The sequence below is a fragment of the Cuculus canorus genome, chromosome 5 (assembly GCF_017976375.1).
Source record: "Cuculus canorus isolate bCucCan1 chromosome 5, bCucCan1.pri, whole genome shotgun sequence".
NCBI lineage: Eukaryota > Metazoa > Chordata > Aves > Cuculiformes > Cuculidae > Cuculus > Cuculus canorus.
The window spans coordinates 45,704,580-45,992,937 of NC_071405.1; the positions used below are offsets into that span (position 1 = coordinate 45,704,580).

A 288,358-nucleotide genomic window follows, 5' to 3' on the forward strand; every position below is an offset into this window, starting at 1 on the left:
AGCAGAAGCAGATTTGTGTGCACTTCTGTTTGGCTTCTTTATACATCTGATTACAATGCTTTCTTCAATACATGATCACATGCTTCCTCCTTTCTTTACACTTCCAGGCCCTCAGTCTTACTGCATGACACAGACAGTGCTCACTTAGTGAACATCTTTTCACTGTTTTGTTTATGTATCATTATTCTATATTTGGTGTTTAGAGACTGTGTCTGGTGACCAAGAAGACATGTGCTTTGAGACAAATTGTGCTTTTTCTATAGTTTTCTATCTATCTGTGAATCAATGAGATTTCTTTTACCGGAGGTGAAATTTCAATTTAGACACTCAGAAGTTAACTTGCGGCCTTTACTCGTTAAATATATATAAAAATTTTTTGAGTAACTTCTCTAGTTTCAGGTAGAAAATATGTGGCAGAGAGAGGAATTCAGTTTAGCCGTTAACCCTCACCGCACCTTTTTCTCCTGCAGTCCCCTGTTCTAACTACTATAGACCTCCCAGTCTCTGGGGATTATGGGTGCTACCAGCAATAATTACTTATACCTCAGAGCCTTCCTGCCTTCCCAGGGTGTTTTGTACCATAAATGCTGAATAAGATACTGCAAAGGAAGAAAATACATGATTTTGAAATTGCAAAGATGGCTTCCTTATGCATACAACAGGACTAAATTGTAGTTATACACCCATGAAGGCTGGTACTTCCTCATTTTGGAACCTTATCCTTGCAGTCACAAAAAAGAGATGTTCTATGCAATATGCTTGGTTTTCAAAAGGCGAAATTAAAAAGCCTCCAGAAGTTCTGCCTTGTAAAGAACTATCTTGACTTTTTATCACAGTCAGTTAACAGTTAAGCATCAGTTAACAGTTAACAGTTAAGCATCAGTTAACAGTGATGCTTATCCATGTTAGACTGATGCTTACAGCTAGACCATCACTCCAAAAATTATGGAGTGATTGATGATAGCAAGGCATTAGCACAGACCGACCATATTTCTGGCATGCATTTAATCTACATCTAATGGGAAAATGCTTCTGGCAGGAGAAAGGGATATATCTTGATAGAAATAGTATGAGTGTGAACACATCTGCCATTTTATTTTTTTCAGCACAAAGCTGAGCTTTACTATTGTTTTTATTCTGCAATCTCCCTCTTTCTGGCCTGTTTTCTTACTGAGGCAGCCCAGGTCTGCTTCTACCCCCGCCAGGTCTTTCAACATCCTTCTTTTTGCAGTCCATTGCATATGGGTCGACTCTTGTCCTCTCCTTGACTCTGACAGCTTCTTTATTTCTCTGGGATTTGTGTGGCTACATGGGACTTGGCTGTTTCAGGGATGGCTGTGCTCCGTGCTTAGGCATGCCCTGTGGAGGCGGAATATTCAATAATCATAGCTGGAAAGAGTGACTGGGTGTATATGAGATGCAGTTACTCTTAGATTTTTAGCAGCACTGATATGATTGAAACACAGCATGCTCCTGATGCAACAACCACTCTCATGTAAAACTGTAAAGCATGTGGGTGTTATAAGAATTGAAAGAAAAAATGTGTCAGAAGCATGAATATTTAAATTAAAAGATATATTCTTAATTTTATGTTTTGAAAAGAACAAATTATTCTTCTTGTAATTTTCCAAAACCTGTATTTACCTTAACACAGCAGACACCCAGAAAATCTTTTTTTTCAAAGTTTAGCTGACCTTTAAAATGTTATTTTTTTAAACAGATATTGCTACATAGTTTTAATAGATGAAGCAATCAATAGTAGCTACTAAGCTACTAAGCAACTGGAAATGTGTTTCCATCTACATAAGACTGACATGGAACCCAAGCATCAATCTAGAATTTTAGGACTCTGTGTTTTAATTCCAGTCACAGAACCTCAAAATTTATTAATTTAACGATTTTCTTTCTTCACTAGAAGGAATTTATATAGCTAGTCTCTTCCTCCTCTCTTCCCCTTTTCTTGCTTATAATAAAATATTTTTCTTGGTCTACAACATTGAGATGAAATTAGTCTGTATCTGGCATCCTTTGAAAAAGACAGAATTTTTTTTTTAAAAAAACTTGTATATACTATTTTCCTTTCCCTTTTAATAAATCTTTGGCATTTTCTTAGTGCTTTTTATGCTTCATAAAAACTTTCCCTAAAAATACTTCATGAAAACCTGAGCTAGATCCTAGAATAGAGGAAGAAAAATAAAAGTTTCTTGCAGGCCTCTGGAACACATGGACAGAAAAAAATGTTACTTTTCCAGATTTCTTAGGTTTTCTATGAGCAGCCAATGTGTCCTTTGACTTGCCTAAAGAAATTTCAAGGGGGAGTTGTATATACTTACAACAAAAAAAAAATGAAAAATGCAGTAGTGCTCATAGTGCTGGTGCTCTGGTATCTTGTACATACATGTACTCCAGTATTGGAATTCCCTGGAAAGACTTTTTACTCTACTCTTTCTCCTTTTAATTTTCTTTTCCCTTTTCTTCTTTTCATACATTACTTCTTTTTGATTTTCTTTCTCTCTTCCACAACTCTTCACTTCCTCTCTACAACTCATTTTATTTCTAACATTGGACTACAGATTAGGTTGCTGAATTTCTATGCAAACCAAAAGGCTGCCTTTTTTTGTTTAAACAAAAAAAAAGGAAAAAAACCCAAAGTCTCCACCCAGTAAAGACTCCATGTAGAGCTCTTGAAGGATTTATATTGTCCTCCATCACATCACAGAGAGGCACATGCCAACTCTATTTTTGTGTCCTTGAAGGAAAAGTTGGACTTTTGGGGGGGAAAAAAAACCAATGCCACATTTATATTTTCACAGATGATGAAAACACAATTCACAGTGAGTATGTTAGAATCTTTCCAGATCTGAGTGCACAGTAATAAAACTGCAAGGAAATTCATAACATTAAATGCTGTATGAAAAAAAGGACAGAGACCCTTTCTAATACTCTTCCTATTCCAATGTCTCTGCAAAGGAAAATTAATTGCAATCTGTAGTCTGCTTTCTGAGACTAAGGAACTTGGAATATTTCCTCTGTAAACCAACACTGCAATTGAAGGTTAATGCAAGCCTGCAGGTCCTCTTTTTCTAAGTCAAATGGTCTTTGTCAAATGCTGCTGAAGGCAATTTCCTCGCAATAGTGCGGACACTTATCATTCAGATACCCAGTACTTGTGGTTGAACCTTCATGATGATAATTATCCAGAACTTCATTATAAGGACAGGTTTATGGTAAAAATCCTTGCTTTCTTTTGTAGAAAGGGATTTCTCATCCCCCAATAGGTGTACTACACGATAAGAGAAAAAGGCATGACTAAAGCCAGGAGAAAAAATTAAGTAGTAATAAGTTAGTTATCAGCATGAAGAGTATTCTAATTCTATGACTTCATTCAGTAATGAGGTTGTTAATCACAGATATGACAGTGGAAAAAAATCAGTGTTATTTTTAGATAACGCGTGTTTGGTAAGGCAGGATGAATATTCTGTGTAAATCAAGTGCTCACATAAAGAGGTGTTGATAAACTGCAAATATTCTAGAGTAAGGCATGGCAGCAAAATGGTTACTGCATGGAAAGGCTGACTTCATAGGAAAATGTGAAATGATAACTCAGAAGGAATTATGATAAAAGCCTGCAAAAGCTGAAGCAATGTGAATGTCAAAGAGGAATTTTCTGTGATGGAAAGGAAGTGCTACAAAACTTAATGAGCTGAAAAAATTGAAGGAACTATAACTATGACACTGAAAAATGCTTTAAAGCAGACTTCAAAAATAAGACTGCACAAATGCCTAAAAAATATAGTTCAAGAACCAGCCTGAATGTTGGAACTGGATAATCTACCGTTGTATCTAAGCCTTAGAGATTTCCCTCTGCCACAATGTTTTTCCTCCTGTAAAGTCAACATTTGTCTGGAGCCAGGATGTGGCATTTCTGACTGCAATATTACCGATTATGAACTGCTCTATGATAGGCCATGTAAAAAGAAGGTGAAGACCTCATAGGTGACCTACTTCAAAGCATCTTCTATCCAATTACCTAGAGAAACCTCTCCAAGAATAATATGACATAGGAATTTTTAACTAAGGAACAAGGGAGGAAGGTGGGAAGAGTCTTGTATGTTTTTTAGGCTTAGTATTTGCTCACCAAGAGCATAAATCAGATAAATAAGTATACAAAAAATGCAAAGGAATATGCAATATTCTGTCCAATATGCAATGGACAGAAAGATAGCAAAGAGAATAATGTAGATAAAAAGAGGGAACGCAATACATACTGAAGAAACTACACCTCATCTCAGAGACTGTGTGTGGTCAGTGAAAAAACAAATAATTATATACTAATTCTGCAGCCTGGTAACAAAATCGAGGAAGATGAGATGGTAGGGGAAATGAACTAGACATGGTGGGATCAGAGGAACATGGTGGGATAAGAATCATGACTGGACTGTAGGTACGCAGAGGTACGCTGTTTACAAAACCACTATTTATATGTTTAGCTGGTGTTAAGACACATGGATAATGCAACACACTTGGGATATGCTTCAGCATAAACAAACAAACAAAAAATATAAGCAAAGAAGAGACAGCATGTCTCAAAGAGAATGAGTTTGGATTAAAAGGATATCTAGCTAAGAGTAGTAAGAAAAATTATCCTAGGGCAATATTGAAACCTGTAAAGATGTTCTTATATTTTTCATGGCATTGGAAAATATTTTGAGAATTGCATGACTGAGAATTTTGTTTATCTCAATAAGACTTAGGAAAGAAATACCACTTACAGTGATGAGCCTTAAACATTCCCAGATTTGATAGTTAGCATATTTATTCACAGATTATTCCCTGAATTAGAAAGGCATTATTTAGCTTGATTTGGATGCCTAATAAAACATGCTAAATAGATGACATAAAAGAGTTTGCCATAGAAAATACGTGTGGCTTGAATAGTGGTGGCTCAATCCACTATCAATATACAGAAGAATAACCAAAAGCAGATCTGTGAATAACAACTTCAAGAGAAAAAACCAAATAATACTCTTATCTAAAGGATAGGGATTAATTAGTCAGGCTGTTTGAGCAAGAAAGCTGAGAAGATAATAAAAAATGTTTCTACTAACGTATCTACAACAAAAGAAGGCCCAAGGAGAACTTGCTTCAAGTCCTGCTCTTGGGACACAACAACCCATAGTTGTTCCCCTGCAGGCTTGGGAAAGAGTGGCTGGAAAGCTGCCTGGCAGAGAAGGACCTAGAGGTGCTGTTTGACAGCCAGCTGAATATGAGCCAATGATGTGTCCAAGTGTCCAAGAAGCCCAATAGCATCTTGGCATGTATTAGAAACATTGTGACCAGCAGGACCAGAGAAATGATTGTGCCCCTGTACTCAGAATTGGTGAGGCCACACCTCAAATACTGTTCTCAGTTTTGGGTGCCTCATTACACAAAAGACATTGAGGTTCTGAAGCACGTCCAGAGAAGGGCAATGAAGCTGGTGAAGGGGCTGGAGAACAAATTTTATGAGGAGCGGCTGAGGGAACTTGAGTAGTTAAGCCTAGAGAAAAAGGAGGCTGAGGGGAGACCTCATCACTGTCTACAACTACCTGAAAGGAGGTTCTAGTGAGGTGAGAGTTCGTCTCTTTTCCCGAGTGATAGGTGATAGGACTAAAGAGAATGGCCTCAAGTTGTGCCAGGGGAGGTTCACAATGGACATTAGAAAAAAATTTCTTCACCAAAATGGTTATCAGGCACTGGAAGAGGCTGCCTGGGGAATTAGTTGAGTCACCATCCCTGGAGGTATATAAAAGATGGGTAGATGAAGTGCTTAGAGATATGATTTAGTAGCAGATAAGTACGGTTGGGACTGATGATCTCAAAGGTCTTTTCCAACCAAGCAATCCTATGATTCTATGTGAGTTATATAATATAATAACTGAGGTAGTGTAAATTAATATAAAGAAGAAATATGGAAACCCTGAAATCAAGCACGTAAGCAGAGATTATTTTGATCCATGTTATTTTTAAATTCAAGTAGGTAGATCTTAATATTTCTTTGAGATCAGCTGATGGAATGACTAAAGAAAACATTATGTTTTATTTCTTTTTTCATCATTGAAAATAATTTCATCATTCTTTGAAATTACTTCAGTTCATCTTACTTTAAAGCAAAGGTCATGCAATTAATGCAATTGATTATTCTTGTAACTTTAATAATTTTCTGGGAAAATTAATTTTGTCAGTATCATGCATAAGTATTATGCAGTGAAATACAATAATGCTAAGCTAAGCAAACATAATAGAAAAGCAATAATATAGCCACATAGACTGTGAAACATACTTTGAGGCAGTAATTCTGCTCTTCTTGCCCTTCTGGGTAACTTCAATAGCTTGTTATTCAAAGTTTACAAAACTTTGATTCTAAGACTCAAGAGTCCAGATGGATGGATGTATTAAAAAGTTGTTCTGAATGGTAACCACTTTACTTCAGAGATCACAAAAGTGTGATAGAATTGGGGCAAGCATCAGATTTCCCTGTGAAATCTGCTTATTCTGGACTTGAAGTAAGTTTTTGTGAACTTGTTTGTTGTTCTTCCTGCAGTGAATGTAAGAAAGGTTATCAAGGGTATAAGTGGATAATGCACTGAATTTTTCAATCATTACTGACTCTTGTTGTTTAGATAAAATATCAACTAACTCCAAGGACTTCTTAGAAGTGAAAGTAACATCTTTGTTTCCTTTTTGCTAAGAAATGGCTGCATTCTAGGCCACTGAAATAATTTAGGGCTTTATCTAACATAGGCTGACAGGAATAGTGCATGAAGATTGTCAAAGTGGTCCTGCATTAGTATTTATGTAGACCACAAAATCACTTATTTTCTCCTCTTCAGAAGTGTTGTATTAAGAGAGAACTGTGAAAAGATTTTTGCAACCTTGACCTATCTAGTTATTTCTAATTGCATTAGAATATAAATTACTTTCTCTGGCCAACACAGTAAGAGAGATCTGATGAATAAATATTTTAAATTCATGTCTTCAGATGAGAAAATCCATTTTGGAGGAATTGTTTTCTTTATGCAACACAGATGAATATGCAGCCTGACACTCTGAAGAAGAAACTATTAAGCTCAACACAAAGATGAGCACTGCTTCACTTTCTTGCTTAGTTTAATGATTTCTTCCATTTAGATCTGAATATGCATAAATGAGAACATAAATGTAAACACGTACTCTTATAAACATGCTATCAATTCAATTTCTAAGTCAGAATTGCAAAATTCTTTAAAATATATAGGTCTAACCTGAGAGCTGGGAGGGATGATAACCACTTTGCTTAAAGTACTGAGGGAAATAGATAGCTTATGCTCTAGTGTTTTGTTTCAGGACAGATGGTTTGGCAAAGAAATAAAATAAAAAAATAAATGAAAGAATGTCATACGCAATGGAAGAGCAAATTCTTTAATTCTAGTTGTGATCTCACTGGTAGTGGAAAATTGACAGTTGTTACTGCTTTGGAGGCACATCTCACAGCCTGCTAAGCATCAGTAACTCCCTCACTGCCCATGTATTCTACACAAATACAGTAAATACATATGGTCTGAAGTGTAGTGACAAAGTACAGTGCACCAAAAAAATGTCTTTCTGACAAATAATTTTGAACATAGTAATAAAGTAGATATTCAATATGATATCATACTATGCAATGGTATTTACAGGAGTCAGGAGTAAGAAAGATATATATGTCTTCAAAGAAAAGTGAAGGCATGTGAGAACATTCTTTGTTTTAATTTTTATTTAATCAAGAAGACAAAAGGGCAACAGACTGGGCAGAAAGATTCTCTGAACTAACATGTTAAATCAACTTCTTTTTTTTTCTGTTTTGACAAATTCTCATTATTCCAGTTAGTAAAACAGAATGAAAAGAAATTGTTCCTTTGTTGAATGAGTGGAAGTACAGGTGAAAATTTCTTGTACTAGGTGATATTGTGAAAGATAGTAAAGAGTTGTGTTTCAGAAATTCTTTAGAGGGTAATCAATTTTCTTTCTCTTTGGGAATTTCTGTTTGTCTTGATCACATTTGTTTGAACAAAATTTACAGTCATCAATAGTTTCTAAGCAGCAGCTAGGAATAATAGAAAGTGCCTGCATTGTGAAAGAGATATTTGATGAGTTAGTATCATGAGACACTGATGACTGTACACTGACAAAGGCACTTGCATTCAAGAGAGAATATGATAGAACATGTCTCAGTATGCAGTACCTTCAATCATGTGCTATTTGCTATCTATGACCTTCAATCATGTGCTATCTGTCATTGTACAGATATCCTGAGAGTTACTACATGCTGAAGCTAGGCTGCTGGTGTGAAAACACCAGAGAATATGGGTAGCTTACTGTCAAACACACCTTCTATTTAAAAATTTAAAGACTCAAAGAGAAGGTATATGGACTCAACTTTTTACCCAACATCTTGTTAGAAAAAAAACCCTCACAGAAAAATTGATTTAATAAGAGTTCTATAAACCTAATTAAAGAATGAAAAAATGTGAAACCCCTACTTCTTCAAAATAAGTAAGAATCGTGAGTACGTTTTGTGACAGAAGATGGGAGATTACTTGCAGCAGGGTGGAAATAGGGTCCCTTGGGGACTGTAGAAAGGGGACATTGAAATATTAATCTAATGAAATGTCAAAAGTTGTTTCAATGTGTTGTTAAGCAGAGACACTGCACAAGGATGCAGGTTTTAGATCTTGCACAAAAGGGAAAAAACCCCCAAACACTGCTATTGTAGTTAGTTTTGCTACTGTGGCACTTTAGATCCTAGTGAAACAGAAAGAAAACCTTGCAATACCTGCATCCCTTTCACAAATTCAATTCTCTTACTTCCTCGTAGGCTGGCAGGTAAATCTCTCCTTTGAAATATTAATCTGAAATCACACTTTCAGTTGACATTCCTTATTTACAATTTCTTTTCCTTTTCCATTTAATTATGTGTTTACTTTGCTCTCTCCTGGCTCAGCTCCCCACCTTTTCATTGCTACAAGACATCTGTTATTTCCTAAGCAAATCATGGTGTTCTCCATGCTTCCCACAGTCCTAAACAGTTTCTGACTGCAGGAAAATGCAATAATGTGGTGTTATTTTTCTGTATCCTGAGTCACTGGCAGAAATAAAGACTTTATTAATTACTTGACTACACTTTTGAGCTATACAGATCTGGAACGTGCCAAAAGTGTGAAATCTTCATTCCATTCATAAGATGCCAGAAGTCAAAGAATATTTCAATGATTTCATCAAGTAACTCTACATTTCAAAACATATTGCATCAGGATTAAGAATCTCAAGAAAAATCACAAAAGTCAAAAGCAAGTTATTGCAGAGAGATATTGAGAAGTGTTTTCTTGATTTGGATTAATGCTGTAGCTGAATTCTTCTGAAGTCCTTCAGGAATCCCCTTTTCACATGTTCTTGTAGTTTTGTTCTTTAAATATGTTAAGGGTGATTCATAAAGTTTCTTGTTTTACATGCACGCACATACACATGTAATATAAAAATATATATACTCGGGTGACTACATGCTGATGTAGAGGTGTCAGCCTTCATTTGCATGTGAAAATGAAAATAGATACAAGAAGCCTGACAACACAACTATATATTTTTCCTTCTTTTTAGAAGTATACTTAAGACAACTTAGTATGATGGACATTTACAACCAAATCAGAAATTATATTTCTCCTATGGTTCCCCTTTGTTAAAAAAAAAGCCTCCGCAAAAGCTAATAGTTGCACAGGAATCCAGAAAAGCATATCAACTATGCAGAAATACAGAGGGATATTTAAATCAAGGCGGTCTTGAATGCCAGTTTTGTACTGTCTTTAATCTACTTGCATACCTGAGACCTTTATTTCCCTTAAGAGGATGTTGAGGATTTCTGCAAGTTTAAAATAAACTATAACTAAAAAATCAAAAAACAACTCCCCCCAAAGCCAACAAATCCCCCACCAAACTGCTTCTAATAAATTGTGTAACTATGTTTTCTTTCAATTAAATTCTGCAGCTTCTTATCTAATGTGCTATAATAGAGAGATTTCGTTGCCAAATATTTGGCATGATTATTTATATCTTTCCTTTGCTTGTCATGTACCCACATGCAGAAGAAAGAAATGATTGGACAGAGGTGGGCGTTGAGAAAAATGTTTTTGTTTGGAAACTGAAGTTTATTTATAAACCCTCCAGGTGGCTTCTGATTCCACTTCAAAAGATTTTGAAAATAATTAAACAAATGTGTTTGATGCTGGATTAAAAAATAAATCTAAGAAGTGAATTTCTGTTTAACCTGAATGAGTGTGAGTAGGTGGTGTTTATATGCAAATGATTATTGATTGAAACAACTTAGTCTTAACTGCTGGATAGAAATGGGTTCTCTGTCTGTATCATATGTCCTTTCTCAAGCTTTTGTAGCATCATAGAATCATAGAATCACTAGGTTAGAAGGGACCCACTGGGTCATCAAGTCCAACCATTCCTAACACTCCCTAAACCATGCCCCTCAGCACCTCATCCACCAGTCCCTTAAACACCTTCAGGGAAGGTGACTCAACCACCTTCCTGAGCAGCCTGTTCCAGTGCCCAATGACCCTTTCCACGAAATTTTTTTTCCTGATGTCAAGCCTGACCCTCCCCTGGCGGAGCTTGAGGCCATTTCCCCTTGTCCTGTCCCCTGTCACTTGGGAGACAAGGCCAGCTCTCTCCTCTCCACCTTTCCTCTAATTTGAGATTATGGTTTAAAGTAATTTCCTGAATTCTCTCCAGGCTCACATTTTCTCTGCTGTTTCACTTCTTTCCTCCTCATAGCAGTTATCAGAGATGCAAATTCTGATGTGTCTTTGATTTAACAGAGAAGGCAAGCTGAAGTTTACAGAAATTCTTGAGGCTTTGGAGTTACCTTTCCCCTCTATAGTCTGTTAGGGTTTAGAGTACACACAGGGAGAAATGTCAACATACTATTTGGCCTAGTGAGGCATATTGTTTTCCTGGAAATAGTTCTACATTTGTAAATGTTCAGCCTTAGGGAAAAGTTCTGATTCCTAAACAAAGCTAAACTTTATAACTGAAAGCTCTTTGATTTAAATACTTCAAGCACACAACAGACCAAATTTCTAAGACTTGATTTTGTATCTTATTTTCCTTTTGTTGTAGTGTTAAGTTTGAGGTCACTGAGAGATACAGCTGAGTGCTCTTTAGGTTGTTTGTTGATCATAATTCTTCTGAAGATGGGCTGAAACATCTGCATGCAGACTGCTTTCCACACAAACTTATAGACTGGCTGATAGACAGTACTCGAATCTCAAAATGCTGAAAGGGTCCAAACTGTCAAAATTGTGTTTGTCCCAGCAAAAGGTATTTTTACTCTGAAATGTAAAAGAAATCTCTACTCAGATCAAGAAATTACTTTTGTACCTCAAAGAGGACAACTCCTTCTTAGAATTTTTGCATTCAGGACCAGGGGCCAAAAACTAAATATACAGAGGATCAAACTGCGGCTGATGGTCCCAGCTTCATTCTGGAACTACTTAGCAACAGGGAATGCTCAGCTGGGACCAAAAACAGGCATTTGAGTATCTGCCTGTAGGAAAGAATGGCTGAGGCCGGTGTTGCTGGGTCATCCTGTGTGTCTATCTCAACTCAGCTCTGCCACAGAAAGGAAAAGGAGCTGTTACCATGTGAACCTCTTTTTCTTATGCTTTCTGTATCTTGTCTCATGGCTCTCAGATTTAAGAAGTTATTTTAGTTGCTTGTATCGTCAGTGTTGTATGGCTAAAACCATACACATGAATAAGCATTGTAAAGAGTCATGTAAAGGACAATATACAAGTACATTTTGCTTGAGATCTCTGTCTCTCTACAGTTGATATTTTCAGTAACAAAGAACATATCTCCTGACAGATCTTATAGTTGTTCCTTACTCTGATACCATAATTACAGGAAGAGTGCATTACACATTTTGTGTTTCTGAGCTGCATGGAATTCTCTTAAATAAATCACAGACTCATAATTATAACAGTCTAGTCCTCTCATCATTAAGCAAGAATGAGCATATTCTCAGAAGCTATTCCACATGCAGTTGATATCATACAAGGACCTTCCTAATGTTCAGCTTAATTTTTTTCCTATCTGAATTTTATTGCTTACTCTAATTGAGTCTGAGGAGGAATTTTTCCTAGACTTGCTTGGCCAGGCTTTCTACTTGCAAGAAGTTTTTATTTGGCAAGGCCAAAATCTGTTGCTGAATATACTATTGCTTCAGCCTAAATCCAAACCAGCAGAATCTGAAATCCTGCGGAGCTTTGCAGGAAAAAAAAAAAAAAAAGAAAAAAAAGAAGGGAGGTGGGGAAAGTCCCAGACGTTTGTGGCAGATAACCCCTCTCTTATCTGAAAGGTCTTAAGCAATGTTACTGGTGACTTATGACTAAATCCTGCAATGTGCTGATTCTTTTGGTTAGCTTACCTTAAGGGACAAGGGACATGACTTTGTATGGCTTTAGCATACAGTAGAAGACTTTAGCATACAGTAGAAGACGGTGAAGAGAGGCACACAGACAGTACTTACACATGATATCATGCCAAGCTACGTAGAGGCATGAGTTCCGGAAAGCCATAGATCACTATCAGAATGCAGCTGGTCCTAGATATTAGGTTTGTCTGTAAGGGTAATTAGCTTATATGCAATGCAATGTTTTCAGCTCTCAAGAAGGCTCAGGTGACAGCAGGACAAAGCTTGCTTTGCTGTGCAGAAGTGCAAGTACGTGCTAAACTGCCTACTCACTGAGGAAATAAGAGGACCTCAATTCCCCTACAAGAGTGTCAAACAAAGCCAACCAGCTATAGGTTCAGTTTCTCTCCGTGGCCTAATACTTCCATGTTTAAGCAAAATGGAGCATCTTCGATATGAAGGCTGGAAAGACACGTAGCTCTAAGGAGCCAAACTGTCCACTAGGTAGCACACACTCTTGGGAGAGCAATGTGGTTAAAACGCTCATAGCCAGTAAAGGACTTAAATGCATGTCTTCCACATTCCAGACCAAAAGAAAAAAACACTACAATGATATTTCTAGTCTCTGTAATTCTTATTCTGAACAATACTGTGTACAGGATCTGTTGTGCCTTCTACACACCCATTTTCTGTAAGGAAATGGATACAATCTGAACGTCCTCAGATAATCAGTAAGAGTTTCTGGCTGCATGTGATTAGCAGCATATGATGTATTTTTACCATATTCTTTCTCAGTTTTCTATGAGTGTTACAATTAGTTCTTTAATGGTCTAAGCAAGAAAAAGTGCAAAGTATTCTGAGGTTGCTAAATTCAGCAAAGACTGGGTGCCAGGCTGTAGAGAAATATGTGATTAAGAAGAGAGGAAAAACTAGCTGGGCTGGGATTGAAGAAATTAATTTGAATGTGGGAGAGAGAAGTTAAAAAGGAATGCCTAAATAGTTGAGATAAACTTTAATATCCTTATATCTTTGAACTAGACTGCAGAACATTCACAGCCTGTCTATCTTACACCAATGACCCTTAAGATATGACTTGTATAATTTGTCACCTAGGTAGTAACACATTTCTAAGAGTTGATGTTGATGAAGATCTATCCTTCCAGGGCTAGCTAACACCAAACAGTGACTGACACTTGTCCTGTTAAAGGGAAAGAAGTTTTGCAGGAGAGCACTCAACACATTCAATTTTGTCCCAAAACTCTCAAAAAACTGTTTAATATGATACTCTTTTTGTGGTACTGGCTAGCAGTTCCTGCCTGCTAGATAGTGGTGTGCAGAGTTTATTATAGTACCAGATCTATCAGACTAATAGGACATTTTTAAACTCCTTCTATTATCTCCATTCCCCTAGGGAAATTTTTCTTTAAATTCTTGTAACAATTAAAGAAGGGTTGGTTATAGAAAACAAACTGGGTGGAGTATGAATCCCAGCTAAATCTTTATGTGTACAGACATCTTTATCTTAATATATCTTGCAAAAGATAGGAAGAGGGGCTTTTTACTGATGAGGCTTTCAGGTACAATGGACAGTAAATAAACAGCAACCTCTCTTGCTAGTTCTCAAATCCATGTGTATATAACTGAATTTGCTCTCATATCATATCTCTGAAATCTCAAAAGACTCAGACATAGATAATTTCTTGTAAATTTAGTGCAAGTTGGCTGAAACTTTCACATCTCAAGGAGTCTTAATAGTTTTCCAGATCTAACTCGTTCAAAATGCTGCTCAGACATGACCTGCTTAATTCTTCCAGCACTTCAATAATATTTTTAGCATATATAAGTAATGTTTTAGAGGTCAACAAATAACTCATAATACTTTATTTATTGCCATATGTACACTTCTGCAAATTAAAAGTTTGTGGACATATTGCAAATATTTTAGACATGCATTACTCAGAAGAATCTGGTAAATTCCTAAACAAATATTTTCTTTACCAATAAATAACAAATGGTTAAAATGTAGTATGCAGGAACAAAAAGATTGTGTGAAACTGTGTTAGTTGATCATTACTGTATTTATTTAATTCACCAGTATGGTGCAAATTTTGTTATTTACAATTGTATAAAATTTTGAAGTTCTTTTTTTCTCTCTAAAGTTTTGGTCTGACTAATATCACGGAATCACAGAATGGTAGGAGTTGGAGGGAACCTCTGGAGATCATCTAATCCAACCCCTCTGCTAAAGCAGGTTCACCTAGAGCAGGTTGCACAGGAACACGTCTAGATGGAGTTTGAATATCTCCAGAGAAGGACACACCACAACCTCCCTGGGCAGACTGTTCCAGTGCACTTTCACCCTCACAGGAAAGAAGTTTTTCCTCATGGTCAGGTGGAACTTCTTGTGCTCCAGCCTGTTGCCCCTTGTCCTGTCGCTGGACACCACTGAAAAGAGTCTGGCCCCATCCTCTTGACACCCACCCATTAGATATTTATAAGCACTGATAAGGTCCCTTCTCACGCCTCTCTTTTCCAGGCTAAACAGACCCATGTGTCTCAGTCTTTCTTCATAAGAGAGATGCTCCAATCCTCTAATTATCTTAGTGACCTCCCGCTGGACTTTCTCCAGTAATTCCTTGCTTTTCTTGAGCTGGAGATCCCAGAACTGGACATGCTCCTGTAGGTGGGGCTTCCCCAGGGCAGAGTGGGAGAGGATAACATCCCTTGACCTGCTTGCTAAACTCTTTTTGATGCACCTCAGGATACCATTGACCCTCTTGGCCACCAGGCACATTGCTGGGTCACGGTTGTCCACTAGGACTCTCAGGTCCTTCTCTGCAGAGCTGTTTTGCAGCAAGCGAAACATGCACCTCTACTGGTGCATGGAGTTGTTCCTCCATAGGTGCAGCATTTTATGCTTGCCTTTGTTGATCTTAACTAAGTTCCTCTCCATTCAGCTCTCTAGCCTGTCCAGGTCACACTGAATGACAGCACAGTCTTCTGGTGTAGCAGTCACTACTCACAGTTTTGTGTCATCTGAGGGTAGACTGTCCCCTGATCCAGACTGTTGATGAACATGTTGAACAATATCTCTTGCTGATAGATCCTGTAACCTCAAATGTCTCTCAAAAGGTGACCCAAAAGGACTGCAACTGAATGCAAGCACATTTTCAAAATCAAATTCAAGGGAATATTTTTTTCTTAACTTCAATAAGTTATTATCACTCAATATTGCCAAGGAAATGACAAGGCAAATAAACCACAACTTATATCAGCTTTAGGTCAGTAAGAAACATATATTCTCAAACACAGCTGTGTTATTCTAGGTATGCAATGAAAGAAATAAACAACAATACATAGTTGAACTCTTACCAACTATGTAATAATACCCCAAATGACTGTTTATTTTTCATTTCTAAAATATTGGCTTTCATTGTTACTCAAGACAAGTTGTTAAGTAGTCAATGGATGTGTGATCTGTTGTGACAATTCCCAGTCCTAAGACAAAGTTCCTGTGTTGTACTAGCATCCAGCTCCTCCCTTATCTATTTCTCTATGAGAAATTCATGAACATGGAAATGTGCAAAACCAGGGTTTCTGTCTTACTAATTTTACGAAATCTATTTCTCTGTCTCTGTCCCAATCTCATACAGAACTCCTTCCTGCAGAGTCACCCAGAATTACCTTCTTTTGCTTATTTATAGAGAGCAATTTCCCTCAGAAGTTGTCCTCAATTCTCCTGTCCACATACATTTTCTAGAGCTCAGAAATGAAAAACGTTTTCCTAACTGCCACTTCTACACACTCAGAGTGACCTTGAAGAGGCAAAGTGTAGGGTGGGGGGGAGCGATTCCTAACTTGTGCATTCTTCATCTGTGGAGGGACACCTAGTGCTATTTGAACTTGAGGCACTTATGCAGGCTCCTTGTTTTCTGTTTGGGCTCTGATTGGCTTTGTCTGGGTATGCCCAGGCAGAAAGGATCAAATATCAGTAAGCAAGCTGCTGTTGTTGTGCCAGGAGGAGCCAAATTAATTGATTCCTGGCCATGTTTAACTGCACAACTACTGGCGTGTAAAAAAATTTAGGGGTGGGGAGAGAAAGGCAGAATTGATAGTTGCTGCTGATGTTTGCACATCCAATAAGGTAAAAGGACTGTAAGTTTGAGGAAGAAGATGCTACTACTGCAGCAATGCCTTACCTGAAGCCATATATGAAGGTCAGACTGCTTGGTGTATCTTTTATGCAGCAAATTTAGCAGTCCACAATCTAGCACTGCTATGCATGTCGGCCTCCTCACCCTCTTAATTGTATGATGTGCACACACCTGCACCTTCCCTCCGAGAGCAAGACTGGAACTAACTATTAACTTTGTCTCTGAAAACAAACATGTATATTATGATCTAAAATTAGAATAATTTTCCTTCCCTTCCACCTCCACAGGGGCCATAAACTAACAGACAAATTGCCAAAATTCAGTAAGCTGACGTTTATATACAGACCAGATCTAGTTTCAGCATTCTTCATAGCTAGAAAAGACAGGCTTAACTACTGATTCCCACACTGCTATGTTTAATGCACAGCCTAAAGGTGTCTATTTTATATGTGGCTATGGCAAGACTGGCACAAACAGACCTTGTGTGAACAGAATTCAGCTAAAATTTTTTTTTCACTTTCTTTTGATAGGAATATATTTTATCAGTGGCTATAAATCTGATATCATCCCCCTGTCCTCTCAGATTACATATACACATGGAAAAAACATGAGACAGTATGTTTTAATTACATAGATACTGGGACTAAACCAAACACTGTTCACAGCTGGTTTGACTCAAAATTCCTCAAAATCAGCAGAAAACTTCCCTTGACTGTGAAGGCCTCTGGTCAGGTCCACATAAGACACAAGTGTCCCTAGGGATTTATTTGTAGATGTAGTTAACAGTTTGCTTATAGAAATACTAAATATATCCTGCATCATATGAATGCTTGCATTTGGCAAAGCTCGCCTGCTTTTCTGAAGCTTTAAATGTTTTATTTAGTTATTCCAACATGCTGTATAGAATTGGGAGTGAATGAGAAAGGATGGGGGCTAAGAAAATGGAGAAATGAGTGGAGAGAAGAAATAGAAATTGAGACAGAAGCCAAGAATTAAAATAAAAAAGAAACGAATGGAAAGACAGTGGGGAGGAGACTGAGGGATACGAGAAAGAGCACATCCGGGAAATGGCATGGTATAAGCTTGATTTACTTATTGTTAAACTGCAAATGAAAGAATAAAAGTTGGGTATACAAAATACTTAGGACAAAGATGGCAGCCTATGCTTTGATATATCGGTTTTCAGGTTCTTGTGTGGTATTTGCTGGAAGGTCTGACAAGGGGAAGGAAGTGGGAGAGACAGACTGAAACCACCTACAGAGAAACTCTTGTCTCCCCTTCTCCCCTCCGTTTCCCTTTTACTTCCCCCTCTCCCCAGCCCTCCTACACAGCTGCTTGTGGCTTAGTTAGTCACTAATGCACTCAGCATGTCTGTGCTACATGCTTGGACATCTGGTGACAGCTGCTGTGTGAAGGTTTCCTGCACCATCTCCAACAGACACATAGTAACTAAGGGGGTATAGTAATGTGAAAGCTGTGCATGGGCACTGGTACTGTGACTTCCTGCCGGTGCCCTGCTGGGAGCCACGTGGGTCAGCCAGAGACTGGGTGCTTTGGGATGGTGCTAGGAACAAGAAAGTTAATGGGGCTGCATGGTCTGCCACAGGAGAAACCTTGACACAAAGAGTTCCTTATGAACTACCTGAGCAATCCTGGCTGTTAAGATTATTGCCTGTATTGGATTAGGGTGGTTTTTAGGGCTCTGGGGCAAACCAGTAAAACAGGCTGGTGAATCCATGAGGTAGGTGCCAATCTGGGTTGCTGCCTTTTTCACAAGTAAACAACTAGGAGACGTCGTCCATCTTTCTAACTCTGTGGGACACAGGCTGTAAATTACATCTAGGAGCAAAAGACTGATGGGTGCAGAACCGGGTGCCCAGCTTCCCAAGGGAGTGCTTTGCCCTCCAGCCAAAAAAAAGTATCTTGTCTTGCTTAAATTACCACAGCCTTTTCTCATGCCTTCCTATCACTTCTCAGAGCACAAGAAAAGTATGTAGCAGAGGATTTGCCACACTGAAGACTTTACAACCATTCCCATTACAAAACATGGTTTCAGGAATGATTATGGAAATTAAATCCAGTCTGAAATGCAGGAAACAGTTGCAGTCTAGGGACACAGGAGGAAAACTTATTAAAATATAATAAATTAAAACTTATTAAAAATATAATAAATTAATGGGATTACAGTTAAATGGTTATAAAATCCTCCCTACTCCTCTCACAGACCACCTGTAGTCTATGCAGAATGCTACCATGACCAGAGTTGCCTAACGAGATTTGTGGGTTTTATGTTCACCAAGCCTATGTTCCTCAGCTCCCCTTAACAAGCTTAGAATTTCCACCAAGACATGCTCAGAAAAGGATTTCTTTAATTGAAAAAAAAAATCTTTCTGCTGGTAACAGGAAGAAAAACCAAACAGTTTTTCAAATTAGATGCTTCCTTTTTTGAAGTTTCTGGGTTTTTCACAATATAATTGTCTGCTATTTTGACACAAAAATAATACTATCCTTGCCTTCTTTCAATTGTTCCCATTTGCTGGTGAAACTGATCTCCAGTGTAATTTTTTTCATTGTAAGATCAAATAAATTCACTTTCTGGTCTGTCCACATGGGACAGCTAGGCTTCAAAAACATCTCTCTATGTCACTGTAAGCCAAAAATGTTCTTTTTCTGAGGCTTCAACACATGTACTCCCTAACAGGATTTTTATCAAAACTAATTGGCACTGGCTACAGTTCACATACGTGATAAAATCATGAGTGAGTCATTTCGGTGTTCCTGTACTACAAAGTCCAACACAAAAACCCCTAGAGTGTGTCTGTAACTATTTTTATTTAACAGATTAAGAAAATCTGCTATGATCACCTTCAAAATGGTTCCCTTCTAAGTTAACACACAGATGCATATGGTGCTGCCAATGTTCAAAGCAATTCAATAGATGATCTCTGAAAGGCTGTTGAGGATCTCCGTAGTTTTTGCTTTCACATCTTATACTGCAAAATATAGGTTCCCTTGACCACTGATTTGATCTTTGGGAAAAAGCAGAAATCACAGGTGGCCAGGTTGAGCAAATAGGGTGGGTGCTCAAGCACAGTGATGTTGTTATTAGCTAAAAACTGCTTCACAGACAAAGCATTGTGGGCTGGCACGCATCGACATTTTCCAACCAAAGGTAGGAAAAAGTCTGTATTTGAACATGTGTCCATTCATAGTGAGTGAAGCAGACAAGTTGAGCCTTGTCTCACTGTGAGAGGTTAGAATGTGTTTTGCAATCTTCTCTTTGTTTCTCTCCTCACACTCTTGGTTTCTGAGTTTTAGGATTAGTCTCGTGGGGTTTCTGATATATGGCACTGTTGTAGATTCAGTATCTGCTGTGTCAAAGGCTTAACAGAAACCCACTTTTTTAAATGATAGGGGTTTATACTTTTTAGTTGGTTTGGTTTGTTGTCTCTTGAAAACTTAATTAATTTGGTACTACTTATTATTTTACAAAAGTTTAGTGCCAGTAATTTAACTGGTTGTTGCCAAGGGATTAAGCAAATTCCGAAAGTTCAAACATGTGATTTGTGTTGCTTACAATAGTGTCGTGGGAACAAATCCACAATGGGAATAAGATAGGCTCAACTTGAAGCCATGCTCTGTTGCATTTCCTGAGCTGAAGATTTTCTTTAGGATTTTTCTCTTCCTACATTCCAAGCTAAAGGAAATATTTTTTCATTTCTCACAAAGAACCCCCTTCAAAACAAAACAACTTACCCCAGAGCTGTGTATCTCCTTTGACTAAATTTTCTGTGTAGCTTGAGGCCTTGCACAGAGGTTAAATTTGGACTGCTGTGTACCTCAGAAGAACATATTTTGGGGGAGAAATTCCATGTGACTGAGTGGGAAAGAAGGACATATTTTTGTGTCAGCTTTTTTATTTATTTGTTGATGACAACTCTTTGAATTGCTCAGTGTGTGTACTACACTGGCATGTAAGAAAGCAGATGGCATGTGAAATGGACAAATTTATGTGTTATATACACACAGTTCACTAAATATTTCTTTGGTTTATCACATGAAATGTCATGTTGTGATGAATTATTTTTCTTGTATACATCTGTCTTTTCTTTCTGCATTACATACTAAAATGTCCATGCACCTGGTATTAACATGCTTAATCTTAGCCTAGTTTTACAGGGCAATAAGCAAGAGAGAGACTTTCCAAAGTGGAATAACATCCACCCCTGTTAAAAACACACAGAAGTACTGAAAATCCTAAGATGCATATAAAATAATAGTATTGAGAAAACAATCTGTTATTAATCTGATGTCAGAAGGGCTAGAATTAGAAACTTCAGACCACAAAGAGACTAGGAATTCCACTCCTGGTAAAATAATACTTGCCTCTGTTACACTTGCCTACATCCCTGAAACAGACATTATTTTCTGTTTACCTATACCAAACAAAACTTATTTTCATTTATTTGTTTCATATAATTGTGAATACAGGACATTAACAGAGGGGTACTTTATATTAATAAAAAAAAATAAGACTCAAATATACCTAAATTTTAATTAAATATTCCACTCTTTTGTTTCATCCATAGGGATGAACTTTAAAAGTCATTTAACAATTGAAGAAAAAGATATGCTTATTAAACTTACAACACGCATTAACTGTTCACCAGTATTTAATCACAGAATCATAGAATTGTTCAGGTTGCAAGAGACCTTTAAAGATCAGCTAGTTCCAACTCCCCTCCCATAGGCAGGGACAACTCCCACTAGATCAGGCTGCTCAAGGCCCCATATGTCCCATTAAACTTCATTTATATATTTTGATGACAAAATATCCACAGCTATAAACACAAAAGAATTCACAAAACTGGGGTTTCTTTCACTACTACAAACAGTAAGATGTATAGGAGACTGGTTTTCCTTACTTTTACAGCCACTTGTTTCAAAAGAAAATGTGGCTTATTCATTAAACAAAGTGTGTTTTAGCTGTAAATTCAAACTTGCTAGCTTCTTAATAAAAAATTCACCTGTATTTTAAGGAAAGATTAACATTTAACTTTTAATTTTAAAGATTTTTAAATTTTTTAAAGATTTTTTTTAAATTTTTTAAAGATTAACATTTTTTTCATTTAACATTTTAAATTTTTTAAAGATTAACATTTAACTTTGTCCCATCTATTTTTCTAGACCTGTGGGAAAAGCCTGTTGGAACCTGTTGCTAAAAATTTGGCTGATTGAGGGAAGAAAGTATAGCGAGCCATCTCTAAGGCAAAAGTCAAAAAAATGGCCAAGTCCTGAAAACCTCCTTGTGTAAAGTTCTTGTGCCTGTGGCTGAAAATACCTGTCTGTATTTTTCCATTGTTTGTTTTAACAGAGATTAAAAAATAAGAATATTCTTTAAAGTGGGAGGATTGACAAAATGGTAATCTGATATAGAACTATTCATTTCAAATCTGTCTAGTGAAATTGAAAGCAGGGCATTACTGGCTGCCAGTCATTGTCCCATGTTGGTTGTTAAAATGAGATACGCTGGCTTTGGCGATCCTTGACCAGTTTCTCATTCCACTCCAGAAAAACCACTGTCACAATTCTGCAGCTCTGAAGAGGCCAGTGTATGGAGATATCATGAGAAATTGCTAAGGCACACAAGAGACATGCTTCTTTCTCATCTACAGAGGCTTTGAGATTTTCACCAGAGATTTCACGTAGCATCTAGAGTCACACAAAACACCACACTGCAATGAACATATGTCGCAGGAACTGAGACCTTGTCTGAATGTCAAAGACTGTCATATGCTAACATCCTGTTTCTCTGCTTTGCCAGTTGGGAGTAGGAAGAATAGTTCCTTCCACACCTTGTACCATCAGTGCAATGAAAAATCAGCCTCGGTCCTCAGTATCACTGCTGGCACCAGCATTTGTTACCACATTTGTTAAAGAAGCCTGTCCATAGAAATCAAGTGTAGAATGGGCTGTGGCAGACTCAATATCCTCAATTTACCTTGTGCATGAGGTTATCCTCCAGTGATGTATAGAAATATTTTAGAAAGGTTCATTGCAGAGCAGGCATTTTGCTTGCTCTAAATTGAACTGCAGAAAGAGAAAATAGTGAGATGGGACAAAAAAAGCAAAATATTTGAGGGAAACTTCTGGGCAGTTGTAGATGCTTTGCTGAGATTCAGAAATTTTAGTGCTTCATGTTCACCTGGTTTACAGTAATGAGGAGATTTAAAAATGCAGGAAAAAGAACTTTAACAAACAGTGCCTTTCTGAGCTAACGCATGAGAGATTACACAAGTTTTCCTGCAAGCGCAGTAAATATAACTTTTGACTGTACTTGTGTAAGACGAGAAGGTCTAGTGCCTCTTTAAAACTCAAGCGTGGCTGCTTAGTCAGTACTAGTTCCCCTCCTACACCTCCTTTTTCTGCTGCTGGGTAACTTTGGTTGCAATATGGGTGTGACTTTTTGATGGATCTTCCCCTCCCAGTTATGTCATTACTTCAGTTCCTCTGAATCAGAATAAAAAGTGCAGCAAACTTCAGACTCATTGACTGCAGCCTTCACAAGTGTCGGGGCTTTTCTTCTTTCTACAGCTTGCAAGGATCTCTTGTTTTTGCAAAACAGTTCCAAGAAAACAATGGTCAGCTTGTCATTATGGGCAATTTTTGGATTATGTTTTATGAAGCTTTGTCTAACAGAAACACGTAAGTTTTTTATGAATGAAAATACTTGGAGTTGCTGATAAGTTTGTGCTCAGACAGGAAGAGCTCTCCGGCTAGACGGCTAATAGTTTTCCTGCGTCTGTCTTTATGTATAGTTTTATTATTTGTAAAAGTTAACAGAGACACTTTAGAACTGTAACCTCAGCTGTGCTGGTCTATGTAGTTGTGGAAAGCTATGTATTGCTTGCAAAGGGCAATTCCAGATCTATAAATAGTGAATAGTAGATGATTAAAGTTAAGTTTAAAGTAAGAACAGAAGTATTTCCAGCCTTAATGATTCTATGATTCTATGAATCCAGAATAGGTCTGGTAAAGCTCTCTTCAACAATGTGACTGCTGTTACATACTTAGCCTGCTCTCCCAGCTCCATTTCACACAGCAAAGAAAAGAGAGATGGGGGGGGAGGAATGAACACTCCGCCTCTAGCATATAACAACTGCGTTCTTGAATTTACATGGGCTGAACTAACAGCTAATACATACAGCATTGGGACACAGCCTTACTGAATAGAAGCAAAACTGCACTGATCTGTGACTGAAATTTTATGTCAAGCATACTTGTTTTGGGTTCCAGATGTTTCTTTGGGATTGACTGATAATATTTTGGAAAAAAGGGGTTTAGAAATTACACAAAATTCAGCTGTTTATCAAAAATTCAGCTAACTTTCTGTAGCTTGGTTATCTGCTTCAAATATTTGCATTTAAAAATTAAATATTAATACAGAGGGGAAAAAAAATGTCCAAAATGACAAAATGCTTTTGAAATTTCACATGAGGCAGATTCAACCATGTGTGAGGGAAATGGCCATGCTTTTAACAGGCTGTCATCGTGGCAGAAACTGCTTCAAGGCATTTTGTGGTTAGGGATAACAGTTATGCTACTACATTATTTTTCTACTTATCAGATCCAGGAGTCTAACAAAATAGATTCTTCATGGCCACTGTCACCCAAGTGCTGCATGTACATGTATAGTGAATGTATATATATATATATCATTTGCTTGCGTGGTAGTGGATACTTCTTTAATGGCTGGACTGTGAATGGGTGTGTCAGAGTGAACAGTTCCCAGTGCATCTGTGGTAGCTGAAGCACCCTCAATGCTTTTCTTTCGAAAATTGTCTGTACATTTTATCTAAATATTCTTGCTAAAATCAGGTAAATCTATAAAGCTGTTAGAGAAAGGGCAGAGGTACTGTAGACAAATAAAGTATCTGATTTGTGTTTAAAATCTTGGTTTGGTCCAAGTCTGTATGCTACATAAGTATTTTAATTACTTATTACTTATACTTATTTAATTACTTATTACTTATAAGGTAGCTCCTTATATGAGCTACCACAAGCATCCTAAAGAAGCAAGGTCTGCACTGTGGACTAATCTGCATTTTTACAGTGAGACATAACAGAAACCCCTATCATCTAGTCTTCAGCATAGTTACAAAAAGTGTGTCAAACTTCATATAGAATCATAGAGTCATTAAGGTTGGAAAAGATCCCTAAGATCATTCAGTACAACCATCAGCCCAACACCACCATGTCTGCTAAATCATGTCACAAATTGCGATGTCTACACATTTTTTAAACACCTACAGTGACGGTGACTCCACCACTTCCCTGGCCAGCTTGTTCCAATGCTTGACCACTCTTTTGGTTAAGAAATTTTTCCTGATGTCTAATCTGAATCTGACCTGATGCAACTTGGGGCTATTTCCTCACTTGCTGCTTGGGAGAAGAGACCAGCACCCACCTCACTACAACCTCCTTTCATGTGGTTGTAGAGAACTATGTGTCCCCTCAGTCTCCTCCAGGCTAAACAATCCCTGTTCAGCCACGCTTCATAAGATTTGTGCTCCAGATCCTTCACCAGCTTCATTGCCCTCCTCTGGATGTGCTCTAGCCTCTCTATGTCTTTCTTGTACTGAGGGGCCCAAAACTGAATACAGTATTCAAGGTACATCTTACTAGAACTGAGTACAAGGGCACCATCACTTCCCTAGTCCTGCTGGCCACACCATTTCTGATTACAAGCCAGGATGCTGTTGGCCTTCTTGGCCACCTGGGCACTCTGCTGGCTTGTGTTTAGCCAGCTGTCGACCAGCATCCTAGCTCCTTTCCCATCAGGAAGCTTTCCAGCCATGCTTGCGCACAAGTAAGTTTCTTTAATGACTTAGCAAAGTATTATTAGACTATAGCTATTATATATTTTAGTTGATATGCGGTACATTCCAGAATGAATTTGTGGTAAGTAATTACTTGAAAAGAGCAGCTGATGGTATTTTTGTTTTATTTTTTCAAGACAGTGACTTTGCTGTGTATCATAGAGTAGTGGGCATTGTTGTTTGGAATCACCTTGTTGGAACACAAAATTCAGATCTACTCCTGAATTGGAATTTTGACATGTGAGTAAAGTGTACTCACAGTATAGATGTGACTTTTGCTGTCTAAGGATTCTGGATCCATGAAGATAGGATGCTGACATCTTGGTTAATGACGATTCTGGGGAGATTTTCCCCTGTGAGCACTATGTTTTTCTAAAAATATTTTTCTTAGAGTTTTGATTAATACAAGGTAAATCCTAGTATTTTGATCCCCAAGCTGGAAGAAGCTGGAATAGAAGCAGTAGTCAGTATGAAACGAAAAGAGGGAGAATGAGTCCAACACTGGGAGGTAGGAGCTTAGCTGCTAGCACTGGAGTGGCTGGCAGAGTCACAGTATGAGGTAAAGATCTGAGACAGGGCTATCAGTCAGTCACAAAGGAAGGGACCTTCCTGCCTCTTGGCTTATGAACACCCATCATGTAAATTTGTAAATAAAGCCATTTACATGTAAATTTGTAAATAAAACTAGCTCCTTGTGCTCGTTTATTAGACCTTACAGTGTGTATCTTAGCTATTTTTCCCAGTCTGCATATAACTAGACTTTATTAAAGTTCATTTGAACTTTCATCATCATTTCATGGAAAGGTTATATACCTACCCTCGAAATACTCTCACACACAGAACGAATAAGCCATGGCAGAGGGTTGCCTTGCAGTCTTTGGAGAAATGTTTGTTGATTCGTTAGTTACTGAGGTTCACCAGAATGCAAAACTGTGATCTTGAAAACAGGAAGTCAGAGAAAGGCTTAATGAGGGAAGATAGTATCAAACATTTGAGGAAGAACTTTTCAAGCCAGATACTTTAAAACTACTCATATGTCTAGCCAAGGTTAACTGAAATGTTCACCCATACCTAGTGTGTCTTTCTTTCTAGAACAGCCCCCACACCTTTTATAAGCCAGGACTTGAAGACAGTATTAATATTGCAGTTATTTATCTAGCACCTAAATATGCATGAGGTTCTACTACAGCAAGAATGTGCCAAGAGGATGAAATGTCCTGAGATGCTAATAGACAGGTATAAACAGCAGTAAGAATCACAAGCTCATTCCTGCTAAAATATTTGTAGAAAAGATAGGTTCTCAATAATTTCATGAAGGGGTAAAAAAAAATGCTTTCATTGAAGGACAACTGTCATTTCAAATGAAAGAACTTTTGGAAAAGAGCAAGAAAATACAGTGAGGAAAAATGTAGAACTCAAAGAGATGTCTGGTTGTATGACAAGAAACATGGTGGATTGCAGGAAGCAATTAACATTAGTTACAGCCAGCATAAAGTCTTGAAGAATCTAAGTTGGAGAAGAAATCTGAAATTTACCCAAGCGAAAACCTAGTGTAAACCTTTACAGACATGTGGTCTAATTTGGATAGCAAATGTCAGGAACAAGGCAAAATAAATTATGAATAAAAAAAGATAGCAGCAGCAATCAAGTTAATGTATAATAGAAGTGGAGCCTACAGATACGTGGAAAGTCTGAAAAAGTAAAACTCTGTTGCTGACATGGGGAAGAAAAAAGCTCTGGTGAGTAATGTGGGATACAGGATAATTAAAAAGCAAAGGGCAAAAAATACACGATAGCAATGTTCTTGACAGAGAACAGATGGTGTTCAGAGGGAGTGGCCAGACAGCATCAGTAATTAGGTTTGAAAATAGGTTGCTAAGAGACATTGTTTTCAAGGACCAATTAGGCAAGGGCAGTTTAGATAAACACCATTAAAGGACTGTTTGGGTTTTTGGTAAGAAGGTAGAGCGGAAGACCTCTGGTAACTGTTTCTTCAATAGAAGGATCATTTTAGTTACGAACGTAGTTGTAGAGAAGTAAAGAAAATATTATGTAAATCTTCTTATATAAGGAGAGGATAAGTCAGTCAAAGAACTTAAAAGTTTTTCAGAATTCCAGAGGTGCTTATAAAAGGTTTCTCTGTTTGCTTTCTGGTCTTCTTGCCTTGCATTCTCTGTTCCTGCACTAATGGATAAGTGTTAGAGAATACAGCCAAGCAAGAAGACAACAATTCTCCAACTCATATGGCATGTATTCTGTTATTCACAAAACATTGATTTATTTTTTTTAGTTATTTTTGGGTTGTTTTTTAAAAACGACAACCCTATGCAAGAGGGAAGGTGTTCTGCCAATGTCTCCTCTAAAATTACTTTTTCCAGGACCAAGGATAAATGTACACAGTTACCTGGGAACTGTAACTTTACAGAAGGGATAATCACGAAACAAACATGACCCACCACAGTAATCTTGCCTACTTTGAAAACAATACAACATTGTACTGGAACAATTCAAGGTGTTTGAAAAATGTGATATTTTAGCATCAGCTTGTTAACTGAAAGCACGCTTTATTAAATTTCATTTTTTCAGCACTAAAATGAATTCTTAGACTAGAGGCATTCAAACTTCCAACTGAAGGTCAGCAAAGTGAGAGGAGCAAGACAGAGCTTAGGTTTATCAGCAACACATTTATGATACATACATCATGGTTGCTACCAAGTGAAACCCACATCCACCATGTATTTTGTTCTTTGCCTTTACCTGTAAAGGTTTCTTTGTGATATATCTGGTGGTTTGGACTATTCTCCATGGGTTGTTGACAACTGTAGGCATGAAATCAGTTTGGCATAGCTGCTAGTCATTTTCCAAACTAGACTAGAAGTTGATCAACTGTTAACAAGCAGTTGTCTCGCGCTCCCAGGGAATTTCAAAGTCATCAGACTCTGTGATTTTCAATTATCGTTATTGCTGGTGCTAATACTGGTGGTAGATAGGATTGTGTCAGTCCTGAACGTTTATCAGTTTCCTCCCTGCCAAATCACAGGCCTCCCTACAGTGGTATCAGCGGTAGCATCAGTAGCAGCTGACTGTGATTTTCCTTGCTTGCACTGGCTGATGGAGATGACCCCACCCAAGGGATGACAAAGCAGCTTACCATCTGAATGAGTTTACTGGCAGTAATGTAAAATGGCAGCAGAGAGAAAGAGGGATTTTCCTTGGAGAATCTTTTCAGTCATACTAAAAGTTCAATTAATTGCAATTTAAAGCTCAGACCTCTGTGACTGTTGCCTGCCTACAATTAAGAACATAATAGAACTCTATTTCATACACACTGACTTTGGGTCTTTCTAGTTCCTCTATTTGACAACACTGACTGCATTATATAATGCAGCAATCTTATTTCAGTACAATAACCTTTAACCCCACATTGTGAAACGGAAAAAATAAAAAGAAGTCAGAAAAGGGTTGAAGAATAATCTACAGTTTTTGCAATTACTAACGTGGAAGCTCAAGCAACTGTACCAATTCAAAGTGAAAACCAGAGAGAAGACCTGAATTTTCCTTACATTTACAGTTTGAAAAATACATTGCTTCACATCTTTTCTTTCTTTCTGTTGATGAATGAGCTAGTCTCAGTAGCTGGAAGGTCTAAGAGACTCTTGTGTCTTTGCAAAAAAAAAAAAAAAAACTTCTGTTGCTGCTACTGATACTGTTCCAAAAGCAATGTAAGATGGTTGTAAAAGAGGTTGCCAGGGTACAGGCTGACAGCTGCCTAAGAAAAGGGCATTAGCCAGTGATAAGCAACTAATGTCTGTTCTACTATCTGCTAGGTAAGAATCTACACTTTATGTATTATAGTAAAAAATTCTGCTGTGGCGTAGCTTTTGTTGATTATGTAGGTCTCACAGTGGCAGCATGTTAGCAAAACAGGTTCTTAGAAGTATATTTCCCTAGGGGTTTTTTTAATTGTTATTTTTGTTAAAGGATAGTGTCTGTAAAGGAGCGGGGTGTGGTATGTGTTCGTAAATGTAATGAATAGTTTCTTGCAGCATTCCCATACAGAAATGAAAGGCTAACTCGAGCTCAGTCTATCATCTATGGCCATCCAGGACACTATGGGCATTTCTGAGCGAGTTCTGTGCAGGTAGCAAGCGAGTTGTATTCCAAATCAGCATCAAGACGTCAATGACCAGCCTTAAGTTGACAGCCTCTCTGGGAGAATATATCTTGCTGCCAGGAAGCTTATAAGCAAAGGATTAGTATAACACTTGCCAGAGCAGCACAACTGCAGGTGTTTTCAGAAAACAGAAAGAGCCCACATTTCCACTCAACAGACTAAGCAAGCTGGCAGCTGCAGCATGTAAATGCAGTAGTTCAAAAGTGCCATAGGGGTAATTGTTATGACAGTGATTAGTTGATTAACTACACTTTGCCACTGGCTGATGCAACTCTTACAGATAAGATGGAGTATCCCTGTTGTGGAATGAGGAGACTAAGGCAGTGATACAGTATGTCACTACTAGAGGCAGCCAGGCCTTCCCAACTCCATTGCAGTCCTCTGGGTGAACCTTCTGCATAAGGAATATGGAGCACTTAATGGGTAGATACAAGAAAAAGTAGTATTTGCCAGTTCTAAAGAAACATGATTCATTAATAACGAGGACACTGAGGTTGAAGCCTGAACTAATATTAATATTTTACTTTCACTATTCTTCTTTCTCCTACTCGATTAGATGTCCTGCATTTTCGTGTCCTTTCACTTTTCCATCATTCACTCAGCTATGTAAGTGCAGAAGAAAACCACCCTCTTTTGCTAACGAGTCCTGATATTTATAAATTCCTTTTTTTTGTTCTCTGTTCCTTTATAACACTTATGCATAAATTTGACAAATAGGAATATTTAGAACATTGAAGAGAAATAATATGTATTCTGTCCAAATAAATTTCTCCAGCAGCAATACCGTAAAAATCAGATAAAACTTTTCTTTGTTGCTCTGACAGTTTTATCCTGTTTACTTGTGTGTTTGCTATCTATACACACTGAAGATTGGCAGCTATTTTCAGTTCAATAGCACTTGGTTCCTGTTAGACAACAGCAAATACAAAGTACCATTTTCTTGAAAAGTTCTTATTCAAGACTTACCTTTTAATGATTAGGGATGTTTGAAGATATTTGGCAAATGAGAACTCACTTAAATCTTTTGTTTTGCTGTCAAGCTTAGCACTTCCTTAGGTTTAAGAACTTTAAAATTGATGTAATAATTAACTGAAGAATGATATCTTAAATTTAGTCAATTTTCTCTCCTGTTTGAAGCAATACTTCCTAGTTTAACTATCAGCTACCTTCTTGAGATCTTGGAGGTATATGTGCATAAAGGCTTGATACTCTGGGAAAGCCAAGTGCTAAGAGACACAAAATGACCCAGGAAGTCAGAGGAGTAGCCAAGAAGAGCCCCACTGTTTCTAGCCTGAATGCTGACGACGTGGTCACAATTCTAGAAAGCCGTGTTGCCAGAATGTTCCAAGTCCAGACATGTCTGAGTGTCACTGTACAGCAACTGTGTGGTATCCAGGTGGTACTCAGACATACATTTAAATATGCGCATCTTCTTTTGAACAACTTTTTCTCTGTCTCGCACCTATTTACTGTTTTCCCCACTAATCCATCTCTAGAACATATGGTTGAAGAAGTCAAATAGATCTGACAGGCTCTTCCGCCTGTGTCTGTGATAGAAGGTTATATCCATTTGATCCAGTAAAACTTCTGCTCACCAGCTTACTCATTCTCAGGCAAAATGAAATGTAAAGACCAAGTTCTTCTTCAAAGAGAAAGACCTCAGAGAAGACTTAAATGACAAGAAAATTCTCTTATTTATATTTTTTGTGACTTTCTTTTGATTTCAACCTACTATGTCTGCAAGTCTGACTGACTGCCACTGTTCAACATCAGGCTAATAGGGTGGGAGCATCCAGTGACTTCAGCCGATTTTAATGTTAACAAAAAAAACTCCACTCTTAACTTTCACTAATAAGTGACTTTGGATGGTTGTATTCAGACAGTAATGTTCAATGACTCAAAATCCAGATGGAGATCTATGACAAGTGTTGTCCCTCAGAGGTCCGTACTGGGACCAGCGTTGTTTAGTATCTTCATCAATGATATTGACAGAGAGATGGAGTGCATCCTCAGCAAGTTTGCAGGTGACACCAAGCCGAGTGGTACAGTTGCCACACCAGAAGGATGGGTTGTCATACAGAGGGACCTGAACAGGCTGGAGAAGTGGGCTTCTGAGAACCTCATGAGGTTCAACAAAGCCATGTGCAAGTCCTGCACCTGGTTTGGAGCAATCCCCAATTTCAATACAGAATGGGGGATTATGTGTTTGAGAGCAGCCCTGCAGAGAAGGACTTGGGAGTGCTGGTAGGTGAGAAGCTCGACATGAGCCACTTGCAACCCAGAAGGCCAACCATATCCTGTCTGCATCAAACGAAGCGTGGCCAGCAGGTCGAGGGAGGGGATTCTACCTCTCTATCCCTCTCTTGTGAGACCTCATCTGGAGTATTGTGTCCAGTTCTGGAATCCTCAACATAAGAAGGATATGGAACTGTTGGAACGGGCCCAGAGGAGGGCTACAAGGGTGATCAGATGGTTGGAGCACCTCCCATATGAGGACAGGCTGAGAGAGTTGGGCTTGTTCAGCCTGGAGAAGAGGAGGCCCAGAGGAGATCTTATAGCAACCTTCCAACACCTGAAGAGGGGCCTACAAGAAAGCTGGGGTGGGACTATTCACAAAGGCTTCTAGTAATAGGCCTAGGGGCAATGGGTATAAACAGGAGAGGGGCAGTTTAGACTAGACATAAGGAAGGATTTCTTCACCATGAGAGTGGTGAGGCACTGGAACAGGTTGCCCAGGAAAGTTGTAGATGCCTCATCCCTGGAGGTGTTCAAAGTCAGGTTAGATGGGGCCTTGGGCAGCCTTCTTTAGTGGAACGTGTCCCTGCCCATGGCAGGGGGTTGGACCTAGGTAATCTTTGAGGTCCCTTCCAACACAAACTATTCTATGATTCTATGATTCTGTGATTCTATGATTCTATGATTCTATTATTCTTGGGAAGAGCAAGTCTTCTAGCACACAAACCAAAAATACATTTTTTTAAATCACATATTTACTTCCAAACTCTTAAATTCCTCTTTTCTATAATGTAATAATATCATTTTATAGCCTACAGAGAATAGATTCTTGATGGTTTCAGTTTATCAGTGATTGAGCACAAATAAAATTTTAGACAGATCACTATCCAATTCATAATTCTTGTATTTTTAGCAGTAACAGGCAGATATTTTGAGCATGCAAGACACCCTACCATGGTGGTCTTTGTAGAGAGTTTCTTTCCTGGTTTTGTGGCTTGCCTTAGAAAACTCTTTGCTTGCTGTTGTGGTGTAAAAAGTTGCAGACCTCTTGTCAAAGCGTGTAAGGTAATCTTTGTGTCTATTGACATTTCTCTTGGATCAGTCTTATTCATTCTTTGTCTTATGGCTGTATTTCTTGGCTGCTTGTTGTGCGGTAGAATCTCGCAGTAGTTTTGGTATATTATCCAAAAATGTCAGTGACCTGCCAGATCTGACACATTATCTAGTAATGATACAGTTTGTGTTCATACTAAACAGAGCACACACAGCATTATCTGGCTTTTAAAACAGTGAAACAGAGGCAATCTTAGAGCATAACCTCCATGACTGGAGGTAAAACCAGTGCAGTTATTCAGTTTTTTCAGAGCGTCTCTAAGCATAACTGCTAAACAGCATTTTCTGTTTCTGTGGGTTTATGTGGATTAGAGAAAACCTGATCATCCAGTTTTCCAAGAGGAGGTATATCCTGTGACTTGGAGGTTATTAAGACCAATGACTAAATCCAGATTCGTTTTCTGTTAACACTTTAATGAGAGTTTATTTTTACCCAGGTAGTTCACATTAGATGTAGTGTGTGTTTCTTTCTGGAGCTGGAGGTCTTTTTTCTTTTCTTTTATGTTTCCTAACAACTCCTATTATTTATATACTTGCTAGTGGGGGCCAGCCTTCTGTTGAGTTACTGTAAAGTACATAATACAGAACAATACAAGACTGGGAAACTGTTGCAACTGTGCCCTTAATGATCAGTAGAATTTCTATCCAAAATTTTGTATCTGCAAATGAATGGTTTAATTAATTTCCTTTGCTGACCAAAGGAGGAAAAATTAGAAAAAAAATTGTCTATCTGACTGGGTTGCCCTTCAAAATAAAATATAGGCAATGTTATTTTCTTCAATTAGTTCTATGTTGTCACAATTAGATTTAAAAAATATAGTGTGGCCACAGCAATGAAAGTCTTGGGCCCAGCAAGGGTTATTATTTCCATTAATAACATATAAGAGTGTTTGCTGATAACATCTACTTGGTGATGTATATCCACAACTTCAAAGCTCAAGGTGGGCAGTAGCAACAAAATGCAGTGGTCCCTCATCAATATATCCTATACCACTTTAAACATTTGAACATTTTGATTTCAACATATGTCTGAGATTTGTTCCTTCAACTTGTCATCTGTTGGATTCTTTCAAATACTCTAGAAGAGGAACTTGAATTCTTCTTGAAAGAGTTTTGATATCTTACACTTTCTCAGTGTATTCCCTCAGAAACAGCTGGGGTCTCTAATGAAATTTTGTTCTGTGTGGTGTCTCTTTTGCTTGCATTACCTGGAGTTCAAATAAATAAAAAGTCCCCTTGCAAACATTTTGCTACTGGTGTAGAAGTGAAGAAGAGTACAGAGGACTGGAGCATTCTCTGAAAAGCAGGAAACTCTTTTCAGTTACTAACTGTTTGGTGATTCATCATTGAGCCTGGCTGTGCTGGACAATCCATGGGAGAAAATACTCTTCATAAGTAAAGCTAAGTATTTTCCTATTTTTTAAATACCCTTACAACCCATTGTTTGCAGACCAGCACTGAATTTATTAATAGTATCAGCCAAATACTATATCTGGCTTTGTTACTGCTACTCATAGTGCTCAGGTCATGGCAGTTTATCAACACCAGTCACATTACTGTTTACTCACAGCAATTGCAAGGCCATATATTAATACCTTTTTTCCATACCTGACATGATTACAAATATATACACAAATGGTAGTCATAGCAACATGTTCAAGTCCTAATGTATGACTATTTTCACTTTTTAACTTACTGGTTTGGTATCTTGAATCATTGTGTACTGGGAGATATCCCAGAGCAACTGGTTTTTAAAAGTCAGCTGAATTAGCAGTGTTTCAGGAATCAATTAGAGATTCTCTGCTTCTGTTTAGAGAACTTTGCACTTTTATTTTTTGTGAGTACACGATGAGATCTTCTTATTTCTGATTCCCAAGCCCTTTACAGTCTTGCTTTCCTTACCAGCTCTGATACAACCTTACTACTCTCAATCCATCTTTTTTACTGTTTTTTCTTTTTTTTACTTTTTTACTGCTCACATTTAAATACTCATTGACATGTGTAATTACTGATCACACAAGATCAAATTTTGCTTTGTCTAGTAGTGTACTTGACAGACAGCTTGAGGAATTTTTGCTTCAAGAATGTATTTTCCTTGGGGAAAGAATTGTTTTGTGGTGCTTTATTAATAATAAAATTGCTACCTATGTAGGATTTCTGTTTCTGCAGATGGTTTATTCCTGATTTGCTATTGGAATTGATTCTTGCTCAGAGTGAAACTGACTTCACGATACTTTCCAATGTTGATAAACCCACAGTACCTGAATTGAGGTCTGTCACTCTATCATCTGCCATTCAAACACAGTTTTATTTCTGGATCTTTTCATAAAATCTAGCTATCAAAATAGAGGATTACTCGAATCAACAAGCATCACGGTAAAATCACTGGCTTCACAATAATTCTAGCACTTTTGAGAGACAAGAATGCTTCACTGTTTGAGAATGATAACATGCAATAGTCGTGCATTGCCCCCACGTATCTCCACTGTCTAAATATATGTAGGATTTAATGTAGTATTAGAATTCATGGAATATTGAGGCTATGCTACAACTGTCTCTTTCCCGTTCTTCCCTCTCACACGTGACAATTCACTCCTAGTGTTAACTGCAGACTCTTGTTTTTAAAGATATCTTTTTACTAAACCAGTTATAAAAGATTCAAAACTTAGATTGTGAGAATTATGGAAGAATTTTAACTGAACATCTAGCTTGGGATACAAATAATCTGCATGTGTCTGAGGTTAAGTTTCTCGCTGGTCAATATTTTCAGTATAAATCTCAAGATTCTTGAAACTGTAGTATTTGGATGGATACAGTCACACAGAGTCCAGAAAACAGGATTCCAGTAGAAGTTGAATGCTAGCCTAGGTATTCTTGTTACCAGCCCTTCTGGTATTAGGGAAAAATCAGAGGGAGTAGCAGATGTGACAGTGTTCTCTTCCATCATCAGAAGCTTGCACTGATTTAAGGCAGGATAAGACCTTTCCCATTGATTTATAAAGATTTTAGATGAGAATTGATTATGAAGATTATGTCAATCATTGCATGTCTTTTAAAAAGTCATCATTTCCAAAGGTAGCTTTTTGTTTGAAAACCATACTTCAGATTCCAAGCCAAGCCCTTTTTGACAATGAATATCTTAAGTTTGGGGATTTTTTCACTCTTAGTCTGTCCTAGAACTTCCCGGGTAAATTTTAAGGTCCTCAGTGAGTGAAAATGAAATGTGCATTTCATCAGTTTTATTTTTTTCAATAGTCTGTAGGATGCTTCACGGTGCTCCTAAGGGCACTATGGTTGTTATCCCTCTACTGAAAACGTAGTTATGGGTGGGTGCTTCTTGGTTTTTATGGAGAGGAACACAGTGAGATTAACCCACTCTCCATCTCTGAAACATTCATAGAATTGTGCATTACATTGGAGTTTTCAGTTCTCCAATTTGATTTCTAGCAGGCTGAGTTCAACAAATATTGGACAATATTTTAATCAATAATAATAAATAAAACTATGATCCCTGATTTAAATGTTTAATATAGTGCTACTTTCTACTGTTCTGTAAGATACCTCCTTATAAATTTTGTTCTACAAAAAAGGGCAGGGTTTCACATTAAATTTTCCCAGACATTTGGAAAAAAAATGGAGAAGAGTTGTGAAAGAAACTGGGAATAAGTTCATCTGAATTGTGTGGAAGCTGAGTTTGGAACAGTACTGAGTATGTCTCGTGTTTGGGCAGTCCTCTCCTGCCTTCATTTGTTTCTATGATGTCTGCATGTGTCATTTGTCCTTAAATATGTCTTACACTGCGAAGCATATTCGAACAGCCTTCTTCTTTTAGTACGTCTGCCAGACTGATGTTATCTTTGTTTTAACTGACTGCCTTTCTGGGTTTTAAAAAGATTCTTGGGGTTCCTTTCTCTGTTGTTTTCTTATGAGATGGCCTTGTTAAAGTAAATAGCTGTTCTACTTCTATTCAATGTCTTTTTTTTTTTGATTTTCAGTTTTGATCATTGCTTTCCTGTCTGTAATGGCCTTTTTGTACAAATTAGTTTAAAATGTTGAGAATACTTATTAGAGGTTTTCTTGTGTAACCCAGAGGATCAGAAGAAATATGAAGAGTGTAGTTCTTAGTTTAGAAAAAAAAAATTAATATATAATGTTAAAAATTGTTTCAAATCACACCTGGTACTATTACTGAGTAGCATACTGCAAATAATTAAAGAGAAAATCTGCCATTTAATGGATATGTTAATTATAGGTCTGATTTGTATTACTTCTTATCTAAATAACTATGCACTTAAACCAGACTTTCCATGACTTGTCAAAGCTTAGATGGAGGCTGAATGTGAAAGCTGGTAAGAACACCAGAAAAATAACAAACATAGTAGTTCTTTGCTCTTACACTGTTCTTATCAGTAAATCTAAAATTGCCATTGTAAGGAGGCTAGTTGCAAACTGAAGTAAATAAAGATCAATTGGCTTATCCAGGATGAACTTTATATCAGTGGGTAAATGACAGAGAAGCTAGAGTGTAGATGTAAGGTCCTTTGAGCTCCAGGCTGGGGGATCTCTCTGCTGACCAATACTGTGTCTCACCTACTTTTATCCCAAATGACTAAACAACTTGCTTTCAGTCAAATGATGAAATCGGACTCCCAGCTATATTCACCAGCTTTGTTTCCTGTATTGTTTCTTCACTTGGATTGCATGGAACTGCTCCCAAATAATTCAATTCAGAGTCACTGTTACTCAGCCTTTGGGTTAGACTACCTAATTGTACAGCCTGGACCTTTCCTAGTATTGACAATGACGATTATGCTTTCATCAAATCTAGGTAGTATATCTGATAACTGATTAATTCCCAGGACTATGGTTTCCACTGCCTGCAATTTTTCCATGCAGGTCGGCACAGCTGTACCATGTTCTAGTGGTGTCTGAAAAGTTTCAACTCACTATTGGGTGAAACTGTTACAAAAGGAATAATGTTAATGTCAGCAGGAAGGAAGTTTATCCTTAGTGATGAATCTGTATAGGCTCACTCAGGATGTTTACAAGAGCAACAGTTGCCAAGCAGAAAAGAGTGTTTGGAAGATGCATTAGCAGAGTTTTTTCTTCCGCAGCAACTTCTGAGGAGTGAAACATATTTCCTATATTTGCTTGCATTTTGAGTGACCTCTATGAATGCTTGATTCATTAATAAAGCCACATTCACTTGTATAAATTAGTAACCAGAAAAGCTATCGATTAAGATACTGAAGATTTATGCCCATTGGTAAACATTTACCAGAAACAACTACTTTGGTGGTTGATAGGGAGATTCGTTTAAAAGCACAGTTTAAAAGGAATTCAACAGCTTGAGTTTTGTCTCACAACCTGTTCCCAGTCTTCACTTACTAAAGTACCACAGAAATGTGAGGAATACACTAACATTTAGAGGAAAAAGGATATTCTCCTCCTGCAATGTACTTGTCTGGCTACTGTCTATATACCCAGCCACATCTTCTCCTTTTCATTTCAGAAGGTCACTTGAACCTACTTGGATGGACAGGATTAGCATGGCTACGGCATGACTTCTCCGTAGTTACCAGCATACGGGAGGAGAGTAATATACCTTTTTAGCACCGAGTTATTAGGTGCTTAACTATAAACTGGGTAGTAGGAACAGCTTTGATTCAACTTCAAATGAAATGTCTAATTTCATACTTTGGATCTATGCAGAGGCTTCTTCACTTTCTTGTCAGCACACTCAGCTACTAAAAATATGGTTTCTCTATTTACAATTCCCTCTACTCCTTGCAGTATGCAGACGAATTCGTTTTAAAGCGGTTTTCTGGACTTTACTGTTTTTGAAAAGCTAAGTGTGCACAGAATTGCTTTCCCTCTGAATAACAGCAATCTATTAGGGAAATAACAATGTTTTTTTCGTCTCCCATGAAAATTCTCAAAATTTAGAATATTTCCTATGCCAACATGAGATGGACATATGGAAACTTCAAAAAATTATATAGGGAAGTTTTTATCTGGGGTCCTTACACCATCTTCTTGTATTGAAAACATGTAAACATTGAAACTTAACTTTTATAATGGTTCTATTTTATCTTATATGAGTTAATTAATTAAGTTTCAAAGTGAAAGGCATTTTCAAACTGAAAAACTGAACGCTTGTTTTGCTTTATTTAAGTATCACCAAGGGGTACCTCAAAACCCCACAAAGATGGTTATTCTGATTAAATCTGAAAAATCTGTTTGCTATAAATTATTTTAGCCTTTACTGCTTGGCAGTATCCCAAGGAATTATTTCACCTGACAATCTCCAAGAATCTGTAAAGACTTACTTTTCAGTGTCACTGTTTTGGGGAAGCCGTGCTTATGATGTAGGTGGCTTATTTCCAGGTTTCTCTCACTGCTCTCTATAGAGTGGCAGCTAACAGAGCAGCAACATCATAACTGGGAGAACAGAATTCATCACCAAGCCACACTAAATGACAATACACGTTGCTTGATCCTTGGTGCTTTTTTGTAGTGATAGTAAAGGGCTGCAGCCTCAAAGACGCATGCTTTCTCAAGTTACATGGATCCTGAAGAATCTGACTTTGAAATTTTGATCAGTGTGTAGTCATCCCAGTTTAGAGTCTGATTTTCCCAGCACAGTTTTCCTTTCCCCATCAAGCCCTGGAAAAATTCACGTATAGGCGTGTTTCAATGATGTTGACACATGTCTGTTAGTGACTGGGCCTGGGATTAATGAATCCTAGAAAACAGCAATCCAGTGGGTTTCATTACTACTGACTTGGGCTTTAGTGCAGCTTCTAACATAAAGGTAGAAGCCTCTGTATCCTATTTCAGTTTGTGTGCACTGCCGAACTGCTTTAGTGAATGGTTTTACTAATAGCCTCTAAAGAAATGGTGGAATACTCAGCAAATAATAATGCCATCTAAGCCCATGAGTATTGTGGTGTATTAGGTAATCACTAAGGGATATTTTTGTATATTTCCAGTTGTCTCAGATGTTCAAAATGGTGATAATTGGGCTATCTTAGCAAAACTATTGACAAAGATATCTTGGATCCTGAAATGTTTCATGAATCCATTCCATATGACATTTTGTATTCAGAGGGAATTTCCTCTAGTCAGGAATAAAATACACATTCTTATTTAGCCATGAGGTAGTTTTCCTGAGAAACATTTAAAAAAACAGACATCAGCTGGAAATAGGTCTGAACCAAGAGCTGAGACCTGAACTGTCTATACCTCGTCAGATCTTAGGACTCATATGGCCAATACCTAGATTTGCCTGGAGAGGAACTTGTATTTACTAGGAGGCTCTTTTATACAGATATTAATCTGTTTCCACTATGCCACTTTTATCTACTCCATTACTAGCATGCATTAAAGCAGGTGCAATATTAAAAATATATATGTGAGGTGTAAGATAATGATTTTTCCTGTTCAGAATTGTCAGTTACAAGATTAAATAATCTCTCTTATTATCAGGAAAACAATTACCCATGTATATCTGCCTGGAGCTTGAAATTGTTAAAAAAATTTAGAACGAAGTTCTAAAAATATACTATATGAAAACTGTCAGCACCATCAAACCTCTAGTTTTGCCCACATTTTTCAGCCCAAATTATCACATCCTGGTGGCCTATCAATCATCCTGAACCACAAACTGAAAAGGAAAATCCCATGAGAACAGCACACTAACATTCCTGGTTTGCCATGCAAAGCAGACTGGTTTTATTAAGAAGTCTGCTAACAAACTTGTGTCTAAATATTCTACAGGTTATTGTTTAAGGGGGGGTAGGGTTTTTGCAAATGTTCCACTTCATTTGCTTTGATAGGATACTTATACGTTGATATGATACTTACTTGATACTTATTGCTTTGAACAAAGTCTGTTGAAGCTGGTGAGGGGGCTGGAGAACATAGTCTTACGAGGAGCAGCTGAGAGAGCTGGGGTTGTTTAGCCTGGAGAAGAGGAGGCTGAGGGGAGACCTTATTACTCTCTATAACTACTTGAAAGGAGGTTGTGGAGAGGAGGGAGCTGGCCTCTTCTCCCAAGTGACAGAGGACAGGACAAGGGGGAATGGCCTGAAGCTCCACCAGGGAAGGTTCAGGCTTGAATGTCAGAAAAAAATTCTTCACAGAAAGGGTCATCGGTGCACTGGAACAGGCTGCCCAGGAGGTGGTCGAGTCGCCTTCCCTGGAGGGTGTTTTAAGGAAAGGGTGGATGAAGTGCTTAGGGACATGGTTTAAAGGAGTGTTAGGAATGGTTGGACTTGATGATCCAGTGGGTCCTTTCCAATGTGGTGGATTCTACTATTCTATGATATATCTCTGCAGCTGTTACAATAACAGTTTTTTATACATGACAGCATCCACCATGAGAATGAAACCTCTAGGTATTGGCTTGAAAACAATGAAAAAGCAGGGAGATACGCATGAATATCCATATGGTGGATCAAAAATATTTATGGAAAATTGACTCCAAGGGGAAGAGTTTGGCGTGAGTCGCTGTTACTCATTAGCATTAAGGGTTGCAGAACCAGGGTGGAATGGAGATTGCACCTGGCTTCTTACTGTCAGAGCTTCTACCAAGCCTCTAGTATAATTTTCAGGGTGTAACTCACACTTTCAGGAAAGGATAATGCTCGTTAGTCTTAGCCAATTCTATCACACCAGTGGTCTCTAGCTAGCAAACCGTCTGTGGAAACTGAAGTGATTGATTGGGCTTGCATGCAGCTGCTTGAGAAATCCCTGGAAAGACAGGGGGAAACAGCTTGTGTGAGAGTTAATGTCCTCCATGCTCATAAAACTTGGTGTGGGCTTAGGGGCATTCCGTGGCTACGGTTTGAGTCACCCAAAGTCACATGGTCTGGATGACATTAATAGTGATGGATAGTTTAGGCAGCTCTAGTGCTTTTTTGCCTTTTTTAAAGAGCTATTATTAAACAATTTGTCTTTCAGCTGTAGCAAAATCATGTGGATGTCAGGGAAAGATCACAACCTGTCAGCCTGCAAAGCCAGTCAGCTATAAGAAGGGGGAGAAGGGAGGTTTTGTGTGCTGTTTGTGATTCCACTGTAAGTCCTCGAATCAACTCCTTTGAAACTTCAAACAGGTTGAAGTGTATCAGCAGTAGTCTGGCATGCAGTATGAGTTTTATATTGCTTTAGTTCTTGAGACAGAGAAAAAAATCCATGTTTTGCATACCTGAATTAAAGCCAGCTGACAACATCAACAAAAAATTAAAGGACTTTACTTTCCTGCATTATGGGAAAAGATGGAATATGTGTTTAGATTTGGATTTGGCAATCATGGTTCTTCCTTAACTCAAATTAGTCCATGAGCCTCAGCATGGAAAAAAGGATTTAAGATGTTTAATTTAGTTAGATCCTGCTTTTTATTTTTGTATTGATATGACTAGAAAAATTCATTCAGTTAAGGGTCCCATTGTCTGAGTGTTAAAAATATAGAGACCATAAAGTGAAAAATCTGTCTTCCCTGGCAGCTCTGGGCCGTGTGCTCTGCATCGGCATTTTGCCATTTTTAAAATTTGGTAATTACTGTCTTCACAGAGGACATGCTGGATTTATGCAATTTGCTTAGATTGTGGAATGTCATGTGAATTTTACATACTGCTGTAATCCTTTTTCCACACTGACTGCTTCACAAACAAGAGTGTCTATACTACAGCAATGATACAAGCATTTTTAGTAGCAGGTATAGAAGATATCATCAGAATAAGAACAAAAAATGATGTCTGAACATTACTTTAGGGCAAAGTGTCAACTGTTTTTCAAACTCAGTTTTGAGAATTAGGATTGCACATTTTTGCTGGGGGTTTCCTGTACACCACGTGATTTCCCACAAGGGATCTTTCGTCGTTCTTTGTGTGCATGTAATTCAGTTGGTTAGCACATACGCAATAAGCCTAATAATTCCCAGAAGTGTCCTGTGTACAGTATGTACTCTGTGGAGCCAAGCCAAGCATTTCAATGGAAAATTTACATGCATGCTAAACTGTAGTCCACAAGCAGCTTCATTAGGTCTGTTTGTGTAAATAAAGCTATTTATTCACAACATTTGGAGTTTAGGAATGTCTGCCTAATAAGTTGAAACCTGACTATGGCTGGATATCTGAGTGGTAGTGGAGCATATATTGCAGTTGTTTCAAAACCATGAACAAGCTAGGGTTTGATGACAGCTGAATCAAATTCACTCTAAACAGACATGAGCTTCACGTAAAATTTCAGTGAATCTGGGGTGAGCTGGCAAGATTCAAATGCCCACCCAAAGCAAGTGAAGTGGTATCTGCTTTCAAAGTGGAAGTTCCACAGAACTAAGTTTATTGGAAGATTATATTGATATTCCAAACTAACCTAGTTCAAAAATCACTGAGCTTATTACTTTTTAAGTAATCAAATGGATCTTTGTAATCTGATGCCCAAATTTAATATTAAGTCTTGGCCTTAACACAGTATGTTAACAAATTCAGGCCTACATTTTTCTACAGGGAAGAGAGAATCAAGAAGGAAAAAACCTGAGAAAAGGTTTTTTCCTGTCTAGGTCATTTATATTTAATGCAACTAGTGACTGCACAACTTCCAAAATAATGCTTAGAATATAGAACATTTGATAGCCACAGTAAAAGTCACTCATGTGGCAGCTGAGAGAGCAGCTCCATCCTATATGAATCACATCTTTTCTGTGGCTAAGGTAGCTATTCATTGTGTTGTTATAGGAAAACTTCTGTTGGAATCTCCAACCTGAACATCTGTTGACTACATTTGTGACTTGCAGGTACACATGGTGATGGCTTTTAGGCACATAGTGCTGTTCAATGTGTGGCCGCAGAAGGGTTCTCTAGTCCATCAACTATCCCCCAGGACCAGTGCTGTGTACATTTGAATTTGGCACTTATTGAAGATCTACAACTCTTTCAGAATCATGTATGGGAACCTGCCGAGACTGTCATTCTGTTTTAGTCTGCTAGCTTCTCCTCGGACTGTGAAATGAAGCCCTCTTGAAAGAAATTAAATCCTCCAGGAAAAAAAGAAGAATTTGTTAGAGTCCTCTCCCACACAGGTTCCTCATTCTTGCCTTCAAAGCCCCTCACGACATGGCTGAAGAAAAAGAAATGTTTAATGGAGAAATTTAATGGAACTATTTTCTCCCCTCAAATAAAACAGCTGTTCCAAGGCATACGCATTTTGAGGAAAACATGTTAATCGGGTATAAATTTTAAAATCTAAAAATTAAGTCCTCTTTAAGTTTTTTTAATAATATATGATAATAAAAATGTAAGAACTGTAATCATCAGAACTGTAAACAACTATGCAATGTACATCAATTTTTGTCTACATTAAATGTTTTTGTCAGCCTAAATAATTAGGGGTGCATGTGGGAGAAAATATATTTTTCACATTCTTTTGTGGAAGGGAATCCAAGTGACCATGGCGATAATTCTGTTGCCTATAGTAGAAGTATTTAAGACTGGAAGGACAGATAGCTCCTTTGGCTAATAATACTATTGGAATCCTACCTATGCTCTGAATAACAGTTGTCTTCTCATATTCTTCAGACTGGATCTAGTCTGGTTTTTTACCTCCTTTACTGCTTCCTGTTACCTGTGGAAAGGAACATTCCTTACAGCTTACATTGGGTAGATACACTGTAGATAGAATAACCCCAGTTTACCAGTGGACAAAATCAGTTGAGGAAAGAGTGCACACCTTGATTACTATCATTTGCTTTCACATCTATGCTATAGAAGAAAAAAGATCATCATCCAAAATGACATAGGAAAGTGATTGTTATTGACATAAAACGAATCAATGCTAGTGTTCATGAATTGCATTTCAGGTCTTTTTGAAAAAACAGTTATTATACAGCAGTTCAAATAGATGGTACAGATGCTCCCTTTTAATAGTTGGAGAAGACTGGTCTATTTTCCCTTTCTTGGACATAGAATTCCCATTAAAATTAAGATAAAAAGAGTCATGCTCCTCTTTGCATTTGGAATAACAGGCTACTCCAATTAAGTGTGTTTTGCAGTTGTCATTCAAGTCTGGAATTGCAAACTTTTTTTTCACTTGAGAGAGGGGTGGGGTAGGAGCAAAGTTAATTCACATTACCTTGAAGCATCCTGATCTTTTTCTGTTTTCCCCAAGCACTCGATTATTCAGATTGAGATTCATATCTCTTTCTTACCTTCTTCCTGTTAAAAAAAAAAAAGATAATAAATAAATATTTTTCCTCTCATTTTTACAGCTTCTGCATGTTATTGTTAATGGAATGTTAAAAGGGCTAAGTAATTGTAAAAAACCACAATGTATTACTATTTTTTGGAAAGGATTTGTCTTCTGTTTCCAGTCCTAAGATCGGAAGTATGAAGAAGGGTGATTGAAAGTTTTAAACTCTCTTCTGAATTAATTGGTTGCTGCTGTGGCTGGTTACATTGAAAGCACTATATATTGAAAATAAATCACTTCCAAGTCTTCAGTGAACCATTAAGTATAACAATTTGCAATTCCTGGTTTTCTTTTTTTTCAATGACAGAATTCAACATAAGTTGCAGGTATGGAGGGGTATTTCATGTTGAGAAAAATGGTCGCTACAGTCTGACACAATCTGAAGCAACTGAACTCTGCAGAGCACTCAATAGTACTTGTCAACGCTAGAGCAGTTGAAGAAAGCTCATGAACTTGGTTTGAAACTTGCAGTAAAGAAACTCTTGAAAAAAAGAATTTATCATGACAAATCCATCCATTCCATGCTATAGTACAAAGAATTACGGTTGATACATATAGTTGTTGATTAAATGGCCATATTCAGTCCTCAAGTAAGTTATATTTTGTGACGAAACAAAACATCTTTTTGCATATGTATGCTTGTAAATATGTCTTGACTGCATATACTCTTTATGCATTATCCTTAAAAAACCGTAATCTCTGAGAGATAAAATCTAAAGATAACAAAATATAGACAGTGTAATAAAGTAATTAGGAAGATGTTCAGATCATACTGTATCACTGACTGATTGGTAAAATAAGTAGGTGAAAAGTATTCATGATTTTTAATGAGCTGATCTAAGGTCAAATTCTTTCTGGCCAGCCCTCCCACACTCTTACTTTCATTTATTAATCCTGTGCTAGAAGTTCTTGTCAGTATGGCTAGGCTCTTATCAAGCTTGAATAGGAGAGAAAAAATATACTGCATATAATCATCAAAATGGTGAGGGAATAAGAATCAACAGACCATAATACAAATGGGTGTTTAATGGATTACAAAGTCTCAACATCATAGGCTCAGGTGGAATTGTGAATAAAATAGTTTGTAATTCCACCTGCAAGACACTTTCAGAATTACAAGTACCTGCATATTAGATGTAACTGGAATGGGGCTCACAAAACTGCAAAGCTATAAAATTTACTCTTCCCTGATGAATTCTGCCTCTCAAGAAGCAAAACAAACCCAAACCCCAGTTCTTGTTACCATTCTGTCACACCTCCCAGCTAATTACATTAGCATTTAGAAGGTGTAGCAGGTTTGTGAAATAGCAATAAAGCATTGTGTGTTAAGCAGCTCTGTTAATCACAATTTTCACTGAAATATATAAGCTCTGTACACAATAGCCACATTATTCAACTGAAAGTTATAGTAATAATTCATGGATGAATGTTATATCCAAATATTTTACTAAGTTGTCAGCTTTTGCAGAAACTCATGTGTCTTACAATCATTCTCTAAATTTGTTCAGGTACTATAAATAGAACCTCTAACATTTCTGTGTGAAATGTCACTGAGCAGAGGTCGCACCTTGATTACTGTCTTCAGTTTGGGGCCTCTCAGTACAAGAAATACATTAACGTGCTCAAGCATGTGCAAAGAAGGGCAATGAAGCTGGTGAAGGGTCTAGAGAACCAGTCTTATGAGAAGCAGCCGAGGGAATTGGGATTGTTTAGTCTGGGGAAACGAAGGATGAAGGGACACCTTGTCACTCTCTACACCTACCTGAAAGGAGGCTGTAGTGAGATGAGTTTTGGTCTCCTCTCACAAGTAACAAGTGATAGGAAGAAAAAGACTTAAGTTGTACCAGAAAAAGTTTAGACTGGATATTAGGAAAAAATTCTTCACTGAAAGAGTTGTCAAGTACTAGAACAGGCTGCTCAGGGAAGTGGTTGAGTGACCATCCCTGGAGGTATTTAAAAGATGCATAAAAGTGGTGCTTACTGACATGGCTTAGTGGTGAGCTTGACAGTGTCAGGTTTATGGTTGGAGTTGGTGATCTTAAAGGCCTTCTCCAACCCAAATAATTCTGTGATTCTGTAGTTCTATGTTGTGCTCAAAGCAATGAAAATGTGACTTCCTGAAGATAAAAGAAGGTAGTCTTTAGTGTCAGGTAATACAACCTCACATTGGACAAAAAGTGCACTTTCCTCTCTATTCCTTACTTTCACTGCCTTACTCTGGAACCCATCATCCTAGCAAGTAAGATGTTCATTTAATTAGAATGGGTTTAACTCTAGAAATTACATGCAAAATAGTGTTGAGTGACTGGAAACTGATGTAGATACATGGGAGAACAGAACACTTCTCATATACAAAAAGTATGTGTAAACACAGGCACTTTTTAAAAATAATGTAAAATGAAAATAATGGCTTCTTCATAGCTTTTTCATGTCAGACATAGCTAGAACATATATGTCATCTGCTATGATGTGTAATATGGTATATTTTCCTCTGTTCTCCACAGGTACGGTTTCGTAGTGGGGAATGTTGTTATCCCACGAATCAATCCCTATCCTCTTTGTGCAGCAAATCAGACTGGCATTTACAAACTTTCAGCAAACACAACTGATCGGTATGATGCATACTGTTACAATGCAACAGGTACGATTTTGCATCTATGATACTTATTATATATCTAATATAATTAACTAATGATAACATATGTAATCTCCTATTTAAGGTATTGGAATGATGGTTTCTATATTAAATATGATCTGTTTTTCAACTGAGAAGAAATATATTTTGTAAGCCCCTAGAAATATATCCATAATGCCAGCAATCAATTTGACCCATTTTATCTTTAGGGTGTTTCGAACTAAACCATTTTCTGCCCTTAAGACTAGCTTTTTAGCTTCAGAATGGTTTATTAGAATCATAGAATCATAGAGTCATAGAATCAGAGAATCAGAGAATCAGAGAATAGTTTGGGTTGGAGGAGACCTCAAAGATCATCTGGTTCCAACCCCTCTGCCATGGGCAGGGACACGTTCCACTAAAGAAGGCTGCCCAAGGCTGCATCCAACCTGGCCTCGAACACCTCCAAGGATGGGGCATCCACAACTTCCCTGGGCAACCTGTTCCAGTGACTCACTACTCTCATGGTGAAGAAATCCTTCCTTATGTCTAGTCTAAATCATTTGATACCCACTGCCCCTCGTCCTATCACTAGAAGACTTTGTAAACAGTCCCTCGCCAGCTTTCTTGCAGGCCCCTCTTCAGGTATTGGAAGGTTGCTATAAGATCTCCTCTAAGCCTTCTCTTCTCCAGGTTGAACAAGCCAAACTCTCTCAACCTGTCCTCGTACGGGAGGTGCTTCAGCCCTCTAATCACCCCTATAGCCCTCCTCTGGACCCGTTCCAACAGTTCCATATCCTTCTTATTTGAGGATTCCAGGACTGGACACAATACTCCAGATGAGGTCTAACAAGAGAGGAATAGAGGGGCAGAATCCCCACCCTCGACCTGCTGGCCACACTTCTCTTGGTGCAGCCCAGGATATGGTTGGCATTCTGGATTGTGAGCGGACACTGCCAGCTCATGTCAAGCTTCTCATCAACCAGCAACTCCACGTCCTTCTCTGCAAGGCTGCTCTCAATCGCCTTGCACTTGGCCTTGTTAAACCTCATGAGGTACTCACAGGCCCACTTCTGCAGGTTGTCCAGGTCCCTCTGGATGACATCCCATCTTTCCAGTGTAGCAACTGTACCACTCATCTCAGTGTCATCTGCAAACCTGCTGAGGATGGACTTGATCTCACTGTCAATATCATTGATGAAGATACTAAACAACACTAGTCCCAGTACAGACCTCTGAGGGACATCACTTATCATGGATCTCCATCTGGACTTTGAGTCATTGACCACTACTCTCTGAACACGACCATTCAACCAATTTCTTATCCACCGAACAGTCCACCCATCAAATCCATATTTCTCCAATTTAGAGAAGGACGTTGTAGGGGACAGTGTCAAAGGCTTTACAGAAGTCCAGATAGATCATACTTGTTAGTTCTCCCGTGTCCCCTGCTGTAGTTACCCCACCATGGAAAGCCACTAGGTTGGTCATACAGGACTTGCCCTAGATGAAGTCATGCTGACTTCCATTAATCAGCTCTCTGTCCTCCATGTGCTTTAGCAAAGCTTCTAGCAGGATCTGTCCCATGATCTTCCCAGGCACAGAGGTGAGGCTGACAGGTCAGTAGTTCCCACGGTCATCTTTTCTACCCTTTCTAAAAATGGGCAAAATGTTAACCTTCTTCCAGTCACCAGGGGCTTCTCCTGATTGCCATGACTTTTCAGATATTATGGAGAGTGGCCTGGCAACCACATCAGCCAATTCCCTCAGGACTCTAGGATGCATCCCATCAGGTCCCATGGAATTATATATGTTCAGGTTGCTCAGGTGGTCACAAACCTGATCCTCCTCTACTATGTCAGGGTGTTTACCCCCGGGTCACCATCTTGCTGTCCCATGACCCAGAAGGGGTGAGGAGAGTGGTTATCCGTGAAGAGTGAGGCAAAAAATTTGTCGAGTATCTCAACCTTCTCCTCATCTGTTGATACAAGGTCACCATTTTCAACCATCAGTGGGAGTTCATTCTCTTTAACCTTCCTCTTCTGATTGATGTGTCTGTAGAAGCCCTTCTCGTTGGTCTTCACTTCTCTTGCCAAGTTCATCTCCAGCTGCGCCTTGGTCTTCCTGACCTCATTCCTACACAACTAGGCGTCATCCCTATACACTTCCCATGTTACCTGTCCCTGCTTGCACCATCTGTGCAGTTCCCTCTTCTTCTCTAGTTTAACCAGCAGGTCTCGACTCAGCCATGCCAGTCTCTTTCCTTTCCTGCCTGATTTTCTGCACAGGGGAACTGAGCACCCTTGTGTTTCATGGAAAGCATTCTTAAATATTTTCCAGCTCTGTTCTGGTCCCTTGTCCCCGAGAAACATGTCCCAGGGGGTCCTACTGAGTAACTCCTTAAAGAGCTGGAAGTCTGCTTTCCCGTAATTTAGTGTCCTGACTATACTCCTCACTTGCCCCATATCCCTCAGGACCTTCAACTCCACCACTGCGTGACCACTGCAGCCCAGGCTGCCTCCAATCCTAATGTCTCTGAGGAGCTCATTTGTATTAGTGATCATCAGGTCCAGTATTGTATCCCCTCAGGTGGGAGTCTCTATTACCTGGATTAAAAATTTATCTTCAATGCACTCTAGGAGTCTCCTGAATTGCCTACAGCCTGCCATGCTACTTTTCCAGCATATGTCAGGGTGGTTGAAGTCCCCGAGTAGGATGAGAGTTTGCAAGCATGAAACTTCTGTAGCTGAAGGAAGAAGGCTTCATCAATTGGCTCTCCTTGATCGGATGGCCTGTAGTATAAGCCAACTACAAGCTTGCTGTTGGTTCCTCAGTCTTTTATTCTGACCCACAAGTTTTCAACCTGTTTGTGGCTAATCTTCAATGACAGCTCTTCACATTCTATCCCTTTCCTGATATAGATGGCAAATAATAACTTAGTGCAGTGAACCACTGCAGTAGTGAATCTAAAAGACGTAACTGTTGTAGGCAATGGTTCTCAGCTCTTCTGTTCATGCACATATGAGCTTCTATAGCCAACAACAGTTGTGTTAAAGGACACTAAGAGTGACAGGTCCCTGCCCCGGGGTTGCAACCCAGGCCCATGAGCAGGGCTGCTATTTTCCCATTTGCAGGTTCATCCAGTATTTGCTCTCAGGCAAATCTCCATTCAGACATTAAGCACTTAGATAGTGATGTGGGTCAGAAGCAGACCACTTTCTTCTAAGTTTTTGAACTTTTTAATAGTTGAAAATATTTTTCTAACTTATTAGAAAAATGTAGATTATCTTGTGTGATTACCGAACGCAGTATTTGAGGATAAAATCTGGACTAACACAAAGTATCTTGCATTTCAGTAGGCTACTACATTCACAGTGGAAACACGGATATTACAGAAAGCTGTAGGCAAAGTTCATTGATTATTTGAATGGCAGTAACATTTTTTGCTTTTGTTCCTGATGGTCATATCATTAAAATTCATCTATGCATTGGCATAGGTGAGCTGCCGTCCTCAGTCACACGTGGATGAATTTTCTGCTACATCGATGTCCATCCCTACCAGAGCTTTATAATTCCTCATGAGTCTTATTCCCTTAGGGCATCATAAGCAGCTGGCTTACATGCTGGCCCCGAGTATGGCACTGCAGCCTACTTGAGCAAGCAGAGATCACAAGACCAGGGCACATTCTGCCTGTGCAGAGCCCTCCACTGAAGGGGTGAGGTCCCTCCAGCTAAAATAAATTAGACCTGCCACTGCTGTCATGACAGTCTGCACTGGAACTAGGTTAGAAGGCTACTTGTACTGATGATTGCAAATATTTTCTGGAGTGGGTATGGAACTAGAGAATCTCATCATTACCTGGCAGAACAATCTTGAAGTGTCCCACCTGGGAAGAAACAAAAAGGGAATGCTGGTAGATCAATGAATAATGTTTTACTTGGAAATTTGATTTTTATTGTCCGCATCTGAAGCTGACTTCTTGTGATTATGTACAATTAATATGGGTATATATGTGACTTTTTTCTCTATTTTCTCAAATTAATATTTTCATTTTCCTCCTTTCACAGAAACAAGAGACAAAACATGTGAGCCAATTGAAAGACTGGATACTTCTTTCCTCAATAATCAGGGTGAAATAGGTATGGTACTAATTAGAAAGATCTGCAGAATCTGGCTCTTTTTTTTGTTTTTATGTAAGCAATTGCTAATATTAATAATCAAGCCAAACATAAAAAAGGTAACTCAAGAGATTTTCAACAGCAACTAAAGTAATTGATCACTTGTCTTCCGCTAAACCCTATGGAGCTTGGTTTGTCTCAAGGTGCTACCAAACATTTTTTATATAAGTATTTGATGTTTTTTACCACCTCAGAGCTGCTAATGTTTCTTTGACATATAGGACTTTGCTCAAGACAGCAACCTTTCTAAATTTCATTTGATCTGCTGGTTAGAAAAGTAACTGGAAGTGGAAGAAAACTCTCATAATAATTTGTCCAAATTGTAAAATTCTGATTGACTTCAAAGAGGCCAGTTTTTTAGGTTCAAAATCAAACTTTCTGATCAAAATATATGATGCAGAGTAGGCCCTATATATTTGTCAAATATATACGTTAGCATGTATACATTAGACATAGTGATGTATGATCTAGACAGGTTAGATAGGATGGCAAAAATGGTTGAAATTATATTAATACACAACTGTTTCTCTTTATTTTTTTATAGGACATAAACTGTTTAGTATTACTGAAATATAGCTATGTAGCTCCTTGATATTATCAGCTGCCTAATTTCCTCTTTCCAACAGTCATTGATAATGCAGATGGCTCACATTATAATGCAGATGGTATGCATCACAGTGGAGAATCCTCAACCTCAGGTGCGGATGATGAAAATGTCGGTAGTGGATCAACACAGGACACGACTCAAAAGGATACTTCCTTCAGGAGATCCAGCCCCTCATATTATGGAAGTGCTACTCCAGTCTCACAGCTGCCAGATCATACTTCTGGAGGGAGTGAAAAAGAAATTCCTAGAAAAGAATCTGGTAAGGACATTAGGTCACCACTATAGTCTCTCTAAAATAACTGAGTGAATCACAGAATCACAGAATCACAAGGTTGGAAAGGACCCATTGGATCATCGAGTCCAACCATTCCTAACACTCCCTAAACCATGTCCCTAAGCACTTCATCCACCAGTTCCTTAAACACCTCCAGGGAAGGTGACTCGACCACCTCCCTGGGCAGCCTGTTCCAGTACCCAATGACTCTTACTGTGAAGAATTTTTTTCTGATATCCAGCCTGAACCTCCCCTGACGGAGCTTCAGGCCATTCCCTCTTGTCCTGTCCCCCGTCACTTGGGAGAAGAGGCCAGCTCCCTCCGCTCCACAACCTCCTTTCAGGTAGTTGTAGAGAGTAATAAGGTCTCCCCTCAGCCTCCTCTTCTCCAGGCTAAACAACCACAGCTCTCTCAGCCGCTCCTCGTAAGACTTGTTCTCCAGCCCCCTCACCAGCTTTGTTGCTCTTCTCTGGACACGCTCCAGAGTCTCAACATCCTTCTTGTGGTGAGGGGTCCAGAACTGAACACAGTATTCAAGGTGCGGTCTCACCAGTGCCGAGTACAGAGGGAGAACAACCTCCCTGGACCTGCTGGTGACCGCATTTCTGATACAAGCCAAGATGCCATTGGCCTTCTTGGCCACCTGGGCACACTGCTGGCTCATGTTCAGTCGGCTGTCAACCAGCACCCCCAGGTCCTTCTCTTCCGTGCAGCTCTCCAGCCTTTCTTCCCCCAGTCTGTAGCGCTGCATAGGGTTGTTGTGCCCCAAGTGCAGGACCATAAGGGAATGGTCCTGCCAATTAAGGATACCATAAGGGAATTAATCTCTAATTTGTATCCTGGCAAAGTAAAAGGAGAATGTGTGTCTTTGAAAGAAAATAGAAACCGTCTGAATTTCTAAGGACTTTTTTGTTTGCACAGAGTACAAAGCAGCCACATATCAGCATGGTTTCCCACATAAATCTTTCCAGGATGTTGAGAACAGATGGTTCTAAGAATTTGCTCTTGTTATTATTAAAATATTTATTTCATTAAAGGCTCAAAACCACATCCATCAGCAAATAGAGAACAGTGAGGCTGAGGGTATGGATATAAGGATAACATATTCTTATGTGTTCTCTTAAAGGATGAATCGATACTAAGTAGTAGGAACAATGAGAAGTATGCAGTTCAAGTGATTTCTCTTTGTACAAATACAAGGGTTTTTTTAAGACATCTCACTACAGTAGATTACAAATTGTTTCCGTGAAGGCCTAGCAAATACAAATGCCATATTCTTTTCTACAGCAAATTAGTAAATTAGAGGGCCTTGCCCATTTCTTGATATTTTGTGAAAGTGACATATATTTTATTTCATCTCTTATGTTGCTTGTGTGGCTTAAATTATCACAGGACTGAAAGAGTAGCTCCCATTGAACCTAAGAGAAACTAATATAATTTATCGACAGTAAAGTATACTTTGTGACCTCTGACCACAGGGTTTTATTAAATCATCAATAATTTGCCAGTGACAGACATCACTAGTTTGCATCATTATCCTCATCAAATACTGAAATTACTTTCACATGAGAGGTATGCTCATGATGTTATACTTATTTTTCAATGTCATTAGCATCATGTAGGATAAATCCTAACATTCATTTGTTAAGGAACTAGGATGAGAGCCATTCCTCAAGGTATATGCCATGTATTTCCATTGCTTGCCATAACAATTCGTATCACCTCTGCTCACATGCAGAGTTTAGTTTGATTTTTTTTACTAAATCTCAAAATATATCTCATTAAAGAGGGGAATACAAATAACTTCACTCATTGCTCTAGAATCCCTGTCCAGATGGTGTGCAGCTACAATTGGAGCTTGAATCAGATGAACAGTTTATTGCCAAAATGTTGATTATACTGTACTGCATACTCACCTTGAAATAATCTGTTTGGTGACACCCTTACTGTGTTAGTAAAGTAAAGCTATTTGGGGTTGAAGTATATGAAGAAGCTAGCCTGTATCTTTCTTGTCTCTCAGATTAATAAATGAAGGAATGAAACTTGCAGGATATAATAACAGAAGTAGCTGTTAGTAGTGAGTTGCAACTCTGCTAATGAAATAGTATTCATCCGTCACCATACAGATTATGAAGTCTCTCCTGGATCACCTGACATCTCTTTGGTGACAGCAGCTGATGATTCCCCTGAAAAAGATGGTGGGCAGTATCCTGCGAGTACTGGTAAGATTTATCTATTATAGTAGCTACATCAAATATAGATTACATTAAAACTGCTTTCCTCCTCCAGCAGGGCAATCTGGTAAGTGGTGAAGGATACATCATCTCCAGTTTTAGAAAGATGTTGAAACAGTATTTTTCAGATTGATTAGGTCAGAAATAAACTTCACTCTCTGGGATAAGGGGAGCAAAAATATTTACTGTGTGTTTGCTTCAGTGTTTATATTAAACACTCTTTAATTCAGAAACAGTCTTTAATTCAGAAAGACTGTTGTTTTGTGTACCCCACTGTTTTTTAATCACACCTATATATATCCATATGTAATAGAAATTGTTATGCTTTGCTGGATTTTCCTTATATTTGGCTTGGAGTATTCCCTGAAAACAATCCCATAAAAAATTCCTATGTCCATACTTTGGCTGATCTGACAGTAAAGCATCTGCATTAGTATTTTGTATGTGAAAGGAAGCCAAGAATACATGTTCATCATGTAAGAAAATGAGCTCATACAGCTTGTTGTTGAAAGCAGGTAGAAGTGAAAATTTTACTGTGATTACAAGCAAGTCAGATGGCAATTACTTAGCTGTTCAGTTATTTTCTTGTTAGCCAGTTTTTGGCATTATTATTTTATTCACAGTTAAATGCCAAAGCTCCAAATCTGAGACTACATGGGTTTTGATGGTCTGTTGCTCAGAGATCAGACGTTGAGGGTCCAGGTTTCCCATTTTCTGGCACCACTATCTATTACTTACTAGTGCTAGTAATACTGAGTTTAGGAAGCAATTACTGACTCTGAGAAGAGATAATATTTTTTCAGTCATGGAAAGCTTCTCAAAAAGGCAAAATCTGTACAGTTTTGCTGCCAAAACAGCTGCACTTTGAAAATGTATGTTTCTAAGCTTAAGTCCATACAAAAGAGTTTGTGGTTTACAGATAAGCAAAACATAACTGCTGCAGACTGAAGAATATCAGTTTATCTTGTTTGATCATTAGAACTGTGATTCCTAGGTCTTGCATTTTCCAGTGCTTTCATATATTGTACAAAAATTCATCAAAACTAGTGACTTTGATGTTATTCTTCAAGGTATTTTTCTAAATTGAATGTTATTTAAAGGTTACTTTCTAAATGAAAAAGAGTACATGATGTAAATGACAATAAAAATATTGCTTGTGAGGCATTGCCAGAATAAAAATATTCTGAAACATTTTGAGATAGATTTGGGGTTTTTTTTTCTAGTGAATATGTGTATGACTTGAAGTGCAGCTCTTCTTTCAGCTCTTAACAGGAAGTTTAAACTATCAACTAGCTTGACTGGGGGCTTTCAGGTTCAACGGTGCGCATACCTCTACTAGCTTTGAATGCTTCTTGTTAAAGTATTGGGGCATATTTCACATACAGTACACATTTTGATCTATCACACCTAAAAATGCTATGCAGAATTTATTTACTTAACTTTCAGAGCTGGTAATGCAGTCTTACACTTTAGTAAAATGTTTACAACTCACTTATAGTAAAAGCATTGGATATTTTTGCTGTTTGAGGAATGTAATGATACCATGGGTTCATACATTCAGCTTGCACTCACACTCATCTCGGTGGCATGAGCATGCTTAGGGTGCTGGTGCTGGTGGACTAGACTTTGCTGGAGGAAAAGTGCTTTTCAAGAAATAATAACAAGATCTCAGTTGAATAAACTATATTCTAACAGCTCCAGGGCCTCATCATGACAACCTGGAGAAAACTACCACCCAAACTCAGTGGAGTCCATTCTCAAACCACTGGTGGTGGTCAAATCCTGGAGAGAAGACACAAGAACCCAAGCAAGCAAGCAAGGGTAAAAAATGTCATGCTAAGAGGGCACTTTGATTAGGGACTGAAAAACCAGCGCACCAGGGCAGCAAGTTGCAGAAGCATTAAGCGGATGGGGGGTTCAATGTGTGGAATACTCACTGCATTTTGTTGCCATGTCTTTGAAGTGGAAAAAGCAAAGTTCGGGGCTATCTCTCATGGACCATACATTTGGTAGCATTTTTCACATTGTCCACGTACAGCAGAGACATTCTGCATGCCTGAAGGAGATGAGTATGTGAGTCATCTTGTAAAGGATATACTTAGACATTTTAGAAGTAGGCTTTTCCAATGAGAAAGACTTCTGGGAGAAAGGAAGAAAATTTTTTCAGGACAATGTGCTATGCTTACTCTGCTAGAAGAGGACAGAGTACTGTCAGTGCTGCGAGCTTGCACAGGGCAATGAATTGTAACTAAGGGCCACATTGGAGCAGCTTCGGCAGGGCCATTACAGAGTGATGAATCCTTTGTGGGTGAAAGAACCAGGAGGAGATAGGGAAGCATGGTGCTGTATGCTCTCCTCTTGTGACTGTAAGGCTGTATGTAGGGGAGACAGGAAAACAGCAGAAGACCTTGTGGATTAGGGCTTCATGGCAGATTTAATATCATCACAGCAGATGTGACTTCAAGTGGGAATGGTTCTGATGATGAAGGCTCTTCAAAGGAGATGATTTACCTAACAGTGTTTCAAGGATGGGACAGGAGAGTGGCCAAAGACGAGTATGCTACAAGTACTAGTAAGGAAATTCCTTTCTCTTTGGATGGTTTCTTTCTTCTTTTTCCTGTCCTACCCAATGTTCTTCCTCTTTTGTCACACATATAATGTGTGAAAATTGGACGGTCTCTCAATCAGCTCTTGTTTCAAACACACCTCCAGTGCCACAAGAAAAACCCATTTAGATCTTGAGAGATCTGTACCTTTAGACATACCATCTTCCATTGCTTCTAGAACTGATGTTTTGTCTCCTTCCATATCAGATATGTGGGCTTTCCTTGTGGCATGTTTTGTTTCAAGGAATAATTCCTCTTTGGTAGGAGTTTCCAGCAAAACTATTCAATTGGCAAAATTATTTCTGTTTGCATGCCAATACTTACTAGGCTTGTCTAGCACAGTCGAAGAAAAGGCTATAGATATCTGCAATTTTTCTAAACAAGAAACTATTTCCATCTTTAAATGCCTATCACAAATCTATGAAACATTACTATTTGTAATGTGTTCGGAGAAAATATTGTGCATTCTCATCAACTGTTCCCTCAGAAATATCTCTTTTGAGGTTGAAAAATCATACAAGGTCCATATTGATAGAATGAGTATTCCTTTTATCATTATTTAAAATAATCTTCTTAGTTTCATGCCTATTTGAATGCATGCATTCACTCCTGATTTTCAGAAAGAAAAAAGGTTGGGTTTTTTTCTGTTTTTTTCTGGTTTTGGAAAACAGTGTTAGAATAATTCCAATTAATGTTACTTATAATCTATATCTATACAATAGTCGACTTCCTGTCTGTGGCAGCAGGTGTTCGTTACAGTTTGAGGATGCCAAACCCCAAGTGCCCTTTTCATTCTGAATTGTCAGCATATATATTGTCTCATATTTGCTACATTCCACACTCTTCCAACACCGTCTCATTTCTTCTGTGACCTCAGATGTTTAGGCATGATCCAATACTACAACTCAGATATTTTAATACGATCTTATTTTTCTGATATTAATAGTCCCACAGTGATTGTCTAATAGCTCTGTTTTAACTAAAAAATGCCATCTATACCTAAAATCATTTTGCCTCAAAACCAGAAAACCACCACATATGAGGATCAAAACCAAATGCTGTGTGTCACTGAAACACACAGTCCTCATGAAGCACACGCTTGGCCTTATGACCAAAGAATGGCCTCAGCCCAGCACTTCTTTTCAGTATAGATATGACCACTAATGACTATACTTTAAGGCTCTTATTTGTATGAAGGTAACAATCTGTTCTTTTATGTAATTTAATCTAATTTGAGCACATCTTAATGTGTTTTTCGTCTGTGCACTTATTTACTCAATAGTGTTTATAAGGGTTTGTTTCTGAAGATAGTGGAGTATTTGGCTTTTTTTTCATCAGTTGTCTTCATTTTTAGAAGAAAATACTTGCCTAAGTTTTAGGTATTTCTGATGTTAATTTATTTATCTTCGAGACTACATAGGTGACTTATTCCACATGGCATATTGCATTCCAGTTATTTTCTGTGGTCTAGTGTTGTCTATATGTTCCGTGGGTGAAAATGTATAAACCTTCTGATCATAGACTCTTGTGAAAGTATTATTTTATCTGTTCAATTTTGTTATAACACACTGTGGAAACTTTCTTGGGTTTTTTTTGATTGGTTTGGGGATGTTAAGGGTGGTTATGGTACTTAAAAGATTTTTTGCTGTAACTGTCTCATAAAAGCTGCAGGTTAGTTGATATGGACAATATTATATTTTTTTAAATAACTACAATATCAAATATTCTCCAGCTGAATGCTGATGAATGCTCCAGTTGAATCTATTGTGTGCACCATTCACAAATCTGCAACATATGCCACCTTTCCCCTCTTTCAGAGTTCTTTGTATATTTTCCTGGAGATGCTTCCACTGGTAAAACAGTGAAATTCTGAGAAGCAAAAATTGGATATAGGCAATGTTCTAAAATTCAATAATTAAAATCTTTCTGATGGGTCATATTCTTGCAGCTATTTTTGCCTTTACTATTCTTACTTCTGTATCAGTGGATATTGGTTTAATATTCAACAAATACAAAGTCAACAGCATGATTTGGGGAAATACTTTTGAAAAACAGTGAGGTATCTTGATTCTGAAAAGCATGTGTTCAGTTTGAGGAAGAAGTCAATCCTATTGGTGACAGTAGGCCGCTTTTCTAAACATAAACCATAATGAGAAGAAAATCAGCTTTTCTTCTCTTTGCCATTAAATTTAGTAGACATGTGAGCAAGGCCTGTCATAAAGACAAGAACCAAAGAGGAGAATAATATGAGAAATTAATCTTTATATACTGAGTTCATAATTGTTACACCATCATCATAACAGCTATGGCTTCCATCCATGGAGCCAAACAGAACAACTCAGAGCAAGAGTCATTGGTGTTAGCAGTTTGGGACAAGGGAGAGGATTATGCCACACAAGCTGCTGTGATGGATAGAACTATTCCTTCCAGAGAGAATGATAATGAAAAAGAGTCTTTCACTACAGGTACCAGTAGTAAAGTCAGTTATTTAAACTTCATCACTTTTCTCTCCCCGATGGCCTGTCTTGGAAAGATATTACTTGAACTTGTAAAGAGGACTAACTTACTGATCCCTTTAAGAAAATTATATCAATTATAAAGTGATTAATTTTCCCTGTCCTCTGCCTGGAGAGTGGTGAGACAGAAGTTTTCAATTTTAGTTCTGTATAAAACACTTAATTTTACTTGCCACCACCACTTATGCTTTCTGTTCCCTAGTGAAGCACAAGTGTAGAACAGTGTCCAGCTCATTATATAAGTTACATTATTTGGCATTGCACAATTGTCTGTAGAATAATGTGAGAAAGGATTTTACAAAACTGGCATGACATAACGTGATGCAGTCTTCTATAGAGCATACCATTTATACCATCAAAATGATGTTCTAAAAGCATGATATGAGAAACAAATGACCTATTCCTGAAATAAGAGGAAAGGTAACTTTAGTCCTTTCTTAGAACCTTTTTGTGATTTTATAATAACTAGTTAAATTTCTTTTATGGTTGTCTTGTGTTCCTCTGATGGTATTGCTTCTATCTCTTTGCTCCTTGTATTATACAGCATTAGCCACCTATTTCGAAAAGCAGTACAGCTTAGGTTACAAAGCTGGAAAGCGGATGACAATAAAAATAAATAGAAAAGCCTGTTTCCTTTTCTTCTGTGTGATCCAATTAGAATAAAAACATAAAATCTACTCTGCATATAGGAAAAGAAGAACAGTGTGGGTGGAGGTTTCAGTAGACACCATACCACGAACTAATTCTAATAGGTAAAATCCTTCAGTAATGCAGAAATTTGAAGGTGATTCTGAGAGGAAACCAAGTCTTATGACTAACATGAAAAGAACTACAAACTAACCATTTTCTATAACTTGTCACCACTCACAAAGTCTTGAGCAACAAAGAAGAAATCAATGCCTGTAGAAAGGGTTCTTTACTGTCCATACTGACAATCTGCAATGTAAAATGCACTGTAGCACCACTTGACAGTGTCTCTGAATCTGTCTGTGGTCAACCTGAGACACAAGTCAGGGAATTTTCCTGACTGCTGTCTCTGTGTCATTTCCATGTGTCTACTGTCCATGGGAATCTTTTAGTTTAAGTAGAAAAGTGGATGAGAATAGCAAATGAAAATGTCTGGTCAACACACTAAGAGAGCAGTGATGACGTATGGGAGGACAGACGATTTTCCTGTTCTTCCCCTTTTGTGGTGAGAAAAGGATAGCAGTGATTTAAAGTGAACAGGAGACTTGAATGCAGTGGGAATGGGTGGGGTATGGCAGCACATGTGGGATTCACAGCTGATTCAATCATCATGGTAACAGCTCTTGCCTCTCCTGACGGTACCCACCATGAAGATCCAACTCAGCCACCTCTGCCTTCAGATAACAAACCAGGACAGCGCACTGAAGTCGTCATGCATCCCACAGATGTCTCTGAGAATGAGGTCCTCCACAGGACCACAGCCAGTATGAACAAACTTGCTGATGACTCCCTACTGATGGGTACCAGTAAGAATAATGGATCATACTCTTTTCTTGGTGCAAACAATGCAGACATTACTTCTGAAATTGACTCCTTTCCCCATCTTTCCCATCTTGCGAATCTACATTCTTGGTGTGGGCTTGCAGTATAAAAATCTGTGGTGGGACCTGTGCTGTTGATAGAATTAAGCTTTCTGTAATGCTTGAAAGTTTCTGTCTTTGCTGAAGCATGTTTTTGGGTGGCCTCTTGACTCTCTGTAAGACACATTTAGTGATTTTGAAACCTCAGCCCAATCTTCCTTTCTTGTGCAGCAGTGTGATCAGGCATGATATGCTTTGGCACCATGATTGGTGTGGTGGAGGCACTCTGGTCGGTTAATCAGGTGGCTTGCTCCTATGACTCAGCAGCAACACCATCACCGTGGAGTGCTGTCCCAGTGGTGATGGCACGGCAATCATAGAGGAATTACGTCCCATAAATTCCGCCTTCAGTCCCTTACTTCTCACGAGTGGGTTGCCAGGAAAGGCCAATGTGGATCTGTGTGCATTATGGCTACTCACTCCTGAATTACAGGGTCAGGTAGTTGCTGCTGTGGTCTCTTCTTCTGAAGGTCTTCCCTCTTCACCTGTCACTGGGATCTGTATATGTAGCCAGCATTCACCTCCAACACAGTGAGCAAGTATGTGGTGCTTAAGGCTCTCTCAGAAGCATGTGACTGGGTAGAAGAAGAAGGGGAGACCTTCCTGACTTCTCTCCTTCTGTGCTTTGAATGAGGAAGTGTTTTCTGGCTTGGTGTGGTACAGGAAAGAGGAAAATAATGTGGGTGGTGGTTTTCTAAGTGCTCAGTTTTAAAGATCATGATGCCATCATCACAGTCACAGAGCCCATGGATGATGTTAATCGAGAAAAAGCAACCAAAGAGCCACTAGCACCTAGCATTCCACCTGAGAGTGAAAGTGAACAAGCACACACCACAGATGGTTCTCAAGTCAATTACATACCTGAAGTTTTTCCAGACATTGAAGATCATCTTAACCAATTGCAGACCTCTCTTCCTACTAGTAAGAACTAAAAGTTATTATTTTGGACAATGGCAATCATCCAAAAACATGTGTACTAACCATAATTATTGTCATATTATTATTTCAATTTTGATTGGTTTATTGATTGATTGTTGATTGATTATAAAGCATTTATTTATTAACAATATGTTGTTAAAGGAAATCTCTTCCTGTGCAAAGCAGAGGAGATTTGCTAACAGGCTGAAAATAGTGTTTTGAAAATATACTTTTCTTATATTCTAGTATCTGTATGTAGCAACAAAAATATTAAAATGAACAAATGTAAGCTTTCTGCTGATGCCCATAAATACATGATACCATTTTGTCTTCTTTCTTGCTGGGCACAAATGATAGCTATGTAGCACTCAACTGTCTGTCAGTTTTTCCCCGATCCTTATTCCTTTTACATTAGTTGAATATGTGCCAAAATAAAGGTAATTCTCTGTGAAAACCCTTTTTCTAGGTGCATTTGCCAACGGTGTCTTGTCAGTGATTGATTATAGCTACGTTATTGGGCTGTAACTAATATTTCATTTGTGAACGTCTCATTTCAAAAGGCTATTTTCTGATGAAGTTGGTGCAGTTAGCAGTAACACTGTTTACTTATTATACTGCATATAACCTTTCTTTTCTTTTATGTGATCACATGCAAATAGTAAAAGAAATGAAGGGATTTTTCCTTCATTTGAAATTTCCATAGAAGAAATCATCCTAATTGTAAGGGGTTTTCAAAATGCTAATTCTCATACACACTAATCCAGATACTTTCTTCATTTACTTTCTTGGAAATTACTAGAACCATCCCAGGATAGATGTTGGTCAATGATCTGTGGACATGGTTTGCACATAAGCAAGATTCTGTACCTATATTTTTATAATATTATACAGCAAATACTTTAAAGATAATTCTGTTATTAATTAATTTACTAATTTTCATTCATATATTGTCAGGTAGAATTTGGCCTACTTTTTAAAAATTTAATATAGAAGCAGTAAAATCAACCCTATCAAAATTGCCTGAGTTATCATAGTTTGCCATGGGCATAGCAATGTAAATGCAACATAAGTATTTGCTAGAAATATATGGGAAAGATAAATCTACTTTTAATAATGGTTTCCTACTCATTTCTTTACTCATCTCTTTACTTTCGCTGCCCTGTTTAAGTAATTGATCCAAACTGCCTCCTTAATTTTATGTGCAGACATTACACACTGCTAAAAAATGTTTCCTACCTTTCTGTTTTGAGTACATAAAACCTGTAGGAACTGTTTTGAAGACAGTTTTCCATGTGATTGTCTGCATCAAATCTTTGTATTGTCAGTGCCCTGGCAAAGGCTCATTATGTCATATTCCCCAAACTCTTCATTTTTCCATTTATCCTTTCTTGGTGCTTTTTAAAAACACAATACAAGGTAATTACTAGGACACTACCATCATCATAAAAAAGCTTATTTACTGAAAGGTTTTTTCTTTTGTTACTTTAGCCCACGTAGCTGTAGTGGAATGGAAAATTTTCATTGATGTATTGGCAGACTGTAGTCAAAGGCTTTCTCTGAACAAATGAATGGCTTGATGTACTTTCTTTCACTTGCTTTTTCCTTGCAGCAGTGTTTATGCTGTAGTCTGACATCACACTAATGATTGATCTGTTGTCTGAGTGGCCATGAATAACAAATGAGTCCACTGAAGGAACTCAAAAATTAACTCTTAAAAAGAAAAAAATTCTAGTACATCATGAAAACGAAATGTAAAGAGCGTCTAAGGATCCCTCTTTGCCACTTGCAAGGACCTCCCCAGAACCAGAACAGAAGGGAACATGACTAAATCCTGCTGCTTCTCAGTTCTCAGAGAATGGGAAGGGGAGTGCAAGGGCAAATTAAGTAGTTCTCTAAGCACAAGAATTTTAATAAATGTATGCATGAGTTTCTCAGGAGGTTTGTGGTGGAAAAGCTCTGGCAATTTTCGAGAATGATGTAAAGCACCTTAAAAAAATCTGCTGAGATGTAGGGCAGACAAGTGAATATGTTCCTTTCCGTCATCTTTCTTGGAGACTAGCTCAGGACTCTTAGTTGCTGAATTAGTGCTCTGTCCTTTGTGGAGAGATGGCACAAAACCATTCGCCAGCTAAACAGTTTCTTGTTGATAAAAATAATGAAAACCCCTGGAAGATTCATGTAGTACTTACCAGCTAAACATAACAGAGAGAAAAGAAAGGGTTTGTATTTTTATTTTGCTGCTATTGAGAAATGAGAAAGAAATGCTGGCTAGAAATGAGTTGCAAGGTGTACTTTACAGCTGATTAAAGTAAATGCTTAATTTGCCCTGTCAGAGTCTGGAAAAATCCAGACACAGAGATCAATAATATCTTTATTGTAATGTCTTGAATGAAACAAAGTCTCCTGATAAATTTAGGTTTGGGATACCCGTATTGCAGCAGCATGGGCCAGAAATGTAGTTGTGTACAAGTTCAAGCAGTATGGCCAGCATAGCAAATATTCAAGACTGGAAGTATGGATTTTGATTTAATACCTAATACTGTTTTAGAACCTAATTACACAGCTTATTAAAAAGGACAAGGAGATCTGCCTCTAAGTTTTCAGAGAGATTTTTTTTTACTTTACAACTATCTGGAATTTTTTAAGTCTTCTGTAACTCTATCCATAACTAGCTAATTTAAAAACATTCAGAGAACTATCCTTCTATTTTATGAAACCATTAGAGTTTAGAAATTCAGTTTCATCCTGTGTAGAAATAAAATTAAGTTTCAAAATTTCTACATATTGGTCATTTTAGGTTTAAATGAAAATAAAGCACATGCTCACTCTCTCTCTCTTTCCCCTGTCTTTTCTCACTCTCTTTACCCCATGGAAGAGACAAGATGTTTGACTTGTATGTCAAAAACCACTTCAAAAAGTTGTCAACACTCACCTGTCTTTGCATTTTCTCCACAAAATTCCTAGGCAATTGTAATTGCCTTTTGGTTCATGAAAATATAATCAAAACTGAAACGTATGAGACAAGAGGGGAAACTCATGAAACTTGTTATTCAAAATACTAAAATTAGTTGTAGTTGAAATGAGCATGATTGTTATACTCTATGTAATAGTTTCCAGTATAAACACTTTTTAATGACACCAGCATGAACTTTACATAATAACATTTTTTAAATGTGAAAATCATAGTCTTTGTACCTTGCTGTTAAATATTCACTAAGCATATTTGGTCTAATGAAGAGTTTTGTTTTCTAGGATCTACCTCGAGAAATCATGGTAGTCAGGGACCAAATAAGGGACCTTATGAGTCCACTACTTTTCCGGGGGAAACCACAACAACAAAAATAGCTTCGCAGCCAAGATCAGCCCATGTACCAGGTAGGTTTTTGAAATCACATGTTTTAACAATTTATCACAGAATGGAATTAATATGAACTGAAGTAAGAGATGAAAATGTAGGTCAAGTACATTTATTCTGAATCAGACAATATTTAGCATTTTCACTAGTGTTCTGAGAAATGAAACATACTGTAACTTTCATAATTTTCCAGCAGTATCAAAATGAGAAAACTCACGCATTTGGAGCATGGATTTTGGAGCATTTGGATTAAGATCCAAATAACCTTTAAAATTGATATGAAATCAGGCAAAATTCAGTAAAGAAACTCGCGAAATATTGTATCCATGAGAATGTTCAGTGAAAATAATAGCTGACCTGCAGAATAGGGCTTGCAGATTAGCATGGAATAGGAAGAAGCCAATGCCATGATAAAATTGCATAAGAATGCAAATTATTCTGTGACATATCAATACTAAAATAACCTTTGAAACAAGGAAAGTAATTATCCCACTCTACCTACTGTGTAGGTATTAGGTGTAGCAATCCCAGAGCTCAAGTTCTGTGTGCATTTCAAGATATTGCACTAATTTCATAGGATAAAAAAACCCAACAGACATGATCACAAAGAAATTTTTTTGGAATATAAGCTTTGAAGCAGCTTTTGAAGAACCCATCATTTTCAGAGAAAACTTTAGTTTTCTGAATATATATCAGGGAAATATCTCAGGAATATGAGAAAAGTATGCTACAAAAAGAAAGTTTATCAGTTTTTCACCATAGAGTAATAACAATTAACTAATTAGAAATAGTAATTTGTTTAAAATGAAACACAGGAGACTCCTTAAAAAAGAAAGACTTGTTTCAAACAAAATAAAGGAATTAGCTCTTAGGATAACATCTCTGTCTGTAATGGGAGTACAGCAGAAATACTAGGCTACTGGGAAGGTGGTAAAATCTCCTTTACTAAAAATGTTAAGAATAAATGGAGCATTCTTCAGCCATCTTCTTATTAACCCTGTTTCACTGGAGTGAAATGTACTTGATATGACTTCTTAGGGTCATTATGCCCACCAAATTACAGTTCTTATAGGTGCTAACAGTGATGGTGTATTTTATCTGAGTTGGCCTGTCTGTAGTTGAATGATGAAAATGGATTCAGTTTGCACAGAAACCCTTCACAAAATAAACAAGCATTCATGTAAGCTATAAAAAAAGTCTGTCAGTTTAAGAAACCTAAAAGTGGGTTTGTTCTTGTAGTTCTATGAAATGGCAAAACTCCATGAGATACGTTAACACACTCTCCTCCCCTCCCTCAACTCTCCCCACAGAATGGCTGATCATAGTTGCTGCTCTTGTGGCACTGGCATTGATTCTTGCAGCGTGCATCGCTGTTAACAGTCGAAGAAGGTAAGGTAGCCCCTTTACTTTTTCAAAACACACTGCTTTTCTATTTTGTTCATCAAAACGCTTCAAAGCTTCATGAAGAAGCAGAGCAGTATAACACAGGAAAGACCTTCCTCTGATAATGTCTGGGACTTGGGGTGTGAGGCCCAGGTCACTGAGTCTTCTACAAGTCACATACCAGCCTTCACACAAGTGGAACCACATGAAGTCAGCAGCTGTATAAACCATTTGGTCTTTACATGTAGATGGAAACTAAGTGTGTATAAATGATAATTAATTATTCTCTACCTATTACTTATTAGTAGGAAAATCCGGTCCATAGAGAGTGAAAATTATGAGATGGACATAGTAGCAACCACAGGATGAGTGGAGGATAATCCTCCACCATTAGCACTGTTGTCTGTGCACAGTGTGAAAGACTGTATTACACAATTGCTGTCACAAGTTTAATTTGTTCCTTCCATACAAAAGGCAGTATCACATCTGGCAGTCCTAGGGTTATATTCTAAAATTGCTATCAGAGCACTCAATGGCTTTATTTACTCCACTTTATAGATGAAAAAGCAGGGGAATAGAAAGTTGCAGTGATCTGTGCAAAGGGGATGTTCTGAGGTTACTTTTCAGTCTTAAACAGCATTTTGCTACTGAAGTTGAACCCTTTAACAGAGTAACTATTTTCTAATTGAATGTTGAATTTGAAATTAACTGAATTAATTTGATTTTACGTAACCACATAATATGTGGAGATCTTTGGTGAGGAAGCAGTGAGCAAACTTGTTCCTAAACTGGTGGTTGCAGGAAAGCACGTTTTCATACTTTTGTGAAATACTGTCAAGATCCTCCCAAGCATGGTGTGGGTGACAGAATAAAGCACTGCCACCTTGGTGTCCATAGTGCAGAAGGCTTCTCTGAGATAAAACAGTGCAAACTAAATGCCAAATTGTCAGACAGAGTAAACTGATACAGTTTTAGTGAAGTCGGTAGTGAGATGCCACCTGGTAGGTTAGCCCTATGACTGTATTCACTGTATCAGTGTTTCTCTGACAGTATTATCAGAGACCCATTGAAATAAGGAAGCTATGAAGCATATGGTGAGACAGAAAACTCTACAAATTTCTTTCTATGAAGTGATACTGGAGTTACACAGCTTGAATGGCATGGCTTATTAATTTATATGTTACCGTGTTATGTCTTTAAAAGTAGAGATTGCCATTGTTTCCTCCCTCTTCCCCCAGAATCACCACATGAAAGGACAAACAGGGCCATTTAGGCTAATTATAGATTGCATCTGGCAAGAAATGAAACAATCTCAGAGCTGTAAATAATGCCTTAGATACTTAGATATCTCTTACTTAGAGCTTCCATGCGGTTGGGAGTGAGTTGCAAAGAGACAAAGTTCATGTAGATGCATATACGTGTATGCATGCATGGATTAGACCCTAGTAATATGTGCTAATCAGTTTAGCAGGATTCAAATGATGACGTGAATAAGTCAAGAATCCTTTCTATTATGATAGTTATCTATTCTGATAAGTGCTAATACACTTAAAATTTATAGATATGTAGTTACTGTGCAGTCAGCATGCTGCTTGTGAATGCCAACTAATCTGAAACTAACACAGCATCTGTGCTGTGAGAAAATTGAATAGCTGAGAAAGGAGGATTGAGTATTTCAGTGATAGCTGAGCAGCAAGTTGACAATGTTTTAGGGATTAATTTATTTAAATAGTGATTTATTTGTGTAATGCTATCAGCTACCATTTTTAAAATGAGTGCTAACTTCTGCTTCTCCAGTTTCAGTCTTGTTCAGGTTGTCTGAAAAAGCCTAATGAAGTGTAAGTCTTAGTTTCAAGGTAGTTAACTTCCTTATTCTGAAAATAAAAGTTTTAGCCTTTCCAGTTACGAAGTCAGTATGGCAGAGATTTCAAGCATTTTAAACAATAAATTGCGCCTTCTCAGTAAATAACAAATTGCTTTGAGATAAATATATTTTTTTTTTAATTTTTTTTTTAATTTAGACTGTCTGTGTCTGGTGCCTGTTGTAAAAAATGTTAAGGATCTTCTTCCAGGGTCCAACAGAACATACTGCCCAGCCTGAGTAACAAGCCAGGAAAGACACTCTGAGCTGCTTTTTCAAGCAACTATAGAGCTCCACAGCTCCTCTTTCATTTCAGGGCTACGGAGTAGGAATCATCCTAAGAATGTGGATGTGTGTAATGTTAATACAGAGAACTGAGATACTTTGGTTAAAATCTATCTCATTTATTGGTCAGTAAGCATGAAAAAAAGTAAACTTTCAGAAGGATGATAGTATAACTGAATTATCAAATTAGTAATTCAAGAAAATATGCTTCATTTAAGATGAAAGTGCTTTAAAGTACAATTTCACAGAGACATCTTTCATTTTCAGAAAGATACCTGTGCTTTGTATATTCAGTTTACATAACTAGTATGTGCATAACAAGTAGGATGTTCAGCACTTGGTAAGTAGAGAACCATCTTAACAGTCCAGGGCAAACCTGCCAGTACTATTTTACTACCCTGAAAAATACCCAGCCTGTGTTGACCAGCATGCATCAGTGACTTTTATTATGCAGCACTGCAGTGAGTATAACTTTAAAAGCACAGTAGCTATTTTCTACCTTAATATCATAAGGAGCTGTGCTAGTGATAGTTGCAAGAGTAGTTGTCTGTATTTTCTTGCTGTTGGCAGGCTTCTGGGCCTAACATGCTAATACGAAGAAGGAAAAAGTTGTCGTTTAAAATGAAGTGAGATCTTGATCCAAATTTTCTGCTGTGTCAAGAATCTGAGCATTTGAAGAATGTTCAAATTTGAAGATTTTGAGTGTGCTCCCAAGTCTGAATTTAGAATGACCCTGTCCTTATAGTGGGATGTACACAAAGTTCATAAATGTGGATATATCGAAATGTTAGAAAATCTCTTCTAGCTGTAAAGAATTATTCATATCCACAGTAAAGATAGACACAAAGTGAATCAGTGAGTTGCTGTCAAATTTCATGCCTATAATGGTGGATACTTTTAAATTAAAAATACTTAATATGGAGAAACTTTACCCTTTGCATTATTTAAATCTGCACTAGCAGACACAAGTTTCATTTCCAGGTACCTTTTCCTGAATATTGGCTTTCAATTTTTTTTTTATTTCTGTTAGTCATCATTTATAACACTTATTTTCTTTTTATTTCTTTCTAGATGTGGACAGAAGAAAAAGCTAGTGATTAACAATGGCAAAGGAGCAGCGGAGGACAGGAAGACAAGTGGATTAAATGGAGATGCCAGCAAATCACAAGAAATGGTGCACTTGGTTCATAAAGAACAGTCAAATAACCGAACAAGAGCACGTGATGAATTCATGACTGTTAATGAAACCCCAAATCATCAAGATCTTGACATGAAGACTGGGGTGTAATGGCACCATGTTGCCTAGTAGATCAGAACTGGGGAAATAAAAATCACATTGAACTTGGAAAGGAATTCACAGATGCACTGTACTACTGATGTCTTTTGAACATAATTAAACAAAAGTTTTGTTAATTTTTATTAAATTTTAATCACTTTAAAATAATGCCTGATTTACAAAATTGGCATCTGCTTCTAGAAATAAGCCCCCAAATGTTGCATAATGTTTTCAGTCCCCAGTTCCTACACAGAGGATGTTAACTGTGTCCTGAGTGTTAGGAGGGATGCCAGTTTACATCAATGTTTCCCAGACGGAGGGTCCTCACTATGCAGAGCTACGGAAGTATCCAGTCACTCCATTTTACAGGCTTTTAACTTGCCATGGTAAAAGAGTAAGTGAGTAATAAATAACAAGAGCAAAAATAAAGTTTAAACCAAAAAGGCCTCCTATGCAATGCCTAGAACATCAGAATCCTTCAAAAATGTCTTCCGGATGGAAGAGAAGTAGGTGCATTCAGGTTCTGCCAGTGTAAACTAAAAGTGATATTTTATATTGATTTATAGCTTGGTCTGCAATGAGGGAAACCCAAAACGAAAAAAATATAATATTTTTGTCTCTATTTTAAAATGTCTGTGGGCATAATAGGATGGAAACATGAGCTGATACATAAAAAAGCTTCTAGACTTTATTCTCCTAACAATCTATACGATTATCCTTGCTTTTTTTGAGATGTTCATTGTTCTTCCCCCTCTCTTCTTCATCAGTCACAGTTTGTGCGTGTTTCTAGTGAGTCTGTTAGTTAGGATAATGAATAAACTAGAATGACCTCAGCTCTATCACACATGCCCAAATCAAGCAGTTGGAGATCATTAGGGAAGATATCAGTATTTTATTCCTGAAAAATAGATCTCTTTTTTCTTCTGCTCCATTTTACTTTGGAGATGCTAAGACTAGTAAAATTTGTTCCCTTATTAAACATTTTTAAACCAGTTTGCTGATATTTTAAAAGTTGCTTTTCTATGATCTCACTCACTTCCTCTGAATTCTATTTCATCCATGTTTTTCCTCTGCTTTTTAAAAATACTAAAAGTAACATTGCTTGATTATTGGTACCAGACGTTCAAATTCTAAAGAAAAGATGAAAGAAAACTAAAGGAAATTATCCCAGCCTTGTTATATACTACAGTAGTGCAGCTGCATTGGTGTATGCTTTTGATTTGCCCTTATTTGTGTGTTATGTAGAGTATTTGTATTAAGCTATGATGCTGTGCATTATATGGATATGAATTGTCAGAAAGAAAATTATCTACTAGTAGTGATCTGTGGCATTTTTAAGAAAGCACATTGCAATTAATTTCTAATTGGACTGCTTCAAAGAAATACAAGTAAAAACAACCTAAGGTAATCGCAGCCAATGGTCTGTATCAGGTTTGGGATGGGGAATGTCCTGTAGCAGGGTCGTTCAAGTATTCTTGTTCATTGACATTAGGACATGTCTTCAAAACTTGTCTGCTAAAGTATATTATTTTAGGTTCTCCATCTGAAGCAATTTGGAAGATGAGTATTCAGCTGGCTAAATACTGACATTAGCTAGCACTATTCTCTACTGGAACGTAAAGCACAAGACTGTTGATTATGTTTCTCAGGCACAGCCCTCTAGCAGTTTCCCCTGTGTTTCATCAAGTTACTCGGTCCTTGATATCTGCAGGCAGATCTCCTCCTGGACAACTTACATGTGGGCAGAAGGTCCCAAGATGAGGTGTGATTTTAAAATACACATACGGTGTTTTCTGACTTTATGTAGGTCAGCATGCTTTGTCTATGAACAGTCACATGGTTAGTGGTCCAAAATTGTTCAAACAAGCTGAAGCTAGTGAGGTCAAGGTGATTTTCATTTCAGTACTTGTGGTCTACTGGCAAACTTCTCAGTCCTTTCACATACGTTACTACTGAACCGTGTAGTGGGAAGTCTGTTAACTCTGTGTATTAGGGTATTGATTTTTGTTTAATTCCTTTACTGTTTTTAAGCAAGCTCTTCTCTTTGCCATTATAATTCAAATGATCTCTTGAAAGCTGTGTTTAAACTAGCATTATGTACTCACTTCACAAAATATGGAGGTCCAGAGTAAGAATTATTCATTTCTTTAGATCCTAGTTCAGTATAGGTCTCAATCAAAAGGTCATATTTCATGGCTAAATTTTTCTTTAAAAAAAGAAAAAGATTGTGGCATGTTATTCATCTCCCTATTCAGAAGTTTAATGGAGAAATCGATTAACTACTTCCTAATTTACCTAAAGTTCAGTAGCTATTAATGCATGGACAATATTTGTTGGCTTCTCTTTATATCTTTTAACTCAAGTTCTCTTTAGAGAGACAATGCCACTATTAAGTATATGCTGATTCTTTTTATATTTTATCATGTGATTCATGTGTAATTAAGTTTCATTATTGCTTCAAAGTTAGATGGCCATTTCATATATGTAATATAGTACATAGTTTTATTAATCTTGGTTTTATTCTTTCAGGGGGTGTTGTTGTGTGTATGTATTTTTTACAGAGAACATTTGATATATTTGCATATTTATTTAACAGATTAATCAGAACGAAAGAAAATACCATGTCTAAATTGTAACTAAAAACAGTATTGCTAAAAAAGTATTGAACTGTAAAAGATGCTTCCAAAAATAAACTTGATTCCAAGCTGAGGATAAAAAATAAGACCTGCATTATGAATGGCAGAGAAGTATTCATCAGGATAGTTATGTATAGTAATGGTAAGTCAGGGGTCTTTTTTTTGCTTGCAAACTCTAAGCCAGGCTCAGCTGAATGTTGTGTGACCTTGTCTGCTCTGCCAGCTTCCCATATGCTCTGGGAATTAGCAATTAAATCACCTTTTCACTAGAAGCAGACAACTTGGTCCAGTTTAAGATCAGTTCTTGATGACTATTGCAGCTCACTGAACCAACAGCACTTGGGAGAGTGCAGTGCCCAGTGAGATCCAGCCTTTCCTTCAAGGTGCTGACAGACAAGTTAGGTCTTGGTCTAACCTTCGTGCCTTTGAAGAATAAGGATCTCTTCTAAACATGATGAGGAGACCAGGCTGGACCTAGAACAGACCCCATGATCAACGTGTGTTATTCTTTTGTCTTGGACAGTTATACATAAATGTAATCGAGAAGATTACATTGTATGTTTTATGAGAGTGTAATATTTTCATCAAATAATCTGGGGTGATTTTTCAACTGATACTTTCTTGAAGATCTTCCTAGAAACTGTTGATTAAAGTGGAGAAAGGGTATGTGGCTGCCATGTCTACCTGCGTGGATGTGCTAAACCTTTTACATATCTGTTCCAAAATTATGTTTCTGCACAATGTTTTTCACATGATAGGGATGTCTTTTGTGTGTCCTTTGCCTCTGTACTAAATTGTTTGAAGCATGTTGCCTGGAATATTATAGGAGACAATTGCTGAGTGTCTGTTTAGTACATAGAAACAATGCTGGGCAAGAACAGAGGTCAGTATGCCATCCTGGTTAGGTCTGGTCCTAATCACTCTTTCTGTAGATGAAGAAAAGAAATTAAACCCTCTGACAGCTTTGTTCTGCCTTAGCATACACAGACACCAGGATATTTTTGTAAGTTAATTGTTTATTTTATGCCGTATTAGGCCATTAGCTAATAATAACTTCTTAGCCTTATTAAACAATTCAAGATTGTGACTTCTATGATTGCAAGAGTTAGTTAAATACAGACTCTTTGGGTAGTCACAGGTACTGACTAATTCTTCTCTGTGGAGGGGAGAAGGACAAAAACATGGCAGGAAAAATGGTGCGCTGGGCTGACATTGGGGTGTGGTTCTAGCTGTGTGGGAGTGGGTGACTAAGCTTCTATTCCTTACAGGGGGCAAGAATTGTGCAAAGGTATTTTGCAGGTGAGAACTCCAGGGAATTAGGGACAGAGAGAGAATACAGTCACTGGGAGAGGAAGTAAAAGGAGAGAAATTTCTGTGCTGCTACTGGGAAAGTCCTTTCAACAGCCCCCGGACTTTGGCACCTGAATGTTTCATGGTTCTGAGAACTAAAGAAGATTGTCCTTTTCCTGTGAAATCCCCATCTCCAAGCCACTCTTTACATTCATCACCTCATTTGCAAATTGATTTTGAATAATTTTCCCCTGGTAGATTATTTCTTGTTATTACTACGCCATGCTGCATGTGGCATCCACCAACACCATTCTGAGAGCAAGCAGCTGTGACAATGAGAAATGAAAGGCAAAGCACTAATTTAATGAAGATGAGTAATAGTGTCTTTTGTATACCACAGAGACCGTACTTTTTGTCTTCCCTATCTCAGTCATTTGGAGTAAGGTTAGCAAAAGCAAGATTTCAAGAGCATTTCACTTCTTGCTCCTCTTCCTGTTTTCAAAGTATGAGACTTATATGGATCTTCACATAGATCAATTGTGCCGCTGCACAGTTTTTTGCGAAGTTGAAATTGAAGAAGATAATGCATCACCAAAGAAGTCATCCTGACCTCAAAGGAGTCAGTTATTGTTAAAATACAATTAAAGTATAGTCAAAGCTTTACATGCACTTTAAATACAGCCCTCTTTCAATTTTATATGAATGATTCCAGCAAGCATTAGAAAAGTTTTGTCTGAGCAACAGCTTCAAGGACTCTCAAACTTTTTATTAAAACTTCTTACTCTACAGGCAAAAAGGGGTTGGACAAACAAATGGATGGATGAAACTTATGGAACTGGAAGTTTGTGCTGCCATTCAATGAGACCTGAACAGGCTAGAGAGTTGGATGGAGAGGAACCTAATGAAGATCAACAAAGACAAGCTTAGAGTCCTGCACCCAGGACTGCACCATGCACTGCCACGGGTTAGGAGATGCCATGCTAGAAAGCAGATCTGCAGAGAATTGGTAGACAATATATTAAAAATGAGCCAATAATGCACTCTCGCCGCCAAGAAGGCCAATGGTATCCTGGGGTGCATCAAGAAGAATGTGGCCAGCAGATTGAGATTGGTTATCCTCCCCCTTTACTCTGCCCAAGTACTCCCATCATCTGGAGTATTGTGTCCAGTTCTGGGCCCTCCAGCTCAAGAAAGAGAAGGAGAGAGTCCGGTGCCGGGTCACAAAGATAATTAGGGAACTAGAACATCTCTCTTACGAGAAGAGGCTAAAAGACCTGCAAGAGTCTTCCTGCAAGTGCTCTGGACTTCAACCATTAATGATACAAGCCTCAGAACAAATCTTAGAAAAGGAGAGGGGAGTTCATTGTAACTTTCAGATCTACAAATGATTCACTGTTTCAGTTTAGTAAAGCATTGCTGATACATGTCTAAGTGCTGCCTATCTAGCCGTACCCTACATGGGGTTTGTTTTACTGTAAAATTGTTTTACAATCAACCACTCAGTTAAGCATGTTTTGTTTTGAAGCAGTAGGCCATCAGATTTGCCAGTGGAGACAAGCTTATAGTTACTCAGTATTTCCCTGCACTTATTTTGTGATTAATCTTCTAGTTAATGTTTCTTTTATTCATCAAGAGAAAGTTCGAAATAAACTCCAGTTAAGAATGTTTGTTTGTTCAGCTAATGACTTAAAAATCAAACTTTCCCTTTGTTCAAGAGAGGCTACTACCTGTCCCTGTGCAGAGGACAAGTGTAAAGCCTAACCCTCAGTCACATACCAGTTAAAAATGAGAGAAACCGGGTTCAAAGAAAACTCAGAGAGTCAGCCTGCTGCTGATCAACTGCAAAGGTGCAAATCTTCCTCAAGGAACCTTTTCTAGAGTAATTTTCACTGATATGGCTCAGTGCCTCCAAAATCGTTGCTAAAAAGTAAGCTAACAAAGTTTATTTTATCCTGGCAATTTAGGTAATACTAGTAACATAGGTGAAACAGTAGAATGTATTTTGAGTTAATTTCCTAGCCTGGCCCCCTTTTATGCCCCTTCACAGAATTGGAAGTCAGCTGTCTTTTCTCTCTTGCACATCTCCACAGCAGCATTTCTCAAGTGATGTCTGTGGACCATGGGAAAAGCAATCTGTGGAGCACCTTTGGGTACACCAGTAAGAAAACACCCAAACAGAGGTAGATCAATCTTACATATTTTTAATTCAGTCACATAAAAGAATAAATAGCACAAAGAAGACAGACACTGTGGAAGACAGACACTAGGCTGCTTTTCTAAATACTTGTGCTTATAGTACAGAACTGCCATAAACAGTGTTAGCCCTCGTTCCTCCAGTTCCCAGCCCTACGTGTCTCAGTGGGTGGCAGACAGCTTTGCAATTTATCTGTCTACGCAGACACATTTTGCTTATCTCCACAGAACTTGCATGCTTTGCTAACACTGCCACAACCGCAAAACCTGATCCTGCATGCAATCAAGTTTCCTTCCTGTGTCTGCGGTTGCAGAGGAGCACTTTTATTTCATGCTGTCCATGCAAGATAGCAGGCAGCTGCTTGCTGAGTCTGTGAAGCTCCCTCACTTGCACAGGTCTTTGCACAGGCCAGGGCAGCTTCAGTAGTGCAGTGCCACTAAATCCTGCTGGGTTATTTGTACATTCTTGCAGTGTACGTGCTTGTTGCAAATAAACCTTGCTAGCTCAGCTGAGTGTAATATTCAATGTTGTTTTCCTCCTAAAATGCTATAAGGTGGAGCCACATTTTTCTTTCAGATTCTTGTCCTGTTTACACGTGCTATCTAGTACAAAGGAGAAGGCTGTTAAAGGTTTAGCAGACCTGAAGTGTTTTCTTGGTTTTTCTTTCACGCTTGAGAGGGGATATAGAAATATGTCTTAATATGGTTCACTGATTCATGACTCACTATTACAGCACCTTACAGCAGATCCTTTACGGTAGAGAAGGACACATTCTGGATACAAAGACACTCCTGAAATAATCTTTTTCTCTCAGGATGAGGACATGGAGAAAGAGGGCCACACAAAGGGTCAGGAAGGTCTTCGAGAATCAGCCCTTGAGGTACATATTTTCAAAGGGAACAGCTTCATGTAGTTGCAGAATTGGCTCCATTATGGGTTGGGCTTTTAGGCTATTCTCATGGGAAAAATGTTTTGGAAAAAAGCAACAAACATAAATCACAGTGTTGAGCCATTCATTTTGAACTTTCTATATGATGTGTAACTAAAGAATAACCACCTTTCATGGAAGAAATTTTAATATATACAGTGCATATGAAATACATGAGTGATGGGGAATCCTGAGAGCAAAAAAAATCAGGGGGGCAATTTTATGCCAGCAGTGTGCATTTATTAGCAGTACTTGTTGAGGAGGCCAGATTAGGACCTTTCTGCCTCTGGCAGAAAGTGACAACATGGTACAAAAATGGCAGCAAGTAGGCAGGGCCTCAGATATATCTTTTGCTCAAAGATTTTCCTAATATTAGGACCTGGTTTGTTACTGACTCAGAGGGCAGATCACCAGCTGAAGTGCTGCCAAAGCCACTTCCTTCCATGCCTGGATTTTCTTTGGAATGTTCTCAAGTGGATGCTGGCCTCAGACAGATTAGTAATAATTAAGCCCAGGGCTGTGCACACTGTTTAAGCTCACGACCTGGTTTTCAGTTACGTCTTGATCACACAACTGTAGTTATGTTATTTCTGTAATGCGTGCTACTCTGAGCATAAATGTCAGCACTTTCTCTCCAAACTTAGGAACTGCCAGTCTTCTGGGCCATGGTTCACTCCACGAGTTCCTCTTAATTCACTGGGAAGCAGTCATGGCACCAAGCCTGGCAATATTCAAGAAGCATTTGGACAACGCCCTCAGGCACATGGTGTGAATTTTGGGGTTGTCCCACGCAGGGACAGGGGTTGGAATCTATAATCTTTGTGGGTCCCTTCCAATTTAAGACACTCTACGATTCTAGGGTTCTACGATTCTCTAGACATTTTTGCTAAGTACTGTAGCATCCTGGCCTTTGTGGCAAGCAAGCTCAGTTGCAGTGGGCACCCTGGCATACCTGGAAGGTACAGTGAGGCATGAGATTTCTAGCACTTTGGCAAAGTCATGTCCATCTTCTACCTCGCCTGCAGTTTTCAGAACAGGCTGCCTCCCACATCAAACTGCTTTATCTAATCTCTTATCCACAGCATTTCAATATTAAGCCCAGACTGACATTAAAACTCACAGATATAAGCCATGAAAATTATGAATCAACATTTATTCATAATATGTACATAAGCAGTACAACACTTAGTGAAATATTACATTCACAACTATTTCCAGTATAGAAAGAATGTACATTTTGTTTTATATGTGAAAGTTAGAGAAATCAGTTCACACTGTAAGAAAGCATTAAAAACAAATGACTACCAATAGTTGTAAGGAGGAAAGGATCTGAACTACAATAATTGACTCAGACTATGAGGCATTCCAACTACAATAAACATAGAACAGAGGCAGACTTGGGAGAAATTTTACTATCCACCATCATTAGTTTCTAAACAAACTGTGCTATAGGTACTGTACGGTATGTAATTTAAAAATCTTGGAAAGTTTCTGAGTGTAAGGAAAACACCAGTGTTATCCCTCTTCCTTTTTATCATTTTTACATGGAACATCTCAAATCACTTTTAAGAGGGGGCAAGGGATGATGAATAGGCAGTGCACAGTACTGTAGTGTGCTATTAATACTGTAGCATCGTAATGGAACTTACTGAACAGGATACTTCCTGAGCTTTGGGGCCTGATTTTGATCTCTTTCCACTTACAGGGGATGATTATATTTATGAGATCTAGGCCCAATGTATCTAAGAATGAACCAGCTTCTTCTTGATGTCCCAAGCTCTTTCAGAACCATCATCGGGTTTTGCCCCAGAAAGGTCTTCTTTTCTTACAGATAGGAACTGTAGCCTCAGATTTTTGCCACTGACTATGTAGTTCATATCTGTTTTATGATCAGACATACATTACCTAAATAACAGGCCTGCAAAACAAGCACAGTAGCTTGAGAAGAATTTAGCTTTGCATTTAATTTCCAATAGTTATTAATATACTTTTTTAACAATGAATGAAAGAAACAGTGCAACTTCACCCATGAGTGCTTTCATCTTTTTCAGAGACTGTTCTGCCAAGAGGGTGAAGCAGAGTTTCCTAGTTTGACTTCACAGGCACTTTAGAGAGAGACAGCAGTCCCCTGCTGCCTGCAGCCTTTCCCAGACAGCCATGTCACCGCACTTGCTTTGCTGGCTTCTGCAGTCGAGATGGAACTGGAAGTGACTTAGATGGATCCTGTGATGCTGTGAAGTGACTAAGGGCTGAATGATGTACAGTGCACAGAGACAAAAGAAGCCAGGACATCCAGTAGGAATGCAGTTAGATGAATCTTACCTTATTCATTGTGCCAATTTAAACCGTAACTTACTAAACTTCTAGTGATAAGAGTCCTAACATTTCAAGCAAACAAGAAGAAAACAAAACAGAAACTAATCTTTCTAGGTGAACATTAGTTCTTAGTGTAATAACAACCGCATTCACAAGGCAGAAAATGTATGCTGCGATCACTTTCGCTTATTGGCAGGGGATTACATACATGCACGTACTAACACATAGCACACTGGTTAGATAGCCGAAAACTAAAAATAACATATTTACAATAAGTTGGCTGCCTACATGATCTGAATGTTATCAGCATGGGATACTCCACAGCAGACAGAAAAAGCAATTAGTAAACTGTGGAACCTAATCAGTTGAGTGGCCAACAGGAAACAAACACAAATGAAAAACACAAAGTAAACTAAAATTTTAAAAGACAGTCTAATTTTCTACTGTGGTCCTATGCACCAAAACCAATTAAATTAAATGAAAGCACTGCTATGCGTACTATACACACCATTTCACTGAAATTACATTTTGATAGCTACATCTTCTACACTATGTGCAAAGGCACTGGATATCACGCTTCAACAAAATGTCAAAACTGGTATCAATAAGGTTTTACAGCTATTAGTAACTCAGCACTATTCTGCCTGCGATTCCTATTAAGATAATACCTGGTACATCTGATTTAAAATACAAAAAGACATTTCAAAACAAGGGTGTATAACACATTTCCTACATGTATACCTACTAGAAATTTAGTCTCCAAAACCTCAGCAGAATAACATGGCGCCATAGATTTCTGAGCAGTTTAAGAGATACCTAGTATCAGTCACACTGGGACAGCAGTACTTGCTACTTCAATTTTTTCTTACTTTTGAATCACAGACAAAGAGCTAGTAGGCTGGAACAGATTTTTTTTGTTATATAATTGTTATGAATATTTATATTAATTCATTTTTATTCTTCTAAAACCAGTTCCTTGTTAACTAAACAGAAATTATTATAGACACAGCCTTAATGCCAACAGGTATTTACCTAATGGGAACAGATGATCATAACAGAGAATCAACTCCCACTTGCCTTGGTCAAAAAATATAGTTGTTGTTCTCTTTAAAATACATAAAATAGCAAGAGGTGTTTGGATGGATGCTACCCAATTACACTGATCTCATGGTAGTTCTGTTGGTCCCTTTTCAAGAAGGCAAAGATAAATGGCCAAATCATGAATCATTTCCACATGCTGAACTCAATATACAACAAGATGGACAGGGCACCTGATAATATATTTTTTGCCTACCTAGATCTTCAGTTTTATAACTGTATTCTGAGTTAGTAAATTATACGTTATCAGATCCTAAGAAAGACGTGCAGGATTTGGCAAAGGTAACATCAGGAAAAATGACAAAAATGAGGGGCAATTGCCTGAGACAGTCAATCTAGAAGATTGTTCAGATTATTATAACACTGTTCCATAATGAACTGCAGCATTTAAGGACATCTTGAAATTCCTATTTGCTTCTTGCATTTTGTGCTTTCTTTATAATTCACCACTAACCACAACACAAAAATGTTTCATCAATCCTAAGTGTTATTAAAAACCTGGTTTCATTCTAAGGTACAAATCACCTTTAGAGGATTATCCCTCTACTTTATACGGTCATATAGAAAACATGATAAGAAAATATTAGTGTGTCTGTAAATTACAGATACTAGGCTATTCAGTTCAATCTACACTATAGTTTCCAGAGAACAAGTACAAACCCCTAAAACCTGTATTAATAACTGAATCAGTATTGAGCATATAATATTTAACAATATAAATACATATGCTGCTTTTTCTCATGCATTCTACAAGTTAGAATTCATACCAGATCATAGGAAATGGGATATATTCAAGAAAGGAGCAGGATGTGTGAAATGAAAGTGTATGCAATTGTCTTCAAGAAGGAGGGGCAACCTGTAGAACCATACAAAACACCAAAATGGAAATTAAGTAATCTACAATACTGGCTGCAAAATTTGTAAACAGTTTGCATACAGTTTTTGAAAAACTGTAGGAAAAGAAGTAGAAAGGAATGATACAAAAGTCCCTGCAAACTATACTATTTATGTATAAAGCAATATACGGGTACTGGACAATCCAGGTTCTGTGATGTTGCCTGTGAAAGTTTACCTTTGTGTAAAGGTGTGCACCACAGAGCATCACTAAAAACAATTACAGTACTCCTGAATTTTGAAAAAAAAACAGTCTAGAAGAACTGAACTCTGGCATTGAACATCATCAGCTCTGCAGCAGAATGTAGTTAGAAGTAAAAGGAAATAAAAGGGTGGGTGAAATGAGAACTATCACAAGCATTCTTGCTTCCCCAAATCCCTCCTGCTGGTTGTTTCCATCTTGGACTAGTAGAGACCTAGTCAGTGACTCAGTCACATACTCTAGGTTTTCTCAGTGTTTGGAGCCAGCGTTTACAATAAGACTCAGTTTTAACTTCAAAACCACCTTATCCATTAGGATTTGTATCAATCCAGTAATGGCAAGTCACCAGGTTTCCCTTGAGTAGGGGAAGATATCTAGGATGGTGGGCACATACGAGGGATGGCTCCTCAGGATGTCCACTCATACAGGAAGTGAAAGTATTACCAGCACCTGGGCATCAACAGTGGTTTGACTCATTCAGAGCAGCAGATTTTGATCAGGAGCTAAAAATGAGGGAGTCATCCATTGTACACACTGTACCCAGGCACTTGCTGGGGAGTCCTGCCTCAGGTGTGTACAACCACAGAGTCTGTGCTTTGTATGAGGACCACAGACAGACAAAGTCTTGGTGTCTATGTGGAAAGAAAGATCAATGACTTTGTAAGGAATATGCACTAAATACATTGATTTAGGTAAATTGTGAGCAAGAACATAATATTTTAAAAAATATTATGGCAAAGCCAAACAGTTCGTTTGCCTCCTTCTTTTACACTTCAGTACTGCAATTCCTTTTTTTTACAAAAGTGTACTTGAAGTTACATACCATATGTCATTATTCAGGAATTCGGTTACTATTTTTCTTTCAAGTCATCAATATGATTGTAGAGATGAAAAGAACTTCTCTTCCAGAGCATTCTTTCTGCTGGGAACAGGAGCTTCAACATAGTTTTATATGATGAATTACAGCGAAGGTAAACTGTCTGAATGGACTATACACATAATTACTAATACGAAAAATACCTTAATTGTGGCCTCAGAAGTCACAGTAATAAAATCAAGGACAGTCTTTTGTCTTACAAAAGAATAACATTACAGTACATTTCTATAAAGTGCCCTTATTTATCCTTCTGTAAATTAATTTAAATGCAGCAAGAAAAATAGACAAATCAAACTTAATGAAATAAGGAATAGTTATAACTTTACAACTCCACAAAAGGATTCTTCCGAGCCCAGTACTAAAGCTCAGAGCCTTTTTAAAGATAATTACAGAAGTGAGTATCAGAGGTGAGGTTTAATACTGCCTATGGTTTTGGTGATTTGTGTGATTGCTGCCATATTGCTACAACAATACTGCAAGAACACAAATGATGGCAAGGAAGCAAAGAAAATCCAGGCAGTTGCCACAAAACATTTGTTCAAACACAGTTTCTGCAGCTTCTCAGATGAACAGTCTGCTCTTTTCAGCATTTTCTGCCAGAAAACTAATGACCTGGGAGTGATGGAAAGCAAATAAGAAATCTATATTCCTCGCATGTTTTAAAGTAGTACAAAGTTTGAAATTCCATGTGCTTTGAGAAAGACATGAAGATCAGCTGTAGCTCAGGGAAGAAATGGAGAAAAAATGTAATGATAGTGATCCTTTTTTTTTGTGTTGTTTTAAATTCATGGCTGGACTTGTAGCATAGAAACAATTAGGCAAAAAAGGAAGCATTTTGGCAGAAATCTTTTGGATGTGTGAATCAGCATCATTAAAAATAGCAGACAAAGACTATTCCCTAGGATGGGATTGTGAAATGTCTTATAACTTAATGGAGACAGGAAAGGACTTGACCTCCTGGGAGCCTCTGACTTCCATTGATTTCAGCAGTGCTTTCGTGTAGTTTCATGAACTAGTAGAACGTTTCAGGCACAGGTGTTACTACTACAGCAAACACAGTTTTTCAAAGACATACTAATCAAGTGGAAGGGGAACATCACATAAGATGGTTCAAATGGCTTAACCTTTACCTATTTGAAGCACCTTAGTGACACCCACACGTTTCTTACAATGCTGGTGCAGCTTCTGTCTTATAAGGAAAGCAATGAAGAAACTAATTCAGTAACAAAGTGCTCCATCTCTTCTGCAGTTTTAATGTGTAGTGCTGTTTAGTTTCAAAGAACAGACACTAAGAGAATGCTGACCTAGCTTCAGAAGCAAATGCATAAAGTAAAATGCATAAGACTTTTCCATGTGCCAGTGTGCTGTCAGCAAACCAAAGGGCAAAGAATATCACAAATGCTTTGTGGGGGAAAGAACTGACAGAGCAGCAAATAATATCAATGAAGAAAGAGATGTTAATTTTTAGGAACTACACAGAAAACAAATCACTTTCCACTGTGTATTTCCTTTAACTTCGCCATTCCAGCACTGTGAGCAAATACAAAAGATTTGCCAGATGCAAATTAATGCATCAACACTCCTATTGAAACTAAGAAGATTCTGGCCAGTAACCAGCACTGCCTGCTGAAACATGAACCTTGTATTAACTGAAGTGGCTGGTTCTTGGGTTATTTTCTGTTTATTTAGTTAAGTAGCAACCAGCCTCATGTGGAATGAGCAAATTGAGAAAAGCAAGCCAAGAGTGAGTTACATATTCCCAGAGAAATTGAAAGCTTTTTGACGGTTAAATACAGTGCTGTGCCGAAGTAACACTAGATGAAATATTGAGTCAGGCTAAATGCAGAGGATTATACAAAATCCAACATTTATCCTTCTCCCATACTCACATTTAAATACACAGATACCATCATAATTACTTTTTGAAATATCCCTGAGTTACTCTATTACTCTACAGAATTACTATTTCAAAGTCACAGTCTGCTACTCTAGTCTGATTAAAAGACCTAAATTCATTCCCCCTTACGTGGGTGGGGTTTCTTTAGCAACTTATTCCTTCCTCCCCTAATCTCCATTTAAAGAAGCACTCTTCAAAGGACAATACATGCCAAGTGGATAACTGTAAGCATATTCTAAGTGTTTCTCAAGATGTAATTTTGGGGAGCTGCCTAGTCACATGGAGCTGCCTAGTCACATGTTACTGGCACTCCTATTTATTTCCAACTACTAAACAGTTTCAAATGTCAGCTAAAAGTATATGAACCAGTTTTCTAAACTACTTTCAAAGTAAGCAATTAGTGTGGCTGCTCCTAAGAAACTGCTCCAGTGAAAAGGATGTAATGTTAATGTGCAGGGACGTGAAACAGCTCAAGAATTCTAGATATAAAGCAGGGTAAATGCTGTGTTATTCTTGGGTATAAAGGACATGGATCTGTCAGCGCAAGTCCAGAGGATGAAGATGATCAGAGAGCTGGAGCACCTCCTACATGAGGACAGAATAAGAGAGTTGGTCCTGTTTAGCCTAGAGAAGATAAGGCTCCAGGGAGACCTTATAGCAGCCTTCCAGTACTTAAAGGGGGCCCATAGGAAACCTGGTGAGGAGCTTTCCATCAGGGAGTGCAGTGATAGGACAAGGGGTAATGCTTTTAAGTTGAAAGAAGGTAGATTTAGATGGTGTGAGGGTGGTGAGGCCCTAGAACATGTTGCCCAGGGAAGCTGTGGATGTCCCCTCCCCGGACATGTTCAAGGCCACGCTGGATGAGGCTTTGAACAACCTGATCTAGTGGAAGGTGCTCCTGCCTGTGGCAGAGAGGGTGGAAATAAATGATCGTTAAAGTCCCTTCCAATCTAAACCATTCTATGATTGTATGATTCCGTAATTATCACCCGAGTCACAGCAAATTTCACTTGATGTGAGCCAGCACTCTGAGTAAGGAACATTTTAGAGTACCTATACATCATTCCAGGCACATTTCTGGCACATAACCCAGAGTTAAAAAACTCAAAAGTCTTCAAATGCAAATTGGGAGAAGCAGCAGTAAGCTATAGGTTAAACCTGGATATTCTAACACCAGTGCCTGAAGAAAAGAGAAGACAACCTGCCTACCACTTCTCTGAATATCCTACAATTCCAGCCCTCACAAAAAAAAAATCCTTAAGATGCTTCAGGAGGCCTCTGGAAAAGGTCTCCACCCCTAGTACATGTTAGGGACCTGCAGAATTCACAGTAGTTCAATATTTGTTAAATTATATTGGCTATTTTGCTTAGGATTGTAGTCACGGCATGCAAGTGAGGACAAAATAAACAATGGCAAGAAAAATATTCCATGACACCAAATGGTTAAATGAGCCATACTCTGACAATGGATTTGATCTTGTCCATCATTAATTGTGCAAGCAGCCTTCTTGCAAGTGGCTTGAGTTTCTGTGCACTTTTTTGAGATATTTATATGAAAGCAGATGAGAAAAGGCAGATTATATTTATATTTTAGTAGCTTCTACAGAGCCAAATACTGCTCTACAGTTAGACACATTTTCCTATTTAAACCCATGACAGGTCTGAGCACAGACAATGAATGAATCGCCCGTTTCTACAAATGCTTCAACTCTATTTTCTGCCATTTTTAAGTTCACTGCATACTCATATTCTGATTCATTCTGAAAGCCTCTGAGAGCCTCCTCAAAAATTGTATAAAGTTTGTTCTGTGGGTAGCACATACCAAGGCCACATGGCTCAGCTTTGCTACAGAACATTGCTAATAGTACAATGGCATTCACCAGTGTCTTAAAATTGCTGAGTATTAAGCACCTTTAAAAACAGTTCACAGGGTGATTACTGTGACTGTAACTTCTTTTAACAGGATGAGTCACCTATACTATGTTGACAGAACAGCATCTTGTTAATTCAGATATCGTACTCTAAGAAACATTTATCTGACGTTAGAGAGGTATATGAATTGTTACTCTGCAAGAGAGAGAGAGAGAGAGATGTATATTCAATGTACTGGTCTCAATCTTGAAATTATGGTTTATTCCTCTTTCAGTCCAGGCCAAACTCTATTAACCTCACATGGAATTTGGCTGAGCAATGACTTTAGGATTTAGCCATTCTCTGAAATATGATGTATACTTGAAAGATGGCTTTCACTTCATACCAAATGCTACTGATGATCACATTAAAAAACTCTCAGTTTCTTAGAGTAATGGCTTCAGAATTTGTTTACAGCTCATTATCAAGTCCCCAATCATGACAACCATGATCAGTCTTAGTAGTACCTTACTTGAGTAGTCCTGTCTACACGAGGAACCCCTTTGACATCAGTGGAGCAAGGTGAATAGCAAGGTGCTACCTACTTCAATTAAGAATGGCATAACTGAACCCATGGTATTCTGTATTTTGTACATCAGTCATAGATTTAGTGAAGCACCACCTCTGCAATAATACTGCTTTGTATTACATGATGCATTATGGTCACAAAACAGCACAGTTTCATTATAAAATAGAGGCTGCACCTGCCCTGGGACAGCTGGTAAAAACACATCACATGCACATACAAATGTAAGGTCTTGCCTTCATGCTAAATATTAGTTGTACAGATCTAACAACATCTCAGATAATCTATTGACTTCTATACATTTATCTTGCCCCTGGATCTAAGTTAATTTTAAGGTACAAACTAGGCACAAAAATACAATGCATGTTATTATGAAAACAAACAGAAATCTTTATGGGCATTTTCAAAATATATTTTAGCCATACTGTGCTAAATAGATCAGGTATGCCACAAGAGTCACCAAAACCCTTGAAGGTTTACATAGTGTTATATTTTTCTTATATTTGTGACCCTGAGTACCTGTAGTGAACTGTACCAGCACTTTGATCTTCCCATTTTGCAGCATTTACATTCTCTGTGTCTCAAATGAAAGCGGAGGCAGGTGAGAGCACACTGCACTGCATGGAGTATTCTCCAGCTGCACCATCCAAACAGCAACACAAGGGAGACAGAGGGTTATGGATCATTGCTTGGCAAAGACACTACAATGACTTTATGAGATTTTTGCAAGTTTCAGTTAAGAAATTAAGTAAGAAGAAACTGTAGATGTTAAGCAGAAAAAAAGAGAAATCTTCTTTGACCATGCTCTCTTTTGTCAGAAGATAGCTTCAAGCTTTATTAAAGACGAAGCTAGGAATCTCTCCCCTTAGTTTTCACATTTCCAAGGCTCTTCTTCAACAGCACTGAAGTCTGCAGATTTGCCATTGGTTGCCAGTGTTACCTGCAAGTAATTATAATCAACAACCAATTTAAAGGCAAAAGCACTTTGACCAAATAGTAATGAGTTTTATATGGAAGATAATATTTACAGGAATTACATGTACCATCTCTTATCATAGATGTAAAATGTGTCTTGTTATATCTGTGAAATGTATTTATTCAGAATTCACAGCACTCTAAAGTAGTTCATTTAGTATACTGACTGGAAAACATTAGCAGTAGAAAAGAAAATCCATATTCTTTTAGCCTCTGTTGTATTTTTTAATAAATATTTCAGATTCTACTCCTTCCTATCTGCTATTGATTTCTCTGGATTATTTAAAAAAGAGATTACTCTTTTTTTTTTTTTTTTTTTTTTACATAGGAAGTAAAATGTTTTCAGTGGAATTTCTTAGCAAAGCAGGATAGCTGATGCCAGGACATGAAAACTACGCAAGGTCAGAACAATCATAATTGTGTTTGTATACAAACTCACCTACAATTATACCCCCTTTGAAGAAATAGAGGAAAAGATAAGTTGTGAAAGTATTGTTCATTGTACCACTATTTCTCACAATATAGTGAAAGATTTTGACCAGTCAGAAAAAAAATTCAGAGTAATGCTAAATTTGTCTCAGATGAAGTACAGCAAAATGTCACTCTTGCCTGTAAAGATATGCTCTAAAATTTTTAGATTTCAAATGTGGTAGAAGAACTATAGTGACCTACCAATCACAGTAAACAGTGGCCAATATGTTCTATCCCAGAAATCACTATAAATAAGCCCATGTTTCAAGAAGGACAGCTCCAGCTAAATAACTTAAAAAAATTAAAAAATGTAAAACAACAATTTAACTTCATAGAAGTGATCTAGATCTTTATAACTGAGAGAGAATCTTTCATTTAATTGTAAACGGATGGCTCATTCTTTGCTAACTTACCTTGTAACTCATCCTCAGCTTCAAATGAAAACTTAAAACAGCTGAAATTCCCCATGCTGGATAAACTGGATGCATGGAAGCATTGGGACATGGAAACATGACAAAAATGCACTGATTTTTGAAACAAACTCAAGCTTTTTCTTACATAATTGAAAGCAGGAAACATGCAGATACAGAAATGAACAGCTTATTCAGAAATGAATGACATAGAGTCATGTGAAATATGACGATAAAAAAATACAAAAATATCGTGCAATAACAACCAATCTACCCTCATTTAAAGTTAAACTACTTATTAAAAATACATATTGATGATGCAAAATTAAAGATTTCTAGCGTTATACATGAAATAGATTACAGAAAATAAATAGAAAGCACATGCTAGTAGATTAGTTTTTCCAAATTCTGACCAGAACTACAGCGAGCTTTCAACCCACCCTGCATTTGACAGGATGGAGAGATGTCTCTTCAGATTTAACTTATTGCTGTTTTGAAGCCCCAGATCCTACATGCTGTTATTTTTGCTACTTTACAACTTGGCAGCTGCAAGCCACTTCAACATGATCCAGATGCTTTCCAAACTTCAACATATATTCACAGTTTATAAACCAGACAGTAACATCACATAATTTTGGCATCTTGCAGACAGACACACAGACAAGTGACCTGTCCAAAGTCAGTCTTGTGCACAATCCAGTAAACTCTGGCTCTTTTCATGAGTTTAAAAGTGCAAAATGAGATTGCAAGCAGGGCAAATGCAAAACAATTAAAAAGGACAAATGCTTCTAGCTCATTAACCACTGGTCCCAAATTTTCACTAAAGAGTGAGCTTAGGATGACATACTGCACCATTAATCCATTTTTCTGAGGTAAGATAATGCCTCAACTGACAGAAGTGATGAGAGAAACTGAAGGAAACAAGAAAATGCAGCAAGTACTGCATGAACAGTTTACTACCTTTTAGCTTGACTTGAAACTTTGAGCAAATCTGAGAGACTGGAAGATGATGATATTATCAGTATTCAGTTCCACGACCCAGATAAAGACTGATACATGGCAGCAGAATTTGTCTTAAATCCACTGAAATTAGAATAATCTATTTCACTGAAAAACAGTTTTCCCAGAGTTCCAAAAGAAGTTAACAAAAAAGGATGTGTGTCTGCACATGCTTATTTAAATCTTCTATCAAATGAGAGCATTCTTTTCAGGGATTTTCTTTCTTCCTTCAAATTTTTAACTGTTCTGTAACCTTTCTTTTTTTTTGAGAAATATAAATCAATGACAATTTTCGAATTCTGTGTAAGCATGCATTCTCTTTCCATTTAAAAATTTTTTTTCTTTAATTTTTCTCATGGGAGAAGAGTGGGTCAGAAGAGAAAGAAGAGAGCTATATCTGAACAAAATGTTTGCTTTAATTTTAAAAAAATATTTATTAAAAACTTTTAAGATTTGGAAAAAAATGAGGATAAGATTAAAATTTTAACTTCGCTGAATTCAGTATTACTTTTTTCCCTGGAAATTCAGGTTTGGCCTGATATTATCTAGAAGTAAGCATTAAAGAACATTGCCAGCCAGGCTGAAGACAGGTAAAAGTGACAGAATAGGACTCATATTTCCAATATAAATGGTCATCTCCTAATGGACCTAAGTGTAGGCATTCATAGTTAGATACTGGCTCACTTGTGGAAACTGGAAGATGCAAGAAAATCTGCTTGGATAAATTACTAAGGTAGGCTCACTGGAAAATTCACTGTGTCAAAGACAGTGTACAGGAGCAGATCACAGTATTGTTAAATAAGAAAAAAAGGACTATGAAACAAAAAGCTTGTTTCACTCTCTTCCTCTTCCTTTTCAAGAGTCTGTCTTGAGATTGAGTGGTGGGTGCTTAGTAAACTCTCTACCAATAACCTCCCCAGCTGTTTTCTCATTCAACTGGTGGGATTTCTCAAGCTCACTTTGCTCTGATAGAGATATTATTACTATTAATAATCCATGTTAGTTACAGCAAGCATTAGACAAAGAATACAATGTTTGTGTCTTAATGACTCAGGAACAATGACAGAACCAAAGCAGAAGCATGCTATATGTGTGCAGGAGCATTCTGATACTAAGGTGCATTTAACATGTCCATCTCTGAACAGCATATCATGGAAGGCAGTCAGTAAATGACAACACCTGTATCTCAATTGCAGCTGTCCTTCATCTGGGTTGGCAATTAAGTTCTCTGTTGCCATAGAAAATAAAGTAAAAGTCCATAGAAGGTGATGCCATATTCTCTGCATCTTGGCATATTCCATAATACGCTGCATCTTGCCTTTTGATGTGTAAACAATGTACCTGATTTTTTTCCCCTCAAATGACAACTTTAAGAAGAATGAAAAGAAAGTCTTCTGAACTGCTTAAACTCATTTAAAATGTCTGGTATTCATGGAACTTGTCACACTGTTATTTGTAGAACGATTTGAAAAATACATGCAGGTTAAAAAGCTAAGATAAAATAAAGCATGCGGTGTTATATACATGTCTCAATATCCATAAATGTAAAAGGTACCTTGCACTCATCTACTATGACTGAGTTGTGAGCTGCAAAAACACATTGGTTTGAGTTGTTTTCCCTATGATTTTTCATGTCGTCATAGATTGATTGAGTCTTGGTCATTTCAATGTCTTCATGCCCTTTATGATGAGAATCAATGGTGTCAAGTTCTGCCTTGGAAAGGTGGTAGACAATGCCAGCACCAAAAGAATCTCCCACTACGTTGACTGATGTTCTCATACGGTCCCTAGAAAAGAAGCAAAAGGCAGAGGCTGAATGGCATGAGAGGAAGAAAAAGTAGGGTATGGCAGCCCTGTTAATATTACAATTACCACATTTATTTCAGAAAGTTTAAGCCATCTTTAGAAGAGAAAGATGAGAGCTTTGAGGTGAAATTGAAAAAACTTGCTTTCTCAGGGAACTTGTTCAGACATGGTAGATGTGTGAACTCCCACATCCCAGCTGCTCCTGCTCATGGATTTTGCCAAAGAACTTGTCCTTAAAGACACAGCCAAACTGCAGAGCTGAGACTAAGATCTCCATAGCGACTGTTTCTGGAGCTGGAGGTTTCAATTTCAGGGCACCAGGCTCATACAACTGTCCTTTGTTTAATCTGAATTTATCAGAGCACTAAATTTATGCAGCCAGAGAAAAGGATATTGGATCCGATTAAGTGTTCTCATTTCTGGACGGATTAATAAATGGCTTCTCCCTCTATTCTCAGTGAGCAAACCACGAGTTAAAAAAATGCCTGAAACAGCTCCATAAGGCTCAGGCCATCAAAACTCCTCTCCTGGCATCATCTTTACAGACAGTCATCTGCTAACATAGCAGCATGCCCACTCACACTCCTGTATGCCAGAGCTCGGCATATGAGCCAATAAAATATAGGTCATGGCCTACAGAATGATGAGCCTGTGACAGCATTTCAGTAACAAATTCTCCTCAGAGGAGGGTGCCAACAGGTTCACATGCTTCATTACAAAGAAACATTTGTTGGCATTTCCTGGACAGGATATCAGTGGACAAACACGCCCCACCTTTCTCCTGTCTTGATTTTACAGTGTGGCTCTATCTGTCAGCAGCGAATGTAGGTTGTGTATTTTCCCTGATTTCAGAATTCTGCTGCAAATCTACCCAAAATTCTGCAAAAATAGGAGATAGATTTACAGAGTGTTGCTGGGCTATGGATTCCTGCTATCTTTCCTACTGCAAGTATCCTGTGTTGCACATGCTGAAATCTTTTACAATCTAAATTGCCTCTACATAATTGAACTACAATAAAGCTCCAAAAATTCTTCCGATTCAGGGTTGCAATTTACAGTTATTGCAGCAACTGAGTCTATCTTTGTCAAATAGGACAGAGAAATGATTACACTGGTTCATTCTCAGAGGTATATCCACAAAGACTCATTTACACAAAAATAGGCAGGTTGAACAGCGAGTACATTTGCCAAGTGACATAAAAGCCAGCATATAAGACTTCATTTCCCACTACAGTGACTAATTTGCAAACACCCCTCCCAGTATTTCTGGTTCTAGATTTGGGAGATATCCCCTTTTCCTATGGAAAACTGAGTTAAAAAACCTACCTATATAAATCTAGAACTGACAAACGTTCATTACATGTGTCTGTTCATGGACATACAAACTTTAGAGCCCATTTTAATATCTTCGCTCTCAATAGCTGTAAATTTGCCTTTCCCAGCTGTGGAACTGTATTTCCTTTCAAGTCTCTCCCCTCCCTCTGCACATTATCATGTTTATGTATTTGGAGTTTGTGGTGTAATATTTTAGTTGAAACAGTTCATTTTTTTTTGTTGAGTTAGCAAGAATGGGCTTTGGAATACTTGGGAAGTAATTCTTTGAATCATGATAAGGATTGATGCCTAATTTCCTCAAATGGGCGTAAATCAGAATAACCAGAAGCTTAACAATGTACATTAAAGGAATAGAAATGAGAACTGAATCAACCCTCCTTGTTATTCATGTCATAGTACCTAAATAGCATTCTAGTATGCAAAAAAGCTACATCTGCTCTGTGAAAGTTTGAAAATCCAGTACACCGACCTTACTAGATTTAGAGAGAAGATTACAATCTTAGCACACTTGCTAAGTCAAAGACCAGGTGACATGTTTAACTTGCCTTACCTCTTTGTCATTATTGGAAAAAGCTCCTGTTTTCACAGTTTAGTTCAATTTATATAAGGCCCTGTTCATAACATTCAGCTGTCAACTAGGTCTGAATTGTCTAAATCTAAATCTAAGCTAACAAACAGAGTCAGAACTTAAGTAATCTTTTTCTGAGTTACTGAATGAAGGTTTAAATACCAGATTAGCCATCCAAGCCCATTTTCTCTAGTTCCTCTCTCTTCACTGCAAAATACTTCTGAGTTTGTGTTATGATATTTGGTAAGCTTGTCAGTCTCACAGAATCATAGAATCATAGAATCACGGAATCATAGAATAGTTTGGGTCAGAAGGGACTTCAAAGATCATTTAGTTCCAACTCCCAGCCATGCTCAGGGACATCCCACTAGATCAGGCTGCCCAAGGCCCCATTCAACCTGGCCTTGAACACCTCCCGGGATCCGGTATTCATAACTTCCCTAGGCAACTTTTTCCAGTGACTCACCATTCTCATGGTGAAGAAATCCTTCCTTATGGCTAGTTTAAACCTGCCCCTCTCCAGTTTATAAACATTCCTCCTCATCCTATCACCACAAGCCTTTATGAAGGCTTATGAAAGCCTCTCCACCTTTCCTGTAGGCCCCTTTCTGGAAGGTCGTTATGGAATCTTCTCTGAGCCTTCTCCAGGCTGAACAAGCCCAACTCTCTCAGCCTGTTCTCGTATGGGAGGTGATCCACCCCTCCGGTCACCTTTGTAGCCCTCCTCTGGACCCATTCCAACATTCCATATCCTTTTTATGTTGAGGATTCTAGAACTGCACACAATACTCCAGATGAGGTCTCACAAGAGAGGAATAGAGGGGCAGAATCACCTCCCTCGACCTGCTGGCCACACCTGTGAAGCAGCCACTTCTGGCTAAAGCAAAACAAGCTCATTTTATTCCAGCTGTTGGCATATAATTACTGTCCTATTAAATGTCAGTGCTGCATATGCTTAGCTTCAAACTGAGAAACTATGAGAGTTGTGAAATCTTGGGAAACTTGACTAGTGAAAGAGCTCACATTATGTATGTATGTGTGGGAGGAAGAAATGTTGAGCAACCTAACCTCTAGATATTGGAGAGGCTTGAGAAGATATTGGTACAGAAACTTTTAGCTCCAGTCTGAAGGACAGAGCGCCAAGTTTAAGGACAATCAAGAGTCAGCTTTGTGTTACACCATGACCCAATTATGCAGAACTGTTTTTGGTAAGACCACAGTTTCAGATGATAGTGCTATTGTTAAATCAATTGATGTTCTGGCATTTTCTTTCATCAAAAAAATTGACAAACCCACAGAGTAGGAAATTTTTTGAAGGCATTCATTATCTGGATTTGAAATGTTATGAAAGAACTATTCCACCATGGTTGGTTATATTTACATACTTGTTCTAGAAAAGTGGCTGGAATTGGTTTTTAAATATTTTATTAAATTTCTCTTCTCCATTCTCCTAGAAATACTGCTGTAATGTTATTTGATGATCTAAAGAAATGGAATAAGACAATGTTGTAAGTAAAGAAAATATCTTTTTATAATCTTTTGTTTCAGACATTCTTTAGGTCTGTTTTTGTGCCCAAAAGCCTGCACAAAAGTCAGCTTATGTGCTTTTTCTTAACATCAGCAATATCAGCAGCATTGTTTTCCATTTCTCAGCATATTATTGGGCTACTACAACACAATCACTGGAAGATGAAAATTAAAGCTATTAGCTGTTGATATATATTAATTAGAACAACACTTCCACCAACACTATTTGCTCTTGACATATATTAATTAGCACACTTCCACCAACAAACTAGGTCATAACTTCACAGCACTAGTGGCATGACACAGAGTTTTTTATCTCTTTATCTAACTCTTTTCCCTTTTCTCTCTACCTTTCAATTCTGAATCTTGCTGCAACTGCACCACTAATTGTTAGGCCAGAAGGATCCAAACCCAACTGTTTGCGCTGGAAGGTTCTTTTTGCATTTGTTTTTGAAAGATACCTTGAAATATTTCTTTCAGAAGTACTATATTCCTATACTTAACATTCATTGCTGCTGCAGCTCCACAGTATAGACGTTTCTGTTTATTAAGTAGAACCTTACTTAGGATAAGCCAGCAGCAACAATGCTGCTGAAGCCAACCCTGAAATGCAAAACGTAATAGTGGGTCAGAACAGCGGTGGATAAACTTACAGCTCTGAGGTTTGCTAGTGTAGGCAAGGCTTTTCAGTCCACAGGAACATTTTTATATCACATTTCCCTAAACAAACAAACCAACCACAAGCTCCTTTTGCACATCCTCCTAGCAGGTGCAGAAATCTGCCTATTTGTTGTACTTTGAGAACCAGCAAAACATACATATAGAATGAGTATGCACCTTGCTTTTGCTCTCCTCCTCCCAGCTGCAGATTCCTATGCAGCTTTCCTGTTTCCACACATGACCTCATAAATATACTAAACCCACAGAATATCACAGTTTTTCCCTACACCAGCTGTACTGACTGCTGAACCCTGCCTCATTTCACCATACTGAGTCACGATATCATGATAGGCAGTTTCATAAAAAATATGTAAGTAATCTTTGCCCTTTGCCTTCCCAAGCTGTACATTTTTCTTTCATTTCTGCCTGAAGCAGAAACCAGAGCTGCATGCTATCCTTCACAACTCTTAGTGATAAGACAGGTAACATCAGAATATAGCAGTAGCTCAAAAATACTTAACAGAAGACTGACCAAGTTCTTGAATTCTTCTCAAAAAGCTAAAAGATAAGGACAGAAAATTAATTTTCTATTTTATCTTCATATTCTCAACTCTAATATTCCTTCTTGCATAACCCTAGTAACATACCTGGGCCTGAAAGCTACCACATGTGGGCAGCTGAGGCTGCTGGTGTAGGAGCAAATGCACAAATTGTACAGACTGGTACTTACATGTCCCCTTCTGAGCATCATGGCTGGCACAACAGAAACATACGTCTTTACTATGTAAAAGAATATTAGGGGAGAGATGCTATTGACCAGAATACAGTACTCTGCAGCAGTACAGGACAATATAAAAGCCTCTAAAGGCCAGTACATCTAAGAGCACTAATGAGTCCCTGTCAGCTCCGTGCAGGTAACATAAAGATATCCACATTGTCAAATGACAATATGAGAAAGGGTGTGGCTTGGCATATGCTCTGTCTATATTTACAGCTTCTGTATTCAAACGTTGAAGAAGGAAAGCCTTGGAAAACTGTCCATGGATTCCCTGTTTCTTGTTGGGGGACATGCAACGGCATGTCCTTTGCTCTCAAGTCCTTGAAAATGAAAGTCAGTCTTTCCAGTTTGGGGGATTTATCAGTAAAATCAAACTAGGGAATGACCTTCCCTCTTTCAGTTTGCTTTCTTATTTATCATTGGTTTATATTGTGCTCTAGAACAGTTTCTTTCTTAGAAGTATTTTACTTTCTCATGTACAAAAAGAAATATACTTTCCCCACTACAACAATACAATATTTGATACTACAATTGCATAAATCACCCTGTAACTTGCTGACAACATGCTGATGGAACCTGCATTTTCAGCATTTGTCCTTAAATTTAGACCATAACTGTAAGAAACAGAAATGTGAAAGTTAAGATTGCTTTTGATTGAGATATCCGTGATTGAGAGGCATCATTAGGAAGAAGAAAATACATGAGTGTGAGTCTAAGGGTCTTACAAGAATATCCTTGGTTCATGGAAATTGATTGCAGTAGTTCTATAACAATTTTTACTGCTGCTTTCAGTGTCTCCTACTTCATCAGATAGCTTATTTCCTCCTTTGCTTCATCTGTAGAGGAGAGTCCTACAGTTCTTTAAAATTAACTGCTAAGAAACACTATGGACAAGCATTACTCCACTACTTTTTCTGCACTGAGCAGTGCAGTCAGCACAACTTACAAAAGCCAGTCAACAGCAACAAGCAAACTGATGTCCTGGGTAGGGAGACCCACTGCAGTAAGGATTAGAAGCATAGTGACAAGTCCCGCGCTGGGAATACTGGCAGCTCCAACACTTGCAAGGGTGGCGGTCAAACTGCAAAAACAAAAGGGGGTAGCAGGAAGAGGAATATACATTTTTACTGCATGCTGATGTGATAATTAAGAAGGTCTTATTTTTAATGAGTTCTTCCAAGGAAACTAATGACTATGCAATAATAAGCTCAGGCCATAGTTTTCACATTTGTGTTCCTCCAAAAATATTTATTAGAGGAGCATATCTATGAGGTTTGTTCTGAGAGTTGTGAGTGAGTTGGCTGAGAGTTTTAAGTTCTGTAAGTTGCTTATGACCAGACCAAATCTTTGGTCTGGTATTGTTTTCTGAGCTCTACCAACACACCCAGGGTATTGAATTCTGAGTTTTCATCATCTATATTTGCCAAAGTTTCACAGCTACAGGTTGAATTTTCAGGGTGCTTCATTTCTGTTTATGTATGGTACTTGAAGACTGAATTGTGAGGCAACAACTGAGAGAAAGTGGTTATTATCAAGTATAGAAAAGTAAAAATCTTGTTATACAAAATTCCTACAAGTACAAGCCAGTGGTTTATCAAGCTGTAAGGCAAATCATCCTAGATGCAAAAGCAAAATTCATCTGATTGTTTCACAAATCCAAACCTGCCTTTGTTTTTGCCTCACATATTTTGATGAAGACCAGTAGAGTGAATGTCTGAGCTCCAAATGTTTGTAAAAATACAACACAGAGTATAACAAATATCAACACTGGTAAAGTCTCTAAAAAAAGAAAAAAAAACTATCAGAGAACAAGTCAGGGGGAGAAAACCAGGGAAGAGAAAGAGAGGGGGAAAGAGAGAGAGACGGAGATGGAGGGAAAGAGGAATGGGAAAAGGAACAAAGAAAAAGGAACAAGGAAAAAGGAAAGAAAAAGCTACCTCTGTCTTTTTAAACACAGAGATAAGTAACATGGTTGTACTTCTGTGGGTGTACCCAACAAATCTGAAATTATGAGAAAAAGGAGGGGGAAATTCTTGGCTGTTAGACACAGAAGTAATCTGTGAGGATATTGGCCTGATATTGAGGTAGCAGATGGCTCAGTCTGACCCAGACAATCCACATTGCAATGTGTTTGTCAGGTGTCTAGGGCCTGCTGAACACCCAGGTAGGTCAAGCAGGTATGCAGGCAGGATGCTCTGCTATGCCTTCAGGCTCTGTGCATGGTGCCAGCTGCTCAGGCACTTCCAGCCTGAACTAGTAAGGGATTGCTTCCAAGCTCTGGGAAGAAGTGGTCCTGCTTCCTTCCCACAAAGTGAAACTAGCACTGTTCAAGCCTAAACAGTCTGGCTTAGCAAACATTTCCAAGAGCACTTGCTCCCAAACAAGATATGAAATCAGGAAACATGACAAATATGAAGTAACTAGGGCTGGTCAAAGGCTAATCAAGTCTTTGTGAGCTTATGTCTGGGTCATTTGAATATCCTCAGTATCACAAATGGCATTTGACAGGCAAAACCTAATAACCTTTCATTCATTTGTATTGCCACCTCAAGAGACAGTTCTTGTCATATTGTTGTAGCAAAAATGCAATACTGCATGAAAAGGACAACCACTGGTATTCTTACAGCCAGCCCAAACATGTTAGCTAGGTAAATGAGTTACAAAGTTGGCTACACCAGCCTTGAAATGGTGAGATCAGGAAGAGCTAATGGGTCAGTGAGTCAGTCCCTCAGAGAAGGAGTAGCTTGGGTTCAAGCATACTAAATCTCTTGGACAACAGCTGATTCCCAACTTGTATTTCCCTGTTCTTAAATTTATTTTGATATGTGGCATCTCTGAAATGACCATTTCCACTCTTAGCAACAAATATGCATCATGCAGGTATAGCATCTGCCTTCATTAGAGGCAGCCTTGAACATTTCACAAACCTTGGTTTTACTATTTCAGAGGTTGGGGCAGGAGGTAAAGAAATGGAAAATTTGGAGTTGTATAGTTGGTCAAGAAACATAGAACTAGATATCCTTTTGCAGTTCTTTAGTGTTAAAAGGGTTTAATAAAAGAAAGGTGGGTGAAAACTACAGGAAGAAGGCAAACATGGTAGGCTTCGCTTGTGGTTTCCATTTTATCTATTCAAAATATTGTTTTTTATTAGTCACCCTACCTAATAGGTCTTAAAACTCCATTGCCATAAAGAGACTTCAATCAGTTATCAGTTTTTGATGGGCACTTTAATTTGTTCTGCCAGATATTCAGCTTAGTCATAGATATGACAGTTTGATATGAAAAGACTAAAGCTAGTATTTACTGTCTTAGAGATAAAAAGTCTGGGAGACTAGACTATGCTACAGGCAATCTCACCCTCAGGCTGTGCTCTTCTTAGTCCATTTTGCTGCTCTCCAAAGTCACAGAGAAAGTACAGGCAAATTTAAATACATGGATACATTTTTAAGGCACACTTTTTTTCTTCCACAAATACTTACATTCTAGAAAGTTAGTGCCACATATATCACTTGTAGTGCCCCTCTACACTAAAAAAGGCATAATATTAGACAGAGGATGCCGTATTTCACATTGTATTATCAACTGCAAAACTGTGTAAAACACCACCGGAATGCACTAAGGACCTATGTATATGACATTCCTTTGCACATAATTATTAGAAATCCATGTGTTTCACAATGAATTCCACAGTTACTGAGAAGACATCCAATCCAAAGATTCAGATTCTACAGTCTGTAGAAACAAAGTCTACAAGTATTTTGCACTGACCTCACAGTAACTATTTGGCCTCCATCCAGCTCAATTCCATTCATCTGTGCTATGAAGATGGCAGCCACAGCTTCATAAAGGGCAGTTCCATCCATGTTAATAGTTGCTCCAACAGGAAGAACAAACCTTGTTACACGCTTATCAATGCCTAAATTTTCTTCAAGGCACCGGAATGTGACAGGTAGTGTTCCAGCACTGAAGGAGAGAAAGCAAAAAAGCAAAGAAAACATAATTACAATATAATATATACACATAAGTAAGCAAAGTCAGAAATTATGCTATCCTTGCTTACATTTTCTACTTCTACTTTCTGCTGTGATTCAAGCCTTTTTTAACCAAAACACCTTCATCAAAAAGGTGTAACAGAACATACTCTTTTTTTCCCTGTAGGTACAAACATCTTCTAATTCTTCACTTCACTAGCAGGTTTGTCTGCCCCAGCCAAAGGACTTGCTGCAACAAGCACAAAATTCAACACAGGAACATGCTTAGTTTCCTTGTTTTTCTGTTATCTCTGAGGTCAAGTCCACCACTAAATGAAGTTAGTTGTTGCCTGAGAAGCTGTTCTGAAAAGAAAGCTGACCTAGGGCAATTCTTTTTAGTTGATGTTTAATATAGAAGTAGCAGGAGCATAACTGTTGTTGTTCATTTGCTTTTCTTCAGCTGAGTTGGCAGAATTTCTCAAAGGTCTTTACTATTGTATCCCATTAATTCTACAAAAATAATAATTTCCTCATAGAAGAGTAAAGGACTAGACTCACCAAATTTTCCCAGATAAATGCTCACAGTATAGCTAGTTCCTTGCCCTGAAGTTTCAGGGTCTTTCCAACTCATTCATTCATCTACTACTACAAAGATGCTCTTGGGTACAAAAAGTGTAATCTTTCTATTTTATGGATAATTAAACCATAGAAAAGGGAGATAAGGAATGATTGAGATATCTAACTAAACAAATGTAGATTCGCAATAAACATCCTCGGTTATCTGGAACGCACACACAAGGCTGACCTGTTTTGCATGGGATCAATAGAAACTCAAACCTTCTAGACTAGCAGATGCCCGAGTCACTTCCTAAATGACTCCTCTTGTCCCACATCTATGGAAACACAAGTTAGAAGATCAGAGTTTCTAGATCCTAGTGCTCAATTAACTGGACCATTTCTTGTTCACAGTTTTTCTATGGAGGTCAATAAGCCACAGTACCAATCATTTATGTTCTAGTATCTTTACAACTATATTTTTAATTATGATTTATTTTACTGCACTCTTAATCAAAGGTAATTAAATGCTATGGGTTTAGCCAAATCATATTGGCTAATATGATAATTCATACTTTATAAAAACAATGTAACATATACTCTCATAAGTTACTCTAGCAGCTATACTTATAGCAGATAGCAAAAAATATCTAGTGAGTCATTAACCAATAACTACTAGTGAGTTTCCAAGTCAGTTCCGGGATCACTTTGCCTCCTACAGCAAAGACACTTCTATATCTTATTAAAATAAAAATAGAATATACAATGTAGTTCACTGACATACATTGAAAGTCAGTCAGACAAGGTTCTTTTTCTTCAGAAATACAAGTACAAACTCACCTTTGCTATTCCAAATCAGATCATCAGCACAAGCTGCCTAATAGTCATGGCCTACCATTGTTACAATGAACTTTGGCAGGCTCAGCAGGAAGGAACTATGCAAATACCTTCCCCCTTCAATTCTGTCACCATCAGTAAAGACAGGTAGGCATGCCATGGAGACAAGGCTTCTTGATTGGAAGAAGACAATACATAAATGCCTTCTGTGGCTCCTCAGCCTGGCCAAAGAGCTTTAACAGGTCCCTAAATAGGAAACATTTGCAACTTCCAGCGGTACCAGGTTAGACCATATGATATTGATTGTTGTCATGTGATCTCGTCTGCGGTGCTACGAACTGGTCTGCTGTTTGGCCAGTAATTCAGATCTGGATAGCAGTCAGGTTGTAAAGGCAGTATCCAGGTAAATCCATATGCTCGAATCCCCTACAATCTTCCACTTTGGTACTCCAGTAGAAAATCATTACTTCAAGATAAAAGAACTCTACAAATGTTATGCATGGACACTGTAAATTTGGGTTTGAAAATCTAAATGGAAACTAAAACACTTCAATCAAAAAAGCCTTGAGGAAACTGTGTTTTAGTGAAAATCCTGACCAAATTATATATAATCCTGCACTGTTATCACAGAGCCACAGAACTGTTTATGTTGGAAGGCACCTCTGAAGGTCACCTATTCCAACCACCTTGCCCAAGTCTGGGGCAGCTAGGACTGGTTGTTCAAAACCATGACCATTGCTTTGTGCACCTCCAGGGATAGAGACTCCAAAACTCCTCTGGGCAACCTGTGTCAGCATTCAGCCATTGTCACAGTTAATCACAGTAATAATATTTTTCTTGTGTTTCACTCTGTGCCCCTTGCTGCTTGTCTTGTCACTGGGTGCCACTGAGAAGAGTCTTGCTTCATTTTCTCTACACCATTCCATCAGATATTTATGCACATAAGGTACCCCCAGAGCTTCTTGTTCATCAGGGAAGAAATTGTTCACCAGAAGAGTGGTTTGGGTTGAGCCAAAGAGGTAGACAAATTACGGTTCTTTCAAAGCATTCTTGAAACCAAGACCGCTCAGTTTTCTGATAGTGAGTTTTGAACTAGGCTTTTTTGTTTTCATCTTTTTAACTAAAATGGAAGATTAAATTTCCTTCAGAAACAGAATATTTATTGATGAAAAACACTTCAAAACACAGTATTCAACTGAAAATATTTTCAACACAAGATCTACTGATTGCCCCAATGCAAAGCATCAATTTATTACTGAGACCTGAGTTGCCTACACATTTTGTTGAGTCTGTTCTGTGCATTAGCAAGGAGTCTAAAATGCCTCGCTCCCCAATGAAGTCCCTTAATCTGCCAAAATGGACGAAAGGATAAAATGAGATTATGTTTCATTTGTTTCTTGAAACCTCACACTGCTTAATCCCTTCCCTGCCCCAAATGCAAGGAGACTGGCCTTAACGTGCTTTCAAAATAGAATTATCACTGTTTCCTAGCTGAATAAAGAAGTATAGAGGCAGCATAATTTGCACATGTCATTTGGCTAATGCCAGATAAGAAAAAAAAGTAAGTCTCCCAACTTGCTGCAGTTGGCAGTACAACCTCTCTAAACATCCCAAATGTATATTTTTACTTATTCAACATGGCTGGGTTAAAAATAGGGGGTTTTCAACAGAGTAAAATAATTTCTCAGTGAAGGTCAGAACACCACATGCATTATTTCTAAAGAGCAGCTAATAATCTGCTAACAAAACAAAGCAAGCTGTTATTCACGAATTGTACCTGGAAGCTGTGCCTAGTGCTGTGATCCACGCTTGGAAAATCCCAGCAAGGAATGAAAATGGGCTTTTCCTTGTTATCACAAAGTAGAGCAGAGGCAGGAAGATTCCTCCATGGATGAGAAGACCCACAATCACAGTGACCATGTACATGCCAAGTTGTCTAGCAACTACTTCTAAGTCTTTGATTGCAATGATTTTTCCACAGATGAGGCAAGCAATGCCCAAAGGGGAATACCTGGAGAAAGAGAACAAGCATAGACAGAACCAGGCTTTTCAGCATAAAATTCTGCTCGACAGAATACAGACTGAAAAAAGGGCAGGGGTCTCTCAGGCTCAACACTGAGATGCAAATCGGAGAGTAATGGAAATTCAATGAACAGCTTGCACATATTTTTTAAAAAATAATGGCTATCTCTAGCAAATTTCCCATCTACTTCATTTTATTGCATTCCATTGAATGCAACATAAATTTCCTGCATAGTCTTTGATCCTGGAATAACATCATACAAGAATACTTCCATGTTACACAGGTTTGGATCCTTATGAAGAGTAGCATAGTCTTTATTCTTAATATGCAACGCTTAGAACCCATTGCTTATCTGTTTTCAGAGAGTTGCATTATTTTTTTCAGTTTATTTATTGCAATCAACTGCTTTTAACTTAGCAGCTGCAAGTGTTTCCATTATGTTCTCTCAATAATTTGGACAAATGCTTTTTAGTTTAATGATTCTTCATTATTTATGTTCTTTTTCTTACTTAGGGTAGGGTTTTTTCACCTCAGTCGTGTGATTCCCTGATGGCATAATGGAACTTTTAAATAGAATGATAATGATGGCACAGTTTGGCAATAAAAAAAAATTGAAATGAATGGAAATTATTTTTGAAATATAATAAACAGCAATACTGAAAAATGCTTCACAGTGCATAGAAATGAGACAATACATACACCTGCACTCGTAAAGGTTAGTATATGATACGATTTTAAGTAACATTCACTTTCTCTATCTCTTTTATAAAACTTAAGCTGTGAGAAAGTAAGGTGTGTAATGTGGAGAAACAGCAAACAAAATGCCTCTATGAAAATAGATGGTAATGTATATTTTCATAGAATCATTGAATGCTTTGGGTTGGGAAGGACCTTAAGCATCATCCAGTTCCAAACCACCCGACATGGGCAAGGACACCTTCCACTAGAACAGGTTGCTCAAAGCCTCATCCAAACTGGTCTCAAACACTTCCAGGGATGAGGCATCCCCAAGTTCTCTGGGACATCTGTTCCAGGGCCTCACCACTCTCACAGTAAAAAATTTCTTCTTAGTTTCTAATATAAATCTACCCTCTTTAAGGTTAAAACCTCTACTCCCCATCCTGCCACTGCACTCCCTAAAGAGCCCCTCCACAGCTTTCCTGTAGGATCCCTTTAAGTACTGGAAGGCTCCTATAAGTTCTCCCTAGAGCCTTCTCTTCTTTAGGCTAAACAAGCCGAACTCTCTCAGCCAGTCCTTGTATGGGAGGTGCTCCAACCCTCTGACAATCTCTCTGGCCCTACTCTAGACTCGCTCTAACAAATCCATGTCCTTCTGGCACTGAGGACTTCAGAACTGAATGCAGGACTCCAGGTGAGATCTCACAAGGGTGGAGCAGAGGGACAGAACCACCTCCCTCAACCTGCTGGTCACGCTTCTTTTAATGCAGCCTAGGATACGGCTGGTTTTCTGAGCTGCAAGCAAACATTGCTGACTCATGTTGAGCTTCTCATCCACCAAACACCCACAAGTTCTTCTCTTCAGGGCTGCCCTCAATCCATTCTCTCCCCAGTCTGTATCTGTGCTTGAGATTGTCCTGACCCAGGTGCAGGACCTTGCACTTGGCCTTGTTGAACTCCATGAGGTTCACACAGGCCCACCTCTCAAGACTGTCAAGGTTCCTCTGGATGGCATCCCTTCCCTCTAGCGTGTCAAACACATCACACAGCCTGGTGTTGCTTGAGGGTGCACTCAATCCCACTGTCCATGTCTGCAACAAAGATGCTAAACAACACTGGTCCCAATATCAGCCTCTGAGGTACCCCACTAGTTACCAGTCTCTACTTGGACATTGAGCTGTTGACCACAACTCTTTGAGTGTGACCATCCAGCCAATTCCTTATCTGCTGAATGGTCCACCTGTCAGATCCATAACCCTCCAACTTAGAGAACAGCATGTCGTGCGGGACAGTGTCAAATGCTTTGCACAAGTCCAGGTACATGATGTCAATTACTCTTCCCTTATCCATCAAAGCTGTAGCCTGACTGAATTTGTCAGGCATGACTTGTCCTTATTAAAGCCATGTTGGTTGTCACCAATCACCTCTTTATTTTATTTCTTTATTTTATATGCCTCAGCAGAGATTCCAGGAGGATTTGCTCCATGATCTTGCCAGGCACAGGGGTGAGATTGACTTTTCAAAAATAATTAGTGATTTGGATGCTAAATTAAAACACTACATAGAAAACTGACTTTCAGAATAAAAGTGCTTGATGTTTTCTCTTAGAAACATCTCATGTCTCTCAAGAAATGTGCCCAAAGCCTGGAAAACCCTCAGTCACTTGAAATGCAACAGGAGCTGTTATATCAGTTGCCATAAAAAGCCATGTTTCAATGAACTTAACAAAGCATATTTCTTATAAAGAATTACATGTAGTCAGAGCCAGATGACTGATTTGTTTTATGTTTGTGTAGCAATGCCATGCTCCTGAGAGTCTGGAGTTGCCACAGGACCTACAGCTTTCTGTGCAGAGAAATCACACCAAACTAAATATAACCCTGCATAAAGAAGTGCATTTTTCTTTATAAACACACAACCCCCCCTGCTTTTTGCCACGACAATTCTTTATAAATTCTAGACAGAGACGAACAATCTCTTTTCTCATGAAAAGAGAAATAAAGAGCACATCAGTAAAAAATAAACACACTGTTATTTCTTGAAACTTGAATGATTTCCTGCCGTTGCAACACTGACTACTAGAGAAAATTTATACTGTAGGCAAGGTACTATGTCTTGGGTGTACCAACTGATGCTAAGTGAGGTCAGAATAATTTCTGTCTCCCCGAGTGTTGTGGGAGTATAGTCACTGCTTCTCTACAGAATCAAAAGCAGCAGGTTACAGTAAGTATTGAAAGCAGTAGTGCTTTGTGAATAAAAACAATTGTGTTTTTATGTGGCAAGATCAGCTACAGAAAAGCAGAAGCATAGTCATAGAATGCAAAGTAAATGCTTCAAGTTTTTTCTTTTGTTCTATGCATTTCCACATTGTTGTTGTTATCTGCATGACTTCTGCATAACAATCTCCCTTTGAAAGACAGACCATACTGAAGACTCACACTTCATACACCCTGCTTCCTTTTCTATAAACTGTGTCCATCTAGACATCTGCTCTCAAAGACCTAGAAGACAGGAAACAGTAGCACAACACCAAACATAACAATGTGTTCTATCTTCTGAAAAAATGGTTTTGTGTGATATGGCCACACTTGGCACTCCATAGAAATAGCTCTGGGAAAGCCCTTGGAAGAAACACCTAAATGATAAAAAAAAGAGAGAGAAACAATCCCCTTCCAGAAATGTAAATAAGGGAGGGCTTAATTGGGTAAAGTCACTCTCTTGAAGGCAAGCCAGGTCCCAGTATTATTGAAAGGTATACTTCAAAACCAGGATGGACACTTTCTGGTGAACCCACTGTGGCAAGGTTGTAAGACACAGATTCTGCAGAAATGGTGCATGGAGGGACTACATGTCAGTAAAAAACAGTGACTGGAATTTATTTGGTGGTAAAGTAAAGTGTTCTTACTGCAGAAGACGGTGAATAAAGTGTGTCTCCAGGCTTCTTTGTAATTTTAGGTCCAAGCTATATACCCTGAGATTACACTAACCTCCCAGAAAGACTTGGATATTCTTATGTGGGGCATTCTTTCTTGCTTAGATGTCCTTCTGTGTAATGAAGTTCCATAATCGATGTGGGATCTGATGGTCTTTGCTAGTACCTGCATGCCTTCGATTTCAGTAAACGAAGAACAGAGTATCTTCCAAAATATTTAAAATTGGGTGCTAAATAATCCCCACCAAATAGAAATAATGTTGCTTTAAAAAAATTAACTATTTAATTACATTGTTTACTAACAAACTGCGGTCACTATATGCTATAGTAGGATCTTATGAGTTTTTTTCAAAAAACTACTTTGTTCTAGAAGTTAGAACTTCAGACTTACCACATGATCATAGTTACTAACTTCATTACAATCTCATTCAGGATGTTAAAGAAATCCACCATCATCTTGGCCTGTTCCCCCATTTTCCCCATAGCAATGCCAAAAGCGATAAAGAATCCTATCAAACCTATTGGGAAAAAATTGCAAGACAAAAAAAAGCAAGTAAAGCAAAGTTTTTTTACAAAGCTTTTGCACCTAGTCAATGTCTTGATACTACATGCTGTTCCAGTTTTCAGAACTCACCCCTTGGGACTTTTTAATACAGACTCATTCTCAACTTTCATGATGATATAACATCTTTTATTCTTCAATATTTTATTAAATTCCAATTTCACTGCCCAACTGTTGGTTTTCTTTAATCTTTGCAACTGTTAGAAATCTCACAGCCCGTGGCAAATGGGAAAGGCAACACAGTGCCATTATCATGACTCTAAACAGTGCTAAACCTGCCACTAGGCACCAAAAGCATTTTTCTTAAGCTTTACAAAAATCCCTTGGCACATTTAACCTACTAATTAGTCAGTCCTGGATTACAGAGAAAGGCAAAAGCAGCCCCAGAACATAAATTTTGCAGGGCAGGAGTATTCCAGTTAAATGAAGAAGGTAGGGGTGGGAGGAGAAGGTGGGTATTGCACTTTAAGCTAAAACACAGAACATTAAACAGATTAGCCTCACTGAAACCAGCTGTGAGTGGATACATAACCACAGAATTTAATATGAGTGACATTTCACTCATAAATTCAAATGCTGAAGTTTGAAAGTCTGGAGAATAGGACTATCAGTATGAAAACCTACATCTGTCATGTATTGCTTTGGAGCTGCATCTCCAGCGCTAACCTTTATCATCCAGTAATTTTCAGTGTCCTGGGTGGTATTATTAACTATTAGATGGTTTGAAGTGTGAGTCACTCTTTGAGGCTAAACTTTCAGTCATTATATGAGTTCAGTATTTAACAAATTTGTGAACTCAGCTGGGAAATTCCTAAGGAAAAACCTATCAGGACGCAAAAGCACTCAAGAGAAGGGAATTTCAGCTACCAGTACTCTTCCTGGGAAAAGACAGGCTGTCCCATATTCTTACACTGGGCTTAGCAACCGGTCTTTTTTCTTTTGTTTGGGTTTTGTTTTGGGTTTTGGTTTTTTTTTTTTTAAATCCAGTCTCCTGGATATAAAGTCACTCTTCAGCACTAAGCTATCTTTGTTGAGTCACTTGAATAGGGAAGTGAAGTGTGCTGCAGAGCACAGAGAAATGATGAAAAGCTTTTTAGTCAAGTAACTTCCTGAAATTCAGACTTTGCATCAGAAAATGTTAGTAGGTAGTTTTGTTCATTAATTCCAAATGAGCTGCTACATTAGTCATAAGAGTCAAGTTGGTTCATATTTGCAGGAAGTGGCCTGGCTTGTACAGTTTTTCCAAGCTACGTGGCAATTCCCCAACATTTTCACTTCTTCATTCAAAACCAATCCATACCAACTCAAACCACACCAAACCAAAAAACTCTACATTTGAGAGTCATTGGTCAAAATACTACAGTAAATCCCCCTCCTAAATCATTTATTTCCTTTCTGTAGGAACCGAATTGAACCTTCTAGTTCTTCTCTTTTCCATGACAGAGCCTGCACAAAGCAAGTCCAGCACTAAATGGATTTATGCATTTCTCACATTAGAAACTACTTATGCATTTCTCACACTAGAAACACTGTTTCATTTTAATGCATAAGTAGAGCTCCAAGAGAGAAACAGGTGAGTGTAACAGCACGAACAATGAGCTGCTGCCTCATACAGGGTGCAAAATGCCAGTTTGCAGCTTTGAAAGACAGTGGCCCATCTGCCCACAGATGTTGAATGGAAGGAGGAGCTGTGGAGGTAGGCAAAATACAATGGCTCCTGGCTCTTGTAAAGCAGACTGATTCAAAGTAACAAATCATCTATGAGCAACTCACTGATGCTATTTCCCTTACAACTAAGCAAAGCAGCCACTGTCAATCACCTCACCAACACTTGGAGAAGCCCTGAAGCTGTAAAGAGTCTGTAAAGGGCCATTTGCCCCCAAAAAGTGATGGCCTAGTGGTGAGATAAAGCAGTGGTTACTGTCCCACTTTGAGGACAACACCTATGAAGACAGGCAGCCAGCCTCAGCCTCGTGGACAAGCTGCTGCCACAGAGCATATGTATCTTCAAGTGTAGGTGTGCCAATGAGTCTACAAATCGAGGGAACACTCCTCTCCAGGCTGGCAAAACAAGTCTAGGCACAAGCAAGAAAATAGATGTGCTAAGGCAGCTCTTTGTTCCCCTGAACGCAGTCTGAACAGAGATTTCAGGAAGGGGTGGGAGACAGGCAAAGCCTTTGAACGACCCCCACTTACTGCCTTGTCCAGACAAGATGGCACAATGGCAGTTGTTCATAATTCGCAGATGGTAAAGGTCGGCAGCCAAGATGAAAGAAGGAAGGCAATATGACTCAGAGGTACGTCAAATCTCTCTGGGATTTTTCTTGGGTGGTGCAGTTCACACCCCACCTCTCACTTCAGGCTCTGCCTGAAGCCAAACTCTGGTTCAAAGTGCCTGAGACACTTACTGGAAACAACCGAGCTCAGAGTCATCAGGGGGTCGGTAAAGCACTGGCTCTTGAAGCTCTCCCCCATATTGTTTTGCCAATATGTGTTAATATTAATCAAGGTAGGCTACCTCTAGAATGAAAGGATATTTTGGATACCTCATCATACTGCAATTAATACCCACAAAGCTGCCAATCCAGAATAGTTCACTTGATTATTTCTGTGATACAGTCATATTTTTAGTAAGACCATTATATTTTCATCTCAGAGACCAATGGGCAGCCAGTAGACGATAACATTGGATGATTATTTGGGAAGACTAAACTTGCACTAAAAAGCAGATCAGACAACACTGGCTACTTAGTCATAGCCAAAAGCTGTGTTACACATATGTATATACATGACAGTTGAAAAGTTTTCCTACCCAGGACATTCATGCCATCCTTGAATTCAAGTCCCTTCTTAATGACCAGCTGTGCTTCTGCTGGTGCTTCACGCACTGTCTCATTCATCACAGCAAAAGCAGCATCAGTGACATTGGTTGGTTCTTCAATGGGTAGCGGCACCAGCACTTTCTTGGTGACAGTTTGGATCTGAAGGCAATAAAAAAGGGAGGATGAGAATGGAAACCGACTGCACATAATCCATACCGGAGATCAGGAAATAATAATAAAAAAGAGTCTTTAAATTCCAGGGAAGTACATTTCTAAAGGATTAGAGATGTATTCAACAACCTCTCACTCCCTTTTCCAAAAAAGTTTTTCAATAATTCCAAGCTCATAGTCCTGGGATTCTTCCTCATGACTCTAGTGTGAAAGTATGGCAAATACTTGTGGCTTACCACTTCAGTATAACATTTTGCAGACAGTTAGCACCTTTTTCCAGATGATTCATGAATTATGCTTCACAGATTATATGTTACATGTTGATATCATTTATATAGTACCAAAAGGCAGGCACTTCTAAGATCAGTCATAGCAGCAGCTCTGCATTAAGGCCTGTTATTCAGGATGGTCTGCCCAGCTCAAGTTAGCATAGCTTGATTGTTAACTGAAATAAAAAACTTTAGACATTTCCAACACTTTACTTGGTGAATGCAAGAGCTCAAAATGGAATACACACAGTCCTCTGAGCTCTCTAATTCAAATATTTTGAGTGACAGATAATAGGAAAAAATATCCAAGCTGCTAGGTACCTATTAAACAAATCTGACCATCTCAAAACGAAGATGACAGCATCTGAATGGATTTGGACCACACCTGGCACATGAAAGGCAGGGCAAAGAGAAAGCAGGGAAGGAAAGGTAGGGGAGATATGATCTTAAGTTTATGGCTAAGAAAAAATGGAGGAGGGAGTGGAAAAATATCAGTGACTTGCTGCTTTTTAATATATGTTTTCCTCCTACTTTACACCTTGAGCCTTCCCTGCCTCTATAAAGGGAGGGACAGGGACAGGCAAAATGGTTAGGAAGCTATGACCAGTTTGCCATGATTTCCCATCTGATCCCTACTTTTCTTGTTCCTAGAATAAAGTTTGAGCAAGAGATCAGAAAAGGTGCACAGGCCTTTCAATGAACATTTGCATCTCTTTTCTGTTGAGATGGACATTGCAGGATTAAGAACGATGATCCAGATTCAATCCATATGTTTTTAAACCATAGGGTTTTAAAACTAAAGTGTTTTAATATACCTTATGTCTCTCTTCAAAACCTGCTATCTAAATCTAGAAAGGGTGATGTAGACAGAAAACCTACATAGTTTTGTGTAAGATACTCTTCAGTTGTCCTGAAACAACCCAACATTCCTACATGTTTATATTTTTCTCGGAGTTAAAATTTATCTCAGAGACGTTGTCAAGCAACTATGAGGCATCCAGAATGCAAGAACAGAATCAGAGAAATTAAACTTAAAACATTAGACTATACACATTCACAAAATCCACTACAGTCACTTAAGTCCACTCTTCTTCACACAAAGCCAGTTACTAAAAATGCTAAGCCTAGTATCAAGTTTAGATTCTGACATCTGAGGTCAGGAAACCATTTAAATGTCACAGTCATATTTACAGATGATATTCCCATTCTCTTACATGGTATGTAACATCTTAAGTCTCTTGTGGAATAGCAGTTATCATTATCAATTAAGACCTTTTTGTGGACCACGCAAAAATTCAAGAGATATTGAAATTCCAAGATGATTCGCAGTTCAGTTTGCAAATGAATGGTCTCGAACTGGCAAGTGAATCCCTTCATTGCTTTCTGCCTGGTTGCAAGGGAAGGCATGTAAAACTCCTCCACAGACCATGCCTACACAGTACCATCACTGGGCACCTTTCAAAATAATTCTTCACAGGTTTTCTGGAAGAAATTGCTTCCTCCTAAGGCATCCTGGAAATACTGAATGCTCATGGAGAGTCTGTATAAATGTAGGAAGAGAAAATATATGCTGATACCATTAAAAGTAGTGAAATTTCCTCCTAAATAAAGAAAGGGACAAGTAAAGCCTAACTCTTTACTGTGGAACTAAAGGCTAATAGAAGGCAGAAGTGGCTTTGTGGCAGAAGTTTTCACTGGCAATTAGTTTGGAATCTCATAAAAATTAAATGCAGGAAAGTAAAAAAGCTTTTTTACTTTTTAAGGTTTTTTTAATGTAGTTTTTTTAAAAAAATGAATGGAATTGGTGATCTATAACTAGTGAAATGATCATATTACACACACTGAAAAAAACAAATTTAAGGTTCTGAGAAAACTATCTGATATGGGTAGCTTACATCTTCTTTCTCCTGCTTTTTTCCTTTTGTCAAAATAGTTGACCACTGTCAATTGACCAGAAATTTAATTCTTCTCTCTTCTACAATTCAAAAGAGGGTAAGGAAGAAAAAAACATAAGCACCCCACTCTCTCCTCACTGTATTTTACAAAAATACATTTCACATTACATGTGATGCTTAGCCACCCAGAGTATGATAACGTGACTGACATTCCCTTGATGATTTGGAAATATTGAGGATGTTCTCCCTTTAAACCTCCAAGGGCTATGTGGTTTTTATGTGGAAGTCCATGGAAAAGCAAAGCTATCCAAGTCCTCTTAGCAACATAGGTTGCCCTCCATTCCTCTACCCACCATGTCATCTTCTCCCTTCTCTCTCATGTCTTCTCTTTATTCTTTTCCCATAACCGCAGCTATCATATGATTTCACATCGGAACACTTAACAAGATGTGGCAAGAAGCAGCGTTCCATCCAAAAGAAAAAAGTCTCCATTATTGTCAAATAATTCAGGAAAAAGTAGCTTACACACAAGAAATATGCTCAATCAAAAATTAGGAAGCATGCATTTTTAATTTATTTTACCTCTCAAAGCGAAGCTGTTCTGATTAAGCACCGATGAAAAGCTTTTAGACAAAATTATCTACCTACAACGCAAGAAACACATGGTGCAAGCACTATTCTTTTCAAGCATGCTTCAAACCTGGCCTGATGGGGTGGGTCAGCCACTTGACTGTGTTATCTCCACCTAGTCTGGACTCTAATACAGCGATAGAAGTTACGAGAGGTTGGATTCTGGGGTACATTTCCAACCAGCTGGAATGAAGATCATCCATATATTATAAAAATACCATTGCAGAACCATCAGCTCTGTAACTAACAACCAAGATAAAATTCAACCTGGGTGAAAGATCCCATAGTTCATCAGCTGTTCAGCGCCAAGCCAGCATTCATTACTGTATATACTGTATAAAAAGTGAGGAAAAAAAATAAGTTTACTTTATAACAAATTAAAAATTATCGTCTTTAAAAAAATCTATGAATTTAAATAATAACTACAACACAAGACAAATCAGCTATAAATAATGTTCTTTAATTTACCTGCTCAGGACTTAAGACCTGTATTCCTCTTTGCATTGTCATCTCTGTCATTCACCTAAACAATGACATTAACTCTGCAGACATCCCAAGTATGTAAAAGATCTAAAAAATATTACCAAGGAGTAGAAGGATTTACCTGTTGAAAGCATGCTTGGACTAGATTTTCAGGGAACAGGTTTCGGATCAGATCCAAGAAAGCATCCAGACTAGATACTTCATCATTCTTCTTCCCTTGACCAAGCTGTTTCTTGAGTTTTGGATTCCCTGGATGGATGGCTAAAACCAAAATCACGCCCAGCACAGCAGCAATAATGGTGGTGGACATATAGTAGACCATGGCTCTTGTACCCAATCGGCCACTTGCTTTAGCATCTAAACCAGACAGTCCTGCAGGTGTTTTATTTTAAGAAACAAAAAAATATATTGAGATTCATTATCCAATTCAACAGTCAGCAAATAAAATCCTTTATAATTTGCAAAGTTTAATGACTGCCTACACGTGCCTACTTTTGTCCTTGTGATACTCTCACCACAAGATAGATTACTGAAGCTTGTCCCTCCAGTTCTTATGTAAAAAATGTCTGCTGCTATTGATTTGAAGAGAACCATGTAAGATTCCATCTAATCACAGAAGAGACAATGAAAAATAGAGACGATATCAAACCATCTTTCGCTCTTGATTGCTGCAAACTGGTCATGGCCTGGCTCACATTGCAGCTTCAAGAAGGCTAGGCTTGCTAGTGTCATACAGACTTATTTGCAAGATCCAATTCAGGAATTATGTGAAACAGCATATTAATAAATTTCTGACATTCAAGAAGGCAGTATGTGTACATGTGTTGGAAAATAAATTCACTGGAGCATCTACATAGTGAAGGTAATCAGAAATTAACTCTGAAATACACACTTCAACTGCAAAATCCCTGACAGGATCACACTTCCTACATCACAAAAAGCAAATCAGGTGATATCTAAAGCAAGCATCTTAAGGTATTTATCTTACCTGTGATTAAACTGGAGATAATTAAAGGGAGGATTAGCATTTTTAGCATCCTCATAAGTATATCTCCTGGGAAGGCTATTAACATGATGATGTCAGGGTCAATAGGTGTTGCTAGACGAAGAAGACCCCCACACAGTGCACCCAGGATGACGCCTGGAAGAAAAATAAAAGAGAGCAAGTAGGTAAGTATACCTGAATGCCACTGACTATTCAGAACAGCTTAGAAGAAAAACAGTTACACAAGGCAGCTGATTTTTGGTACAGAGACAGATTTTGGGAGTCTTAGCCTTCTATTTGATACAAGGCTGTAACACATGTAACACGTATCTCATGATTAGAGAGAGGTGGTCCTGATGTAAAATCTTCTGCCAGCTGTGCTTACACCTAACGTACTGTTCTGCTTCTGCAAATACAAACTTGCTGCAAACAACAGGTTTGAGTTTACTAATACTGTGTAGGACTTACAATACATTGAGAGATAGTCAAATACAATTCATATCATTGTTCTACAGCTGGCAAAATAAAGGCTCAAAGTGGTGAACTGATTTATATGAGGCCATGCAGAACTGACGGAAGAGCAGTGACTAGAACCCAGCTCTTTGGGCTAGGACATCTAGCTCTCAACATAAGAATGGTACCACTTGAAAACAAGGTCAGCATGAGTAGCTATTTTACAGCCTAAGAAAAATGCTGAAAAAAAGCTAGAGTTCTCTTGTGAGCGAAACAAACTGAAGTTTCATTTGGGGGTTTTTGGAAGGGAGTGCCTATTCTTGAATACTGCACATATCATTGAAGAAAGCTTGAATGTTACTACTCATTTATTACTCCTTCCCTTTGACGGTTTCCATGTTTTCTTTGTGCTAACATTCCCAAATCACAAACAATCCCTTCATCATTTATTTAGATTTGTTCAGTGACAACACCTAAACCCCTCTCTGAGGACTGAAGGTGTTAAAGAATAGTCAAGGGGAAAAAATGCCATATTTACTATCATGGCCTTTGTGAAGGGATATTTTATGATTACATCCAGGATGCCTTTGTTTTCTTGATCCTGTATCCAAGTCTCAAGCGCAATAAAACTTGATAGCAAAGCCTGAGTAGTTTGCAGTATCTTTGAAGTATCAGTTTGATATGATGGAAAATGTCTGTCCATTTGAAACTTTTTCTGGAACTGCATCAGGCACCTTCTAAAGATGATTCCAAGCAAATATTGCCTAAACACTTCAGTAGTATGGGTTTTGAAGGCTGAAAAATGTGAGATTTGCAGCTCAAACAATAATAACATAGAGTACATCTATGAATTTGCTGCATCTGGATGTTAGGCTTCCAGTGAAAAAGAAAGAGGCAAAGAACCAGTGAGCCACAATAAAATGTCAAACTTCTGTATTTGGAAGTTGCTAAAGCTAGAGGCAATATTCAAGATAAGACCATGGAGCGATGGCTATAGAGAGGGAGACAAACCTTAAAAACAGCAGAGCATGAACTGAGAGATAAAAGATGAAGGAAGTGGAATTTTGAAGAGTTTTTGTCTTTTATCAAATAACCAAAAGAAAAATGTGTAGTGCATTTATCTCTACTGAATGATGTCCATCTGATTGGCTTTGCACTTAGATCACACTCCATTCAATCCACATATAGGATATATCTCAGTTGTGTGGATTTGCTCAGAGTTGTGTCAGTAATACATCAGACCTAAAGGTACAATGCCAATGGATGTGAATCCTATTTACTCTCTGGCTGTTCAGCAGGAACAGCTGATGAACAAATGAACAGGTACTACATAAACAGGTACTACATGAACAAATACCAATACAAATAGAACATCCAGACCAGCAGTTGTAGCTTACCAAATACAGTAAGAGTCAGGAGCAGATTCCTGTGGAGCGACTGGCAGAACTGCACACATACATTCCTGGATCTGTGCTCCACTGGACTTAAATGACTTTCATGCATCCGGACTTCTACTTGCTTAGGCATATTCTTGGCACTAGGATAAGAAATGAAAATCAAGTAACAGCAATGCCAAAAGTGAGAGGAAAGTTTGGATTACTTCCATCATATATAACTGGGGAATCTGATGCATATTCTCACACTTCACAAATAGAATCCTTTTTTATATGCAAAATATTAAAATGTACTTGAAAAAAATACTAAAACTACAAATAAAAAATGTTGTTTCCCTAAAAGTCAGGCTGTCTACTTAAAAATGAGAAATGGTCAAAGAATAAATGTTTTATTATCGAGAAAATCTACATGTGTTGAGATCTAGTCTTGTGCCACCTTAAGACAAGATGCGCTTGTTGTCTTCATAAAGTTTTTCAACAGAAAGTTACATGTAGACCTGTAACAAGAATTCAGTCATTTTGATGCAAGCACTTCCATGATTTTCCCTTTCAAGACGAAACTACTTCTTGCCAATACATTTGGTTGTTAAAAAAGTATTATAGCACCAGCAGAAAACGCATTAGAGGACAGCTTAAATGTGAGGCGTGCCTACTTCTTGAAGATTTATGAATGCAAATGTCAGAGGTACATAAGGATTAGCCAGGGGATAATGTACATAGTAGGTATTTGAGGAATTATGAGAAAGATGAGGCAGTTTCTGCAGTTTTCATACACATGGGCCACAAAACCATGAAATCGCTGGTGAAGTGTGACACAAAATCAAGGAACGTGGAATTCAGACTTTGCAACTGGGGATTACATCTAGTTTCACTTGCACTCTGAACACAAATGTATAACTTGTTTAGACCTATTATTTTATACAAGCTGATGATATATTCCTCTGAAACTTTGAAATATGGACAGCTGAAAGTAATTAAAACCTAAGATTTTACATATTAATACTTCTACTGTGAAAAGTATCCATTAGCTTTGGCATCACTCCTGCTATGTTATGTCCATCTATTAAATGTTGTATTTTACATCAATAAAATATTCTGGTCAAGTCTCAGCCTCTTCACAATAACGAAAAAATATTACAAAACCAAACACATAGAACTAATACAAACAAGAGTAACATAAGCGTTATTCTGCATTACCAGGGGGATCCGGATGAGTGGATTAAGTGCACCCTCAGTAAATTTCTAGATGACACCAAGTTGTGTGGCTGTGTTTATCTGCTTTGAGGGCAAGGAAGGCTCTACGGAGGGATTTGGGCAAGCTAGACTGATGGGCTGAGGCCCAACAATGGTAAATGTTAGGCCCTGCACTTCGGTCATAATAACCCCGTGCAATGCTACGAGTTTGGTAAAAAGTGGCTGGAAAGCTGCCCAGTGAAAAAGGACCCAGGGGTGCTGTTTGACAGCCAGCTGAATATGAATCAACAGTGTGCCCAGCTGGACAAGAGGGCCAATAGCATCTTGGCCTGTATCAGAAAGAGTGTGGCCAGCAGAACTGGGGAAGTGATGGCCTCCTTGTACTCAGCATTGGTAAGGCCACACCTTGAATACTGTATTCTCACTAAATGAAAGATATTGAGCTGCTGGAACACGTCCAGAGGAGGGCAGCAAAGCTGGTGAAGGGTCTGGAGCACAAGTCTTATGAGAAGCAGCCAAGGGAACTGGGGTTGCTTAGTCTGGAGAAAAGGAGGCTGAATGGACACCTTATCAATGTGTGATAGAACAAGTTTCCAGTGGCCACGTAAACCTGCTTCGCTGAATTGGTGCATCAGAGCTTTACAACTAAGTAAGTCTTAACTAAATCTGAATGTCATTACTAGAATTCATCTAGAAACCATTAGGGATAAAATGACCCAATCTTAATTAATTTTTTCTGTATATTAATGACTTACTAACAAAAGTATGACACGTGTCACTGAGCAGAAAAAATACAGAAAACTAGTAAAACCCTCCTTGCCTCTCCCATAATGAATATTGTTCTTGGTATCCTCTTTGAAAGTTCCCTGTAGCTTTCACAGCAGCATGGCAATGCTCACCAGAAATATTAGGAGTCTTATTAATGCTATGCTATAAAGAAGTGCTGTAAACTTTCAGGCGATTTCAATAAAAACAGCTCCAAATTATCTTTCAACCTAAAATACTGACGACAGATTATACTGCTTTAAGCTGCAAATTAAAGTTCCCTCTCATACCAAAGCTTCGTCGTTCTTTTCCAATATGCTCTAGAAGCTATATATCGAACTAGTTGCTTCACAAATTACTAAAAACTCTTTAATTTGTATGTTTTCTGAGAAGTGACTGGATAGTGCTAGGTTTGCTATACATAGTCAACTAAAAAAATTAGAAAAATAAAGATTAAATATATATATATATCAGAGCTCCTCTTCAACTTACAGTGGCTAAAACCTGAGATAGCCAACCCTTTAAATTTTCAGGATTTTCCTCTAAATCCCGCAAAGGGCATAAACAGATACAAGTTTGACTAGACTTCAGATAACCTCAATAAAAAGTAACCAATTCACAAAAAAACATACTCAATTCCATGAGATATTTGTCAATGAGCCAGCACATAATACTGAATCCAGCACTAATTCTGTTCTAAAACATTTCTCAGTGCTTCCTGTGGAGGAAATCTCTCCTCCAGAAAGTATTGTGGATAGAGTCAGAAACCGTTTGCACAAAGAATAACTACTACGGAGACCATGGGAGAACAGTTAAATTCTATAGAGAAAATGTCAGGATTTGGATCAGTGTATGGAAACTCAAAGTCTCAACTTATTCCTATGTGCTGTAAAATATGTTAATTCTGCTTTGACTATGGATAACGGTGTTTCTCAGCTTTTCTCAAAAATCTGACTTACAAATAAATATTAAACAACTATAAAGCTAATTTACCACTGCAATCTCTGAATGCAAGAAACCTCTATAAAGTACACAGGTCTCATAGCATAACATTATAAACAGACTGTGTTTATTCACCAGTGCAATGCTATCTCAACATGCTGAAACACAAAAAAGACATTTTAAAACTTTTTATCACTATATGGCCTACTCTATCTTAAAATACATCCTGTTCAACAAAACATCTAGTCATTTTTTTCTCTTTCTTGGTTTGCTATATTTTTTCCCACAGTCCTTGCTTCTCTTTTTATGCCAATATGCATTTATTATAGCCAGACAACCATATTGCTATAATCACAACTATTGCTCTGACAAAATTGCTTTGGCCAAACTCTGCTCACGTTCCTTAAAAACAGTCTCACCAAAAATTACTTGGCCTGTGCCCTGAAAAAGCAAAGAAACTTAATTTTGAAGACACACTGACTTTCTGTGGTTGTTAAAGAGAACACAGAAATCAAATGTAGCATAATAGAATCGCTTCATAGAATCACAGAATGCCAGGTTGGAAGGAACCTCAGGGATAACTTGGTCCAACCTTTCAGGTAACACAGAGTTTAAATGAGATGGCCCAGAATCCTGTCAAGCTGAGCCTTTAAAGTGTCCAGTTTAGAGGAATCTGCCACTTCCCTGGGAGATTATTCCAATGTTTAATTGTTCTCATGGTGACACAATCGTGACACAATTTTTGCTGTACAGCTCAGGATGAGCACTATTTATGACCATAAATAAGTTTTGATGAGTGCATCCATCTTCTGAAACCAAAAAGGCTTCTTCCAGAGGAAATCCTAAAAGGCAGTAACAATTTTCACCCAGTATAAAGCCTCTTCTGTCTCATGTGCTTTCATAAGGTTTTGTAGCCTATTTTTCATACCGTACCTTTAAAACAAATGAAAGACAGTTGTAAACACAGTCACCACATTTTTAGGAAAGTTTCCATTCACATGGGCTAGGAATTTATTCTAGTGGCTGTATGAAATGGAATAGACATTCAGATAAATAGGTTGCTCAGGTGATCTGTTTATATTCTTCCTTCCTTATCAACATATCAGAGATGCCTGCTCAGAAACTACACCAGGAAAACACCAGTATTAAGATGGGATCTCGTAAATAGAAAATAGCTTTCACAAAGAAGTATATATTTAGGATTATGGGCCTGAAGATGGATGATTGGGATGTTTTCTACCTTATATATTAAACGTGACACCCTCAGGCCACACGCCACTCTATCAAAGGACCTGCCTTCATCTCTGCCAGGTCTGCTTACACTTATTACAGATGCAAAAGAGTTGAGAGAATTTCAGTGCTGGCAGGAATAAGATTATTTTTGGCATTCCATAAGTCTCTATCCTAGCAAGAAATTTTCTTGAACATTTCATTTTTGGAACTTAATTTAGTACTGTCCATTTGACTATAGAATAACAATTTGGGTAGCCTTGGCTAAATTACTTCAGTTTAGCCTGGTGGTGCCTTCTTAGAGAGATGACTTCAAGACAGAGCAGCAGAGTGAGCTAAATCCTATGGCTTTTATTGATTTTTTTACTGAGACTTCTACTAAAGTCATTTGAATAATTACCTGAAGGGTTACTCATTTACTGTTAGAGGAAATTATTGCCAATATAAAAAGCCCACACCACAAAATGTCTAAGCAATGGATGTCTTCAAGGGAGTTTAAAAGGACTAGCAAAACTGTGTGAAGCAGTCACTGGAACAATGTCACAGTAAATACACAGAACTGGAGGCTCAATTTGCAGCATACATCATACCCAGACACAATCTAATGAATGGTGATCTCCTGGGACACAGTTCTGAGTTAACTCAGCAGCTTTTAAACATGTCCTTAAAGTTAAGTATACGTTTATCTCATTAACTGAGATAATTCTAACCAATGAACCACAAGAAGATACAGCCTTAGTTTGTTTTACTAGGCTATGTCTTGTAGAAAAAAAATTGCAATAGAATTGCAAAGTGAAAGAAATCACTGCCTAAATAATGATCAAGGGAAACTCAGATTTTTGACTAACAGTCGTATGTTTCCTAGCTTATTTTTCTAATGCTGACTAAATATTAGGCTTCTAAGTACTTAGAGACTTTAAAGCCAATATTACTTTAAAAGATTAGGCCTAATTTTTTTCTTTTATTATATGCCAGTTATCTAAAAAATTCTGACTTTTATGACTATGGGAGGCTTTAGCTTACATTGTCTTTTTTATTGTTTTTATTTTGCTGCTTGAAAACTGTAATAGCAAAGGACATTTTAAACAATAATTTATTGCTGTTGTCATTTGTAGCCAGGAGCAAGCTGGAGCTTCAGCTGGCCATACTGCATCTGACTCCTGATGCTCACTGAAGCTCTGGTTGTCAATATAGCATACTGCAGATGTCCTTAGTGTGAGCCAGTAGACATTTTGTCATGTATATTTACAGCTTATTCTTTGTCAACAGAGTTTATTCCATCAAAAACAGTGAAGTGGTGAAGCAGCTACAATGGATACACTAAAAATACAATGGAACAGGTAATGCTGTGGTTTTGCATATATTCTAGGGCAAGAAGATGCTCAGGTTAGGCTGAATTTGTAAACAGGCATAGATCAACACAATCATAGAATCATAGAATCATAAAATCATAGAATCATAGAATAGTTTGGGTTGGAAGGGACCTTAAAGATCATCTAGTTCCAATCCCCCTGCCATGCTCAGAGGCATCCCACTAAATCAGGCTGCCCAAGGCCCCATTCAACCTGGCCTTGAACACCTCCAGGGATGGGGCATCCAAAATTTCCCTGGGCAACCTATTCCAGTGTCTCACCACTCTCATGGTGAAGAAATTCTTCCTAATGTCTAGTCTAAATCTGCCCCTCTTCAGTTTATACACGTTCCCCCTCATCCTATCACCACAAGCCTTTATGAGGGCTTATGAAAGCCTCTCCACCTTTCCTGTAGCCCCTTTTCAGGTACTGGAAGGTCTATGAGCTCTTCTCTGAGTCTTCTCTTCTCCAGGCTGAACAACCCCAACTCTCTCAGCCTGTCCTCATATGGAAGGTGCTCCAGCCCTCTGGTCATCTTTGTAGGCCATCTCTGGACCTGTTCCAACAGCTCCTTCAGCTTCCTTCCCATTCTTTCAGCTTCATATGCTGAAGTTATGATGCAGAGTTTTACAGCACTTGCATGACTTTCAGGTTAGCAAAGAAATCAATATTAAAAATCCAGAGAGTACATGACTTTGCTCTGTATCACTGCAAACAACACAGTATGTGCTAGTTTAATTGCTTGTCTTTGTGTAAGTATTTTGTATACAGATGTAAGTGGGAAAATTCAACGGTTCCTTCTGCTTAAGAAACCTAATCGAAGAAACATTCACTTCAAATGCTCTTTAAAACTCTGCTGTCCTTTCCACATATTCTGCAGTAACGACGAGTCTGTTTAATCTCTGGTACTCTTCTGCGTGATTAATTAACAGGTGACACTAATCAAAGGACAAAAATTTGTACCACTGAAATACCTGAAAAGCTCTAGGAATGAAAAAGCTGTGATTGTGTCTTTCCTCAGGCATCATGGAGTCACTGATTTGAACTTACCATATATTTTTGTCAGTTTTCTGACAAAGGTAAAAGTCACTTTTTAGTGTATGAGCGCAACGTTTGGGAAATTTCAAGCCAGAACCACAGTATTGCTGTTCTTACAATAATTACTACATTTGTTATATTGCTTGGCAGGTTCAGTTGACTTTTCAAGAGCCAAAATACAGTTTGTTTCAATTTACTGCAGCAAACTCTCCATGCCAGCTGCAGCAAGGAGAAAATACATTGGAAACAATACTGTCTTCAGCTCTCCTGGCTTAGTTTCAAGTTTTACCACCAGCAGTCTTCAGAAGGGTTTTGCCTAGCTATCATAGTACCACCTACAAAGAGCAAGATCTCATCTCCCTCTTGCTACACAGTAGAAATCTGTTGGAGATGAATGGACATACCTTTTTCTGGTAAAAAATGTGTTTCTTCTAAAATGAGTATCTTATGCACTGATATACAATGCCAAAAAAATCAAACCATGTTAAACCAAAATAGTTTCCTAAGGACTGCTCGAACTTTGGCACAGACTAATAGAAATTTGGGGGCACTCAGGATTTCCTCTGGTTTTGGTTTTTTTTTTTTTCCAGTTCTGGGCTTTAATTTTCAGGTGGCAAATAATTCTATTATGCAATTCGCCTTATTTTACGCTTAGATTTGCTCCTATTCTGCCTCTTTCTTCCTTATTCTGCTTTAAACTCTCCAGCAACTGGAGCTTGATATACCTAATGAAAAAAGCACCTTCAACTGACTAGGAGGATGTGATGCTTTACAGTAACCTGAAGAGCATAAGGGTTCCATTTCAGAAGAAAGAAGAGTGATCTGAAATGGTCCAGGTAGTGCAATGTGTCCACCATTAGTGTTACAGGAGCTAGAAGATATGATTTGTGGTGACAGTACACTCCTCGCAGTTTTCTTGACATACCTGCATGTTTGATTCCTCACAGACCGATTCAAGAGCTGGTGCAGACTTGCAGAAGGTGTCAGAGGCTTTGGCACTAAAGAGCACCTCAGACCACCACGCTTCTTGGTGTCATATGACTCCAATTTGCTTAACAGGCCTTGCCTTCACAAGCAAGGCAGTGAAGGATTGAGATACAGAGAATGACAATGAATGACCATTTTTGCCTCTGGCTCTCGGTTTTAGTAATTTGAACGCTTCAATGGCAAATACTAATGCAAAAGATTTTTATGCCCTTAACACTATACATGCACAAAATGCTTCCATGCTTCTCCTTCCTTCTTTTAGTTGTTCATCTCTACAAAAATGGACCTCGACTATCCACTATACTGGAATAGCTTAGCGCTAATGATGGAAAAGTCAAAGGCCACAGGATGGTTGCCAACAACCAACTCCATTGAGTAGTACCTCCACTAGAGTACCACCTCCTTACCACTGACATAATCCTAGCAATTTCCCAGTTTCCCCTCTATCTCTCTTTGAGTTGCAGACTGAGATCCACTAAGGCCTCTGCAGGACACAAAGTGATATATCAGGGGGCACAGGCCAGCCAATTGATCATGCTAAGTTCAGCCAGGACACTGCTCACAGATTTCGTTAAGGCAGCTTAACCACGGATCATGCTGCACCCATTCAAGGACATGCAAACCACTGTGAATAAGTTATAAGCCAAAAATTACTCAGAGAAATAGAATAAATAGTCCTGAACTGGAAATACATCAAGCAGAAATCTTACTCTCTCGATGACTTATCCTCTCTGTCTCTATAGTCAAATATTTGCATCCTGTACACCATATAATACAAAAAGTTCCATAACTAATATATTCATTTGAATTCACTGGGACATGTGCAAGATGTAACAACGCTCTGCAACTCAAACATGACCTTGAGCCTGAGAAGACAAAACTTTAGCCCTGTTCCAAGATTAACCTTCCCACTCTGTCTTTCTTCTTCACTTTTTAATACTATCACATTTCCGTGTTTCAGAAGACAGACTTGAGAGCCACAGGAATGAATCTCTTGGCCTGAAGAAGGTGGTTCACGCCAAGCAGCTTCAGTAAACATCACCCCAGTTTCCTTCTACCTAAACCCCTTAATAATTTGTGTTCCTAAATCCCAAAGCTGGACAGAACAGAGGTATGAATTTTCCTGCCCTTACTTATCCATTGCCTCCAAGTCTCTATGTATGGTAACAACTCTAACCAGTTCATGCCAGAGCCAGTTACACAGTTTTCTGTATTGTCTATATGAAGTAGAAAAACCATCATTCTGATTGTTCTTCGTCCTCTTAACACATCACTTGACTAGAATACAACTTGGCTTTTTATCCTGCTTCCAGGACGGATGTTACCAATTGTCTGGGATGACTAAATGCACAACTGCACTAGTAGCCAATCTGTTTTTAAACGCATTAAAAGGGAAGCTGGTTTGCTTTGTTAACGCAGTATTTTTCTAGCGTACACATTTTTGCTGAACACGTTAAGTCCAAGCTTGTTTTTATATTCAAACGGGGTTTATCTGCATGTAGCCTAAAAGAAGGGAAGGGCTGAGACAATTCAACAGAATGTTACTACATTACAAGGGTAAAACAACACAGCTGATATCCATCACTCCTCCATTAGACAGATGAAATACTGCAAAGACTTTACAGCCATTATAGCTGCCAAGACACACATATCTGACTTGTCTGTTGATACAATTGTTCTCAAACTGGACACAGTCCGCTCAGTTCATCTTCTGTTGGCTAATGATGTGCAATCCTTACTCCTGGAAAGCTTACACCCTTCACACTGGTTACACCAGACAGGATACAAATTGGTAAAGGATAAGCCTACATCTTAAAGGCATAAGCCAATTACTCTTCACTAGCAGCAAGAATGAAAAAATATTCTTTGAGTACTCCACAACTGTTTGAACGAGAAGGTTTCTTGCAGCCTTCTCAGGACTGCTCCTATGGGCTGACATCAAATATTGATTTAAGCAGGTAGAGCAGTAAACATTAGTTGTTGGCTTGTTGGCTATAAAGTTCTCCTATTATTTTCTGAGAACTAAGAGCAAAGAGAATTATTTACAGTTCACCTTTGTACTCTGGGATAACTAAAGCCTTCATGAAGCTATCCAACAGTAGCTCAGGTTTGTTTTCCACGGGTGCAGTTGAGGCCTACGCTAGATTTAAGTCCTTGAGGAGCTAGTATTTCTCTGGTTTCTTTGCTCCTCTCTGCTCTCAGATCCCGTTGGCAATTCTGGCTTTCACACAATGAACATTCTTAAGCAGTTTAAAGAACTATGCAGGATGTTGAAATGGTGATTTGTAAATGGTGAGATGGAATGTCAACTGCAATGGGTTAAAAAAAAAAGGTTAACGACTAAGATAACGACCCTTATCTTCTTGTCATCCAGAGTAGTTGAGATTGACTACTTGGATATGGCCACAACTTAACGACCCTAGGTGGGATTGATTTCACCCTCCCCTGGATATGCAATGAGGTTCCAGGAATAAAGTGTGCTTGTCATTTTGAGGAAAAATATGAATATGAAAACAATTCCATGTATATAAAGTTTCTGATATCACTGTTCAGTAAAAGCACTCTGAGGACAAATCCCGGGTCTTCTCCAGCACTGTATAAGGTGTCTGCCTTAATGGTTAATTAAACTACTAAGGGTAAGTTTCTTTGTTTCAGATTTGGCACCCCAGATAGGACACCTCACTGCCTGGCTGCAGGACCCACTGAGAACAGAACTCTCTTTGGTACACCCGTGGATTTCTCCGGAGAGACTCCTTTCCTCATTCGGATCTCTGCGGGGACAGACAAGGACCATCAGATTAAAAGGTACGCTTTAAAAATTTTACTTTTTTGGTGTGGGGACCGGTCTGTTTTGTTTGGCTCCTCATAAGTCGTTACTGTATAACGCAGAGTGAGCATATGCTGGATCGATAGCATCTTATAGGCATACATTGAAGTTGCTTGGGTCTTGTTTGTAAAGGTGAATATTTGGTTTCTGTGGGGAGCTCTTCTTTGTAAAGAATATTCAGTCTCCGTGGGGAGGTCTTGTTTGTAAAGGCAAATATTTGGTTTCTCTGTGGAGATTTTGTTTGTAAAGGCAATATTGACTGTGAATATTTGTGTCAATACCTGGTTTCTGTCAGTTTGGTCAAGAGGTCTGGGTTGTAAAGGTCATACTAGCCAAAGAAACTGGAGTCATGTGGAAGCTTGAGTGAATATTTGGTTTCTATGTGTCAGTTTGAATTGTTCAAGTTAATGTTGTTGTCTTGTGTGTTTTATTTTTGTGCAGTAAGGTATTTGTATAAAATGGTTTTGTTGTAAAAATAATGGTGAGTTTTGTCAAAATTGTATATGGATGACTGATTGGTGTCTAATACATCCTGATAATCAGTGTACACCTGCATTTGTGTTATAATGCATGTGGTGTAACAAGAAATTGTGGGTAACATATGGTTGGGATTTTAGTTGTCCTGAATGTAAGGATTGGGACAAGGAAAGATCCACCTATACAGTGCAAGTGATTTGCGACTGGGAGACAGAATACAGAATCCATAAGATGGGAGGGTGGCAGAGTGGCCGCTGGGAAAAGCCAGCTGGGATGTATTTTAGGTCATTATAAAGGGATTGGTGGTCCACTGGGTGGTGCAACAAACAGAGAAACCCTGTTTAAAAAAAAAAAAAAAATTGTAATCAGTGGTGGCTGGGGTATAAACTTGATTAGAGAGAAAAGTGGCCATTTAATGGCACATTTACACCTTGTTGCAATTAATGCTGTTCTTGAGGTGTGAGGAGAAGTGGTTGAAGTAACTTATGCAGATATGCTTTTTACTTTGCAAAATCACTCGGAGTGGCAAAAGAATGTGGTCTGAGATTAAGAAACGATTGGTATGCATCCTCTAGAGGAATCAGGACTTGGTCCCTCAGGACTGGGTGTCATAGCTGAGCTTGAATGACGGGACCTGGGGAATTTACCCTAGAGGATCCACTGGTTAAAATAAAGCTAAGGAATAGGGGTAAAGAGGTGGTATTTGTGGCAGATATGGGAGCCTATGTATAAACCAGCAACTGATTTCTGTAGATAAAAATAAAATTTTGTGATTGTAATAGGAGCTACTGGCCAAACTGAAAAAGCGTTCTTCATGCAGTGTGCTAAATATGAATTGGTAAAACAAGTGAGTACATATGAATTTGTTTGCTCAGACCCACTAGATCATTTTTGGGAGGAGGTTTATTAAAGCAGACAGAGGCAGAAATAATATTTGGATCAGGAGGAATAAAAATTAAAGCAAGAGATCATCAACTAATCAAAGTATTGAGTTTGTCGTTAATACAGGTGGAAAAAGAAACACCGGTAACAGCAGGGAGTTTTTGAACACGTTTATCCAGCTGTGGGGGCTTCTGAAATATCTGGCAAGGCCAGAAATGTGGAGCATGTGATGGTAAAATTGACCTCTGTGAGTGTCAGGTAATAAATACCCTCTGTGATTAGAAGATAAGGGGATTATCATTTTGGGGAAAAATATGAATATGAAAACAATTCTATGTATATAAAGTTCTCTGAAATCACTGTTTGGTAGAAGCACTCTTGAGGACAAATCCCAGATCTTCTCCAGTGCTGTAGAAAGTATACCTGCCTTAATGGTAAAATTAAACCATTAAGTGTGGGTTTCTTTGTTTGAAGGTGCATGCATACATGCATAATGCCATTTCCTCTGCTTTCAGTAGAGGATGCAGTGAAAGTGAAAACACATCTAATTTAGCACACATAAGTACAGGGAATAATTTGCTGTAGCGTCCCACATATTTAAGCCATTAATTTTCTGGAAGGAAACCCTTACAAACCCAGCAGGATTATTTATAACCTGGAGAATTTTTGTTGCTATTTATATTATTGCAAGGTAGGTGCAAACCATTCCTGAGTTCACAGTCCTCCATAGGTGTACCCCAGTAATGCCATTTTGTTTCCACTGTGCTTTCCCTGAAGCCTTACTGTGGACTATAGCAACCAACCTCTATGCACTCTAAGAACATCCCCATCACACTAGATCTGATGGATTAGAGATTTTCCTAAGGTATACAAAACTTCCTCAGAAGTTTCCTTCATACTGCCATGTACCAGGAAACTATGAGGAGAGGAAACTATACTAACCTAAGCTGCCACAGCTATCCTTTGATGCCAACAGGTTCTGTACTGATTTTACACCAATCACCATTAAAATCTTTGCAGAACTTTGGGCAAGAAGTAGAGCCCAGAATCTGCTTTGCATACCTGCTTTATCAAGACCTATACAGCATCAGAGAGACACCTTATAAAAGTGCAAAATTTTTAACAGTAATTCTTACACTTGATTGTTACTGGATCTTTCATCTCTGATCTTCCTAACAAGAAAAATTTTCTAAGTGCTGTTTCCCCCTCTCTCCCATGTCCTAGACTACTTTTGTTACGATACTGAGTCTAGATTTCAGTATTGGGTTTGCTAACAGCCACTGCAACAGTCTGCAAGACCCAATCTGCCTTAGCAGATGCTGCTGTTTTGAACACAGTAGGCATGGACAGACCATATAGTATTTATCTTGTGAAGGCTATCCAGACTTCTTCCCTACTATGTATTAGTATAACACAAGGTCCATTAAGCACCAAAAGAGTTTAGCTAAGTTCAAGTATTTCACCTGCTAAAGGAAAGTGGACTACAGAGAGCCACTACCTGCTAAAGGAAAGTGGACTACAGAGACCCCCTTTTGTCTAATTTCTAAATGACCATTGTGTCTCATTCAATTATTTATGGCACACTGATTCAGTAAGACACTACCAGTGAACTGAAGTTTATCAGCAGTAAAAATAAGAAAAAAAGCAACTGTTAAATAGCAGAAGCTGATGTTTCTGTAGAAAGATTTTAAGTCCTGCGTACATCTGTGTTCAACAGTAACCCAATATATTTTGTCATTTGCCAAAAGCAAATTCCTTTGTGCCTTGTGGCCTGAGCACTTGTTCGCTAGGCAATTTCCCTAGAGGACTGCTAAGCCTCTAGGTAAGTCCTTTACGCTGTGTTTTATGTCATTTGAAGAGGTAAGTCACCGGAAATCACAGTTCTTCATCCCGGCATTCGATATGGGTAAGTGCACAACCAAAAAGTCACTGCAGGTCATCTTAAACAAAGCGCTTCAAACATTTTCTGGACTAAAAGCCTGTTCTTTAGATTGCATATAGCCACCAGAAATTCATACACTACCACCTGTTCTTGTATGTATCAACTATCCGGCCACCACCTTCTATTAGCCCTCCCTGCTGGTACTACATTTGGGTCACTGTTCTGAAGGCTGAAAACTACAGCAGTAAATTGACAGCAATATTTACCTTGTGGCACAATCTCATCCTCTCCGTATAAACCAGTCCTCTCATGCCTATTTCAATATCCCTAGTAACATCTAGTTGTTTCCAGTTCTATATTTAACAGAAAGAATTCTTACCGTCATTAATACTGAATAAGATGGACACTGTCTAATTAAAAGGAGAAGTCCCTTACTTTATTTATGTGTACATCCAAGATCACATTTCTCTTGCTCTTACCTTAGAGGTAAGATCCTCATACTTCCCAAAGAGACTTTTCTTCTGCTTAGAAGAGAGTCTAAGAACAAATTATTCACAGGTTTTCCATTAAGTCACTGAACTGGCATATTGCAGTCTAGACCCACTCACTTCTACTAGAAATAATAGCTCTTCAGACTAATATTCTGTATAGTAAGGCCCCAGACTGTTAATAGGCATCACCTAAAAGAAAGCTCACCTTCATGCTGCATCCTGAACCATGTTTTTCCTTTTTATTAATTAGATTTTCCGAGTTAACCAAGGTCAGTACATCTCTTTTTTGTCTCTCACTTGCCTGCCCCTTTAATCTCCTTATGTTTCATTTCTTTCCTGAGCTGCCGCCTCTCACGAACTGACAAACACGTAGTGTTTATATGATTTTTTTTTAAGGCCTCAGTCCACTAATGAATTGTCTTAGGTGTTTTCTCTGTCTATTGTTTTTTCCTCTGTGTCAGTTCTACAGAGTAAGAAGATTATTTCCTTCTCTTGATTACACAGATGTACATGGGAAGGAAAGAGCTGGCTTTATAAGTGACTCAGCAATAACCTGTTTCCCCAAATGCAAAGGGACTTATTAGACGGGACTTTAACATGTCTCTCAACTAGGTGTCTATTTATTCCCAGTTCAGGGCTTTGTCAAAATTCAGGGCTTCAAAAATCCAGCGAGGGAAACTTCTGAGCATATTATGAGACCAAATCTTTCAGTTCAGGTAGGCTAAAATGAACATCTCTAGTTACTCCAGGTCCATATATTTTTATCTGTCTAAGGGACATTAACATGATTGACTCTTCCCACTACAAGACAGAATATGACCTTTAGCCCAGCCTATTAAGAAGAATGGGAAACCATCTGGGTACCCAAATTACAACTACCACAGCAAAACAGCACATCATATTGTGACAGTTTGATAATTCAGCCAAGGCAACTCTGATCCCAGTTTAGCTTCAAGTTATTAGATTTCCATAGGGGTAAAAGAAAGCATGCCTCAAGATCTCTGACTAAACATTCCTTCCTCACACAGATGCTCCAGGCAGTTTAAAGTCTGCATTAAAATCAGATTCACAAAATTACCTTGATTTTCTTAAACACTTTTCAGCCCTGTGCCATATCTCTATAACAAAAGAAGTAAAAAATTATAGAATTCTGTAAACCTTATGTTTGTGACTTATAACTTTAGTGATGCACTATTATGTATTAGACTTACAACAACATCAGTCGTCCAACACAAATACAGCAATATACACGTGCCTTTCATGTACTCTTTGCATAAAATACAAGCAAGAAAAATTCTAGCAGATCTACGAAATGCAAACCTGAAAAACCAAATCAAAGTTATTACTACTTGCAAAAAGACATGCTCATAATACCACTCCTCAATATATATCCTCAGTGAGAAGTTAAATTAGCAGTCATTTTACAATTTCTACTCTTCAGATCCCTGACCAGCAGTCGCATGAATTCTAACATAGGTCAAAGTGTAGTGGATCTTCATACCGAAGCAATAAAAATTTCAGTAGGTGATATTGCTCATTCTTGCTAAAAAAAATAATCTATATTATGTGCAACCATATGTATATATGGTTATGTATATATGGTTGCACATAAAATCTAGGAATTTTTTCCCTCTGAAAAGCAAAATCTGTAAGGAATTGAAAATAAAGTTACAGTGAAAACATTCTAGCAGCCTTAAGAGTTTCTGTCACCGTTGGTCAGGATTAATATTAGCATTCCTAAACCCAAAGATTGTTATGTTTAAAAAGATAATGTTAGAAGTTGTTAAGACAGATTAAATAGGACAACAGATATAAAAATAAATGTTAATAATTTAAAAGTAGACCAATAAACATATTTATCATCTATAACAAACGAAGACAAATAGGAGAACTCAAATTATATGTAATACATATCTTCCAACTTTTTTTTCCCCCTGGACAAATCTTTCATTGTGGAGTAATATTAAAGTAGTTTAAGTTAGAAAAGATCCTTTAATGCAGAAATGCTTTGGGGTCTATAGGCTCCTGAAGAGCATTTGAAACTCTGTACATGCAGAGTGAAGCATGATAGGAATTTTTTCACAGAAGCATGAGATGGAAAACAGTACATGTTAGAGCTGCATTTGAGTTGTATTTAAGTGTGGACAAGAAAGTTGGAAACTCATTTGCAAGAAAATCAGACAACACAAAACTTTAGTTTTACATTCAAACTTCTTCACTTCTACAATTTGTACTTGATGCTGACTTTTTGCAGGCAGTTCCTTTCACACATACCTCTTATGGAGTACTGAATCAAAATAAAGAATCCATATACAACTGAAGGAGAGGGCACTGAAAACACTGCTGAGTTGCGTAATGGTAACCTGGGTCCTTCAAGTCTTAACTCCATGCTGTTGTGGAGAAAAGAGCAAATGGGATGCAACAAAACCTATAACTTTGGTTTCTCCCGTCCACTGCCATGTGCCAGACAGACAACAGAAGAACCCAAGTTATCCATTCTATTTCATAGTCACTGTGCTGGATTATATGTTTTCTTGTATAAAATGCTGCATGTTTTCTGCATTATTTAGTAGTTTTAACCTATAGACTAGATATGAACTTAAAAATAAAACAAAACAAAAATCCCAACAGCAATTAGGATTTTAAAATTAATTTACTACACTTTATCTGGTGTAGTCCAGCAACTTGAAATTCCTATGGAAATCTATGTTGAATAAAAACAATCAGAGTTTAAGAAAAAACAGAGCTCAACATTTCTATCCACTGTTACCTTTTGTCTGTCTCCTTACTTTCTTCCAATGTGCAAGGGGAAGGAACTTCCAAAGAGGAACCTTTACAATAGAAACAGTCACACTTTAAATGCTTTTTTCTCAATGTAGTGTGAATAGTCCTGAGAAAATGGACTTTAACATAAAGTTTAAAGTGTAATTTGGCCAGAACATCACCTGCCCCTGTGTCTCCCAGTCAACCACAGCTTCAGCACACATTCCTAGGAATACTCATGTTCCTGCCCAGTGCTATGAAGAAAACTTGTATCACAGGTACTCCAAAAAAAAGAGAATAACCAGACATTTCTTGTCTGTTGCCATTATCAACAAACAAATATTCAGCCTTTTCACATCACCCCTGTGTGAGGCACTAGTGGGGCAGGAGAGCTTATCCCTAAAATCCTTTGCTAGAAGAGGATGTAGGGCACTGCAGTGGTGAGGAAAGCGTTAAACAAGCACTGCAACTGTACTGCCCTGGAAAGTCTATTTTCCTCTGCAGCCACATGGCTTCCATTTTGTCTCCTCTGTCACGGGCTGTGAGACCCCACTGTGCTACACAAGAGACCAGCAGCAGTAGCAGCCCACCTGCCCTCCCTCTTCCTTTTACGTTCATCCAGAAGCAGGCACAATGGGGCTTTTAAAATTAACCTTCTTACAAGGGCTTGATCCCGAAACCATGACTAATGCCCAGTGAGAATCATTCACCTGTGCAGTTTTCATGTATGAGGTGGTATTTGAAGTAGGAAAGGTGACATGGCTGGCTAGCAAGCCAGGCAGAAGACAAATCAACCAACCAGGTCGTGCAGCTGCATGATGTGCAGTAGAGGGCAGTAATCCAGCGTGGGTTTGAAGGAAGATAGGAGTCTGGTTGGTCCTACACTGTCTAGAAGCTTTAGAAGAAGAAATACCTCACAGTCCACATGTGTTTAGTTCTTCTTGCTCCTTGTTAGAGATCTTCAACCTTTATCTCCCTACAGCCTGAATTAACATTTTTCTTTTATTGCAACCAGTCATTAAAATGCAGGGAGGGGGTGCAATAATTTTTTAACAGCTGAATTTGCTCTACCTATGCCAAGAAACCTGTAACTGAAGAGAAGAATAAAATGTGAGATAAAGACTCAAAAGGAGAAATTAATAAATAAGTAAGAAACTAAGAAAGCAAACAACAGGAACAAGTTGAATGAATGTATGAACATCTTAACTCCAGTTTTGCATCTTTGCATTCTGATTTAAGAAGGGTGTATACAAAGAAAACGAGATGAGGGAATTTTTAATGGGAGCTATTAACTTCTAAAGATAAGGACAGGACCTCATGACACTTCCTCTTACTCAACTTTAATATACAAGAAAAAAAAAAAATCCCCAAAACCAAATTTTGCTACAGTTACTCTCAAATCTCAAATCTTTAAGGGGCATAAAGTTGGTACTGTTGTGCAATTTAAAGTACTGGACTGAACAAAGTGTTATTTATGATGGAGATTTTAAATGATGGTTTAGATCCTGTTTTAATAATGTTTCGGGAGGTGCATCTGTGACTGGCAGTCAGGATAAGGGTTAGCTGACAGCAAAACACGTGCCCTTCCTGTGGTCTCCCTCTCTGCTTAGTTTATGTTTTTCGTGGATTCTTCTCAGATGGAGAAACAGGTACAATCTTGATTCACACTTCAAAACAAACAACAGGAAAAACAAACATGGTAGGAAAAACAACTGCTGATTCAAAAGAATTTACTAGGGCTTGTGAGCTGATGCAAACTTACAAGGTAGAGTCTGCCCTTGTCCAGGACCTGGTGAGCTATAAGACTGCCATATTTTGTTCTTACGGGCTTCCATGGGTTCGTTCAGAGGATGAAGAGAGGACAAGATGGATGGTTTTTACAAAAATGCTTTTGCTCTGCTCACCTCTGCTCACCTCTGCTCACGTTATATGCATCTGCTCACCTCAGATTTCAAAAGAGCAAGATACTAGCCATGGAAGATCTTGATTACACTGAGCCATTGCAGACTGAGGTCAGCAGATGGAGGCTCAAGTCTGAAGTGCTTTTCCTGTGTCATACGTGCAGCTCCCCAGTGCTGGGTCAGGTACACAAAAGACAGTGTTCCGATCTAATGTATTCGTCTGAGATTATAATGCAAAACATTTTAAAGAAAGAACCCGTATGGTTACTTAGCCTGACCCAAAATGTCTAAAAGCTCACTGAGCTATCACCACTGGATGCAACCCCCTTGAGCAGATGCCTCAGGAGCCTTTTTCCACAGCCAATAAAAAAGATTAGAGACAGGAAAAGCAAGTGAATATCACAACTAACAGGATTGATGATTGCCATGACAATTGCCTGGGACTTAGGCCAGTTGGTATCTTTTAAAATATTATAGCAGTATAATATATTCAAATTATGCTGTGCTGGACTACTGTTATGGTCCTGCCCTCTACTGCACATCATGCAGCTGCACGACCTGGTCAGTGTTTGATTTGTCTTCTCAGTCAGCTGCATCATAATAATCATATTATATTTTAATGAAAAATCCAAAGCTAAAGTTACAGAAGGTGATTTCTTTGTGAGCAGTATCTTCTACAAAGGACGCAAAAAGGGACCTGAACAATGGTTCTCATTATTCCATGCCAACCCACTGAGATGCCTAAGCGCAGATGGCAGCACACCATGCATAGTCTTACATATGTGAGCAAAGCATGTTTGTCTAGAGTTCTACAAAACTGCACAATCACCTAGTGCTCCAAGACTCTAACATGAGTGACTTGATAATAGTTAGACATGTTGAGAAAGAACCAAGCTCTCCTCTCTTTTCAAAGTCTCCATACTTTTGAATTTAACCAAACTGTATCAAATTAATGGACGATTCCTGTTCTTTTAGTGATTTTCAGAGAAAGTACTCAAAACTCAGGGCTGCCTGAGAGAAGGACGTGGGCTCCTTGCTCTCTGAAATCCTGAGCAGTGTTACAGGAAAGAGATTCACCTGAGAAGGAAGAGAGAGCTATTCTGTTCTTGGTTTTGTAAATATAAATCTCATTCACTTATTGCTAGTTTTATGCACAATCTGTCCTCAGTTGCTCAAGCAGAACAACACAGCTGGCAATAGATTTTGTTTTAAATCTTCCTTGGAAAAAACCCCACCAGATGCAAGCACATCTGGAGAGCATGCCATCCCTCTGGGCATAAAAGAATTACAGTGATGTAATTCTTTTATGAAGTGAAGGCCACACAAAGGCCTGACTGTGCTCCACAGTATATTTTGTCACATTCAATAACTGGGTTCTTTCTCAGTAAGCTACATAGGATGGCAACTGTAATATCCTGACATTTGTAATGAAAAACACAACACTTAAAGCTGAGGGTACAAACAAAACGAGAAGCCTCGACCTCATTTCTTGTGCTCATCTTAAATACTGTGTAACAATTGCATTTTATGTACATCTGTGCCTTGGCATTCCCTTACAAACAATAAAGAATAAGAATATGGGAAAAAGACAAATTTCTTCATCCCCTTTGCATGTTATTGGCTTCATTACACAAAGCTCTGTACAAAAAGGCAGACAAACTAAACTGTTAAGAGCAGCAATTCTGTTTCTGTCTATATAGAAGCTGTTCCCCGCAATCTCACAGATACTAATCCATTCCTTCTCTCCCTGCAACCTCTTCCAAAGACTTAGTCTATACTCCCCAGCTCAGTCTTCTCTAGTTCTTGAATCTTTCAAGTAATAAAAATTAAAAAAACCCCATGCTGTATGGATATCTTGTACAGGAGAGCATCAACCCTTTTTTCAGCAACTAGGGACTGCAATGTCATCAAAGACTGCTCCCATCTCCAAACTTCCATTACTAGAGCATGGAAATAATTGGCTATGTAAGTTCCTTCTGGAGAAACCATTCTATGATTCTGATTTGTTTCTTTGTCACTGAAAAAATACAAAGTCCATGAGAATCTGATAAAACTTACTCTTAAAAATACATATAATTGTTGGTTTGAAAGAGACATAAAAACAATCAGTCCAAGGAAAAGCTAAGCTCTGTGTCCTACACAGCATCCTGTTTTAAAGGCAGAAATACAGTGGCTATAGGAAAATGCAGAGGTGTTGCATTCCTGATCATATCCTTTTTTCTTTCAGGTTAGTGGAAGCTTTTCCCACAGGACTAGCCTTTTTAAACTTAGCCAAGAAAATAAAAAAAAAAAACCAACAAACCCACAACTGATGAATCGTGGGAAAAATTGTCAGCCAGCCAGAAAGTTTTGCAGCAGACTTGATAGGGAGACTGACCTTGGACCAGATGCATATGCAGGAATTTTATGATGCATGGCAACTATTTCAAAAGCCTAACTGAAAACAATTCATGGAGGCATCACCAAATGCTTTTTAGGAAACATGACAGCTGCTAAAAGTCAAAGATATACACTCCAGTTCTTCTGTCAGTGTTTTGTTTCTTCTGTCAATTTGAATTACGATATGAATTACAATGGCAACTATTAGGACACTTTGGCATTTCTAAGGGAAAATTTACAATGGATTAAGCAATCTCAGCTTTATTGACGCTAGTGGAGATAAGCTAGCTCATGATGAATTAGTTCACTAGCATTTTTTTGAGTTATGATCCCTTTAGGCTCGTCCTTGACTCTGTCATGGGTTTACTGTTATTCTGGTGATCCGCTGAACTTCCCGGTACCTCCATTCACCTGCCAGGACAGTAACTGCAATGCTGCCCACAATAGCATTGGTAAGATGCAAAAACATGTTTGAAGACCATTGCATAAATAGAGTGGGTTTATTGCTGTTTTATTTCAAGTTCAATAAGGAAATCTGATTGAAGGGCTGCTGGGGAAGTGGGTCCCTGGCAGAGAAGGCCAGACGCACATACACTGGGGAACAACACCAGAAACCATCAATGCAGTGACTCAAACTGGCTGATGTGGCACCAAACACTGCCAGACTCGTGGCACAGCCTCAAAGCTTCTGCCATTTTATGCTTGTAGACCATCTCCTGAGCCCGGAAATTGCACAAATAACTGTCTCAGAACAGAAACCTAGGAACAAGCTTCATAGCCTAGCAGCACAGCCTTTACCTTGGGCTGGTGGTAGTGGACAAGGTACTGGTTTTGGTAGCCCTTACACAGCTCAGAGCTGTCTCCAGACTTTTTCCAATGAAAGCCAACATTGACCACTACCATATTCAATGTCCTTGCACAGCATTCCTTAACAGTTCTAGCTGTATAAACTAAAAAACCAGTGTGGTTTTTTGACTCTCCTGTGGTGGTATGATTCCTCGTGCACCCAACTTCACCCCTGCTAGGCTGCACAAGCCATTGTAAGCTGCTTAGCACAATTTCTGACTCACTTGGAGCAACACCTTCCCTCTCCTCTCCGGGTCACTTGTTGATGCAGATGAAATCAGCTTTGTGTTGACCCAGGCTTGTTGGGGAACAGAATTGTCCTTGTATAGAGGCAGTCACTCAGGATGCCAGGGCACTTTTTTGGCCCACTTAAAACCGCTGTACTTCGAAAAAAGATTCCCTTCATCTGAAGAAGGGGCCTGATAATTGGTCATCTTAACCAGGCACCCTGGGTGAAAGAATACCCATCCTCACCATGCAGTGATCCAGCACACTTAGTCATCCCCCCAGGGCTCTTGAGATCCTGTGTAACTGGAAAAAGACCCTACATTGCCTAAGAAAGATATTGACCATCAGTCACTCCCTGACAGCCTGACAGCTGAATACACCTGATCATGGCCCAAGTGAGGTGGTCTTACATAACTGGTAAAAATTGACAGAATTACATCTTCCAAGTTGCAGACAAAATGAATATTAAACAGCAAAATGAATATTCAAACACCCAATAAAAGGCAATTATCTTGAAATCCTACAAGCAACCTGAGCTGGGGGTGCCACTCAGGTATGGTGCTAACACAGCAAATGAAAAAGGCTTATAAGGGCAAAGCTGCTCCCCTTCAGATCCAGCCATTGCCTGCCGGGAATGCTGGTGCTTTGTACATGAGTACTCTCACCCATATCAAGAAATCCTTCAGACTTCCTGAGAACTGACTGTTGCCGGTTGTGCAATGCTGGTGCATTGAATGTGGGTGTTCTAACCAATCTCAAGAGGAAAATTTTAAGGCCTATAGATAGCCTATCTATCCCTTTTTCTATCTATTTGTATACTTAAATTCATGCATAAATCTTTGTGATTGTGATTATCCATACTCCTTCCATGCTTAAATATTGCTTTATCTTTGTATGCGTACATATTTCTATATTTCTGTATTAGTATATGTATTTACCATACTACGTAGTAAACAGGAGTGAATCTCATTTTTTTAGAATCTGTAATTAAGTTGCTGTTTTGATTATAATAGTTTCCATGCAATCACCTTGTTAAACACTAAACTGGTTTATGATTAAGTACTGCTAAAGATCCAGCCATTTCATCTACCTTAAATTATCAATAAATTTGAAAATGCTGCTGAATCAAAGTTCTGTAAATTCCTGTATGCAACACCTCCCCCTGCTCTCTGCAGCCTTCAAAACAGCCAATCAGTCTGTACTGCATCTTTTTAATTTTAAGTGCAAGTATGGTGTCTGCAAACTTGTACTCAAATCCTTTTATACTATCCACCTTTTATCTTGAGAGGGAAAACTGATTTTAAAGATCTGTGTGGAAAATGCAAAGGCATAATTATATGTTGTTGAGAATTTCTGATGTTACTTAAGAAGATTTTTCCCTGTTTTATGACCACTTTCTGTGTCAATTTACTTCCCTGGATTTGACGTTGACATCACTTCTAGAAGCACTTACTTTACAAAGTTCATATTAGGACTCACATTACTTATATCTCAAAAATCATAGAATCATAGAATAGTTAGGGTTGGAAGGGACCTTAAAGATCATTTAGATCCAATCCCCCTGCCATAGGCAGGGACATCCCACTAGATCAGGCTGCCCAAGGCCCCATCCAACCTGGCCTTGAACACCTCCAGGGATGGGGCATCCACAACTTCCCTGGGCAACCTGTTCCAGTGTCTCACCACTCTAATGAATTCTTCCTAATGTCCAGTTTAAATCTGCCCCTTTCCAGTTTATACCTGTTCCTCCTCATCCTGTCACCACAAGCCTTTATGAATCGTCCCTCTCCAGCTTTCCTGTAGGCCCATCATCAAACATGGGAAAGTCAGGCAAGGTAAGCTAACATGTCAGTGTCAATATATCCTTACTTTGCATAATTCCCTGTGTAGATGCAAGCTACTCAAGGAGCTCTCTTCCAAAGCAGAGTTCTAGACACAATACAGAGAAGCTAGTTCAAACCCTTATGTACTTCTTAATAACTTTATTTCATAACAACCCATCCTGTTTCCATGCTGTTCTCTGTGAACAAGGTTTGATGTGTTAAATCCCAAACAGTGGTGTCAGGGTTTTTGCAAAATAAAACATCCTGCCACTTCCCAAATATAAAGGCAATTTTAGGTACAAAAGACTTCAGTGGTGTTCATTAGTGGGAAGATTCCCACTTACATGTCTATATGTATGCTTGTTTAATAACATGATGCTGTTTAACCATTAAAAATAATGCAGTATTTCTGTTTCCTTCAAAAGCCCAGGGTACCACCACACTCGATCTAGTGCAGATGTATTAAAATTCATATTTTACACATCTCAAAACAAGATGTGTTTATTCATTCTTGTATTGTGATTCCATGTTATTTTAAGTGCTGGTGTCTATTTGTAGTCCTTGTTTCTGTTCATGGATAAAGGCAAGACAGTTTCTTTTTAGTGAACCTCCTCTCCAAAGAGTTTTATTTTAAGGCCTAAGTAATCTTTGCTGCACCGCAGACTAGGCTGATCTTTTGATAAATCTCAGTTTAGATTGGTGGTGAGCTGCAAGAAGACATCAAGTACTTTTTCAACTAATCCTCTTTTATATCTACCCTTAGAAGAGGGTAAGAAAGGAGCAGAAAAGACACAGAAAGCATACAATGCTTTCCTGGGATCTTAGTGCAGCCTAGAAAAGGTCAGGGAGCCACATGCATTTAGCTGTCTTCTGTTTCTTACCATATTTTTTTAGCAGCTCTACAACACATGAATTTGTCTGCCCTACCTGCTGTTACTCACTGCATCTAAAAGAGATATGAAAACATGCATCAGAATTCCTTGCTCAGATTTTCTTACTTTTATCTTAGCCTCTCTAACTAGGATGTTGGGGAAAAAAAGAAGAGCTGAAGGAGAAACGTATTTCAGTTTACCAAATAGTGCATTTTTAGATACATACTATTGTTAAGTTTTAATACATAATAAAAACAGTGCCAAAGCCATCAACAATCTTTGAAGTCTTTCTACTGGAGCCTATGATTGGCAATTTCACAGCCTGAACCCACAAGACAGAGAGAGGCAGAGGGAGGGACACAGATAGACATATATACCTCTTTTCTGTTCACAGCCTTGCAACTGTTAATTCTGAGTTCCTCTTCCCTTGTACTGGGAAACAAGGTAGTATAATTATTGCAGGTGGCATAAAGGTAAGGGTCACTTCATGCAATAATTAGGAGGGATTTCTCCAGTGTGAGGGAGGTCCCAGAGGCAGAAATCCACACGTGTACAGGGGGCATACGGGTACAGAAAAGAACAATTTGCTCTCAAGAGAGATGTAAGGAAGACAAATAGTTGGCTCCATGTGTCCTGAAGTGACAACCAAGACTTTGGCCTACTACCAGCTGGGTAGAGTTAGAGAAGCAAACAGGTTTTACTAATCTATGCTAGAGTAATGGCCACTTGGAAAATGGGGCAGCTCTGGCAGGCACCTTCCCATTTCACTACATCTCAGGCACGGACCGGAGTTTGATTTTCTTCAGCACAAAAAAAACCCTTGGCTTTAGCTTCCTGATGTGCTCTGCAGGCCAGGAAGACTTCATTCTTCTAACTAATGTCACAGGGACTGCTTATGATAGCAGACATTGCAAAACCAGGCTTGAACTCTTCAGCTCCATGCTTAAATAATCCTCCTTTCCTTTCCATATCAGGGAGGGAACTGTGAAGATTCAAGTACAAGAAAACACTAGATAATTCGCAGTTTTTGGTGAAATGACACCTAGATGTACTATTCCGTTTGAGATGTTTATTAAACTCTGGCCAGTATTTTGTCTTTCCTGGGGCTTGAATTTCAGCTCTTTAATCCCCTGGCCAGCCTCCCTAACATTTCTGCAGGGAAATCAGCTGAATGAGGTAGAGCTTAACAAATGGCAACACCCAGAGAGCCCAGTGGCCATCAGCTGTCTGCAAGGGATGGCTAGGTTGGCTGCAGGATGGAGAAAAAGATATGTATGTTAGGTATAGGTTGGGAATAGCAAAAAGCAGTGCTGATTTTGTAACAATCAGAACTCTGGGGTTTCTGGCAATTCTCTGTGTTTATCTCAGTCATGAAGTAATGACTGTCCAAAACCAGTACATTAAGCACATCAAAGGTTTGGGCCTTTTTTATTCACCCACACACTGTTGCACACGAGCCTTCCTTCAGGAGGTCTGTTACAGCCAGCCTTCACAGGCTGAATGGTAATCATCACACCAGGCAAAAATACGTATTATCCCCAAGCCTTGTGGATTTTCATGAAGATTTACTGATTTTTCTTTTTTTTTTTCTACTTTATATTCTTTCCTTTTTCCCTTTTTTATTTTTTTCTTTTTACTTTCTTTTCTTCTTTTCTTTGCTTCTTACCATTATAATGTTTTCAGTCACAAGCAAAAGGGAGTTGCCTTGAATATTCTTGAATCATGATTCTATCTGGGTTTACTGAATAGCTAAAATACTGCTAAGGACAACCCCACTGCTAACGCTATGGTCCCACACACTCCCCACAGGCCACCTCTTTTCCTCCCTGGCATCTAGTTTTCAGTGGATTACATTTCTGGATCACTCTTTGGCCTTAGTAAATAGATCATTTCCTACCATGGACTGCACCCTGAATGTTTAAAAATCCCTTAAAATCTTCTGCAATACTTTATCAACCATTCTATTTCTGCATAGAAAAGCCGTATCAAAAACTAGCAGACATCAGACACATTTAATTTAAAATAGTAAAGTCAGGAGGCATTTTCTATACAGAAACTGAGAAAAGCAATTGAGTTTTGCCTTGGAATTTTGAAGCTCAGAGGAAAAAAATTCCTTGTAAACATAACTCATTCTGCCTATCAGTTAATGGTTAGATAAACTGCTAGAGCTGCTTGAAGCTCAGAAGTAAATGACAAAGCTCCAGGAAAAATATATAAAGAAAAAAATCTTATAGCTTACATAATGTACTATGAAATCCCATTGCTACAAAATTCCTGCAGTATTTTCTCAACAAAACATGACACCACAGAGCACAGCGAACAGGAACAGGATTCTGCATTTGCTGCTGCAAACCATTTCAAACCATTAATAATTTACTCCTCACTGACAGTCTTAGGTTGGCATAGTAATGTCTAATGGATAAAAACATATCTGGGCCACTTTGAACATGAACAGGGCATGTCTTGACAAAAGGTAGATGTATATACACTAAAACTGAGGTTGCCCCATAATGATGGATTGTCTGTATAAATTTCAGGCAAGCAGGTGGTGACACCTCTGCTGATGTAAATTGACAGGACTGCACTGAGGTCAGTAGAGTGATGACCACTGAACAATGCAGAAAATACACCTCACTGTCTGCAATGTCTCCTGGCTAAGGGAAAGTAAGAATAAATACTCCTCATTTCCATTTTCTTTCTCACTGGACTTCTTGGAAAATAGTTGCTGGGTCTCATGTTCACACTATAATAGGGTCTGTTTCTCCTAAGGGAACACCAGTTATGTGTGGGCATACTTGCACACATACAACCACCTCCAATGTGAAGGTAGAACGGTTCCAGCTTGTGTCACATTTTCGCACAGATTCTTCAGTTCCCTGGAGCATGAAATTAAGTCAGGAGGAGTGGTGAGGAATGCATGGGATGCTCTGTGGTGCTGCCTGTGATTTCAGAAGAAGGGTCTTGTTCCTTAGGCCATTTTTACCAGATTGAAGTAATTATTATTATCAACATATAATTCACTAGCCTCACTCCTCTAATGAGGGCTACCTCCTCTATAATGGATGTAGCAACAGCATAGTGTAATATCTTGAGGACTTCTATTTTGGGAGAGGCAGAGGCAATTTTACATAGCAGAGGATGTTGATGTTGCAAGTGGAACTAGATGCCTAAGAGAGTGGAGCTGGGCTCATCCCTGGACCCAATCCAGCCTGACTCGGCTGTGACTAAAATATGTAACCACTGATGACAGTTTTGTGATAAATTTGAAAAGAGTGATTTCAGTTCCTAGGGAGCAGTCCCACAAACCACAAAAACATTACTTGTGGTAGTAGACACAGCAGGAAGAGGTCAACAGATAAATTGCCTGTTGGGACTGTATTCACTTCCTGAAAGAGAAAGGATGAGATTTTTCAAATATACACAAATCAGACACTTGAGTATTTTCAGGCCTCCCTAGAGGACCACTCTGAGACCTTCTTACTCATTGACAAATACCACCTGAAATCTATTCTGTGTTGCTCGTTTAGCATCATTCATAAGCACTGAATTCAGCTTGACCTTGAGTACACAACATCCTAAAATGAAGTAAAGCCATCAGGTAACTATGATTAGATTAAAACCCAAGGCTAGGGAAGAGAAAAAAATCAGAGAAAATTCATATGGCTAAGGTCTGAAAGACATTTGAAGAAGAAAGAGAAGCTCGGCAACCATGTACGTGGAATGAGCTGTCAATAAGGCAGTACTGAGAAGAGGATAACAGGTGAGAGAAAGGTAAATTATATTCTCTGATGTTGTACAAAATTATGACTACCCATATTAAAAATACTAAACACACTAAGAATGGTATCTAATTATCTACACAGGATTTTAGTTTCCTAGAGAATGGGTGCTGTTGGCAGTCTGGCCTTTGGGTTCATGTTCTTGTCTAGAGGCCTGATGGAGACTGGATCTCAACTCTACAACGACCATGTCCTTCCTGCCCCACCAGAAAAGCTGCTCTGAGGTCTGCCTGCAGAAGGGCTGGTGCACCACGGCCCTCAGTCCCAGGGCTTGAGCAGCATGCAACAGGCAGAAACAGACTTCCTCTGCTCAGGCTGACCAGAAGGGTTATAATGATACCAGCCATAGGATAATAATCCCAGCTGACAGACAAGGTACACTACCTCAGCTGCAGCACAGGGCTAATGCAGCACAAAACTCTCCTTGACCGGAGCTGCCTTACATCTCTCCAGCCCAAAGTACGGGAGGAGCAACCTCAGTAGAGCAAGGGTTTGAAAGATCTGCATGTTGAGGCTAACTCTATGAACAGGCAATAATCAAGTTTCAGCTCTCTAAGTCTGTTTCTCACCAAGTCTAGGTTTTTCTGTACCTCAAGCATCCACCTGCATATTCCAGTCTGAGTTTTACCAGCATGCTACTCTAAATCCAGACACAGCAGCATTAAGCAAATAGGGAGGAGCAGAGACTGATCCTTCTCCACTTCTTAAAAAAAATATTACTAGCTGGGCTTGATAATATGAACAACCATTTCATTTTCTTTCTGCTTTCGGGAACATCCAAATAAAATCAAAGGTGTAGCCATATCATGTATTGTAAAGCAGGTCTGAGTATTATAAATTCTGTTCTTTTTACTAAGGTGAGTCTTGCTATCCTTCTGCTGGCAGAACAGATTCCAGGTTTGTATTTTTCTAAGACAGGAAGAAATGTCACTCCAAAACTGCAACTTGTTAGCGCTATTGTCAGTGTACACCTAAATGGAGTTTTGTTAGCCTATTTATGGTATCTCATTAAAAAAAAAGTCCCCTTACCCTCTGTGAGCACTTTCCTCACAGCCTCATTAGGGAAGCATCCACTTGCTTTTGTTTCCTCAAGTAATCTTTTTCAGTGCTAATTATATGCTCCCATAAAGACTTTTTACGTCCTGATATTTATATATTAGTGTGTGGCACCATTTACTGTTAAAGAAATGCCCTGTAAAGGGACAACTGTGAATGTTAGCTTTTAGCCCTCATTTCTGCATATCACACAAATGTTTCTGAGCTCTACCTGTTGTTTTTTTTCTTTCCAGAAGAGCCACAAGCAATTGCACACTACTACATCTGGCTTCTTTCATATCCGCAGCACAAGGGAACTGTGCCACAGAGGAAATAAGGGAGTTTGCAACAAGCAAAGGCCTGTCACTCTGACACAGATGGATTATATTTTTAAGACAAGGAAGTATGAGTCAAATTAATTTTGTGCATAAAATCCAGCGGTTTTATTAACTGCCACGCTCAAACTTGCAGAGTGTACTGCTAGCTGGTAGTCAGAAACAAGCAGAGTCAAAATCAGTTCTCCATCTCCTGGACTCACCTGGGCAATCACATTCAGAACCCAGCCAAAAGAAAACCAGTTTGCTGAAACTCACTGTGAACTGAAAGAAGAGGTGACATTTTTAGGATGGCAATGCCTTTACAACTCTAAGGCCTACCTGCACTGGGAATCTACTGTGGTGTAAGCAAACGTATTGTGGTGGCTATCCTACACTTTCAAGGTATAAGCATCTACTTCACCATTGCTTTGGGGCTAAGTGTACCTGTGCGAGGCATTAGTGCAGAAGAGCTAGTGCACAGCGAATTAAACAAACAGCCTGCTTCACAGTAGGTAAGCACATACATTTCCAGACGGAGTGCTAGCATGTTTGTGAGTAGCTGTGAAGGACTTGTAAAGAAAGACTTTCAGTAATACAGCAAAATAGCAGAATTTACATGTGACACGTATTGCATATTCAGTGGAAGTCTGGGCTTGAACAAAAAGGAGCACTGACACTGCTTTGTTCCAGCCAGCCACACAAGCTATAGTCTCACTGAAGGAAGAATAAACTTGAAATTATTTTTTCTCTATTATAACCAATGAGAAGTGATTGCCAAAAAAAGGACAAATAGTCAGAGTAGTCTGTGCTGGCAAACACAAATAAACTATGCAGAATTGACCAGGAGAGCTGAAATTAACTGTGTGCCACCTTCCTCACATTTCTTTGTAATTTTTTTTTTTCTTGCAATGAGTAAAGATTTTAAAAGCAACAAACTGGCAGAATACCTACGTTTCACCTATTTTAATAAAAAAAAGTATTTGGATAGCACTATGAAAATCCTATAAAGCCCTTCTTCTCTCACTTCCTTTTCAATAAAAACCTGGCATTTGTATCATGAATTAATTCTAGCAACTTTCAAGTCTGGCTCTGGTTCAGGTGACCAACTATTCCCAACAATCTGAAGAAAAAATGTGCTCTAGAGATTTACAGTGTAAACAGAACAGAGCACATAGCCAGAACTGTTAACTCTTACTTCAGTATTTGTCGGTGGGTCACTATTTGATGTGTTAAAAAAGATCAGGAGTGGAAAAGTTTCAGGTCTAAGGCAAGCTAGAATGTGTGGGCAAACATGTGGGACACTGCCCACATGAATGTGGGTGTTCGCATGCATAGTCACTGAGAATACATACTTACACAAGGGAGTCTGCTTAATGAGCCTACCAGGGACCATTAAGGAGTGCAGTGCATATAGGGTCTTTGGTAGAAGATCTACTCATACAGGCACTGAACAAGCCACACGAAACAACCACTTTGTATGCGGATGAATGAATAGGGGACAAAAAAAAACCTAAACATAACAAAATATTATGGGCAAATAATTTCTTCATGCTGAAATATAACTTCTCATTTTTCACTTTTGCACAGGGAAGCTCATAATACATGATCCCACTGACCTGGAACGATGCATTTTAAACAAAACTTATAAATTCTGAGATCTTCATGTCGAATGTGAATTGCTTTGAAATTGACTGAAACATACATGATATGATTATTGATATGAAATCCATAGATAAAAACAGAGGCTACTAACTATTGTTACCTACGTTGAATAGTAAGACAAAGGACGTCTCTGCCTCTGCTGGGGGAAGTCACTGATAGTTATCCTTTGCTGAGTTGTGAGTGGATTTTTTTAATATAAAATCATATTCAGTACTGTCCACAAAACAGAAAAGCTAACTCATCATGTTTTCTTTTACAGTGGGTATTTACTGTAATTTTTCTAACTACACACTTTAGGCTTATATTGAATCTGATGTGCCTTTTTGTCTGCCTTATTGTTTTCTGGCTTTATTTCTGCTAATCCAGCTAATCTTTGTGGCACCCCATGGCACTTGAAAAAACAAACATGGAATCACTAGAGCAAGCTAGCTGATGGTTTGAAAACACTAACAGTGGAACAGCTTGTCAGTGACAATTGTTAGCTATGCTAAAGGATTTTAGAAGAGGTGCAGATTTAAGGGTAAAATCTGGAGTCTCTTCTGTTCCACATACATTATTTGAGTATTTAAAAAAGAATTAAGAGTGTAATTCTTGGACAGAGTGATGCTCCTCTGAGAAGACACCAAAAGATTCAAATACAGCTTAGCCAACTCCTTTACCATCTTCTCCAGAGTCCCTGGAAAAAGGATATGTTGAGGAGGAAATACAAGATAAGAATGTTGAGTACACTCATTAACCATTATAAATTATTCCAAAGGCTGAAAATTAAAGCACCTGCTAGAATATTCCAATTTATACAGGGACAGGATTATGAAGATCACTTCCACGGAGCCAAATACTTCTTTTGCACTGAACTTAGGACATGGCGAAAATAATTGAGAGAATCTGTCGATAAATCTTTAAGAAATGTGGTTTGAGGCCAGTAATACTCAGATAGACAAAAGGAATGATAGCTATGCCATTTCCTCCTTAATGTAAATTCTGCAGTGTATCAAATGAGGCAATTTAAAACTATGCCACGTTTCTCAGTTATGTCCTTTATGTCCTAGAGACACCTGGCAGCTTGGTGGCAGATCACCATTTGGACATAATGTGACTGCATGTTTGCATGGGTTTTTCTTAGTATGTGACTATAAGTAAAAACATCTTCCATGGCTGAGTAGATGTGTGAGCATCTTCTTTAAACAAGGAAGACCCTTGACAATAATTGTTTATGGCCAATTTCAAGAAAACACCACATTCTGCTCTTTTTCTACACTGTCATATAAAAAATGCCCCACTGGAGTCATATCTTCCTTTCCTAATTGCTTATTCAAATATTAACTGGTTTCTGTCTCCTGCTATTTTGTTCTGCTAGGCAGAAGCAAGAGCACAAGCCATAAGAAACAGGATATCATAAAGTTCAAATGTGTTTTGACTTTCCTTTTCCTGAGTACTTTTTCGTAGTAGTCCTTTCAGTCTCCTCCTTTCAGTTTCTCAGCCAAGTCTGACCTCCAGGCACCCACTGCTGTTTCTGCAGCTCACTTTCAATGTGTCTGTCCAACCCATCACCCATTCTGGCAGGGTCCTCTCATCAGCTCTTACCGGTGGCAACTTTCAGTGCTCCCTCTGCAGATGTAGAGCTGGTGGCTTTAAGGTGAAAGTTCTAGTTCTTTCTTCCCATCACTTCCAGCACTCAGTGGGCAATGGCTGTCAGGAGCAGCATAGTCATCTCAGATGTGCTGACTGCTGAAATCCTCCTCTATTTGCATGAGGAGAAGGGATATGATGGCTGCTACACTGATTCAGGTATCATAATGATTTCATACGTTCAATGAGCTTGAATAAAAAATATTATGAACTGTCAGTAGAAATAAACTGTCACTTAACACTATTTCAAGTCAATATATCAATCCTACACTGTCATTACATCAGTTTGTCAATGGAATCTAAGCAATGAAGCAGTTTCATATGCTGGTTGAACAGCATGACATAAAGTGGAAAAATGCTTGTACTTATGAAAGAAAATGGCAAATCAAGATTAAGTGATCTATATACAGTGGAAAACAACACTAACGAAATATTGTTCTACATGTTTTTATTGTTAAGCTCCACAAGATATGTTGGGGTAAACCTAAAGTTCAAAATGTGGAGGAATAAAGCTACTGGAATTCAAGCCTTTCTATGACTGCATCTTTACTATTCACTCAAGACAGAAAAATGCATTCTTTTCTCCTGATTTGGACAACACATCCAGATTAACTAACATCATTGTTATTTTGAATCAGAAACATTTTTCTGTAAGTTAGTGAATAAATAAAACCTAAAAACTGAGTTAGTTTCAGTCTCCACCTTATTCTTGCTTTCACCGAGGCCCCTACATCAAAGGGCAATAACAAGCGATCGTGTCTTTTTTTAGCTAGAAAAAAGCAGCACATAACTAAGCTCTGGTAATAAACATTGCCACACTCTTGCTGGATTTCTGTAAGAGAGTGCAAGCTGTCCCAAGCAGACAGCTCTCTCTCTACCGTAAATGTATGTAACAGTTAATGTGCAGCTGGGCTCTAATCCCCAGCGCTGGCTTTTGGACACTGCCAGCACAATGACAATGGCAAGATCTCAAGTGGATTGATCTAAGACACAGAGGTTTCTGAAGCACACACAATTACTAAATTGAGTTACCTAAACATAACAGCCTACCTCATTTGTGGAAAGGCAAAATAACTACTGTTTGAAAGCACCTGGTAACACACTACCACCACATAAGGCAGGAAGCTGGCAAGAATCCCAATAGTCAAATTGGGATTCCTTCAATCTGAATTTAGCTACATATATTCTTGGTTTATGTTTCACAAAATCCTTAACTGCTGCTGATAGTAACATCTCATTGCTAAATATTAGACAAGAAAAAATGTATTTTGGCAAAAATAGCTAGGTATGATAAATACCAACCAACATATTGGGATTTTACTCTTTGTACTATGATTTTGTGCCTGCTGCCAAGTTACCTAAAAATATGCGGCTTACACCACACCATCCTTGTGGGTTTTACCTGTTTCCCACTGCCCAGTCAGTCTTTCCACCTACTCAGTGATTTCGAGCCAAACACAATCAGTTGATCAACATTTGAAAGACACTCAAGCCTCCATTACTAAGTGAGGGTGAAGACCCCCTACACCTTCCTCACTGAGGGACAGAGGCTGCAGTGGAAGTTCAAGCTTTATTTGGCTTGCAAGGGTGCCACCATGTGACACAAATCCGTTTCCAGAAAAGGGAGACAGCAATGTCCTCCTCAAATCACTCCAGCAACTTGCTTGAAGATGACTGCTCTGAGGCCCTTCTGCCCTTAACTTCGAGCCCAGTACCGTGCCTTTCAGAGGGTCCCCTAAGTTCCCCTGCAAAAAGGCTGCTGGTAACCCCCTTCAGCACATCACCAGGGGACATATATGTGCAAACAGGACAGGAAAGAAAGCAAGAAGAAAGGCAACAGCTAATGCTAGAAGCAAGCTTCCTATTTAAGTTTCTTTAGTATTAGAGTGACATAGGTTTTGTAACACTTTTGGCCTACATAGCTGTAAAGATTCCTTCAGAACTTTTTATATCAATAGGAATAAAAAATAAATAATTAATAACCTGGGCAGTTTCCAGTATAGGACATTGCCATCTGCCTGTTCTAAGTCTCTCTAAAATATCAGGTGAGGTATTCTGATGTGTTTTTCACTTCCTGTCCTAGATTGCTGGGATATAAATAGCAGCCAGGTGTTAACTAGTTCCCATATGCATGCATGTGTGGTGGGGCCACGTGTTTATATACATGTGCACTTTTAACGACAAATCTTTCCTCAGCTACCATAGCAAGAGCAGTTCTTACACAGATAAGGACCAGATGCTTCATTAATGAGATAACTTTCTGCCTCAGAGAAAATATGCTGCAACTGTACAACTACATACTTGGTATGCTGCTTCTGCCATTGTATGGGGCCAATTGCCCTCTGTATGTTTGGCATGAATTTGCAACAGAAGCCTCCACATTCTGTATGAATGGAGGCTATGGTTTACCTCATGCCATGCTTTGCCCTAGTCTGTGCTCCTTGCGACAAATAAGACAAATACTGTTCATTAGTGGCTTACGTATGCAAATATAGCATCAGGCCATGGCAGCATTTCAGCTTGTGGACACAGAAGCAGCCATGCTGCCAGCATGCACATAAGTATCCAGAAGATGACAAGAGCCTGCCAGGAACCTGCCCAGTGGGGACCACTTACCTAATGAGTATCAATAACTAACTGCAGGTAAACTTACATTAGCCATTTAGCCCGAACCAGGAGAAGTGTCTGGAGTGAACTTCCTGACGATGTCCACCTGTTGCACTCTGGTTCACTTTGCAGAGCTGTGTCAGGTCAGATGCACTGAATTACTTTTGGATAAAGCTACACCAGGAAATGCACTCTAGGAGCACACCTAAGGCTCTCCACATACTAACCAGTGCAGTGTGGAGTTATCAGGACTCCTGCTGGGCTGGACTATTATTCGTGTATAGCCTGAAGCCAATCTCTCTCATGTAAAATCAGTAACATGGACACATTAGAATACAGTATGGTATGCCAGAGGTATATGGCATCACAGCCTTATTTAAGAACTGAGATATGAAGATACTACACAAAGACAGCTGCATTCCATGTATTTGTAGTACACAGAATCTCAGAACACCTAAGTTTGCAAGGGACCTCTGCAGAGCCTTTAGCCAACTCTCCTGTCCCCAGTTACATGCTATATACGTGTTGGCATTGGTGGGGATGGGTAAAAATCACAAGTGCTGACCATAATTTTCATAGTCTAGAAGAAATAACATTGTTCTTTTTTTCCCCTTTGGACTGAGAAACATATTTGAGAAACAGGCTTTCAGGCTCTGTATGGGCCTGACCTGGGACATAACTGGTACCCGCGTCTGCTTCTGTGCTAGCCTGGGACATCCATACTAGCAGTCTGCTGTGCTCAAGCTAATTGGCCTGGCTAAGAGGTAATCATTAGCCTGGATACAATGCTGGGTTAATACAGTTACACCATCTTCAAGATCTAAACTGGTCCCTGATCATGTTGTTCTTCCACATTGGGAAGATGTCAGCCAACCCTTTTAAAAGGGTGCTGCATCAGACATACTTGTCCAAAGGAGTAGCAACAGACAGCTTTGTGCACAGCACCTGCCTGAAAGCCTTTCTGAATGATGTGCAGTGTGTCAGAAGCTTAGCCATACGCGTGACTTGTTTACCGGTGATCTCTGTCATTGTTCCTGAGAGAGAACAAATTTCCAAGATCCAAACTTAGATCTGCTGGGGCTAGCACAGTAAATGACGGGAAGAAACTGCAACGAATGGTTGGAAAGGCAAATGCCAAGGGTTCCTGCTCTGGGGAGGATGAAGTCCACCATCTGGAAACCATGTTATGGCTTGAGGAGGCCACAAGTAAAGCAGAGGTGAAGTCATTCTCAGATTTGGAGCACAAATTTCGAAGTGGAGCTAAGTGAGACTAGCTTGATTTACACAGAAATGTGAACTAGCAGTTGATATAAGTTCCCTTAGACCTGTTTACCTGTCTTCCCTGGGGTAGATATATGAGGACAAATTAATGCATTTACACTTTTGGCAAGTATCAGTTAGAATGCAGGTTTTACTGCCACCCTCTCTAAGCATTCTAGTACCAAACTGACCGTCTTCTCACTCACACAGATTTTACACTTGCATACATCATTGATTATTCTGGATATGCCAAAGGGACGATTGATTAAATTTAAATTTGTCCCAAAATATCTACTTCAGAAGTGCTGTTCATTATCTTCTTATGAGATGCAGTTGCCAGTGAGCTATCACAGAATAAGAAATAGCTCAGTTCCTGGATGGAGCTCAAGGACCTTGACTTTGGTAATGGCAGCTGCACCCAGCCCACACATCCTGCCACCCATAGGGAGGCAGCCACTATGCCTGTATATGGTTACCAGTATTAAAAACCAACACTGCAAACCTGCCATTGTGAAAATCAACATTGCAAAATAGACAATCAGGTTTTGAGATTGATAGATAAAAGTCTCAAAATTTCCTGGCAATTTTGGAAGCCACACCAGTGAACCAGCTGAAGACAGAATCAGATATGCCTTTCTACGCAGCCAGAAAGAAGAAACATTTTACTCCAAACTAAACAAAATAGTACTGAAGGACAGACATGTGGTAAAGTCTCTTCTCAAGTGGCTGTCTTCAAAGAGACCCTAGGTGAATCATCAGTGTCTAGCAACAAGGAACGAAATATTATTTAAAAAAGACAAAAAAGAAGCTGTGAAGGACTAGAAATAAAAGAATGACAACAGAGATGGCTGAAAGTGTAGGAAGTAGACCAATAAAAAGAAGGCAAAAGCTACTGTGGAAATATGTGACAGAGGTACAATTAAAATGCATTATATTCTAGAAACAGCAGCAACGTCTACTGAATAGTTAATGTTAAGGAAAGAAGACAGCCTCTGAAATGGAGCAATGAAGCATACATATATATGTGTACACCTACATACACAGATATACATATACATATACATAATGCATATTATAGTTGTAGGCAACTCCCTTCCAAGGGGAACAGAAGATCCAAAATGCCGCTCAGTCCCTCCTCCTAGGGAAGTCTGCTGCCTGTCTAAGGCCCTAGGAAATTACCTAGCCTGGTATGGCCCTTGGAGAACCACCCATTACTACTCTTCCATGCAGGCGTCAATGAAGCCGCAACACATAGTCCAAGGGCAATCAAAAGAGACTTCAAGTTGGTAAGGGAACCTGTAGTACAAATTATTTTTCACTCTCTCCTTCAAGTTACAGGCAGCAACATTGGAAGAAACAGACATAGTATATTAACACATGGCTCTGTGGCTGGTGTCACCGGCACAATTTTGGGTTTTTCAATAATGGGATGGCCTGCACGGCACCAGATGTGCTGGCATCAGATGGTATTCACCTTTCTCAAAGTGGGAACAGGGTCTTTCCTCACGAGCTAGTGGGACTCATTGACAGACCTTTACACGAGATTTGAAGGGGGAGGGAGGATGATACCAGGTTTGCCCATGACAAGCTGCAGGATGACATGCCAAGGTTAGAAGCGTGAGGTGCTAGTGAGTGCCCTCAGTCTGATCCTCTGAGACATGCTGGCTATAGTGGAACATACTTGAAGTCTTACAGCAATCAGCCAGGAGCTCCTGAGGCAAAAGGACCCAACAGGGAAACACCATTGAAATACCTCTCAAGAATTCAGGGGTATTCCTCCAAAAAGGTTACACAGCCTACAGCACAGCTGAAGTGCCTCTACACCAATGCATGCAGCATGGGCAACAGGAGGAGCTGTAAGCCACCGTGCTGCTAAAAAACTATGACCTGATTGCCACTATTGAAACTTGGTGCGACAAATCCCATGATTGTACTGTGGCTATCAATGGCTACAGACTATTCAGAAAGGACAAGTGGCGAAAAAGGGATGATGGTGTTGCCCTCTCTATCAAGAAATCGATAGAGTGTGAAGAGCTGTCCTGAAGAATAGCCACAAGCAGGATGAAAGCTTATGGGTAAGAATTAGAAACTGAAGGAACAAAGGGAACCTTGTGGTTGCTGACTACTTGAGTCCACCTTATATACAGGAGCCCACTGATGAAGCCTTCTTACTCCAGCTACAGGAGGCATTGTGCTCACAAGCTCTCATCCTGCTGAGGCACTTCAGTTACGCTAACATCTGCTAGAAAAGTAGTATGGCAAGCTGTAGACAATCCAGGATACTTCCAGAATGCTTGAGGGTAACTGTCAGTCTGATCTCAGTGCTGGGGAAAGTCACAGAACAGGTAATCTTGAGTGCTATCATGAAGCACATGCAAGAGAAACGGGTGATCAGGCCAGGTCAACACGGGTTTACAAAAGGCAGATCTTGCCAAACTAACCTGATCGCCTTCTATGACAAAGTGACTCGACTACTGGATGAGGGAAAGGCTGTGGATGTAGTCTTCTTGGACTTTAGTAAAGCCTTTGACACAGTTTCTCACAGCACTCTGCTTCAGAAACTGTCAGCCTCTGGCCTGGACAGGTGCACACTCTCCTGGGTTGAAAACTGGTTAGATGGCCGGGCCCAGAGAGTGGTGGTAAATGGAGTTAACTCCAGCTGGAGGCCAGTTACAAGTGGGGTTCCCCAGGGCTTGGTACTGGGTCCAGCCCTGTTCAATGTCTTTATCAATGACCTGGATGAAGGCATTGAGTGCACCCTTAGCAAGTTTGCAAATGACAGTAAGCTGGGTGGAATTGTGGATCTGCTGGAGGGTAGGGAGGCTCAGCAAAGGGATCTGAACAGGCTGGACCGCTGGGCCGAGGCCAATGGCATGAGGTTTAACAAGGCCAAATGCCAGGTCCTGCACTTGGGGCACAACAACCCTATGCAGTGCTACAGACTGGGGGAAGAGTGGCTTAGAAAGCTGCATGGAAGAGAAGGATCTGGGGGTAATGGTTGACAGCCGACTGGACATAAGCCAGCAGTGTGCCCAGGTGGCCAAGAAGGCCAATGGCATCTTGGCTTGTATCAGAAACGGTGTGACCAGCAGGTCCAGAGAGGTTATTCTCCCTCTGTACTTGGCACTGGTGAGACCACGCCTTGAATCCTGTGTCAAGTTCTGGGTCCCTCACCACAAGAAGGATGTTGAGGCTCTGGAGTGTGCCCAGAGAAGAGCAACAAAGCTGGTGAGGGGGATGGAGAACAAGTCTTATGAGTAGCGTCTGAGAGAGCTGGGGTTGTTTAGCCTGGAGAAGAGGAGGCTGAGGGGAGACCTTATTGCTCTCTACAACTACCTGAAAGGAGGTTGTGGAGCGGAGGGAGCTGGCCTCTTCTCCCCAGTGACAGAGGACAGGACAAGGGGGAATGGCCTGAAGCTCCACCAGGGGAGGTTCAGGCCGGATATCAGAAAAAATTCTTCATGGAAAGAGTCATCGGGCACTGGAACAGGCTGACCAGGGAGGTGGTCGAGTCACCTTCCCTGGAGGTGTTTAAGGAACAGGTGGATGAAGTGCTTAGGGACATGGTTTAAGGGAGTGTTATGAATGGTTGGACTCGATGATCCGGTGGGTCCTTTCCAACCTGGTGATTTTACGATTCTATGATTCTTAAGCCAGGTAATAGGCAGCCCTACCACAGCAGATGTGATACCTGCTGGTTACCAATGCAGGTGTGCTCAACAGTGACGTAAAGCAGCCCGATTGGGCTGCAGTGATCATACAGTGGTGGAGTTCACAATACTGAAGAATATGGGTCAGGTGAAAAGTAAAGGACCATGAATTTTAGGAAAGCAAACTTCCAGCTCTTCAAGGAGTTAGTCAATAGGACCCTCCAGGAAATTGCCCTCAGGGACAAGGGACCAGAACAGAGCTGGCAGACCTTTAAGGACACTTTCCACAGAACACAAGAGCTCTCAATCTCCAGGTGTAAGAAATCAGGAAGGGAAGGCAAAAGACTGGCTCAGTCAAGACCTGCTGGTCAACCTAAAGGATAAGAAGAAAATGCATAGGCAGTGAAAGCAGGGACAGGTAACCTGGGAACAATATCTGGGGATAGACAACCTGGGAACAATTCCTGGGCAAGAGAATCAAAGAATAACATGAGCATCTATAGATATGTCAGCCAGAAAATGAAAGTCAAAGAAAGTGCATCATCCCAATTAAGCAAGACTGGCAAACTGGTAAGAACAGACAAGGAGAAGGCTGAGGTACTCAACAACTTTTTTTGCCTCAATCTTCACTGGCAATCTCTCCTCTGACACCTCTTGAGTAGATGGACTGCAGGACAGGGACTGCAGGGGAAAAGTCCCTCCTACTGCAAGAGAAAGTTTCTGACCACCTGAGGAACCTGAACATACGTAAGTCTATAAGACCTGACGTCCCAGAGTCCTAAGGGAACTGGCAAGTGTAGTCGCCAAGCCACTCTCTATGATATGTGAAAAGTCATGGTAGTCAGATGAAGTCCTCAGTGACTGGGAAAAGGGAAACACTGCACCCATGTAGAAAGAAGGGTCCTGGGAACTACTGACCTGTCAGCCTTGCCTGGGAAGATCATGGAACAGATCCTGCTGGAAGCTATGCTAAGGCACATGGAGGACAGGGAGGTGATTCAAGGCAGCCAGCATGGCTTCACCAAGGGCAAGTCCTGCCTGATCAACCTAGTAGCTTTCTATGATGAGGTGACCACATCAGTAGACACAGGAAAAGCAATGGATGTAATTTATCTGGACTTCTGCAAGGCCTTTGACACAGTCCCCCACAACATCCTTCTCTCTAATCTGGAGAGATATGGATTTGATGGGTTGACTGTTCAGTAGATAAGGAATTGGCTGGATGGTACATCCAGAGGGTAGTGGTCAATGGCTCCGTGTCCAGATGGAGATCGGTGATAAGTCTCCCTCAAGGCTACGTATTGGGACAAGTAGGATTGAGTGCACCCTCAGCAAGTTTGCAGAAGATACCAAGTGGCATGGTGCAGCTGACATGCCTGAGATGGGATGTATTCCAGAGGGACCTGGACACTGTCGAGAAGTGGGTCCATGTGAACCTCGTGAGGTTCAATGAGTTCAAGTGCAAGGTTCTGCACTTGGGTCAGGGCAACCTCTGGTACCAATATAGGCTGGGGGTGAAGAGACTGAGGGCAATCCCGAGGAAAAGGATTTAGGGGTACTGGTGGATAAAATGTGAGACGTGATAGTAGTAAAAAACTCTTCTGAGAAGTATGAGGCAGCCATTTGCAGAACCAACTCACTCTCCAGAGAGGTGTGCTGACTGGGGGCTCTTATCAGGGATGTCAACAAGAGGCTACTGTGTGGACCTGACCTGGCATGAGCTGAATGGCTCAAAGCAGGTGTATGCCCCCAGCCTCAGTGTCAAGGCCAGAAGTGCTGGAGAGCATGTCTAGACTTGTCTAGGGAGGAGGGACATGCCTGAGCCTGTTACCTGTCCCCCTCACCTGATCAGGTGAGAGGCAGGGACAGATAGTTTAAAAACCCTCAGGAAGGCCTGCAACCACTCCCTATAACTTCGTCTTGCCTTTCTCTGTTTGTCTCTTGTCTCTGTTTGTCTATTTTCTCTCCCCCTCTGCAACTTTCTCTGCAACTCTCTCCCTCTGCCTGTTTGTTTTGCCTGTTTGTCTGCTTGTCTCTCTCTGTTTGTTTTCTTGTGTTTATGTGTTGTGTGTGGACACCCACCATCTTCTGGACTCACCAGACAAAGAAACATGTGCTGCTATATGCCGAGCTCCTAAGGTGGCGACTATCTCTCATCTCTTGCAACTATTTGTCTCCTGTAACTCATTTATCCTTTCCTATCTTTTCTCCTTTTTCTTCTTTCCTCCTTTTCTCTTTGCAACATGTGTGGCTGCAGTGGGCAGTAGCAGAGAGTTTTGGTTTGATTTCGGGTTTGACTCCAGGCAGCATTAGGGCTCTCGGTGCTGTCTGGGCCTCAGTTAAGAGGTTGTTGCACTGTTCCAAAGCATTGCCACTGAGGGCTGTTTCGGTCACTTCTGCAGGCTGTGACTCTTCCTGCCTGTGCTCTGTCCCCTGCGGGTTCTTTGATCGTTTGAATCCAGTGTAACTGTTTTGCTCCAGTGTTTAAAGGGCATGCATCTTACTTAGTAAAAGATATAGTGTACACCTAGACCTCTGAGTGATTTTTAATTACTCTGGCACCGTGCCAGGAAGAAAGAACTCACTCTCTTTTAAAGTGGGCCACAACAGCTACCAAGCTTAATACAGCCCAATGACTACTATTTCCCACAGAAGAAAAAGGCAGGCACTGGGAGATCAAAGAACCACCCAATGCAGGAAAAGATCAGATGCGAGACCATCCAAGGAACCTGAAGGTGCACAAGTCCATGGAACCTGATGAGATGCATCCATGTCTCCTGAGGGAACTGGCAGATGAAGCTGCTAAGCCACTATTCATAATATTTGAGAAGCTGGGGCAGTGTGGTGAAGTTCCCACTGAGTGGAAAAGGGGAAACATAACCCCCATTCTTGAAAAAGAAAAAAAAAAGAAGACCTGGGAAACTACAGGTCTGTCAGTCTCACCTCTGTGCCTAGCAAGATCATGGAGCAGATCCTCCTGGAATCTCTGCTGAAGCACATGGAGGTGATTGGTGGCAAATCATGACTGATGAATTCAGTGACCTTCTATGACAGGGCTACAGCTTTGGTGGATAAAGGAAGAGTAACTGACATCATTCACCTGGACTTAAGCAAAGCATTCAACACTGCCCTGCATTATATTCTTGTCTCTAAACCGGAGACACGTGGATTTGATAGATGGACCACTTGGTGGATAAGGAATTGGCTGGATGGTCACACTCAAAGAGTCATGGTCAATGGCTAAATGTCCAAGTGGAGACTGGTGAAGAGTAGTATTTCACATTCAGTATTGGGACTGGTGGTGTTTAACATCTTTGTCAGAGACACGGACAGTGGGATTAAGGGCACCCTCAGTAAGTAGGCCAACAACACCAAGCTGTGTAGCCCTGATAGAGTAGCCCTGAAGACTTAGGGCTGCTGATGGATGAGAAGCTCAACATGAGCCAGCAGCGTGTGCTTGCCAGCCCAGAAAACAAAGCGCACTCCATGCTGCATTAAAAGAAGTGTGACCAGCAGGTCAAAGGAGGTGATTCTACCCCTCTGTTCTGCTCTTGTGAGACCTCACCTCACTGCTTCCAGTTATGGGGTCCTCAGCACAGGAATCATAGAATCATAGAACAGTTTGGGTTGGAAGGGACCTTAGGAATCAATTAGTGCCACACCCCCCCCCCCCGCCATGGGCAGGGACATCCCACTAGATCAGGCTGCCCAAGGCCCCATCCAACCTGGCCTTGAACACCTCCAGGGATGGGGCATCCACAGCTTCCCTGGGCAACTTGTTCCAGTGCCTCACCACTCTCATGGTGAAGAAATTCTTCCTTATGTCTAGTCTACATCTGACCCCTCTTCAGTTTATACCCATTGACCCTAGTCCTACCACTACAAGCCTTTGTGACCAGTCCCTCCCCAGCTTTCTTGTAGGCACCTTTCAGGTACTGGAAGGTTGCTGTAAGATCTCCTTGGAGCCTTCTCTTCTCCAGGCTGAACAAGCCCAACTCTCTCAGCCTGTCCTTGTATGGGAGGTGCTCCAATGATCTGATCACCCTTGTAGCCCTCCTCTGGACCCATTCCAACAGTTCCATATCCTTCCTATGTTGAGGATTCCAGAACTGAACACAATACTCCATGTGAGGTCTCATGAGAGAGGAATAGAGGTGTACCCTCGACACACTGGCCACGCTTCTTTTGATGCAGCCCAGGATACAGTTGGCCTTCTGGGCTGTAAGTGCACATTGCTGGCTCATGTTGAGCTTCTCATCGACCAGCACCCCCAAGTCCTTCTCTGCAGGACTGCTCTCAATCACATCTTCTCCCACCCTGTACTGAAATCAGGGATTGCCTTGACCCAGGTGTATAACCTTGCACTTGGACTTCTTGAACCTCATGAGGTTTGCACAAGCCAACTTCTCCATCCTGTCCAGGTCCCTCTGGATGACATCCCATCCTTCCACTGTGGCAACTGCACCATTCAGCTTGGTGTCATCTGCAAACTTGCTGAGGGTGCACTCCATGTCTTTGTCAATATCATTGACGAAGATATTAAACAGCATTGGTCCCAGTATGGACCCATGAGGGACACCACTTGTCACGGATCTCCACCTGGACCTCAAGCCACTGACCACTACTCTCTGAATGTGACCATCCAACCAGTTTCTTATCCACTAAACAGTCCACCAATCAAAACCATCTCTCTCCAATTTAGAGAGAAGCATGTTGTGAGGGACCATGTCAAAGTCTTTACAAAATTCCAAACAGACCACATCCATTGGTTTACCTGTGTCCAGTGCTGTGATTATCCCATCACAGAAAGCCACTAAGTTGGCCATACAGTATTTGCCCCTAATGAAGCCATCCTGGCTGCCATTACTCACCTCAGTGTCCTGCATGTGTTTTAGCATAGCTTCTAGGAGGATCTATTCCATGATCTTCCCATGCACAGAGGTGAGGCTGACAAGTCGCTAGTTCCCAGGGTCATCTTTTCTACCCTTTTTAATGATGGGCACAATGTTACCCTTCCTCCAGTCACCAGGGACTTTTCCTGATGGCCATGACTTTTCAAATATCATGGAGAGTGGCTTGGCAACCACATCAGCCAGTTCCCTCAGGATTCTGGGATGCATCTCATCAGGTCTCATAGGCTTATGTATGTTCAGGTTCCTTAGGTGTTCACGAAACTGATCCTCCTCTACAGTGGGAGGGGCTTTACCCCTCTGGTCACCATCTTGCTGTCCCATGACCCAGGAGCAGTGAGGAGAGTGGTTGTCAGCGAAGACTGAGGCAAAAAAGTTTTTAAGTACCTCAGCCTTCTCCTCATCTGTTGATACAAGGTCACCACTCCCAACCATCAGTGGGGGTACGTTCTCTTTAACCTTCCTCTTCCTGACTGATGTACCTGTAGAAGCCTTTCTTATTGGTTTTCACTTCCCTTGCCAAGTTCAGCTCCAGCTGCACCTTGGCCTAAGGAAGGACATGGATCTGTTAGAGTGAGTCCAGAGGAGCACCACAAAGATGGTCAGAGGGCTGGAGCACCTCCCATATGAGGAGAGGCTGAGAGAGTTGGGCTTGTTTAGCCTAGAGAAGGCTCTAGGTAGACCTTATAGCAGCCTTCCAGTACTCAAAGGGGGATGCTTTATTACAAAGTACAATGACAGGTTGAGGGGTAAGTTTAAAGAGGAGAGCTATATTAGGAAGAAATTTTTTACTATGAGGGTGGTGAGGGTCTGGAACAGATTTCCCAGAGAACTTGTAGATGCTCCATCCCTGGAGGTGTTCAAGGCCAGTTTGGATGAGGCTTTGGACAACCTTATCTAGTGGAAAGTGTCCTTGCCCATGTCAGGGGGTCTGGAACAGGATGATCTTTAAGGTTCCTTCCAATTCAAACCATTCTATGATTCCATAAGCCAGGGATGTGCACTCACAGCCCAGTAGGCCAGCCGTATCCAGGGCAGCTTCAAAAGAAATGTGGCCAGTAGGTCAAAGGAGGTGATTCTGCCTCTCTACTCTGCTCCAGACAGACCTAACCTGGAGCACTGCATCCAGCTCTGGAGTCCTCAGCACAGGAAGGACATAGACCTGTTTGAGCAAGTCCAGAGGAGGGACACAAAAATGATCAGAGGGATAGAACACCTCTCGTATGAGGAAAGCCTGAGAGAGCTGGGCTTGTTCAGCCTAGGGAATAGAAGGCTCCAGGGAGACCTTATTGCGGCCTTTCAATACTTAAAGTGGGCTTCTGAGAAAGATGGCGACAAACTTTTTAGCAGGGCCTATTGTGATAGGACGTGGAGTAACAGTCTGAAAGAGAGTAGATTTAGATTAGAAAAGGAAGACTTTTTTTTTTTTACAATGAAGGTGATGAAACACTGGAAAAGGTTGCCCAGAGGGGTGGCAGATGCCCCATTCCTGGAAACATTCAAGGTCAGGCTGAACAGAGCTCTGAGCAATATGATCTAGTCCAAGGGGAGCAGTTGGACCAGAAGACTTCTACGGTCCCTTCTGACCTAAACTATTCTACAATACTACATAAATTTAAATGCCTTGAAGAATAACCCAAAGTTTAACTCATGCGTTGAGAAAATAGTAAAAAAAAAAGCTATAGAGCACAAAGCAACCTAGAAAAATCACTGTTTTTTCACTTGGTGTTTATATTTTTAAAAATCAATAAACAGACCAGTCACAGTCACACTAAAAAAAGATATGTTTAGAGTTTGTCAGCAAAACTTAAGAAAAAAACACCAAACCCCCAAATATTGTTTAATTCAACCCAATATTCCCCTTCCACCTTCTTTTCTTTAAAACACTTCAATGAATTTGATTTCTCAGACATGTCAGTGAACTTGCACTTTCGTGACTTTCACACTGTTCTCCTAAAGACACCTGTAATTAGCAGAATATCCCTTAATACTTCTATGGCTTCATTCTTTTTTGTTCTTTCTTGTAATGATCCCCAGTTTGGGATTGCTTACACAGGATAAAATATGTTGTAGATAAAAGTTAGAAGATATGATGATCTTTGAACCTAGTCTGTCATCTTTCCCAAGCACTGAGACGTACTGCAGCTAATTGTCTTAAAGCTTTAAGTACATTGAGAGGCTTTGAAATTAATATAGAAGTAGGATTAAATACATAAAAGCATACTTATTTTTATGGCTTGTATGACTCTGGAAATAGCATTTTAAACTAATGAGCTGGAGATTAAAAGTGTGAGGTACTGTTCTTGGCAGGAGAGAAGTTTTCATTAGCAGATAGACAATAATAGAGATGATGGGTTTAACAGCTCCAGCCAGTGTTTTCAAAAACTCACACAACTAATTGTTCTAAAAAGCAGGTATTGCAACACATTGGGCTGGAGAAAGGAATTGAATCATACAGAAAATTAAAAGGTATTAAACAATAAGGTACTGAAGATGAAGTCCTGCTTGTTAGGCACTGAGCCTTCTCTCCACAGCCTTCCCAAGCACACAGCTTGCTCCTGCGTGTAGACAACTCATTGCAGAGATAGCCTGACACTGCAGGCTAGGGCTAGCGTGGGCTCCATGTTCCCCAGCATACACTGCCCCAGCATGCACACTGTCGCATACACCAAGAAGGAACCTGAATGCCAACCACACTGCTATGCAGGATAGACTTTCAATGACAGCCTTTTTAACTGCAAAACTGTGGCCCTTTAAACACTGCTCATAAATTTATAGTTACTAGTGACCTTGGTTGGGATAGCCTGTAGATCAAGGTAAAATAAGAAAATGAAGAAGAAAACTTAAATCCAGTAATATGATGACTACCTAACCATGCCTGTGAAATGGGAGAGGGCTGCCTAGCCAAAACCATGACAGGAATGCTCTGAAGCAGACCTGCAAACAAGAGGGTTGAGCTTCCAGCTCAGACACCCGCTGTGCCTGTTTAATCTACTACCACAGATGCAGTGACAGTGTCTCCTAGTGGCTGTATTTTGAAAGAACAGACACAAACCCAGACTTCACAACTGAAACTCCCACTCCTCAGAGGTATACAAAACACGAGATTTTTGGTTTCTAGATTTTTATAGTATCTAAACCAGCATCACTTGAATAGGTAAAATAAAATAAAAATTTAAAAATTTAAAATTTAATATCTGAGTTACAAAGTCGCATGCTGATTTAACATCTAAAACCTATCTCTACCTTATACAAATGTGTCTTAAAAAAAAAAAAAAACACAGTAGCAATTGCATTCTTTCCCTTTTGAAACAGTAACACTAAAGAGAGAGGTAAGACCCCTAACAAAACCATGTGAAGCAAGGTGTTCAGAACTTTGCTTGGGCATCAATTGGATCAGAGTCAACCTCATTTAACCTTTAGGTCCTCTCAGACCCTTAATAGCAAAGGAAATGCTTAAATGGTCTTGCTCCACATGTCAGCGGACCTTCGAATCACACTAAAGACTCAAAAAAGGCGATGCCAGCATAGATCAGAAGGCCAGCAGCACCGTGTCTACAGTCACATCCAGTGGAGGACATTTACACAAAAGAACATAAAAACAAGTGACCCTGAACAGTACTGATATTTGGTTCCAGCCATTCCTCCTTGAACTAGATATTTTCCATTTTCAGCACCAGCTAAACAGCAAAAATCCATCTTGGTAATGAGACCTGTATCACAGGGTTTTATGAAAGGATGACTTTAACAATCAAGATACAAACAGCATATTCGACAGTAAGCCAAAGCCCCACTAGTTGGAACTACAGCAAGGTAGACACAGAGGACAAATGGGTCTGATTTTGCCATGTTGGGGAGACGTCCTTTCTCATTTTCAACCAAGTGAAGTTTCCCGTTGTCCACCATCTCCTTGGAACAGAAAGATTTGGGCAGCAAATTTCCATATGTAGACAATCTTAACCATATAAGACACTGAAAGGAAAAAAATAATGACTGGAAAGATGCAGGCATGGAAATCTCTCCTAGCAAATCCTGGCTCTAAGTGACCAATATTTCTTAACAATGGAGTACAGATTTAGCTTCCTCTGCACATATATCAGGGCCATGTGTTGTTAGCCAAGTATCCTGTTACATCCCCGACATCCCCACTTTGGAGATTTTATGTAAGCTCCCCTATTAGAGGAGAAATAACACATTGCAAAGATGACTGTAGTTGGAGTAGTTCTATCACAACAAAATAAAGCCTTCATATATATTTCAGATCTCAACTAACCTATCTATCTGAACATCTCAAGAGCCACCAGACATAAACCTAGAGTACTTACAATTTTTCTCTACCTCCAGAACGTCTTTTTTCCATGCCCCTGTGTGTGCCTGAGACACACTGCTTTGCTTGCAGCAATGGGCACTTTCTGCTACCTTTTTCCTACTGTGCTGGTGGAAAGCCTTTCTTGAACAAGGTCTGGTCAGTATTCACTTTCCCTGATGATCCTAATGGTGCCTGAGTTTGCTGAACTTTAGGCCAGAGCTTAAAGCTTATCTCCATCCTCAGCTTTTTACCTGAGGGGAGGGAAAGATGACAATTCAGTTTTGGAAGTGGTTCTCACCGGTAAAAAGGGACTGACAAGTCAAATGCATCCCACTTGTCTTCCACACCTCCTTCAGCTATCACAGAGCACTAGTTGAATCATAACAAATACACAGTTGCAGCTTGTCTTAGTCCAGGTAAGTTTCCTATAAAGTTTGAAAGTAAAGCCTGAACTTTTTGTTTCTTTTCTCACCCTGATAATTTAGCTCTTGTTGAGTATGGAAAGCAAAAGCATGCATCTATCAAAGCTTTTCTGTTTCTGGCACTCTGAACTTTTTTAGCCCACCTGTTCAGCCAGCTTCTTTTAAAAGCACTTCTTCTACACACATTTTAAACCTGCTTTCATCCAAAGCTGAGAAAGCCTTCTAACACAGCCTCCTCTCATCATGTCTCCTCTTATTAAACTCCCGCACAACAGATCCCACATTCCCCTACAAGTCCGAAAAAAGCCTAGACCTCTAGAGCTGCCTTACTTGGAAATGAAAATGGCAGGTGACCAGAGCACCCAGATGGGAGCAAAAGTTGGGGAAATACATCCCATGACAAGACAAAAATGCCCCACAGATTTGCCCTCTGCCACACCTGGCATACTGTCATTTTTCTAAAGCAACCAAAGCTAATACTTTCTAACTTTTCACTCCTCCTAAGCCAACTGCTCAGGGGCCACTCTGCAGAAAGCCAGTTCCTTCCTATGTCCAGGTAACACCAGTCCCTTCCTATGTCCAGGTAACAGGACACTTGCGTGCACACTCTCCCAGACATGAGTCAGGTTATTTAAATCAGCTCAGCAAGTCTTTCAGCATGACAGACATGAAAGCAATATAAACAGAGCTTTCTTTTGCACTCTGTCCTCAGAGAGTCCTGTGCAGAGCAGATCATGCTGATACAACCTGACAACATCCAGGGATAAAGGGAAGGCTCACACCAGATGCAGTCTAATACTAGCTAGTATTATAAAAGGACAACCAGAGATCAAAGAAATGTTGTCTTTTCTTTCCTACTGCCAGTTACTCTGTAAACAAAATAAGCCCCCAGCCTCACCAGAGAGACCAAGCAGCCGATCTTCATAACCTTGCCAAGGGTAGGGAGAAAGGTTTCCTTCCAAGGGATGCTACCAGGCTGAACTGTGTTTGCTTTTCTTTAAAGCCTCTTGTATAACCCTTTCCTCTTTCCCAGCATTTCTCTTGCTAGCTCTGTAACACATTTTGCAAAATTGCAAAAGAAGTTGGATTTGCTTGTTGCCTTTTGAAGGGTGGGGTGGGGGTGATTGGGGGGGGAGACAGGTCCTCGATTCTTTTTGAACTATTGGTTATTATTACTATATTTAGGAGGCTGCTCCCTGCTCCACCTCTGAGTTAACCATTCACTTGAACTCGTCTTTCAGGCAGGTGGTTTAAACTTGATCTGCCCCCAGGGGTAAAATAAAGAAGTGATAGGAGAAAAATAAAAACCCTTCCAGCGGCTAGTATTTGAATATTTTTTCCCATAACTCTCTCCCTCTTCTAAAAGAGGATAGTCTGCTTCTCGTTTCCTCTCACTCCCTAATTATTCCATTAGGGGATGTCGAGGGGCAAGGATTAACAATGAAGTAGATGACAGGAAACTGTTCCCAAAAAGCACAATGCCGGACACCCCCCTGCCCCTCTGTTCTCCCGTTCCTCCCTCCCAAGAGACGGTCCCCCTCACCCTTCTGTCGATGCCATGGTCCCGAAAGCCCCCCTGTCCTCTCAAGAGTCCAAGAGATTATTTAGGAGAGCAGTGCGCGAAGCAGGTTGCCTCTTTGGGATAACCCTCGCTCGCGTCTGGGAAGGAGCACACAATTCCTTGCAATCCCGGGGGGCTCCGCAGGGTGAGGATCCGGCCGCTCCGCTCCTCCGCTCTTCTCCTACCCCGCGGCTGCGGCCCTAGCGAGGGCTCTCCGTGTCGCGGGGCCCGGTGCTGCTGCCCCTCGGCCGCCCAGCAGTGGCCAGCGGGGCGAGGAGGCGCTGGCACCTGGGCTGCGATCCCCTGCGCCCTCCCCTCGCCCCGGGGCGCGTGTGCGCGCGTGTGCGAGAGGTGGGGGGGGAACTTCACATCGGCGCGGTGTTGGCTGAAGCAGGATTGGAAGGTTTTAGCCCTCGAGCCGTGGATTTGCAGTCTATCCCTCTATTTTAGGCACGGGCTGACATCACGAGTCGTTGTTACTCCTATAAATCCCCCCAACCGCTCCTTGACAGCAGCGGGGGCAGAGGCGGGGGAGCGGCGAGCCCCTTGCCGGAGGAGGGCCAAGCGCCACTGCCCCACTCGCCGCGGCGCAGGCCCGGCCCTCCGCCCCGGGAGTGCCGCCTGGCGCCGGCCGGCAGCGACGGGAACCGGCGAATCCCCCCCGCCCCCGCGCCCTCAGGCAAGCGCTCCCGTGCGCCGCCGGAGAAGCCGGCCCCGCCACGCGCCCCCGCAGCGCTGGCACCTGCTCCGCCGCGCCCGGGGCTGCCCGGCCCTTCGCCAGAGCCGCCGCGGCGGGGCCGAAAGGACGCGACGGGCGGCGAACGGGACCGCCCGCTCTCCGGGACGAGCGGGGCGGCCGCTGCGGGCGCGCCCGGTCCCGGCGGCGCGGGGCGGTGCTGCCCCCTGTCCGCCGCGGGCCCCGCCGCGGACCTGGGAAAAGGTGCCCGTGCTGACCGCGGGGCCTCTCCGCGCCCCCCGCCCGTTCGCACCGCCTGCGATAGCGCCCGCCGGTGCGCGGCCCGAGCTGGAGGTAGCGAGGCGCTGCACACAACGGGGTGCGGCGGCCCCGGCCGTGCGGGGCAGGAGGCGCTGGGAACGCTTGCGCGAGGGCACGGAGATGCCGTGGTGCGACCACTCCTCCTCACCTCCATCACCTTTGGGAACTGCAGCACGCTTTACGCTGGAATTTTCCAGATCCTGTTGCCAGCTACAGGCTGGTGTGGCAGCCACTGTCTGTCCTGAGAGCTGCAGCCAGGTCGTGTTTGCAGAGTTGGGCAGGAAGTTCTGGACCTGTTCTGTGAGGACATTCTCGTGCCAGGACACAAGACAGCCATGTCAAGACACCGCCATGCAACATCAGTTTACCCCAGCTGAGGCTCTGCATGTCAACCTTGGTGTTGTCTTTCTATCCAACCTGATGTTTTGTTTCACAGAGAACAAATGTTTCTGCCGTAGCCTGTTCCTTCTGCATCAAGCCAGCAGCTGTACAGGAAGCTCCCTGCCATGATAAGGAGCTATGCAACTGCAGCAGAGGCACAGTTGTAAGTGCAAAGGCTGCCTGACCCTGCCCATGACTCCAGCTACCCTGTGACAACTTTTCTGCAAACAAGCCACTTCCAGTACCGGTCCTTAAAAAAGTCAGGATGCAGCTTAGCATGGTTTCCCTAATCCTAATCAAATACACTTTTTCTTCTTGTAATCTTATCATGGACTTAGGTTTTTCAAGGGAAACAAGTTACCAGGGCAATTCCATTAAAGTGCCTGAAAGTATGCCTGAGAAGAGCATGTACTTCCCTATGTCCTTTTAATTACTATTTTCCAGCTAAGCAGCCTGGAAAATACTTTTGGAAGTAATTTCATGCATCCTCAGCCCCCAAACATATAGAGAGACACAAATCCATTGTGATGAGTAAGAATGCAGGAACTGGTTTGCTGTCTTTTTTTTTTTCTTTTTTCATAGCACTACCTTTTTGGCCTTTCCAGAATGCACAGCTCCTTTCCTCAAGAGGAAAGATGTGTTGCTATCCATGTTGTGCTATTTTGCACCCTTTCTCCAACAGATGGATCCTCACCTGTTTAGAAAGAGATGTTTGAAATAGCTTTGCATCTTAAAAATAGATCCTAGCTATCAAAAGGATTAGTGATTCCAGCTCACAAGTTGTTTTTTTCAAGCATTCACCCTCTGGTTTTCCTCATTATTGGCATTAGATGTTAACCCCTATTCTGCTCTGGCTGTAAGTATGGAACTACTGTGGGTCAAACTGCCAGACAGGATGGACAAGCTGATTTGTAATTCCTACAAATACTAAGCATGGTACAAGTGCTTGGATATGTTGATATGACTGACCACCCATACATGTGAATACGTATGTCATGTAACAATAGAAATAAAATATGTTTGCATTTAGAGATTAGACAGAACTGAATCTAGGAGTCAAATATCATTGAGGTCTGTAAGTGTAATAGAACCAAATGCTACAGCTAATTCCTCTTTCTATAAAGGACTGTGCTAAAATCTGAATCCTAGTGTTGAGGGATGCCTGACCATTTTCTTGCTTCTGTTTTCTTTGAAGAACATGAAGACTGCAAAAGGAAGGGGGATTTAATTCTGCTCTGCACACACAGCTGTAGCAACCTCCTGCCGTGATTTTCATTCCATGAATCCCTTCAGGTTTCTCTTCAAGAATAAACTTCTGTAAGATATACAGCCAGTGAACAGGTATACTGTTGCTGCCCAAGCCCAGAAAATTTCATCTATTCGTTGCCAGATCTGTGAGTGGTTTGAAGCCAAATGGGAATAGGATTCAACACTGAGGAGGAGTTAGAGAATCAGTAAATACTAGGCATGGGTGATTGTTAGTAAAAGCAGAAGAGTGAGGGCTAAAGCTGGAATTAACATAGACTTTTGCAAATCTGTGTGGACTGCCTAACTCTTGACAAAGATTTCACAGCATTTCACAGAGCAGAAACCAGACCTGTTAGCTTACAATTTCCATAGTCATGCGATAGGCTAGACAGGACATGATTTCCGGACCTGAGTCCTTCTTGGCAAGAACACTAAATCAGATCTCCAGCCTTCATATCCAATTATTGCTGTGAGGTGGTTTAGGCACTGTAATGATTTGGAGGTCTACAAATTCCAGAATGTCATAGATGACTTATCCAGGAGCCATTACCGATAGGAGACATTCCCATGTTGCTCCTCCCCAACTTTTTCTAGAGCCACAACTAGTCTTGTGGCTCTAGTCTTGAGCCACAACTGAACAGAGAATGATTTAGTGAAAGAGCAATGATTTAGGACGATGAGGAAACTGAAGTTTCTCCACTGGACAACATGGCCAATGGGAGAATCTTACACTTTGATGTCAAACAGTACAGTCAAGAAAAGCCTCTGCTAAGTGTGAGACTTAGACATTATTCTTCACCCTGAAGTTGGAGGAGTTGTTTTGCCACAAAAGTATGTGAACTGATGGAAACCAGAAGTTTTCCTGAAGTTTTCGTAGGTGTTTGAAATAATCCACATGGAAAAATGCTTTTAAAAGTATGTTTCAGGTTTTCATCTGTTCGAAATACAAGGTGGGAGAGAACTCCCCCATACATTTTACTGGAGTGGTCCATGTTGAACAATAACAGCACTGGATGTATTAAGAAAACAAAGAAGTCTTGCTATTTACATAGTAACTGAATTTTGTGCTAATTCTGCCTGTCAGTGTGCCTGACAAGTCCCAGGTGGGAGTCACATGCAAACAGACAAGGGCAATAGAGAGTCCCTAGACTGTGACATAGATAAAGCACGAGGAAACTAAATAATGTGAGACATGGGTATGTAGGTTAAAAAAAAATAAATCATGGTTTATTTAAATGTGTAAAGTACTTGGGAAGGAAAAAGATTACATTGCACTATGGCAATACAGACAGCACATACCGTAACAAGATCATCCATCGTAATGAATTCAGACTACTCTTTCCAGCCTTCTAATCATCTTAGTCACACATATCTTTGGGAGAGCCTCACTGTCAATTTCTCTAGGGAACTCCACACTACAGAATAATTTCAGTCAGAATTCATTGTCCTGTTTCTGTATGTCAGACTTCAGAGCATATCATTGTCCTCCCACCAGGGGAGACAGGCAAAATATGGTAAAATTCAGGCACTACAACCTTCTGTCATGAGTTAAGTAAAAGTAGCCTGATGGAACATCTGATCCTAGGATAAATTACCAGGCTGCCTGCCTTAACCTTATCCCAGATGTGGCACATCACTGGGATGAGAAGTCTAAAGTAGCAGAGGCTGAGAGAGAAATATAGATAGTCATAAAATGCCATTTCCAGATCCAGCTTTCTATTTCAGGTTCTTCTCAATCCAGTCTTTAAAGGGAAAAGCTTTGGTGTAGCCACTGTAGAGTTCTAGGCTGCACATTTTATCATAACCCCAGCTCACTAATCCCATCAGGTGCCACCTTAGCTCAGGAGATGCTTTTGCTGGCAACGTTATGGCCGCAATCCCACCAGTCTCAGCAGGGCAAATATTAGAAAACGCTGTGTGATCTTGCTTGGCACAGAACATGCTGTCGGTCATGCTGACTTGTATCCCATTATCCTCGTACTGTTGCTCACACAACACTGAATCTACCATCCGAACAACTCCCATACGGATTGTGTCATTCTTGTATCCAGGATCTTTAATATCAGCCAATACCTTCCAGCCAGTAATCATTATTTTTAAATCCTCCGTGGATGAAGTCAAGTCATGAGAGGATGACAAGCAAATGGGTTGAACATAACTGCTGATTCTGGCTTTGTCCAAGAGTTTGATGATAGCTATGTCAGAATCAAGTAATATAGGGTCATAATTGGGATGCACTATGATGGCAGAAATCTGGGGAGGAAACAATGCAGGAAGAATTGTAGAGTTAACAGCCACAGCAAGTCAGCAGTACTCTTTCCATACTACTATATTACATGTTAGTTTATTTTGCATACTTCTATACTAGGGCTTCAGGACAGTTTTTATTGCATGACGCTCTTCCTATTAAAAAGCAATGAAGGATTTTTTTTCAGCAAAATGGGGAGTTAATGTGCAATTAAAGTTTTTCCACTGTTTTTCACTGTTAGTTTACATGCCTTGTCATCTTCAGCCTGTAGAATTTCAAGGGGGGAAAACGGGAGCTTTGAGTTAAAATGTAACCTTCTAATTGAAAGAAGGAAAGAATACTAGCAATATATTGGATAATGTTGGGGCCAAACCTTTACTGCTAGTTACCTTGATGAAACACTACGAGAATGGATGGGATTCCTATAAGGAAATGTTGTAAAAGACAATGTATTTCCTTACAGGAAAAGTCTGAAAAAGCGGGAATTATAGAAAGAAACTAAAAGCGGATAGGGAATATATCAAAAATAACTATGATTTATTGGATTAAATCCATTAACTCACATAATCCCCCCCCCCAGCAAAAGAGACATAGCCAGAATTGCTGTATTTCTCCTCATTTTCAAGTCTACCTTTCCAGTTGTACTTGGAAGAAACAAACCACTCTGTTTAGCCTGTGTTGGTATTTTTGGAGCTGGAGTCAGATATGAACTTCTTTAGAGTTTAGAGCTGTGCAGCCTTGGGGCTGAGATATGAAATGTGCTCATGGCCTCAAACCAGGATCTAGAGCACAGGTTTTTCCCTCAAATTATGCTAATCACTTCTGTCAGTAGCTGGCATCACTCCTACTTTTTTTCATGGCAATATCACTGGAGACATGATGGGCTATTGAACCTAAGCTATTTTCTTAGTTATCTGTATTAGGGGGTGAACATATGAGTTGGACAGTGTCAGGGGAATTTAACGAACTACAGCATGTTCCCTCCATGTGCCATGACAGTTCTGTCAGTTGAGTCTCTTGATATGCATTTCTAAGTACAGTGTGTAAACCAATGTATTGCTCAAAGGATAACCTCTTTTCTCCCTATACCGGATCAATGTGATCAGCATCTGTCTGTGCTCATTATTTCTTGCTCCCAGGAGACTTACTCACCCGCAGGTTCTGGATGGTCTTTTCATCCCTGTCATCATCTCTGTAGAATTTCCCCAGAACCACCTTGAGCTCTGCTGTCTTGAGCACACTGGTCTTGCCCAGGTCAGTAACACAGTGAGCTGCCACCACCACAGTGCGCTCGTTCACCAGAGCCCCACTGCAGATAAGGATCCAGGCCCCTTTCCGGAGACTGTTTTTCACCCCACTGGCCGTCCGATAGATTGCTGCTTGCCAGGGCCACCTGGTAGAGGTCACTGTCTTCTGAAGGGTGATGTTTTCTGCTTTTCCACAGACTGAAGAAAAATGAACCAAGAATGAGCTAATGCCTTTTCCCTACCAAGGAATTTGAATATCACTCTTGATTCCTGCTTAAAATGTACTAAAAGAAATCAAACTGCAATAGTTAGCATGAGGGACAGTTTTCTAATTAACCTCTGTCCCAACCTGGAAAATTATAAAACGTGTATTTTATATAGCTTTTAAAAACAAAACTTTCATTTTTTCCCATTATTATCTGAATTCCTAGCTGAAGTAGGAATGTGGATTTAGCACTTGAGCAGGTGAACTTTTGTAACAACCTTATCAAGCTGCATTATAATGAGATGACTGCATAAAGAACACCCAGATTCTTGCTTTTAAAAAACACCATAAAGCCAACGGTGCACTAAAATTCACCCTTGGTAGTCATAGAGTAATTGTGAGGTCCTCTCCTAGAACTGACTTTAGCACAGATGAGTTCATGCCTATGAGAACAGATTTGTCTTGCAACCTTGAAGAAAATGCATCTAAAACAACAGTCATCCTGGGGAAAAGAAAAAACTCCGACCTGTTCTAGGAATATATTACTGAGGTTCAGACCTGGGTTAAAATCTCCTGAATCAGAAAAGGGTTTCCTCAGTTGAAAGAGTTACATCATGCGGTCACATTTTTTAGCCTCCTTTAGGACATATTTCTTTTCCTGGGAGGTAGTGTGGGCATGCCCATAGTGAAAATGATTGAACAAAATACTTTTCAACACATGAGATGAAAAAACACAAAAAAGAACGCTAAAAATTTGGTTGATGTTAGGATCTACTTGTCACAGTTTGCCTGATGTCAGTAGTGGGTTGTACCAAATCTTGTGATGCTCCTACCATGACTTACTGTGTGCACTAGCTCTGTATAAGATTTTATCTGGACTTAACTGTTTGCAATATGAACCCTTGCTTAGCAAGGTGTATTAAAGGAAGAGCCTCTTTAAAATACAGGCTCTCCATTTTATTGCTTAAATTTTTGTGGTTATGTCAGCTGGGTGACAAAGTATAGAGATGAAAGAAAAATCACATTTGCAGTAAATAATACAGGAATATATGAAGTGATACTAAGAAAACATTTTAAAATCAGAGAGAAACTGTCTACACCTTTTGCTCAATAAAAGAGTACCTGGCAAATTATGGTGCTGAAAATTTGATCCCTTTACCATCAACTGCGCAAATGCTACTGGTGGATAAAAAGAGCAACATGTCCTCCAACTTTTATTGCTCCTGTCTCCCAACTGGAAGCATAGGCAGCCTACACCGCTGGGACTCCTTAAGTATCTAAGATGAATACACATCCTGTTCCCCTATCCACCTAGAGATGTGTGCAGGTTTTTTTCTTGGAGACTCACTTGGAATACACACAGGGGCCCTCCCACTCCATTTCCCTGTCTTCAGACAAGTCCTCCGGCTGCTACCCAAGCGGCGGTAGAAGGGAGAAATGCACTCATACTGAAGCTGAGTGTGCAGATGCTGGTACCCTGGGGGCAGGTCTCCAAATGGCAGAGCTGGCTTCTTGGTTGGATAGATTTCAAGCTTTTGTTTGCTGAATGCGGATGAGTAAAGTTGATGCAAAGGGGTTTCCCTGTTTCAAGGCACAAATAACACAAGTTAACAATAATAATATTATAGAAGTGATCATTAGATTTATCACCAGCCATGTTAAGCATAATTTAAAAGCATATGAAGTTTGCTTGCAAAAGAATAAGGCAAAAATATGATTCCAACATAGTTTAGCAATACTCCCATTTACATCCCAGCTACTTTAATACACACAGAAATAAATATACGTATGTTTATAAATTTTCTATTTGTGTCTCTTTTTTTTTTTTTTTTTTTCATTGTACAGTTTCTGGACTGCAACCAGTTGCCTCTGAATGTAGAATAGTTTTTGCCATTCACAAAAGGACTGAAATACTATGTTTTTAAATAAATTACACTGGAAGTTGGCATTGCTGTAATTAATTTACACTAGAGAGGAGCTAGGCATATTTTTCTCTAGTGAACATTTTAATAGGCAGTATAAGGAATTGTTTTGGATTAAATCACATTGATAAAGTTGCTTGATTTAGCAATTAACAGAGATAATTGCCTCACCACAGAGATTTCATAATTGCAATAATCACTAAGCTTCCATTTAGAAATTGTAATGATTACTTGCAATACGGCACATAATTAAAAAAATAAATATGCACGAGCCTAGATATGGACCATAAGCTTGACTACAGTCATACTTCTTTACTTAGACTGTATCCCTTGTTCCAATGCTTAAAAGCATATATCTACAGGAAAAAAAAAAAACCTTCAAAAAATTCATCAGGAAATTCATTTCCCTCGAGACTTCTGGTCCTGCCTAGATCCAGAAAAAAACATAAGAATGCTTTTTCACATGGTAATTACATTTTTGACCACAAGGAGACATAGACTGCCTCCTTCATATAGAATCTGTCAGGCATAACAGCACGCAAGAGCAATGAGCAAGTTTCTTGATGAGAGCTGCTGTGGTCATGCTTAGACTGACAGGTTCCCAATCCTCACATGTGACCTTGCAATATTGCATAATCACACATTTTGTCTCACAATCTATGAAATAAAGATCCTACATCAAGCCATAAAAACAGTCCATGAAAATGAGATGCTGTCATGATACTATGGAGATGGGGGCATGGATGTGCTCTCATACAGCTGGTCTTAGTATCTGAAACATTCAGCATAAAAAGACCTGTGTTCCAAAGTGAGTTGAGAAAGTTAAGCAAGAAAATTCTCCTGATGGCTACTAAAGACCCCTGATGGCTTCTTGGGGCCATTTCTACAATCAAACATCACAGAACTGCAGAGTGGGAGAGTATTCTGAAAGTATATGCTTGCCTTGTTCCTAAAGTCTTCTCTAGGCATCTGCTACTGGCTGTTGCCAGAGACGGGATATAGCTTGAACTGGACCTTTATTCTGACCTGGTATGGCTGTTCTTAAGACCAAAGATGAGGACAGTTCTTGCACAGTGTCTAAACATAAATTAATCGTGTACTGCAAAAAATAAACCTGAAATGAGAAATTACTACTTGGACAAAAATGAACCTGAACACTGCAGTGTAACAAATTCAGATTGGACTTTTTCAATAAATCAGCAGAAGGGTAATCCCAGGCAGGGTCTTGACCTTTCATTCTTTCCTCAGCTCCTACTCTAATTCCTTCTCTCCCATGGCCACCCAAACCCCAAATTTATATCAAAGCTGTTCTATCTTACTTTGATGATGAAACTTAATGGGAGCACATTACATTGCTATGCCGCCTTCTTGCCTTGTGCTTTCCCTGCTCATTTCTTCACTCAGACAGCACATGTTCATATTTTAAGACACATCATTAACCCCAAGGAACTGTTCTCAGACTGTTCGCATAGCCAGTCACAAGCTCGTAAGCCTAATTCCAGCATTGCCCAGTAATTTGCACATTTCTAACTACCCTTCTTCCTGGCTGCATCTAGCGGCTTGCAAACATGTGCTTAATCAGATGTTCCCTCACAGCAGCTCTCATTGATTGATTATTAGTGGAGTTGTAGGAAAGGGTGCTTAGGCAGGATAAACACACAGGATGGAAAAGAGAGCAGGCAAAAAAGCAGCCACACTTTTTTCTTTAACTGGAGGTTGACACATTGACATTCTCACCTTGACTGAACCTGCACTGGAAGTACTTTCTGTCTCACCAGGTCAGAGATCTTTGGCTCTCTGCAGGCTAGAAAAAAAATAACGTTGCACAGTACTTTTCCACATTCACAGCTCAAGTGTTAAGGTTCATACAAATTTGTACTTTTTCCTCTCACTAGCTATAGGGTACTGAATTAAGAAAAGAGGCAGCAAACTACATGCACTAAGATAAAGATAGGCCCTAAAACCTAACGTCTTGGAAAAATACTTTCCCATAGATCAACAGATCTATCACATTTACAACACTGAAAGCAACTGAGTGTCTTCTGCATGGGCATTTCAGTCATGGAGGAAGATTTGTCCATCAGTGTCTGAATGCCAGATTTACACCACTACAGCTAATGGTTTGGAATTTGAGTAAACCTTGGCAATAGTGGAATTATATAAATAATACTTCATTTCCATCTGTGTAGCCACACAGCTAATCCTAGTGAGTTGGTATATAGAGACAGGCTGCAGGATGTTACAGACTGCTAAGAGTCTGTCTGCTTGTGCATCCATTGGAAGGAGTTGGAGACTGATTCAAAGGAACACATCAGAATTATCTGAATATGCACAAAACGACAGAAGGGAGATCCAGGATTTCTAATTTTTCATATTCAGTTTATTTAATTTAAGAGCAGGATAAATATTCAGGTTTATCAGTTCAAATAACTCTGCCAGGATCTCCTTCTTGCTACACACAGTGGAAGAAAAGGATCTTACCCGTATGCCAGACCAGTTGTGTTCTGTGGGATTTGACAATATTTAGTTCTTTGTGATTACTATGTATGTTAACCTTTATGTCATTATCAAACTTGACATGAATAAAGTTGCTTTCGACAAATGATTATCATCAATAAAGACGCTTTCCACAGATGATCATACAGTTGAGGGAAAAGTGTATGATCAGAATAAAGCAAACAGAATAAAGCAAATTCCTCAGAGGACAGACATATTTCCCTATATTATCATTAATTCAGTTATAAAAAAAATCACTAAAATATGTGTCAAACAATTGCTTTGGAAAAATTAATTTCTAGTTACCCAGCATTTATCCATACAGGGTCTCAGACACACTGATAGTAGCTCCAGGTCAACAGAATAATTACCTTTCTAGCAAAGTATGTAAAGATGTGTTTCAGTGTTTTGATGAATGAAGATAGTTTAAGCATGTCCTCAGGTGGTTTTCTGAACCAAACCTTCAAGGCTGCAATGTACGGGCTTGGCCTTTTACACTCATGACTGTTCCCATTGACTTAAAAGGACTGTGAGAGAAGAGCTGGGCCTTATGACACCAGCTATGATGAGATAGTTATTTCCTGCTATTTCAATTTCCTCCAGATATTCTTTGACTTTGATCTTAAGCAGGTTTTGATCCTACAATGAGGGTAATAACGGTCTCAGGGAACATGCCTTTCCATGTTGAAAGACAAACATCTGGAATCACTGGCATCTTCTCTGGCAGTTTAGCAGCCAATAGAGCTGGCAAGCTACGGATAACAGTATCAGGTGTCAGTCAGATGGCTTATTCTTATCAACAATGACTGCTTGGTGAATGTAAATGATATAAAACAAACTCCAGCAAAATCATAGCAACTTTTGTGATTTGTGGTAGAAAAGAATGTTAACTACCTTTTATGCAGATTGGCTGCTTCCCTGACCATTCTCCATCATCTTGGCAGGTCCTCTGTTCATTCCCACTAAGAACATACGAGTTGTTACAAAAGAAAGCAATGACTGTGCCAATTTTTGCATAGCGTCCATTCAAAAGCCCAGTGTCTTCTACTACACTTCTGTAGCCATTGAGTGGGCCACCAGGATCTGAGCAGTTTTTTTCATCTAGAACTAAATATAGAGGAAAAAAATGGTAACCATGTATCAAGTTCACAGCATTATTTTGACCCAATAGACTGCTTAGCATTTCATTCACACATGACTACATTTTATTAACCTTGCCTTTTCAAGACCCATCAGGGATCTCTGTGTTCAAAAAGATCAAATATTATGGAAGCAATTATAATAGAGATGTCTGTTTATAACATACTCTTTCTGTCTTCACTAAAAGTGTAAGATTCTCAAACTGTTAAAAGACCTTAAAATGTGGCTGACAATTCTGAAGAACCTTAACTTTACATGATGTTAAAGTCCCATTAACATTAACAGTTCTGTTTCAAGAGCATGAAAGGATTCACTTAAACTATTTGCAGGAAACAGGCCCTTTGCATTCTTTTCCCTTTCCTGTTCAATACTTCACTGGACTTGGATAATAAAACTAAAATACTTAATTTTACTTTTATATTTGGTTGCGTTTTGTTTTCTTAGTGCTGTGAAAGAGATTGTAATAATCCAGGGAAATATGGGAACTGAAAGAGAAAATACAAATATACATATATTTACTGATACTAAAAATTTAATATGGAAAGCTTACTCATGCTTGGGTCTGTCTTTTACTTCCTCCTTCCCAATATTCCTCCCCTTCTTTTTATTTGTTGTGCTTTTTTCTCTCAATGAACTTAAAATTTTGGCCTATGTGATGCTTTTCTGTATACTTTTCACACCTGTGCTCTTTCTATTTAGCAGCTGAAAAGGTACTTTATATTCCTTTGGATTTCATCTTACTTTTCTTGTCAGGTTGACAGTAACATGCAATTCTGTTTAATTCCTCTGTCTGATGTCTCACTGCACATTAACCAGTGAATATCTGAGCGAGACAGTTAGTGTTGGTTCTACTCTGCTTATGGAGGGCTGAGAAGCCTGAGACGTACCAATTGACCAGAAATGACCTCTCATGTCATTGCTTCAGGTTCGGCTGCCTGCTAAGCCTCACTTCACAAAAGCACCAATATATAAGAAAGCACTTACTTAAAGATTTATTTAAATCCCTGTGAAATAAGCACAGGTATAGCCCTGTCCTGTTCCCATATCTTCATATCACCAGATAGAGCCCAGCTCAGCAAAGCATGTAAGCACATAGCTAACCACAACAGTATAAGTTCAATGAAAAGCATATGCTCTTAACATTAAGTATATCATTCAAGTTAAGCATATATTTCAGTGCTTTCTTTAATACATCAGATTTTAGCATGTGCTGAAAGTCATATATATACTTAAATACTTTCCCACAAGTCATATTCAGTAAACAAGATGTCTGAGCTTCCTCTCAACCATGAGAAAGGGAGAAGCAGAGCCCTGTCTCCTTTTAATTTTACTCCATTTTCCTCCTCCATATTTCACAGGCCCTCTCACTTGTGAACCGCAAGTGACTGATTACTTGATAGCAGCTAAAGCCACGTATCTACAAGGAATTACCCACAGTATCACTTTATTTGCCAGTTGCTTTCTGCTCCGATACCTCATCTACCTCATCTAGAGGCATCATCTGATGAGCCGAGTGCATGTTTCCAAATGTACCTAAGCTTGACCAAATAAGTCAATGAAGACCTTCTGTTATTTCATCCTATGCCTATCAGAAACTCAAGCAGTAGTTCTCTTCTTCCCTAAGCTCAAGGTAATGACTTTATTGATGGTTTGAAGGGAAAAAAAAGAAAACAGCTGGGAAGGAGAGACCCAAATCACACTACCTAGCATTTCAGTAACAGCCAAGTCTAGAGACAGATCTTTCAATAGATCTTTAGCCAAGGAGATCATGCAGCAGGGACTTAAGCACAGTTCTTCTATTACATTTATTCCAACTGCAGATGTTCTCTCTAGACAGAAGAATGCCTATTGCTTGCTCTTAAGATGAACTTATATACAGCTGTGTCACAACAATCCCCTCCAAATTTTCATTTTTTGCCATAACACACCTGTAAAAGCACTTTTCCAATCGATATTTATTCTGGAATATGGAAATAAAATTGTGCAATACAGAACAATTAAAATAAAATTGAAATTCTCTTCTGCTGAAAAAAAGGGCCTTGGAATTCCACAGCTGAATTAGTGTGAATGGCAGGCACACCAGCTTGCACAGCCAGAATGAATGGAAGTTTCTCTTTTAGCAGTTTTTCACTAGGATGGGAATTATGTTGAAATAAGAGTCTAGTCTTCAGGCAGCAAGCCGCTAGTCATGTCCACAGAGTGCTCTAGTCTTCTGCAGAGAAGGTATCAGAGGTACATAGTAATGGAAGTAGTAATTCATTGTTGCACAATGTCCCTCACTTGGTTTTAGTCCTGGACATTTTCAGTCTCTGTGTAAGAAGGATGTATGCCTAAAGTGTTTTGTTTTTTTTTTTTTTACATATTTTTCAGTCTTTCAATGTTTCAGTGAGACCTTTATTCCATGTTTTAGTTAGACTTTTAGTCAGACCAAGTCTTGCAGTAAAATAAGAATCCCTACTGCTTTTTAAAGACAGGAAAGCAAAAGAACAACACATTAAGCCACATATCTACAAAATTTCAAGTGAGATTTGAATAGTCTAGTTTCATCTGAATACATTGGCTGCAACATTTGATAAGAATCAAAACGTAAAGTGACCTTACCACATTCAGGATGATGTGCTGACCAAATCCCATCAAGCTGACAGTAGGCAACACGGCTGCCTTTTAAACTGTAACCTGCGTTGCACTTGAAGTAAACCTGGGCCCCGTACTTAATGTCATCTCCTTCCACAATACCATGAGCAGGAGCACCTGGAGTCCTACACATCACCACTGACAGTTCAGATATTTCAAAAAAATCCACTTTATTACAAAAACAGGACTGTGTTAGGATGATTCTTTATTTAGAACACTGAAAAACCAATCAAAATGAGCACAGGAGTCAAAATTACAAGATAGCTCTATGCCGATCTTTAGAACTTTGTTTGTTAGATGTCAGTTCTACACACACTTATATGCACCGCTTTTCAAAACACATCTAGATCCTTTCAGTTCAATGGGATTACTCAGAAGTGTGAAGTGATCGTGTGCGTAAGTGTTTGTATCATTAGGGCTCATTTGCTCGAAGTATTAGTACTTGAAAAACTTTCCATCTAAACAGGGGTTTTGAATGAACTGCCATGCTAAGTTAAGGAAAAAAATATATTCCTATAAGTCTTATATGAAATATAACCTCACTGAAATATTAAAGCATCATTATTTGTGTATATCTAACATCATAATGACATTAAAAAGGAACTTTGATATTTACCAAAATGTGATGTTTACCCTTTTCCCAGGATTTACTTAGTTGGGAAAATACTTACAGACAATGGTCTATTTAGCTACTGCAAGTCGTAAATATTAGATTAAACATCCTAAGCAAGAATTCTCTGAGAGCATCAAACCAGCCATACTAAAACAGAACAAAGGTCTATCCAGCGCAGAAATCTGTCTTCAACCGTGTTAAACAGTAGATTTGATGGCAGTAGGATAAAAACAGAGCAAGCATATAGGATACTTCTCTGGCATATTCTGGCAGTATTCAGCAATCTGGGGCTCAAGTGCTACCTGAATAACAATGGTATTTTTGGAATAACATACCCTGGTGATTTTTTTTTTTAACACTAATTTGACTGAATATTTTCTAAACTCAGCTACATATATGGTGTCCACAATATCCTGTGGCAGTAAGTTCCACAGACTTAAGTGTTGTGTGAAAAATATATTGCCACCTTTGGTCTAGTTTCCAGCCTGCCACCTGATAATTTCATTTGATGTTTTATTTTCTCTGTCCATGCCCTATTCATCTTCTCCAAGTCACTTTTTAAGACCAACTTTCTTTATGCAGAAATTATATGTATGTATTTCTGTATGTAGAAATTAAAACAATGTAGGAAAGACAAGTTTTAGCATTTACACAGTTATACATATCTCTGTGTGTCTCTGACTTTGCCTGGCCATTCATTGTGGAAAACCGCACAGGAAAGGATTCAGGACAAGATTTAGATATGCATATTATTTTTTTACCTGGGAGCTGTAGTACTCCACTGAAGATAGGTAGATGAATGCTAGAGATTATTTGCATTTTATGCTTTTAGAAATTGACTTTTTCTGGTTTGCCTCATAGCTAGTTGCTTACTAACCTACAGCCAAATTTTTATCCTTACATTTCCAGAGCAGAAACTTTTCTAAGGCCTCAGCTCTGTAATCCCTACATAGTACATACATGAATGCATCTCTTTATATGGATTGTGGACCATTCAATTATGCATATAAGGAAGCCATTCTTAAGTAACAGTCCTAAACCAGCAGCATTTACGAAAACAAGGCTTCACAGAAATTCCCCTCATTTGATGGACTTCTACAAGCATCAAACAGTAAGTTGGCAGAAACATTTCTGCACTAATAAGCACAAGTATTGGAAAGGAAACCACTTAAGCATTAAAGAAGGGCCCAAATCACTGCTCCAAGTCAAAACACATCCAGTTACAGGAGCTCAACATTTCCTCTTGGCTGCAAGTGTTATGCATCAGTGTCATCTTTAGCAAAAGAATAATGATAAAAATTCAACAAAATTCATTCCTAGCCCTTAATGTTTCTCATGTGAAATATAGGCAAACATGCATATACAGGTGCATATGTGTGTATATGCATATGTGCAGAAAAACATACAAAAATGAAAGGGAAGTAATGGAAACACAGATTTTCTAGGTGTTTTAAATTCTCAGAACACTTGTATTTCCAGTCATGATCTTTCTATTCTCAGTCAATCCCTCTATATCTTTCTCTGAACAGCAATTCATTTCACTACATTTAAATTTCTTTCTTTCAATGTAAAGTCACACTCAGCTTGTTAAATGAGAAAAGATGATTAGAAACATCTGTGCAGCACTCAAAGTTCTCTATTTTATCTTAAATACAGGCTTTCTATTTAGCTTGTGTTCCAGTTCAGTTCTGCAGAACAAATGTTTTAGTGCTTTTGTGTTCTAGGTCCATCCTGGAAAAAATGTCACCAAGGTACACTTACTTTTTCTTGCACAATCTATAAGCATTTGTTCTTGTTTGTTCTCCTCAGTGATAGAGTTTGTAGTGATTTTGATTCGCTCTGGTTGACAGACTTTCTTTAGATTCTCTGTGCCACTGTGACCTAGGCAGAACAACTCTGGTTTTATTTATGATATAAATTCAGTGTTTCATGCACAGATTAATTTAGTACTGGAACTATGGCCTGGAGTAGAGGATATGGAAGCATAAGGTCATGAGATCTAATCATAGCTATAAAACTGTGGCCATGGGTAAGTTGCTTCATCTGCTGTATGTAACAAATGAGAGCACCTTTTCCTCATAGAGATGTTATAAGCATTAGCTGATAGCCTCTTGTGTCACAGAGTCACCACGGGGTTTCTCTGATGACAAAACAGCTAAGTATTGTTAATAGACCCATCCCTTCTCTCACCTAAGCCTTTATCATAGAATCTTAGAATTACCAGGTTGGAAAAGACCTCTTGGATCATCGAGTCCAACCAATCCTATCTGCCAGTAAACCATGTCCATGAGCATCTCATCTACCCATCTTTTAAATACCTCCAGAGATGGTGACTCAACCACCTCCCTTAGCAGCCTGTGTCAGTGCCCAATGACTCTTCCTGTGAAAAATCTTTTCCTGATATCGGGTCTGAACCTCCCCTGATGTAGCTTAAGGCCATTCTCCCTTGTCCTATCACCTGTCACTTGGGAGAAGAGGCCAGCTCCCTCCGCTCCACAACCTCCTTTCAGGTAGTTGTAGAGAGCAATAAGGTCTCCCCTCAGCCTCCTCTTCTCAAGGCTAAACAATCCCAGTTCCCTTGGCTGCTCCTCATAAGACTTGTTGTCCAGTCCCTTCACCAGCTTTGTTGCTCTTCTCTGGACACACTCCAGAGTCTCAACATCTTTCTTGTAGCAAGGGGCCCAGAACTGAACACAGTATTCAAGGTGTGGTCTCACCAGTGCCGAGTACAGGGGCAGAATAACCTCCCTGGACCTGCTGGCCACGCCATTTCTGATACAAGCCAAGATGCCATTGGCTTTCTTGGCCACCTGGGCACACTGCTGGCTCATGTCCAGTCAGCTGTCAATCAACACCCCTAGGTCCTTCTCCTCCAGGCAGCTTCCTAGCCACTCTTCCCCTAGTCTGCAGCAGTGCACAGGGTTGTTGTGCCCCAAGTGCACGACCCAGCATGCCCCTGGTCTCAGCCCATCAGTCCAGCCTGTTCAGAACCCTTTGGAGAGCCTTCCTACCCTCAAGCAGATTGACACTTCCTCCCAGCTTAGTGTCATCTGCAAACTTGCTGAGTGTGCACTCAATGCCTTCATCCAGGTCATTGATAAAGATACTGAACAGGACTGGACCCAGCACTGAGCCCTGAGGGACATCACTTGTGACCAGCTTCCAGCTGGAGTTAACTCCATTTAACACAACTCTTCAGGCCCGGCCATCCAGCCAGTTTTCCACCCAGGAGTTGACTGTTTTCTTGCAACACAGGATCTTCCCTCTGTCCTATTCTTTAAACTTTGTCACTGAAGGCACAATCACTCATTTTATTTTTTTCTTTGGATCATTTTGTACGTTCATTCTTTCTCTCTACAAATTAAATGTATTTTGAATCTTGAGATGTTCCCCACATCTCACTACCACAGCTGAGCTTTCTGTTTTCAGGTGTATTATCTAGCCTGAAAGTCACATACAGTTACTCTAGTACCTGCTTCTACTACTTCGGTTTGAACTCTGTAGCTTTTTTCCCCTCCATTTTGACTACTATGTTTCAGGCAGCTCTTCTGCACATTTTGCCTTTACTTGTGAACACTTCAGGCAATGGAGTTTCAAACAGTTAATGTGAAGGGAATCCTACCCTTGTATGCTTCATCCAAGTCTCTCTTATTTTCTCGTGGATAGCTTCCCATCAAGACTGTGAATTTGACCGATTCTTACATCTTTCAGAATGTACAGTATATTTCATTGAATTTTAGGACAGCCTCCTTTGTCTGAGATAGTTTATTGAAGTCTTTCAACATTCTCTCCTGGTGTAAGACTATACCCAACTCTCCAACAGACATTTCTCAGAAGTCAAAAAGAAAGGAAAAGAACATTCTGTAAATGTCATTCATACCTTACTCTTCCCTTACCCCCTGGGTATGCACACTAGCCATAAAATCCAACCACCTGAGCTGACCTAATTCTCTTTTGTTTCTAAGCTCTCTATGATATTTGATATTCATATTCCCTCACCTAGGCCAGATGGGCCTGATCCTGCCATCTACTGAGTATTTTTGAATATCAGTCCTCCTTCTCTGCATTGTTCATCTTTCACAGTCACATGGGCTGGATCCCACTCACAAACCTCACCTACCCACAGCCATCCCCATCCCCATCTTGTACCATACCCAGCTACACCTGTGCCTGGTCTAGCCTGACCGCTACAGCAGAGATGGGGCTGTACAGCACTTCCTTGGGAAGCAGGTGGTGGGCTGGTCAGGAGTACTCCCATGGGCTTGAACCACTCCTAAGCCACTAGTTAGACTGTCCTGCTCCACAGGAAATAATTGATTCCTACTACTCCGTGACTCTTGTACTTCGTACATTTAAGGTATCTTAGATGTGTCATTTGTGCTGTGTCCATAGCAAAATGAGAGAGGAAAGAGTAGGAAAACCTGTCTTGATAACACACAGGAGGACTTTCTCACTGACACAGCAGTGGTTAAAGAAAGAACAAGCATCCATAACTTTTATTCCACTTAAAGGCTTTATCAACATTTTGCTATTGTTACTGCAATGTCCTCTGAATACCAGTGACTGTCCAGCTTTTCACAAGGTAAATACTTCACTATTTCTCTCAGTGCAGTGCACTTTGCAAAGCAGATAGAGGAAGAAGCAAAAGACTAGAGAGCTTCAGACAGAATTATCTATGAAATGTACTCATTATAATTAATACTTACTTAAAATTCTAATTGCGTTTAGTTCCCTGCTAAAATGGAACTAAGAGTGTCAGAATTTCAGGTTGCGGTGCTTGGTCTCTCCAGAAACAGAAGACCAAAGCCACCAGGAACCCAGAAAATGGACTAGGTAGCTGCAAAATTCTACCATGAGATGGTAATAGACAGCCAGATGTGAAAGACATCCATTCAAGGTATGCAAAAAAAATAGTCTGAGCAACTCAGAGACTCCATGAGAGTAACATCTATACAGATTCCGATGATTTTATATATAGAAAATTGGAAAACTGGAGACATTTCATGGAGAAGTAAAACTAATGTTGGGGAAGTATAATCTTGAGAGTGACTAAGAGCCAAGAATGACCACTCCGGTCATGCAAAAGCTGATAATCTAAAAGCTAAAACCAGAAAGGATACAGTAAAATATTTAAACGAAGACAAAGAGGTATATTCAGGCAGGATAAAATTAAGAACAGGAGAATTTTTACTCAAGAAATACTCTATGAAAGTCTCCTTGACAAATGTTTGAAAGGCATAGCAGCATGTAAGTGGAAATTATATGAGTCTCATAATTCAAAAACTGAAACTCCAGCTAAAAAAAAAACCTGGAACAGACTTTGGAGAGAACAGGGCAGCACTAGCAAGACCACTACAAGTTGAGAGATTTTGTTTAAAGTTTTCCATATATTGGTACCCAACGTTGTTCCTGTGAAGTTCCACAATTAATCCATACAGGTATATAGGTAACCCTTGTCACTTCAGGGTCTGAGGAGAGTTTTGGCCTAACACAGCTCTGTACAGTTCATAAGACAGCAAAGCAGGAAGGTATAAGACAAAGGTAGCTACAGGCACCTCTGGCAGAAATGCTCCTTGTGACAGCCCAGTTGTTACAGAATAAAAACCAGAGCTGCCTCAAGTGTCTATATAACACACTCACAGATTCCTGAGAAAACTTATTACCCTTCTTGGCTCTTACTTTGGTGTCTTGGAAAAAAGAAAACAATATTTCTGTCCCATATGAAACATTAAAATGACTCCACAGTTCACAGACAATTTTCTGAGGAAAACTAGAGGAACAGCAAGTTCCTGCATTTTTAAGTAAAATGTTCCATTATTAATAATAACAGCACAATTCACTCTCCCTTTTAAATTATATGTAAGAGACATTCCTCAAATTTGAACTATCTGCCATTTAGAAATATTTTTCATGCGCATTTTATAACCAGTGAGACAAATTAGGTGATCTCTTGAGCTACACTTTTCTCTTTTCAATGTCCTGCAAATCCTCCCTGATGGAATAATCTTTTGCTTTTGTTCCAGGGACCCGTCATTAAATTAATTCCATCTTTTTCTTGCCGCCTTCTCACCCACTTCCTCATTAAATAATATATAGCCCTTCACACATATCATACATTATCTCTAGATCCTATATAGCCTTTCAATAATGTATTGCATGCCTGAAATAAATCTCATTTCTCATTGCTGGCACTAATAAAAGGTTTGCATTTCCACTCTTGTTCCTTTGAAATACTAGGTGCAAGAGCTTGTAATTGTATGGAGTTTTGTTCTTGATTTGCTTACAGGATTTTTTTAATGCTGCTACTGCTAAATAAATTAATCTTTTTGAATATTCCCAAGACAGAGTTTGGCTTTCAGGCTGACCCGTGCTAATGTATGTAGCACATTTTGGCTATCTAGTAGTGGTTCTGGGGAACATTTCCTATGTACTTGTAATACTGCTTTCATATAAAGCGTCATGGCATGCTCAGTGGAGGGCAAACACTGAAAGTGTCCAGAGAAACTGCACTTGGTAATAAGTAGGGGAGCAGAGCAGCTTCTGCTGTTATGAATTCTGCATATGTCTTCTGCAGTGAAAGGGAGAGCTATGGATTCACTTTGAGACACCTGGTGCCACTGTCCTAGCTAAACCAGCCTAATGACTGTCAGAGAAAGCCTGATGGAGACTGAAACTGAAGAAATTTAAATAACTATCCTTAGAAAGAGGACATTTTGTTAGAAGAAACCCTAAATGACATTCTTTCCTAGTAAACATTATCACAACCCAGCATGCTGCTAAAAGCCACAACAACCCCTGAGCCAGAGAAGTGCTGCACAGGGAACCTCAGCATCAGGATTTTGGATCCTGAGCTTTGGGGTATCTTGGCTCCATGACAGTGGCTGGTAGGTGCTCTGGAGCCATAGAACCTTCACGTCCCAGAAATCACAGCTGCAAGATGCTATTGCTGGAGGGAGTATAACATGCAGAGTATATGGAAGTGATTTATTTTTTCTCCCTAATTAAGAAAATAATAATTAAAGAAAATCCAGCAGAAAATATAAATTTCTTTGAAAATTTGCTGCTATGGAACCATTCTAACAGAAAACTGTCAGCCAGCACTACCTACATATATTTCATGCAGCTCACTGATATTTGCAGTCGCTGTCTATGGCCAAGCCTGCTGAAGTCAATAGTGGTAAATCCCATCAGGTTCGACTTTTGGCCTGCAAGTCTCTGATTTGATCAAATTCTTTTTCTTGGTTTAACTTTTATTTTGAGGGCAAGTCGGATTACATGACTATCTGAGTATCAATATATAACATTCTTAAAGCTTACAATTGCTGTATTTCCAAAGTTTTTTTGTAAAATTAGTGTCTGTCTTCATTTTGCTGCTGGGAAAGTTACAGCATGAAGATATTAAGTGATTTACCCGAAAGCAAACCGTGAATGAGTGGCAAAGCAAGGAACAGTCCTGTCATCTCCTGATATTCCTAAGTTTACATTTAAACTGACCCAGCTTTGTGCAGAAATCAGAAATAAATAATTATGCCATTACATAATCCACACAATATACTCAGTAGCAGTGTCTTGCACAAAGGTGATGGAGCCACATAGGACGAGCGTGCCTGAACTCAAAGCACAAAAGTTAAGGAAGGAACCAGCCATGAATAGCCTACAGTTACTATTGGGTATTGTGATGCCTTTGCAAAGCCCCATGAGTGAAGTGCTTTTCTGAGTTCAGACTTACAGAATTTCTTGTCTTCACTCATAACAGAGCTTATTTCCTAATCTTGGCCTGTGAGCTGTCAGTCCATATAAATCTCGGATACCATTTACTCCTATGCTTATCTCTTCTCTCCCCAGTGTGCATATACAAGGTGAGGATGCCCCAAGTTGTCACGAAGTTTGCTGGCAGAAAAGAACTGGCCTGACGGAGGATCAGATGAGTCTCCTGAGACATCATCCTTCTGTAGCTTGGCATAGCAGCCCAGAGACAGTTAATGCGTAACACATAAGCCCATGGAGACTGTCTTCAGCCAAAAGCAGAAGGACATCAGCTGTCAAAACATTTTTGGAATGGCTGTGTCCTCAAGAAGGGAATGAAGTGAGGGATTTCTGGAGGCTATGGTTCAGAGTGCTCAAAAGAACTGCTTTTGTGTTCATTCTAGCAAGCAGTGAATGGGGCTTACAAGCAACTATATGAGTTTCGTGAATGATCTGACAAAATAGCCTGCCAACACTGGGAGTCATCAGGACATCCTTCCAGCCTGAGGCAGTGTGGCTATGCACAGTCCTTTGTCAAACCTTGATGTATTAGGTTACACACACTGTGAAGGCAGAAGCCCTGACTCCAGACTTCTGCTTTAGGAGTCCCAGTGCTCTTCCTTGTCTCCTGCCTGCCTTCAAGGTTCTCTGCATGCTGGGATCATAGGCACGTTATAAGTCTGCTGATAGCAACATCGGATTCATAAGATCCTGCGGCACCTCATAGAGCAAGCTGTGTAAATTGTGGTGGGAATGTCCTTCTCTCTGTGACATTGCTGACACCTGCAATCGTTTTGGCACAGCTTTGTTCCTACAAGGAGCTCAATCCATAGTGATGGTATTTAGAGTCTAGTGTCTTGTGATGCCACTCTCAAGATCAACTTTTATCTCAAGCTCTCCTGAATAAATACTGGTAAACACTGTGAGATCCACCAGAAGGACATTAACCTTCTTGTCACCACCTCCCTGAACTTCCCACTTCTATACAGGAGACTTCTGCTGACTAGGAACATGCTGACTGACAAGCAGCCCAGATGTTCTCCTCCAGTTCCCAGCAAGAGCTGGATGTGAATGAGAGCTGGAGGGGCTTGATGGCTTTAGCTTTGCTATCAGATCATCATTCATCCGCACAGCAGGAACAGACTCTTTGGAACAGCCACTTCGGAGGACAAGTGGTCTTAGCCAGGACTCTCTGAAGGAAACAGTGGTATGTGTTTACATGGGCCATGTCTGAGGGAGCTGGTGATGTGTAGCGTGATTACTTGCCTTTTTTGTTGCTCCTCAGAACGTTTTGGAGCTAACAGGCTTGCCTTTTAGGTGAAAAAAAGTGCGGTTGCAACTTTTACAAACAGAAAATAGAAGGGAGTGAACAAGGAAAGTGAAGACTGCTAATGTTTGTGTTTAAAATTGTGGGTTTTTTTAAAGCAAGACTCTCAAAGCAGAGAACAAATACATGCAAACACTGCAGCAGATCCTGTACAGGAAAGAGCAAGAAAACCAAATCATTGTGATAAAAAGGTGTTCACAGTGACGGCAGTGTTTTCTGGAATAAGGAGACTCTTGGATCTCGAAGAACGAGGATGCTTTGAACAGCTACAGCCACACATTCAAGCAGCACCACTCTGTTTGGTCATGCCAACTACCACAGAATAAGCAATGAGTGGGTGAGGCTCTAAACCAGCATCTCAGAGGTACCTCTAACTTCTGCGTTATCACAGGCACTTTAGCCAGCTAGGGTAATATACTAACAAAGGTGCCCATGTCATAGTAATTTCAGCAGCTGAAAGAGAAAATAGATGCCTAAATATCACTTAGGAACCAGTCTTCTGTATCAAATACAAGTCCTGGAGGATTAAGAAGGGTTATTGCCCCAAAATGCCCCTCCCCATATTGCAGTAGCTTCCATTCAGGTTGCTACAAAGGGAGGATTTTGGATAAACTATCTCTGCCCTTACTCACTTGTGTTTCAAAAGGGAGAAAACCTCCCACCCTCGTTTGTGCCTCCTGTGAAGCCTCAGGACATGTCCTCCAAGCTCCATGCCCAGCTCAAGCCACAGCTCATGCAGAAATGCTGGGACAGGTAATTCACCACAAAGATTTTTTTGGCCTTAATTAATCCCCCATGAAAGAGTCCTGGAAGTTCAAATCTCCCCTTCTCGTTGCATTTTGCCAGTCCTCACATTAATCCTGGAAATGTCAAAGGAAATAATAACAAGAGCAGCTGATCAGCAAACTCCAGGTACCAGAGATAGTAGATTTCCAGTCCTGCTTTCTGGGCCTATTTGCTTTTTTAGTGGTTCCACAGCTAGGAATAATTATACAAAACTATGATGTAATCCCTACTGAAATCCAAATCTTTTCATTCCCTTCCAGCCAATTGGAACTCATCCCTAATGTTTGCCAGCTCCTGGCTTCTACGGATGAGACGGTATCCATGTGAAAATATGCTTGGATCATCCACTGTAATTTATTCATCCGGAAGAAATTTGGAGGTTGTTGCTTACAATTAGACACTTAATCTTTATCAGCATTGTTTTCAGTTCTCAGAAAGCTGTGTATCTGGATATGACCTTTCCGGTACTTGGATGGCCTATTTAATTATACAACTTGACCTGTCTGTGCATGGGATATTGGAGTGAGTGAAATCCTAATGATCCTCAGGATTCATTTTCTCCATTAGTGGCAAGAACTAATATTTAAATAAGTTCCTCAATGTGTCCCTTGAAAACCATAACAATATCATACTGCAAAGGAGAGCACACTCTGCTCAGTTGGAAGATTGCAAGGGAACAGAGAAGCTGATATGCACATTATTATACCAAAGGGGAGTAAATAATCTTTAAGTGTTTCATTTGGGGCATGTCAGTTCTCCAGCTAAACATAGACAAGCCCAGGCAATGCTGAATGAGAAAGACACTCTAAAGAAAGAAATACTGCTTTGAAACAATGTTTGAGAATGTGCATTACCTGTAACAGGAAAACATCAGTTAATTATGTAAATTCACTCTAGCATTTGACAAAATGGTTTATTCAGCCTTCAGCAGGGATCTAAGATGGATAGTTTTATAAAGATAGGAATATCTGGCATTGCCTATTTAAGAAAAAGAGATGGAAATTACCAAGTGTTGAGATGAGACTTTATGGGAAAAGAAAAAGAAGGGAACTAAAAGCAAGAGGGTACTAAGGAAGTAGCAGGGCAGTTTGGTTGGCTATGAAATGCAGTTCCTGATCACTTGAAGAAACCAAAGAGGAGTATGGGAGCCATGAGGAACAGCTACGGGGACATTGCCTGGTCGTTTGTGTTTCCTACTACTGGGGCCATTCTGCCTCAGCAGTGTCCTCTATCAACTGCTAACAGCGGTGCAAAACAGTGAGATCATGCCCAGGAGCACAACAAGGGGAAGTCTGTAAGATCCTCAAGCAGGAATGAAGCCTTTGAATCAACTTTGCGGGGAAAAGAACATAACTCTCAGCATTTAAGCATGCTGGCTATTCCAGCAAACTTTCAAAGCAGTTTTAAGGTTACTCCAAAGAACTTGCAGTCTGCATGCTTGCACTCCAGAAGCTACAAACAATGTATCAGCAGTCTTCAGAGAGGACAAGGAGTGGTTAGAGGCAGAGACCCCAGACCTGTACTGTACTCTAAGCCCTTTTCTCATGTCTTCTAGCTCCAAAGAAACCAAAACATACACGACCACCTCCTCAGCTAGGAGGCAGAGAACATCACTGTCAGCAACTTATAACTGTATACCAGCCACCTGTTGTCTGTGACCTTTGCAAACGTTGGGGGTGAGGCTAAGGTGTGCCAGTGATGCAGACCGGTTTTTTTGGCCTGAATGCAGTTATTCTGTGCTGAAGAGCTGATTTATGCCACACATTAGAGCATACTCATCATGAAGACTTACACTCCTTAATGATTCAGTGATGAAATGACATTAAAAAGTATCTTTGTCCTATCCAGTGTGGCAAGAATACCTGGAATATAGCTTCGTCGAACCTGCCTTCCTGCAACCCTGATTAATCCTTCCACATGGCAAATCATACCAGAGAGAATCCTGTGGATGGTTTTACCTCTAAGGCATGTTAGCAGACTGAGGAAAAAGCTCAGAATTGGTTTGGGTTTGGGCAAGTGGAGATTGTCTATGAATCCATTTAATGTGGTTTAAAATACACCTATTTTCCCATGGCAGGCCTATCCTTAGATGTATTGTGTTAATGAGATAATTTCTGATTTATTTAAATGATAGCAATGCCTCAGGCTATGCCCTGGGCAGAATACCACGTTCTTTTACCAGAAATGTTTCAAACTGGCTAGTTAATAAATACTGAAAAACTAACAAGGGGACAAGAGGACTTGTCAATAAAGCAGATGTCCTGCCTCTTTCAGCCTTGCTGTCATCTACACTTAGTCACTGGAATTTCATAACACTATAAAAATATTAGGACATCAAACGCTACTAAATGGTATGAGCAACTTCCTCCTAAAGACTAGCCCAATCCAACAGTTGTATTGGCAGAGCTGATGGAAAGAGCAGTCCTAGGGACCAGTCTTCTGCAGGCTGACTCACAAGCAGCAGTTGGTTAGTAATTGCTTGATATATTTGTAGCAAATGCCAACCTCAGCCATTAACATCAGTCTTTTCTTAGGTGTTTCTGTCCTCCTATGGGACATCTTGACTGTTTGTGTAACAGGAGCTGAACAGCTTTAGTTTATCGCTCAGTGAATTAATAAAACAAAACTGATGTTAGGTTATCTTAAAGCACTAAACATAATGTTTGGTGGCTTTGCAGTTACTGTATGAACAGTTCCAGCATCTTTCCAACCATGGGAGTAACCTCCAGGAAACATACTGAGGTGAAAACTGGGAGCAGAAATCTTTACCTCCATCTCAAGCCAAGCCCTTCAAATTCATGCACTAGGCACTAAACAATAGAGATCTTGCCTCATAAATACATTATTCTCCTGGAAAGCAGTATACAGTGGGGCAGTACAGGGCAACAAGGATAACATTGTAGCAAAGTGTAGCCAGCATCACAATATTCTTTTGATAAGCTCAGGAGAAAAAGAGGGCATTATCCCACCAGAACTGAACTCTGAAGGTCACTTATCAAAAACCTCTCTGAGGACTACAATACTATTATCTTACCTGGCTTTGCAGAGACATTTGGTTCAATAAAGTTCCCTGAATGACTGTACTGGCTGTCTTCACTGCAGGATTATCTTATCCTGTCTGAATTAACCGTCCTTCTGAACAGTTTTGCCCATGAAAAGCAGTTTGACCAAGTAATAGTGCTCAGGACACAAACAGCAATACTACATTGCCTCTCAGAGTGAGTCCCAGGAAAGTACTGGAGAGCAAGCCACCTCTGAAAGTATCCTGCCTGTGTTCACACTAGAAGGTTGCTGTGACAGGCTAAAGGGTGGTGCTGGCTTCAGCTTTAGCCTGTAATCCCTAATGACTAGGCAAAACCTGAGAACTGCCACATTCCAGTTAAAGGTCTTTGCTAGTGTGTGAGTCTGAAGGCAAGTGAACCCTTGGACTGTGATAGTGAAAAAAGGCCACTAGCCTCTATACCTCAACAGCTCCAGGTATGTATGTGTTTTGGCCACAGAGGATCTGGGTTCTTATTTCTCACCATACACACATAAGCCCATAGGGAGGAATGTGATGGAGAAAGCATGGCATTAATCTCAGTTCTTTGATACAGCCACCAAAAAAGCCACCCTGAAACAAGTGGGGAAGAACTCTATCCCTTTAGAAAAGCTTTAAGAATCTATTTCCCACTTGATAAAATAAGCAAAATCCAGCAAACAAACAAAAAACCCCACCCAAACCACAATGGCAAGGCTAGAGTAGGGAAACTAGGAGTCATATTTCCTTTTGGAACATTTTCCCTAACTGGAACAGGACTGATTTCCAGGCTACAGTGTGTAGGAAGGACTCAGGGGTATTTAGTTATACCTGAAGTTCTCTACTGTAATCATGCAGCACAGGCATGGTCTAACATACATGGGCTGCAAATGACAGTGATTATAGATTATAGACAGTGATTAAGGCACTCCTTGAAATCTATTACTGAGAATCTTTCTAACAACGTTTAACAAAACCTCCAAGAGTTAGAACCTCCTTAGAAGACTATGCATTCCATGTCCATGGTTTAATTAAACCAGGTTTAATGTCCAGAAACTTTTCTTCAGTCATCCTAGACTCTGCTGGGATTAAAATTCTGCATAGCTTATGCCAAGTACTGACAGCTGGGCTCATTGTACCATAGCAGAAAAAGGCAAGGGGTGGGACAGTGTTAGTGCTTTCTCCCAATCTTAAATATCACTCCATTAAGGGTGAGGGCATCCCTAAGAACCAGCCCAAGTCACAGTTGTATGGAACCAAGAAGGATGGAAGCGGATTATATCAGCAGTTGGGAAGGGCCTGGAAGCTACGTTTAGAGGCCTCGTGCAATATAGTAAGGTCAGCCCTAGCAACATCAAAAGCGACAGAAAGGAGTTTAAACAGCTTAGTCGGTTGGATTAGACAATTCATTAGGATGCAGAACAAACTTCTCCTTCCTGGCAAACGGAAGCAAGAAACAGAATAAAAATGGAAATCGGATCTGAGCCCTGAATTCCCTATTCAGCACGAGTTCCTCTTATTCGTGGAAGAACTCTAGTTAGCCTGGCTTTGTTCAAAATAAAGGTAACAGGAAATTTCAGGGCAGGACAAGGTCAAGGTCTCTTGCTTTGGGGCCAGCGAGCCCTGGGAGGACTCTTGAATCAGAACAACCCATCCTAGGAGGAGGACAAGCAGAGGGGGAAAGCATTTACCATGGGGTAGCAGCAACAGTACTGTCTCTCTACAGCTGCGTCTTAAGCAGGCAAACTCAATACAGACTTTAGTAAAAGACCTTTATGAGTTCAATCAATTTGAAATTAAGAAGTTGTGGCACAGTGTAAAGAGTCATTGACAATCTGATACTTGAGTGGATGCTTTTTAGCATGCAGAGCACCAGGACTAGGCCACTAGTCAGCTTGTTATTTTTTCCCCAATTTGCAACTGTTGAGGAAGTTGCTGCTTCTCCCTATTTTGCTGAAATATTTCTTGACCTGAAACAGGACTGATTGAAATACTAACAGTTATTACGAAGATACATGTCAGCATTTCAATTAATGCTTTGCTTTTGAAGCGTTTAAATCATGGTATTAGTCCCCAAAATTGTAAACAAAAAGACAGTTTGCTGGCTGCTACAGTAGAAGAGAAAGGAGACTGCTAGTTATAAACAACTTGTGCCTTTAATTACTTTATTAATTTTGCAAATTGCAACTGACAGATTACTCCAGGAAAGCAGCTTTACCAATGCTGATCATCCTATTAAATAGATGGAACTTAGTTTAACAGAAGAAACAATACATTCGTTGTGGTTTATCTCATTAAGGTGATACCAATAATTCCAATACTGATTCCCAGATCTTTAAAACTAAACTCAGTAATAGACAAAAAGACAGCTGCAATGGAATGCCGAGGGACTTAGATTTTTTGTTTCGTCATGAAATGTCGATTGCTGAATTTGTTTAATTTGGCTTGAATTTATTCTTCAATGAGATAATCCCAGTCTCTCTTCCTTTTAAGTATGTCCCTTGGATTTCTTTACAACTGTTGTATCTCTCTGTGTACCTTCTGTTGCACCACATCAAATCTTCTACACATTCATAACATCAAGGGGCTGTAATTTTCTTCTCTCTTATACCTATTTTTCATCAACATAAATCCATTGGCCATAATATCCAAAGTCATATTCAGTATTCCCAAAGTGACCATTTTATGATTGTTGTCTGCAGAAATAAATTTATTTCCTTTGACTCCACCTCAGAAGACACCACTGTTGCTGCAAGACCTAACAGAAAGACTCTGAACATGACACAATCTCCCTTTAGCACTAAACTGCAATGCTGTTCATGAAACTACATGACTAATTTTTAAAGAAATATAGCCACAGATATTTTTTACAGTTCTTCCTCTTGCTCTTACAAAACCAAATCAAACTGTAATTTTCTGCCGTTTTCCCCCCAATACACTGGAAAATACTTAGGATACATTTTGGCAAAATAGAAGACAATATCTTAAGAAAAAAAATTTCTTTGAAGCCAGAGAGAACAGAGACTTGCCATGATGATTTGTCCACTGTGAGGCCCGTTATTCACAGAAGAGAAAAAAAAGATAAACATTTATCTATGTCATGCATGGCAGCATTGTGAGTGGTGGAAAAAATACTTCCTAGCATAAGCAAAAGGCAAGCATACTGCCACAAACATCATAAAATAACAGCATTTTATGCACCTAAACTGTTCTTTCTCAAATTAAACTACAGGAGTCCTGTCAAAAATCTTACTGTATATATGTTTAAGTGTCTCCTCCCTTTTATTCTGTTACTACCTATACCTTTCATTGCTTCCAATAAGATGGAAATATGATCCTATTGTTTTTTGACTACCTCAGTTGATTGCTCTGTTGCATGGGTGAAATTTCTACACTGGAACTACAAAAGAGAACTAGCAAAAGAATAGTGAGCTTCATCTGTTGCCTTAACTGTAGTGTAGAGCCTGTCAAAACTACGGTTGAGGTTTGCTGGAAATTTGATTAATTTGAAATTAAGTCTGGTTCTGAACCAGACAGGAATATTTTCCTTTTTTTAACTCTCTCCTAAAGGCAGGATTGGAACTAATCTCACTGAGCAGTTGCAAAGAGCTCAGGAGCTTCCAGTCCCTAAATGACTGCTAAATAACTACTCACAGGAAAGAGACTATCAGCAGAAGAGCCAGCCACATTAGCCTTGAGGTAAGAAAACCTCAATTTTCAGGACGCCTTCCCTACAGAAAACATATCAGGAATACATGCAATCTGACAGAATATGGCATGTGTTCAGAACTAAAGCTTTTTCAGGCTTATAGAAAATTTAAAACTACCTCTCCTCTGGTCTCCTGGGAGAAAAGTCAAGTCTTATGATCTACTTCTGTATCTGTAGAAATCAAAAGATTTTTACCTCAAAATGATCCATGCAAGGAGGTAGCATGTCACTATGATTTAACTCACTTGATGAAGTAAAAGCAATTCCAGGACAGAAATCCACCCCTTACAATGGCACATGTGGGGAAAAGATTTTGAAGTAGTGAGGCTTGCTGTACATTGGCTGCTCCGACATAAAATTGAAAACTCTGCAAGTAAACAAGTCATTGTGTGCCTTATGGCCAGAGTAATCCCACAGCAAGGCACAGTAAGCCATGCTTTCTGTCTTGGGGCAAATATAGTCCCAAATGGATTCCACTGATATTACTGAAATCCTCTAGGGTCAGATGGAGCTCTAGAACAGTGACTTTAAATATTGTACAATGTTCTTTTCAGCTAGTAGAGATTATATAGGATATATATTCCTTTTTCAAGTCCTGTTGGATTAAGACATTTGCTCAAATATGAAGAACATAAATAGAACACATAATTTATTTCAACTCATTTGAACACTGTTATTTTACAATTTACTTGGCAGGACAAAAGCAGGTGTACAACTATAGGTACAGTGAGGACCACCAACATAGATAGGGACAGAATCTGTGTTTTTTCATTTGTTGTGATCTCAAGTCTTTGTCATTCATGGTGCCAGAACTCTACCTTTCAGGTGGCTGTAAGGGAAGACAAACTTCCTAGAACTGACTCTGGCTAGAGCATCAAGCACAGGGCTCAGCTAGTCCAGTACAAGATTTCTTGTGTGCCATTTCCCCGCTCCAATTCTCTTTTATCTTTTTACACATAGATAAAGAGCTCCAGAACTATTCAGTGGAAATCTTCATAAATGGCAAGCAACTTAAAAAATGCCATAAAAAGTTCAGCACATTCTCTGGTACTGTGACTGACCTAACCTAACTATTAATAACACTCCTAACAATTAATAGCTTGCATCAGTGACAACCCTGGAGGCTGATCATATACACAGTGTCTGTACTCACAGTTTTCACAGCGATTCCCTGTATAGCCAGCCAGACACGCACATTTATAGGTACCGCTTTTCTCTAGAGTGCATGTTCCATCATGAAAACATGGAGATGAAGAACAAGCTATAAAAGAAAAGCAAGAATGTTCATGGTCTCTCATTTCATGGAGGTCCTATCTATTTTTTTTTTCCTCATCATGGTTGAGTTTTGGGGTAAGTTACATTTTCTGGTTAAAAGTTAGGAAGACATAGTAAAGGGTCTAATGCAAAAAAAGACCTCTGCCCTTCCTTTTTACTTCCTGGAGAGGGGATCTTACAGGGATGGGCAGTTCTTTTCTCAGCATTCATCACTTACACTTACAATTTTGCTTTAACTGTCAAGTGGTGAGAAAGGTTTGTGGAAGTAAAATAATTTACAGCAAGATCCAACACTGTTTGAAGCTTAGCTTAAATTAAAGGAGTTTAATATCAACCTACATTTCTCCTGCCATTCATCCCAGAGTTTGGGGATAAGTTCTGAGATCCATGTTTCTGATGGTTTTTTGGGTCTTGGATCTTGCCATCCCAGACTTTGCTTTAGCCCTGAGGAGCAATTCTTTGGTGTTGGGTTCAGAAAACTCTGAATAGTCATTATAACCCTAAGTCTGCCGGGGAAGCTCTTGCACACCACAAATCTAGCATTGACACACATCAAACTGTATAATTTGCACAAATTAATACCAGAATGTGTGTGCCATGTAGTAGCAGCAAATTTCACTTTTTCTCAAGATTTACATCCAGTTTATGATTCAACCCATCACCTGAGGCATGCAGGATGTGATGCCCTGCTTCCAGTCCATCTTAACAAAACAACACTCTGAAGAAAAGTTCACATCTGGATCCATACTAGAAGTTGAGTTCAGTTTCAACTCACATTGACTACAAAATATATTCCTTGCCATCTTAAAGAATTACCCAAGTATGCTTGATAGCACTTATAAACTTTGAACTCATAATCGCTAGAAAGAAATTGCTAATTAATTTACAGATCATCTATGTCCTTCCATGCTAAATACACTGATTACTTCAGTTATAACAGAAATATGAGTCATTGTACCAGCCGTTGAGTGTTGCAACCATGAGCAACCAGTCCTGGGGGACATATAGTAAGGTTGTGTACAATTATGTTTAAAACACTCTCTCTGCTGCAATCCAGAATGACATACATCAGAATCAGCAGTTTTCCTGCAAAGACTTCACTTGATGCATAATCTTTGAGTTTCTTTTATCCAGATGGCAAGAGAGAAGAAATATATAGATGCCACAAATGGACCTCTCTAGAGGCTTCATGTGGTGATGTAACAAATTCATAAATAGCTGGGCAATGAATATCTTTCAAATCTCATTGAAGACTAAGGTCTGACTAAGGATTGTAATTAATTCATTAAAAGGAATATATATATGTGTCAATTGTACTGTATGCAACTAACATAAAGTATCGCTGAGAAAGGGAAGTAAAAGCAGATAAGCCAGTACAGACTGATATTTTGTAGTCACTGGTTAGAAGCCAGTGAACTTTCAGCTTTGTCCTTGCCCCAGCTTTCTCTCGTGATTCTGTAAAAATAAGCATGTCAAGTGAATAAAGTTAAGTGCTAGATACTGTTCTTGAAAATGCTTGATATTCAAGCACTAAATATTTCACTTTTCAAAGTAGTCTTGATTTCCTGGCAGACAACATGGGACTGAACTACAAAAGGGTAAAGCCCCTATGTTGTGTCAAAGATCACTAGCTTGGGCGTAAAGAAAGTAAAGTGTTAATAAAATTCAATAACAGAGTTTCATCTAATAGATCCAGCGTATGTCTCATGCCTAAGAGACTCTGATGCCTCTCCATCTGGCCCCCATCCTTCTCACCTGAAGTCTGATGAGTGAATTCTAGTCACTCATGTCCATTACTAGTTCCCCTTTGACACTTGGCATGGGATGAGACCTAACACCTTCTTCCAAACCAGGCAGTGCAGCAGGTTGCATGGGTTTGTCCTTTAGTAATGACACATACAGTGACCTTTCCTAAAGCGAGTATAGGCTTTGCAGCCTACTTTGCATCAATCAAAACCTTTCTGGCAGCTGAATTAGTGACCTCTATACATTCAATGCCACTGCTTCAGCAAGCATTAACTTACAAGCCAGCACAGAGCTCAGAGGAAGGGAAGACCAGGAGGAATCCAGTTCTGACAGCACACACTTCTTCGGTCCTCTCCATTATATCACTAAGGTGCTAGAGACATCAGACAACCTCCATGGCCTGGTCCACATCCTGTAAGCAGAAGTGCTACAGCACAAAGAATTGCTCTAGTACACCCTGTGCCGTCTGTTCCAGGGACCTGAGCTTTTCCACAGACCTGTCTACAGACAGAAATTTCAGGGGAAAAGCTTCAGTTTAAAATGTGCTGCCAGAGCTTTCGATCCTGTGCTGCCCCTGCTTTCAACTCTACGCTGCCCCATGCACGCTGAATTCTTCTCCTATCCCCTCCTCCATCTGAAAACAGGGCAGGCTAAGAAATGCCATAGGCATTGCCTCTTGCAATATGAGAATTTCAAATCGCTAGTTACTCCCCGATCATTGATTCACTATAGGTTTGTGTATTTGTATATGGATTATATAAACTAACTAAACTTCCTGAGCCACATATATCCTGGATGACCTCATGAAACGTTGGTCACCAGGTTATATGGGAGGCAAGTTACAGTGAGTCATAGGGCCTGCAGGTTTCATCTATGTCAAAACAGCCCATGCTGACTAGTCATCTGTGCCAGGAGTACTGTGAATAGATTTCACCAAAATTCCCTACATAGCTAAATGAGGAAGATTCCAGAAGACGGTAGAGGCTGTTTCAAATGCAATGGCAAAATCAGGAGCCAGCCACACTTTCAATGTTATTGTGCAGCTAGAAAGAAACCATGTAAAGCAGGGGTCTCAAGCACTGAGTACTGAGAAAAATACAGGAATTCTGGAGCCCTGCTTCTGTCATTCATAACACTGAGTTCATCACAGAATGGAAAATACCTCCTTTTTTTCTTAAAGAAAATGATTTGCCCCTTGTACACTCACCTTTTTTTTTTTTTAATACCCTAATGAGATGACGCATGAGCCAACACAAGAATCACGTCAGGGCATTTTCACTGAGCTAATTATAAGGCTTTGCATCAGGCTTTTGCTGATTGAGACAGTGGATCTGCCCCTGCACAGAGCATCGAGCAATTCTGCAATTGCAGATACACAAGCCCCTTCCTCTACCTCCTCCTGTGCTCTTAGTTCTTAAATTCATGCAGGAAAGTCTCACAAAACAGCAACTTTTCTGTGCTGGCTAATGTGTTTGTTCTTCATACAGGTAGAATAGTTAAATCTTTATTAGAAGAACCTAACATTTACATGCCATCCAACAAATTTTGAATCTTCTGTGTACTGACTTTGTCTAAGTTGCTGTTGGCAACACAGCAAGAAAGTTTTTAATGAAGCAAAACAGGGAGAGAGATTAGTGAAACTGAATTAATGAGAAGGAGTGGTATGTTCCACTTTTGGATTATATTACCTGTAATTTCTTCAAAGACGGCATGAAATCCATCAAAGTTCTTTGATCCGTCAGACTGGAAGAGCACATGGAGTGAAGACCCAGTGCTTTGGATGGGAGGCAGCCTCTCATTTCCACAGAACTTCTTAATTATTTGGCTGTCCAAATTGTCCCCATCACGGACTTCCACATAGTCATACTGGCACATGTAGTCAAACTCCAGGCTCAGCATGGAAAATCTTGGGGAAGAAAGACACATATAGTCAGATTGCATACTCCAACTTGTGCACCCTATTTCTGATTTATTTGGATATTTAGTTATGTTAGTGCCTCCCCTCTCAATGAATCAACAAGTCCCTAAACACATGAAGTCTGCCTTACTCCATCTGAGTTTTTGCATCCTTGGAATCCAGCTCAACTCTCGCTCCATGAGAACATTCAAGTGGCAGAACAGTGAAGTCTAAATTGAAGTTACACAGTCTGTTCACATGCATCAGGTCCCTGACAACATTACAATGTTAGAACTTTTATCTAGTGTCTGATGCTGTAAGAGTGCATTTTTCTATCATGGCTCTTTGCTAAAAGTCATGCTGAGCCCAGCCTTGATAAAGCAGATAAGAATGAGAAGATCTGAGATCCTGAGACATCAGGTCTGCTTTGTATTTTATTGAACTCAGCTTAGAAGCAGATACACTGTACTGATAACAAGAGATACCACGATTAAGACTCAGAATTGGCAGGTCAGGAAACCTGCCAAAGCTTTTCAAAACCTCTTGGGTATGGCCCAGTTGGCAGGACCCTTTATACACAAGGTCTATTACTGTTCAAATCACAGATACAAGCAATTTAATGAACCTCAGTTCCCTCATCTATGAAATTCTAACTGGATCATAATTCTCTTGAGTATTATGAAACTTAGCATGCTAATTTAGTGCTACAGGTCATTAGATACAAAACGGAATACAAAGTAGTGTCTTGATTTCATCAGTGCATGCAGCATGAATAGATTCACCAATCCCTCTGAGGAAAACTTCCAATCAAAGGAAAATATTTAAAATTACATCTCTGTTGAGGCATTAAAGAAAATGATTGAAAGTTGTTAGCTACTTCTACTGGCATGGCACCCCCGACACAGCTTAGGCTGAGGGAGCCTATACATCACAACCCCCCCCCCCAAAAAAAAACAAGGCTGGAAAAGAGAGAAAACAAACTATAACAACAATCTGAGCACCATTTATCAAAATAGCTCCGCTTAGCCAACCCCCATAGGACTGTGTGGCACAGCTTGATGCTTGCTCCAGGGAGTTTTACTCTTCCTGTCCTATGCAAGCAGAGACAAACCACTTTGTTCCCCTTCTGTATCACACTGTCCCCATTCCTACCTTCAAAAGCCATCAGAGTGGCAGCGAATGGGATTTGTGCACAGAGAGAATGAAGAAAGGACTTCTTTTTTGTTAGCATTTGCACTGATTCAGCACAATGTCGGCTGTGCATTACAGCTCTAAGCAGAGTTAGCAGCCACAGAAGGGATCAGCACGTTTATATGTAAATGCATGAAAGCAACAATTCAGCATGGATGGCAGACCCAGGAGGAAGACTCTGGTGGCCTATGTAGTTGTACCTGTTCTTCTGCATAGGATTGGCCTAAAGGGAAAGCTTTAGGCTAAATGTACCATTTTTCCACAATATCTCACTGCCAGTGGCCAACACCTCAGTGGCCAGCTTTGAGACTGTCCACCTCGAAAAACCTCCAGGGTTATCTTAAATGATGTAGATACAAGTTCTCCCTTATTGTGTTTGCCCTTGAGGCTTCCTCCTACACCTCCTGACTTGGAGGGTGGCAGGATTAAGTGTGGACATTCAGAACAGTTCCTGATCTTTCCCTAGAAGTGCCAAACATCAAGCTCGGCTTAGGTTGGGCACCGGCCTTTAGGCTTCTCCAATGCTACCTAGCTGAGACAAATGTAGTTGCTGACAACACAAGGCAGGTAGCTCAGGCTTCACTCTTGGAGACTTTCACAGCTGGAATGTAATGTTATGTCACAACAAGGAGACACCTAGTATTGTGTTTATCTGACTGTAGGAAGGATGGCAACGAGGAGAAAGAGAAAGGCACTCCCTGCAGGATGCCCCTCATGTTAAAGTTTTGCATCTTCTGGTAACAACAAAGGTAAACAGAGTGAACTATACAGATCTCATGTGACACTAACATCTTCCTAGCATGCATGGGAGTGGCCCTCAGGGTCTAGAATTGAGGTCTGAATTCCCCAAAGAGTTAGTATATGCTAATCAAGAGGCTCCAATGCTATGCAGGCAATAATTGCAGCTGCTACACAATAGGTTTGCATTTGCAAGTTTGAAAAACAGGACATTAGAGTGGGAATGCCACAAGCTCTTCTTTTCTATTTGATTAATTTCTCTTCCTCATATGAACTATTAAGTCTCTCTTTAAACACACAGGAGGAAATCTGTTTGTTTATCTAGCACAGTTCCTTTTCCTTGGCTCAAAAGGTGATGAAATATTTTTGTGAAGGCTTTAGCTACTGTTTTTATGAAATTAAGTGTGAGATTTAAATACAATCTCCTGCCAAGCTTCCTCCTACATGCGTGAACTCCCTGCTACACACATGTGAAAACAGTATTAATTACTGTTTTCCCAACTAGGGGCTCTCTTGCACCAGGCAGGATACCCAATCAAGAACTGTGAGCTTGAGCCATTGGGGGTGCGTTAACAGGTCTAAGCATACACAGTTCAGAAGAGCAACGACTTGCAGGAGAGCCAATCACATCCTCCAGACATAGGAATATTAAGAGGAATAACTGAGGTTGATAGAGGACAGGGCTGGTAAAATGAGTGAAAATGTAGGCTAAATGCAAGGCAGGTCTCATGGTCAAGCCTCTCACATGAGACATCACATCAAAATGTTCTGCAGCTTTTTTTTCAAAGAATGTCTTAGTTCAACCTGGTACACTCTTCAGAAAATATTGAGTGCTTTGGTGTCAAAGTCTTGAAGAAAAAGTCTAGAGAGATATATTATGCCCAGTATCTGAGAAACTCTCCTTAGCATCCAGCTGTCCTAAATGGGAACTGAAGGCACAGTATTGATAATTTGTGCAGTGGCTGCCCATCACAAGCTAGATCAGGGGAAAGAGAAGAGGTAGTAAATGCAAAATGGTGGGAGTACCTTCACTGCCTCAGGGCTCCCAGCTGTTGACCTCCATTGACTCTTGGTTAACCACATGCCCCATTTTTCACCTGAAAACAGTGCTGGCTAAAAGTCAGTGTGACCTACCTTAATTCAATGTTAAATCCAGGTCGAACATGAATAGTCCATTCGCACCGTGCATTCAGTGGGTAACCCTCCAGCAAAATCTGACCTCTAGAAGCCTGAAGAACCTGCCCACATCCTGGGGAGCAAAAAAAAAAGAAAAAAAGTCTGTGTGAGGGACATTCAAGAGGCATTTGAAGAAAATACATATAGAAACAACACAGAATGAGAGGACAGGGTGGCTTCAGAAGATACATACTCTCTTACAAGGCAATATATAAAATAATACGACAGCCATACAATGGCTATAAAGAGTTACGACTATATTAGAGTGTTGTCTAGGCTAAGAGCACTCCTAGAAAAGTTTCAGTTGATTGCTTCTCCCTGGTTTGCAATGCAGCCCTAAGAAACCATTTGTTACAGCTTTTGCCCCACTCTTGATTAGCCCACCTGTCCACCTGGCTGACACACCAGCTCAGAAAAGTTTTGATGGATCTCATGATGACCTGGGTAATCACTGGTGCTGAGGAAGTTGGTGGGAGTGTGCCAAAGGCACAATGAACGCTTAAATTAGGAAAGACTGTTGCCCCCTGCATCATAGTTTCAAGACCTTGACAAGGATACTCTTAGGGGAAAAAAAGTTGATGTATTGCTAGAGATATCTCTTTGTCCTCAGGATTCATCACATAATCCTTACACGTTAACGCCATCATCCCAATGGAGAAATAAAATCACCACAGCTCCTCCACCAATGACTCAATGTAACACATACTTAATATATGGCTTATGGTATTTTCCTCTGTGGACGAAGGAAAATTGTTCAGTGATTTCTGTAGAGCATCCTGTGATCTTCAAATGCAAGCACTAGCAATATACACATTTAAATCACTATGCACCAAACAGAGATAATTTCTCAGTTTCTACTTTCCTGACTACATCTTTACAAATGGAGTTTGTACACAGCTACATCCCCTGGTAAGCTTTCTGTGTTGTTTTGCTAGGGGATGAGGCTGTACCTGTAAGCCAGAAACTGAAATTGAGTCTAACAGCATCACCAACCCACGGGACTCTGATAGGCTGCATACCACAGATAATAAGTAAAAAGCCAAATGACCCAAGAGACTTCCACAGTAACTCTTCACTTCTTTTTATCTCTTTAGGCCAACGGAAAGCCCTGCTCCTTGCATCGTTTTTCCAAAGAACCCTAAACTTTTAATCAGTAACAGAAGATGACTATTTCTTACCGAAATGGTGAGGTTTAACACTTGCCTCAGGACCCTTCTTCCCTTTGGGAAAAGATGGTAACAGTGACCTGATTTGGTTAAGTACCAAGCATCTGTGGTTCCCATTGATCTCAGTGTCTGGAAATCTGTCCTGCCGCATATGGTCTATCGGGAAATGTGAAAACTCCTCTTTCTTCTTAAGAAAGAATTGCTCAAAAGAAATACCCTTTGTTCATTTATCCTTAGTTACCCTTAATTAAGCAGGGCCCAAGGAAACAGAAACTCTGCTCTGAAGAGTTCCTCAAAAGTGTTCCATCCTTCTCTGTGGCTCACTTAGTTCCCTCCATAAAAGGCAAGAATTAATGACTGTACCCAGCAACTACATTAGGATTCAGTGCGTACAGTAGGATCTGCTGTGGTGCAAATGATAATGCTCCTTCCCACAGCAAGAAACACGACCTTGTGCTGCTGCTGGCTCCTGCCTCAAAAACAACCTGAGACAAAGCTTCTAGAAATCTTCAGATGATTTGACAGGGGGGCTTGGACCACCTCAAATAAAGTTTCTCTTTTGTCCCAAAGGGCTTTTGAGTTTTCAACGCCTTTAACAAAGCAAAGCCAAAGAACTGGTCCAAAGAAATACTTGTGTGCAAAGCATACTAAATGCTCTTTTCTGTTTACAGTGGTACAGCCTGAACTCTGAACATTGATGCCAAGGAAGTAGATTTGGCCAGCAAAGCAGGTGGTCTAGAGGCCATTCAATGACTGCCTCCAAAAGAACGTTCTCAGATTTGCTACCATACTTCTCTGCATGAAGCACCTTTGCAAACATATCAGATCTGTGCCCTTGTATCTCCAGCCATTCTAGCAGAAGTTACGCTGACTCCCCAGACCAACAGTTCTATTGATCAAAAGGAGTCTTTTCTCTTCCCATTTTGAATCTGCAGGAGACCTGGAAAGCTCTCAAAAATAATTTACGTTCTAAACACAAATGCTGGCAAATTCTGCCTCATTTACAAAAAATAAGCCACTTTGGCAGAGTGTCAACAGTCTTGTTCCGTTCCTGTTCATAATAAAATAGCAGCTTTCGGGGCCACAATAAGATTTCCTCTAAGGCTTGTTACAAGCCGTAAAGCAAACAATTCAGGAGACCTCTGAGTTGTAGCCCATGGAGACCCATGGGTCAATGGAGGAAGAGGTCCTCAGGAGACCTCCAGCAAGAACTCATGATCTGCTGTAGTAGCGCTACAGCATTGATTTAGGGCTCCCTCAGAGGTCAAGAAGACTGAACAGAACAGAATGAGAGTAGAAGAGTTACTGATGTTCAGAAACAGGCTTATTTGTGAAGGCAGCTATCACTCGTCACAACTTGTGGCTTGTTGGTCATCAGTATTACGTGAAACACTAATGTCTGCGAAGTCCCTAAAACTACAAGTACTGCTTTGGGGACATCATGGGGACCACATTCAGACAGTAAGGCTGAGGACAACTGTTAGACAACACCATTTTCTCCCCCGCTTTGATGAAGTATGTGTTCTAAAGCAACACTGCAACTGGAGGTTGACAAAGGCTGTTGCAGTACAGGGTATGAAGGAAAGGGTCATTTTCCTTCTGGTTTCAGATTCTGACGTGCCTCTTAGGGCACAACAGCCCGATCCAATAAAAGAGTCCTGTTAGGAAATGTCCAGTACTCAACTAACTCTATTCAGTGTGGCTTTTCCCTAATGACATTCCTTCAGACTACCCTACACCATTTCTGCTTTCACCAAACGATCTAGTGTCCTTTGGCTGGTTTTCAGCCATGTCCATGCATCCAGCTATGCCAGAAGACAGTCTCAACTGGACAACCCCACAGGCCAGCTCATCTTACTTCTCCCTCGCTACGGCCCTCTAGACACATCAGCACTTTTGACGGCAGTTCCCAGAAATAGCTCCCAGAGGTTCACCCTGCCCGTGCAGTCTCAGGCAGCCCCAACGACCGCTGCCCCGTGCCTGGGGCAGCACTGCCAGCCCACGGAGCCGGACAGGGCACTCCAGCGCTGCCCTGCGGTTACGGCCTCGGGGTAACCAGAGCCTGCCCCACCGCTGCCCCCCAACCCCAGCGCGGTATTAAATAGGCATTAATCCTGCCCAAAGGCTAAATGGCAGCTAGGTGCTCCCCTGCACCCCCGGCGCTCACCCTGCGTTCCCCCATCAGGCTGACAGGAGGGCGCGGGCAGCGCACGCTCCTCCGGCGGCCCGGGCGCCTCCCCGCGGCGGCGCTGCCTGCGGCGGAGCCGGGGCGGAGCGGCGGGGGCCGACCCGCGGGAGGGAGGCTGAGCCGGTGGCTGCTTCTCAGGGCGGTCCCGTAGCGACGGGACAGAGCCAGGGACGCTTTCAACCGCCGAGGTGGTCGCCCGATCCCGGTAGAGACGCCCGGGCCGGCAGCGCCCCCGCGAGGCAGCAGAGGCTGGCAGAGCCGGGCCGGTCTTCCGGCTCGGTCTTCCGAACCGGGCCGTGCCCTGGGAAACCGACCTAGTGGGCAGGCGCGGGCAGGGCCCCCTGGGGCAAGGAAGAGCCCGCCTCGTCGGGCAGGAGATGGAATCTGCGGAAGAAGTGTTAGTTGGGGACGCCCTTAAGGGGCAGCTCTGCTGGGAGAAGGAGCCCTCCTTTCTGGCCACTGGGACAACAGTACTGCTCACACCTGCCGCCCTGGTATGGGGTGAAGCTTTGTGCGTGAGCGCATGGCCAGCTTGTTTAGGGCGGGCGCTGCTTGTGCTTCCTAGCAGAGAGCACGGGCATTTGCAATATAGGAAGAAGCTGACAGATCACGTCTCCTAATTATTGTGGTTGCGCTTCCTTGTGTTCCTGGATTTATTGGCACTCTGCCACTGCTGAGGCATCCAGGGAAGGCTGCAAAGTTCCAGATGTGGTCCTACATGCAGGTACCAAAGAGAAGCGTGTCCTCCTTCACTTTCTCAAATGTGTTGTGTTAGCATATCCGCTTCTCCAGCAGCTGGTGCATGCTGTCATTCAAAGGCTACTTGCTGGCCACCCTCTGGACCCAAAGCTACATAGCTGAACCTGCAAGCCAGCACCTGGCACAGCTGTAGGCTGCTTTCCAGACATGCAGGCTCTGCATGCTTGAGCCTGCTGTCAAGGCCGAAAGTGAGAACCATGAGAGCTAGAGCTGGAGTTGTGCTGGGATCACAACTGTCCAATGTGCTCTTATTTAATGAGTGGGAAAGACAATAGAGCTATCTTAGTATCCTACTTTGCCTCTGAAGTACTGCAGAATCACACAAGAGACCCAATCCTCAGTGTCACACTGCTTCTCTCAGAAGTGCAGTAGTAGGAAAAGCACTGTAAGACAAAGCTCTGCAAAATTTCAGTATTGCAAAAATATCCAAATGGACTACAGTGTGACAGTGTATTTGCTTTAAAACCTAAATAGGCAGAGCAGGCTGAAATACACTGTAGGCAAACAATCTACTCAGGCAGACGGAACTAATGATTCTTTCTTGGCTCTGCTCTTATAAAAAAGTGTCAGGGAAGCTGTAGCATCAATCCAAAGCAAACAAGACTTTAAAGTGCTATCAGAAATCACACGGTAAACTGCATGTGGCTCAGTTTATCAGCTTTCGAAGAACCAAGGTTGAGTTAGCCTTGGTCTGAAACATGTTGATTCCCCATATTTTGGTGTTTGATGCAATGATTTTATTTTGTTTCATATCCTGAATGGTCATGGCCTGTGTTAAGAAAGCAGGTTCAATTGTTGCTTTAAAATAAATGATTAAGAGGAGACAAGAGTAAAGGTTGTAGAATAATGGACAGAAAAGAGTAGGAAAAGCAGATTCTGCTTTTGTCCCTTTCAGTGAAATGTGAACAAAAAGTCAATAAAAATTGAAAGACTGATGAAAGGCTATACATTAACTGGTAGGAAATTGGTAAAGGAAATATTATTCTTAAACAGTATCCAATTAGCTTATGGAATTCATTATTGAAAAATAGCATTGGGACGAACAGCTCAGCAAATTACAAAAAGCAGGAGCTTTTGTACACTGTTGGGAACAAAACCTTCGGATATCTCTGCCAGAGCCTGGAACACTCTTGATCCATCACAGTGCTGTTTGCAGGTACAAGATACTGTTTTCCAGACTTGCCTTGGAGTGCGTTGGAACTGTGCGAAGGAGGGAGGTAGCACTCGGACTTCCTCAGGGCTGGTTCTGCAGCCAAGGGTTTGAAGGACAGAGGAGGATCTCTTTGATATAGCTGTTACCCTTGTAAATGTTTATGCTTTGCTGAAAGCCTCTGGGGAATCAGTTATGCTGAAGTATGTCCGAGAAATGCAGAGAACAAAAGATCACCAGGGTCACTAGTTTTAAAACAATCAAAAATGAACCAGAAATTTAGTAGGGTTGTAACCTCCCCTGACCTGAGGCCTGGGCCAATCCTAGCAGATGAGCACTGGAAGAGAAGTTTTCCCCACTGTAGCTCTGCTTACTGCCTGTTTGTGTTTGCCCTCTCCTGCCTGTGCCCTTTGCAAAAGTTGCAGTACATGACTAACTGGAAAGGCATATCATGGCTCTCGCTTTGTGGCTCATTCTCACAGCAGTGGCTCCCACCACTCCATGTGCACAACATGCCTCACTGCTTGTGTAGGACACTTACTCATGCAGTCCCCTCCGTACCAGCCAGCTCTGCACTCTGCACAGTAGGTCCCCTTGATGTAAAAGTCGTCTAGTGTGCCTCCCCAGGAGCCATTGTGGCAGGACTTGCAGTTTTCAAAAATGGAGCAGCCTGAAAGGAGAGCCTGTGTTAGAGGAAAGCCAAGCTGGATTGTCCTGCTGGGGGAGGAGAAACCTCTCAAAAAATATCAATGGCATTAGTGACTGCTGTGGTGCTGACAGCTTTCCCACTGTAAACCATGCCCAGTTTCCACCCCCAACCCCTAAGTATCTCAGACTCTGAGATTTGGAACTGAAGTCCTATTCTGACTTGTCCAGACCTCTAAATCTCATTTCTCTGACTGTAAATGACTCTCTCGGGAGTCTGAATGTGGATGCTGGTGCTGCTTGGGCCCAACCCTTCTAACTTGGTCCTGTTTCCTCCTGCCCTTTCCTCCTTGCTAGCCAGACTTCCAAGTCTTCTCTCCCTTCTTCACTTGGGGATGCAAATCACCCCAGAGCACCTAAAAAAACACTCCTGGTGTGAAGCCCACTGCAGCGTCACTCTTTGGCAGCTCCCAAGCCTAGCCAAGATGCCCCAAGGACACCACTGTTGATAGTAAGTGGGTTTTTTTCTAGCAGTGATGCTGCCCACTGTGGGGGCACCTTGCCAGGTGTCTTGCTGCTGTCAGCAGAGGGGCAAAGCAAGTTCCTAAGGAGATGCAGGGCAATCCCATACCCCAGTGAGATGTACCTGCCCTTGCTGTGCCCCTGCCCAGCAGCTATCATGACATTCTGATGCCTTGGCCAAAGATGTGATGTGAATGTAGTGTGGTCCTAAACATACCTGGGTGGATTAAGCAAGAGTCACATTCATTCTCCTCGTTCCTGCAGCAGGGAATGGTGTAGCCCACTCTTTCTTTCTGTCCTGGGCAGATGCACTCAATTTGGTCATATTCGCAGCACTCTCGACACATGATATTCCACTCAGCACCTGGGCAGTTTTCATTGATCACTGTGTACTCTGCAAGTGGAGAACAGAGAGGGGGGCACACACAGATAATCCATCATGTGCTGATGATTGTCAGAATCTATTCAGTGATTTGTCAGATCATGTATGGCATGAGGCTGGACGAGGTTTTCGGCCCAGGAAATCCCAAATTACGTGGTAACATGCAGCAGAAACATCAGCTCGGTTTGGGTGTCTAAAGAACACACAGGCAGTTTTGCAGCACCAGTCAGAGGTGGCAAACAGAAAGGAATATGTTCACTTCAGCCTTTTCTCTGCAAGGCCTTCCCAATTCTGTGGTAAGAAAAACAGTTTAAACAAACCACTGAGGATGACATCACATGAGAAAGTCTTCTTTAGATCACAAGACTGATTATGGCCTCATATATAGTATGTAGTATATATATATATATATATAGTAGTATATAGTATTGAAACTATAATAGCATATTTTGGTCGTATTTCTGTTTGTGAATTTGCTACTCCTAAAGACTAGGGTGTCCATCAGAAGTGGAGGTTTGCTACTCCTAAAGACTAGGGTGTCCACCCTAGTTTTAGTCCACCCTAGGTTTTAGCTGGTTTCACTCCCTATTTTCACTCAGAAGCACATGGTATTACACTCAACTTCACTGCCAAAGGAAAGATTTTTCATTATTTTTAAAGGTTCATTTAGTCTGGCATTTCTAATATGGCAACATTATTAATATATTTTTATTATTTAGCATAACCTCAAATGCCTCATATGATAATATTGAAGCTTTTCTTCCCTTTTAGGAAATTACATTAGACTGTGACCCCAAACGGCCACAGTAAGTGCAGATCCTAACTTTCTCCACCAGCATGCAGTCTAAATTCTGCAGACTGAAATCTAAGGAGTGCACAGTGCTGTCAGCACATCTCTTAACCAGCTAACACACCTGATGTGCTTTCATGGACTTTGATGGCAAAAAGAGAGACAGCAGACAAGAAAGATGAGAGGGAAGAAAACATAATGAGACTATCTCCTTTTTCTTCCCTCTCTCCTCCTCCCCACATTTTTTTTGTTGTTGTTTGTTTTGTTTTGTTTTGTTTTGTTTCAGTTAGGTAACATCCTTTTTCTTTTCATTTTAAACTCTGAGTAACAGGGTTGCCTTGTCACTGTGACAAGCCATACATCTCTAAGGCGTAAGACTCGTGCCCATGAAGCCTGGTTCTTGGAAGCTTATATTTTCCCCAATGATGTTTACTGGGTCCCTAAAAAAGGGAGTGCCAAACTGTTTCTTCATTTTTCCCCCTTTGGCTGGGAAATAAAATTCAGCGCTTTGCACTCCTCAGAACTGAGCCTTTCCCTTGTGCCCAGTGTACTGACTGGGGAGAGTCCACTGCTACTCTGAGTTTGGAAAACCAGGCCCCTTTCACGCCACCATAATCATTCAAAAAATAAAAAGAAAGCTGCATCTGTCATTCAATAATGAATGACATGAAGTTTTTGATTCCAATTATAAATTCTTCCATCAAAGTAATCTTAGTGTTTAGCAATTATATTGCCTTTTGCCTGTAAATCTCTACATGCTTTACAAAGTCCTTTTTCCAGACGGGAGACTGATGCACAAGGGAGATGACTGCTCAAGGTACCAAAGAAAAAAGCAATAGCAGAGCCAGGAATTAAACTCATACCTTCTTATTCCCCGCACAGCAGTCACTCAACTTGGCCAAGTTGGTACTACTTAACATATGGCTATTATTCTCTTCTAAGTAAGCCATTTATCTATGAACTGTATCTGATTCAGATTCCAGAGCAAATTGATTACACGTGTCTAATTGTCTTGTTAGAACTGATACTCAATTAGACATATCTCACCATACATGACTGAAAATAGCTGTTTCTGTGGTGTATGGGAATGGGGGTCTCATTGTTGAAGGAGAGCTCACCAAAGTCTGAGTAATAAATAACTATTTAACACTTGGGAGCTTTTCAAAGCTTCCTTCAAATTCTTGTGTTTCCCATCTCAAGCTAGAAATCTAATTTTTCTCAAGATTGCTAAAGCTTATTAATATCTATACCAGTTTGGTCTGTAGCTATAAAATGGCCAAGAGAAATTGCTGTCTGTAAAAAGATCTAAATGCTCACAGGCAAAGTTGCACTGGGGTGACTAAGGGATGTCTCTATCCTTGCAGGAATCCAAAACCTGGTGAGATAAAGCTTATGAGCAACACAATGTAACTTCCAAGTTAGCACTTCTCTGAGAGAGGAGCTGAACCAGATGACCTCCAGAGGTCCCATTCAAACTAAATTACTCTATTTTTCCATAAAATATCGTATAATGTATTCGTATGTGTGTAGAGAGAGTGTGTGTGCATATGCATTTTTATATGTAGAGCTTGTGCATACAACAGGGCCAAAAAGCAGATGCCACACTTATTCTTGGTGAATCAAATGGGTGTATTTGTAGTGCGAGTTGAGTTTAAGGTAATATTTAGTGTTAAGATAGGAGCAGCAGGTCTTCACCCTTAAAGAATTGTAGAAATAAATTTGCTGCCACCTAGAAATGCTGTTTGCTCACTTCTTGCCCTTGTCGCAATTGAGACAATGAAAATAGACTGTCTTTTGATGTACTGACAATTTAATTCCCTTTCACGTTCTCAGGTACTTCAGTTACAGCAACATATATAGCTTCAACAAGGAAATTTGTGGATTTGAGATTTTTTTCAGTTGATCCTCTCTAGGATTTTCCTAATAGAAATAATGTAATATATTATTCTGAATTTTTGTAGAAGCTATTCTTTAAAGAAATTCGTGTGAATAATTTATGTGCCTCTTTGATAATGGTAGGAACCCTTTTGTTTTGTGTATCTCCAGGCTACTGAACAAAAGGCAAAGGAAAAATTTCCCTCAGAAACTTAAGAGAAAGATGCACAGAGATGCTAGTGTGTGTAATAAACCTTTGTTTGCGTTGCTGAGCTGAGCCTGGGATCCGGGGAGGAAGAGGCATAACCCCACTCCCCTCTGTGCGTTTAGAGAATAGTAACCCTTGGTGGCTCCCGATGTTCACACTTGGACATTACTAGCCCAAAACAGAAGACGATGATGGAAAGAAGAGCTGGCGGAGGGAGGTGAGGGGTGAGAGAGATGGAAATTTACTTACAGAGTAAAATACTGGAAGCCAGGCCTCAGCCAGCTGTGGCAGAGACAATTTGGGGTGTTTTGTAGGCCTAACTTTTGATAATCCTTTAAAGTAGACAGTCTGGCTTGCAAGCAGAGGCTGCATCTCCCATAGTCAAATACAGTCCAGAAAGTGGCTTGAACTGATTTCAGGCGGAAGAAGCTGCTTGACAGCCCATGCAAAACATTTAGCTGAAAAGAATAAACAAGTCTCTGGACAGGCAAATAAACAGTGGATTGATTTATGGGATTTTAATGATGGAAGAAAAGCCCATTAAATGCAGGCATAAACAGCACACATGGAAGCAGCTCAAGACCATAGAAACCAAGCAGGAAATGTCTGTCTTGAGAAGGCAAGTGAACCTCCAAGGAAGGTGCCAGAGGGAAGACCTGCTTGGCTCAGGAGCTTGGCAAAGCACAACACATTTTACCCAGTGCTTTGAGTCCAGCCTGAGGGAAGATGGGCGCTGAGGCATAAGCAAGGCGGCTGGTACCTCTCACGCACTTCCAGGTTTGGATGGCAACACATTCATGCTTTTTTCGCTGACATGTGCACCTAGCAAGACCGCCTAGTCCCTATAGCATGTTTCAGATCCTAAAGGAAATTTCCTACATCTCAGGACCGAGCACTCTTGTGCTTTATGGAAAGTATCCTTAAATATTTGCCAGCTCTTTTCTGCTCCCTAGTCCCTGAGGGACCTCAACAGGCTTGAGAGGTGGGCCTACATGAACCTCATGAAGTTCAACAAGGCCAAGTGCAAGGTCGTGCACATGGGTTAGGGCAATCCCAAGCACAAATACAAGCTAGGCAGAGAATGGATTGAGAGCAGCCCGAAGGAGAAGAAATTCTTCACAATGAGGGTGGTGGGAACAGTTTGTCCAAGGATGTTGTGGATGCCCCCTCCCTGGAAGTGTTCAAGGCCTTGGTTGATGCCTTGAGCAGCCTGGTCTAGTGGGAGGTGTCCCTGCCATTGTAGGGAGGTTGGCACTGGATGATCTTTAAGGTCCGTCTCAACCCAAACTTCAGAAGGTAAGAAGACCCCATTAGCACTCTCTCTCAAGACTGGAGGTTATTTATTCCTATGCCAGTGAGTTCAAAGAGGATTCCTGAGTAATCAAAGCTGCAAGGATAAGACTATCTTAAAGCACTACTTCTATTCATTACGAGATGTGCTGGAAAGGACAGTGATGAATCCTGTGGGATATACCATGACCCCAGTCAAATCTCTCATGCAAGGGAAGACACCTATTAGGGATGGAAAAAAAAAGTCTGATAATCAAAGCTATGTCTTAGAGATCAAGGACAAATGAAGATCTGCCAAAAACTAAGCTGAATTTGACCTTACAAAGGGAATTAAAATAATATTAAAAGGTTCTTCAGCCATAGAAAGAAAAAAAAGACTTGAGGAAAGAGAAAGAGGAGTCCTGTGGGATGGTGATGCAGATGAAATATAAGACCATGGTGGAGAATATAGTGAGTTATTAGAGTTAATCTTCAGGGAGATTTTTTATGAGGAACCTGTAAACAAAGGTTTGAGGGTGTGGAAGCTTACAATGTGTGATCCATATATTATTGAGCTTATAACCAATTGCAGTTTGCACCTTGGGATATTCAAGTAAACCAACTTCAATTTTGGTTTATCTTACTAGATCAGGCTTAAAGTTTTGGTGATTCAGGTACATGTTCATAACTACATTGCTGCCTCAGGAGTGGGTCAGGCAGCTCATCATGGTAAAACTTCAGCCTCAGGACACTTGGCTTTTGCTGTGTTTGTCAATCATAGATACCTTGCTAGACAGAAAGGTGATTTCTGCTCCAGAGCTCTGAGAGCTGGGAAAATTATGTGGCTAAGAACTAAGGTGAATTGAAGCAAGCCAATTACACCAATTAACTGTTGTGTCTTCCTCTTCTTTGGAAGACAGACTTTTTTAGGCTGCATTCACTTTAGGCTGATACGAGCCCATGCTTAGATAAGACACTTTTCTTCCATCTCTTCCTGACTTCCTATTCCCACTCCCTATCTTTGTGCTGGCACTAGTTGCTATGTGGGGGGATCAGAGGACTGATCCAGCAGAAAACCAGTTTGTCATCTCTATCTGTCCTTGGGTTGGGGCAGGGAGGAAGAGAAAATTTTACAACGTAAATGTGCTCTAAAGTCTTCCAAAAGGGAGAGAGCACCTTAGGACTCTGCTGAATATATATATATCTTAAGAAGTCCTGAAAGATGGAAGAAAGAGCTTTTTAACATCCATGTCTTGGTCTGAACTGATGGAACTTCCCATTCTACAACTCCATTCTGTTATCCTGCAAAGGTGAGTTCTCCTTCCATGTCTCAATTTATCCATCAGCACATTGGTAAAATACTACTTAGGCTCAAAGAAGTATTATTTTTAATTGCTTTGAAAAGTGCCATATAAATTAACAGTGTATTGTAAATAAGAGCAGATTTGAACATATTTCAACAGATACTACTGTTTTATCCTGCTTCTCTCTTACTTCTTAGCTCTACTGTTATTGCAAGGATGTGCAAGTTGAGCCCCACCCTATATGTATCATGTGGAGGTTAGCATTAACAACATGAGGAGCACTGAGCACACAGGAGACCTAGAATTTGTCAGCTGGAAATGAGAAGCATATTGTGTGAGGCTGTGGCTCCACTGGGATGAATAGTAAAACTCTCCATTTGATTTCAGTAAGGGCAAGAGGAATAGACTTCAGAAGGGAAGAGAGATGTTCCTTTTATTAAGCATTTACTGGGGCTCTTGGAAAACAGTGTACCCCAAACCAATAATAATAAAGGAAAGTGCAGGTCTTTATTCTTAACCTCTTTCTGCCTCAGATAATCGACAGTGCAAATGTTTTCCTAATAGATGTGCTAAGGGTAAGAAAGATAACGCTATCTGTGAAAACACTTGTTTCTCTTTTGAAATTGTGTCCCTGTTACTCTTTTTAGTGGCTGGGCTAATTAAAGAGGAGCTAAAAAATATGTTCTTGTTTTAGTTTTACTCAGTATGGTTACTTTATGGTTTGTAGTCCTTTGCTAAATAATTAGACTGCTTCTACAGAGCCAGCATCCTTTCCTGGCCATTAGTGCTTGCTTTCATACAGCTGTAATGGGGTGGGGGAGGGAGAAAGGATTTATATTAAAAAAAAAATAAAATTCAAACCCAGGGGGTGAACACAGGTGAGATCTACTATGCTAAGCTGAATTTGTACAATTAAGAAATGTGCATTAACTCAAGTGTCTTTTTTAAGTCCCAAAAGCAGGATTGTGTTGAAAGTAGACTAATCTACTACAGCAAGTATATTCTGTTTTAGAAACGTATTAAAAACCTATTTATTCTAAGTATAACTGTATTCTGCTGGATGAGACCACCATTGTCTTAAGCTATACCTTTTTAACAGTGCAGATCAGGTTTCACATAAAAAACCTCCTTTGATTCAGGAATATGGAGTCTGCCTAATGTTTTCAAATAGGAGGGTCACTATTCCAGCTTTCATGTTGTCGTATAGTGTTTAGTGGCTATAAATTCAGAAATAAATTGTTCTGATGTTGTTTCTGATAGAATAACCTACAATATTTATAATTATATTTGTAAGATTCTACTTTTAACTATGCTTTGACAAACAAATAATGAATTCCCAAAACTTCTGCTCCAAGTAGAGAGTAGCTGTTAGTTCAATAAAAAAAATTATTTTTGTGGTCTCCATGAGGTCCTTAACAGGATTTCCAATGTGACTTCCAAAGCTTGTTTCTCACTCTGTACTGTTTTGTTTTACTTTGTCTGTGATAAAAATCAAGTATTTCAGTGTAAATAAAAGGAATGTCAAATAAAAATTGTGCTTTGTATTTCTGAGGTGTAGACTTTGCCTATCTACGCACTATAACACTGGGTTAATGCAATACCAGCATCGACAAAAATAGCTCTAGGGCTTTCTGTTTCCAGCTTTAACTGAAAACAGAACTGTCAATTCAGTCTTTCTGCAAGTTATAGCCTCAGTATTCCCACTGCCCCTCAGGCTCCAGCTGTGATGCCCAACCATTTTCATCTTTCAGAAAACCTGCATACCCTGCAGCCCCTCCTCTTGCATGTTTTACCCACTGCAGTGGAGAGGACTGACAGGTAGGGCAGGATGCTTGTTCTTATTGGAAACTTCCTATTCCTCTACATTTCAACAGCCCTTGTTACGTAGTGGACTATACGTAGCTATAACATGCAAAATAGAGCCATACTCCACACCTCCTGAGTGCAAAGTCTGCTCCTTTCTCCATTTTGTTGTACCAAACCCTTATATCCCCTTCTTTCTCTTTAGGGACAAGTTGATTGGTCCACAGGCCAAGAGCTGCATCCAGTGTTCATGCCTCCACCACATTTCAGATCCAGTTCCAGTTCTTGTTTTCTTCTGCCTGCATTTTCCCCTTGCCCTCAAAACACCATACAGCCTCCTTTTAATCTCTCTTTTTGTCATAGTTGGATTTAAATTACAGGCCATCTAGGCCACTAGCCAGGGTATTTTTAGAATCTAAAGCAACCTGAAGAATTCTGCCCTAAACCCCCCTCTCCTTCAGTTTCTTCTCTATAGTTATGAGCTGGCATTTGTGATCTTATTGGCACTGTGGCCTTGTGCCTTCATCCAAGAAGGACTGTGACAGGGTAAAGTAGCCGGAGTAAAGCTAAAACTTAGAGATTGCCACATTACCCTTGAGGCCTTGATTTCTCTCTGGGATAGAGGAGCTTTTTCTGGCCAGAAAAAAAAAAAGCTATTTTGTTTTCTCTGTGCTGCAAGACAAGGAACAGCTAATGAATGTAGCACTTCCGATCAAGTTAGAGACAGCATCAGTGAGGTCAGAGAGCCTAGCCTTTGCTTCTGGGGCCTGGGGGCAAAGATGGACTTCTGCAACAGGGGAGAGTATTTGGGAATCTGTAGAGAAGAAGCAGCTGCAGTATTGAAATTCATGACCACATAACATTAGAATGTGCTTGTGTTATAAACATGTAGGAGTGGTGCTGGACCTGTCTGGAGCATTTGCTTGTTGTAACGGTGTGAGACCTGGAACACATTGACTGTTTGCTTGCATAAAAATAAAACAGTCCACACAGACAGCAGCAAAACCCCTGAGCCTCCATTTCAAATTTTACTCCATACAGCTCCCTGAGGTGTGTAGTCTAGCCCTAACCAAGGATTGCAGATGCCCTCAGGCTGCCAGCCCTCTGTCCTGCTAATAGCTTGTCTCCCTGCCCTAATGCCTCCCTCACCATTTACCCCTGCACAGTGTCACTGGTCTGTGGTAGGGAGAAGGGCATCAACATCCCCAAGGGAGATCATGCTGGCAGCAGCACCCTCATGGCCCTGCAGTGTTGAGGGATCCCTCTGGGCCAATGGAGAGCCGAAGCCTGGGCACCAGCAGGCTTGCAGGGACTCCAGGGAGCCTCCTGAAGTGGCCTTGGGGTGGACAGTGAGTAACCTCAGCTTTTCTCCAAATTAGAAAGCAAGTTTCCTTCCCTTTGTCCATGCTAGGAACCTAAACATGTGGACTGAAGTAACCCAGTTGCTAAGATTGAGTGCATCTGGATGCATATGAGCGCATCTGGCCTCCGCTTCTCTAGACAGAGGCTTGAGGGGGAGGGGAAGAGAAGTTGGGAGGGGTTTAGATAGGCAGAAAAGCACACAAACATACATGTATTTTTAAGGAAATATGAGTCACTTGCACTTCAAGTTTATTCCAAAAATCATTTCCCAGACCTCCCTGACTCCAGCCCCCGGATCCTGAGGCAGACCCTGTGCAACTGGGTGTGATAAAGATGGATAAAAATTGGATACATCTGTGGGGAGGCAGCAAAATTCTATTTTCTGACCTGCTCTGACAAGCTAAGGCCAGGGCACTTTTGAATTGCTGCCCGGTCGCTGAGTGCGCATCCCACTACTGTGGTGGGGGGAAGTTCCTCCTCCTCTCCTTATGCTGACAGCTGTGGGCTGGGGAAGTGCCCATGCTAGCCACTCCCTCAGAAGCAGGACAGGGGAGGCATGGTGAGGAAGGAGGGGGGGAGTGAGATGGCTCTCCATGTATTCCCCAGACTCTTCTCACACTGCTCCTGGCATTTGAGGAACTGGTGTGGTGGGACACTAGAATCCTCCCTCCCAAGCTCACAGTCCTGCAGCCCTCGTGTCCCATTGCTTGCCGTTGTCCTTCCTCCTGCCTCTCCTTTCTACTGCTGCAGAGGAGGCCCTCAGCAGCCCAGTGTCTACCCACACTGCCTGCCATGAGAGAGACATGCTGCCTCCACAGCAGGAGAAATTTGTTGCCCACCTATCTGTTTGACAGCTGCAGTCCATGCCTAGGGCTGCTCTGGCACTGGGAGGGCTATTTCTGTGCCACTGTGGAGTGTGCCACAGTCACCTCACCTGGCCAGTGTGCAAGGGACAGGCCACCGCAAGCGCAAGTTGGTACATGTGGGATGGAGGTACGGAGAAGCTCTCTGTGCTTGTGCCCCAGGGGAAACTTTGACAGGAGGTCAGTCTCCCAGGACAGCTGCAGGTGCTGGTGGCAAGCCTGGCAGGCAGAAGCTCCTCATCACCACCTGTCACCTGCAGCCTGGGCCTCAAGGGCTGGCAGGGAAGGGCACTACAGAGGCAGACCCTCTGCCATGGCTTCTGGTGTGGCAGGCTTTGAAGCGCTGTCCTTGACATTGATTATTTACAGCCATCACAACTGGAGTGCCTGCATACCTGACGGCTCCCCCAGTAAAAGGCACTTACCTTGCCAGCAGTGCCACAATCTGCAGCAGCTTGAAGGTGATTTCAGGGCATGTCACCTCCCAGTCCTTAGGGCTGCAACTCCCTAGATAGCAGTCTGCGATGCTGACAGCTAGCTGCTGCAAGCAGCTCCAGCCACCTCCAGGTGTAAACAGCCCATGTTTAAGGCATAACAACAGCAAATTTGCACTCAACAGTAAATGCTTTTTGCTTAATCTTATCAAGAAGAAACCATACATGCTGGTTCAGCAGAAACTGGAGCAAGGCTTGAGCATAAAAAGATCATTCTGCTTTAAGGAGGCTTCCCCTTCAAAAGAATGATGTTGGCAGAACTAAAGTCCAGATTGGAAACAATGTGTGGCTTTTGTTTTCTTTTTTTTTCCTCCACTTTTTTCCTCCCTTGCCTTCATTCTTGGTGTTGGGGCTGGAGAGGAAATTCTCTGTCTTGCCAACCTAAACAACTTACACTGTACAATTCAGAGACTTTTAATCATAATTTCCTTAGCACTGAGTGCTGGGAAAATAAAGCAGTAGTAAGTAAAGTGATTGCATACCCTTTTCTTGATGGCCAGTGGCAAACATATCCAGCGAGTTACTCTTTAAGGATATTAAGTTTGCCTGGAAATCACCTCTGGCCAAAGCTACACACACAGACACAGGAACAGATACAGGCACAGACACACACACACACACATGCAGTCTATGCTGGCAAGAAAAAAAAATAAAGCAGAGTCCCTTCTTTCTATCATTACCATCCCTACAGATCTCTCTGCTTCCCATGACAGTGCATGAGATCAAACCTCTCTGACCACACTGAAGCGAAGGGACACATTCAGCCATGGCAGGAACGCACACGCTCGCTTATAGTACCTCTTGGCAAGCACGAGATGAGCAGGAGCTGGAGGAGAGTGAGTCCTACATGTGTCCAGGGCGCTCGCTCCATACTTCCCAGGCCAGTGCAGCAGTGTGACTGCTCAGGAAGAGAAAGCAGACAAACAGCTTTTACTGGGACCTCACCAGCTCCAGGCTGCGAAGGATCTCGGATTTCAGACCTCAGCTCACTCCCATCCTCACCAGAGGGGAACTACCTTCAAGAGACTTCTCAGGCATCCAAAAGCAAGACGTCAGCCCAAACCTCTCCAACTGCTGCCTTAACCCTTTCTGGACTCTGGCAGTCGATCCTTTTTGTGATGGAGTTATTGGCTCAGTGCTCAGCTCAGAGATATCAATTTTCATCTTGCAAAGAAAGATATGGTAGACAAAGAAGAAACAGAAATGTGAATATCTCTTTATATGAGTCATCCTAGTTGCCGTGGGTGAGCTACAGCTGTAGCTGTGAGTTACAGGCATCTCCAGAAGGAGGAACTTCATACATGCTCCTTTTGGGATTGCAGGGGTTGGTGGATCCCTGGGTGCTTCCCCTAATGGCAGGGCTGGCATGGGCTGGGTCCATAGAGGGACTCTTAGCCCATACTCCCATGACCATTCCCGTGACTGGGCAGCCTGACAAAGTGACATGTTCCACTTTACGAAGTGCTTAAAATAGCTGTGCATTGTTATGATGGTGCAGATGAATGAATGAAGCTTACTAAAAGTTTGCACCAAAGTGGATGAAAACCACAAAATACGAAAGTAATCATTTCGCATACAAGTACTTGAGCCAGTCAAAACGTTTTTATGGAATCAATTTCTTCCAGGAAATGCAATTTTGGCAAAATTGAAATATTTTGTCAGAACATATTGATATTGTTCAATCCAAACAAAGGAGACCATTTAATTTGGAACCAATGCTAACTGCCAATACAGTAATGATCAGCCAATAAACATATAGTTTCCACTTCTCAAATACCATCTTTTTAACTATTTCAATATGACTGATACATACTAAGCAGCTGCTGGCAGCAGTCCCTGCTGCCAGCACCTTGCCAGGGATACCCATACAGTAATTTAGTTTCCACACACCCCTATTATTTCGTAGTAGCTCCTGTTTTCCATCTCTAAGATCACAAGCAAAATGTAAAGGTGAATAAACCAAGGCTGTCGAGTGGAAATATGTCTCTGGGCTCAGAAATCATTGCAACAATGGCCCATAACAATCTGAAACAAGAAGTCCTAACAAGCTGACTAAAGCTTTTCTGCTGATCCTAGCATGTGAGCTAGTCCTCACTGAGCCAGCCTGACTGGTGGCCTGGGTGCTCGGCAGATCAAGAGGAGGTTACCAAATCTCTTTGAGTTCCACTGAGCCATATTATCATTCAGCTATCATGTTCTGCCAAAGTGCTTGATGGACATATCATGGCCCAGAGCCCTGAAACCCTGCCTTGGTGCCCCCCTGCTCCCTTCTGATCACTCACACATAAGCTCAAAACTTTTTTAATTCCAGCTTTGGGTTCCTGTAACAAGCCTTTGCTAGTCAGTGGCAGGAGGAAAAAAAATAAGGAAAAAAACCCGAAGCCCCCCAAACCAGATGAAAACAGTGAAAAGAGAGAGCCCTTGCCCCTTCAAAAAGAAACACAAAACTATTCAAATGTCTGTGGAATCATGAATGGCTTATTTCCTAGCCCTTATTTCTTGCAAACAATTAAATTTTTTAACCTACTAAGTCAGAAAGTTGGCTTACAGATATCTCTGAGGGGGAGTCTCATGAGGACAGAAGCCCAAATCTGGCTTTGGTGTGTGAAGGGAAATCCCAAAGCACTGAATGAGGCTGGACACAGGAAAAGAATATTAAGGCCAGACACAGAGGAGCTAATACTTAGGTTTCTCATAAAGGCCAGAACCATTGGTGAAAACATACCCACAGGGGCCACAACTATTTCTTTATTCAGTTCGTGTAATGACAGGTTCAACACGGTAGAAAAGGAGTAGCTGAAGTTGACTTTGTCCTGTGCAAGGAGCAGCTCTCCAGGGACACCTTCTGTTTTAGGGTGAGAAAGTGATCTTTCTGTTTTATGGAGGAGTGGGCCAAGGGGGAAGACTGATTCGTCTATGACATCTTTTTGACTTTATTGTCTTTGAGGGTAGGTAATTGTGCCATCAGGAAATAGAATTGCACTCAGCATTATTCTACAGTGATTAACTCAGGCTGGCACTTAGCAAAATCAATTTAGTTGGTGGATCTGCTGCCTCCTCAGAGAATGGATGAGCAGCCAAAGAAGTGAATACAGCCATGATCCCACAGATTTGCACATGGCCTATTTACATGAGTTGTCTGGTGTAATGTAGCTTTAGCTTGGGGAGTGACTCTGAGCAACTTAGTGGTCCTGAATGCACTTGATTTCTGCATTCCTGTTAAGAGGCAGGGACCAAACCAGGCAGACCTCACCAGCCAAATATTTCAAGCTGTTTGTAATCTTCCATGAAAGAAAGCTAAAAACTCTTAACCATGTGTCTGTACTGCTGAGGAATCTCACTGTAGCATTTGGCTGCAATGGTCATGTCTACCCTGTTGCTGAACATACTTAAGATTTGAAAACTGCATTCCACTGAAAGTGAATCGTAAAACAGAGTGCTGCAAAGGTTGATAGAGTTATCATATTTTAATAGTAATTCTAAAGTATCTAGCAAGCTATTTCAACCTAGAGTAGAACAAACCCTTTGATAGTTAATAACTGACAACTGGTGAATAATTATATGTAACTAATATCACTAACTTGTACTTCTAATAATCTGATATCAAATCAGAGACATGAAAATACTGTGTGGTCCAGTCTGTAAGAAAAGAAAGAATGCTACCATTTTATACTGGGAAAAACGGAGATGCAGGAAGATGAGCTGAGTTTTATACCCTGAAGCAGCAGCAAGTCAAGAAGGGAACGCAGTAACTTCACCCCTATTTGGTACTTGAAGTCCTATCAGGACTATCCTGCTTGAGAAGACTTAGTGAAGAATAATTAGGGATAAATGTATAGTTCTGAATAAAATCAATCTGGACTTGAAATAAAATCACTGTCTCAGAGCCAGAACTTATTTTCAGTCTTTGAAATTTTAGTGAACTTTTTACTTCCCTCAGTTTCCACAAACTACTGAAATCTCTTGTTTCTGTTACTAAAACATTACCAAAAAACCATCTTCTTTTGTGACTTCTGCTCAGAAGATTCCATCTCAAATGACAATCTCCAGAGGTTCTGCTGGAAGGTAATCTGTGATTTTCATTGTTATTCATTTAGGCTACTACCAATTGGATGCTTTCACAGGATACTCTTCTATAGAATATTTGGAGCCTATTTCTCTCTCTTCTCCCAGGCAGGGTTTCCACTGAAACTAGAGGAGTCTTCTGCCAAAGAAAAAGTTTGAATCATCTGAGCTCAAACAAGCTCCCTGCAGGGTTATTGGAGATAGGTCTTGAAGTTTAGTGACTACCAAATAATACCCTTGCCACTCAAACAAAATCTGAAGAAATTGTTTGAAAGACATTGTAAAAGAAAATGGACCCACTAAGAGGCTGGATAGGGCTTTTATCTCAGAGGGAAAATAAAGTTCAAATAAAGTTCAAATGAAACTCGAATCTGGAGCTTTAAGAAGTAGCATCAAGAGCAGTAAATGGTGCTAAAGTTTTATTGCTCCCTCCAAAGCATTATTGTTGGATAAGGGGGTCCTTTAGAGGAGAGATTACAAAGTGTTTGCCTTTAAAACACAGCCATTAAAAGATATCCCAGACCTTCCTGTAAAATCTGAGGAACATTTTGTTGAGAATATACTTTGCCCTTTGGGCTTCAAGTTCTGCCAAATGTGTGCAATGCAATATCCAGCATTTATGAACCACAGCAGAATTGTGGCAGCCTGCCCACACAGGCACCTACACACAAGGACACTGTGCTTTTTTTAAATGACCTGGAAACTATTTCCATCTCTGGTGGGATGTTAATAGTCAAGGAGATCTGTGACAAGTGGTGTCCCTCACAGGTCCATACTGGGACCAGTGCTTTTTAATATCTTCATCAATTATATTGACAATGATATCAAGTGTACCCTCAGCAAGTTTACAGATGACAACAAGCTCAGTGATGCAGTTGCCACACCAGAAGGATGGGATGCAATCCAGAGCAACCTGGACAGGCTGGAGGAGAGGGCCTGTGAGAACCTCATGAAGTTCAACAAGGCCAAGTGCAAAATCCTATACCTGGGTCGGGGCAATCCCCAATTTCAGTACAGGACAGGGGATGATGTGATTGAGAGCTGCCCTGCAGAGAAGGACTTGGGAGTGCTGATTGATGAGAAGCTCGACATGATGTCGTCCAGAGGGACCTGGACAGACTGGAGAAGTGGGTCCGTGAGAACCTCATGAGGTTCAACAAGGCCAAGTGTAAGGTCCTACACCTGGGTCAGGGCAATCCCGGTTTTCAGTACACAATGGGAGATGATGTGATTGAGAGCAGCCCTGCAGAGAAGGACTTGGGGGTGCTGGTCGATGAGAAGCTCAACATGAGCCAGCAATGTGCACTTACAGCCCCGAAGGCCAACTGTATCCTGGGCTGCATCAAAAGAAGCGTAGCCAGCATGATGAGGGAAGTGAAACTGGCGCTCTATTCCTCTCTTGTGAGACCTCATCTGGAATAGTGTATCCAGTTCTGGAATCCTCAATGTAAGAAGGATATGGAGCTCTTGGAACGGGTCCAGAGGAGGGCTACAAAGATGATCGGAGGGCTGGAGCACCTCCCATACTAGAACAGACTGAGAGAGTTGGGCTTGTTCAGCCTGGAGAAGAGAAGGCTCCGAGGAGACCTTATAGCAACCTTTCAGTACCTGAAAGAGGCCTACCAGAAAGCTGAAGAGGGACTGTTTACAAAGGTTTGTAGTGATAGGACTAGGGGCAATGGGTATAAACTAGCGAGGAGCAGATTTAGACTAGACATAAGGAAGGATTTCTTCACCGTGAGAGTGGTAAGGCACTGGAACAGGTTGCTCAGGGAAGTTGTGAATGCCCCATCTCTGGAGGTGTTCAAGGCCAGGTTGGATGGAGCCTTGGGCTGCCTGATCTAGTGCCATGTCCCTGCCCCCATGGCAAGGGGGTTGGAACTAGATGGAGTCCCTTCTAACCCAAACTATTCTATGACTCTATGATTCTGTTTGAGCGTGGCTTATGTTTTATGGGTTTGGGTACATGTGAGTCAACATGGAAGCCAAGAAAATTTTGAGACAGAAACATAAGCATGCTCCACCTAGAAGGCCAGCCTAGTACTGCAGCATGAAGTCCAGCCAGATGAATGTGTACTGGAAATAAAGATTAGAAAAATGTATGTTGGAAGTAATTGGTGGAAGGTCAGCTTTTCAGAGGTGCTGATTTTCCAAAGTGGAAATGTAGAAGTATAGCACTTCTGGAAATATGATTCACATGAGCTGTCACTGCATTGCAACTAGAGAACAGAGTGACATTAAGATTTGAGTAGTCCTGTCGAACAAATTTAGAGCTTAGTTTGAAGTCCAGGCTTTTTGTGATCTCCTTTTCTCCTTTCACTGATCCCCATAGAAACTGAAATTAAGGCTCACTTTCCCTGTCCCTGTAGATCAAATTTGCCAAAAAGTCCTTATGCCAAATGTTCTGTGAAAAAGTCTAGTTAGGAACAACTGTGAGATTCTAATTATAAGGAGTAATGAAATCATTCAACTTTTATACCGTTGTCTGTCTTACATGTCATGCAAATAAATAATCAGGAAATATACAGTAGCACACTGTGTACTTTCCTGGTGCATCTTCTGGGAGTTCTTCCATTTATCATTAACACCCTCTTATGCTAATCATTCCCAATTTTTTTGTCTTTCTCCCTTGATTTGCTTGACTGACCTTGACAAAAAGGTGGGGACCTCAATAAGATGGCAAAGACAATAAAAATATAGAGATTCAGAAAGAGAGAGAAAGATTGCTCCAACAGGTGTAGTGTCTGAGATCTTTCAGCATGGTAGTCCACTCTGAGAACAATTGGACAAGGTCACCAGGGCATTGCAAAATTCAATCTCATATAAAAAGACATACTGATCACATCTCAAGCCAATATGCAGTCATATCTTTTTTTAAAAAAAAAAGTTATCAGCATGTTCAACTAATGCAAAACCAGGTACTGAAAAACAAGTTGCTGAAAAGTAACATCTTGTCTACTCCTTCAGTCCCTGTCAGACATTGATGTGGCAGTTGACAGTCCCAATGATGCTGTGTCCCAATGATCCGTATTTCTCCATCCTTGTTGTTATTTCTCTATCTTGAAACCACAATGAGAGCATGTGCCTCATCACAGCAAACCTTTAAACATGATATCCACTCACGGCTTCTTGAGACCTTCCCAAATTCCCATTGCACTATAACAGATCATGCAAAGAAAGAGGAACCTACACAGGAAAGTCTGCTTTGAGTAGTCTAAACTGCTGCAGGAAAGACCTCAGAAGAGCCGGTCTGGATACAGTAGAGAATTTTTAATTTCTGCTAAAAGAGTATTGACTGTTATGCAATTCTCCTATATATTTGGTTCTGTCCACAATTCCATTGTTTAGATTCAGTAATTGTCTTCTGCATGAAGAATCTCTTGGCCATTGACATATGTTTTAGATTTCTCTTCATGTATTTTTAATCCAAAGCCAATTAAGTGAATGGGAAGACTATCAGTGAGTTCAGCAGCTTTCAGAGCAGGCCCATAAAAATCCCAATGATTAACTGATACAAATTTGTCTGAAATGGAAAGCCACATCTTTGCTATGTTGAAACAGAAACCTCTAGAGTATTTCTGAGCCTGGTTTGTTATCTTTCATCCATGTCTGGTCTTGCCTCTTGGCTGGCCTGAACATACATGATCCTATAGATGATAGAAATGGTGCTCCACTTGTACCTCAAGCCATGCTTGGAAGCTCACCCTATGGTAGACAGGCTATTCATCTCCTGGGGCAGTCATGGGACCATCCTTTGCAGGTAATATAGGCATAGTTAATATGAATGCCTCACTTCAAATAATTTTATCATTTAGATCCACGTGACCATAGGCAAAAATGTAAATTAAATAGAATATTTCTCCATGGATTAAATGTATTTATGAATAAGGATTTTCCCAAACACTATCAAAGCAAACATTCAGAAGAGATTTCCTGTATGGGCTGTTTATGTTGTGACTATCCAAAGTTGATTTTTCTATGCCTTCAGAAGTAGCCACTGTCAAAGACAGGAGCACAACCGAGTAGATACAGCTATTTGATCTCTGAAGGAAATTCTTCTTTTCTTGATATCCTCAGGTGTGTTTCCCAAATGTTTTGGTATGATAAAATTTATAAACTATGCATTTTTCCTGAGTCACGTAGTAAGCACTGGCTTTTAGACAATTAGCTTGTAACAGCAGTATTTCCAGCCAAAGCCAATAATAGCACCTTGAAATGTTTAACTAGTTTTCACGTGCAGCTTTTATCTCTCTAAACATAACATGGTTATACACATCATTATGAGTAAGGGATCTTAGGCAGAAGCTCACAGTACCAACTCAATGACCCACTTAGTGGGACTGTTGCATATGGTGGAATATTACAATGCATGACTAAGGTAGACAACACTGACCTTCCATTTCATAATACATGGCATTTCTGCTCTTTTAAAGGGAGTCAATCAGTGAAAAACGGTTCTACTGCCCCATCTTCTATTTCATGTTATTCAACCAACATATCTCAGTCCTCGCCTCTAGCACTTTGTACTTTTTCATGAGTCTTCCATGTCAGACATGAGAATGGCATCCATCTCACCAAATGTGAGATGACTGTATGTAGATACTGAAGTTAGTGCTTTAGGTGTTCTTCATTATAAATGGAGAGAACTAGAAACTTCTGGTACGTGATTTTAAAAATCAACATTAGGATGAGTTTTCTGTTCTTCTCCATGCATTAGAAAGGGTTTTTAGATTACTACCTTTGATGTAACACTGACAATTAGGATGTCAGATGTGAACCCAAACCCAATCTGGTGAACTTATTTGAGGACTACATGCCATATAAAAAAGTAGAATGCAATATTAACTTAATCTGCAAACTTCTGTTTCACGGGACAGATTGCACTGGTTTGAGTTGCCATTCATCATGAAGTAAAATATTGTCTGGTTCTGCAGAATACAAATGCCAGAAGGATGGCAGATAAGTGCTACATGAGGATCTGTCCATCAGTGCCAGCCCTTCTCTGCTGTTTCAACAGAGTAAAGGCTTAGTAAAGCACAGATGAGCTGCTTTAAATGTTTCACGATTCGCTTAACCAAAGAAGCCACATGTAAACAAATAAATGGGAATAATAAGGTGCAGATGATAGAGATCTGCATATTCCTAGCTATCTTGTTTTGCGGAATCAAACCCTATAACTGATATGAGTTATAAAGCAGGTATATGTTTATTTTGCCAGCAAGTGTGAGGGAGATAAGCTCTGCCCGATTCACACACCATATAGCTTAACAAACAGCTACTTAGAGTGTAAAGACATATATATTTATAAGCACCTACAACACAGTCATACTCTTTCCCCACTTCATATTATAATTAGTTCTGGAAGGAACTCTTCAGTCTTGCACCTGCGCAGCACTTCCTGGTGGTCATGGGTCAGGGTCTCAGGGTTGAAGTAACTCCTCTTCCTCAAGTGAACTCGCCCTGAACTCAGTCTGTGTGCAGGCGCAGTCCCCTTCTGGTTACTTTCAAGCTTGTGACCGCTGATGTTGCGTACCAGCTTCTCCTTATTAGCTGAAGTTCGCATACCAGCTCCTTCTTACCAGGTTTCAAGGCCCCTACTAACAGGCACTGTGAATTGCAATGAACTAAGCTTTTCCCTTATATGGTGCAGTTTACAATAAACCAAGCTTCTTCTAAGTTGCTCCAAATTCTATATTTTATATGTTTACCTATCAATGTGGAGTGTATTATATCATCATTTCTCCATGTGATCATAACTAAGATGTGACCACTGCTTTCTTTTTCAGCCTTTTCCTTTTAAGTACGACATATCAAATGCAAAAAGACGAGGAAAAAATATATCAGGATGCCTTAATAAATAGTACTCCAAAATAAGTTTGTGAGACTTTTTCCTCCCTGTATGCAAGCACAGAATAAATAGGTTAATCAGTTTAAAATTCTTTTATAAGGTCACAGTGCACAGTATGATTAACTGAAGATGAAATTTAGCAGGTGGTATTTTCATAATATGATCTAATAATTTTTGGTAGCTTAGGGAGGGAAATAAATAAGCTTAAAATTTGGCAACCTTGCAAATACTGTAACGTCTCTATGGAAATCTCATCAGAATGGTGAGCCAGACAGAATTTTCCCTTTCAAAATATTTTTGTGCCAGTGATAATGGAGGGCTTCTATTAATGGATTGCTGTCACACCCAGAGGGAGACAGAGTAGGACCCAGAACTGCATTTAAACATTTAGTTTATTTACTATAATGTTACAATTCTAAATCAAGAATATCAGCTTAAGTCTAGACCAATATTAGCATCCTCTAATGGTTTGTGAGGGACTATACGACCTGTCTGGAGTTCAGTGATAAAGTCTTTTTAGATGTTTCCACGAGGTCACTGCAGGTGAAGTTTTGCAGATTCTCCAGTGCTCGGAGGGATTGGATCCATGATGTTATGTTGACATCAGTGTGAGTTCTCAGACCAGGTGAGAGGAAGCTCCAATTATAACCCACTCCTCTCATCCTCTTATAGTCCCTTTTGGAGTGATAACGCCTGGGGTATCAGTCAGCCCAACTCCTTATCTTTTTTCCCTTTGGCCAGTGGCCTGCTGGTAAGGTTGCTTTGCCCCCCTGCCAGTGCAACCTGAATCTATGTGTAAGGATCTGAAAAACTCCAGGGTTATACTTCAAGTCATTTCCAACACACAAAACTCACGGTTTCCCTATCCATAAGTCATCCAAGTGCAACATATATTGGTTTCTGTTAATAAATCTTATTAATACTTCTGTTTTCATGATCACTTCTGATTCTTTGTTCTGTGGTTATGGTGGAACTCTGCATACCTGCATTTATATGGGTGACCAGGGGTCAGTTTGGTCATTCTGATTAGCAAACGAGTGGTGGAGACATAATGGCTAACTCATTGTCCCTGACTCATCCTTGCTGCACACATGGGCTTTGATGTGGCTGCTGACATGGAATGGCCACCAGACCTCTGTCTTGCTCCTCTCCACCCCAAGACTCAGCAAAGCAGCAGCCCTCTTCAGCAGCTTCAAGGAGGGGAGGAATATGTCAATTGCTCTTGCAGTGCACTTCAGGACTGACCTGAAGTATCTCCTCCTATTTCATTATTGGACTACAAACCGCTCTGCCAAAAATCCTCACTCCTCAGTCCCTCATTTTCTTTCAGGCCCAGGTTTCATAGGACTGTTGGGATATTGTCATATAAACACAATCAGACCAGACAAGATTGAGTATCCTCTTTGTATAGTGTTGTCTCTTTAATATGTATATTAAACTTCATATGAATTTACATCCATGTTAGACCCCTCGCTACAACTATATTGTCAGCTAGGAGGAAAAAACCATTCATTCCTACTCTTACTTCCTATCTCTCAGACAGTTTTGACCCATATACTTTGTTTCTTACCCATGATAGTTTAAATTTATTTCTGCACTTCTGTAAGGTACACCAGAAAAGGCTGCAGGGAAGTCTAATTGAGCTGTGGCAACCAACTACCCTCTACCCACTGCTTTACTCTCATGCAAATTCATTGAGTATCTGTCTTGCAATGCCTGTTGCTATTCCAAGCCCGAGCTCCTCACAGTGCAAGCACAGCTACCTCTGTCCTCATCTGCTGCAGCCTCAGACGGTTCTGTCTTCATCTGTGCAACCCCCAATTATTTGCAATGTGGATCTCACTGTCAAGCATACATGCAGTCTTATTGAGATGAGTGACTGGTGTGAGCGTTGCCTAGTTTTACCACAGGAATTATGATTTTTTTTTATATTGCTTCATGCACTTTTTTTCCCTATATGCTCAAATATGCAGGCATTAGGCCTCATTGCAATATGACTTCGAGGTGTCTGCAATTTTTGCACCAAAAAAATTGCTTACATTACAAATGAGAAATAACACTGTCACTAAGAATGATTCATCATTCTGTAAAGCTTTGGCAAAGTGACAAAGGGCAAATGTTCAGGATAAGAAAATATTTTCCCATTGTGAGTAAAATGTTCAACTGAATTAATACAAACTCCCTGGAGATGACTGGCAATGATCATCTAATTTCAGCCTCCACAGAAATACATCATTATTTCTTTCATTCTTTGTAGTTCCCCAGTAAAAAAGAATGTAAAATATTTATGCAAGATTAACCTCTAGACAGCGTGTTTCTCATAAAAGGCATTTAACATTTCTGAACTCTCTTTTGACTCTTCAGAAGCTAAAACATGGCTATTCTACATATTAATTGCCAGCCAGTTATTTGGTCTAGCGTGCAGCCTTGGGCACACACTATTGGAGAGATTCTTTTAACATTGCAAATTGCTTTTGATTAACCCATCTTACCTGTTGTGTAAAATAACTTAATTTATGAAACATAGAACTATATAGGTGCTGGGCCAGTGTGACAGCAAACTCCACAACACATTCTGCAAAAACCTTTACTCGGGGCAGAAACCCTGCTTTGGAGAAGATACTTCAGTCCCATGTATGAACCTGTTTTCCAGAACTGCTCTCCTGCGGAGAGTGGGCCTGTTGACATCTCAGCAAGTGCCTGCTAGAAAGGGAAGGTGTCAGTCATTAAGCCTTACTGGTAGCCTTCCTAAGGGAAACACTTCAGGAGGATGAGCTGGCTATAAGTGTTCATTAGCTCCCCCAACTTATGTGCAAGACAGAAAGAGGGAGTAGAAAGTGGCAGATTCTTAACATCAAAGCAAAAGGACCAAATGTTGGTGATGGGCTGTATAGAACTGAGGAATTTACAAAGGACAGGAAATCTTGGCAGGTGAGAGGCTCAAATAAATATTTTCACAGCAGAAGATTGTCTCCTAAAGTGTATGAATACACAGTCAAAGCAAGCTGTTCTGTAGCAAGAACAGGAAGAAAATAGTGAGAGAAACACCATTGCTGAAGGACAACATAATTTTCATTCATTGCTTGAGTCAAATGCCTGTCAGAGAAAACTAAGATACAGGCATTTTTCACTACTTTGTCTGCTACTTTTTGTACTTCTGATTTTAAGTAAATAATTGTATTCTGCAAGACATTACATCCGGAATGTTTACTTTCCCTACGACTGTAGTTACAATATTATACTAAACACCCTCCAGGCAGAAATGCCAGGAAGAGATGCTCCTGCTACGGTACCCCAAAGGACGGCAGCAGCAAAGATGCCACAGTGGCACTTCATAAAGGCACTTTGGGCACAGCAGCAATCTGCAATAACCCAGCATGTCTACAGACAGTGCCCTTGAACAACAAGGAAAAGAGCGCACCTTATGGGGAGGCCCAGTCATGACCTGGAGGCTGGCTGGCATAAGGAACTGCAACAGGCAACCCCATCCTATGGTGAAATATACACAGTCAGAAAGACTCTGAAGTTGATTCTTATATTCATAAGGATAATGATAATGCCTGAATAGGTATTTAAATGCTTTCTTGTATGGGGATGGACTGAAACATGTTCACCAGTTACAGTTGTTGCACTGTCCTGAGGAGAAGAACAGTCATATAAAGATCATCATCTGGTTTAAATTGACCTATCAAATGTGAGGCTTACAAAGTTTTCAGATGTCTCCAGAAGTGTAATTACCTTGTACTTCTGGTGTAAGAAATTAGCTGCTGTTTTACCTTATCTTTATCTTTTTCTTTCCTAACTCAGCCTCTTTAAACATATTACCTCCGTGTAATGCAGGGAAAAGACATTATTAAAATCACATGGCTAATGATAAAGCACAGTTCACAGGAGGAGGAAAATTATTGATTAGGCCAAGTGATATAGCTGGAAAAAAACAGACAAGCTTACAAGCACACAAGCATGAGTGAGCCCAGAAGCTTGTCAGTTTTTCCCAGCCATATCATTTGGTATAGCAAGAACTACCTCCTCTCTGTGTGAACTGGCTTGTGTTTATCCTCTGGGGGCACAGCATGGAGAATGTACTGGGAGCAAGGGAGTCCACTGAAGTATCCCTAGGATCTCACTTTCAAAATTGATATAACCTTGCGTGAAAAGTACCTAGTTATTATATGTTTGCCTTGAAATAGCTCTTAATTTAAGCCAGGATAAGACCAGTTACAAATAAAAGCATTTATTAATGAGATCTACAATAGACAAAGTTGCCACACAATTTATAAAAGGTAAAAGTTAAGAAATGGAAGGAAAAAAATGTTTTACATTGAATAAGAGGGGCTCCCTTTTACACTCCCCCTCTCTTTCTCTCTGCCTTTCTCCCAACAGTTCATTGCAGCATTTTCTCCTGCTACTCTGGCAGACGTGGTCTCTGTCCATGACTTTGACCTCAGCCTCAACCCACAGGAGGTCTCAACTGAGCAGATCATGACAGCTTTCAAGCCTGGTCTCCCCTTGAAGCCTTCCAGGGGATGCAGACTGCTGTGATCCCTCTCTCTGAAATTAGTTTATTTATTTTCTATCCAGGCAGTACGCTGATAATTCTTCATTAAAATATGAGTTGTTTGACTTTCTTGGGGACTTAAATATCTCTGCAATGGACCAAATATTAATTTCCATTCTTTTCTGACCACTTGCCCATGCATTATGCTTCCTTCCATATCCTTCTGCTGCCATACATGCGTGACTGACTCTGCATTCATAACCTTACGCTGAACCCCATACATCATAGTAATTGATAGCTTAGCAAGCGTGCTTCATGTCAGGATCTCTATATGCATCTCCTAACTGGATTTTGACTGAAAGCTGACAGGAAGGTAACCAATCTATTTATGGCAATAGTGGATTTAGGGTTGTTGACTGTGAATATCTTTCTTCTAAACATATTCAAATGTCCTGCCCTTGTGCCTCATAACAATTAATGAATGCTTTCTCACAACTGTAAGTAAGGAGGTGATGAATATATCTCATTTTTCTCTGAGACAGATGGGTTGACAGATTAAGCTCAGGAGTGTATTCCTTTCTGTGGTCCAAAATCAGATTCTTCAACAGTTTTATTTGTTTGCTTGCTTTTAAATGCTGTTGTTTCTTCTAGTAATAACAGAGCACACCGCCATTGCCTTCCATTACTGCTGTCAGTGCCCACTTCCCTGCTGGTCAAATCTTGGGCTGGCAAGATTTGGAAAAATCTCCTGGAAAATATCGAATGCAAGTAGCTGAAAAGCTTAGTTTAATGAATCCAAATTAAGTGTTCAGGTCTTCTGTGCCACTCTATGATAGAACTGTGGACAAGATCTGCAGAATTTTGCTGCTTTGAGCAGAAGGCAACCTCCTTTTCTTGTATTCCCTGATTTAATTCTCCACAATACTGCTAATTTCTGCAGATGTGAGGCAGAGGACTGACTACTTCCCACTCTTGGTAAAACACCATAAAGCAATATCTGGCAAAGCTTTCCCTTTGTGTCATTTTTTACGAGATAGGCAAAGCAATTGGTAGAAATGGTTGTTTGGATGAGGCTTTTGTTCAAGACTTTCAGTGCCTCCAGAAAACCTTGCTATCTGAGCATCACTATTTTGTTTCTATTTCATTACTGGGATGTTTCAAGCCAAGGTTGGCTTCTCAAGGCTGAGGGGAAGACAAACAGCAGGGCTGCTTGACACTTGTTGACTCTGCAGCCAAAAACTTCTGCCTCAACTGTGGCTCTTTCTGACATTTCCTGAGCTGTACAGAGAAGCAGAAAGGTGAAAAGGCAAAAGGAAGTGCAAGATGAACCTGTGCTCTTCTTGTTCCTTTCTGAGACACATAAAAAAAGGCCTGAAAATTGAGACTTTTTCTGCCACTTGAAAAGTCTCCATTCTCTTCTTGATTTTAACCTTTAAAATATCAGAAAGGTCAAGGCTCATCTTCATTGTTCTTGTGAACCTGCATAGACATCTGTGATATTGGATGCATGGAGCAGATTGAGCTGATTCTTTAGCAAATTGATTTTTTTTTCTCAAGACCTGAACTTTTCATATACAAAGTATCTGCTGAAAAGTTCTCTCAAAATATCTGTAAAATAAAAGCTATTTCAGGCTTTGGTTATAGATAGAAAAGGAAAGAAAAAACATTTGTCCCTCTCTTGAAATCATTTCTAAAAGCTGGAAAAACATCTGAATTTAACTTAAATAAGCTCAACTCACCTCTTACCAAGACACAATGGCACAGGCTGACCTGACAGTCCATGGTCACCACCACCACCAATGACAGCCCACTCACTGCAGTGCAAAAGCCAGCAAGGCTAACTGCTGGGTCCTGCACTTAGGGTCAGAACAACCCCATGCAATGCCACAGGCTTGGAGAAGAGTGGCTGGAAAGCTGCCTGATGGATAAGGACCTGGGGTTGCTGGTTGACAGCTGGCAGAATATGATTCAGCAGTGTACTCACATGGTCAAGAGGGCCAATACCATCCTGTCTTGTATCAGGAATTGTGTAGCCAGCAGGACTTGGGAAGTGATTGTGCCTCTATACTCAGCGTTGGTGAGACCACACCTCAAATACTGTGTTCAGTTTTAGGCCCCTCACTACAACAACATTGAGGTCCTGGAGCGTGTCCAGAGAAGGGCAACAAAACTGGTGAAGGGTCTGGAGCACAAGTCTTATGAGAAGCAGCTGAGGGAACAGGGATTTTTTAGCCTGGAGGAGACTCAGGGAAGATCGATCACTGTCTACAACTACCAGAAAAGAGGTTGTAGCGAAGTGGGTATTGGTCTCTTCTCACAAGTAACTAGTGAAAGCACAAGAGGAAACAGCATCAAATTGAGCCTGGGGAGGTTTAAACTAGATACTAGGAAATATTACTTCACCAAAGGTCTGTCAAGCATTAGAACAGGCTGTCCAGGGAAGTGGTTGAGTCACCATCCCTGGAGGTATTTAAAAGACTTGTAGATGTAGCACTTAGGGATGTGCTTTAGTGGTAGATTTGGCAGAGGTAAGTTCACGGTTGTCTCAATGATCTTAAAGGTTTTTATCCAATTTAAACGATTCTGTGATTCTACGATCCTAAGAGTTCACTGATTTCTCCTGCTCTTGGTCTGTAAGATGCTTTCCTGATAGAAGAGGCACACAGATGACGTAGTGAAAAACAGAAGTCTTCAAAAGATGTTCTTCTGAACAATAAATCCTCTGAACCCACTGACTGTTATTTTTAAAATGTTCGGTTCCACCTCCATGCATATTTTATCAGACTTGCATCAGGAAATAGTGTCACAAAGATTTTCATTGTGCCTTGAGCGGTACTCTATCAATGCTTAATACTGACAGAAATTGTTCACGCATGTAAGACACAGGCAGGTAAATGGGGCTCAAAGCACTGGCACCATGTTGTTCTCTAGGAGCTGTCATGATGAAATCTGTAGTCCTGAAAGAGTTGTGTGAAATGTGCTCAGCTGAAACACAAAATCACATGGAATTAATGTTACACACTTGAAATTAGGCAGTTTTATCAATAAATATCCCTTCATCTGGAATGTATCTGGCTCCAGTTCCGAGGAAACTTGCATGAAATCATGAAAACTATGACTTGTTTTGTTTCTTTTTTCTTTTATTTGGAAATCGTTGAAACTCATAAAACAAATCTACTTCAACAGAAGCCAAAGAAAAAGGTTGTCATTATTCTCATTTACTCTTGAACTCACTTGTTCATGTTGCCCCGTCAGGATACTCACTGAGAATTTTAACAAGTCCTTGAATGAAGGAACACAAGTCTTTCTCTTTCCATACAATGAACGCAGATATATGACTATTTTGATGTGACACCAGAGAGAGTTATTCAGCAATTATGCTCTTTGTACAAATGAAAGACTTCATCCAAGAGGAAGATGGTTGTGACTGTGATAAAGCTAATCATTTTTACTTCCATGTGGTGTTTTTCCTCCTGGGGAAAGTCAAAGGACTTCACAAAGAAGGGTATTCTTATCCTGTTATAGAAAAAGGGAACTTATACAATAAGAAATGAAGGAACTAGTCCAAGATCAAATGGTAGGTCAAGGGGAGAGAAATAGCCACTGTCCTGTTCCTGTCCTTCATGATTAACCTGCCCTGTGAAGCACACTGAAGGTGATAGTTGCTTTCTCAGTCTGCTCTTAGGGGGAGGAATTCACACTGATGAAATTTCATCTTCTCCCTCTACTGCTGCTGCTACTCCTTGCCCCCTCTTGCCACCCTGGCACATGCTTTCTCCAAACTCCGAGCAGCATGGACACAGAAATAACATCACTAAGAGAAGGCACGTTTCCTGTGACTTTCCTTGCTCTGCTGTCTTGTAGTCAGTCTTGAGTAGTGTGCTACACAAACATCATGTACCACACACATGCAGGGACTGTTCACATCATGCACTCTGTGACCCACAGCAGTCACGATGTGTTGCAGTAGCCCGTCCTGTCCTCAGAGCAGGAGATATTCAGGCCACATGTCTCCTGCTTATAGCTCCTCACAGCCTGGGAAAAGCTCACAGCAAGGACAGTGGGGAAACACAATATTGTCTTACAGGGGGGGAAAGTTGGCCAGGCCAGGGAGGAGATGCTCAGAGATGGAGTCACTTGCCCGAGATTTAGATGTCACTGCCATTGGATGCTGAGAAGCAGAGTCTTGTGATGTCATTTTTTAAAACTGAAAAAAACAGTTAAATGCACAGTGGATAATTGCCCCATTTTTACAAGTAAACATGTCTATTTCACAAATAAGACTTCTAAATTATTATACATATATCTCTAGGAGGCAGCAGCTGCAGGAGCCCAGAAATCCAGGCACTGAGCTCCACACCACTATATGCTGCAAGGGAATGGTCTGTCAATACCTGACACAACAAGTTCTCCTGCTGGTTATATGGAAGTAGCTTCACCAAGCCTCAGCTCAGGTTGAGGCCTCATTATGACAGATGCTGTATGTGCACACAGGAGAGATTTCTTGCCTAGCTGGTGTCACTAACAAACACTTCAGACATTGAAGGGATAGTGAAAGGGAGTGCCTTGTCAAGGATCTGAGAGCAAATTTGTGGCAGAAGTTCAAACACATTAAAATCAGATCTGCTGAGCTGCAGCCTATGTCACAACTTCAAAAGCCCCAGCCTTCCATTGAGCACTGTCAGACTACTTTTTGACTACCTTTCCTTTCCAGATGGAAACTACTGTGCCATGATAGTTAAGAGATTCAAATTCACAAAAGAAATAAAAGAAACAAGAAAAATCTCATTTGGGCTATTTTGGATAGAAATCAGAAAGTTTACATATGGAACTTCTGTTTGCTAAGGATTTAGGGGTTGTCAGGAGACCTGTGAAGTGTTATCATTAGGGCCAGGATAAACTGGGACCAAACTCATCATATCCTGAATACATACATCACTTTCAACAGGGAGCTGTCACTTAGCACAGAACAAGTCAGATATCACTGAAGAAAAATCTCTGCTCTTTTGGGGAAGAATCTCTCTGTGACTCAAGAGTGGATGATTTGGCAGCAGCAGCTCAGCCAACTCCTATCACTGATTAACAAATTACACAGATATACTCCCTCCTCTCTAATTAAAGCACATGACTAGAAAGAAGGCTCAGAGGTAATACGTGAAGAGCTCAGTTTCCACATGTAATGTCAGCTGAGTGGCCAGAAGGGATCCTGATGAAAGCCAGCAGCCTGCAGCAGGATGCTGCCTGACCATCTACCTCTAGTGTATATACCTTGCCATTTAAAGGCATAGGATCCTGTTTCTTCATCTCGGATAAAACACAGCACTGCAAACTACTGATATTTCCCTCATTCTAATTCCTAGGGCTTAAATTAATGCTGAGCCTGTATCTTTAAGACAAGTTTGTTGTTCATGGTGTTACCATAGCATTTAATGTTTCCATTTTGGAGATTACCTTTTTAGTTCCAGACATTACCCCATCAGCACAGCTCCAGACCAGGGATTCCAGCCAATTCTGCCTAAAGGGAGGCTCACTTTTATTGCTATAAAAATTCTGACCCATGTAAATGCCTGTGGCTCAGATTTAGTTCTCTGTATCTAGGAACACACGCATCTGAGACTGAATGAGAAAGGAGAGGAAGAAGCAAACAGATCTCTATGCATCTCATCTCATCTCATCTCATCTCATCTCATCTCATCTCATCTCATCTCATCTCATCTCATCTCATCTCATCTCATCTCATCTCATCTCATCTCATCTCATTCCTCTGAGTAAACCTGTCCTTTCTAAGACAGAGAGGAGCAGGAATTTGCCATCCTCTGGCACAGTAACAACCTCTATAGGGCTGTGGGGTTTTGGTGTGAAGGATGCTTGCCTCCAGGTTGCACCTGCAAGAGTGACAGCCAAGGTCAGCATGCCCCATCTGAAGTGCTTGCCTATATATAAGGGCCTGGTCTGAGAGAAGGTGTCACCCACTCAAGAATACAATGACTCAAAGACAAAAGAAATTGCTTGGTTTGGGCCTGATCCAAAGCAACAGAAACTTAGCCAGCTCTTTAAGAGACACTGGTCAGTGGTTAGACCCAGCTTGTTGCTAAGATCTTTGCTGGCATGCAGTGGACATCGGAGGAAGTGTTACACCAGAGGCCCATCCTTTGCTACATCCCACCTCTGCAGCCTGCATAAAACTGGAGTCAAGTTTGCTCTCTGCACTCAGAGATGAGCAATATTAAGGTCAAGAGACCAGAAGTGGCCACTGTAAGAGGAGAGAGAAGCTGAGCTTTCTGAAGTGAACTATCTTATCCTGAATACCAGGGTTCAGAAGGAAACTTTGGCTGGTTAGAGTGTAAGTGTCATGTTGCTTCTTTTGCTGGACTGCTGCAACATCTGCAGACCCCTAGAAAACAATGGTGCAGAAAAGATATGGCAGTACCTGCAAAACATAGATCCCAGATATTAACATTGCCCTGAAATCACTGCACTGGTCTGAGCATCTGGTTGCCTACCTGGAAAACAGAAGTAATAAATGGATATTTAATTGTCTTAGTCTGCTGTTATAGGGATGGAAAATACGAGCAAAGCACAACGTACCACTAATATTAAGCTATTTCTTATGGCATTGTTAACCCTGCTTTCTGCAAATCATTGCTGTTGAGTCATCCTGGCACTCAAATTATTTATACTGCACAAAGTGTCAGTATGCTATATTGCATCACATATTAAAAGAATAAGATAAAATACTCTAGGAAATATGGCATGAAGTTTTAATCAGCTCTAAATAACAGCTGCTGCTAATTATTAACATTATACATTCCAAAAAATTACATTAAAATAATAAAGCACTTCAGTTACTGTATTATGTCATATTGTAATATATCAGAAGCAGCAGTTCATGCTAGTAATGTATAAGGAAATTACATTAAAAATCAAAAAATTTTAAAAGTAAGAAAATTTAAACTAAATTTGAAGTAAAAATATGATGCAAACCCAAACATTTTCTACAGTGCTTTTTAAATTTTGAACACTTTTTAAATTCAAATTCTAATAAGCCTGATGGATTTTCAGAAGAAGCAAATCCAAGATCATTCCTGGAACTTTTCATGAGACTAAAATAGGAAGTGCGGTGCCAAATTCAAACATTTTTCCTTGTTTCTACCCACTTATGTTTTCTTGTGGATTTGGATTAATACTTCCTGTCTAATACTCATAGGTAATGTTGCTGTATAGAGAAAAACCCTGACAGAAAGATATTTCAGTAATGAGTTTGTTGGCCATACTATCGTGATTTATATTTATTACCACTAGAAATAGGTGGGGGTTGTTTTTTTTTTTTTACTTTGCACATGAAACGAAAAAGTTTTTCAGGAAAAGTGGGAACTAGAAATGACTGCTGGCCAGTGTTTGACCCTTTCAACAGATCCCTAGCTGGGTTTTCTGTTATCTGAACAGTTCACAACATTGTACCTCTCTGGCTTTGCCGACATCATTAATGAAGTGTATTCAACTTCCAAAAAGGAGCACAACAAGTAACTAGTAAAGACTGACAGCTAGGTAAGGTGATCTGGATCTTCTCCTCTTCCAAGCTCCCTGGATATCAGTGAACCTGCCCATTTCCAGGCAAGTCAAACAACAGCCTCCAGTAAATATTAAGAAGGATGTAAAAACATATGTAAAATCAAGATCCATATTCAAGCAATGTTGTCTGACACTGCAGACTGCAGTGTCAGAACTGCAATCATGAAAATTAAATCACTTGAGAAGGGAAAAACTTAAGTTGCATCTAAAATCCCAAAGAGGATTTTAAAGACCCCTACCAAGGACTAAAGAGAATCCTAAATAAAGATCTATGATAGACAGAGTTTCAAAGACCAGAAACATGCAACCATGTACCTGCACACAGGAAACCCTCAGGTCAAGCTTCTTAGCAGTGAAGGGCTCCTAACTTACCTCTTGGGTAAGTCAGGATGGGGCACTCCTGGATATACCTTCTCTTCCCTGAGCTCCTTCTGTATGTGCCAGGCTACACATGATTTCTGTTCCTGTCTCCTCACCAGCCAACCATATTGCCCACCTAATTGGCTCCTCACCAGCCAATTTAATAGCCAAGTTAAATTCAATGTTTGGATTTTCACCAATGGAAACATCTTAGAAATTTCTCCTACCAAGACTGCCTGAAGGGAACTCCTACAGGCCACCACCTTTCCCGGGGCAAAGAAGGATTCCATCGTCTGTTGTTTTATTTTAAAGACCCAGACCTCAGGTAATATCATCTTTTTGCCAATTACACCCCTGTCAGCACAGTCAACTATATCCAAGAATACAGCGTCTTCCGGGGTATGGAAGAAGTCTCATATAGAAAAGTCTTGAGACAGTTGAGATATTTATTTCTATGTTGGTATTCTGACCATTAAACCCTACTAAAACCACAGAATAACTTGCATTTAAGTTGGGACTCTTAGTGGTACATTAACAGCATTTTAACTACTTTGGACACGTCAGAGCATTTGACCATGAGGAGATTCAACCTTGACATTTTAAGATAGTAAAGCAATTAAGATGGGTGTTACACATTACTTTTTTGTTTCCTGAGCAGAAGTCATAATATGAATCCATCAGAGCATGTTGTAGCTGTAATCTTAAGCGCAGCCTAAGCATCACCCTCATGCTCATATTTAACCTAGTGAACATTGTTCTTTCTTTGGTTTTGGCAGCAGGGTACTGGAAGCTCTCAAAGTGCTCACATGGGCTCCTGAGTGCTGCAGCTGCTGGTGAGAGGATATACAGAAGGAAGGTCCAACATCTTCACATAGGCTTTGTCCTTCTTGTCCTTCAGCCTAGCAGCTGGAGGAGAGAGCACTGAAAGTCATTTTATGTAATTGCCGCAGGTTGCCCATCCATAGAGTGAAATAACACTGCTGTGCAGAGTGCTGAGAAGGTTTGTGGTGATGCAAGCCCTACAAAGCTGAATTGTTGGTGCTTAATTTGCGGAACTGTGTAAAAGGGCACTTAAGAGAAATGTAGTGTATTTCTTACACTTCTGTCCCAGAATAAAGAGCATCTGGTATAGAGTTTGTGAAAGGGCCTGTAATGCCTTGGCGATTCTAAAATCCTAACGCAGACCTTACAATCTTTATGTATGGACAGGGAGCCAGAGAGGGATGCAAGTGGGTCCTGTTGACCTAAACAAGGGAGCTGACACAGCACATATACCCATGGGGCTGCTTTTCCAGCCTGGAGACACCCAGGGCTAGCTCAGCAACTCCACACCGCCACTTACCATTCCTTGTGGGGCAGGTTACTTTAAGTCACGTCCCTAGTGCCACCCAGAATCTGAGGAAGATCAAGTGTCTGTTCAAATCCATCTCAAAGCTGTCTCCTGTTATCTCTCTAGTCTGGTTTTTGTGACTCAGTAGAAAATCAGCTCCTGTGATGGCGAGCAAAGAGCAAGAGGAAGAGAGACCTCACTTCAGTAACTCATGGCTATGTTTATTTTTCTCTCCTTTGGGGGATTTATTTTTTGACTCTCACTAAACTGTTTACAGAAAGTTGGACAACTAGGCAGAAAGTCATTTGCAAGGAAACTGGGTTAAATTAAAGCAAAAAATGTTGGTCAGTTTCCCAGAGGAAAAAGAGCTCTTTTCTTAAATGTCTGTGCTGCTCTTCCTCTCCACCCACATACTGGGGAAGTTCAAATGTGATAACAGGGAACCGAGCAAGGATGAAAAGTGAATGAACTATAGCTGTTTTAGAAGATAGGGAAGCTCAGTTATTCCCCAAACTTCTTGCTTTTTTTCCAGTCTTTAGTTTGAGATCGATGAGAAGGACACAGTCCTACACAAATCAGGAGTTAGACAAAATGATCATGTATAACCACAAGAAAAATAATAAAATTCTACTAGGTTTTACTTTCTTGAGAGTCCATCAACTCTTCCCAGCTCTCAAGGAGAATTTAAAACCTTCTTTAGATATCATAAAATAACTTATCTTGTGAAGGAGACACTACTCATATGCTTTTGTACTTCATCATTCCTGATAAAAGACACACTTGGTACAGCACATGTAAGCACAACGTTACTCTTAAATTGGCTGCCAGGAGTCCTAAACCTGTCTCAGGCATTTGGAGGAAGATGAGCAGCACCTCTTTCCCCATTGAGGTGGAAGAGACGTATCCTACCAGAGCACAGAGCAGAATGTACACTCCAGTAGACTTGTAAATCATGTCTGTATTTTGTAGTTTTACAGCTTAAAGCTTCAGCCATTAATTAGTGTTACACCTTACTGCTGCACTGTTTAGTGGCCAGCGATAGGCTTTGCAGACTGAGGAACTAAGTATTGCTTTGGGCCAGTTAAATAAGTGAAATGCTTTCTTGTTTGTAAATAAAGCGGATTTCATTTACAGCTAAAATGCATTTTGATTTAACAAAAGAATTACGGTATTTTTTCTTGTATGTAAAAATGTTTATGGCACTTAGATATTGGGCAGATACAGTTCCTGACTGGAGTCCTTAACTTCTGAAGGGTACTTTCCAAGGTCCTTTTAAATGACAAATCATAACTACAGATTCCTTCTGACTCTATTCATTCCTTAAGAGAATGCTATTTAAATACCACCAGATAAATATATATGTAATCAATGAGACATTTACTGAATGTTAATGCTATGTTTAACAAGGCTTAGAAATTTAAATGGGTCACATTAAGATGTAGAGTGTGCAGCAGTGAAATTTCTCAATGTCACCAACCCAAATCACAGAAAAATCAGGAACTGAGACCTTCAAAGCTGGATACTATCATGACTCAGATGTGGGAGGATTCTTTTGTTTCCTGCTTCTCACTCTATTAGCCAGAGAACTCCTGATAGGGAAGATCTCCACTGCAGAACAGGCCATGGCGTAGGGATCACTTGCAGCTGCAGAGACCCAAACTGCTAAGTCCACATGACTCTTAATTTAGGTCAATCATGCCAGTGCGCGCTATTCCTGTGCTAATAACCTGAACCCAGCCTTCTGAGCTCAGACAGGGAGCCTGGCTAACGTAGCTAGATCAATCACATACAGGCTCAGCTGGCTTACCATCAGACAGTTTGGCTGTCCTTACATACATCAAGGTAGACCCTACTTATTTTCTTCAGTGAAGAGTGAGAGTGTCAGTCAATAACCTGATCCCAGCAGCTGGAATGTGAAGAACTATTACAATAGGAATTTCAGCCACAGACAATGCTCCCAGCAGAGACATCTGCTGGATAGAGCTAGGAGGGGTGGAAATCTCATCATTTGAATGACTTAAAATTGGACAAAACAAAAACCTAGAGAATGTGGAGAAGGAAGAGTCCCCACAGGCAAGGAAGAGCCCCCACAAGCTGCCTCTGTGCAGCTGGATGCAAACCACTATACCGTCACCTGTCCTCACTAGTAGACTTGCTCCCCATATGTGGTTGGAGGTCACATCCTGAAGTCCATGGGGTGCTGCATACACTGATGGTTTGGCATGCTACTGTGCAGCCCTAAGTGACTGTCAGGCCAGGGATGCCCCTGTGGGCAATCTACAGGCTCGCTAGAGTGCCTGGTGTGAGTAAGAGATGGGCAGAAATGTAAAACCCTGCACCATGCAGATACAGTGTGGAGAGGACTTCCGCTGGCAGGACTCAGGGGCCAAGGGAGAGCAACTGGGATGCTACTCCCCGGTTCTCACCACCCCACCTTACAGCTTCATGCAGGGATAGAGGACACCTTTAAGGAGGGGAGGCCTGGGGGAAGAAAAGCAAAAGTTCAGGAAGCTCATATATTTTTTTCTTCCGTGTCTCCTCCCTTCAGCACTTTTGGCAGCCAGAGTGGCTCCTCTGTCCTTGGAAATAATCCAGCAACACAACAGAAAGAAGACATTAGGGGCCTCAAAACTGGGTTTGCTATTTAAGCTGATCCTTTGCTTCGCTTTGCTTAGTGAGAACTGAACAGCTGGCTTTCCACCAGTGCAGCCAGGGTTTTTACTTAAAGACTAATTAGAAAAGTTTCACTGGCAGTGCAAAAACTGCACTTTTTTAGGATTTGCTGAAAAGCTTAAGTGTCCTGGGTGTATTTTTGCAGTAGAAGCCAAATTTTGCAACCATTTCTTTTCATTCCTGTAACAATAGTAACTCTACCTTTAGCCTGGCCTCATTTTTCTAGTAAAATCTGATGCATCAGTATTTAACTGAGTACATCACAGGGTTGTCTAAGTGCCTGGAGAACATATTAAAGTGAGGATATTTTTAATAGTAAGGGTATTTAGCCCCTGGCCCAGCATACCAGAAGTTGATGGAGAGTCTCTACCTAAAAGCAGTCTCTTTCCAAATCATACATACTTCTTCAGGTACATTTCATGGGTTTGCAGGACAGGACAGGAGGAAAGAAGGTCTATGGGCTATTATCAAGGTGGTTTGACCTTCCCTCTTCTGGAAAAACACCAAGTTTGGGTTTCCGCTCTGTCTTCTCTTATGCGACACCAGGGCAGGTGCCTGGAATTACTGTGAACTATATTGAATAATATTTTTCACTCATATGTTTTGAGTGAGTGAATAAGGAGAGAAGTTATAGATATATATGATAGGAATATTGCAGGTATGGGATCTGAGCCTTCATGAAACCCTACTTGAAAGCGTAGGGTAGTACCCAATGCATTGTCTATCCTCTTAATTACCTTTCAGCTCCCAAAATTGCCTCAGCAGTTTCACTGAAAGAGGTTTCTTGAATCTCTTTATGTCTTGGCCTAAAAAAAACCATCAGTTTGAGCATAACACAAATATCTTTCTGCCTTTGCCGTTCACCTTTGATAGGGATGAGGAAAAAAACCTTAACTGACTGAGCGTCATCAGGTACTTGACAAGTTTTATGAACACTTTCAGGAAGCAGGCACAAGAGCTGAAGCACTTACTCATTTGTTTCTTTGATATTAAAAGCAGACTGCCACAGATATTAAAAACAGAGAGTCTCAGAGCACAGGAGAGATAGGATCCATTCTGTGTAGAAAAATTGCCTAGCTTCATATTCTGCATGGTGCTTCAGACTACAAAAGTAATCCTTGTAGAGTCCCATCTGTCTGGGAGCTTTTCTGTGAAATTAACTACGGAGTCAAAGCAATCAAAAGGTTTCCAGATTTTTCTATTCCAGGCTAAGACAAGTCTGTATATACTTCCAGAAACTGCTTACATGCCTGCAAGGCATGGTGTCTAATGTTCACCCCCTTGCTATGAATGCAGAACATCTTAACTTCTTCAGCCATCACCCACTCACAAACAGCTATAAATCTTGCTTTTCAGTCGCTGGACTATCTCATCATAGGGGATGCTTTTTTAGGTTGAGAAATATAAATCCACCTTGAGAGAGTCAGGCATATACATTGGGTGCATTGCTGATATACTTGTACAAAGCACTCCTAGGGTGGAAATAACTTACAGTGACACAAAACCCGTAACATTTTTGCACACTAACTTTTTGCCAGTACAACTTATTCCAAAATTCCCACTGTTCCCCAAGAGAAAACAGCTGTATCAGCAATAGCATTGTTTTGATGGCAACACCGCCATATTTACTAGACAGCTTTGCAGGCACAAGTCTTCTCCACTAGCCAGCTAGTCTATGCAATTTCCTTTTAAAGGGAAGACCTGAAATCAACATGGATGAGGGGGCTCTATGCGGGAGCATACCTTCCCCCAGGAGGCCATAGGTTCAGGCAGAGCAGAAGGGTAGTGTAAGTTGCTTTCACTGCCAAGTAAGTTGGCACCGTGGAGGCTGTATCAGTAGGAAAGAACCTGTCATTAGCAGAAAAGGAGCACTGAAAATCAGCCAGTATAGGTTACTGGGATGTGAGGCACACATTTGCACTGACTCAGTGGCTCAAAACACACAGAGAGGAAGTATGGAGGGAAAGGAACATACAGCACTGAAGAAGCAGGGGAATCATTTAGCTACAGCCTGTCTGTAGCAGCTTCACATCCCCAGCGCAGTTCCACAGGTACAAGCACATTGCAATGTGCGCTCACACAGAAAAGAAAAGGAGATGAACCAGCCTACTGCTGGATAAGAAACTCCTGCTTAGTGTAATGGGACTATCTTTATCGGCCACTGTGAATTGTAGAAATCGGTAGCTCTGAATCACTCACCTGGTGTTCACTTTTCAGCTTGTGTGGCTTCAAAGGGTGAAAGTGTAAGGCTAATAAGGCTTCAGAGTTGAAACACCCCGAGACCTTAATTCACAGGTAACAAGAGGAATGATCACAGTTTGTACTGCATTTGAAGGAAGCCAGGATGGTGACTATTTGTCATTATTTTAGCAAGTCACTATGTGCATGAGGGACCCACCAGCACTAATGCTCCCAGTTACAACAGTCACAATTTGGATGCAAGGAAAGGCATCAGCCACAGTTTTCGAAACGCACTTGATGTCCCTTCCGTGCCTGGCAGTTCCGTTTCTCGCCAACAGACCCCTCCACCCAAGAGCGCACCCTTCACCCTCCGAAGGGCTTCCTACAGCTCACTCCCCTCGGACTGCATCATGCTGAGGCTGGTGGACAGGGATTGGCGCGGTCGCGCTGTCAACCCGCCCTGCACAGCGGCGCCCCGACCGGCGGGAGGAGCTGGTGCCACGCGGCCGCTCGGCTCGGAGGAGGGGGCAGAGGGCTCGTGTCGATTCGTTTCGGCTCTACCCGGGCTCGCGGGCCGCTGGGGTCGCCCTGCGCCGGTGACTGCAGGGGAAACCCTGCCGCCGGCTCTAGATGCCGCGGGGCGCGCTTAAGGCCGGGGGTCATGAGGGACTGGCGTCTTACAGCCGGAACTTCCACGAGGCGGATGCCAGGTCCCGTTTTAAAGGGGAATTTGAGGCAAAAGACAAGGGATCGGGTTTCTGCTTTTTTTTTTTTTTTGTTTCGGGAGCGGGGGAGGTGATAAGGTGGATTAGGGGGATGTTTTTAACAAAATCCTGGAAAACAACTTCCTTTTTCTTATATCTTACAGCCCTGAAGACTGGTGTGGTTGGAAAACTAGGAGCTGCAGTATCTTGAGAGAGTAGGAAGAGGTGAAAAGGGAATCGTTTTCCCTTTGTAATATTTAAGATTCTGTATATGGCTGATTTGCTTCCCTGGTCCAACTCTAACAACTACTTTGGAGGATAGTCACGGCACTTACTGAAGTAGGGAGAGGTGTTTGACTCGGCCCACAAACGCGTTTGTCTCAAGAGAAGTCTCTGGTAAAACACAGAGAAAGCAGAGTTAGTCTTCCTTGCCTCTGTAAGGCCGGAAACTGGAACTGGTGACTTGCGGAGTGACGACACCAAACACAGAGTTAGGTGCAGGTATGCAGCTGTTCAGAGTGGAAGGGGGATCTTTCCTCCAAGCTTGCACGCCATGTGTCAAAACCGGTACATCTTTATTGTGCCATGTTATTCATATGCCTTAGGGTAACATACATAGTCATGACTTTTCCAAAAAGTGGGTAGGGTTAGTAAGATTAGTCACTGGAACTCATTATCATAGTAAGATTAATTCCGGGAACTCATTATCATAGGTCTCCTCCTCTTAGCGCCTGCGTGTTTTCTCATGGTAATGGTTGATGGGGTCTTTGGGGATGAAGATAGATAGTCTTCCTTGCACTGAACTTTTCACCTTTCCTCCTTGCCCATGCTCTTAAAGACCCAGGGCCATCTTCGGGCCTTATCTGTCCCAGGTGGTGGTCCTTCCCTTGTCGGTTTTACCAGTCCTTGTTATCTGTCTTCAATCAGATACAGTCACCGCCCTGCTGAAAAAAAAACCCTTCTATGTCAGAATTCTATATTTTAGTTAATTCAAACTTGTAACTTTTAACAAATGATTTCTTCTTTCACTGGGGTGACAGTAAATTAGCTGCTCTTCTAATGTTCCAGTGTACACCTAAAGACCTCAAAAGGACAAAATTTGAGGAGGAGGGCTAACTGGTTCTCTCGGCCAGGAAATCCCGCGGGGTGGGACCTGCTCTGCCGCTGTGTCCTAAGACTTGGAACTTCCTCTTGTGTGGGGTCAAAATGCCAGGTCCACACTGCACACACCGCGTCACACCGGGATGGGTGAGCGCACCACACGCATCGCGGCGCTCCCCTCCGTCCAGACGGCCCCCGCACTGGCTCTCCCCTGCCGTCGCCGGAGCAGGAGGAGGCAGTAGCTGAGGTGATGCTCCGCGGGGTCTCACGGCCGTGCCTGACCCACAGCGAGTGGGGCCTCGGCATCACGCTGCAGTGGCCCGGCTTGGTCCTGAGCAGGCAGCTGCGTGCGTCCAGGCATGTATCCATACGTACACGTGGCTGGTGCGTGCACAGCGCGTTTCGGCCGATGCCTTCGTGCCGACTCCCGGATGCCGCTCTCGGACTCCCAGCGCTGGAGGGGGGGCGGAAAGGGAGCAGTTCCGACTGTGACCGCGACGCGACCGCGCCGTGCGGCGGGGGTGGGAGGCGGGCGCCACTGCAGACTCCACGGGCTAGCGCACCGGGGCGGGGGACATCGTCTTTCCCTTTCCCCCCCTTCCCTTAGTGCGGGCGTTCCTTTGTGCCACCTGCAGTGAAGAAGAAGAAGCGACGGAGCCGAGCGTCTCAACCACAGCGCTCTCCTTTCCCGTGGGACGTCTCCCCCCACCTCTCCACCTCGTCAATGGGACGTCTCGCGTCTGCTGCGCTCGGGGCATCGCCGCCTTAAGCGGAGGGGCCACACCAGGAGCCGGGGCAGGCCGGGGCGGGGCGGGCGCGCCCCCACGGCTGCCCCACGTGGTGCGGGTGCCCGTGCTTCCTGGCTGCTGGCGGAGCCGGGCTCGGGGCGCGGGAGTCGGCGGGCTCCCTTGCTCCCGCTCGCAGACTGACGGGTGTCCGGTCCGGATCGCGGCCATGCGCCAGCGCCGCGCCGAGCGGCCCAGCGGCGGGGCTGCACCGCCGCCGCGTCCCGCGGCAGCGGCGTGAAGCGGCGAAAGGATGAAGCGGGAGAGACGGGCCGCGCCGGGCCCCCTGCCCATGCTGGGGCTGCTGCTGCTGGGCGCGCTGCCGGGGCTCTGGACGGTGCTGCTGCGGCGGGAGGCGGCGGCGCAGCTGGTGCCGGAGCCGCGCCCGCCAGCGGGGCCGCCCCCGGGGCGCTGGGGGCCGCTCGCCGGCAGCGGGCAGAAAACTTTCCGGGCGTTGCTGGCGGTGCCGACGGTGGCAGCAGGCCAGCAGGAGCGGGGCGGAGGAGGGGGACTCGCTGCGATCGGCTCGGCGCCACCGGCCGCCGCCTCTCCGGTGGAGCGGGGCATCTTCTGGAGCCGAGAGCTGGAGGAGCGGGTACCGCCGGGCTTCGCGGCGGAGGAGGCGGCGGCGTGGCTGGCGGCCGCCCGCGCCGCCCGCGTGGCCTCGCTGGAGCGAGGCGGCTGCGGGCGTAGCTCCAACCGCCTGGCGCGGCTGTCGGACGGGAGCCGCGCCTGCGTCCGCTACGGCATCAACCCGGAGCAGATCCAGGGCGAGGCGCTCTCCTACCACCTGGCCGGGGTACTGGGCATGCAGGAGCGGCTGCCGCCCATGGCCCTCGCCCTGGTAGAGGCCCGCGGGCGGCAGTGGGAGCCGGTGCAGGAGGAGCTGCGCGGCTCGCACTGGGCCGAGGGCGCCGTGGTCAGCCTGACGCGCTGGGTGGACAACCTCACGGCCGTGGTGGCCCCCGCGCCCTGGGGCGCCGGCCGGCGGCTTCAGCCGCTGTCGGCCGGGGAGCTGAACGGCCTGTCGCTGTCGCAGCTGGTGGAGCTGGTGCAGTGGAGCGACCTGATCCTCTTCGACTATCTGACGGCCAACTTCGACCGCTTGGTCAGCAACCTCTTCAGCCTGCAGTGGGACCCGCGGGTGATGCGCCGCGCCACCAGCAACCTGCTCCGCTCTCCTGACGGCGGGCTCGTCTTCATGGACAACGAGGCGGGGCTGGTGCACGGCTACCGCCTCCTCGCCATGTGGGACCCCTACAACGAGCCGCTGCTCCGTTCCCTTTGCGTGTTCCGCGCGGGCACGGCGCGGCGCGTGGCCGAGTTGTACCGCCGCCGCAGTGCCGCGGCCGAGCTGCGCCGCCGCCTCCGCGCGCGGGAGCCACTCTGGCCGCGCCTCGGCTTCCTCTCGGAGCGGCAGGCGGAGCTGCTGCAGGCGCGCGTCGACTTTGTGCACCGCCACATCGCCCATTGCCGCGCCCAGGCCGCCGCGCTCTGACGGCCTCGGAGCGGGCGACGATGGCCGGTTGGCCGCAGCGCTCCGTTTTCCTGTTCTCCGAAGGCTGGATTTCACTCTGCCCGCCGCCTCGGTGCCTCCCCGACTGCCGAGCTTGACGCTGCCGGGCATGCAGGCGGAAGGCGCCGAGACGTGGCTCTCGGGTTCGTGTGCCGGAGCTGCCGAGAAGAGTTAATTCGGATTTGTCAAGATCTCTGAAGATGCGGAGACCGATCAGTGTAATTACAGCCGAGTTTCACTCCTGAGCTCTGCTTCCAGAGCTTGAAAAAAATGAGAGGATTCAGCATCTTGAGTACTTTACTTAATTTTCTTGGTGCACTGGCCATCCTAAGAGATGTAGGAAAGCTGTCATCTTTATCAGGATTGGAGTCGACTGCCTCTTCCTTCCAAAGGAGGCAGCTGAAACATTTTTTTTATATGTTCTTCCTTTTGCAGTAGCATATTTAAATATGAACGTTGATATTCATAGACCAAGTACCGATTCCACAATAGGGGACCCCCTAACTAGAAAAACTGCCCTATTTATGAAGCTCGTTTCTTACCGGTTTTCTTTAATGAGAGTGAACCTTTCGCTGATTGTTAAATCTCGACGATAAGAAGTGTATAGGAAGCCCATATTCCCTTAGCTTTTAGTCTTTGTTGTGGATGCATCTGGTTAAACTGCTTTGATTCTTAAGCCTTTGTAATCATCACTATCATCCTTACATCGGACCAGTAAAGTAACTGACGAATGAGTGACATGAGGATCTCCCAGGTCTTAGAAGCATTGCTATGCGCTAAGACTTTGATGCAATAGTTAAAGTGGAGGAAAAAACTGTTCCATGCACTTTACTTCTAAATTTTTATAAAAGAACTTTTTATTTTACAAAGTCTGACTTTTATGGACGTTATATATGTTCATAAGTTTTTCTGTAACATACTAAAGAAACTGATACTTAAGTAAAGTCTGTTAATATTTTGCCTTCTTTGTCCTGAATGTTTGCGTGAGCTTTGGCAAGGAAGCATGCACCTCCTAGGTCTTCCCTGATGGTTGGCAGAGGCGGCTCTTCGCAGCTTCTCGCTCCACCGATCTGAATGGCTTTTTTAACTTCAAGGCAAGTAGGGGTAGAGTTAAGCTTTCAAATGCCACCATTCTCTTTCCTAGCTCTTGTGTCTTTGAAAGGGCAAATGCTCTTCGAGTGGTTAAAATAATGTGACTATTGCATACTTCAGCTTGATGTTTTTTAAAGCCTGAAATGGAGTGCCTTGACTAGCACCGAGATAATGAAACGGTTAGTTTCAGCAAACACATACATGGTGTGGGCTTAGCTGCCATCAGCATCTTCAGGTGCTGGGACTGGGCACCAACTTCTTAGTGAAGGTTAAGTGGTACTGTACTAGGAACATTCCTAGGGATGGCTGTTGCTTTCAGTGGGTGTTTATACTGGTTCTCAGTCCTCTCTTCCTATTTTGCTTGTGTTTACAGTGGGGGTTGAGGCAGAATTGGAGAACTGGAAAGCTTTTCAATCTTGCTAAAATCGGGGGGAGGTGGCCATACAAAAGTTTTGTTCTAGTGGTAGCGTTGGATGTCCAAAATAAAATATCTGCATCCTTTTGTTTGTGTTTTATGTGTATCAGTATTCATAGAAGAGGCCATTGTATGGCTCAAAATACAGCGGGAATAAGGACAAAGGACAAACTAAATCTCTTTAAACTCCAAATGTCAGTATATATCCTATAGGATATATGCTGCTATAATCAAACAGCAGCAGCATCTCTTCTACATCTGGACAGGCACTTCTCTTGATGAAGGCAGCAGTGATCTCAGTGGCTGCTATGCTATAAGGTGATGCCTTCAGTATGTAGAGTGCTAACCTGCGTCTGAACTTGGGAGGGATCTGTGCATTCCTACCTGCAGGAGGTCTTCATTTGTTTAGATTAAACTTCACATAAAGACAGTTTTCTTTGACCATTACGGTGTTGATTTTTTTTTGTTTTTTTTTAAATAGGAAAAGACAACAGATTTAAAAACAATTTAAAATTAATGGTCAATTAATTAGCTATATTAGATATTGCAGCTGTGTAAGTATTTATTTTAAAACATATTGGCAGCCTCCAAGGCTAGCTTTCATTCAGCTGCCTAACTGACAAGTTTCTTTACTGAGCTTGTATTTATAGGTCACTGCAATTATCTTTCTGAACAGTGCACAGAATCCCATGTGACATTCCTTTGCCATTTACATGATAATACACAATTTAAGTGTGTAATTCTTAATTCTTCTTCAGCTCTGCTTTGTATTGACAATCATCTGATGGAAATACAGTGACAATCACCTGGTGGTTGCCTGGGTCAGATATGGCTATTGCACAAATCAGGGAAGAGTCTTGAAAAGGTTGGATGGGGTTGGTAGCATGCCACCTGTCTCAGAGAGAGGAGGTCTGGTTTCCAGCACTGTAGAGAGTCGTGTGCTTAACTGATAACACTGGATTCTTAAATAAAAAAAAAAAAAAAAAAAAAGCAGGAACATAGTATCTAGAGGATGTTATAATTTGAACATGCTTCATTTGGTCCCATATTTCTGTAATTTCCCTAATGAAATTTAGAAAGCCTCCCCCAGATTTTTTCTTTCAGTGGAACCTAAGGAGGCATGTAGGGAAGGAAGTTGTTGCCCCTCCCAGCTTTACTTCGTAGTCACTGGGTTGTTGCCTCTAAACCCTACAAATGTGAAAGGAGAACTGAGTCCACATTTCCAAGACCTGCTAAGGGATATCTCAATTGCAGTGGGTACTGTACCCTCAACAAGCAGCAGAGGCTGGGTAAATTCACTTTGTTTCCCACTTGGTGAGAATAGCAAGACTGGTATTTGCAGCACAAATCTCATTTGCTTTTGTTTGCTTGTATCTGAATTTATTTTCATCATGGGTTTCTCTTTGAGAATTTCCCTTGCTGCTTGGAAGCTCTTTCCAGGTGCAGAGTTCCCTTGCCTCTCACACAAAAGCAGCTGCCCTGGAGATGGAGCCCAGTTGACCGCTGGCACCACACTTCACTGCCCGACTGAGGCCATGTCAGCCCATTCAAAGATTTGGAAAATAACTTGGGCCTGTTGGAAGACAATGAAAATATAGCTAGTTACACTTAGACTTACTGAGTGTACAGCATGGTTGTAACATCACCAGCAGCATTTTTGTGATTTGCTTTCCCTTTGAAGTTCAGTGCATTTAGAATTTTCTCACTGACATTACTAGGTGGTCCAGGAGTAGCTATGACATGAGATCATATTAAGACTCAATCCCATTTTGCATGTTATTCCTACTTTGCAACCACAGCATAAAATTTAATCGCTTCTTTGGAGCTGTACTCCCTGGGTTGAAGGCAGCAAAATTCTCACGTGAATGGGCTGGGCTGCAGAGTAAGCAGTGCCTGTCAGGCATCAGCACAGCTCCTGCAGCTCTCAATGACCTAGAAAACCTTTTACCTTGCCATCCTAGATGCTGATGTAGCTCTCCCCAAAGAGGTAATGCACACTCATGTGAGCAGAATATATTTCCCAACATGGTGACTTGCATCCACAAAGAGTCTTTTGTAGTGGATCAACTGTTTTTTTTAAAAAACATTATAAATCCCACCTTCCGGCACTATTTGATCTAACTCAGTATACTTTGCAAACAGGGCAGGAACAAGGTATTATGTCTATAATGTCATAACCCCCTGTTGTGCTGTGGCTTTCCATTGCCCACTCCAGGCAGAGATGCAGGATGAGCTTCCAGGAAAGAAGCTCTCACACAGGCTGGTGTGAGGTGAGACTGTTGCTGTGTGCAGGTGTGAATGGAGTTGTGCAGACAAAAGGAGCGGAGTAATCCCATCTGAAAGCAAGCTAGCACTGCACTCAAGGAAGAGGTCTGACTGGATTATTGGAGCATAATGACAGTGATAGGACACTCAAGAGGATGTGACACTGCAATTGAACTTGCTATTTCTGAGTGATCCTTCTATTCAACTACTTCTTGGAGTTTTTGGGTCATGGGTTTTCCTGTGTGTGGCACTCAGATCATTTCTGCAAGGAAACAAACCCAAAGGAAGATTGACTGCAAAATGTAGCTATTGCTAATACAGGGAAAATTGAGCAGGCGCCCTGAATACTCAGACCCCTCCAGCTCCTATCCTAGGGAGGGAAACAGGCAGGGGGATTTCAGGTGGGGTACAAACAGAATGCAAGTTGGAGGAGTTGCAGCGTATTGTAATACAATCCATTCAGGCAGATTTAAATTGCACCGTTACATGTACTGACAGGATATCATCATGTTTGTTTACCCTTTGTCACTTGAGCTCTTTAAGTGTCACACAGTGTCAAGTCAGCCCTTGGTGTCAAGCCAGCAGATGCTTTCTAAGTAGTCAAAGGCATGAAAGTACAAAAAAAAAAAGGAAATAGATTTTGTAGATTTTGGCACTTAAAAGTAGGCAAATTCCACTCCAGCTATGTCTGCAGCAATGGGACATGTTCAATGAATTCCTGTATTTCTATACCTTGCAGGTATAGAAAGACAGAGGAACAGAAGGGAAAGCATTTAAGAAAATGACAGATCCCTTGCAGATTCTGGGGATGGCAAGCATCAAACATCCTTTAAGGAAATTATACCAATACAGAAGCAGCATGTCGCCCACAGCCCCTTTCTCCAACTTCCGTGATAGGTTTCCTGGAGCAACCTCTGAAATGGGTCTTTTCTAGGTTGCCTGTGTCACAGAACAAGGAGAAAAATATCTGTGCCAAAGAGGCCTTTGGCACTCAAATACAGGGGACCTGCCCTTCCCCTGTGTAGACCACTGACAGTTTGTGATCTTGAAAGCACAGGCTCCCAAGTGAAGTGCCTCCACACCAATGCATGCAGCATGGACAATGAACAGGAGGAGATGGAAGCCATTGTACAGCAGGAAAACTATGATATAGTTGCCATCACTGAAACGTGGTGGGATGACTCGTACAACTGAAGTGCTGCAATGGATGGCTACAAACACTTCAGAAAGCATAGGCAAGGAAGGAGAGGCAGTGAGGTAGTCCTGTACGTTAAGAAGTGTTTGGATTGTCTAGAGCTTAATGATGGTGACAATAGGGTTGAGTGTTTAGGGTTAGGAATCAGGGGGAAGGCCAAAAAAAAAAGAGGTATCATGGTGGTAGTCTGTTACCGACCACCCAACCAGGATGAAGAGATTAATTATTCTATAAGCATCTGTGAGAAATCTCACAATCGCTTGCCTTTGTCCTTGTGGGGGACTTCAATCTACCAGATGTCTGCTGGAAATACAGTACAGCAGAGAGGAAACAGTCTAGGAGGTTTCTGGAGTGCGTGGAAGACAACTTCCTGAAACAGCTGGTGAGTAAGCCAACTAGGGAAGGTGCCCCACTGGACTTGTTTGCAATCAAACTTGCTCACGCTTTGCTGCAAGTTCTTGGACACCACTGATACTCACACATGCTTGTACACTTTATACCATACACAGACAAATCTGCCCACCCCATTGGGTGTACTATATCCTCTTTGCTACTCTGGGCTAGGAGGACCTGCCCATACTTACACATAGTGCCCCACAAAAACCAGCTAGGGTGGTAAGGAACGCATGACATGCTATTTTATGATGAAATGCAAATAAGTGTTTTCTTCATTGTAATTTTTCTATCTGCTGTCAATTTAATGATATCCATCAGCTTTTTTTCAATTCCAACTGTCATAGTCATCAAGAGAAATTTTTCTCAGAAAGAAAAGTGTACTCAGTGAACAACTTTAAAAATTATCCTGCCTGATATGAATTACTCACAAAGCTCATTAACATTTCAGTTCTTAGTTTGCGTAATAGCTGTAAAATATAGGTGTACCAGATGGAGCCTTTTGTGCATTAGGAAGGACAGAATTTTCACTTCTAACATTTCAGATGTGCATAGATCTTCCTGAAATTTTTTGGAAAGGGCAAATATAAGAAAAGCATTTACAGCATCTCTGTACAACTGCCAGTGAGCTGAGATACAGCAAAAGGAGATAATTAATAACAATCTTCATGCTTAATTATAATGACATGGACCATTCAGACCTAGCAGTATAATAAATACTGTGGTAATATTGACGATGTTACACTAGTGCTTTGGAATTTTGAAGAGCATTTCATGATGGATTCAAAGCACTTTGCAAAGATGAGTTTGGCATCACATGTGTTACAGAGAGGAAAACAGGAATGGGGAAGCCAAGGGCACGTTGCCTGGTGCTGGCAGAGACAGAACGCCTATCCTTTCAGGAAAGCAAGGCCAATGATGAGTGAGCTCTAGTAAATCTTGCATTGAAGGTGGAGGTGAGCTAAAGCAAACCTTGCACCAAATCTGCCAGCACTTGGGCACAGGTTTTCTTCTCCTATGCATGCATTAGCATGCTCTCATTTTAGAGGTGCTTTTGACACTGCAGGCTGGCCAGAACCTTCACTATCTGCTGTGGCCAGGAGGGGCCCTTTTTTGTGCCTCCTCAGGGGACAGGCTTCCCCCGAGCAGGCAGCTGGCCCATGCTGCCACTGGGAGCTAGCAGAAAGCTCACTCCTACTGTTTGGCATCTTCTGTGACTCTGCGTGGTGCTGTGTTACTACGCTTGCAGGAGCAGCATAACCACTTTGCAGAGTTCACCTTGTTTCCCAACAATGCCAGGCAGGATTCATAGTAAAGAAAAGGTAATGCAGTCCTGGGTTTATAGTTAAAACTCTCAGGATCATAATAATAAGTAAAAGAAAACTGACATGGTTATAGCCTATATTTAATGTGACATATTTGTCGGTCTCGTATTTCTCCCAAAGACCTTGTGTAACATGGGTCTCAAAAGGCAGCAATGTGGATTTAGTGGAATAACCCTACTGCAGGCACTTCTCAGTATCCAGATGGATGATTTTTCTTTTTCCCCATAGTTACACTAGACCTTTCTGTTCTTAATAAGCACAAACATGTCATCAATAGCTCACATGCTTACATCTGTTGTCTTCTGACACACAACCTCACAGCACAGCTGTTTTGAAGCTGTTCTGAAAGAGCATAGCTTCAAAATGGAAATTTGAAACTGCTTGATAGGAGGAGTCAGTGCAGCACTATATATTAGCATAAGTATGTGCACTTACTGGGGGCACGCTGATGGCTTAGAAAGATTTGAGATTTCAATGCTGTTTTTTCAAGTGGATAGACACACAACTAAGAAATTATTTTTCCTCTGCCTTGCTCTTGGTGTAGGAACTTGCAGTTTTTTAAGTGTGAATCATAGTAACTATAAAATTAAACCATACAAGAAATGAATAGTTTTATGCTTTTTACTCACTCTGTGGTTATGTAAATAAAATATCCCCGGGGACACAGCAGAAGAAAATCAGGCCATTTTTTGCTGTTGATTACCTAATTTAATTTCTGTTCAAGCCAACTACAGAATAACTGGCTTTTGAAAAAAAAAAAGAACATAAATATACCTTTATTAAGACAGAAAAGTGATAAACTTAAATCATTAGACATAGGTGAGGCTTCTGTAGATCATCATATATCAAACCCAATGTAATCACAAATGCCACCTAGTTTTAGCAACACTTCCAGGGTTCAGGAATGCAGAAATTACTTTCTTTTGATTGCAGCTTGAAAACTGATTTTCTAGATTTCTGCCAGTCAAAGTAAGATCAGAATCAGATTTAGAATGTAATTAGTCCAAAGTGTAAAGGTTTGATCTTTCTTTGTGGAGTTTGGGAGGGTGGTTTTTTTTCTGTTATTACTTTTTGAGAATGACTTGTTGGCATGTTTGTCTGTTAAAGGTTTGTGATGGCTCTGTTAGTTTGCATTAGACTGCAAGTAGTGTCGGCTGAAATAAGTCCAGCATTCATATACTCCTCACAGAGCCTCAAATTTTGCTCTATCAATACTTTTCTTAAGTGCATCGCATTAAGGATTCTATATGACAGGTTTGCACCTGAAGGAAAAGCTTGTTCCCTTCCCCCCACTTCCTTCCCTGAAACCTCAAGTCTTTTCACATCAAGTATCAAATTTTCCTTTGTTCAGGATAAAATGGTATGTAAAGTATGTGTTGCCATGGATGCACAACTGAGAGCCTATTGATCCTCCCCCTTATCCAGGTAGATTTCAAGCAGAATATTTAACATCATAGGGCACTATGCCATGGGTGGCAAGATGGAAACTGATTGAGGCAGGGAAAAATAACTTTAAAATATAAGTTCCTGTGTCTTGAAGGTGTTTTGTTGAAATAAAGCAAATGTTGTGCCCTGGGCGAGGGGGTTGTTCTCCATGTGCTCAGCAGCATTCCTCTGCCAGCACTTGGTTTTCTCTCTTCCCTCCTCCATGTGGCTCTCGCCATGCAAATGGCACAGATCATTCCCATTTCCCACTGAAAACCACTGAGATTTGAGCTTTGGCCCAGATAAGTAATTTTTTGTGTATGACACAGATTAAGCAGCAACGGTATTTTAAATGCCATGGAAGAGTGTTGTGAAGATGAAAGTCTGAGAGCACTGCAGGAGGATCCCAGACTGCTGAATGACCCAGCAGGGTCAAGCTGCTCATCCGTCTAGGGCAAGCAGGTGTAGGGAGAGGGGAACACTCAGCCTCAGTGAGTGTCTTCTGAGTCAGGCTCAGTGACTTTTGGAGATGACAACTCTGCCTCCATGCTTTTCTCTTGCAACACATGAGGCTGCACCCAGATTTCAGGAACAGGATGAGGACTAGTGTCAAGCCGTAGATGAGAGACAATAGTCTCACAAAAGCGCTGTAGTGCCCGAGAAGGACACAGAGCTGGTGTGGTATAAATAAATACATTTCAAAAGTAGCTTACAATGTATGTCTAACTTAATTTCAACCTTGGGTTTTATACCTATTATATACCATGGCTTTGTATCTTTTTCTTTCAGCAGCAGCAGCATACTTATATCAGAACATCAGTTTGCCATTGTAATTACATTGGACTGTGGCCTCCACAGAACTCCACTAAAATGGTTTCATTTAATTTGGCTAAAGAGTGTAGCATTGCCTCCAGAGACTTGCACTGAAATTGGCTCATTTTGCTTCAAATTGTATTTTTCCCATAGGATTGCATTATTACGGCCTTGCTCCTTGCTGCTGAAAGCACACACTTTAATCCAGCTTGGGTCATGTGTTAAATGCCTTTTTAGAGGGAGTATATTATTTTTTTTGTGGGGCGAGCTCTGCATACAGAGGTGTGGGTAGGGCACGCCCACAGTCCTGCTGAGCAGTGCTGCCATGTAGCAGAGGGGGGCAGAGGAGCCTGCCATCAGGTAAGCAGGAAGCTGGTATTAAGTTCTCATCCAGGCAGCTCAATGTCTCTGTCACTGGAGTGTAGAAGTCTGGGCATCTGCAGAAGCAGCAGGGAACATCGCTTCCCTTGTTTGCAACAATCATTCTGTTGTAGGCCCTCGATTCTTTGTCTTTCATAAGAGCAACCGCAGCAGAAAGACATTTTTATGTTTTTCTAACTGAAATGGGCTTTAATAAAGCTATTGTATTTGATCACTGGCTAAGGAAACAATTTTGCATAATAGGAAAAGATCATTTAATGTTCAATGAACCTAACACTCTGCTCCAGTTTTTGCTGCCCTAGAGAGGTGGAGTAAACTCTTCTTCCTTAATGGAAGACTAAATAGAGTACATTCAATTTTTCATTTCCAGCACTTTTTCCAATAAGCTTGTGATGTCTGCTAATGCATGCTGAAAGGGGTGGACTGCCTGGCAGCAGGGAAAAAAATGGATAGGAGGGTTTAGAGCACATAAAAACTCTCTTGCTCTTCATCAGACGGCTTTCTAAGCCTTTGACTTCTTTCTTGGCAAGCCTTATTTCAAAAGCCCCCAAGAACAGTGCAAACATTCATGTCCCCTCTCCCACAGCCACCCCTCCACGGGGTACCCACAGCAGGGAGCTGCACTGCTGATGGCTCTACCAAGGGATTCCTGGGCAACAGAGGGGATTTATGATTCCTCCTGCCATGATCAGACAGAGGAGTAAGTGCTGAAATTGGTGTCCGAATGGCATTTTGACTGCAACTGCAATTTTGTGTGAAAGAAAGCTTATAAATGCTCACAGGTTTAAGGTTTGCACCACAGCACCTCTGGACTGAAATGCCACGGCCTTTTCCCATCAAAGTGCATGCAGTGTACTTTGCACTGAAGGATGCTCAGGGCTGCATCCATCTCCACTTATCGCTTCAAACACTTCAGCAGTCACTTGCACTCCTCTTCTCATGCAGAGTCACAGTACAGTTCTTCCTGAGCACTCCTCTCCCATGGGTGGGAAGGTGCCTCTGCACCCTTGTCAGTGTATCTGGCTGCAAGGCTGGCTCTGGCTGCCACAGTTGGTGCGGGAGTGAGCTCTGGCCACATGCAAGACAAGGAGGTGAAACACACAGCAGCCCCAGGCCACAGGCATTGCTAATTCAGCTCTGCCAAAAGAGCCACTGGCTTGCTTGCAGGTGAACCACTGCGAGTCCAAGCACTGGGCCGGCGGGATCTGATCAGGCAAAATGCCTGAGCACAGCTGTAATTGTGAGTAACACTTATTCACAGGTAAAATATTGAAAAGGACAGAGTCTTCAAAGCAAAGGCAATAATATTTCTATTTAACAATTCAGCACTGAATCGGATGCCCTTCTAAAAAAAGTCATCCAATTTTACAAAAGCAGGAGGTACATATACAAGATTTAGACAAAGGTCCATGTAAGTCCTCAAAGAATGTTTATTTTTCAGGTTATCCAACCATGTCTGGAGACTCTCTTCATGTTATCTCCTGACCTAAACCAGTTATATCCTAGAAGACAACTAAGCATATCAATACACTCTTGCAACTGTAAGAGAGTGTTATTTATCCATGTCTGGAGATTGTCTGCACATTATCTCTTGATACAAGACAGATTTATATGACAAGTTTCATTACCGCTTGAACATTATCATCTATTTTAAGGCAACAATCAGAAGTGTTTCATTTTCCACACGTCCCCTTCTTCTGCTAATAAATAATCTAAAACTAGTCTGTTCTGATATATTGCCCCTCTCATCTGTGTTTATTGTGTTTGGCCAACAGTTGGAGGCTGGCTGCTGTCTGATTAGTAATTAATTCTACTGCTGCCTGTAACCTAATTATTCTATTCAACATGTAAATAGGTGTCCAATAGCCCCAACTTCTATCTTGTGCCCAAGTGGCTGGTCCATATGTCTGGATAATTCTTTCGGGGGGCTATTCATCTTCTCCCCAGGTTTGGGTTCCTCCGAATTCTATGTCTGACCATTTTCCCCTCTTTAAGTTCTCAAACAAGGGAATTCCTAACTCATCCCCCTTCTTTAGGGGCAGCATAAAAAAATCCCAGTTGGATAATCCATAACATTCAGCTCCCTTCCCAATTACCAGGTAGCTTTGAATAGGCTCTTTTATTACAAATCCAGAATAATCCATCAGGGGCTCTCCACCAGTTCCTAGAGGCATTTCCTGGGTTTTCCCAAAACTTCAGGATCCTCAGTAACCCCTGGAATGGATTATTTCTGGTACAATTAAAAACGCCTTCCTCAGTGGCCTTGGTACAATTGTTATTATCTTTGGACCAACACCTTAGGGTTTTTTCAGGACATCAAGTCCCATGAGTGTCATTGTGGGTATACACCTGTTTACAGGGGTCTCTCCTACTCACTCTCCGTATCCTATACGACTTATGCATTCCATACCAATTACTTCGGAATTTAAGACCCATTCCCAGCGGTCTCATCCTTTCTTCTGAATTGAGTGAATTATTCCATTTTAATATTTGAAGAGGATCCAGACTAGTTCCTTTCCAGGGCCATTCTTCACTCATTAAAGGACCTCCACACATCCATCAACCAGATACATTTAGTTCCTTGGCTATTCTTTCAGCCAGATCTACATATAAATTCTTTCCCAAAGTGGAGAATCCTAGCTGGTTTTGCAATTCCTCTTGGATTTCATTATATAACTGCTTACTGTCTTTTGACTCCCCCAACTGGACAGAGTTTGCTAATTGGTTACTGTCTATTGGTTTCCCTGGCAGGACAGAGTTTGCTAATTGCTGTGTAACATTCTTTACTAGGTGGTCTTTGTAATGAATTTGGATTCCTCCACCATCCAATATGTCCCAACGTCCTTCCTTGGTGAAACATATCCATTCTTCTCCTTTAGGACATCCTATTCACAGCCTTGTTCCTCCTTTTCCGACGTTTCTTCCTACCCACAATTGTATTTTCCCCAAGTTACGAGTGGTTAAGCTTTGCGATTCATAACAATACCTACTTATGTGAGTGTGGTAGCTAAGACTGGAAGCTTCCCCCCTAACATGTAGACATTGGTAACATTTAGAATATTCATTTGGAGAACCTGGGGTACAACTGGAGGTGAGCATAACCCAAAGTAGGAGAGTCCAGGTGGCCATCATAAGCCAAGGTCAGGTATAGCATATATCTCCATCACTGAACTCCTATTGGATTGCAGCCAAGAGCGGAGTTTTAGATTTTTCTCAGTGGGAAATATAGAGGCTAATCCAGTCTTGCCTTTGGCTTAGTGCACTTCATATACCTGAAACCACTGTTTAGATTTTCAAAGGGCTGTCACTTCCAACACACTTTACAGTACCACCAGTCTCCCTTTGTGGGTATTTAGTTTTCCTAATCCCTTATTATATACCTTACAACAAGAAACAATAATACAGGTAACCATCCTGAGATTTCACAAACCAATTTTGCTCACCCTTGACTTATTCTGACTTATTGCCTAAATTTTAGCTTCAAAGGATCACCTCCTGGTTTCACAGTCCACTTTCTGGAAGGCAGAGCCACTGTTCCCTTCACTCGAGTGATACAAGTCCACTCCTTCTCTTTAGACCTTATGGCTGCTTCCATTGTCAGAAGTACCAGGAAGGGTTCTTCCCACATTGAGGTTAGAGTAATCTCCTTCCAGGATTTCACTAGGACTCAGTCTCTAGGTTGTATCTGATGTGGCCTGAAATTCAGGGGCAGCAATCCATGCTTTCTTAAATCTCATACTTCAATTTCTCATGCTAATTAATTTCCAAGATTTGTTGGTCTATTCTTAAAACTTTGGGGTAACACCGTCCAAGTGAGCTAGGCTTTCCTATCAGAGGTAGGACTCTCCCCTTCAAATGTTTTTGACTTTCTTTGGCTAGTAGCAGACAGAAAAATCCATCTTTTAAATCTAACACTGTAAACCATATCTGGTTATTCTTAATTTAGTCCACTAAACGATGCAAATCTTTAACAATCTTTTTATTTCTCTCAGGTCTTGTACTATTTGGTAAGTTCCATCCAGCCTTTTCACTAGTCAGATTCACATTCCACTAACAGTTCTATGCTCTAAAAAGTTATTAATTGGGCATTCTATTCCTTTGCAATCTTTTAATCTCAAAAGGTATTGTCTCTGGCATATACTGGGTTGGCTCCTTTGGGCCCTTAATCTATGCTTTCAATCAGTATCTGCCAAAGTTATCCAACCATGTCTGGAGACTTCCTTCAGGTTATCTCCTGACAATTATATCCTAGAAGACAACTAAGCATATCAACAAATTCTTGCAACTATAAGGGAGTTTATTCTTTCAGGCTATTTATCCATGTCTGGAGATTGTCTGCATATTATCTCTTGATACAAGACAGATTTATATGACAAGATAATTAAACATACAAACCAGCTGCAGCAAAACTTATCAATTAATTCTCACATAATGAAAAAAGCATCTCCACAGAAGAGCTGGGACACAGCTGACACCGTCACGGAAGCCTCCGTTTAGTGCAGTATTTTATTGCACTGAAGGGCACTGCTAACGACCGTTTTTCCCTGAAAGTTTTCTTTGATGTTTTTTGCCATCGGAGAATGCACAGTCCGCAACCCCTGGTGTGCAAGAACGAAACTAGAGGACACGGCGATCAGGGGATAAGAAATTAGAAGCAATGGGTAGCGGTGCTGCAGCGGGAACTTATCCTGAGTAAATAACATTTACGGCGCAGTTGGCTACACCTCCTAATGTACGTGTCAGACGTCACTAGTAACGACGGATTACTATCCCCTCTTAGTATTTCAAATAGGTAATGATGACTTACAGCGCAGAAAGCTGAAAGCCATCAAAAGAGACTTCAGGGATTTAGGGAAGATGATTGAGGGCTCTGGAGCGCAAGTGGTGTTTAGCTCCATCCCAATACTAAGGAATATGGAGCAGGAAGTCAGGAACGTACAGATGATTAATGCCTGGCTCCGAGCCTGGTGTGAGGAGAGAGGCTTTGGCTTCTTTGATCATGGGGTGACCCACCCACCCCCAGGTTTTCTTACTAGGGATGGGTCATACTTGTCTCGAAGGGGAACTAAAGTTATCTCTAAAAATCTGGTTAGGCTCTTAAATAGAGCTTTAAACTAGATGTGAAGGGGGAAGGGGAGGAGACCAGGCTAGTTGGGAATGAGCCTGGAAGTGGGAAACCAGCGGCTGAGAAATGGTGTGCTGGAGAGGACCACCAGTACACCACAACAGGGCAAGTGAGGGCGAGTATAAGTGGGGACAGTAAGGATAAAACTGGGTCTGTGGAATTAGTTATTCCAAGGACCAGTCAATCGAGAATAAACTCTCTTCCCTTTATGAGGGCTGAAGGTTCATCAGCCCAGCTGAAGTGCATTTACACCAATGCACGCAGCATGGGCAATAAGAAGGATGAGCTGGAAGCTGTTGTAGGGCAAGGTGACTATGATGTCATTGCCATCACAGAAACGTGGTGGGATGACTCACATAACTGGACTACAGCTATGTTGGGATATAAACTCTTCAGGCGGGACAGGAAGGGTAGGAAAGGAGGCGGGGTAGCCCTCTATGTCAAAGAGTGCTTTGAAACTCTCGAACTGGATTACGGTGAGGACGGGATCGAGTGCCTATGGGTTAAAATCAGAGGAGCCCACAAGAAAGGGGACTTTGTGATAGGAGTCTGTTACAGACCACCCAGCCAAGAAGAAGCTGCTGATGAACTCTTCTATAAACAGCTGGGGACAGTCTCTAAATCTCTGCCTCTTGTCCTTGTGGGAGACTTTAACTTTCCGGATGTCTGCTGGGAGTACAATACAGCAGAAAGGAAACAGTCTAGGAGGTTCCTGGAGTGCATCGAAGACAACTTCCTTGCACAACTGGTTAGCGAACCAACAAGGGAGGGTGCCTTCCTAGACCTGCTGTTTGTGAATAGGGAAGGTCTTGTTGGGGATTTGACGGTTGGAGGACGCCTGGGATTAAGTGATCATGAGATGATAGGGTTTTCAGTTCTAGGTGGGATTAAGAAGGGGGTTAGCAAAGCAGTCACATTAAACTTCCAGAGGGCAGACTTTGGCCTGTTCAGAAGGTTGATTAGCAAAGTCCCGTGGGAAACAGTCCTTCAGGGCAAGGGAGCCCATGAGGGTTGGGCGCTCTTGAAAAATGAAATCCTATCAGCTCAAGAGCAGGCCATCCCTGTGTTCCGGAAAAGGAGCCGGCGGGGGGAAAAGCCAGCTTGGTGGAGCAGGGTGATCTCAAGATGCGTCAATAAGAAAAAGAAGCTCTATGTGCTCTGGAGGAAAGGACAGGCATCTTGGGTGGACTACAGGGACGAAGTGAGATCGTGCAGGGAAAAAATCAGGAGGGCCAAGGCCCAACTAGAATTAAAACTCGCTAAGTCTGTGAAAGACAACAAAAAGTCTTTCTACAAGTACATTAACAGGAAAAGGAGGACGAGGGAGAATATCCAGTCTCTAGTGGATGCAGAAGGAATAACAGTGACAGGGGATAAGGACAAGGCTGAGGTACTTAATGCCTTCTTCGCCTCAGTCTTTAATAGCAAAGAAAGTTGTTCCTTCTGTTTACAAATCCAAGAGTTAGAGGGGCAGATTGAGGCTCCCGTGATCCAAGAGGAGGCGGTTAGAGACTTGCTTGCCCAGCTAGACGTCCACAAGTCTATGGGGCCGGATGGGATCCACCCAAGAGTATTGAAGGAACTGGCGGATGTCCTTTCCAAACCCCTATCCATCATCTTCCAGAGGTCCTGGCTGACTGGGGAAGTTCCACTAGACTGGAGGCTGGCTGATGTTGTGCCCATATACAAGAAGGGTTGCAGAGAGGATCCGGGGAACTACAGGCCTGTCAGTCTCACCTCAGTGCCAGGGAAAGTCATGGAACAGGTAATCTTGAGTGCTATCATGAAGCACACGCAAGAGAACCGGGTGATCAGGCCCAGTCAACATGGGTTTACAAAAGGCAGATCTTGCCAAACTAACCTGATCACCTTCTATGACAAAATCACTCAACTACTGGATGGGGGAAAGGCTGTGGATGTAGTCTTCTTGGACTTCAGTAAAGCCTTTGACACAGTTTCTCACAGCATTCTGCTTCAGAAACTGTCAGCCTCTGGCCTGGACAGGCGCACACTCTCCTGGGTTGAAAACTGGTTGGATGGCCGGGCCCAGAGAGTGGTGGTCAATGGAGTTAACTCCAGCTGGAGGCCAGTCACAAGTGGAGTTCCTCAGGGCTCAGTACTGGGTCCAGCTCTGTTCAATGTCTTGATCAATGACCTGGATGAAGGCATTGAGTGCACCCTCAGCAAGTTTGCAGATGACACTAAGCTGGGAGGAAGTGTCGACCTGCTGGAGGGTAGGGAGGCTCTGCAAAGGGATCTGAACAGGCTGGACTGCTGGGCCGAGACCAATGGGATGAGGTTTAACAAGACCAAATGCCGGGTCCTGCACTTGGGGCACAACAACCCTATGCAGCGCTACAGACTGGGGGAAGAATGGCTGGAGAGCTGCACGGAAGAGAAGGACCTGGGGGTGCTGGTTGACAGCCGACTGAACATGAGCCAGCAGTGTGCCCAGGTGGCCAAGAAGGCCAATGGCATATTGGCTTGTATCAGAAATGGGGTCACCAGCAGGTCCAGGGAGGTTATTCTCCCTCTGTACTCGGCACTGGTGAGACCGCACCTCGAATACTGTGTTCAGTTCTGGGCCCCTCACCACAAGAAGGATGTTGAGGCTCTGGAGCGTGTCCAGAGAAGAGCAACAAAGCTGGTGAGGGGGCTGGAGAACAAGTCTTATGAGGAGCGGCTGAGAGAGCTGGGGTTGTTTAGCCTTGAGAAGAGGAGGCTGAGGGGAGACCTTATTACTCTCTACAACTACCTGAAAGGAGGTTGTGGAGAGGAGGGAGCTGGCCTCTTCTCCCAAGTGACAGGGGACAGGACTAGAGGGAATGGCCTGAAGCTCCGTCAGGGGAGGTTCAGGTTGGATATCAGAAAAAAATTCTTCACAGTAAGAGTCATTGGGTACTGGAACAGGCTGCCCAGGGAGGTGGTCGAGTCGCCTTCCCTGGAGGTGTTTAAGGAACGGGTGGATGAAGTACTTAGGGACATGGTTTAGGGAGTGTTAGGAACGGTTGGACTCGATGATCCAATGGGTCCTTTCCAACCTTGTGATTCTGTGATTCTGTGATTCTGTGACGATGCCAATTGCAGTGATAGTTAACAAGTTTAAGGCTAATAGCTCATTCCGCAGCGAGTCCCTGGCGAAGCAGAGGGGTTCGCTGTCACTGAGGTGACTCTGGGTTGGTGCCTGCGTGAGGCGTGCACGGGGGCGCCCGCATTGCAAACGCCGCGTGTTTGGGACACCAAAGGGGACGGGTGGAAAGGGGCGGAACGGGTTACGCTGGCGGCATTGCCGCGTTCGGGACCGGGGGGCGTGGTTTCCCCCCGGGCTGCCCGGTGGGCGGTGAGATCGGCGAGGCGAGGTCCGCGGCGGGGGAGCAGGCCCTGCCTGTGCGGGCAGCGCTCGGGGCCGGCCGCGGCAGCGGCGCTGTTTACGTGGGGGCCGCAGCGAGGAAAACCCTTGCAGTCGGCGCCCCGATGCCCGAATAGCCGGGGAACACCCAGCGGCCCCGCAGAACCCCTTGCTCAGTTGGCGGGCTCAGCTGGAGCCGCGAGGACACTCGGACTGATACAAGAAGTGGTTACTATTACAAAAATGAAATATTTTTATTTAAGCTAAAGGAAAGTTAAGGTTTGTCTGGGTAGTTGTGTTCTTTGGAAGTTGGATGGAATGTCCCTCTGATACAGTGTTTTCTTTTAAATGGTGCTTTCCAGTCACTGTTCATTCTTTAAAGATGGTAAGGTCTTGTGTTCAGTAGGATCTGTGCTGAATAGATATCTCTTCTTCTGTAATCACCTCTGTTTGGAGTTTTCATCTTATCTTAAAGCCAAGGTCAAGCAAAGAATTGGAGCCAGTTCCAAATTAGCAAGAGCTTTGGCTGTTGCAAGGTTTCATAACATTAAAATTAGACTTTGGAAAGTAAAAGAATTTGCATAAGATTTCTGAGAAAATGTAAGCATATGCATGTAAGTGGGAAATATATTCTGTAACCAGCTTTTGTCTCTTTGCACATGAGCGATGGAGACCACTCCTGCATGTTGCCCAGGCCTGATAAAGGGTGCTTGCTTTATAAAACTCCAAAACGAGTCTTAGAGAGTTTTATTTGCTGACACTTTTGGGTTCAGGACCAGCCCTTGGGAGCCACCAGGGTATTCCTCTGTTACAGCTAAGGAGCGCGTGCTTTGGTGTACGTGTCATGGAGGCGCCATGGGTGCCATGGGGAAAGGAATGGCTGGGGACAACGGACAGGTGAGGTCAGGTGTAGCCAAAGGCAGACTGTTGGTGTGTGAGGGAGGGAAAGTCCAGGGCAATGGATGCCTCTCATGAGGGAAACAACTGGGGGTTCCTGGTGTAGGTTATACTTGCCATGTGGCTCTCCGTAACGGTTGCAGTGCTGTTTCCTTGGTGTGCCTGCCACCCAGCTGGCCTCTGCTGAACACCTTTTTCCCCAGCCTCCTGCTGTGTCACTCAAGGAGGTGCTGAGTGTGCAGAGGAGGTGGGAGCTTCAGGGCTGCCCCAGGAGACTGCTTGCACAAGATGCACTGATAATCCTAGTAGGTCTCATTGCATGTCTTCCGAGATGTTGCTTGATGACTGCTTTCTCGAGAGCCCAATAAAAATGCTATTCTAGCAGTGGAAGGCTTTTAAATCATAGTGTTAATTGTGTACCTACTAAAATAGCCAGGAGGTGGAGGAGGTGGTGGTAATGAAGATCCAGAGACTGGGAATTCATTACTTGCTTGACAATAATGTTGTTTCCTGACAGGCAAAACTAACAGACAAGCACTCCTTGTGTTCTCCCATGTTCCTTCACTGCTGGATGCTTTGGAAAGTTTATCCTCAACTCTTGTGCCAGTAGGGAAAGGGAATGGACTGGTTCAGAGGGCTTTCTTAGCAATACATCTAAACTCTAGCCTCCAAGTTGCTTCAAACTGTGAGGGAAGGCTGTTGCCTTGTGATGCCAATAGGAGCTATTGACCTAAGTGTTGTCTTAAGTGTTGTCACAGCTGGCAGTGGCTACCCAGTGAGATTTGATTTTTGTTTTTCCCAGCTGCAAGATTAAAGCATGGTGAGAAAAACTGATGTATTGTTATGACTTTGCATATTTTGTATGTAAAGTTGGGATTCTAGTCTCCAGGTTTTATAAAAACAGCTCCTCCTTTGTGCCTGGGGTCCACTGTGATATCAATGGAAATTAGGTACATTAAAGTTTCTGAGAAATAAGGGCTATTATTTAGGGGAACAGAAGAAATTTAACTTGAAGTCTTCTAGGGAATAGTCAGTTGTCTTTTTTTTAGTGCTTCAGGTTCCTCCTGAAGATCATGGCTTTCCTTTTTTCTTAAGGCAGTGTCATACCACAGACCTGTTCACACAAAGTTGTTAGACAGCTGAGAGTGTTCTTGTTTGTCCATGTCTGTCTTTAGACATTAAGTGAACCAAGAAATCCCAAAAATCATGAAGAAACATGGCTAGCTCAGCGTAGTTTGTTCTTGAGCATCCCTGCTTTTGGAGGAAGCAAGAATTTTGTGCTTTGGTTTGAGCTGCTGCTAAAAGAAAGTACAGATGCTTGCACCTTTGAGACAACCTCACTTTCTTAAGATCTTCCCTGGAATCTGGTTTGGAGGAAAGTGGTCCCTGGTTGGCTTGGTGTTGCAGTGAGACTACTGACAGCTCTTTCTGTCAGTGCATGACCTCCCTGAGGGTTGTGCAGAATCTGCCCTTAGTCCATGCTGACTCTTATTTATATCAGTTGGGACAATACTCCTGCAGAAAAAACATACAGCAAGGTAAACCTTGCTGTTCCATGCTGAGTTACTGTTCCATGCTGAGTGGTGGTCAGAGCTGCCAAAGTGAAGAAGGCCACAGCTGAAGCTGGAGCTGGATGGAATGTATTCATAAATCTCTCTGGTTTCATGTTTAGTGTCTGCAGTGTCTCTTGAGAGAGAAAAAAGATGTTCTTATTTTCTACCTCTTTCAGTCACTTTGGGCGGAATGTTAATGGACTATTGGGATGCTTCTTGGCTCATTTAAGTCATTCTACCCTCTATCTTGAGTATTACTAGTCCCTCAGAACACTTGACATGGATGCTGCTTGGAAAAAAAAGGTATCTATTTGGAAGTAATTCTGTCAGCATACCATATGTTACGAGTTTATGGTTTCCTTGTTTGGTGATTTGGGGTACCTGTGTGAAAACATTGTTGCTTTTGATTTTTATCTCTTGTTGCTGTTCATGCTTCTTATATCACAAGCTTATTGCTCAAGAGATAATTGTGCTGTCCAAAGTGGAGGATGCAGTACCTAAGAAGTGTAGTGATTAGCACTCTATAAGGATCGTGAAACTTAGAGTGAAAACAGAGTGAGAAGCAGGGGAAATTCTTTCACTTTCATGCACCAGAAACCAAATACATGTGAAATAATATTTGGGTTTGTCTTGTGACAGTTTGGCAACTGGAGTTTAGGGGGGCTCTTCAGCAGTGGGATGGGTACTGTGGAGTGAAAAAGTCTTGAGGTAGTGGTAGCTGGCAATATGGCAACTGCAGGAGGTGCCATTCCATGAGCATTTACTTGCATCAGAAGTGATGCTGTTGAAGTCCATCAAGGTACATCCAAAACACCCCCATTGTTGGTACTGTTATTGGAAGCCATCAGTGCCCCTGGGAGGTGATCTCTTTTTCCATGTCTGTTTGTATTCAGTGGTACAGCTCATTTAGGATGATCTTTGCCCAGCACTCACTTTGTACTAGCATTGACCATCCTTGTCATGACTGGAAGTTTGGTGCCATGGCTAAGTAGGATATCTACAGCACTTATTTGTTTCCAGTAGGGTGTAGAGGTCAGAGCCTGATGGTGCCAATTTGGTGTAGCTGTCTCTCATCCCTGGTGGGCCATGGGGGAAGTGGTATCAGGATAAGAAAAAAATAGCTGCAAATTGATGTCCAAGTCCAGTAGTCTCACTGGTGGGTGGATGACTGGACAGAAACACAAGGAGGATCTCCTGTATTCTTCCCACTCGCTATGTGAACAAGAGGGAGTTTGCCAAGAGTGGTGTCTGTGAGGGGCTAGGTTTGGGAAACAGACTTAGTCTAAGCATCGCATCTCGCAGCGTTGGAGTCATCAGGCAACTATTGTAATACCAGGTATTCTTCTGATTTAGAGCTAGGCTTCCCTGTTACATGTGAGAACAGTTGTCCGAGAAGGTAATTTAGAAAAGCCAGAATGTGGATCCACGAGGTCAACAGACAGAAATGCTTCGGAGAAATACGTAGTTTAAGATCTATTCTTTATCTTCCATAGAATCATGCCAAGGAGAACACTTCTCATGTTTCTGTATTCTGGCTGATACCTAATTATTTATGCAGAGAGGTGGAGATACTGAGATATTGAGTCCTGTAACAGAAGGACCAGCACACCAAGAGTTGGAGCACTTCTCTTGAGAGCACCTGGCTACAGGTCCATGAAGCCAACAGAGTCTCTGAGCCTGATCTTTGTTAGAAGGGTGCTGGCTATGCAAGATATGGGGTCATGAGAACATTGCTTCATTTTGTTTTATGTGTGACCTGCCTGTGCCAAAGGCAGAAGAACGTTTCAGTGGATGAATCAAATGGGAAACTATGTGCAAGGCCGCTGCCAGGCAGTTTGCTCTTTGAGACTTAGGAGGTCTTCAGGCACTCCAGGGTAGAGGGGTGAAAGGGATATCTGAAGTATTTTCTTGGCAGACACTCAAATAGCGTCTTTAGGATTAGGTGGAGGTTGAGGATTGATAGTTTGGATGTCAGCATTTACATCGGGGGTTATCTATTTTTCCTCTAGCAAGGTGACTGATTTTTTTTTTTTTATTCTTTTCTGTTAAACACTGTAGATAAAATCAGAAAAATACTTCTGGAAAAATCCTTCACTATACTCTGTCTCAACTCTTTCATCTCTCAACAAGTTACTGCCTCTCAAATAAGAGCAACTTTTTACAGGGAGTAGTTGAAGCAAAGGAAACAAATGTTTCAGGTATTCCTTAAGGGCCTGACACTTCACTTTTTCTCTCCTGAAGCATGCACCTGTGATTGCTTCCTTAATTAGTATTTTTTAGATCTCTCTCTATTCCCATTTATAAATAAATGAAAATAGAAATTCAGGGTATTAATTTATCAGGCACTCAACGTGCATTCTAGAGAACAAATTTAATACCTGTATGTGCAAGGACTGAGTGTCCTCCACAAGCTTCTGAGCTACTGACTTTGGTTGTTGCTATGGACCGTTCAGGAACATCTTTCATAGCCCAACTTCATTAACAAGGATGCAAAACAGCTATGAGAAAAATTAATTGGCTGTGCGGTTGTGTTTAATTTTCATTCTAGTAGGTTTCCCAGTTCGCTTGGCAGCTGTTCTTTCTTCCTTTTTTTTTTCTTTTTTTTTCCAATTTATATTTTCTTTCATTCTTTTCACCATTCTTTCTTGGTTCTTTTGACTGAACAAAAGCAGTCCCACAAGGGCAGGCTAATGTATTCATAATTTTGCTGCAACTTGACTGACAGAATAAGCTGAAAAATTGCTGCCTCCCATTGTTTACTGAGAATCTTCATTGTGCTTTGTACAGCTGAAATAAGTGCTGTCTAGTGCCCTCTGTTCCCCGTCTTTACAGACCGGAGCCTGTTGCATTGAATCTGCTTGGGCTGGAGATGGTGGAAAGGCTAAAGTTCAAATTCACAGGCGCAACAGTAAGTCACAGAAGTGCTTGCTTCCTTGAGCATTCACTTGCTTGCTCTTTTCTTTCATTCCACTTGATCTAAGTGCAGTGTATTGTTAATGCCTATTTGAACATTGCATTAAGCTCTAATTAAACCTGCCAATCAAAAAAACCCCAGAAAGCACGCTTCTAATGTGCCTGATAGTAAGTTATATTTTCCCCGTCAATGTTCTGACTACAAAAATGTAACTAGGAAGTGCTGGGGTTTTGTTGGGTGTTTTTTATGTGGAAGGGTTTGGTTTCTTTTTTTTTCCTGAAATGCTGACAAGTGCTTAATGAACTTCTACCATAGTGTTTGCCTTCAGGGCCAGCTTTCATTATAAAGTAGCATTACCTGAAAGTTCCAGACTTTGCCAAGGTTGTACTGGATCATCATAGAGAAGACAAAGCTGTTCTCAGGTTTTCATGCAATGTTAGCAAAGTCGCTAGAAGTAAAGTGATCAGAAATGAATACGGCAAAGCTACCTGGAAAGTCTTTCAGTAATAAGAGAGAAGGTGCAACATCTAGAGTACTGGATCTTCTTTCTGACATTTGAGCAAGAGCCACCCATGGTTACAGCTAGTGTACATCCTAATTTGTTAACCAAAATCCAAAAATGGAAGTATCAAATGATGTGGCTTTTGAGCTTCCACTGAGGCACTGGGAGTGAGGAAGCTAGAGGGCAAAGCCACAGTCTAGTGTTACTATTTTATAAACAACCATAAAAGAAGACAGGGAGCTTCTAATCCATAGTGTATTTATAAAATAAAGCATGTTGGTAGGATTGAGATTAGCGTTTTGTACAAGAAGCTTTTCATGACTGTAAGGAAAAACAAATTGGTATAACCTGTTACAAAAATGTCCCAAACCACAGTTGGTAACAATCTTCCTTTCAATAAGACACTAGAAGTTTAGCTGTCTTTCTTTGATACGTATTGAACAGGTCAAAATAATAGCATAAACTAGGGATTAGAGTGACAAGCCAAGATACCCCAGTAGGTCTTTCCCACTTCTAACACTGAGTGTCTGTTCTTCTGTGGAGCATGATGATGGTTTCTGCACCTCTGAGCTGCTGAGTCACATACTTTAGCACTTGTGAAATTTGCATCAAGTGTGGAAGTTGTATAGCAGTGGCAACCCAATGCTAGACATCTGAAAGGCCACAGAAGCCATCTGAAAGTTTTGACTGAAGATGTGCAGCTCCTAGATAGGCCCTCCTTACTTGTGGACTTTAATAAGAGATCTCAGACTAATTAAGCTTTAATACTGCAAGTAGGGAAGGCTGACAGCTCTGTACTAACCTGACCCATTTTTCAATCTGCTTTGTGCCTGTCCAGTTTTTTTCACCTTCCTTCCCCTGCTTTTATACTTACAGAACATCTGCCCAGCCAGGAACGAACAGCAGCTTGATCTCTGGATGCCACATCCTTGTCGGTACGCTCAGGTCCTGAAATCCTTCTGCCCTTTGTTCTTCTGCTGCACTTTTTCCCCTTCTAACACTGCTAGACTTGATTAATCCAAATGCTGAAATCCCACAGGTGCTGTAGTTATTTTTAGCATTAACGTTAGATCTCTGCAAAGGGTGGATGAAGATTTGTGATTTTGTCTTCTACAAATCTTTTGGCCTTTCCTTTCTCTGCTACAACTTGATGGATTCCAACATCCACCCAATGCCCCAAACTGCCTTTTATTTAATTAAAGACCTGTGAGGGCTAGCAGTCTTGCCACATCTACAATTTCTGCTCTTGTTTGTGGTCATTAAACTTCATAAATCCTTATCCTGGAAAGAGCCTATTTGCACTTTCAGTTGTGAGCTGGGAGAAGACAGGTTGTTTAGGCACATGAGCACCCAAACAGAACTTGCTTTATTTCTACTTCAATGTTTTCATCCACACTTCCATTTCCTCCCACAGCTAACGTATCTGTGCTTGACTTCAGCAGGCTCTGAATTTGATTTTGTGAGGGCATGGGGAAAGATTTTTTTGTTTTTCAGTAAGAAAAGTCTAGAATCAATTTGGGTCTCTCTCCACTTGTTTATTACTCCCCTTTTATTTACTCCCCTTCCTGGGCTCTGCACATCCAAGCATAACTGTGGTATTAGTCTGACCAGGATACAGTTGTTCCCACAGATTACTGATTTCCCTCAAGTCAGGCGTCCTGTACACCATAGCTGTTCCCTGGTGCACCTAAGTTTATTTTCTTGTTTACAACCCCAAGCCACACTTAAAATATGTCGACTGTGGCTTAGGCTTTTATATGTGAGAAATTGGCTGTGGTGACAGCAGGAACTGAGGCAGTGGGGCTTGGAGGGGGCTATCTGTGGCAGGTTGCAGCCACTGCCACGGTCATCCTGTTAGTTCTGCAGAGCAGAACATAGAAACCTATCAAAAATGCAGATGGAAAGATGCTCCAGGGACTATCAAAGTCCACCCTTCCCTGAGGACAGGATCATTTGTATTTGCCCATTTCCATGGTGTTTTGATGTTTGTCTAACTTTGAAATGCAAGCCTTCATTGGTGGTATTCCACAGCCTCTTTGGGAAGACATTGCAAGACTATTGCTACCCTGAGCATTAGAAAGATTTTTCTATTGTCTTTTAAAAATATTCCTTGCTGTTATTTAAATCCACTGTTATTAGCTCTGGAGTACTCTTTCCACTACTACCTTCCATTTTTCATTAACAATAACAATTGCAAGTACTTACTCCTTATTAATAAGTGTTCAGTGTTCCCACTTACAAACAGCAAACTTTCAGATATGATCTTCACATTAGTACATTAAGTAAAATGGGGAAGAATTGGCAGGATTTGTCTCAAGTGATCTAGAATAATCACCTGTGTTATTAGTTAGAAGATATGTCAGGCTATAGAAGCACTGGATGACAGCCCCATTTATAAATAGCAAAGCAGAAAGATGTTTGCCATTTTTAGTGTAGTTGTACAGACTGCTGTAAGACTTTTCATTGCTTGAATGGGTCAGCAAAAATGAGGTAGTAAAGTGGATGATGAGTTGCAGGAAGAGGCAATTTTGGGAGGGTTACCTTAGCTCAGGTGCCTGCTGGTCACTCTGAGTTTCCGCTGCCAGAATTGTCCTCCAGCACCACCCATGAGCTGTGGAAATTCTAAGACAGTGCTCTGCTGGAAGACACCTTGATTATTTCTACCTCTGCAGTTGGGATAGTGTGCTAAAAATGAGTGAAACCTGTGATCAGGTGAAGAGGTCTAGGAGGTTATTTTACCACTTGATACAGGCAGCTATGACTTATGCAATCGGAGATGATGCTTTAATATTTTGTCTAGAATATTATAAGAATACATAAGTATTCTGGTGTGACTGAACTACTATCAGCAGCATTTGCAGAGAGGTGCATACTTCCAACCCAAACCATTCTATGATTCTATGTATTCAGGATCTGCTTATTCTGAAAACAGATCTCCTCACAGCCATAAAAGGACCTTATCAATCACCAAAGGTAAAGGAAGTCACCAGTGCTGGCTTTTATAGAAGCTTGAGGTAGAGATGGATTGTCTTATTTTTCTAACTGATCTTTTCCATGTTAACCGGAAAAGTAAGTAGAAATCCATGTGAGATGCTCATATGGATATAGAATCATAGAATCATAGAATCACCAGGTTGGAAAGGACCCACTGGATCATCGAGTTCAACCATTCCTAACACTCCCTTAAACCATGTCCCTAAGCATTTCATCCACCCGTTCCTTAAACACCTCCAGGGAAGGTGACTCGACCATATATGCTGTCATATATGCTCTCAAAGAGCAGGCTGGGGGGAAAGCAGCTTGCTTTTTAGCAGAGCTAAAGGTAAACAGTATGGGAAAATAAATTGGGATTCAAGGAACAAAAGTTAAGTGTCACAGAAAGATAAATACATTGAAAGCAGATCCAAGGAAGTAGAAGATAGGAAAGTAGTTGTGGGCGGGTGCTGAAAGATCCAGAGTATAGGGACTGTGGGAAAGATACTGCAGAGTTTTTCACTGCCAGCCCAGGTGCCCATGCTTTCTGCAGCTGGTGTACAGCAGAGCAGGAAGGATTAGGCATAACTAATCCCACATTGAACTATAGACTGTTAAACTGCATGGGTCTAACTTGCATGTCAGTGTTTTGAGTGTTAATTATAAGATAACTGGGCAGCATCACACTGCAGGCCTGCTGGGCAGAGTTGGTGTTAGACCACGTGTTTATTTATCAATTCCTCATAGGGTTTTATTATTTCACAGTGGGGAAGCTGGCACTTGCTCTTGGATTTTAAATAAATAGGTATACCCTACCAAGACACAAATTATTAGCTGAATATGTATAGAAAATTAAGTACTCTTCAGCTCTGTTGAAAAAGAACTGCTGTTCATTAACCCTCCTTTATACTGGCTAATCTACTTGGGCCTCCAAGAAAACAGCCATCAAAAGGTAAAATGCGCATTGTGATAATGGGATGCTAGGCTATTGTTAGAGACGTACTTTCTGAGGGAACTAAACTGCATGTTAAACAGGGGAACTTGGATATTTTTGAAGCACTGTTCCTGAAATTGCTGAGAGAGGGAAATGTAGTTTTGATTACTTGCTTTTTACATTCCTGAGTGTCTGCACCAGAAACAGAGAGGTGTGTTTGTCCTATCCTGTCAGCTGCCTGAAAGAGCAGGTGGGTTCACTCTACTCTCTGTCAAGGATTGCACAAAGTGCAAAGCAACAGAACAAAGAACAAGAGACAGGAGATGTGAACTCAGCATCTTGCCAGCTGTAAACTTGTTCTGACACCAGGCAAATCACTCATACCTGGTGCCTGCATCGCCCTTGACTGCTTACTGCTCATCATTTCACAGTAACACTGCTGGAAGGAAGGCCCATGGATGAGTTCTCTCTAGTCTTGCAAATGCTTATGCAGCCTCTCTATGCATCGCTCCCTGTATTACAGGATCTGTTGCTCTCAAGTGGCAGCTTTCCTTTTTGTAAAGTAGGCCAGGTTGAATGGGGCCTTGGGCAGCCTGATCTAGTGGGATGTCTCTGCCCATAGCAGGGGGGTTGGAACTAGATGATCTTTAAGGTCCCTTCCAAACCAAACTATTCTATGAGTCTATGATTCTATGAAATCTAAGAGTTGCATCTTAGAAATGCATGAAACTGAGTATAAACCTCCCTTTGCAGAGACATGATTTTTTTTATAACCCAAAAGAACTGTTAAAGGTATATTTTAGAAAACACCAAAACAAGGTAAGTCAAGTATCCGTCCGCACTTTTTCTCTTCGAGCACTCAAGAAGTGTACTGCAAAAGGCAGGGAGAGAGCAAAGTAGGATTTGATGTTCTGATCACTTGCTGGTGTGCTTTCAGTAAGACTTCACCATATATTCAGGGGCTTTTGGGCAAAGACCAATATCTTTCTTCCCTCATTAGTTCCCTGGTCCACTGAGGGTCGAAGACCTTTCTGATAATTTTAGGTGGTGTGTGGAGACTGTAGACCAAGGGGGCTGTGGCACTTCATCTGGCATGTGGATTGAAATGTCTCCTGCAACCAGTGAGTATAGTTGTTACCCAAAGGGCAGGAAGCGGACCCTTGGCTCCAAGGGAGAGTGCTCTTTTGTCATCCATCACAGCAGACTACTTTCCCCAACTGAGGGAACATGCGCTATATGAGCATCTGAATCTTCAAAACCAATCAGCTGAGGAACAGATACTTAGGATGTGCCACTAAGAAATACCACCATCTGACTGGTCTCTACTTTTTTTCCATCCTACCAAATGAAGAAAGAGAAAAGTTGGATTGCAAATAGTGTGAGTGCGAATTCTGTCAAGACACATGGCCCTTTCTTATAGTAATTAAGTTTTATTTTGGGAAGGACTCTGTGCAGAGGGTATTTTTGGTGCTCTGTTCCAGTTGCCTAATTAAACTTCTCAAAATAAATAAATACTAGGAACAAATGGGGAAATTCTCATTCCAGGCTTATAAACTTCAAAATCAGATGTAGCACTGCAGTGACTGTTGCTGCTGTGCAGACAGGGCAGGGCAAACCGTGGCAGGAAGAGAGTGTCTCCTTGATCTTTGCTTTTGCTTACCTCTCGTCTTTCCAGAACAGC

General features: G+C 40.8%; 4 protein-coding genes across 17 annotated transcripts; 2 read left to right on the forward strand and 2 right to left on the reverse strand.

The window, feature by feature from the left end:
* Positions 1-23,043: 23,043 nt before the first annotated feature.
* CD44 (CD44 molecule (Indian blood group)) lies at positions 23,044-82,153 on the forward strand. 9 transcript variants are annotated; one of them, XM_054068757.1, is made up of 12 exons: positions 23,044-23,334; positions 47,784-47,920; positions 51,962-52,033; positions 52,735-52,938; positions 55,080-55,175; positions 56,883-57,008; positions 57,637-57,759; positions 61,617-61,802; positions 62,652-62,837; positions 66,087-66,209; positions 67,500-67,578; positions 70,790-82,153. In XM_054068757.1, exons 1-12 carry the CDS (start codon positions 23,285-23,287, stop codon positions 71,004-71,006), a joined length of 1,599 nt encoding a protein of 532 aa, XP_053924732.1. In that variant the 5' UTR covers positions 23,044-23,284; the 3' UTR covers positions 71,007-82,153. The 9 variants fall into 9 exon arrangements, with proteins under 9 accessions (XP_053924732.1, XP_053924731.1, XP_053924735.1 ...); XM_054068756.1 differs by having other exon boundaries at positions 23,051-23,334; positions 52,699-52,938; positions 61,617-61,796; XM_054068753.1 differs by having other exon boundaries at positions 23,054-23,334; positions 52,699-52,938.
* SLC1A2 (solute carrier family 1 member 2) lies at positions 79,177-170,397 on the reverse strand. 3 transcript variants are annotated; one of them, XM_054068752.1, is made up of 12 exons: positions 169,955-170,397; positions 117,956-118,095; positions 116,109-116,261; positions 115,242-115,492; positions 111,663-111,831; positions 108,680-108,806; positions 104,433-104,666; positions 101,061-101,255; positions 98,239-98,373; positions 92,174-92,405; positions 89,623-89,687; positions 79,177-88,703 (listed from the first exon to the last, which is right to left on the reverse strand). In XM_054068752.1, the coding sequence occupies exons 1-11, from the start codon at positions 169,969-169,971 to the stop codon at positions 89,655-89,657; spliced, it is 1,686 nt and encodes a 561-aa protein (XP_053924727.1). In that variant the 5' UTR covers positions 169,972-170,397; the 3' UTR covers positions 79,177-88,703; positions 89,623-89,654. The 3 variants fall into 3 exon arrangements, with proteins under 3 accessions (XP_053924727.1, XP_053924726.1, XP_009570184.2); XM_054068751.1 differs by lacking the exon at positions 89,623-89,687 and adding an exon at positions 151,209-151,442 and having other exon boundaries at positions 169,955-170,395; XM_009571889.2 differs by lacking the exon at positions 89,623-89,687 and having other exon boundaries at positions 169,955-170,394.
* A 3,393-nt stretch (positions 170,398-173,790) lies between these two features.
* Positions 173,791-227,654, reverse strand: PAMR1 (peptidase domain containing associated with muscle regeneration 1). 4 transcript variants are annotated; one of them, XM_054068300.1, is made up of 14 exons: positions 227,510-227,654; positions 227,292-227,391; positions 216,361-216,537; positions 215,518-215,646; positions 209,672-209,786; positions 206,400-206,617; positions 202,844-202,951; positions 186,865-186,984; positions 184,458-184,658; positions 181,611-181,823; positions 179,958-180,024; positions 177,647-177,879; positions 175,999-176,291; positions 173,791-174,851 (listed from the first exon to the last, which is right to left on the reverse strand). In XM_054068300.1, exons 2-14 carry the CDS (start codon positions 227,362-227,364, stop codon positions 174,315-174,317), a joined length of 2,484 nt encoding a protein of 827 aa, XP_053924275.1. In that variant the 5' UTR covers positions 227,365-227,391; positions 227,510-227,654; the 3' UTR covers positions 173,791-174,314. The 4 variants fall into 4 exon arrangements, with proteins under 4 accessions (XP_053924275.1, XP_053924273.1, XP_053924274.1 ...); XM_054068298.1 differs by lacking the exon at positions 227,510-227,654 and having other exon boundaries at positions 173,793-174,851; positions 184,458-184,628; XM_054068299.1 differs by lacking the exons at positions 186,865-186,984; positions 227,510-227,654 and having other exon boundaries at positions 173,795-174,851; positions 184,458-184,628.
* Positions 227,655-257,731: 30,077 nt separating this feature from the next.
* On the forward strand, positions 257,732-259,245 carry FJX1 (four-jointed box kinase 1). The gene has a single exon (XM_054068780.1). It carries the CDS (start codon positions 257,864-257,866, stop codon positions 259,106-259,108), a length of 1,245 nt encoding a protein of 414 aa, XP_053924755.1. The 5' UTR covers positions 257,732-257,863; the 3' UTR covers positions 259,109-259,245.
* The last annotated feature ends 29,113 nt before the right edge of the window (positions 259,246-288,358 follow it).

What these genes read in the sequence shown, in the direction of transcription:
- SLC1A2 (XM_009571889.2), bottom strand. An exon ending in TATCTCCAGTTTAATCACAG is followed by an intron (nt 115,493 to 116,108) that starts GTAAGATAAATA and finishes AAACACCTGCAG; the next exon opens with GACTGTCTGGTTTAGATGCT. An exon ending in GGCCAAATAGTTACTGTGAG is followed by an intron (nt 98,374 to 101,060) that starts GTCAGTGCAAAA and finishes TTGTTTTTGCAG; the next exon opens with TTTGACCGCCACCCTTGCAA.
- FJX1 (XM_054068780.1), top strand. Translation starts at nt 257,864, where the DNA reads ATGAAGCGGGAGAGACGGGCCGCGCCGGGCCCCCTGCCCATGCTGGGG.
- CD44 (XM_054068753.1), top strand. Translation starts at nt 23,285, where the DNA reads ATGGGCAATTTTTGGATTATGTTTTATGAAGCTTTGTCTAACAGAAAC. An exon ending in GCAGTATCCTGCGAGTACTG is followed by an intron (nt 55,176 to 56,882) that starts GTAAGATTTATC and finishes ATATTCTAACAG; the next exon opens with CTCCAGGGCCTCATCATGAC. An exon ending in CTCCCTACTGATGGGTACCA is followed by an intron (nt 61,803 to 62,651) that starts GTAAGAATAATG and finishes CCATCATCACAG; the next exon opens with TCACAGAGCCCATGGATGAT.
- PAMR1 (XM_054068300.1), bottom strand. Translation starts at nt 227,364, where the DNA reads ATGGAGCGAGCGCCCTGGACACATGTAGGACTCACTCTCCTCCAGCTC. An exon ending in AGGGAATCGCTGTGAAAACT is followed by an intron (nt 186,985 to 202,843) that starts GTGAGTACAGAC and finishes TGTTCTGCCTAG; the next exon opens with GTCACAGTGGCACAGAGAAT. An exon ending in GCAGCCAATCTGCATAAAAG is followed by an intron (nt 180,025 to 181,610) that starts GTAGTTAACATT and finishes TTTTTTTTCTAG; the next exon opens with CCTGCAGAGAGCCAAAGATC.